The sequence below is a fragment of the Oncorhynchus mykiss genome, chromosome 4, assembly GCF_057628025.1.
Source record: "Oncorhynchus mykiss isolate SJ-2025 chromosome 4, ASM5762802v1, whole genome shotgun sequence".
NCBI lineage: Eukaryota > Metazoa > Chordata > Actinopteri > Salmoniformes > Salmonidae > Oncorhynchus > Oncorhynchus mykiss.
Window position 1 is genome coordinate 24,983,484 of NC_143025.1, and position 246,408 is coordinate 25,229,891.

The following is a 246,408-nucleotide window of genomic DNA, read 5'->3' on the forward strand; positions in this document are numbered from 1 at the left end:
TAAACCCAATACAACACAACACAGAGTGAAACCCTATGTATTTTAAAGAATTGTGGGGGTAGCAGCATCATGTTATGGGTATGCTTGTCATCGGCAGAGACTGGGAAGTTGTCAGTATCAAAATAAATATGAAAGGAGCAAAGCCCAGGTAAAAAGTTAAAAGAAAACCTGCTCCAGTCTTCTGAAAACCTAACCTTGTAAAAGAGTTTTATTTTTCTGTGAGACAATTACAAAAAAATGAATGCCAAAGACACGCTAGAATGGCTTTACAAAAGGTTTTGAGTGTTCCTGAGTGGTCTCGTCTCAGTCCCGACTTTTGCCTGAAAATCAGAGACAAGGTTTGAATATTTCTGTCCGTCAATGATTCCCAACCAAATTTAATGAGCTTGAGTAATTTTGACAAAAACAATGGACATATGTTGCCCTAAATGTTGTGCAAAGTGGGTAGAATATTTTTCTGAATTATTCACAGCTGTAATTACTGCCAAAGGTTTTTTTGTATTTATTTTATTTAAGCTTTATTTAACTTGGCAAGTCAGGTGCTTTCACCGAGTAGATCTTCGTTCTATTACTATCTTCGACTTTGAAAATGTGAAGTAAGTTGTGTAGATCTGTAGAAAAAAATATCAAATTACATTAAAAGGCAGCAAAATGTGAAGACTGTGCAAGGGGTGTGTAGACTTTCACTAGGCACTGTATATACCAGAAAGCTTTTTATTTTCAATACCAGAAATTCAATAGCAACATAAAACTCATCATGTTCCACAGAGCAGTGGGCCCGTACATGCCAGAAGAACATTGGACCAAATACCTCCTATTCACATTTTAGAAATATGTCCACAAAACAAGTTACAACACGGCATGTGATATAATAGAAGCTATCTTTTGGGGAACAATCACTGTTCAAAAGCTGGAATGTTGAAAAGTGGAAATGTTCAAATGCTGGGCTTAAAAACCACGCGTAAACGTAATTCTGTTGCGGTCTGATGAGAGAGAACGCCACTGAGTGAACATGGATCCGTCAACTGCACTGAGTCACCCTACTCACAGGCAGGCACATTTTATCACTATCACCATCATGATGATCACCATCATCACAACCATCATCATAACCATCATAATGTTGCTACAAGACAGAGCTGTACCTGGGTAAAGTCTAGTTTTATACAGCACTGTAAACCTGATAGCAAAAACGGACTCGGTCAGTGTTGAGTGACATGGCAGTTAACTTCAAAATAAATCATAGTTAGGAATCATCCATAAAAATATCCATGTTGAAATAATTTGCATCAAATGACAGATATGATTCATTACACAAAAGGAAACAACCTCAAGACACTTGATTCTATTTACAGGAAAAATGGCTTTGTAGACTTTGTAGTCTCTGTAGAAATCCGAGTTGTCTCACATAATTTTCAAATGCTCCAGCTTAAAAAGATTGTCCAGTACTTGTGTTTACTTTTTAGCCAGTAGTTCTGAAAATAGAGCTTACGAGCCAAAAGTGGTCTCAAATTACTAGAGGGATGGCTCTCGTGTGGGGGAAAACTGAGGAAAAATGGCGCAGCACAGCTTCCAAAAAAACAGTTGCTTCCAAACTAGGGATTTTGTGTACTAATTGCTCATAGATTATGCATGTATGAACTACACATTAACACATCCAGCCCAGAGTGGGAGGTTTAAAAAATACTTAGTCGTCGCCAATGTTTCCAGAGCATGTCTTTATCAGGGCCTGGTTTTCCAGACTATGGACACGACAGCAGTATCCAGCACATGAACATTACACTATGTCTGTAGTTTAGGAGAGGCCAGTCTTGCTGCTGTCCACTGAGGGTCTATAGTTTAGGGCTGGCCCTCTCCCAAGTACTCAAAGTGGTAATCATGCTTAATCCAATGAGGTGACAGTGACAGACACCAGCATGGCAGTGGGTCTTCTGTCCAGAGACACACTGAAGGTCACACAAGGACAAAGCCACCATGTTTAGGCTGAAAATGAGAACTAGAGATTTGACGTAGAATGACACTGGAACACCTCACTTTAGAGGGTTCAAAGCCCCAGAGCTCTGGAAACGTACAGTATCTATCAGGGAAAGGTCATGTCCTTGCTTAACGGGTCCTAAATAACATAACATTCTGAGAACCATATGTTTCTTAGAGCTTGGTGAGAGCGTGGTTGTCCTATGGTTAGTTTGCATACTGTACAACCTTCCCACAAGGGTCTGGGAAAGGTGCAGCTAGCACATACGTTCTGAGAGCCATATACATTGAGTGTACTCAATATTAGGAAGGTGTCCTTAATGTTTTGTACAATCACACAGCATGACGTTTACACATGGTTCTATTTAAAGTAATGTTCTCAAATTGTTCAGAGAACGTTAAGAAACAACATTCTTCTGTATGAATTTCTGTACTTCAGCATAACACTTTCTACAGGTTTCCTCATGGCTCTATTTAAAGTAATGTTCTCAGAAGGTTCAGAAACAACGTTTTCTTTGGGAATTTCACTACTTTCAGCCTAACATCTCCTGAAGGTTTCCTCATGGTTCTCTTTAAAGTATTGTTTTTATTTTTTAACCAGGTTAAGAACAAATTCTTATTTACAACGACAGCTTAGGAACAGCGGGTTAACTGCCTTGTCAGCTTGGAGATTTGATCTAGCAACCTTTCGGTTACTAGCCCAACGCTCACTAGGCTACCTGCCACCCCAAATGTTCTCAGAACATTAAGAAAACGTTCCATAAAAACCACAAGAAAACATTAGCAACGCTAAAAGTAGTAATGTTACGTTCCGAGGCATGCGTGGAAGCATTACTTTGAGGCAGTGTGCCAATGCTTGTTTCACTTGATCAGAAGTACGAGATCAGTGACATCCGAAACGTTGTTTTTTTTCGAGCAACCACCTGATTGGTTTGGTATTGGTTTTGGTAGAAGACAAAAACGCTACCCTGCACACGTGCTACGGCGTGTGCGAATTCATCTATAATAATTTGGCGGTTCTAAATGATTTTGACCAGCAGGTGCCACTAGTGTACAACGTGTTGATCTGAGCTTTGAGTAATTAACCTATTTTTGACACAATTGGCTGGAAATGCGCAATGCTTCAGGAAGCTTAGTTTCCTCATCACTAGTTCCAAGATCATTCTGAGAATGTTATTTAAAAACATATACAGTACCAGTCAAAAGTTTGGACACAACTACTCATTCAAGGGGTTTTCTTTATTTTGACTATTTTCTACATTGTAGAATAATAAAATATGAAATAACACACATGTAATCATGTAGTAACCAAAAAAGTGTTGAACAAATCAAAATATATTTTATATTCTTCAAAATAGCCACCCTTTGCCTTGATGACAGCTTTGCACACTCTTGGTATTCTCTCAACCAGCTTCATCTGTAATGCATTTCAATTAACAGGTGTGAGTTGTTCAAAGTTCATTTCTGAAATGTATTTCCTTAATGCATTTGAGGCAATCCGTTGTGTTGTGACAATGTAGGGGTGCTATACAGAAGATATCCCTATTTGGTAAAAGACCAATTCCATATTATGGTAAGAACAGCTGAAATAAGCAAAGAGAAATGATCGTCCACCATTACTTTAAGACATTCCTTGTGTAGTCTTAACATTCTGTATACTCCCTTTGTCCTAAGGGTAAAAAATGACCTGCCTTAATTAAACCCCTAAAATAAAGCAGCTTAATTGAATTTTAAACCCCAAATCTATTTTGCATGAAGAAACAACCTGTCACCTGTCACTCTTCACAATGCAGAAAGACTGCATTGACTGCATCAGTGGATACCACTCGTTTTTAACACACCTGTCATAATTGTTTTCTTTACTGAAGTAGAGGTTTATTATTATTACTACTACTGCTAAGGGTACTGCATAGGTGTAAACATATTTTTTTGCAAGAGATAGCACTTGTATAGCCTAAGAAAGTAACAGAAATGTGCAGAAAGTAGTTTTGAATGCATTTTATTGAAGGGAAACAACATAACTTTTTTTGGCAACATAGTGATATATTCTTATATACTGTACAATAAAGAATTAAACTGCAAAATACTAGTCTTCTCACATGTTTTGAACCATTGCCCCCACCCATAAGGTGTATAAACGACAACAATAAATAAGAATAAAATAAGATAATAGATACAAAACAAAAACGTGAAGAACATGAATCAATCAACTCTAATTAGCACATGTAAGACAGTATGCAAGTGTGTGTGCATGGACTTTGCAGATGTATTTCTCACATGTGCAGCACATAGTATTTGTTTTACAGTCCTTCTTTGGGGGGCAGAATTGGCATCTCCTTCTCCTGCCTGCCCCAGCTGCAACCTCAGGTGGATCAGGACAAGATTCAGCCCACGGAACAGCTTTCACAAGTGCTGCAGAGGCTGCTGTGCAGGGGAGGTGCTCCCTTCTTTGAAAGTGTGGGGTTACAAGTGCAATTTCCCAGCTACCTCAGGTACACCCTCCTCTTGTTCCGCTTATCAGGCATCCAGGTAGGGTTGATCTTATTCCATGTCACGAAGGCATTGTATGAGGACACATCAATGATGTTATGGAAGATGACCAGGGGCCAGCAGGCAGTCATCCTCCTGCAGCTGTAAGTTCCAATCACCATGTCCATGTTGTACATGCCTCCTTTGTTGTGGTTGTAGTCCAGGATGATGGCTGGTGTCATGTCCTCACGATCACTGATCTCAGCCATTTTGTGCAGTGTGCTCAGGAGGACCACATTCTTGTTCCTCTTTAGGAGGTAAGAAACTAGAGTGGGGGGTGAAGGTCAACTTTGATGAGAAGGTGCAGGGGGGAGCTCAGGTTTGTTCTTTCTAATTGTGCCAACCATGGTGATCTTCCTCTTCAGGAGCTGCTGGCTGAGTTCATAAGAGGTGAAGAAATTGTCACACGTGACATTGTGCCCCCTCAGTCCATCTGTCACATCAAGTACAACCCGCAATCCCTGGTTCTTCTCCGTGCCTCCGCTGGTCGGCTTCCCTGTGTAGACTTGCATCTTCCAGCTACGCTGGAAGACCACCCATATCTTGATGCCATACTTAGTTGGCTTGTTGGGAATATACTGCCGGAAAGGACAGCAACCTTTTGACAAAAGAGATTACGATCAGTAATTAGTATCAGTGTCACAGAAAACAATCACATAAATCAATGATATTACAGCAATACATAATAAAATTAACAGTGAAAGTCACTTACATTAGCGATATAAAAATAAAAATGTACCTCTGAATGGAACCAGTTGCTCATCCACTGTTACTTCAGGCCTAGGGTTGTAGAGGTACGCTCCACCCACTTCTTCCAGACCTCTCAGTTTGTCTCTCACACGTCTTGCAGTTCTCGCGGTTATCAAATCGTAGCATTCTTGAGAAAGCGTGAAAGACTTCCAGTGGCATCGTGGCACGGGAAATTGCCCTTCCACTCTCTGCATCCCAGAGACCACACATAGCCTCGCCTCGAGACCTATACACACCCGCTAAGATTAGCAGCCCTATGTAGGCACGCAGGTCAATCTCATCCATCCTCTTCCAGTTGTCTTCATATTTACGGAAACCCTCAAAATCATAATCTCCAGGATGATGAACATGTAGAATGTTGAGGCGATGTCCTTGGCATGGGCAACTGCATGTCTTGTGGGCCCTGGGGTCCACAATTTTGTGCTGCTATCCTGGCCTGGTTGTCATATGGTGACAAGGACCATGTTATTTTGCTGTTCTTTGACAAAAATGTCTCTCAATCAGCTTGGGGGATTTCTTCTCCATCTGAAGATGATGCATCGTGCTCTGGGTTGTATTCTTCCCCATCTTCTTCTTCAGATACCTCCTCCTCTTCTAAATCATTGGTCTCTTGTTCCTCAGATCTATGACCTGTTGGGCACTGAAATGTGCACTCATGGCTTCAGCAAAGAGAGAATTGGGGGGACTGTCATCTGCAGCACCTTTATAGCCTCTGACTGCATTTCCCATTAGTAAACAATGCTTTCAAGAAATGTTTATTTTGTCTGAAATTCTGTTTCTTTTGTCTGTGAACTTGAGTCATGTGTGGGGTCGTGGAGGGGAGATAATGCACATGCAGAAGAAAGTTATAGTTTTGTCTGAGTTCAATCAGTAGCACACAATCCCAATTTCTCATTTTGTGTGTGTGTGTGTGTGTCTTTGTGTTTTTTGTGGTGTGTAAATTATTTTATAACTGCCGGGTCAAAAATGACCCTAACACGGAATCCAAACCAGCTGACAATTAATCCACACATAAAACGGTCAACCGAATCATTTCTAGTCATCTTTCTTCCTTCCAGGCTTTTTCTTCTCTTGACTTTATATTGCGATTGGCAACTTTCATAAATTAGGTGCATTACCGCCACTGACCTCGTTCGTCTTCAGTCACCCACGTGGGTATAACCAGGGAGGAGATGGCACGTGGGTACCTGCTTCTACAAACCAATGGGAGCGGCAGGACTTGCAGCACGATCTGCGTCAGAAATAGAACCGATTTCTATTTTAGCCTTTGGCAACGCAGACACTCGTTGGTGCGCGTGAGCAGTGTGGGTGCAATCATTTAATAACATGGATTTCTACATTTATTTTGCGACGCTCGTGAACGCAACGCGAGCGGTGTGGTCAGCCTATTAGACCATCTTTGTACCCTGGTGGTGTACAGCTTTCTTTGAAATATGAACAAGGCGATGTTTCACTTTTTCTAATGTTGGTGTCACTCAATCAAATTTCAAGTTGACAAAATATAATTTAGGGGGTTTTCTCTGCTGTTAAACATAGTGACGGGTCATTTTTTACCCTTAAGACATCACAAGGGTTAAGACATGAAGGTCAGTCAAGCGCTATGATGAAGTTAATTAGAGTTACCTGCCTCAGATTGCAGCCCAAATAAATCACATAGTTCAAGTAACAGACACATCTCAACATCAACTGTTCAGAGGAGACTGTGGGAATCAGGCATTCATGGTCAAATTGCTGCAAAGAAACCACTACTAAAGGACACCCATAATAAGAAGAGACTTGCTTGGGCCAAGAAACACGAGCAAAGGACATTAGACCGGTGGAAATCTGTCCTTTGGTCTGAAGAGTCCAAATTTGAGATTTTTGGTTCCAACCACCGGGTCTTTGTGAGACGCAGAGTACTGTAGGTGAACGGATGATCTCCGCATGTGTGGTTCCCAACGTGAAGCATGGAGGGGGCTGTGTGACGGTGTGGGGGTGCTTTGCTGGTGACACTGTTGGTGATTTATTTAGATTTCAAGGCACACTTAACCAGCATGGCTACCACAACATTCTGCAGCGATATGCCATCCCATCTGGTTTGCGATTAGTGGGACTATAATTTGTTTTTCAACAGGACAATGACCCAGAACACACCTCCAGGCTGTGTAAGGGCTATTTGACCAAGAAGGATAGTAATGGAGTGCTGTATCAGATGACCTGGCCTCCACAATCACCTGACCTCAACCCAATTGAGAAGGTTTGGGATGAGTTGGACCGCAGAATCAAGGAAAAGGAGCCAACAAGTGCTCAGCATACGTGGGAACACCTTCAAGACTGTTGGAAAAGCATTCCTCATGAAGCTGGTTGAGTGTGCAAAGCTGTTATCAAGGCAAAGGATGGCTACTTTGAATAATTTAAAATCTATGATATATTTGGATTTGTTCAACTCTTTTTTGGTTACTACATGATTCCATATGTGTTATTTCATAGTTTTGATGTCTTCACTATTACTCTACAATGTAGAAAATAGCCAAAATAAAGAAATGAGTAGGTGTGTCCAAACTTTTTACTGCACATTCTGTTCACAGCATCAACAAAACTCTCTCTATACTCTTAAGTGTGTTCAGGTGTGTTGACCATGACCACTAATGAGCCACACCTGATCTTAATAAGTGCGTGTTTCCTTTGAAATAGGGTCTTTTGAATAGAGTAAAATTAACAGCTTTGTTTAAGTTAAAAAAAGCATGGCATGCTAACTACATCCTGGTGGCACAGTGGACTAATTCCATGAATAGAAAACAGAGGATTATAGGTTTGAATCTCACTGGCGCTGTGCCACAATAAAAAAAAAATGTGTTTGCATGATTAATGCCTCATGAATGTCCTATCTGTGCTTGGAGTTCAAAACAGTAAAACTACCTATAATTTACGTTCTCAGAACGTTAATAAAACTTTCAGGTAACCATAGTAAAATGTTCTCAGATCCTCTCTGCAACCTAAAAATGTACTTTCACAGAAGAGACAATATTTTCACTTCCATTCTCAGAATGTTTAAAAAACGTTGCATTTTACTGGTGAAGAAACTTATGGCTTCGTTGCCAGGACCAAGAACTTTCGTTGCCACAATTTCCAAGCAACCAAATGTGCTAGCTGGGTTGTTTTAAAGCAGTGTCTGATGTGACAGCCAATGTCTGCTTCGGATCCCTACACACCAATCACGGTTTCATGATCCACAAAGATCTAACAATTGAGAGCTTTCTTCTTATCTTACATGAGGAAAAGAGAACAATTTTAATACATTCCTGCTACTTCAGTCTCACATGCTATTTTCAGCTACATACTGTACTTGAAACATACTTATTATTTTTCATAGGTCTAAGCAGTGAGGACACATTCTCCCCAGTTATTCGACTTTGTTCAAACAACAATCAAAATGCAACTGGTGAACTTTTGCACTGTACGTCAGCAGTGCACTTCCCATATCTTCCCTGTCTTATTTATTTGGCAAACATATTGCACTCCTACACACACACACACAGACAGATGCACACTCAGTACACGCCCTGACAGTGTACTTCAGACTGAGGACCCCTGTCTCTCTGGTACCCAGTTTTGCTGTCCATCTTCCTCCTCTTCCTCTCCCAGTCCCGGCCCTAACAGCGGTCATCCTCGTCGGTGTCACACAGGAGCTCGCAGGCGGCCACAGAGCTGGCCTGACCCAGGCGTTTATGGAAGTGTCCGTTGGGGACCTGCCAGTTGTGTCTGAGCTGGGGGGCAGAGCTGATGGTGTTGGCCCGACCCAGACTGGTTGCAATGGCCACCTCAAAGGTCAGAGTCTCCTCCAGGCCTGAGGAGTCTGGGCTGTGGAACTCCTCGTGCAGGGGCAGGTATGGCTCCGAGATGTACCGGTGAGGGGAGGGATGTGGGTGACTGACCCCTAACCCTGGGTCACTCACCCCTACTACCACCCCCACCCCCGATCCTCCTCCTGCCACCTGGGCTGGCCTCTCCTCTTCCTCCCTCCACAAGGGCTCCTCCGTCTCTCCAGGGGCCTCCTGGGTCTGGGCTCTGCCCTCGCTGACAGCAGGGGGGGAGGGGTGGGCTCGGCATATCAGGGGGGAGTAGGAGATGTGAGGGCGTGGCCGCGATGGCGTCTGGGGGAGCTGCCGACGGCCACTGGGGGTGCTGGACTCAGAGTTAGGCGGGCCTGGGCTGCCTGAAGTGTTGCCCTGCAGAGATAAGAGATTTCACACATAAACCAGGCTTTAATGGTAGTAGGGGCGGTTATTGACAGTTAAAGCCAGTAATTAAATAATAACAGTGTCAGGGCCGTTAAAAGAACACCCACCTGTCTATGGTGGACATGTGCGTGTCCCTCGCTGGGGGAGCGGGACTGCTTGCGTTCCTGTGACGGGTCCTGGCCCCGCTCCTCAGAGTTGCAGCGGGACACGTCGGGAGACAGCAGGTGGCGCCGCTCTTTGGAGCGCCCCCGCTCTTGATCCACTGGTTCCCTGAGGTTGGACCTGATGCCTGAGAGGCAAGGAGAGAGAGGGGAGCTATGAAGAGGGTCACATACATTTTAGTAAACACACAGCTTTCATCAGGGGGCTTCTAAAACTGAGAACCACCAGTGTTCTTCAAATGGAACAGGACCAGTGAATAGACCCTAAGCAATGGCATAGTGAACACATTCCTGCAACTGTGTATAAGGTACCTCTGATGCTCCTCTGTCGTGGTCTATACAGACGGTCAGAACTGACCCTCTCCAGAGAGTACTCCTCCTGCCACAGCCCATTTACGCACTGATCACCAATAGTGGAGAAGGAGCGTTTCATCAATTTGCTGCTGTCCGTCCCAACCTACACACAGATAAACACACACACACACATACAGTACACACACACACACACACACACACACACACACACACACACACACACACATGCAATTGGTTGAGAGAATGTGGGAGGGTAGGAAGTGTGTGGAGTTCTAGTTCTGAGCAGAAGACTTTCTCCCATTCACCACACACATTCCATGTTTAATACATGGTATTTACATAGCGCTTTTCAAGGACCCAAAGTCACTTCCAAGCCATATTACCTTGAACTAAAAAGACACCGTTTTGGAAAACCTGGCATACTGACATTTTTGCCACGCAAGGATTAGAAACTAAAGTATGCCACCCACACTGTCAACAACCATTGAAGGTAACAGTTGAAATCATATGTATCTACTATAGCAACCTAGTAACATCCAATCCTCCACTTCATGGCAGATTGGTTGACTGACTGCTGTATCTATGTCCCTGCACTGCCCCAGTGTTCATCAATCCCTCTGAAGCCGCCACAAAGGCTGTCTGCCTGGGTCCTGTTCTTTCCCCATGGGTAGAGGAGGGGAGGTGAGGGGCTGTACAGTAACAGGTACCTGTGTGTCTACAGCCAGCTGAGGCATAGACGAGGCTCGGATAGAGACTGCCCACCCGGGCACCTTGAGTGGGGCATCCTGCCTGTTAGTAGGGCAAAGGATGCGGTTAAACTCTTTGCGCTCCGGAACCTATATAGTTAGAGAAAGAGGAAGGGGAGAGAAACACAGCAGAGTTCTAATGTGTGAAAACAGACAGAGTTTGCAGCAATGACGTCAGGGGACCAGCAGAGGACTACTGTACCAACACGCCACAAGCAGATGTAGTATGCTGACTGACATACTGTAGAGTGAAGCTATCAATATCAAATAGCCGTACACCCTCTTAACTCAGAGTAAAAGCACTGGCTGAGCACAGTGACCGCCAAAGCACTGTGTGTTGGCAGTGTAATGTATTCATTTTTCACTATTCATTGTGAACCTGTGTGAGTGGTGCCTGTCTGGATTCTTCAGAAGTACTGTGGGTTGGAGTACCACTGTCAATGAGGGGCTGACAACCAGGCGGGGCAGAGAGGAGGGGCTGAGGGGAGGAAGGGGGCGGTGTCGACATGCGCAAAAAGGGGTTAAAGCTGGCGCTTGAATAACTGAAAGTCATGAAGCGGAGGAAAGCACCAGTCACATGCATGCAGGCTTAGGAAACCAAAATGCCTCACTCATCACCAAAGAGTTGAGAGGAGCTGAGAAACCATAACCAAAAGATGTGAGTAGTATCCTCCAACAGAACTCTGTACAGCTGCTCAAAGAACAGAGAGGTGTGTGGGAGAGCCATATGTCATACAGCTCTGTATGATGACAACGGTGCCAAATACTGGCACAGTACAGTTAAACCGCAAAACCATGAGAGGAGTGCTGAGTCTGACACTTAACGACTAGAGACAAGCCGCCGTCTCCATCTCTGTTCCATTGACACACTTACAGAAAGGCACACACTTTCATGTAGTCAGAGTCACACTCCCCATAGTGCCAAAGCTCAGCGGAATCCCGACAATTTTGCAAAGTAAGCATAATATGCATGGTCCATCAAAGCCTATGGCGAAGAAATGATGATACCATTTCATAGAAATGGGTGCGCAGTCATAATGCCTAAAACAAGGAACAACACTGTGTGGAGTGGACAGCATGGTAAGACATTGCCATGGTGAAGTTGGGAATGACACAGAAGGGGGCAAGGCAGCTGTATCAGCTACTACAATCCAGTACTGCTGGATAGAACTGGCATTGATTGTGTAGAGGTCATTAGAGTGTGTATTGATAAAAATATAGGTGTGTGTTTGAATGGCTTTGAGTGTAACGTGAGAGTGTGTATGACGGGGCCTCCCGAGTTGGGCAGCGGTCTAAGTCACTGCATCGCAGTGCTTGAGGTGTCGCTACAGACCTGGGTTCGATCCCAGGCTGTGTCGCAGCCGGCCGCGACCGGGAGACCCATGAGGCGGCACAGGGGAGGGTTTGGCTGGCTGGGATGTCCTTGTCCAATCGCGCTCTAGCGACACCTTTTGAACGCTGACGTCAGTCGCGAGTTGTACAGTGTTTCCTCCGACACGTTGGTGCGGCCGGCTTCTGGGTTAAGCAAGCAGTGTGTCGAGAAGCAGTGCGGCTTGGCAGGGTCGTGTTTCAGAGGACGCATGGCTCTCGACCTTCGCCTCTCCCTTGTCTGTACTGGAGTTGCAGCGATAGGACAAGACTGTAACTACCATTTGGGGCAAAAAAGGACTAAAAGGGTGCCTGAATCACAGATGAGAAACGAATCTGTGCTGGGTCTAATAGTTATGATGACAGTCTGATCGTACTGTACACGCTTGGAAAAATTGTTATTCGACTGTCCCCATAGGAGAACCCTTTAAAGAACCCTTTTCGGTTCCAGGTCAAACCCTTTCCACTGTGGGTTCTACATGGAACCCAAAGGAGTTCTACCTGGAACCAAAAACGGTGACATCCAAAGAACCCTTTTGGAACCCTTTTTTTCTAAGAATAAGAGTGTAGGGATCAGCAACAGTGCTTTATACAATGTTGTTTCAGACACGAGTTTGATGATGAAGCAGAATACACTGGCACCATACATAAAACCTCTCGACACAAATCACACCCCACTAGCGTCCGAATACTGCATACTGACTGGGCTGGGACAGCGACAACTAATTGACTGGACAGTGACACAGTGATGGATGGGGGATTGGATGAGTCAGAGTGAGTCCAGCCAGACGCTGCCTCTCCTGGGACAAACAGTCTCAATTCCCCCCTCCCATTCTCTCTGGATCACAACCACATCCTACCAGACTATAACCCAACCCCATAATATCTCACTGGATCCATCAAAAGTCTAACTACTAATGCATTAAGTGTGTAATACTAAAAACAGAATCATTTCCCCATTAAGTGAGTAACATACTAATACATGCTTTTACACTGTGTACATGCAGAATGAACTTTAAAGGCATAGTTCACCCAAATGACAAAATAAAATATTGGTTTACTTACCATGCAAGCAATCTACACACATCATGTCCACATCATCTGAAAGTATCTCAAATTGATTCCGAAAAATGCAAAAATCAGTCCCATGACTTGAATGTGATTTGTGCACCAAATGCAAAAATGTTAGCATTTGGAAACAGTGCGAGCCAATGCCAGGGAAACTATACCAAACCATAGGTTGCTGTCATACCTTGTACACTGAACAAAAATATTACTGCAACATGTAACAATTTCAAAGATTTTACTGACTAACAGTTCATATAAGAAAATCAGTCAATTTAAATAAGTGAATTATGCCCTGATCTATGGATTTCACATGACTGGGAATATACATATGCATCTGTTGGTCACAGATACCTTAAAAAAAAGGTAGGGGCGTGGATCAGAAAACCAGTCAGTATCTGGTGTGACCCCCATTTGCTTCATGCAGCACAACACATCTCATTCGCATAGAGTTGATCAGGCTGTTGATTGTGGCCTGTGGAATGTTGTCCCACTCCTCTTCAATGGCTGTGCAAAGTTGCTTGATATTTTGGTGGGAACTGGAACACGCTGTTATACATGTCGATCCAGAGCATCCCAAACATGCTCAATGGGTGACACGTCTGGTGAGTATGCAGGCCATGGAAGAACTGGGATGTTTTCAGCTTTCAGGAATTGTGTACAGATCCTTGTGACATGGAGCTGTGCATTATCATACCGGAACAATGAGGTGATGGCGGCAGATGAACGGCATGACAATGGGCTTCAGGATCTTGTCACGGTATCTCTGTGCATTAAAATTGCTATAGATAAAATGCAATTGTGTTTGTTGTCCGTAGCTTATACCTGCCCATACCATAACCCCACCGCCACCATGGGGCAATCAAATCACATTGACATCAGCAGACCGCTCGCACACAACGCCATACAAGTGGTCTGCGGTTGTGAGGCTGGTTGGACGTACTGCCAAATTCTCTAAAATGACATTGGAGGTATAGAAATTAACATTAAATTCTATGGCAACAGCTCTGGTGGACATTCCTGCAGTTAGAATGCCAATTGCATGCTCCCTCAAAACTTTACACATCTGTGGCATTGTATTATGTGACAAAACTGCACATTTTAGAGTGGCCATTTATTGTCCCCAGCACAAGGTGCACGTGTGTAATGATCATGCTGTTTAATCTGCTCCTTGATATGCCACATCTATCAAGTGGATGGATTATCTTGGCAAAGGAGAAATGCTCACTAACAGGGGTGTAAAGAAATTTGTGCACAACAATTGAGAGAAATAAGCTTTTTGTGCGTATGGAAAATTCTTAATTTCAGCTCATGAAACATGAGACCAACACTTGACATGTTGCGTTTTATATTTTTGTTCAACATACATACATTGATTCACTTAGGAATGTGTAATTTAGAAATTTTGGTGAACTATCCCTTTGATTTGATTTGCTTTGATTAGGGCGTTGAGTGAATGTGTTTCTGGGGGTGTTACAGTACCTGAGACCTATTCCTTACCGGAGTGTGGAGCTGGTGGTGGTGGTGGTGATAGTGGTGGTAGTCCTCCTCTTTATCCTCAAGGTCCTGGGACATGGGCTGCATGAACATCTCCTGGGGGGAGATGGGACTCAAGGCCACAAACCCTCCTCTGGTCCTGATGGAACGGATAAGAAGACAGACATTCAGAGAGGGATAGGGGACACCTAGTCAGTTGCACAACTGAATGCATTCAACCTAAATGTGTCTTCCGCATTTAACCCAACCCCTCATAATCAGAGAGGTGCGTGGGCTGCCTTAATCGACGGCGTACATCATCGGCGCCCAGCATGCCTATCTAGGATGAACACACACATCTATTAACATACCCGTACCCACACGCACACACAGGCTCGGGGACTTTAGGAGTCAAAAAGCATATTTACAGGGCAGATCCAGCGCTGCGGGTCAGAAAGGGGAGGGCTTTGGCACTGCAGAGGATGTCCTGAGGCAGAGAGGATGCGTCCATACGCTGGAACATGGGAGCATGTTTCTATAGGGGATGAGGATGAAATAGGTCCAGTATGAGAGTATGCAAACTACTGTTCAGAGGCCATAGTTTCATACTGTACATAGAGGTATACCTGCTCCTCCAGCTGTTGCCTGAGCTTCTTGGCTTTGCTCTGCTTGTAGTAGTCCATGATCATCATAGCTGCGTAGATCTTCCCAATGGTCATATGATTGGCTGGAAGAATGGCATAATGTCACTCATTTGGAATTCTTTGAAAAGCAAAACTACTATAGCAAATAGTTCAACTACATTGACTAATGCCAGAGGTACTATACATTCTGACTGTCACCTTTGTGGATGGGGACGAGCAGGTCTAGCGTCTTCTGAGAAAGGTGTGGCCAGATGATACTGATCTCCTTCTGTAGGTCTGAATCCATCTGCCCCCTGTCCTCCCCTCCTGGAACCACCACAACAACAACAGGAGATAAAGCATGCAGCAGGTGCTCATGGGGGCAGTTGGTCAACAGTGTGTAGAGAAAGTTGAGAAGAACAACAAGTTCAGAGAGTTGTTCATGTATTTTCACATGCTAGCCTGACCTCTGGCTATCTTGACCTCAAGGGCAGTTCGGATCAGGGCCATGAGGGTGGAGGTGAAGTGAACAGACATCTCCTCATCCACGGGCATGTTCATCAGCACTAGCCTCTGAGGGTGTCCATGAAAGGGAAAGAGGGGGGAGCAAAGCAGGAAATATTACTCACTAACAAGGAGACAACATGTTGCCAACAAGAGAAGCTCAGTTAACCATCTATGCCTTACAGTAATATACAAGTCTCAACTACATTATGGTATTTTTTCACTGTTCAAGCTAAACTTACAATCAAAGGATTATAAATGCATGTTTTAATAACACAATTCTCTAATGAGTATGACATTGTAACAACAGCCAAGAGACTCACAACACAGTGTGCACAAAAAGGTTAGGTTCATTCCCATTGTACAGTCCATGCACACATATGACAAGACAATGATAATGAGAAAAAAAGGCAAAGAGGGCAAGGGCAGAAGGCACATGCGTAGAGATAGAGGAAGTAATCAAGCAGCAGTGATTGAGAAAGGTTGTTTGGCATTCTGACACTGTACAATGTGGCTCTATGAAATACATGTTAGCTTTTTGCACCCGTTTCAAAACCGAAGCATTCTTACTGACACTGAAAACCAGTTATTCCACAAACAGCTCTTAAACACACAAAACCTTACTCAGTTAGTTCTCTGCCAAGATGCAAATCAATACAAAAAAGAAAACGCCAAAGCACAATGCTCATTTATTTTTACTCAACGTATTGTCATCTGCCGATCAAAAAACACCATCGTGGATTCTCTTACAATTCGACAAGCGACACGTTACGGTACGATATAGACAACAGTCATTTTCCACACTTCATTTGGAATTGGCTATATAACACAGAGGGAAAGGTTTTATTTTGCCATCTCCATTGACCAAATGTAGAAACGTTGCCCAGTTGTCTTTGGTCTACCTTATAAGCCACTTTGGAGGGACATTTCTTTCCGAGGCCAAGAGGTGGCGACATATCAGTCAGCATCTCGTACATGTCAGTGTAATGAATACGCCCGCTGGGGAGGAGGCAGGGAGCAGGGCAGATGACGAGGAGGACGAGGAGGAGGAGGAAGGGTAGGGAAGGTATTACCAAGGAATGGAGGAAGAAAAGAATATGAAAAAAAGGAAGAGATCAGAAAGAGGGTTATTCAATGGCATTACACAGAGAGGATCAAATCAGGTTGTGGTATTTCTATGCAGACTTGGCATAGAAAAGAGAGAGAAGACGAAATCTCAAATCAAAGACCAAAGGAATGACAGCAGGGTCCTCTGTGGATCTGGCAGATACTTACCTGGCATCCTAAACCTGCAACGTTACTACTGAGAATTGTCAGGGAGGGACTTACACTAGGCCCCACTATAACCCTTCTCATGATTCTACTATAACCAGTCAACTAAATCAGAGGTACCAGATCCAACCAGCCACAGAGTGTCACGACTCAGCACACTGGTTTTGTGTAGTTGTTTGTTACACTATATGTTCCAATAGTTCATTGCTCTGCATCTACAGCATGAAGTGCATAATGATATTGTCTGTATGCTAGAGGAGGAGCCGTCTCTTTGTATCCTGAAGCCATAACCCAGTCATTCTTTGGCCTGGGGCAGAACCAGGGTGGTCCCCCTTCAGCAGTGCAAGCAGGCCTTAGAGGGGTAGTGAAAATTGTTGGAGAGGAATGGAAGGGGGCATAGGAAGGGTCCCAACAGGTAGGATGGGGTTAAGGGATCAAGGGATAGTGGGGAAGTGGTGGGGTAGTGGTGGGGGAGCCAAACCTTGCAGGCCACGGTGTAGGGGCAGTTCTTTCCAAAGCCCAGGGGAGGTGAAATAGTGCGTACTACTGTGTACATCTCCTTATAGTGAATCCTTCCACTGGAAAGAACATATATTTCTGTAGTTAACAATCAACACAGAGATTCAGCTTTGCTGGAGTTTGCTAGAGCTGGATTGCCACCATTGTCCTAACAAGAACCCGGAGAGCAGAGCATCAGGACATATCGGACAACAATTAGGCAAATATGCAATACAATTCATTTTGTGAAATGGTTAAGGCCATATGGTGGTATTTGTAAGTAGTTGGGTGAAACAGTAGAATAACATTAAAATAGTAAATAATTCCTACACATGCTGTATAACATATGTGCTGTGCTGCTACTTTGTATGTGTTAGTATGTGTTGTTGGGCCTCAGACTTACCAAGCAGCTCGGTCGTATTCACCCCAGATACGAACAAACTCATCCAGATGATGAGGCCCCAAGATGGAAGAATCCCGGGTGAGGTACTCAAAGTTGTCCATGATCACAGCCACAAACAGATTCAGCATCTGAACAGTGATTAGAGGAGGTCATAGACAAGGAACTACAATAGGTGTACATGAAAGGGAATATGTATGCATGTAAGTGTCTCCTTCAACTTCTTCCTCTCATTTCTGGTAAGAGACGGTCTCCTAGAGTAGGACTCATAGAGTAGGACAGTAGGACTCTTAGAGTAGGACTCTTACCAGAAATGAGCTGAAGAAGATGAAGGAAACAAAGTAGAAGTAGGCAAACTCAGTTCCACAGCGCTCCTCATGGTCTGACGTTAGAGCTAAGGGGTCTGGCTCACACTTCTGCCCCCCTAAACATGACAGCATGATCTCCTGCCACGACTCCCCCGTGGCACTCCTGCAGGCAGACAGCAGTGTGTTGTTCAGAGACTGAGCCTTAGTTAGCCACTGTGTGACACATGCAGGATATCCTACTGTACCTGAATAGCAACATCAGAGCACCAAAGAAGGTTTTGAAGTTGTTGTGTTGGTTGATGTGAGTCTCTTCATCCAGTCTGATGTTTCCAAAAACCTTGAGGAATATTCAAATCAAATCGTATGGGTCGTGTACACATACGCCATGCCTATGTTTATAGCTCCAACAGTGCAGTAATACCTAACAATACAAAATAATACACAAATTCCAAATATATATGAGAAATATCAGAACGAGCCATGTCAGAGGCGTTAACAAAAATATAAACGCAACATGTAAAGTGTTGGTCCCATGTTTCATGAGCTGAGATAAAAGATTCCAGACTTTTTACATATGCACAAATGTGTTTACATCCCTGTTAGTGAGCATTTCTCCTTTGCCAAGATAATCCATCCACTTGACAGGTGTGGCATATCAAGAATCTGATTAAACAGCATGATCATTACACAGGTGCACCTTGCTCTGGGGCCAATAAAAGGCCACTCTAAAATGTGCAGTTTTGTCACAAAACACAATGCCACAGATGTCTAATGTTTTGAGGGAATGTACAATTGGCATGCTGACTGCAGGAATGTCCACCAGAGCTTTTGCCAGAGAATTGAATGTTAATTTCTCTACCATAAGCCACCTTCAAAGTTGTTTTAGAGAATTTGTTAGTATGTCTAACCGGCCTCACAACCACAGACCACTTGTAACCACGCCAGCCCAGGAACTCCACATCCGGCTTCTTCACTTGCGGGATTGTCTGAGACCAGCCACCCGGACAGCTGATGAAACTGAGGATTTCTGTCTGTAAAAAGCCCTGATTGGCTGGGTTTAGCTCCCCAGTTGGTGGGCCTGGCTCTCAAGTGGGTGGGCCTATGCAAAATCCATAGATTAGGACCTAATGAATTTATTTCAATTGACCGATTTTGTTATATGAACTGCAACTTGTTGCATGTTGCGGTAATATTTTTGTTCAGTATATAATGGTGTGTATAGACAGTATGGACAGTATATGAATAGAGACGATTCATGAGATATATCTTGTGCTATATGCAGAACCGACACATTCACACCATGCAATGACGAACCAAGAAAGTGGCAGAATAGATCAAGCGTGTGAGCAACACCTTACCTGCATTCCGATGATTGCATATATGAAGAAGAGCATGGCAATGAGCAGACAGACGTAGGGGAGAGCCTGAAAGAGAAACCCTGTGTCATGATAAAATAACAGTACCAGACGTTACACACACACACACCTGGCTTCAGTCTTAAGTGTCTCTTTCCAGTGCTGTACTGTATTGTGAGTGGAGCTGACCTTAAAGGACTGGACAAAGGTCCAGAGCAGGATGCGGATGGTGTAACCCTGCCTCAACAGCTTGATCAGTCGAGCAGCTCGGAACAGCTTCAGGAAACCCATGTTGAAGGTCTCAATTGACTAAAGGGAGATGAGAGAGACACTCGCACTATATATATATGATGTTTATTTACAGTACACTGCATAGAAATTGCAACGTAATCAGCCACTGACTGATATTCAGTCCTGCTTTTTTACCTGCAGGTCCACCACTATTTCTGTGATGCTTCCCAAAACCGTGATGAAGTCAAATATATTCCAAGTGTCTCGAAAGTAGTTCTGGAAAAGAGAGGAAAACATCCATACTTCAGTCAGTAGATGTTAGTAGCATTGCACACAGCATCAGATCATGATGTTATGGGCAGTACAGATGTAGGATCTTCATTTGAGCCAGTTTGCTACAGGAGGAAAATAGGAACAGGAAATGTGAATTATTATGTGGATTATAATTAATGGGCATTTTTGTAGGGGTTGATACATTTTTCGTTAGGGAAAATCAAGTCTGAAATTAGAAACTTTAGAAGCCTTTTTAAAACTCAAATACACTACAAGTTTGCATTTCCTGCCACGCAGGAAAAGTCTCAGCAAGAAACTTCTCAAATTAAGATCCTACATCTGTAAGTTTAAACTGTTTCCTCACCAGAAAGCCAAATGCCATGATCTTGAGGACACACTCCACAGAGAAGAGCACAGTGAAGGCTGTGTTCAGGTGTTTCAGCACAGCCTCGTACACTGGTGGGGCTGAGTAATACTACCACCACATAGGAGAGCGAAAGAGAGAGACACCATTAAACACAATAGGAATTACTCCAAATTACTGGGATGCACAGATAACCCCAAATGACACAATGAACCCAAACACACACCATCTTGCTCAACCACCATACAACTATAGAACTATAGCCACAGGTTAATGGCAGATTCCCTCTGATAAGTAAATAGCGAAACATTGAGCAGAGCTGAGGCTAAAAGGAGTAATTCATCTGAGTTGTACAGGCAGAGTTAATGAGGGCATGTTAAATACTAGCAGGTGGATATAGATCAATATTTAATAAAGGCTGAGTCATCCTCTGCTCTGTCTGATGGCTCTCTCCCTCTGTCTGACCGAAGGCTTTTTCTCTGAATAAATGAAATGCTCACGGGATGGAAAAAACCCAGACCGTTAGCTAGAGCCCAGCACAGGGTAGAGGGACATGCATCTTACAACCCAATCAGCTACAGCAGAGGTGTCAAATACATTTTGCCACGATGGCCAAATTCGGTCTTCAACGAGGCCCGGAGGGGCGCACTGAAAATTGGTTATATTTCCTCGGCGTCAAAATCTGCAAAAGCTGGTCCTCTAGATAATTTGCTAAATGTAGTCCCCCCCCCCTTGCAGGCCAGATGTTTGACACCCCTGAGGTACAGCAACAGGCTCCATAATACCTTCTGCACCACAGGGACTGCTATTAGGCTTTATAAATGGGATTAGTTCAGCATATGGGTCAGGTTGTACATTAGAGATAATGAACAAGGTGTAAATGAATGTACTGTTTGTATACGATCATTATCCACACCTTCATCATCAGGACAATGGTGTTGAGTGCAATCATGGCCAGCACGGTGTACTCAAAGGAGGGGGAGACCACAAAGTGCCAGAGGCGGTACTGGAACGTTTGTCTGTTCTGAGGCATGTAGCGGGTCAGGGGTTTGGCACTTATGGCAAAGTCAATGCAAGCCCTCTGTAAGGGAAAACACACAAGAAAGAAAGTTGAACAACAGTTTGTTGTGCAGGAAATAGCCTGGGATTAAGTACAGTATGTAGCAGCTAGCTCTGGGAAAGTCCTTATAGTTGATCCTTGAAGTAGACACATTGCTATGTGGACTGCTGGGAACATTCTGGTCAGTGTCGGCTGAGGGATACCTGGTGGGAGAGACTTTGTGTCTGGAGGGGAACTCTCACTATTCCTGTATATTTACCTAGTGTTTTCCATGAATCAGTGTGCTCCTCTACATAATCACCTGTCAAGACCGAGCAAGTTAAGTCTAAATGCACAGACGGCGTCATTTTGATGCGTTTGCTACATTCTACCAGCAAACCAGATCACTAACACTTACACTGAGCTGGTGTATTGTATGGTACCACTGGAAATTCTACATTTCAAATTGAATGTCTGTTACATTTCATTTGGTTGAGGATTCTGTGTAAAGTGTGTGTGTGTGTGTGTGTGTGTGTGTGTGTGCGTGCGTGCGTGCGTGCGTGCGTGCGCGCATGCTTGTGTGTGTTGACTCAATCACCTCATTCTTCTCCAAGCTGCACTCCTCCATCATCTTGTCTCCCTGCTCCTGGAAGGTGATGATGATGAGAGCCACAAATATGTTGACGAAAAAGAAGGGGAAGACCACAAAGTAGATGACATAGAAGATGGACATCTCCATCCTGTTGCCCTGGCTGGGTCCTCTGTCCTCCTCTGTCACATCCACAGAGTGCTGCAGGACCCTGGACAGACACACAGATCACACTCTGCTCAGCACTGGACACCCACACTGACATTCTGAAGTATATTTCAGTCTAGCCTATGTACAGTTATGATATAGTGTGTAGTGTGTATGGAGAGTGAGACTTACTGTGGCCAGCCTTCCCCAGTGGAGACGGTGAACAGAGTGAGTAGGGCCCAGACTATATTGTCATAGTGAAAGTCATGTCTCCTCCACTCCCTCCTCTTCACCTCCTGCTTGTCTTTCTCATAGTTGATGTAGAAGCCCCTGATCGGACGAGACAGACACACAGTGTACAATGGACATTCAGTGGACAAAGAAACTAGAAAACATGACAATACTGTAGGTCTCCAATAGGTCTCCATCCACTTCAACTATGTTAGTGTTCTATAAGGCCCTATGCAGGCAGCTCAGCAGACACCTACTGGCAGTCCTTCTCTGTGTCTTTGGATCCGTCAGTGCAGTAGAAGAACTTCCCCTTGAACAGCTGCACAGCGATGACAGCGAAAATGAACATGAAGAGCTTGTAGACGATGAGGATGTTGAAGACGTTCTTCAGAGAGGTCACCACACAGTCAAACACTGCCTACACACAGACAGAGGATGAAGGATGAGGGAGGGCAATTAACAACAACAAAAAAGTCAGACATACGCTAAAACTGTAGGGGTTTATCTTTCGTACAGTTACCGATGTAGGATCTTAATTTGATCAACCTGTTGCAGGAGGATATTTAAAACATGTAGTTTATTTGAGATTTGAAAAGGCTTCTGAAGTTTGTAATTTACACTTTGAAATTTCAGACTTGATTTTCTCTAATGAAGAATTTAGCAACCACTACAAAAAATGTAATTCATTGTAATCCACATAATAATTAACATTTCCTGTTGCTGCAGGATTAGTTTCCTGCTGTAGCAAACTGGCTCAAATTAAGATCTTACATCTATAGTGTCTGATTTGTTGAGGGTGACTTCTAACTCAAGTGGTATAAATAGCATATAATTGTCCAAAATGATCCCAAACTGTTGTTGTGACATGACTGACTGGAAGAGGATTGTATTATTCTGTAGATCTTTATTTCACTTTACAGTCTCAGGATAATCAGGTCTATTGATTGCAGTTGTTCTGGTAGCACCTGACTGACGACCGTCCTGGTACACTCACAAAGTTATCAGTCTGACTCATTTCCTCCAGGTTTGACAGAGACACTCTTCCCCACAGCAGAAATTGGATGTGTGAGGTTTGGGAAATCAATTTGTGACTAAATGTTTTCATGATCAAACGCTCAGGTTTATCCCCTAATCTTCTCTCTGACTGATTCTCTGCTTCATGGAAACCCTCTTGTGGAAACAGGTGTGACTAAATGGATGTAAAGTCATCACCACCTGTTTAACAGTGGCTTCTGCCCTCACCTGATACCATCATACCACACATAAACATTACCTCACCTTTGAACACCTTGATATATCTCGTATGTAGTCTATCCCTCAGACTGGAGGAGGTGTAACAGTATAACTTTAGACCGTCCCCTCGCCCATACCCGGGCGCGAACCAGGGACCCTCTGCACACATCAACAACAGTCACCCACGAAGCATCGTTACCCATCACTACACAAAAGCCACGGCCCTTGCAGAGCAAGGGGAACTACTACTTCAAGGTCTCAGAGCAAGTGACGTCACCGATTGAAACGCTATTTAGCGCGCACCGCTAACTAAGCTAGCCGTTTCACATCCGTTACAGAGGCACGGTTAACATGGGAAGTAATCTCTGAGAAAAGGGTTACCTTGAGTTTCGGTAGTCTCTTGATGGTCTTCAGGGGCCTCAGGACGCGCAGCACCCGAAGAGACTTGATGGTTTTGATGTCCCGTCCTTTATTATTTCTACAAGTAGACACACGTAGAATGAAGAACCTGTTGAACTCACTTTAACACTGAGCTAACCATGTTACTTATTACAGGAGAGGTATTACTGTGCTTTGCATTTTTGATTAGAAAGATACATGTACGGTGCCTTCAGAAAGTATTCATTACCCCTTGACTTATTCCACATGTTGTTCTGTTACAGCCTGAATTCAAAATTGATTTTTCTCACCCATCTACACAAAATACCTCATAATGACCAAGTAAAAACATGTTTTAGAAATGTTGACTAATTTATTGAAAATTCAACACAGAAATATCTCATTTACATAAATCCTCTACAGGATCGGTGTCCCCCTCGCGGGACGGTTGAGCTAACATGAGCTAATGTGATTTAGTCGCTATTACAGTAAATTATTCCCACCCCTGAGTCAATACTTTGTAGAAGCATGTTTGGCAGCGATTATAGCATTGAGTCGTCTTGGGTATGCTGTATCAGCTTTGCACATCGGGAATCCTTGCAGATTTTCTCAAGCTCTGGTAAGTTAGATGGGATTCAAGTCTGGGCTTTGGCTGGGCAATTCAATGTCTCACATTCTTGTTCTGAAGCAATAACAGCATTGCATTGGCTGTATGCTTGGGGTCATTGTCCTGTTGGAATGTAAATCTTCACCACAGTTTAAGGTCATTTACACTCTGAAGCAGGTTCTCATCAAGGATTTGCCTGTATTTGGACCCATTCATTGTTCTCTTTATCCTGACTAGTCTCCCAGTTCCTGCTGCTCAAAAGCATGATGACACCCCCATGCCTCACGGTGGGGATGGTGTTAGAGGGTGATGAGCTGTGCCTGGTTTCCTCCAACTATGCGCTTTGCATTCAGGCCAAATAGTTACGTTTTTGCCAGGTTGCTCAATTTGGTCTGACGGCCAGCTCTTGGCAGAGTCTGGGTAGTTGCATATTTTTTTCATTTCCCAATGTTGGAGACCACTGTGCTCATGGAAACTTTCAACACTTTAGATTTTTTAAAACCCTTCCCCAGATATTTGCCTCATCACAATTCTATATCAGTTCATTGGACTTCATGGTATAGTCTCTTCTCTGACATACACTGTCAACTGTGGGACCTTACACTGAGTGTACAAAACATCGGGAACACCTCACTAATATTAATTTGCACACTCTTTTGCACACAGAACAGCCTAAATTCATCAGGGCATGGACAATCAAAAGCGTTCCACAGGGATGCTAGCCCATGTTGACTCCAATGCTTCCCACAGTTGGCTGGATGTTCTTTGGGTGGTGGACCATTCTTGATGCACACAGGAAACTGCTGAGTGTGAAAAACCAGCAGCATTGCAGTTCTTGACACCCTCAAACCAGTGTGCCTATCACCTACTACCATACCCCATTCAAAGGCACTTAAATATTTTGTCTTGCCCATTCACCCTCTGAATGGTACACATACACAATCCATGTCTCAATTGTCTCAAGGCTTAAAAATCATTCTTTAACATGTCTCATTCCCTTCATCTAAACTGATTGAAGTGGATTTAACAAGCATTGCTTTGGTTGTATGGATTTAGTGGATTGAACAAGTGATATCAATAGCTTTCACCTGGTCAGTCTATGTCATGGAAAGAGCAGGTGTATTTCTTTCTAAATCATATCCAAACAATTGATTTGGCCACAGGTGAATTCCACTAAAGTTGTAGTGGAATCTAAAGGATGATCTAAGGAAATTGGATGCATCTGAACTCAGTTTGTAGTGTCCTAGCAAAGGGGTGTGAATACCTATGTAAATTTTATATTTTTGTATTTATATCTTATGGGTTATTGTGGGTGAGAAAAATGTTGTCAATGGGTATTTAAAAATATATATATACAGTGCCTTGCGAAAGTATTCGGCCCCCTTGAACTTTGCGACCTTTTGCCACATTTCAGGCTTCAAACAAAGATATAAAACTGTATTGTTTTGTGAAGAATCAACAACAAGTGGGACACAATCATGAAGTGGAACGACATTTATTGGATATTTTAAACTTTTTTAACAAATCAAAAACTGAAAAATTGGGCGTGCAAAATGATTCAGCCCCCTTAAGTTAATACTTTGTAGCGCCACCTTTTGCTGCGATTACAGCTGTAAGTCGCTTGGGGTATGTCTCTATCAGTTTTGCACATCGAGAGACTGAAATTTTGTCCCATTCCTCCTTGCAAAACAGCTCGAGCTCAGTGAGTTTGGATGGAGAGCATTTGTGAACAGCAGTTTTCAGTTCTTTCCACAGATTCTCGATTGGATTCAGGTCTGGACTTTGACTTGGCCATTCTAACACCTGGATATGTTTATTTTTGAACCCTTCCATTGTAGATTTTGCTTTATGTTTTGGATCATTGTCTTGTTGGAAGACAAATCTCCGTCCCAGTCTCAGGTCTTTTGCAGACTCCATCAGGTTTTCTTCCAGAATGGTCCTGTATTTGGCTCCATCCATCTTCCCATCAATTTTAACCATCTTCCCTGTCCCTGCTGAAGAAAAGCAGGCCCAAACCATGATGCTGCCACCACCATGTTTGACAGTGGGGATGGTGTGTTCAGAGTGTTGCTTTTACGCCAAACATAACGTTTTGCATTGTTGCCAAAAAGTTCAATTTTGGTTTCATCTGACCAGAGCACCTTCTTCCACATGTTTGGTGTGTCTCCCAGGTGGCTTGTGGCAAACTTTAAACAACACTTTGTATGGATATCTTTAAGAAATGGCTTTCTTCTTGCCACTCTTCCATAAAGGCCAGATTTGTGCAATATACACCTGATTGTTGTCCTATGGACAGAGTCTCCCACCTCAGCTGTAGATCTCTGCAGTTCATCCAGAGTGATCATGGGCCTCTTGGCTGCATCTCTGATCAGTCTTCTCCTTGTATGAGCTGAAAGTTTAGAGGGACGGCCAGGTCTTGGTAGATTTGCAGTGGTCTGATACTCCTTCCATTTCAATATTATCGCTTGCACAGTGCTCCTTGGGATGTTTAAAGCTTGGGAAATCTTTTTGTATCCAAATCCGGCTTTAAACTTCTTCACAACAGTATCTCGGACCTGCCTGGTGTGTTCCTTGTTCTTCATGATGCTCTCTGCGCTTTTGACGGACCTCTGAGACTATCACAGTGCAGGTGCATTTATACGGAGACTTGATTACACACAGGTGGATTGTATTTATCATCATTAGTCATTTAGGTCAACATTGGATCATTCAGAGATCCTCACTGAACTTCTGGAGAGAGTTTGCTGCACTGAAAGTAAAGGGGCTGAATAATTTTGCACGCCCAATTTTTCAGTTTTTGAGTTGTTAACAAAGTTTGAAATATCCAATAAATGTCGTTCCACTTCATGATTGTGTCCCACTTGTTGTTGATTCTTCACAAAAAAATACAGTTTTATATCTTTATGTTTGAAGCCTGAAATGTGGCAAAAGGTCGCAAAGTTCAAGGGGGACGAATACTTTCGCAAGGCACTGTATATATATATTTAACCTTTATTTAACTAGGCAAGTCAGTTAAGAACAAATTCTTATTTACAATGACGGCCGAGGAACAGTGGGTTAACTGCCTTGTTCAGGGGCAGAATGACAGATTTTTACCTTGTCAGCTCGGGAATTCGATCTAGCAACCTTTCAGTTACTGGCCCAACGCTCTAACCACTAGGTAACCTGCTGCCCCATGAATACTTTGTGTTGGCACTCTATGTAATGAACTATAGAGGACACATAGAATCCTGTTGAAGAGAGCAGAAGGAAAGGAAGTGAAGAAAGTGTTTACCCCAGCACATTCCTGGCAGTCCCACAGCAAACACAATCCACAGGAGCAGAGGACGACAGAGAGAAAAACACAGATGCTGAACATGTATATCTCAGGATGGAAAAAACATGTATATCACAAAACGGAGTGAAACACAGTGCTATACTACAGTGGCAGTATACACTGGTAATGTACACTACACAGGAAGTTATAAACTATGCAAGGTCACATGACTCACGTGAGGGCGAAGGCAACCAGAGCTCCGACCACCACGATAAAGTCTAGAATGTTCCACAGGTCCCGGAAGTAGGAGCCGTCATGGAGAATCAAGCCCTGGTCTATCATCTGTCAAAAAATACATCTTGTTAAATGATTTGAAAACAGAACTGTGCTAAATATTTGCATTTGCCTCACTGTTAATTAGCTAAATACAATATATTCTGTCTATCTGACATTACATGTTCTTGGGACTAACAGTTTATGCCAAACATGTTCATGTACCTTCTGTCCAATTCAACTGACTCTGCTACCGTATGGTATGACCTATAGCATGTCAATATGACATCATTTGGTAATGTTTTAATACAGGATCCTTGCTGATTGAATTAAGAATACTGTATTTTTGTTCTATTAACTTGTTCTATAACTCACCTTTATTATCATTTCAAAGGTAAAGACACCTGTGAACACGTAGTCAAAGTAACGCAAAACCTGTGGGGTAAAAAGTAGACAACAAAATTAACACATCCATTACAAAACTGGACTCCAGGGGATGAGGAAGAACATTTCATTCCTTGCCATTAACATTAGAGGAGATCAGAGAGAGAGAGAGATCAGAGAGAGACAGATCAGAGAGAGACAGATCAGAGAGAGACAGATCAGAGAGAGACAGATCAGAGAGAAACTGATCAGAGAGAAACTGATCAGAGAGAAACTGATCAGAGAGAGACAGATCAGAGCAAGACAGATCAGAGAGAAACTGATCAGAGAGAAACTGATCAGAGAGAGACAGATCAGAGCGAAACAGATCAGAGAGAAACTGATCAGAGCGAGACAGATCAGAGAGAGACAGATCAGAGAGAGACAGATCGAGACAGATCAGAGAGAGACAGATCAGAGAGAAACTGATCAGAGCGAGACAGATCAGAGAGAGACAGATCGGAGAGAGACAGATCGAGACAGATCAGAGAGAGACAGATCAGATAGAAACTGATCCGAGAGAGACAGAGAGAGAGACAGATCAGAGAGAGAGACTGAGAGCTTCTGCTTAATGTGTTGCATCTGTTCTTCACCGCTGAACTGGGGACATATTGCCCTTTTAGGAAACCAACTTCTCTCTATAATGGTCACACTGATTAAGTTGAACCGGAGGGAATTCTATTTCTATTTCAGACTTTGGAAGATGATGCTTTCAAGTGGAGCCCTTCTCCGCTGATGGATTTCTGCTTTGATTAGCTTCTTAGCGTGTCACCAGGCCCATTGCATTCCCAACTCGATTTGCATCAATCAGCAACATCCAGAGAAGCCCCACCCCATCAAGTCACCATGGGAGACCTTCACAAAGCAATTAACGTAATGTTTTCTTTCAGTCTTCCAGCTGCTCAGCTAGGACAGGGCCTGATATGAGACCCCAGGCACACATTCCCAATGATTTGTTTTTTACCTCAAGGAACGTCTGCAACGAAGTACAAAACAATGGCATCGCCAATAGAAATGCTGCAGAATTCCAGATTGTACTAGATTGACACGGTTTGTGCTATCTGTCTGATTTGTAGTCGTATGAAGAGCCTAAACCAGAGGTGGGAGTAGGGAGTGTGATGTGATAATTCTATACCCCCCATCACCCTCCTCTATCTGGCTCTTCAGTGTGAGCAGAGAGTGACAACTCTAATATTGCTATCCCCCTGTGAGATCAGCGATACTCAGAGACAGCGTCAAGCACAGACGCAGACACAATCCCCGTCACGAGTGTGCGCTTGCACTCACGGTATGCTGTGGGAAGATAGTACAGCACAGGGAAACTAAGCCAAACAAAAGCAATCACACGTCAAAGACAATAGCCTAACCACCATTGTGGAGAAGGACTGTTAGAACAATGAGGCTCAAGGTCAGAGAGGAAAACAGCCATCTGTTGAGTCCATGTAAAGCCCAGTGACCAGACTGGCTCTTACTTTGTTCCAGTCGGAGGTGGCTGAAACGGGGTCCTCTGCAGCGAGGGCGATACTGCTGGCAGCGATCACCAGCAGGATGCACATCTCAAAGTAACGCAGGTTCACCACATAGTGACAGGCCCGGCGGATCCTAGAGATGGAACAGAGGACACAACCACTCTGACTGAGAAACAGAGACAGCTGACAGAGCAGGACTGAAATGGGTGTTGTGTCTACCTCTATCATGCCTGTGTTTGATGGTGAGGATGGGGGTTTTAAGATGATGGTGAGGATGAGGGTTTATGATGATGGTGAGGATGATGGTTTTAAGATGCTGGTAGGGATGATGGTGTTAGGATGATGGTGTTAGGATGATGGGAGGGATGGTGGTGTTAGGATGACGGTAGGGATGAGGGTGTTAGGATGACGGTAGGGATGAGGGTGTTAGGATGACGATAGGGATGAGGGTGTTAGGATGATGGTAGGGATGATGTGTCAGGATGATGGTAGGGATGAGGGTGTAAGGTTTAAAGTAGGGATGAGGGTGTTAGGATTACGGTAGGGATGATGGTGTTAGGATGACGGTAGGGATGATGGTGTTAGGATGACAGTAGGGATGAGGGTGTTAGGATGACGGTAAGGATGAGGGTGTTAGGATGATGGTGGGGATGATGGTGTTAGGATGATGGTGGGGATGAGGATGTTAGGATGATGGTAGATATGATGGTGTTAGGATGACGGTAGGGATGAGGGTGTTAGGATGACGGAGGGATGAGGGTGTTAGGATAAGGGTAGGGATGATGGTGTTAGGATGACGGTAGGGATGAGGGTGTTAGGATGATGGTAGGGATGAGGGTGTTAGAATGACGGTAGGGATGAGGGTGTTAGGATGAGGGTGTTAGGATGATGGTAGATATGATGGTGTTAGGATGACGGTAGGAATGAGGGTGTTAGGATGACGGAGGGATGAGGGTGTTAGGATAAGGGTAGGGATGATGGTGTTAGGATGCCGGTAAGTATGATGGTGTTAGGATGATGGTAGGGATGAGGGTGTTAGGATGACGATAGGGATGAGGGTGTTAGGATAAGGGCAGGGATGATGGTGTTAGGGTGACGGTAGGGATGATGGTATTAGGATGACGCTAGGGATGAGTGTGTTAGAATGATGGAAGGGAGGATGGCATTAGGATGATGTAATAGGAGGAGCAGAGAAGAGCAGAGGGAGACTTACGGATTGTCAGGTTTGAAGATGAACATACTGTCAGGTGTGACAGTATTGACTGGGTTGGCCACCTCTTCCTCGTTCTTCTCAGGCTTGGACGCCTCCACATCTTTACTGTTGCCTGGAAGAGGTGGATAATGTGGGTGGCTACTCTGATTGTGGTACCATGCTGTGATATTACACCTCTCAGCAGAACTATGGAATGTGATTAGAGTACACTGAATGTAAAATAAGGACACCCTTGATGGTGTTACCTGTGATGGGGGTGAGCTCTAGTGACAACTGGACATCGGTCACCTCGATGACGATACTGGAACTCAGAGGGGACTGGTTCAGAGTGGTGGCATTGCTATCGGTCTCACTGTCTCCTGTGGGGCCCTCTGGTAGCGCCAGAACTGCAGCCTGAGATGGCTGCAGGGTGGGTGGATCTGACTGTAGACCCTCCTCCCTGTTCTGCAGCTCAGGACCCCCAGTCTGATCATGGTCCCTCTGTCTGTGGAAGAGCAGAGGGACAAGGAACAACATCCAGACTCTGAGTCTGGATTCACTGGGGATTTGTTGTATTTAGGGCACCCTGAAGTCTGATACATTGACAATTGGAGAATACTGACTATTAACACTTTACAAACAAAGTCTACAGAATACTATACAAACAGTCTACTATGCATTGAATTAATAGAGCTAGCTGTACATCAGTGTGAGCTCTTCCTCACCTGTGTTCAGCCTCCCTGGTCTTGGAAGGTTGGCTGGTTTCTTCCTTGTTACCGTCTTTCCTCACCTCCTCCACTGGGTCCTCTGGGGTCTTCCTCTCCATGCTGACAGAGCGACTGCTGCCCTCCGCCTGAGGTGAGTCCAGGCCTCTGGCCCCAGCCTGAGCCTCACAATGCCCTGTGCCCTGTGGCCTCCTGAGCCTCATGCCTTCCATGTCAGTGGTCAGGGTGTCACCAGCAGGAGGGCGGAACTTACGCACCGCTCTCTGCCTTCTCTCCCCATTCAACCAGGGGCTCCTGCGGCCATTGAAGCCTTGGTGGCAGTGGTTGGGGATGCCACGCTTGCCCTCTGGGCATGGCTCAGATTCTGTAGGCTCCGGTATGAACACAGCTGTGGACGTGGGGGGGTCAGGCAGGGGCGTGTCAGTGGGATCGGGTGGCTCTGGTAAAGGGCTGGATAAGTGGGGCTCAGGGACACCCATGGACAGGGCTGGTTCCTCTAGGGGCATCTCCATGGGCTTTGGGGGCTTAGCTGTGAAGTCCTTAGGGTCAGCCGTGGGATCAGCCAGCTTCAGGCTGCCTGTGGGTGTGCCTGTTGCTTTGAGGTGGTGGGGACAGCCAGGGGGCGCTTCCTGCTCCTCACTGGGGTTGCTGAAGAGAATCTCTCGGCTGGACATCTGCCGGTGCCTGCGCAGTTGGCTGGTTCTCTGCTCCCACACAGACATGGTCATCCGTCTACTCCTCTCCCTCCTGGACATGAAAGAGTTAGAGGAATTCAGTGGCGGGCATGGGGGCCCTTCGGCGAGGCTCTCAGCCTCCTCCAGAGAGTAGGCAGGCCGGCTCCTGTGTATCGCTCTTTTCCTATACAGGTAGGGTCTCCTCCTCCTGCTGGGAGAGAGGACAACAACACTGTCAGGATGAGTAGTAAGGGAGATAGCAACACAGTACTTGTCTATAGCAGTGATATACACTGAATTCTGCAAGTGTTATTCTTCATTTGAAACCAATTCCAAAATGTGTAAGAATTGCTTTTGAATTCCTTATGCAAGCTTGTATAAAAATGTTTGTGAAACATACACTTATAAATAAAACATTAGTACAAAACCAGTGAGCAGTTGGAACACATTCGAGAAAAGGCAATCTAGTCTGATTTTCAGAGCTTGGTAAATAAGATCCAGAATTTTTATTAAGCATTTATAAGGGAAAACAATTTACTGGATCAATGAAGATGTTGTGTGGTAAATTAAGCAAAATGTAACTAGGAAGTTATAATAACTAAAGTATAATGAAAGTGGGAGATGTGGAACTGATATAAAATGCAGAGCCAAATACTGTAAGATTCTGGAAGTAAAACAAGGAATGCACTAAATGAGAATAGAAGATTTACCCAGTTAAGAAAATCAGGCAGTTTGTTTTGAAATTGAAATGAACAGACAGTGTTAATACTTACTATTACTTGTACTCTTGTGTGGTCCGTGTTATCAATAAGCGATTGGTTGAAAACAAGACATTAGTGCTTTTGTGAGCAGAGACAAAACAGAGCCTGAGACACAGTCCAAAACGCAAGACTCTACAGAGGCCATTGTCAATTTGAATAGACAGTATCAGTATGTACGTCTACTGTATTTCTGTATAGACACAATCATTATTCTCTGTTTTACCAGGTAGTAAAATCCTTATGAATTATTCAACCAAATGAATGATGCCTAAATGTTTTGGCGTGTGCCTCGAGGAAAGCAAAGCACAACATGACAAACAGGATGGTAGCAGTATTAGAACAATGAGAACAACATTAACATCAACAGGTGCAACATATAACAAATTCAGGAAGTACGACAAGTTAAAGACATTCAGAGATACAGTATGGTACAGGAATAAAACACAGAAATGGCCTTCATTGGCACAAACATAGCAAAGACAGATTGTTTAGGCAAAGCAAACATGTCAGTTTGCATTATGCGCGCAGCTCTCGTCCCCAAAGTTGTGCCAGGGTCACATTGTCATTGGTCATGCTGGTCAGAGAGAGACATGCACCCTCTGCTCCCCAAAGGGCAGAAGTCACAGACAAGCTACAACCCTTTTCACTTCGTCAACATCATCATCATCATGCTCTGAAAGTCAGTTGTGCAAGAGCCCCAGGAAGATAGACGGTCACAACATTTCACCCCAAACAACACAGACATGATGCAATACAACCAAAGTTCAAGACTCTTCTCCAAACACAGACGCCGGGATACTCTATGTTATTTAAATCTCATCAATGTGATTCGACAAGTGCCTGACCCTCAATATGTCAGAAGGTTTATATTAAGGGACCCTGCAAAAATCACAGATCCATCCCTACACCTCAAACTGGATGAATCTAGACAAATATTTACGTTGTTAATTCTGCACAAAGCAATGAATAGAACTGGTTATATTTGTAGCATCCACCAAAGTTCCGCTAACATCTACTCCTGCTGTACTAACGTAATGCCAAGGAGAACAAATGCTGCACAGCATGAGACCAACATTTTTAACCATCAAACGTTTAAAAATGCCTTTTTCCGCTCATGTGGTTTGAATGCCCATGCAATATGCTGTTCATTTTCAACATGCACACTATATCTCTATGGAGCTAGAAGCAGAGCTACCATGTCAGTCAGCGCCATCTTGCCAGCATAGTGTATCCCCATCTTGCCAGCATAGTGTGTCCCCATCTTGCCAGCATAGTGTGTCCCCATCTTGCCAGCATAGTGTGTCCCTATCTTGCCAGCATAGTGTGTCCCCACCTTGTAACATAGTGTGTCCCCATCTTGCAACATAGTGTGTCTCCATCTTGTAGTATAGTGTGTCCCCATCTTGTAGTATAGTGTGTCCCCTTCTTGTAGTATAGTGTGTCCCCATCCTGTAACATAATGGGTCCCCATCTTGTAACAAAGTGTGTCCCCATCTTGTAGTATAGTGTGTCCCCATCTTGTAACATAGTGTGTCCATTTTGTAACATAGTGTGTCCCTCCATCTTGTAACATAGTGTGTCCATCTTGTAACATAGTGTGTCCCCATCCTCTAACATAGTGTGTCCATCTTGTAACATAGTGTGTCCCCATCTTGTAACATAGTGTGTCCATCTTGTAACATAGTGTGTCCATCTTGTAACATAGTGTGTCCCCATCCTGTAACATAGTGTGTCCCCATCCTGTAACATAGTGTGTCCATCTTGTAACAGTGTGTCCCCATCTTGTAACATAGTGTGTCCATCTTGTAACATAGTGTGTCCCCATCTTCTAACATAGTGTGTCCCCATCTTGTAACATAGTGTGTCCCCATCCTGTAACATAGTGTGTCCCCATCCTGTAACATAGTGTGTCCCCATCGTGTAACATAGTGTGTGTCCATCTTGTAACATAGTGTGTCCATCTTGTAACATAGTGTGTCCCCATCCTGTAACATAGTGTGTCCCCATCTTGTAGTATAGTGTGTCCCCATCTTATAGTATAGTGTGTCCCCATCCTGTAACATAATGGGTCCCCATCTTGTAGCAAAGTGTGTGTCCATCTTGTAACATAGTGTGTCCATCTTGTAACATAGTGTGTCCATCTTGTAACATAGTGTGTCCATCTTGTAACATAGTGTGTCCCCATCCTGTAACATAGTGTGTCCCCATCCTGTAACATAGTGTGTCCTCATCCTGTAACATAGTGTGTCCCCATCTTGTAGTATAGTGTGTCCCCATCTTGTAGTATAGTGTGTCCCCATCTTGTAACATAGTGTGTCCATCTTGTAACATAGTGTGTCCCCATCCTGTAACATAGTGTGTCCCCATCTTGTAACATAGTGTGTCCCCATCTTGTAACATCGTGTGTCCCCATCCTGTAACATCGTGTGTCCCCATCCTGTAACATAGTGTGTCCCCATCCTGTAACATAGTGTGTCCCCATCTTGTAGTATAGTGTGTCCATCTTGTAACATAGTGTTTCCCACTTGTAACATAGTGTGTCCACATCCTGTAACATAGTGTGTCCCCATCTTGTAGTATAGTGTGTCCCCATCTTGTAGTATAGTGTGTCCTCATCTTGTAGTATAGCGTGTCCTCATCTTGTAACATAGTGTGTCCTCACGCTATGCTACACCATGTGCATGTACATGCATTTCCACCAGACAGACTGGGAGTCCTGTAAGTTCTGTGAGGCAGACCATCCATATAGGAAATCAATATTGTGAGCTTTGATTAAATAACATTACTTTATGACTCATCTCTTGTAACCCAATTGGCTTGTCCAGATGTATGTATGTAACCCATACCATTCCTAATACTTGGTAATTCTTCTAAAAACATAATGCTAAAAACATAATGTCTTGTGAAAATGAGGGAGCCTAAGTACTGCAGTAAATTTCTCTCATGGGAATGATATAATAATTTTGATGCCAGTAATGCTGTCTCTATGACGATGGTATAGGCTCATCCCTGCAGATACTAGGAAGCCTGCTGGTAGCCATGGTGATATGAACTCATTATGAAGGTCTCTACGACTGTCTGGGGCTCCATAATACAGCTCCACTTACAGTAGCCTGTACCTAGATCAAACTAACTAAATCAAGTAACCAGTAACACAAACTAGAATCAAATCTAGTTTAAACCTGGGGCTCTTATGCATTACAAGATAAATTCCCCTGTCCTTTTGCAAAACCCTAATTCCAAGGCATAGCACTACGTAAGAAAACTGCACACAGTGAAACTTTCTCAGCCTCAATCCCTCTCGTCCTTTAATGTTGGCTGTGTTGCAGAAGCAGCCCCTGGTGAGACTACACAGTGTTAGTACTGTTAGTTAGCAGTCTGTTCGAGTCCTGAGGGCGACAGAGAGGAAGGGGAACAGGCAGCAGGGGTACACACAACTTACTCTGATGACATCAGGGAAGACATGGCCCCTACTTCCTTTGCTTTCTGGAGAGCATGTTTCTGATTGAAAGCAGCCTCTTCGTCCTCTTCATCCTAAATATAAGATTGCATTGAATATTTTAGAAAATCACTGATGTTGTTGAGAGCAGCTATCATCTTCAATTGTGAGAAGACTAGTACATTCTTGAAAGGAGGTTTGACCTTGGTTAGTTCCTGGGCATTGGCCAGATTGTCCACAGCGATGGCCAAGAAAACATTCAACAGCGTGTCTGGTCACAGTCATGTCAAGGACCTAAAACGATCAAATAATCTACAGAATCCACACATCTTACATACGCAGTAGGCAAAGTGGTTTTCTGGCTGAGAAAGGATACAGTTACCAAAGAGTGTGAGTACAATGAAGTATATGGAGGACCACATTCCTGACTTCACTCCTCCCTGGGAGCGGATCCCATTGTACATCACCTCATTCCAGTCTTCTCCTGTCAGAATCTAGATAAGACGTACCACACACCCCAACATTCAGACAGGATACACATGTAGATCTGTAGGTTCCTGACAATGTAAGATTTCCACATGCAAAACTTTGATTCCGGTCAATCATACGGATCGCTTCCTAAATCAAAAACACAAAAATCAAAACAATTGAGTTGGGCCAGACCTGAAATACAGTCATGATGGCTGCAGGAAAAGTATCAAAGTTTGTAGGAGTGTAATCTTCAAAGATGAACCTGCATTGAAAGAGGAAGACCGAGAGGACATTGAGTTGAGCCAAGATTTTAAATGATTATTTCTTCCCAGACAGAGAAACCAATTGTTGAATTTTCCTTTTCTGGGTAATAGAAGGGAAAGTTTTTCCAAGGTCTGTTTAGTTTTCTGTATTCCAGTGGCCAGGCAATGTCTGTCTTTATGCACTGCATTCATTGAAGTGACAGTTTCCCCAGAAACGGTCCTTTACCCGTGGGAACATAGTGGCACAACAACTAAGACTAGATGTGTGACAGAATCTGCTAGGGCAAGACTGAGTCCTGTCAGGTTGTTTCTAAATGTGCAACAGGGGATGAAAATGTACACTGTAATATTACATTTATCACAAGAAGCATGACGGCATGATGACACAAACCAAACAATCAATTGTACTACATTCACTTTGATTACACTGACTGCCAGTGTCCATCATAGTTTGTGATTAGACTAGACCTGATAGACATGGAATGGTAGTTTGTCCTTGCCTCTACGGTACAGTACCTCAAATCAAATTTTATTAGTCACATACACATATTTAGCAGATATTATTGCGGGTGTAGCGAAATGATTGTACCTGCCACCAAAGAGCTGCATGCCCAGCAGAGCAAAGACCAGGATGAAGAGGAAGAGGAGGAAAATGAGGCTGATGATTGATTTCATAGAATTCATCAGGGATACCACCAGGTTCCTCAGCGACGCCCAGTACCTGTCAATCGCAACCAACCAGAGGCGGGATTAGTTCCATTTTAATTCAGCCAAAATAAGAGACAATCAATTAATTAAAAATGTATCAATTTTGTTATTGTGAGAGTTAATTGATTTGCCACCAGCCTTGCAATGGACATATCTGCATATCTTACCCCTATCAACGTCACACCTATTGTAACGCTCATCAAAATGGGTAGACCAAGGTGCAGCGTGATTTGGGTTCATCATAATTTATTTAAATGTGAACCAGCAACAAAACAATAAAGAGACACAAACAAACGTACAGCCTTGAAGGGCTCAAAAGCAACCGCACAAAAACAAGATCCCACAAACAACAGGTGGGAAAAGGCTGCCTAAATATGATCCCCAATCAGAGACAACGATAGACAGCTGCCTCTGATTGGGAACCATACCAGGCCAATATAGAAATACAAAAACTAGACTATACATAGAAATAATAAACTAGAACACCCCCCAGTCAGGCCCTGACCTACTCCACCATAGAAAATAAAGGCTTTCTATGGTCAGGACGTGACACCTATTTAACACCCAGCAACCTAAATCTAGGACATTGATACCTAGGTGCCAGTGCTTGCTAGCAGGTTGACGTTCATTGTCATGAATCTTGCCCTGGAGGCAGAACTGAGCGATTTCCGCTAGATGGGCCAGTTGCAATGTTGAAATTGGCTATTATCGTAAAGAATAATTAAAACAAAAATTACCCTTCATTTAATGTTAGGGTTAGGCATCCAGCAAGTTACCTTTTTGCAGAGCTGCCTCCAAGGCAAAATTCAAGACAATAAATGCCAACCTGCTGCTTGCTATGCGTTGCCTCATTGCATGCTGCAGGAATAATGTTATAAAGTAATAGGCAGGAGTAGTGAGGAGTCCTTGGACTAACTTGGTGATCTTGAATATCCTCAGCAGACGGAGCGCACGCAGCACACTGATGCCAAAGGACATGCCAGGCCTGAAGAATCCCCACATCACCTCAAAGATGCTTCCCACTATCACCTGTTAACAGACCCAGTAACAATATCCCTGACAGCTGAAACAGCAGCCTTCAACATACAGTAAAAAGAGAGACAAAGATAAAGGACGTCTGTTTGCGCGTGAGTGCAGAGGTGACAGTTTTATATACTTGGTATACAGTGTCAGAAGTTGCTTTTTTCATAGCATGTTAGGATAATTTACGCTGCAGATCAGGAGAATTAGGTTAAGGTTAGGAAAAGGGTTAGGGTTAGTTAAAATAAAAAAATTATCCAGATGGGAATCAAACAAGCAACTTTTGACGTCACTTTGAGATAAGCTGTCTCCCGTCTAGCCATGACCAGAGGTGACAGAAACAGAGACATTAACTGCACTTCATTAACTAAATTATGCCCATCAGTGTTAATTTAATTAAGAAGTCTTTAAGTCACTGTCCAATGTTTTAAGTAAATCATTTCCTCTCACTCCCTCATAATGGGTGCAATGTTACAATCTATGTCCCTGTCTTTCCCTCTGGCATGTTCTCTCCATGTTGGTTAGGGATGAAGGAGAAAAATAAAAACTCACCCCGCAGTCGAAGCGATTGAAGGCGGAGTGGAAGTAGAGTCTGGGTCCCAGGCTGTACATCTTTAAACACATTTCAGTGAGAAACAGACCCAGAAAGAGGAACTCTGCATAGTCTGAAATACGAACAACAACAACCCTCATGAACACAGTAAGAAACAAACATCTCAAAGATTAACTTCACCAGACATGATTTATTTTGGATGGAGATGATGGTACGTGTGTGTGTGTGTGTGTGTGTGTGTGTGTGTGTGTGTGTGTGTGTGTGTGTGTGTGTGACTTACAGAGGAACACAGACAGCCAGTGGGGTTGGTTGTGATGGACGATGGCAACACAGAGTGTGTTGAGGGCCACCAGGCCCAGTACGGTCCAGTAGAAGATGTGTGTCTTCACCATGCGGCGGAGAGAGATCCGCAGCAGACGCTCCTTACGCTTCAAATAAGCGGTGGGTCCTCTCTTAGCACTCCTGATGCTGGCTCTGGTCATCGGGATCCCTAGAGGGGAGAGTCCAGTCAGGATCATAACTAAAATCACCCTAGTAGTAGAATGACAAATTCACATTTTCTTCTAGATCTTTTCTCTTTGAAACTTTTCACCTGCACAACAGAAACACTTTGTCCAGGCCTTCTCATCTATTTAGCTTAGCCACTGACTGTAACACGTAATGACGCCTGGAAATGATGAGCTGCCATTTCCAGTTTATTCCCAATACGCCAATGGCAATCTCCTCCTCTGTAATGAGTCTAATATGGAGGGGGTGCCTGCTGGCAGATCGTTCAACCATTCAGGATGTCAGTTACGAACCATTGTTCTTTTCAGTGGCTATGTACATACAGTACCAGTCAAAAGTTTGGACACACCTACAGTACTCATTAAAGGGTTGTTCTGTATTTGTACTATTTTCTACATTGTAGAATAATAGTGAGTACATCAAAACTATGAAATAACACATATGGAATCATGTAGTAACCAAAAAAGTGTTAAACAAATCTAAATATATTTTATCTTTGAGATTAAAATAGCCACCCTATGCTTCATTGACAGATTTGCACACTCTTGGCATTCTCTCAACCAGCTTCAACTGGAATGCTTTTCCAAGTCTTGAAGGATTTCCCATATATCCTGAGCACTTGTTGGCTGCTTTTCCTTCACTCTGCAGTTCCAACTCATCCCAAACAATCTCAATTGGGTTAAGGTTGTGGTATTGTGGAGGTCAAGTAATCTGATGCAGCACTCCATCACTCTCCTTCTTGGTCAAATAGCCCTTACACAGCCTGAAGGTGTGTTGGGCGATTGTCCTGTTGAAAAACAAATTATAGTCCCAATAAGCACAAACCAGATGGGATGGCGTATCACTGCAGAATTCTGTGGTAGCTATGCTGGTTAAGTGTGCCTTGAATTCTAAATAAATCACAGACAGTGTCACCAGCAAAGCACACCCACACCATCACACCTCCTTCTCCATGCTTCACAGTGGGAACCACACATATGGAAAGCATCTGTTCACCTGCTCTGCGTCTCACAAAGACAAGGCGGTTGGAACAAAAAAATCTCACATTTGGACTCATCAGACTAAAGGACAGATTTCCGCCGGTCTAATGTCCATTGCTCGTGCTTCTCGGCCCAAGCAAGTCTCTTCTTCTTATTGGTGTCCTTTAGTAGTGGTTTCTTTTCAGCAATTGGACCATGAAGGCCTGATTCATGCAGTCTTCTCTGAACAGTTGATGTTGAGATGTGTCTGTTACTTGTACTCTGTGAAGCATTTATTTGGGCTGCAATTTCTGAGGCTGGTAGCTCTAATTAATTTATCCTCTGCAGCAGAGGTACCTCTGGGTCATCCTTTCCTCTGGCGGTCCTCATGAGAGCCAGTTTCATCAAATCAAATTTTATTTGTCACATTCACCAAATACAACAGCTGTAGAAGTTACAGTGAAATGCTTACTTACAGGCCCTTAACCAACAATGCTTTAAGAAGTTTTAAGAAGTGTTAAGTAAAAAAAATGGACAATAAATGTAACAAATAATTAAACGGCAGCATTAAAAAAACAATAGCGGGGCTATAAACAGGGGGTACCGGTACAGAGTCAATGTGCGGGGGCACCGGTTAGTGAGGTAATTGAGGTAATATGTACATGCAGGTAGAGTTAAAGTGACTATGCATATATAATAAACAGAGAGTAGCAGCAGTGTAAAAGAGGGGTCTGGGTAGCCCTTTGATTAGCTGTTCAGCAGTCTTATGGCTTGGGGGTAGAAGCTGTTAAGAAGCCTTTTGGACCTCGACTTGGCAATGTGGTACCGCTTGCCGTGCGGAAGCAGAGAGAAAAGTCTATAACTAGGGTGGCTGGAGTCTGACAATTTTCAGGGCCTTCCTCAGACACCGCCTGGTATAGAGGTCCTGGATGGCAGGAAGCTTGGCCCCTGTGATGTACTGGGCCATACACACTACCCTCTGTAGTGTCTTGCGGTCAGAGGCCGAACAGTTGCCATACCAGGCAGTGATGCAACCAGTCAGGATTCTCTCAACGGTGCAGCTGTAGAACCTTTTGAGGATCTGAGGACCCATGTCAAATCTTTTCAGTCTCCTGAGGGGGAATAGGTGTTGTCATGCCCTCTTCACGACTGTCTTAGTGTGTTTTGACCATGATAGTTTGTTGGTGATGTGGACACTAAGGAACTTGAAGCTCTAAACCTGCTCCACTGCAGCCCCATCGATGAGAATGGGGGCGTGCTCGTTCCTCCTTTCCCTGTAGCCAACAATCCTCTCCTTTGCCTTGATCATGTTGAGGGAGAGGTTGTTGTTCTGGCACCACACGGCCAGGTGTCTGACCTCCTCCCTATAGGCTGTCTCATCGTTGTCGGTGATCAGGCCTACCACTGTTGTGTCAGCGGCAACTTGATGATGGTGTTGGAGCCGTGCCTGGCCATGCAGTCATGAGTGAACAGAGACTACAGGAGGGGACTGAGCACGCACCCCTGAGGGGCCCCCGTGTTGAGGATCAGCGGGGCGGATGCGTTGTTACCTACCCCTACCACCTAGGGGCGGCCCGTCAGGAAGTCCAGGATCAAGTTGCAGAGGGAGAAGTTTAGTCCCAGGGTTCTTAGCTTAGTGATGCGCTTTAAGGGCACTATGGTGTTGAACGCTGAGCTGTGGTCAATGAACAACATTGTCCAGGTGGGAAAGGGCAGTGTTGAGTGCAATAGAGATAGCATCATCTGTGGATCTGTTGGGGTGGTATGCAAATTGGAGTGGGTCTAGGGTTTCTGGGATAATGGTGTTGATGTGAGTCATGACCAGCCTTTCAAAGCCCTTCATGGCTACAGACGTGAGTGCTACGGGTCGGTAGTCATTTAGTCAGGTTGCCTTAATATTCTTGGGCACAGGGACTATGGTGGTCTGCTTGAAACATGTTGGTATTACAGACTCAGTCAGGGACAGGTTGAAAATGTCAGTGAAGACACTTGCCAGTTGGTCAGTGCATGCTCGGAGTACACGTCCTGGTAATCCGTCTGGCTCTGCGGTCTTGTGAATGTTGACCTGTTTAAAGGTCTTACTCACATCAGCTACAGAGAGCGTGATCGCACAGTTGTCCGGAACAGCTGATGCTCTCATGCATGTTTCAGTGTTACTTGCCTCGAAGCGAGCATAGAAGTAATTTAGCTCGTCTGTCTGTCACTAGGCAGCTCACGGCTGTGCTTCCCTTTGTAGTTTTAATAGTTTGCAAGCCCTGCCACATCCGATGAGCGTCGGAGCCAGTGTAGCATGATTCAATCTTAGTCCTATATTGAACTTTTGCCTGTTTGACGGTTCGTCGGAGGGCATAGCGGGATTTCTAATAAGCTTCCGGGTTAGAGTCCCACTCCTTGAAAGCGGCAGCTCTATCCTTTAGCTCAGTGCGGATGTTGCTTGTAATCCATGGCTTCTGGTTGGTTCATCATAGCGCATGATGGTTTTTGCGACTGCACTTGAAGAAACTTTCAAAGTTCTTGACATGTACCTGATTGACTGACATTCATGTCTTGAAGTAATGATGGTTTGCATATTTTAGCTGTTTTTGCCATAATATGGACTTGGTCTTTTACCAAAGAGAGCGATCTTCTGTATACCACCCCTTCCTTGTTACAACACAACTGATTGGCTCAAACGCATTAAGAAGGAATGAAATTCCACAAAACAACTTTTAACAAGGGACACCTGTTAATTGAAATGCATTACAGGTGACTACCTCATGAAGCTGGTTGAGAGAATGCCAAGAGTGTGCAAAGCTGTCATCAAGGCAAAGGGTGGCTACTTTGAAGATTCTCAAATATAAAGTATATTTTGATTTGTTTAACACTTTTTTGGTTACTACATGATTCCATATGTGTTATTTCATAGTTTTGATGTCTTCACTATTATTGTACAATATAGAAAATAGTGCAAATAAAGAAAAACCCTTGAATGACTAGGTGTGTCATAACTTTTGCCTGTCACTGTGTACACACACACACTCACTCACTCACTCACTCACTCACTCACTCACCCACAGAAGATATGTCACCATACTGCTGGTCCAGTCCTCTCCTCTCCTCTCTCCTCTTGATTGTGGCCCTCTTCAGCACTGCAGCCAAAGGTGTCACATTGTCAGCCCACAGAAAGCACACCCAAAACACAACATTTATGACACTCCAGCACAGAGAACGTGTCAGGACACACACAAGTAGATATATAAGATCATGAGGGTATTACTAACGAGGTGAGAAGAAAATGGAGAAAATAATAAACACATTTACATGCCACTGTGTTTGGTGCTTTGGGTATTGTAAAACAAGAGCAAAACAGATGCCTTTAGTAAACATGGGTAAGAGCATACATCAACATGATGTTAATAAGATATGCAGAACGATGAACCCGACTAAACTACAACTAATTGTTGTTGTTGTTGGTTCTATTCTCTCGGCTATAGCTCACACTCACAGTAAGTTTATATGGAGATCACTGGTGCAATGTCTAGTTTTAGCCATATCATACTAAAGAGTGGTTTTGAAGCACACATATACAGTGCCTTGCGAAAGTATTCGGCCCCCTTGAACTTTGCGACCTTTTGCCACATTTCAGGCTTCAAACATAAAGATATAAAACTGTATTTTTTTGTGAAGAATCAACAACAAGTGGGACACAATCATGAAGTGGAACTACATTTATTGGATATTTCAAACTTTTTTAACAAATCAAAAACTGAAAAATTGGGCGTGCAAAATTATTCAGCCCCTTTACTTTCAGTGCAGCAAACTCTCTCCAGAAGTTCAGTGAGGATCTCTGAATGATCCAATGTTGACCTAAATGACTAATGATGATAAATACAATCCACCTGTGTGTAATCAAGTCTCCGTATAAATGCACCTGCACTGTGATAGTCTCAGAGGTCCGTTAAAAGCGCAGAGAGCATCATGAAGAACAAGGAACACACCAGGCAGGTCCGAGATACTGTTGTGAAGAAGTTTAAAGCCGGATTTGGATACAAAAAGATTTCCCAAGCTTTAAACATTCCAAGGAGCACTGTGCAAGCGATAATATTGAAATGGAAGGAGTATCAGACCACTGCAAATCTACCAAGACCTGGCCGTCCCTCTAAACTTTCAGCTCATACAAGGAGAAGACTGATCAGAGATGCAGCCAAGAGGCCCATGATCACTCTGGATGAACTGCAGAGATCTACAGCTGAGGTGGGAGACTCTGTCCATAGGACAACAAACAGTCGTATATTGCACAAATCTGGCCTTTATGGAAGAGTGGCAAGAAGAAAGCCATTTCTTAAAGATATCCATAAAAAGTGTTGTTTAAAGTTTGCCACAAGCCACCTGGGAGACACACCAAACATGTGGAAGAAGGTGCTCTGGTCAGATGAAACCAAAATTGAACTTTTTGGCAGCAATGCAAAACGTTATGTTTGGCGTAAAAGCAACACAGCTGAACACACCATCCCCACTGTCAAACATGGTGGTGGCAGCATCATGGTTTGGGCCTGCTTTTCTTCAGCAGGGACAGGGAAGATGGTTAAAATTGATGGGAAGATGGATGGAGCCAAATACAGGACCATTCTGGAAGAAAACCTGATGGAGTCTGCAAAAGACCTGAGACTGGGACGGAGATTTGTCTTCCAACAAGACAATGATCCAAAACATAAAGCAAAATCTACAATGGAATGGTTCAAAAATAAACATATCCAGGTGTTAGAATGGCCAAGTCAAAGTCCAGACCTGAATCCAATCGAGAATCTGTGGAAAGAACTGAAAACTGCTGCTCACAAATGCTCTCCATCCAACCTCACTGAGCTTGAGCTGTTTTGCAAGGAGGAATGGGAAAACATTTCAGTCTCTCGATGTGCAAAACTGATAGACATACCCCAAGCGACTTACAGCTGTAATCGCAGCAAAAGGTGGCACTACAAAGTATTAACTTAAGGGGGCTGAATCATTTTGCACGCCCAATTTTTCAGTTTTTGATTTGTTAAAAAAGTTTGAAATATCCAATAAATGTAGTTCCACTTCATGATTGTGTCCCACTTGTTGTTGATTCTTCACAAAAAAATACAGTTTTATATCTTTATGTTTGAAGCCTGAAATGTGGCAAAAGGTCGCAAAGTTCAAGGGGGCCGAATACTTTCGCAAGGCACTGTAATTCTATATGTCCCTATCAGGGTGAGATGAGCTGTTCCTCCATCCTCTCCTACACCCCCACCACCTTTTGGTATTGATCTAATTGATTTATTCATATTCACCTTGACTTTCCCCCTTTTAATAAGCCACTGAACCAATATTCATAGAAGTGTTTGCATGAGGCACACACTGGCTGCATCCGGTCATTGCATTTCAGTTGCTAAGGCAACATCGGCACACTCCTTAATCTAGAGTAGATAAATGCATCTTCTGCATTTACAGCTACTTTTTGTTTTCTGGTGCCAAGTTTTATTTTTGGAGGTCAGAATGTCTCGTGGTTCATTAGGAAGTGGGTTTGTGGAACAATAGCTAGGACTATTTTAGCATTCATGTCAGATTCAGTTGTTGCAAAGGAACAAAAGATGGCAAGGAATTGTAGAATAGAAGTTGTTCCTCACCATGGTTACCGCTTGTATTCCATTCAGACAGCCTCGTGGGAGCTGTCAATCAACATTTAATAAAAACTATTTGTTTGTTGGGGGGGGGGGGATCATGCTTCACTTGATATGGTCATAGCTTTGTGTACTGTAAGTGTCTGGTAGGTTTAAAAGTCCATATTGGTAGTGATGTACCAGAGGTGATTGCTTTTGGGGGTACAGCATGCACAGTCCTCAATAGTCCTAAGTAAAGTTGTTTTTGAAGTGCACCACACCAGAAGCAACAACAACGGTATTTTAGGAATAGCTGTTCTTATGAAGATTTGCATCTAAATATGTCTTTGGTATACATACAGTATATATCATGATTATACACAAGCCCAGAGACATATACATACAGGATAACACACACGTTTAGAGTCTTGGGAGACAAAACTTCTCAAAATAGTTACACTCTTATGAGAAAGTAAATGACTGTCACAGTCAACCAAACAGATAGTACTGTACGTTCCAACAGTCAATGACACACAATTGATACATTTAATACTTCAGGAGAGTCTGACAACGCCTATTCTTTCTCCCTAGCGCTTACCTACGTAATACAATGTTATTTATGCATCACACACAGTATGATATTAATAAATGAACAATTCTTACAAAATGAAATGTTTTCTACGAATTATGTATTTCAATGTAGGCCTATGTTATAGTTATGTTTACAACATGTGGTTGACAGTCTTAGAGGACAAGAAGATGATAATGAATCCATTCAGATATTCATGGCTTTAAAACAGAATCCCATAAATCCTGTACAGACAGATTAACTGTAAACTATGTAGTGATGTAAAGACAATATAACCAATCGGGCCATCTTTCCAGTCTTACCATCAAGAGCAGACGGTCCTGAATTCTTATTATCCTCTGCAAGCATCACCTCCTCTGCAAAGCAGACCCAACAAAGAAGTCTGATTCATACAGTAGAAACTTAAATATCAAGGAGATTGTGTTTCAGAGGTAACCTTTCAAAAGCAGGACGTGAATTAGATCTATAGTGTGGTACAGATAGTGGTTTCAGTACCTGCTTTGTCAATCCAGGCCCGGTAGCCATTGAGTTCCCTCTCAATCTGCTGTTGCCTCCGCAGCTTCATGAACGCCCTGCGGTTCTCAACCCGCTCCCTCTCTTTGGCAAACTCTCTGCAGGCCAAAATCAACAGGAGATAATGACTATTCTTAGACATGTTGTTCAGCGCTGACCTGACCTCCCTCATCATTCAGACACCAGGGGAGAGAAGGGGGGGTACTCAACCCTTGTCTCCTTTACATGCAGTTAATTAGAGTAGATTGTGAGTCAACCTTTTATATAAAACTAATTAACTTGTGCAGACGGTGACAGTGTGTATTAAAGCTGTCAGCCACCCCAGCACAATGTGATGCTGTAACGTCGACTCACCCTGAGAGCACTCCCAATACCAGGTTCAACACGAAGAAGGAGCCAATGATTATCAGAGGGATGAAGTACATGCAGTTCCAAGTGGGGCCTAAAGCATCATTGGTCTGTGGAGATACAAAACAAAGAGCTGACAATGAAGCGCACTGTATTATTATACTGTATATACAAAGTATTCACACCCCTTGACTTTTTCCACATTATGTTGTGTTACAGCCTGAATTTAAAATGGATTCAATTGAGATTTTTTTCACTGGCCTTCACGCAATACCTCATAATTTCAAAGTGGAATTATGTTTTTTTTTTGTTTTTTTTACAAATCAATTAAACATTATAATTTGATAGGTCTTGAGTCAATAATTATTCAACCCCTTTGTTATGGCAAGCCTAAATAAGTTAAGGAGTAAACATTTGCTTATCAAGTCGCATAATAAATTGTATGGATTAACTCTGTATCAATAATAGTGTTTAAAAATCATGTTTAAATGACTACCTCATCTCTGTACTCCACACAAACAATTACAGTGCATTTGGAAAGTATTCAGACCCCTTGACTTTTTCTACATTTTGTTACGTTACTCGTTACATTTTGAATGCTTAGCAGGACAGGAAAATTGTCTAATTTACACACTTATCAAGAGAAAATCCCTGGTCATCCCTACTGCCTCTGATCTGGCAGACTCACTAAACACAAATGCTTTGTTTGTGAAATTTGTCTGAGTATTGAACTATGCCCCTGGCTATCCGTAAATTTAAAAAACAAGAAAATCGTGTTATCTGGTTTTCTTCATAAAATAAATTGTAAATTATTTATACTTTTACTTTTGATACTTAAGTACATTTAAAACCAAATACTTTTAGACTTTTACTCAAGTAGTATTTTACTGGGTGACTTTCACTTTTACTTGAGTCATTTTCTTTTAAAGTATCTTTACTTGGCTGGGCCACTCAAGGACATTCAGAAACTTGTCCCGAAGCCACTCCTGCGTTGTCTTGGCTGTGTGCTTAGGGTCGTTGTCCTGTTGGATAGTGAACCTTTGCCCCCAGCCTGAGGTCATGAGCGCTCTGGAGCAGTTTTTCATCAAGGATCTCCCTGTACTTTGCTCCATTCATCTTTCCCCTTGATCCTGACTTGTCTCCTAGTCCCTGCCGCTAAAAAACATCCCCACAGCATGTTGCTGCCACAACCATGCTTCACCGTAGGGATCGTACCAGGTTTCCTCCAGACGTGATGCTTGGCATTCAGGCCAAAGAGTTCAATCTTGGTTTCATCAGACCAGAAAATCTTGTTTCTCATGGTCTGAAAGCCCTTAGGTGCCTTTTGGAAAACTCTAAGCGGGCTGTCATGTGCCTTTTACTGAGGAGTGGCTTCTGTCTGGCCAGAGCTGCGGAGATGGGTGTCTTTCTGAAAGGTTCTCCCAATCCACATAGGAACTCTGGAGCTCTGTCAGAGTGACCATTGGGTTCTTGGTCACCTCCCTGACCAAGGCTCTTCTCTCCCAATTGCTCAGTTTGGGCAGGCGGCCAGCTCTCGGAAGAGTCTTTGTGGTTCCAAAAGTCTTCCATTTAAGAATGATGGAGGCCACTGTGTTCTTGGGGACCTTCAATGCTGCAGACATTTTTTGCTACCCTTCCCCAGATCTGTAACTCGACACAATCCTGTCTCGGAGTTCTACGAACATGGCTTGGTTTTTGCTCTGTCATGCAGTGTCAACTGTGGGACCTTATATAGACAGGTGTGTGCCTTTCCAAACCATGTCCAATCAATTGAATTTACCACAGGTGGACTCCAATTAAGTTATAGAAATAGCTCAAGGATGATCAATGGAAACAGGATGCAGCTGAGCTCAATTTCGAGTCATTGCAAACGGTCTGAATACTTACGTAAATAAGGTATGCCTGTTTGTTTTTTTAACACATTAGCAAACATTTCCAAAAACCTGTTTTAACTTTGTCGTTATGGGGTACTGTGTGTAGATTGATGAGGAAATAAATATATTTAATCAATTTTAGAAAAAGGGTTTAACGTAACAAAATGTAGAAAAAGTCAAGGGGTCTGAATACTTTCCGAATGCACTGTATCTTTAAGGTCCCACAGTCGAGCAGTGAATGACAAACACAGATTCTACCACAAAGGCCAGGGAGGTATTCCAATGCCTCACAAAGAAGGGCACCTATTGGTAGATGGGTAAAAAAAAGACATTGAATATCCCTTTGAGCATGGTGAAGTTATTAATTACACTTTGGATAGTGCATCATACACACCCAGTCACTACAAAGACAGGCGTCCTTGTTAACTCAGTTGCTGGACAGGAAGGAAACCACTCAGGGATTTCACCAGGCCAATAGTGACTTCACAACAGTTACAGAGTTTAATAGCTGTGATAGGAGAAAACTGAGGATGGATCAACAACATTGTAGTTACTTCACAATAATAACCTAATTGACAGAGTGAAAAGAACGAAGCTTGTACAGAATCCATGTAATCCAAAAAATCCATTCTGTTTGTGATAAGGCACTAAAGTAAAACTGCAAAAAATGTGGCAAAGAAATGTACTTTATGTACTGAATACAAAGCGTTATGTTTGGTGGAAATCCAACACATCACTGAGTACCACACTTCATATTTTCAAGCATGGTGCTGGCTGCATCATGTTATAGGTATGTTTGTCATCGGCAAGGACTAGGGAGTTTTTTCTGATAAAAATAAATGGAATATGGCTAAGCACAGGCCAAATCCTAGAGGAAAACCTGATTCAGTCTGCTTTCCAACACAAGGCCAAATGTAATGGCCTTGAATTGGACAAATAATTTTTCTTTAATGAGTCGGATGAGAGGGATTTACTCCAGACACCCGAACAGGCCCTCATCCCCGTCGTTCGCTGGAGAAAGAGACAGAGATTTCGCGGAAGGATATCGGGGTGCCTTGTGAGGATCAGGCGACAAGTGGCCTTTGCCATCCATATTGTTAGCCAACATACAATCCCTGGAAAATAAATGGAATGAACTAAAAGCACATATATTCTACCAACGGAACATTAAAAACTGTAATCTTATGTTTCACTGAGTCGTGGCTGAACGACGACATTAATAACATACAGCTGGCGGGTTATACACTCAATCGGCAGGATTGAACAGCAGCATCTGGTAAGACAAGGGGTGGCGGTGTATGGATATTTGTAAACAACAACTGGTGCACGATATCTAAGGAAGTCTCAAGGTTTTTCTCACCTGAGGTAGAGCACTTCATGATAAGCTGTAGACCACACTATCTACCTAGAGAGTTTTCATCTGTATTTTTGTAACTGTCTACACGCCTCTGTTACCAATTTATGATATTCTTAATTATACAAACTCCAAAGCAAATCAGGGGGAGAAAAATAAGTTAATTTGAAGGACAAATCAAGATATGCAGAGAGGTACAGTTGAAATCAGAAGTTTACATACACTTAGGTTGGAGTCATTAAAACTAGTTTTTCAACCACAAATTTCTTGTTAGCAAACTATAGTTTTGGCAAGTCGGTTAGGACGGTTAGGCAAGACACAAGTCATTTTTTCAAAGAATTGTTTACAGACAGATTATTTCACTGTATCACAATTCCAGTGGGTCAGAAGTGTACATACACTAAGTTGACTGTGCCTTCAAACAGCTTGGAAAATTCCAGAAAATGATGTCATGGCATTAGAAGCTTCTGATAGGCTAATTGACATCATTTGAGTCAATTGGAGGTGTACCTGTGGATGTATTTCAAGGTCTACCTTCAAACTCAGTGCCTCTTTGCTTGACATCATGAGAAAATCAAAAGAAATCAGCCAAGACCTCAGAAAAATATTGTAGACCTCCACAAGTCTGGTTCATCCTTGGGAGCAATTTCCAAACGCCTGAAGATACCACGTTCATCTGTAGAAACAATAGTACGCAAGTATAAACACCACGGGACCACGTAGCCATCATACCGCTCAGGAAGGAGATGCGTCTCCCAAGAGATGAGCGTTCTTTGGTGCAAAAAGTGCAAATCAATCCCAGAACAATAGCAAAGGACCTTGTGAAGATGCTGGAGGAAACAGATACAAAAGTATCTATATCCACAGTGAAACGAGTCCTATATCGACATAACCTGAAAGGCTGCTCAGCAAGGAAGAAGACACTACTCCAAAACCACCATAAAAAGCCAGACAATCGTTTGCAGCTGCACATGGTGACAAAGATCTTACTTTTTGGAGAAATGTCCTCTGGTCTGATGAAACAAAAAATAACTGTTTGGCCATAATGACCATTGTTATGTTTGGAGGAAAAGGGGGGAGCTTGGTCGCAAATGGGTCTTCCAAATGGACAATGACCCCAAGCATACCTCCAAAGTTGTGGAAAATGGCTTAAGGACAACAAACTCAAGGTATTGGAGTGGCCATCACAAAATTGGGGCAGAAGGGAAAAAGCGTGTGCGAGCAAGGATGCCTACAAACCTGACTCAGTTACACTAGCTCTGTCAAGAGGAATGGGCCAAAATTCCCTTGTGGAGGGCTACCCGAAACGGTTGACCCAAGTTAAACAATTTAATGGCAATGCTACCAAATACCAATTGTGTGTACGTAAACTTCTGACCCACTGGGAATGTGATGAAAGAAATAAAAGCTGAAATAGATCATTCTCTGCTATTATTCTGACATTTCATACTCTTAAAATAAAGTGGTGATCCTAACTGACCTAAGACATGTAATTTTTACTAGGATTAAATGTTAGGAATTGTGAAAAACTGAGTTTAAATGTATTTGGCTAAGATGTATGTAAACTTCCAACTTCAACTGTAGATGTTCAGTCTCCCCTGTCCTCAGCTTTTCTCAACCGAACAAAGGAACAGGATGCCATTTATAACCCCCCACCCTAGCCTGGGGTTGATCAATCAGAAGTCCTTGCAGTCCAACTGGCCAATTAACAAGTATCCTGCTCCCGACTCAATGTACAGAACATAGCACAAATAGCACTGAGTTCAGGAGTGACATTCCACAGATTCTAAACAGATGTTGAACTGAAACCCAACTCCTATTTACATTTCCCTATTGACCATTAGTACTATATTTAGATATTACTACTCTCATCCTCTCGTCCTCTCAAACTCTGTGTTGTGTATTTATCCTCAAAATATTCTTATAACACCACAGACCGATGCTTGCACTAAGACAACACTCAATGAGCTGTATACCACCATAAGCAAACAGGAAAATGCTTAAATCAGTTTCACCTCATGTCTATCAGCATGATAAATGTGCAGCCTGAGGAAAAAAAACTACAGACCACCTTTACTCAACACACAGAGATGCGTACAAAGCTCTCCCTCGCCCTCCATTTGGCAAATCTGACCATAATTCTATCCTCCTGATTCCTGCTTACAAGCAAAAATTAAAGCAGGAAGCACCAGTGGTCAGATGAAGCAGATGCTAAACTACAGGACTGTTTTGCTAGCCCAGACTGGAATATGTTCCAGGATTCTTCCGATGGCACCACATCAGTCACTGGCTTCATCAATAAGTGCATCGATGACGTCATCCCCACAGTGACTGTACGTACATACCCCAACCAGAAGCCATAGATTACAGGCAACATCCGCACTGAGCTAAAGGGTAGAGCTGCCGCTTTCAAGGAGCAGGACTCTAACCCAGAAGTTTATAAGAAATCCCGCTATGCCCTCCGACGAACCATCAAAGCGTCAATACAGGACTGAGATCGAATCGTACTACACAAGTGTCTTCACTGACATTTTCAACCTCTCCCTGTCTGAGTCTGTAATACCAACATGTTTCAAGCAGAACACCATAGTTCTTGTGCCCAAGAACACTAAGGTAACCTGCCTAAATGACTACCAACCCGTAGCACTCACGTCTGTAGCCATGAAGTGCTTTGAAAGGCTGGTCATGGCTCACATCAACACCATTATCCCAGATACTCTAGACCCATTCCAATTTGCATACCGCCCCCAACATATCCACAGGATACAATCTCTATTGCACTCCACACTGCCCTTCGACACCTGGACAAAAGGAACATCTATATGAGAAATCTATTCATTGACAACAGCTCAGTGTTCAACACCATAGTGCCCTCAAAGCTCATCACTAAGCTAAGGACCCTGGGACTAAACACTTCCCCCTGCAACTGGATCCTGGACTTCCTGATGGGTCGCCCCCAGGTGGTAAGGGTAGGTAACAACATTTCCACCACGCTAATCCTCAACACGGGGACCCTCAGGGGTGCGTGCTCAGTCCCCTCCTGTACTCCTGATCACCGACAATGATGGGACAGCCTGTAGGGAGGAGGTCAGAGACTTGGCTGTGTTGTGCCAGAACAACAACCTCTCCCTCAACATGATCGAGACAAAGAAGATGATTGTTGACTACAGGAAAAGGAGGACCGAGCACGCCCCCATTCTCATCGACGGGGCTGTAGTGGAGCAGGTTGAGTCCACATCACCAACAAACTAACATGGTCCAAGCACACCAAGACAGTTATGAAGTGGGCACGACAAAACCTATTCCCTCTTAAGAGACTGAAAAGATTTGGCATGGGCCCTCAGATCCTCAAAGGGGTCTACAGCTGCACCATTGAGAGCATCGTTGCATCACTGCCTGGTATGGCCTGCTCGGGCTCCGACCGCAAGGCACTAAAGAGGGTAGTGCGTACGGCCCAGTACACCACTGGGGCAAAGCTTCCTGCCATCCAGGACCTCTATACCAGGCGGTGTCAGAGGAAGGCCCTAAAAGTTGTCAAAAACTCCAGCCACCGTAGTCATAGACTGTTCTCTCTGTTACCGCATGGCAAGCGGTACCGGAGTACCAAGTGTAGGTCCAAGAGGCTTCTAAACAGATTCTACCCCCAAGTCACAAGACTCCTGAACATCTAATCAAATGGCTACCCAGATTATTTGCATTGCCCCCCCCCCCTCCCACGCTGCTACTACTCTCTGTTATGATCTATGCATAGTCACTTTAACTCTACCTGTATGTACATATCACCTCAATTACCTCGACTAACCGGTGCCCCCGCACATTGACTCTGTATACCCCTGTATATAGACTCGCTATTGTTATTTTAATGCTGCTCATTAATTATTTGTTACTTTTATTATAAAAATGTTTTTGTAGGTATTTTCTTAAAACTGCCTTGTTGGTTAAGGGCTTGTAAGTAAACATTTCACTGTAAGGTAATACCTGTTGTATTCGGCACATAAATATACTGGAGTGGTTTATCAAGACGAAATTAAATGTTCCAGAGTGACCTAGTTACAGTGTTGACTTAAATCAGCTTTGCAATATATGGCAAGACTTGAAAATGGCTGTCTAGCAATGATCAACAACTAACTTGACAGAGCTTGAAGAATAAATAAATAAATAATGTGCAAAGCTCTTAGAGACTTACCCAGAAATACTTACCCAGTAATCACTGCCAAAGGTTATTCTAACATGTATTGACTCAGGGGGTTGAATACTTATCTAATCAATATATATTAGTGTTACATTTTTCAGAAATGTTTTTAAATAGTTTTTTCTTCCATTTTGACAGTACAGTATTTTGTGTAGATCATTGACATAAAATGAGAATTAAATCCATTTTAATCCCACTTTGTAACACAACAAAATGTGGAAAAAGTCAAGGGGTGTGAATACTTTCTGAAGGCTCTGTCCCAACCCAATAAATGGAGACCCATGTTGTTCAACACCTGAGATCCATGAGTGTAAATCAAGTTTTGGCATCATCAACATTGCAAAGGTACAAAGGTACCCTTTTGCAAAGGTACAAGTTACAGTCCTTTCTCAAGACAGGATTTAACCCTATATGGACATGCATGTCTTTGGCTCTGTTCCTTCCTACAGTCAGAGATGATTTATCCACTAATAAGAATGGGACGCCATGGGAGAGGAACCCGTGGCAGGTGTTGAGGCAGTGCAGAGCTACCTATGGAGATGTGAACAGTGTGGGCTACAGTACAGAGACCTTCCACACACCCTGAGTGCCAGAGGACAGAGGTGTTGCTGCAGGTGTCAACATTCCTCATCTCCAACAGCTCTCTCAATTATTGGTGCTACACATGTATGTGGTGAAAAACTAGAAACCTGCCCTTGTATTCATTATCATCTAAAGGTGGTGTTAACAACATCCCAAGCAATTGCTTACAAGTCAACATGGTTATGACTAGCTCTTGACTCAAGCCAGTGTAAAACGTACTGGCTTTTGTTCCATTGACCTGCGGACCACCTTGTTTACGTGCTGCTACACCTTGGGGAGCTCAGGGCTTTGTCAGATAATGGTAGTTTTTAACAAGCTATTAGGATGTACCACAGTCATGAGCTAGGCAGAGGCTAGCTGACTGACTACAGGAATGAAACAGAGTTCAAACACACATCCCCAGTCTCACAGTTACACACATCTCTCTATTACTTACTGAGGCCAGGGAGCCTATTCTGTTCTCTACCTCCATGTGACATGTTCCCTTGTCCACGATTCGTCAAAAATCGTAATGGAATTTGAATCTGAACTTCGGGAACATAATACAGGACTATAGTGTAGATACTGGGAAAATCTGAAACTGAAAACCAAGTTCATCTGTGTTAAATAAGAGACAGAGAGAAATAGTATTGATTAGCTCTGGGCCAACATGAGAGGGGAAAGTGGATCAGGTACGGCAGTAAGTGGATTCTGTATCAGAGAATGCAATGAAAACAATAGAAAAGAGAAGCATGTGTACTCAACTTTGTTTTAGCAGAATGCAATGAAGTGGGTGGCATGGTTTATTTGTGAGTGACTTACTGAATGAGTAAGAGTCTGTGTACACGTGTATGTTTGACTGAGTGTGTGTGTCTGTGTACAGTACGTGCATACGGTGTGTGTTCCTGTAGAAAGGAATATGAAACAGCAAACAGTATTAGAGAAAGTCTGCGGGCCCTTTTAACCAGAGCAGACTCACATTCTCTCCTTCCACTGTCTTTCTTCACTCCATAATAAATTCCAGTCACCATAATGTCTGTCAACATAATACAATCAAGGCAGCACTAAATCTGCTTCCATCAACTTAAATAAAGAACCATGAAAGCAGTGAGCAGAAAATATGGCCTGGCATCTATGCTCTGTGGGTAGGCCAACCATAAACTGTGCTACACTGGTAGCCAAGCAGTGGAAAGTACATCTTTAATTCAAATCAATCAAATGTATTTTCCACTACCTTACTGAAGATGTGTTAAGGTAATATTCCTGTGAATCTCAATCCCAAGGTATCTATGACTGTAACTGCATGATTCCCTGGTGAGATCAGTGGTTTCCAGAGGTTGTCTAGCTATATTGTTATTGACTATGTTTTGTTCATTCCATGTGTAACTCTGTGTTGTTGTATGTGTCGATCTGCTATGCTTTATCTTGGCCAGGTCGCAGTTGCAAATGAGAACTTGTTCTCAACTAGCTTACCTGGTTAAATAAAGGTGAAATACATTTTTTTTTATTTTTTTTAAATAGCCTATGGCAAGCATGCTCTCCAGTGTAGTAAACAACCAGGCACTTTCATGATCAAATTAGCATTTTGATCAAATTATGTCCTTGTGTCCGCAACGGAGTCCTTTCGCCAACACAAGGCCAGGGGACTTCAACAGTCGTGGATTGGTAGCTAATTGATTCTGGCTCTGAAAAGAAAATCATGAGGAACAAGCTGACAAAATGCTCTTGCTATCCTGTTTAAAATGTTACAGTTTTAGTTTATGCTATCAACATAGTTGTGTTTTTTTTATTTCTAAATGAAGGTATTCCCCATACGTTGGCACCTGCTGATGTCCAGTTACTAATAGCCCTAGGCGTGAATGGATTGGACGTTTTATTACATTGTTTTGCATCACCATCATTAACGAGCATCAGAGGTTTCAATAGACTGCCTTTCACATTCACAGTGACAACTACTCCACTGTAATATTACCATGAGGTGGGGAAAGAGGAAGAGGCATTAATGACGATAATTGATTCAGCTGGCCGAGGGAGGTAGAGGGTAACATGATTGAGTTTGTTTGAGTTGGGCAGGCACATGATCAGATCAGGGAATTACTACACTGTCTGTCTGAGCTCCTCCTGAAATAGACAATGCCTTCTGCAACATAACACCAGCCAGGTACAGTATTGGTAGTTTGGTACTGGGATGTGCTGAGGAAAATGCTTGGTGACATCATCTCAATCAAACAGAATGTGATGTATGTATGGAGAACAGGAGGAGTAAACTCTTAACCTGGTCCTTGATACACTAATACAACTGCTCCTCCCAGTCCAGCCACTGGCCCCTTTACATGTTGTATTTAATGAATCGAGGTACAGTATAATATTGAGGCAGTGTTATGCTTCGTATACTATAATATGAACAACTGGCAGCAGCAGGTAGGGAGAGTAACAGTATATATGATATACAGTATATAGGATAGTATTCTTACTATCCTATATAGATCAGATCAGGGAGAGTCCCAAGAGAATGTGTAATGAATTGGAAATCAAAAGTTGTGAAGCAACAATCCGACATGCAAGAATCATCCCAATACTCTGGAGTGTCAACAACATCATCTCAGTCATTTCATGTTGCTTGCATAATCTGAGAGAGAAAAGCAGAATGGAATCAAAGTCTCATACTAGCTTCCACAAAACTATCGGAAACCATCCGCTGCATGGAGCAGTAATTCCAGATGATTCAGTCAAAAGAATTTGCACTCAGTATAATGTACACTGAGTGTACAAAACATTAGGAACACCTTGCTACTATTGAGTTGCAACCCGTTTTGCCCTCAGAACAGCCTCAATTTGTCAGGGCATGGACGCTACAAGGTGATGAAATCGTTCCACAGGGATGCTGGCCCATGTTGAATCCAATACTTCCCACAGTTGTGTCAAGTTGGCTGGGTGTCCTTTGGGTGGTGGGCCCTTCTTGATACACACGGGAATCGGTTGAGCGTGAAAAACCCAGCAGCGTTAAAGTTCTTGACACAAACCAGTGCGCCTTGCACCTACTACCATACCCCATTCAAAGGCACTTAAATATTTTGTCTTGCCCATTCAACCTCTGAATGGCACACATACACAATCCATGTTTCAATTGTATCAAGGCTTACAAATAATTATTTAACCTGTCACCTCCGCTTCATGTATATTGATTGAAGAGGATTTAACAAATTACATCATTTCATAGCTTTTAACTGGTTTCACTGGGTCAGTCTATGTCATGGAAAGAGCAGGTGTTCCTAATGTTTTGTACACTCAGGGTACTGTATGCCCCAACACACTTAAAATTACTTTCTTAATGGTATCATCATTTCACTATTGTCCTGACGATAATTCACTGATTATTGTTCTCAGTCTGAATGCATCCAATCTGGCATAAAGAGTGCAACTGATAACTCGAAGAATAGTATCAGCTTAAAATGTCTGCCAGCAACATCCCAGCTCTGCCAAATCATGCCCATGTGTTTAGGATGCAATTGAGTGTGATTAAAGAAGGAGGGTCAGTGGGAAGAGGGTAGTAGTGAGGCAGTGGAGGCAGGTGACTGGGAGATTAAGAGTATAATTGACCTGATCTCACTTTGCAGCCCATTCACTGCACTTAATTACCCAACTCTCTTGGCACAGACACACTCCACTCTATATGCTGTGTGTGTATCATTGTGTAATGCTTCCTTCATTTGATTCCTCAAGTACAGTGTGTAATCAATTGGGTTCATAAACACAGAACAGGGAATCAGCTGTAAAAGGATGTTTGAGTGCGTCCCACAACACATATCAGACAGTTTTAGTAATGACTGGTAAAAATAGGTGTTTGGGGTAAGGAGAGGTACAACAATGTCTGTGTCCCCAATGACGCAAAGGGTTTATTCAATTCAACCAAGCAAAGGCAAAATCAAACCAATGTATCAAAGGATGACATAACCAGGTCAAATAATAGGCCTATTTTCCCCAATCAGAGGACAGGACATGGTTATAGAGAAACAGATGTGACTCACGTTGTAGAGCACGGTGGTCCAGCCCTCCATGGTGATGCACTGGAAGACAGTGAGCACAGCAAACAGGATGTTGTCAAACTGGGTGATGCCGTCGTTGGGGCCGATCCAGGTGTCATGGCAGGTGTACTTGTCAGGGCACTTCCTTACCCCACACGGGAACTCTGACTCAGACTTGTCCACCGTCTCATTCTCTGACAGGGGGACAAGAGAGAATGAACTTCCTCAACTGGTTCATAATGACCATATTGAGTCAGAGTCCATTAAATGCTCCGCAGGCTAGGCTGGAGATTTAACAAAAGGATGCAAACCAGAAATCCATCTCACTAATCGTGTTTTTCCAATGAGAGATGGGATGACTTTATAGAAATGTCTCACTTGTGAGAAATGACTCGCATCTACTGGAGATGCATGAATAAGTACCACAATATGATGATTATAGTGTAATGCATGACTCAATCAATGACGTGAGCAGCAGTAGCAACTCTCTGTGTAAAAGTCCTTTCTTGAAAGATGACGTTATTATTATGCTATTTGACTTGTGCAATGTGTCATTATAATAAATTGTCTCTCTAAAGCTAATAGTCAGGTAACTAAGGCCCCCTTGTACAGTGAGGTCCCCACATAACCTTTATGATGACATCATCTGAAACATTACACTACAGCTGCACTATTAGAGCTAGAAACACAAGCATTTCACTGCACCAGCGATAATATCTGCAAATCTTTTTACTCAACCAATAAACCTTTGATTTGATTCCAGAACACTCTCCCCTGGCTAGAGTCATGTGACCTAGTCAGCCAATCACAGGCTGTACCTGGTGGGGATCTCAAACCCCCAACATAGTATGTGCTTTAGTTGGACACAGAGGTGCAGAGAGACAGATCACAAGATCTCACCACCTTAACTACACTCATACTGGATATTTCCTGACCAATGACCCAAGCCCAGCACAGTTAATCCCTAACATTGTGTCACTGAGTCATCATAATGCTTTAGCAAATGTACATTATACTAGGGGCATTGGTAGACACAATGTAAGTAACCTAATTTATGTCGTTCTGAATGTTTCTGCTGATCCTACAGCTATTGTATGCAGCAATCATGTGTCTACTGTATACACCAGATTCATGCTGTTAGCACTGAGGCTGTGTGCCCTAGTAGGAAGTACACTGTGGGCAGCTTTCCCTACACTAACATAAATAACATGAGAACAGCTATTTCTGCTAAGCTTCCCAGTAAAGCAATGAAAACCAGCAGGTATCCCAGAAAAGTCCTCAAAATAGCCCACATTAACATATGTAGCTTAAGAAACAAGGTTTGTGAAATCAATAACTTGCTAGTAACAGATGACATTCATATTCTGACTATCTTTGAAACTCACTTAGACAATACATTTGATGATACAGCTGTAGCAATACAAGGTTATAACATTTACAGAAAATAAATGCCAGTAGTGGAGGTGTTGCTGTTCATATTCAGAACCTCATTCCTGTAAAGATTAGCGAGGATATCGTGTTAAATACTGTTGAAGTAATATGGTACAGGTTTATCTGTCTCACCTAAATCCCATTATTGTGGGAAGCTGTTATAGACCACCAAGTGCTAACAATCAGTATCTGGATAATCTGTGTGAAATACTTGATAATGTATGTGATATCAACAGAGAGGTATATTTTCTGGGTGATTTAAATATTGACTGGCTTTCATCAAGCTGCCCACTCAAGAAAAAACATCAAACTGTAACCAGTGCCTAAAACCTGGTTCAGGCTACCAGTCAACCAACCATGGTAGTTACAAACAGCACAGAAATGAAATCATCAACACGTATTGATCACATCTTTACTAATGCTGCAGAAATGTGCCTGTAAGCAGTATCCAGATCCATCGGATGTAGTGATCACAATATAGTACCCATATCTAGGGCCTAATATAGTGTATAAGAGATAATAGAATATGTTTTGTAGTGATTCCTATGTTGTTGATGTAAAGAATATTTGTTGGTCCGTGGTGTGTAATGAGGAGCAACCAGACGCTACATTGACACATTTATGAAATTGCTTATCCCAGTTACTAATAAGCATGCACCCATTAAGAAAATGACTGTAAAAACTGTTACATCCCTGTGGATTGATGAGGAATTGAAACATTTTATGATTGAGAGGGATGAGGCAAAAGGAATGGCAAATAAGTCTGGCTGCACAACCGATTGGAAAACGCACTACAAATTGAGAAATCATGTGAATAAACTGAATAAAAAGAAGAAGAAACTACACTATGAAACAAAGATAAATGACATCAAGTAAAATGACACATAGTAAAAAGCTTTTGAGCGCCTTCAATGAAATTTAGGGGAAAAAGGCCAAATCAGCTCCCTCATTCATTCAATCAGATGGCTCATTCATTACAAAACCGACTGATATGCAAAGTACTTTAAAGATTTTTTAATTGGCACGATTAGAAAACTTAGGCATGACAAGCCAGCAACAAATGCTGACACTACATATCCAAGTATATCTGACCAAATTATGAAAGACAAGAATTGTAATTTTGAATTCCGTAAAGTGAGTGTGGAAGAGGTGAAAAAAGTATTGTTGTCTATCAGCAATGACAAGCCACCGGGGTCTGGATGGACAATTACCGAGGATAATAGCGGAAAATATTGCCACACCTATTTTAAAAAAATATTTTTTATTTATTTAACCTTTATTTAACTTGTCAAGTCAGATAAGAACCAATTCTTATTTACAATGACGGCCCACCAAAAGGCAAAATGCCTCCTGCGGGGACGGGGGTTGGGGTTAAAAATGTAAAATAAAATATAGGACAAAACACACATCACGACAAGAGAGACACTACTACATAAAAAGAGACCTAAGACAACAACATAGCATGGCAGCAACACATGACAACACAGCATGGTAGCAACACAACATGACAACAACATGGTAGCAACACAAAACATGATGCAAACATTATTGGGCACAGACAACAGCACAAAGGGCAAGAAGGTAGAGACAACAATACATCACATGAAGCAGCCACAACTGTCAGTAAGAGTGTCCATGATTGAGTATCTGAATAAAGAGATGGCACTAAAATTGTCCAGTTTGAATGTTTGTTGCAGCTCGTTCCAGTCGCTAGCTACAGTGAACTGAAAAGACGAGCGATCCAGGGATGTGGGTGTTTTGGGGACCATTAACAGAATGTGACTGGCAGAACGGGTGTTGTATGTGGAGGATGAGGGCAGCAGTAGATATCTCAGATACGGGGGAGTGAGGCTTATGAGGGTTTTATAAATAAGCATCAACCAGTGGGTCTTGCAACAGGTATACAGAGATCATCCGTTTACAGAGGAGTATAGAGTGCAGTGATGCATCCTCTAAGGAGCATTGGTGGCAAATCTGATGGCCGAATGGTTAAGAACATCTAGCCACTCGAGAGCACTCTTACCTGCCGATCTATAAATTACATCTCCATAATCTAGCAAGGGTCGGATGGCCATCTGAATCAGGGTTAGTTTGGCAGCTGGAGTCAAAGAGGAGTGATTACGATAGAGGAAACCAAGTCTAGATTTAACCTTAGCCTGTAGCTTTGATATGTGCTCAGCAGAGGATTGCCATATCTTCAATTTAAGCCTACTAGAAAGTGTGTGCCCTCAGGCCTGGAGGGAAGATCATTCAACTACTGTCAGGATTCACCTAGGGGTCATGATTTGGGTCTGTACAAATGTTTGATGTATTAGAATAATTGATTATGCTTATGTTATATTAATAGAATGGAAGGGGTTATAAGACCCCAACCCTCCTTACATTTATAGGGTCCTAACCTACAGATTAACAATATATATATATATATATATTAATTATATAGTTTTAGAATTGTTCCACAGTTGTTTGCTCTTTCTCTCTCTTATAATGTGTGACTGAGACAGAACTCTGCAGGGGAGTGTGGGAGATAAGAGACTACTCAGACATTTCACAATAAATCAACTTTGGGGAGGGGACATTTATTGCCTAGCTTTTATAACAATGAAACTTTATGTTTGTATAGCTATGGGTGCAGGGTTATGGTCTCAGGAGTAAAAAGGTAATGACGTAGTCAGTGACATCACTAAGGCGGGACTTCGGTTTAATAAAACAACTTGAGACCTTGTGTTTGATGCAGAACTTACTCAGCAACATTCGTGCTATGTTCCTGTTTGTCAACTTCTGTCTGCAATTGCATTAATAAAGGTTTTTGAATTATTTAATTAAAGATATTGTCATAATGCTAATTTTACCAATGAGCCAATGATGATTGACAAGGAGGAAAAGAACAAACCTAACACTACCCAAGAATAGTAAAGCCCCCTTTACTGGCTCAAATAGCCGACCAATCAGCCTGTTACCAACCCTTAGTAAAGTTTTGGAAAAAATAGTGTTTAACCAGATACAATGCTATTTTACAACAGACTTTCAGCACGTTTATAGGGAAGGACATTCAACAAGCACAGCACTTACACAAATTACTGATGATTGGCTGGGAGAAATTGTCTGGCCCAGGAGTGTGAAGGTGAACGGAAAGGCAGTGGAGCAACGAACCGCCCTTGCTGTCTCTGCCCCTCTCTCCACCGGGATTCTCTGCCTCTAACCCTATTACAGGGGCTGAGTCACTGGCTTACTGGTGCTCTTCCATGCCGTCCCTAGGAGGGGTGCTTCACTTGAGTGGGTTGAGTCACTGACGTGATCTTCCTGTCTGGGTTGGCATCCCCCCTTGGGTTGTGCCATGGAGGAGATCTTTGTGGGCTATACTCGGCCTTGTCTCAGGATGGTAAGTTGGTGGTTGAAGATATCCCTCTAGTGGTGTGGGGGCTGTGCTTTGGCAAAGTGGGTGGGGTTATATCCTGCCTTTTTGGCCCTGTCCAGGGGTATCATCGGATGGGGCCACAGTGTCTCCTGACCCCTCCTGTCTCAGTCTCCAGTATTTATGCTGCAGTAGTTCATGTGTCGGGGGGCTAGTGTCAGTCTGTTATATCTGGAGTATTTCTCCTGTCTTATCCGGTGTCCCGTGTGAATTTAAGTATGCTCTCTCTAATTCTCTTTTTCTCTCTTTCTTTTTTTCTTTCTCTTGGAGGACCTGAGCCCTAGGACCACGCCTCAGGACTACCTGGCATGATGACTCCTTGCTTTCCCCAGTCCACCTGGCCGTGCTGCTGCTCCAGTTTCAACTGTTCTGCCTGCGGCTATGGAACCCTGACCTGTTCACCAGACATGCTACCTGTCCCAGATCTGCTGTTTTCAACTCTCTAGAGACAGCAGGAGCGGTAGAGATACTCTCAATGATCGGCTATGAAAAGCCAACTGACATTTACTCCTGAGGTGCTGACCTGTTGCACCCTCAACAACTACTATGATTATTATAATTTGACCATGCTGGTCATTTATGAACATTTGAACATCTTGGCCATGTTCTGTTATAATCTCCACCCGGCACAGCCAGAAGAGGAATGGCCACCCCTCATAGCCTGGTTCCTCTCTAGGTTTCTTCCTAGGTTTTGGCCTTTCTAGGGAGTTTTTCCTAGCCACTGTGCATCTACATTGCTTGCTGTCTGGGGTTTTAGGCTGGTTTTCTGTACAGCACTTTGAGCTATCAGTTGATGTAAGAAGGGCTTTATAAATACATTTGATTTGATGATAACATACGCACTATACACACACGCACACATGGATCTTGTGTTGTAGATACGTGGATGTGGAGTATGGGCCTGAGGGCTCACACTTAGTGTGTTGTGAATTCTGTAATCAATGTATTGTAACATTTTTAACATTGTATAACTGCCTTCATTTTGCTGGACCACAGGAAGAGTAGCTGCTGCCTTGGCAACAGTTAATGGGGATCCATAATAAATACAAATACAAATCCTCCACCCTGGACTTCCTAACCGTGTGTTAGTGTGTGGATGACAACACAAGCTCTTTCACCTATTCCATCAATTCACTTCATATTGCTGTCTGTCTGTCTGTCTGTCTGTCTGTCTGTCTGTCTGTCTGTCTGTCTGTCTGTCTGTCTGTCTGTCTGTCTGTCTGTCTGTCTGTCTGTCTGTCTGTCTGTCTGTCTGTCTGTCTGTCTGTCTGTCTGTCTGTCTGTTGTGTGGTAATAAATGTGTGTTTTGTACATCTGTCTCCTACTGCTCATTCACCTTTCTAACCCAAGGGCCATGGCCGATTGTACCTATATCTAAACTGGCACCGCTAGCGGAGTCTATCGCTAGTTGGTGGCACTCTTTGAGATACAGTTAGATACTGTATTAAATCTAATATCTTTGAAATGCAGTAAAGGAATACTAGAAGGCATTATATAACTCTTTAATGTATCAATCCACTGAAACAGTCTGTCAACATCAGAGGACATTTTGTGACCAAGTCAAGCCATGAGTGATATTGAACAAAAGATGAGTTTATGTATTTATCAGGTGAGGACAATCTGTTTGAAAATGTCATTTGAGAGGACAGCTAATTTCATTATCTTCTCTATCTGTGACAACTCAATGCCTATCATGTGAAAAACTGAAGGAAAATATCCCACAGTAAGGTTGTTATAAGACCACACTACCTGAATAACAAATTATGTTCAGGCATTAACCCTTTATGTAGATCTTTGTAAATAGAACTGTGTAACCCACTTAACTATAACATGATCCGTGCAGCGAGGCAATAACATCTATGACTTTATAATTCGTCTAGGTATTGAGCTGCTATATTGTGGGGTTTAATTACATAGGCAGTCATTGTGGCTGTGATTACACTTACAGGTGCAGCCAAGCATGGTATTGTGTGTTTCAGGTCTGTTGCGTAACACAGTTGGGTCGTTCCAAGAAAAGAGTGCCTTTTGCGTATTTTAAGTAGAAATTGTGCACCAATATTGAATTTTAAAAGTATGTTATATAAATTGACCTTAGTTATTTTGTTATGTCTTTGTTTTAGTATGGTCAGGGCGTGAGTTGGGTGGGTTGTCTATGTTCTTTTTTCTATGATTTGGGATTTCTGTGTTTGGCCTGGTATGGTTCTCAATTAGAGGCAGCTGTCAATCGTTGTCCGTGATTGAGAACCATACTTAGGTAGCCTGGTTTCACTTTTGAGTTGTGGGTGCTTGTTTTCCGTGTTAGTGTTTGTGCCGCACGGGACTGTTTTGTTTGTTTCAGTATTTCACGTTATTATTTTGTAGTTTAGTGTTCTTGTTAATAAAGTAACGTTATGGACACTTCCACGCTGCAAATCTCTCTTACTCCTCATCAGAAGAAGAGGACGAGCGTTACATGAACTGCCCTTTAATATAGATCACATGGAGAATTATTAAATCCATTTTTTATGAATAAAGGCTTGTTAAAGTGCAAAATTGTTCCTCTGTCAATCCTGTGCCACTTCTAGGAAGATTTTAACACACTTAAGTTCCACCATCATTGTAAAGCCTTAGTTATTTTGTTGCATAGAGAAAGTAATTTCTGTCAGATGATTATTTATTTCATATGATTAGTGATTCATTTACATATGTCCCTCATTTTAAAGTCAACCCTGTTATGTGAACTGAATTATCTTTTTAATGTCGTGACTCTATTCCTTAAAAATTTTTTTTAGAAAGAAACATTGAACATCTACTAGTCAAATCATAGAGTTAAAGCAGGTGAACTGGTTCTACTCTTTCTGGCCATTTTCTGGTGTTTTGTGGTGGAAAACGGAGTGGGTCGAGCATAACCTGTCAACCCTGTTACCCACAGACAGGCTAGAAATGTTTTAACAATTTCATATTTTGTTGTGAAGCTTGCATTCAATTGCCACTCCCTGTTGCGTACTACAAGCTTCCATTCCCCCTGTCATAAGGGGATTTCTGGCTGATTTAAGAAGAAATCGTCAACCCTGTTACAGTCAACACTGTTACAGTCAACACTGTTACTTTATTTGTCACTTAATAGGCAATTACTAAAGTCATTTTTATATTTACCCTCTTGAGATGGGGAAAAAAAGTGCTCTTCATGACAGAATGTTTATGACAGAAGTTACACTTCCCAAAACAAGGCACCGATTTGGTGGAACGACCCAGCTATTATCAGCCGGACCAGCATTCAGTCCACTGGGCGGGCGGGTGGGAGGAAACAACAGTGAACCATTACAGGACGTTTGTATAGCCTATCATTACAGCTGAGGGAAGCCTCGCAGAAAAGAATCATCTGCTCATTGTATAGACGCAGTATAAGCCTGCTGAGAAATTATCAGCTTGAAGAATGTTTATGATGATGTACCCGAAATGTTTACATATAACAGAGTTAATGATCACCTCAGCACGATATTAATGTAGGTGTTAAAAATATTCATTGAAGCTAGGTGTTTAATTATGCAAGCATAGGCTATATGCAAAGTAAAGGTATAAAATAACACAACAGATTCAGCCTCACATAAAGTGACACTGACTGCTACAGAAGCATCCCAAATTGATATGCAGAACATTGAGTGCCCTGGATTACTGTAGACGTAAGGGGATCTCGCTAAAGCCCACTCTCTATTTGAGTGTGTCCCAAATGGTCCCTATATATTCCCTGGTCAAAATGTGGTGCACTATAAAGGGAATAGGGTGGCCATTTGGGATGCATATTCTGTCTTACCTAGGATATTGGGCATGGGCAGACAGGTGCTGTGGAGCTTCCCGCTGTAGAACTCCAGGCCGATGATGGCAAACATGAGAATGGCGAAGAAGAGCAACAGGCCAATCTGGAGCAGCGGCACCATGGCTTTCATGATAGATTTCAGGACTATCTGCAGGCCTGGTCACACACAGAGAGATAGAGAGACAACCGTCATGTGTCGTCAGTGCCAACAATAAGTCACAGCTCCAAACAATTATGGATGGGAAGTGTGGGAACCACTTAGAGCAGATAGTGTCAGCACTCTCACTTAGACAGCACTCTCACTTTGGATAATACAACACTTCCACGAAGACATTGTTGCCCGTCCTCATTCTGGGAGTGGTTTTCAGTTTGACTCAGTTGTGGTCTGCCAACAAAATAACTAATTAGGAATTAAGTTTACAGACTCCAAAATGAGGTTGGACAGATGTACTGCAAACGCCAGAAGAACAAGTAAAAATACCTATATACTGTACAGAATTCCAAATATATACTGTATATATAGACAGAGCAGATCCATGGACATCCATCCAGTATATGTGATCTGGTGGCGGAGGCTACTCACTGGGGATTCCAGAGACCAGTTTGAGGGGTCTGAGCACACGGACGGCCCTCAGGGTCCGCAGGTCCACTGGGATGTTCATGTGAGCTCCCGCTGTGGCCAGAATCCTGCATATATATATATATATATATACATACATACATACACACACACACACAACAGAGATAATTATTAAATCAGTTATACAGCATTAATATCCCATTAATATTTCAAAGAGAATGTAATATGTGAAACATTATCTGAGTCTGAATCAGGTATTGCATGATACAAAGAAATGCATGATAGATTTCTTTGTGTAGATCCAGGACCCATCATGACTGAACCTATCCCATAGTGGGGGGAGGGGTACTTGTAGATAAAGTACTTGTAGTATTCATCACATCAGTTTCCCAAATAAACATGACACTTCATCATTACACAGTCTGATTGTCTCTAATTAAACTCAGGCAAAGCTGGGCCAATTGTGCACCGCCCTATGGGACTCCCGATCACAGCCAGATGTGATACAGCCTGGATTTGAACCATGGACTGTAGTCTATTTCATTGAGATGTAGTGTCTTAGGATATTAACTTACAAATGTATGAATGAGTAATACTTGAATCTTAAAAACAATGAAATAGCATTGGTCAAGATTCAAGAAACAGGATTGACAGATCAATATTTCAGTGAAATGGTCCATTGGTGTAATTCTGCTCCTACTCTGTTTAAAGCTAACACTCGGCAGCTATCCTAGCACTTAATCTCTGGATCTTATCATCTGAGTCATCTGTCACATGTGTGCAGCTAACCACATTAGTTATATTTTCTCATCAGACTGGAGTACAATGAGACCAGCCATTAAAGATGTGACCCACTCAAAAGGTTCAGGAGCAACAGGGAGGGGAAGGGGCTTCTAGGGTTCAAGCAACCTGGTTTCACTGGTACACCAGGCAGCGAATGCAGGAGAAAACAAGTCCTATTTTTGTCTGCACTGCGTAGGAGGAAGGCACTGACAAATTCTATTTAGGAAATGAAGACTGCAGCTAGTACGAGGAAGAGAGAGAGACAAGGTTCCTGTCTGTGTAAGTGGGCGTTCCCTCTCTCACATGAGCATACGTTCCCGCTCACATGGGAAAGCATCCCCCCCCGCATGCTCAGAAAAAAATAGCCTGTTAGATGTCTTTCTCTCCCCCCTGGATAAATGGTGCAGTCCACAGGCTCCAAGTAAATATCAGCTAGTACCTGGAACAGATGTGAAGCAGCTCATTATAAAATGCAAATGTTATCCTTTCTTTGATGTGCCTCCTAATAGGAGGCAACTTATTGGAGATGCAGTGCAGCAGGTACAATAGATATAAAGGAGGCTGGTGCGTCCTGGCCCCTCCTCTCCTCCTTCATCGCTCCTTCTCTCCTCTACGTTATAGTGGCACTATGCTGTGCACACTTGGGGGGGAACAGAGCCTCCGCCCACTATTTTCACCTCACCCCCTTTCTCTCTTACACACTTCCAGTGAGATCCACTCTACACCATAATAGGAGATCTAGACAACCCACGGTCACCCCTCCCAGTGCTTTTGACCTGGTTCCTTTCTGCCCTTCCCCTCTCTTTGTCCAGATCTGACAGCACGGCAGTGCTGCAGATGATGCAGCTGCAGTAGATATGATGTCATAAAACATAGAAGTGATCCCTTTTTTCAACCATTGTTAGTCCTAAATCTCCATTTTGTAATGTCCTGTTAACTGTGTTACACAGACATAATACAGATTATGTTGAATATGGCACAGATCATAGTCTGAAAAGAAGAGCTACAGCCATATTTTGGTGAGGATTAGCCACGTCTAGGATGTCAGGACACCGGGGTGTCAGCCATTTTAATTAAGACTAAGACTATTACTAAGACTATTAAAATAGCACATCCATACAGAGATGATATTATTCCACCTGGGATGAGCTGAGAACAGACAGAGCCTCCTCCCCTTCACCAAATCATTACCAAATCTGGGCTGCTCTTTAGTTGTTATGGAGACGGGCGAGGGGGGGGGGGGGGGGATCTAGGAGCTAAAAATGTCATCCCCATTTAGTCTGCTGATGGACTTCCTGCTCAGGCAGACACCCTTGTGATTTGTGAGAAGCCAGCCAGGTGAGCTGTATTCTAGTCTGGTCTATATTAGTGGACAGAGAGAGTGGCCACTGGGCAGGTGCACGTGTAGGCTAGGTACATGAGCTTGATGAGACAAAGTTACTGCCTTCCAGTCCCATTCAACAGAAGACATTATAAAATAAAGAGCAAATCTATGTGGGTGGTGCACATTTCTACAATTGAGTATTCCATTCAGCAAATACAGTTTACACAACAAAATTCAGAGGCAACAGCGTTAGTTTTTTAAAACGTTGTCAGCTTGGGAGCATAATGCGGCATGTTAAAACCCTGTGAGGAGTAAGGACACTGTGGGAGGCTTTAGAAGGAATGGAGGCTCTTTCTTTGTGCTAGAAAGCAGAGCAGTGTGGGAGTACCTCAGCAGCACAAAGCCTGGGTAAGGACAAATCCACTGTCAGTTTCACTGCATGCCAGGGAACATCTACTGTCACTGACTTTACTACATCATGCCAGAAAACAAAAGCTGTTCACTTTGGCACTCAGCTGCAGAATTCACACTCATTACTGATCCTATACTTCTCCATGTCTGATAATTATCTGCTGGTGTCAACAATGTGACACAACTGTAAATCCATAGACAAGTAACTGCCATAACACTTCACATGACAGTGACATAAAGTACAGATGTAAGATCTTAAAGGGATACTTTGGGATTTTGGCAATGAGGCCCTTTATCTACTTTCCCAGAGTCAGATTAACTTGTGGCTACCATTTGTATTTTTCCGTGTGCAGTTTGAAGGAAGTTGCTAACTAGCGCTAGCACAGTTGCTAACTAGCAATAAGGTATCTATAGGTATCTGCAGATACCTATAGACTTTCAGTCATTGCACTAACGCGAGTTAGCATTAGCTTGCGAAACTACCTCTAACTTCCTTCATACTGGACACAGAGACATAAAGATGGTATCCACAAATTAATCTGACTCTGGAGAAGTATTGTACATGCTGGACCTCATTGCCAAAATCCCGACGTATCCCTTTAATTTGAGCCAGTTTGCTACAGCAGGAAAATAATCCTGCAGCAACATGAAATATGAATTATTATGCAGATTATAATTAATTGTCACGTCGTGTATGTAGGTGGCAGGAAAGTCAAGCGCAGGAGAATTAAACTTGGTATAAATGGAGTATTTTAATAACTTAAAACAAACTCCAAAACCAAAGTCCATAGTAAAATAAATGTGGGTACAAAAACCCGTCGCACACCAATCCATAAAACATCAACATAACAATAAACAATCTCTGACAAGGACATGAGGGGAAACAGAGGGTTAAATACACAACAATTAATGAATGGGATTGGAACCAGGCGTGTAAGAAGACCAGACAAAACCAATGGAAAATGAAACATAGATCAATGATGGCTAGAAGACCGGTGACGTCGAACCGCCGAGCACCGCCCGAACAAGGAGAGGCATCGACTTCGGCAGAAGTCGTGACATTAATAGACATTTTTATAGGGGTTGATACATTTTTTGTAAGGGAAAATCAAGTCTATTTCAAAGTGAAAATTACAAACTTCGGAAGCCTTTTAAACCTGAAATACACTACAAATTATACAATAGCTGCATTTCAGAAAAGTTATCCAGCAACAGGGTGCTCAAATGACAATCCTTCATCTGTAATACATAAGTCATAATGCTATCAATATCATGACATGGTTGACACCTGTCACTAGCATTATGTCAAATGATAGACAGCTGTCATTTCTCGAGGCCAAATCTAGGTTAGGAAGTTATCTAACTGACAACTTTTATCTTGAGGACATGGAGAGTTCAGCTGTATCATTGACATCTTTGCTTTTGATAAATCGCTGTAACTAAGGTCTACCTTTATGCCGTCACTGTTTCTACAAGACACCCGTTATGTTTGCCCATGATGGTGTGCTGTGTGGAGCATGCTGCTGGGCCCCTTTATAGCCTGAGACAGAGGCAACAAACCCTGTCTGTCTCAGTCAGTCAGTCTGCCTGACCCTGGGCTGTTCTCATGATAACATCCTGCCCACACTAGTCACAAAAACAGCTCTACATCCAAAATGCAATACCCTATTTCTGACTCACATGGCAAGACTTTGTGTGATCGTGGTGACCAGATTTGGTGGTGGGGAATCCAAGACTCTCGAAGACATAGCCAATCACTAATAAGACATATGGACCAGTAACAAATATAGCTAAACTTTACTGTACTGTGTACAATGTATATGTTGGCCACATTCAATAGTGTGTTCAATAGTGTGTGTACTCTACTGTATAGTCTCTCATCAACCCTCATCAACCCTGTTCCTTTTACGCTGTGTCTTATCAATCATTCACCAGATCTATTATTCATCTTGGCTAAAGAGCAAACACTTAGCTAATTGTCACACATCCAATTCGGACAGCTGGTGACAGACACCTAAGGACAGTTAGACAACAGAGATGCAAAAGTGTAAAGGATTGCACCTCGATTTGACATTAGTAAACTGGAGCTTGCTGATTATTTCCAAACACTGTGCTAAGCCTTGGGCATAGATTCACTGGGGATTTCATAGGAGCTCATTACCAATATTTGTACCTTATAAAGGAGAAGTGCATCTAGACATCTTGTAATCCGCGTTCATATTCATCACTTCATTTTGTGGAAAATATTTGTCTATTCTCAGAATGTAGGTTGACTTTTATAACACAAAATAACATACCATTCAATGTGTTATGTGAATTATATCACTGTGTATTTATAGTCAGAAAACACTGACACGTGACAGTTTCTAAGCACCTTAAACAGTTCTGAATCTATCTGGATGAGCATTTTCTCTCTGGCAGCCATCTGTTGGGAAACACAGTTTGTTACACCAGGATGCCATGATGAAATCATGTTTTCTTAGAAACAAATTGTATTCTCAGGCATCTTACGCCAGAGGTTACCGTATCACTTAGGAGCCTACAACGCTACATTGCACTCCATACTTACCCAGCAGGGTGAGGTAATGCACACTCTTCCTCCACTGCGTAACCACCACATGCACACTTCAAAGGGCCTTTCATTTCATCATCTCTGATGGTAAGGACTTCTTCACATCTCTCTGTATCATAAGGAACCTACGACCCTGGCCTCACCCCTGGACCAGAGCTAATGCATAATACAACTGCAGGGATAACACCATGTCACTTTTTTTAATGAACCTTTATTAAACTAGCAAAGTCAGTTAAGGACAAATTCTTATTTACAATGATGGCCTACTGGGGAACAGTGGGTTAACTGCCTTGTTCAGGGGCAGAACAACAGATTTTTACCTTGTCAGCTCAGGGATTCAATCCAGGAACCTTCCAGTTACTGGCCCAACGCTCTAACCACTAGGCTACCTGCTGCTGCTAAATGAAAACCTTTTATTGCATGGGGTCTCAGGCTCTGACTGACCCAGCATGTGGGAACTTGATCTACACCCAGGGATGCCAGCCCTTTCTGAAAGTCCAGGAGTGGGCAGCTATCAAAGGACATGATGATGTGTGTGTAGCAGCAGTGAGCCTGTACCACCTCCATGTGCCTAGGTACATTTGATCTCAGTGTCCCCCAAACACAGCCCATCTATCTACAGTACTCCCCTTTACACACTGGATATCAATTTGTTCAATTTAGTTGCTTGTCACAGATACTACAGCCAATAATGAAAAATGTTTAGCTCCGTATAAACTTCAAAGGAGTTAGAGAAGGCATCCTGCAGAAGTGAAAAGGCAATTTCACCACAATGGGCCATTTGATGCTCCCTGCGGGTACATTTCAGTAAATACCTTTTGTCCCAGTGAAACACTGTGGCTCCAAAACAATGACAACAGCACACATTCATACAAGAAATGGGAGAACAGGGAGTTACCTTAAAATTGCTTTTCCACAAACAAACACCACAGGGAATCAAATGACAGAGAGATAATTTGGGATGCTATAGATGTTAATTATCCTTGGCAGATAGCATCTGTCTTTGTTTGTCTGATTAAGAGGTAAATTGAAGACAAACCGTAGTAAAGATTTACAGTACAGCAATCTGGTTTCCCTTTCAGCTGGATACAAATGAAATAACCCACATAGAAAAAACAGTCATCTCCTAAATTATTGGCACCCTTGATGAAGATGAGCAAAACAGACTGTAGAAAATGAATAATACAAATACTGCGCAATATTGTATGCTCCAAAAAAAATGAAATTATATTATTTTATATTAATGCAATTGTTCAGAGAAAAAATATTTGGTTTAACCCATAAGAGTCTAAGCCCTGTCTAAGCGGGGTGGAAGGGGGTTCTACTAATAACAGATTCACTACATGGAACAACAGAAAGCCCCCCCAATAAAATCTAAAGGAAGTTAGCATGCCAGCCTGCCGAAACTGCCCCTTTTGAGCAAACTGTATAAATGATGGGTTAAGAAAAAGCACATCAGACCAGAAACACGTGAAGCTGCAGCTGCACGTTTAAAGTGGTTTGAACTTTGAATCTCAAAATGAGGTAGAGATGTTAAACTCACCAACCGGACAATCACTGGTACGCTGATTAGCTGTCCGAAGTAAAGTATCTTCGAAAGCAAATTTAAGTAGGACCATTCTGTTACTCTGCTCAAACCATCGTATTATGCTACTCTCATCACCCCACAGCGTATCGATACGCTGGCTAGCCTATCTTCAAAGAAGCATCTTCAAGAGTAAATGGAAGGAAAGTCAACTCTGTCACCTGATACTCCTAATCTTACCTCATTTGCACAGACTGTATATAGATTTTTTCTATTGTGTTATTGACTGTATGTTTGTTTATTCCATGTGTAACTCTGGGTTGTTGTTTGTGTCGCACTGTATGCTTTATCTTGGCCAGGTCGCAGTTGTAAATGAGAACTTGTTCTCAACTGGCCTACCTGGTTAAATAAAATATTAAATAAAAAAATTATAAATAAAAATACCGGACAACTACAGAGAAGGACAAGAGACGAAGACTCATCATAACCATTTCGGACAATCAGAGCCTTACAATCGTGCTGCGAAAAGGCCCCCTTTCCAAACTCCCTTTCCAAGGCTGCCCTGTTCCCTGAGAGATATCGGCTAACCCAGGCATTTCACGTAAATACAATCATGATTTCTTACTCAAAGCGGGTGGCAATTCGTGTGCAAAGTGTGTGGTTACTGTAAGTGAGAGTAGTTTCTGAATGTACCAATGTTAACTGTCTCTGTCCCTCTCTCTGTCCCTCTCCATCTCTTAACAAGCAGCCATGTTGTTATCATTCCGCTAGGGACCTGTTTAAGCTTATTAAGTCTCCAGTCAATAACCAATGCATAGTGTGTATGTTATTCCTGTGTTCCCATTTAATTCGGGACATGGTAACTCTTTAAACAACCACTCTCGTGGTTCCCCAGATCCTAATGAGTTAATTGTTACATTAGTAATTTAATCAGGTAACAATTAAACATAGTTAGGTAAGTAGATAAATAACAGTCTTCAGATTAATGTTAAAGTCATGTCACAACAGGAGTCAAATTAATGTGTAGCCCAAACTGTTCAACGCTACAGACAGAAGTTGGCAGATCGGCTGTTCCCGACTACAGTCGAGTCCCAAGACGCTTCGGACGCTACAGACGATTTTGTGAGAAGACCGATTTTTGGGACGTCTCATGGTCTGATAAACACTGCTCTGCCAACTTTCACTGTAGATGCGGAAGTGCAACATCGGCGGATGTGGTGGATTGAGACGCATCCATTGCAAAAAAACATATCTCCAGTTTAAACTGGCAGATTTTTTCCCCAATTCAGGAAACTAGGCGTATGTCGCAAGTCACGACTTCACAGGAGAGCTGTTGTCACGTTCTGACGTGTGTTTTTGTGTTTTCATTGCTTTAGTGTTGGTCAGGACGTGAGCTGGGTGGGCATTCTATGTTGTGTATCTAGTTTGTCCGTTTCTATGTATGGCCTGATATGGTTCTTAATCAGAGGCAGGTCTAGGTCATTGTCTCTGATTGGGAACCATATTTAGGTAGCTTGTTTTGTGTTGGGGTTTGTGGGTGGTTGTTTCCGGTCTTTGTGTTCTCTGCACCAGATGGGACTGTTTTGGGTTTTGCCACGTTTGTTGTTTTGTAATTGTGTTCATGTTGAGTTTCTCATATTAAAAACCATGAACTCTAACCACGCTGCATTTTGGTCCTCCTCTCCTTCGACGGAAGAAAACCGTTACAGCTGTTTGAATGTAAACATTTTTTTTGCATAAAAATTTGAGTTACAACATGGCTGGATATTTAAGTAGTATACACTCAGTATAACAAACATTAAGAACACCTTCCTAATATGGAGTTGCACAACCTTTTTCCCTCAGAACAGCCTCAATTCATCAGGGCATGGACTCTACAAGGTGTCAAAAGTGTTCCACAGGGATGCTGGCCCATGTTGAATCCAATGCTTTCCACAGTTGTGTCAAGTTGACTGGATGTCCTTTGGGTGGTGGACCATTCTTGATTACACACGGGAAACTGTTGAGCGTGAAAAACCCAGCAGCGTTGCAGTTCTTGACACAAACCGGTGCGCCTGGCACCGACTACCATACCCCGTTGAAAGAAACGTAAATATTTTGTCTTGCCCATTCACTCTCTGAATGGCACGTCATGACGTTGCCCTCTTTGGGTACAGCGAGTACCATCCCCCTCTCTCTGCACCATCCCCCTCTCTCTCTCTCTCCTACACCCAGGCTGCTGTTAGGCAGGTCATAAATTCCTGGAGGAGATTCTTCCTCATGGCCAGACAGTATAGAGAGAGAGTGCGTTTTCATAGAGAGAATAAAGGAACTTCTTCCACCTCACAGAACTTGAGAACTGAACAATATTCATGTTCTGGAGAATATAAATGGTCAGTGAAGTAGCTAGCTACGAACTGGTCCGTTTGGTACAATTTTGTGAAACTCATGAGAGACAATACATCCACATTACCATAACCCTGTTTATAGAGTCTCAGTTATGAGGTCTGCATCTAATTATTGTATAAAATGAATGAGTTAAGATGATACTATTTGTGAAATGATGTGATGCTATGTAATGATGTTGATGTGAGAGAAGTGTATTTCTGTTTAAAGTTTCACTAAGTCATTGGCCTGCCCCCAGGGGCAGAGACAGGACCTGGCGTCATGGGACAGCCCTTTCTATGTTCCAAATAAAAAACCCACCTGGGTTTTCCCACTGCAGACCAAGCTTACCTCGATTACCGAGAGGGCTAAGGTTTGAGTATAGACCATGCTTCTCTCAATTTTGAGAGGGCTAATGTTTGAGTAGAGACCAGCTTACCTCGATAACCATGAGAGGGCTAAGGTTTCAGACGATTGCTTGGTTAAACTCGGAGACTATCGAACCGACAGAATAAGAACAAATCTTTGATACTAATTACTAGTCTGCAGCTAGGAATTCGGTATCATTGAACGCGAAGATCGACAATCGCCGAAACATCTATCCTATAACCACATTGCTGAATGTTACTCTGAACTTTCCATTCTAAACACGGCAGAGATAGAGAGGGCGGACAAACTCTCCAACAGAAACAAACTTTCCAACAGAGATCACGGCGACACACTAAGCGTAAATATATATATTGATTGCAATTATTCCCTAATGAGTGAGCGTTCATGTGCAAAGGATTAGCATTTCAGTTGTTAGAATTATCACTTTATCTTTGTCTTTTATCTCAGTCGACCCCCACTTCCCTTTTGTTCACCAAGCCGCGATACCGGTTTATCCCACTAGGGAAACTCCGCTATTATTTCCTTGGAACTATATCTACTGTTTGTTTGTGTGCATTTCTGTGATTATTTACTTAGTAAATAAATGATTTAAGACAATTGATGTATGGATGACTCATAGTGAAGACTGGGTTCGTGCAGATAACCAACAATTTACGACGTTTGGAATGAGACTAATGTGAGGTAAAGAATATTTCATTAATTGGGACACTAATTGATCAGATATTAAAATATCTGAAAGTTGTATTTAGGAAAATTATAACTTTGTAATCTGAATATTTTCCTTGGTGCCCCAACTTCCTAGTTAATTACAGTTACATGATTAATTTAATCACATAATAATAATTACAGAGAATTTTTGATAAAAATAAGTCTTCAATTTAATGATGCCAAAGACACGACACACACATACACAATCCATGTCGCAATTGTTTCAAGGCTTAAAAATCCTTCTTAAACCTGTCTCATCCCCCTTAATCTACACTGATTAAAGTGGATTTACCAAGTGACACCAATAAGGGATCATAGCTTTCACATGGATTCACCTGGTCAATCTACACTACATTGCCAAAAGTGTGTGGACGCTCAAAATCATGGGTATTAATATGGAGTTGGTCCCTCCTTTGCTTCTATAACAGCCTCCACTATTCTGGAAAGACTTTCCACTAGATGTTAGAACATTGCTGTGCGGACTTGCTTCCATTCAGCCACAAGAGCATTAGTGAGGTCGGGAGATTAGGCCTGGCTCGCAGTCTGTGTTCCAATTCATCCCAAAGGTGTTCAATGGGGTTAATGTCAGGGCTCTGTGCAGGCCAGTCAAGTTCTTCCACACCGATCTCAACAATCCATTTCTGTATGGACCTCACTTTGTGCACTGGGGCATTGTCATGATGAAACAAGAAAGGACATTCCTCAAACTGTTGCCACAAAGTTGGAAATACAGAATCGTCTAGAATGTCATTGTATGCTGTAGTGTTAAGATTTCCCTTCACTGGAACTAAGGGGCCTAGCCCGAACCATGAAAAACAGTCCAAAACACAACCCAACCAAGCCGCACTGCTTCGTAACACAGCACGCCTCCAACCTGGAGGCCTGCCGCACCAATGTGTCGTAGGAAACACTGTGCACCTGGCGACCCGGGCCTTCACAGGAGTCGCTATTGCGCGATGAGACAAGGATGTCCCTACCGGCCAAACCCTCCCTAACCGGGACAACGCTAGGCCAATTGTGCGTCGCCCCAGGGACCTCCCGATCGCGGTCGGCTGCTACAGAGCCTGGGCGCGAACCCAGAGTCTCTGGTGGCACAGCTGACCACTGCGCCACCCGGGAGGCCAGACAGACAATTTTTATGTGTTACGAGCTTCAGCATTCGGCGGTCCTGTTCTGTGAACTTGTTTTTTCCTACCACTTAGAGGCTGAGCCGTTGTTGCTCTTATATGTTTCCACTTCACAATAACAGCACAGTTGACCTCTAGCAGGGCAGAAAATTGACAAGCTGACTTGTTGGAAAGGTGGCATCCTGTGACGGTGCCATGTTGAAAGTCACTGAGCTCTTCAGTAAGGGCCATTCTACTGCCAATGTTTGTCTATAGAGATTAAATGGCTGTGTGCTCGATTTTATACACCTTTCAGCAATGGGTGTGGCTGAAATAGCTGAATCCACTAATTTGAAGGGGTGTCCACATACTTTTCATCAAGTAGTGTATGTCACAGAAAGAGCAGGTGTCCTTAAAGTTTTGTAGACTCAGTATATGTTGACCACTGAGACCAGATGGGTTACTTAAATTCAATATACTGGTCATATCTATTCTAGTTCAGGGCACTACAGCTTTTAGAGGAGACCACAGAGAGACTGAGCAAAGGCAAGAGGAGAATAATTCAATACTGTATGTGATTAATCTGCCTTCACCTTTATCTCTGAGGATATAAACTGATTTAGGTCATTACCACTTTGAAACAATGCAAGGTGACAAAGAGCAGAGGACAGAAAATGGGACCTTTTACTACATGGCTGGATATTTTTAAAGTATTATACACTGAAAATACCAAACATTAGTAACCACACACCATTTTGCCCTCAGAACAGTCTGAATTCGTTGGGCTATAGACTCTACAAGGCGTTATAAGCATTCCACAGGGATGCTGGCCCATGTTGATTCCAATGCTTCCCACAAGTTGGCTGGATGTCCTTTGGGTGGTGCACCATTGTTGAGACACACAGGAAACTGTTGAGTGTGAAAATATCAGCAGCGTTGCGGGTCTTGACACAAACCGGTGTGCCTGGCACCTATTACTATACCCTGTTCAAAGGCACTTAAATAATTTGTTTTGCCCATTCCCCCTCTGAATGGCACACATACACAATCCATGTCGCAATTGTCTCAAGACTTACAAATCCTTCTTTAACCTGTCTCCTCCCCTTCATCTACGCTGATTGAAGTGGATTTAACAAGTGACATCATTAAGGGATCATAGCTTTCACCTGGATTCACCTGGTCAGTCTATGTCTATTGAAGATGGCACCGAAGAACATGGCTGACGTTTTACATTCTCCCAACCAATTGTGCTATTTTGTTAGTTTTTTGCATTTTGTGTAACTTATTTTTTTAAACATATTTTGTACATAATGTAGCTGCTACCGTCTCCTATGACCGAAAATAACTTCTGGACATCAGAACAGCGATTACTCACCTGGACTGGAACAGTCGTTTCCTTTTAAGAGTCCTACGACAAGCATATACAGTTGAAGTCTGAAGTTTACATACACTTAGGTTGGAGTGATAGAAACTCATTTTTCAACCACTCCACAAATTTCTTGTTAAGAAACTATAGTTTTGGCAAGTCAGTTAGGACATCTACTGCATGCATGATGCAAATAATTTTTCCAACAATTGTTTACAGACAGATTATTTCACTTACAATTCACTGTATCACATATCTAGTGGGTCAGAAGTTTACATACACTAAGTTGACTGTGCTTTCAAACAGCTTGGAAAATTCCAGAAAATTATGTCATGGCTTTAGAAGCTTCTGATAGGCTAATTGACATCATTTGAGTAAATTGGAGGTGTACCTGTGGGTGTATTTCAAGGCCTACCTTCAAACCTCAGCTTGACATCATGGGAAAATCAAAAGAAATCAGCCAAGACATCAGAAAAAAGATTGTAGACCTCCACTAGTCTGGTTCATCCTTGGAAGCAATTTCCAAACGCCTGAAGGTACCACATTAATCTGTACAAACAATAGTACGCAAGTATAAGCAAAATGGGACCACGCAGCAGTCATACCGCTCAGGAAGGAGACACGTTCTGTCTCCAAGAGATGAATGTACTTCGGTGCAAAAAGTGCAAATCAATCCCAGAACAACAGCAAATGACCTTATGAAGATGCAGAAGGAAGTATCCATAGTAAAACAAGTCCTATATTGACATAACTTGAAAGGCTTTTCAGCAAGGAAGAAGACACTGCTCCAAAACTGCCATAAAAAAAAGCCAGACTACAGTTTGCAACTGCACATGGTGGACAAAGATCGTACTTTTTGGAGAAATGTCCTCTGGTCTGATGAAACAAAAATGGAACTGTTTGGCCATGAAGACCATCGTTATGTTTGGAGGAAAAAGGGGGAGTCTGGGCCAAAAAACAACATCCCAACCGTGAAGCATGGGGGCGGCAGCATCATGTTGTGGGGGTGCTTTGCTGCAGGAGGGACTGGTGCACTTCACAAAATAGATGGCAGCATGAGGTAGGAAAATTATATGGATATATTGAAGCAACATCTCAAGACATCAGTCAGGAAGTTAAAGCTTGGTCATAAATGGGTCTTCCCAGTCGGAACTAGAAGCACAAGCATTTCGCTACACTCGCATTAACATCTGCTAACCATGTGTATGTGACAAATAAAATTTGATTTGATTTGAAATGGGTCTTCCAAATGGACAATAACCCCAAGCATACTACCAAAGTTGTGTCAAAATGGCTTAAGGACAACAAAGTCAAGGTGTTGGAGTGGCCATCACAAAGCCCTGACCTCAATCCTATAGAAAATTTGTGGGCAGAACTGAAAAAGCATGTGCGAGCAAGGAGGCCTACAAATCTGACTCAGTTACACCAGCTCTGTCAGGCGGAATGGGCCAAAAATGTGGGAATCTTGTGGAAGGCTACCCTAAACATTTGACCCAAGTTAAACAATTTAAAGGCAATGCCACCAAATACTAATTGAGTGTATGTAAACTTCTGACCCACTGGGAATGTGATGAAAGAAATAAAAGCTGAAATAAATCATTCTCTCTACTATTATTCTGACATTTCACATTCTTAAAATAAAGTGGTGATCCTAACTGACCTAAGACACAGCATTTTACTCTGATTAAATGTCAGGAATTGTGAAAAACTGAGTTTAAATGTATTTGGCTAAGGTGTATTTAAACTTCCGACTTCAACTGTTCTGCTTTCACTAGTACAGGCCCAGATCCCCATAATTTGCTTGTGGAAAAAATGCAGGAAAAGGGGCCGCAGATCGGGCTGCCCTCTGAGAATCCGTAGGCGAGCGAGTAAACTCCCACTGCCATCTGTTCTTCTTACTAACGTGCAATCATTGGAAAATAAAGTGAATGACCTACGATTAAGATTATCCTACCAACGGGACATTAAAAACTGTAATATCTTATGTTTCACCGAGATGTGGCTGAACGACGATACGGATAATATAGACCTGGTGGGATTTTCCATTCACCGTCAGAACAGAGAAGCTACGTCTGATAAAACGAGGGGTGGGGGTGTGTCTATTTGTCAATAACAGCTGGTGCGCGATGTCTAATATTAAAGAAGTCTCAAGGTATTGCTCGCCTGAGGTACCTGAGTACCTTATGATAGGCTGTAGACCACACTATCTACCAAGAGAGTTCTCAACTGTATTATTCGTAGCTGTAAATTTACCACCACAGAATGAAGCTGGCACTAAGACCACTCTCAACCAACTCTATAAGGCCATAAGCAAAGAAGGAAATGCTCACCCAGAAGCAGCGCTCACAGTTGCCGGGGACTTTAATTTATCAGTTTTACCAAATTTTTATCAGCATGTCACATGTGCAACCAGAGGAAAACAAATCCTAGACCACCTTTACTCCACACACATAGATGCATACATTTGTCAAACCTGACCATACCTTTATCCTCCTGATTCCTGCTTCCAAGCAAAAACTAAAGCAGGAAGTACCAGTGACTCGCTCAATACGGAAGTGGTCAGATGACACGTATGCTACACCACAAAACTGTTTTGTTGGCACAGACTGGAATATGTTCCCGGGATTCATCCAAGGTACACCACCTCAGTCATCGGCTTCATCAATAAGTGCATTGACGATGTCGTCCACACTGTAACTTTACATACATATCCCAACCAGAAGCAATGGATTTACAGGCAACATCGGCATCGAGCTAAAGGCTAGAGCTGCCGCTTTCAAGGAACGGGAGACTAATCCAGACGCTAATAAGAAATCCCGCTATGCCCTCAGACAAACCATCTAACAAGCAAAGCGTCAATACAGGATTAGGATTGAATCCTACTACACCGGCTCTGATGCTCGCCGGATGTGGCAGGGCATGAAAACTATTACGGACTACAAAGGGAAATCCAGAAGCGAGCTGCCCAGTGACCGAGCCTATCAGACGAGCTAAATGCCTTTTATGCTCACCTCGAGGCAAGCAACACTGACGCATGCATGAGAGCACCAGCTGTTCTGGATGACCCTGTGATGACGCTCTCGGTAGCTGATGTGAACAAAACCTTTAAACAGATCAACATTCACAAAGCTGCTGGGACGGATTACCAGGACGTGTACTCAAAGCATGCGCGGACCAACTGGCAAGTGTCTTCACTGACATTTTCAACCTCTCCCTGTCTGAGTCTGTAATACCAACATGTTTCAAGCAGACCACCATAGTCCCTGTGCCAAAGAACATTAAGGTATCCTGCCTAAATGATTACTGACCCGTAGTACTCTAGTCTGTAGCCATGAAATGCTTTGAAAGGCTAGTCATGGCTCACATCAACATCATTATCCCAGAAACCCTAGACCCACTCCAATTTGCATAGCGCCCCAACAGATCCACAGATGATGCAATCTCTATTGCACTCCACACTTCCCTTTCCCACCTGGACAAAAATAACACCTACTGTATGTGAGAATGCTATTCATTGACTACAGCTTAGTGTTCAACACCATAGTGACCTCAATGCTCATCACTAATCTAAGGACCCTGGGACTAAACAGCTCCCTCTGCAACTGGATCCTGGACTTCCTGACTTCCTGACGGGTCGCCCCCAGGTGGTAAGGGTAGGTAATAACACATCCGCCACGCTGATCCTCAACACGGGGACCCTCAGGGGTGCGTGCTCAGTCCCCTCCTGTGCTCTCTGTTCACTCATAACTGCACGGCCAGGCACGACTCCCAACACCATCATCAAGTTTGCTGATGACACAACAGTGGTAGGCCTGATCACCGACAACGATGAGACTGTTTAGACCTGACCGTGGGGTGCAAGGACAACAACCTCTCCCTCAACGTGATCAAGACAAAGGAGATGATTGTGGACTACAGGAAAAGGAGGACCGAGCACGCCCCCATTCTTATCGACAGGGCTGGAGTGGAGCAGGTCGAGAGTTTCAAGTTCCTTGTTGTCCACATCACCAACAAACTAACATGGTCCAAGCACACCAAGACAGTCATGAAGAGGGCACGACAAAACCTATTCCCCGTCAGGAGACTGAAAAGATTTGACATAGGTCCTCAGATCCTCAAAAGGTTTTACTGCTGCACCATCGAGAGCACTGGTTGCATCACTGCCTGGTATGGCAACTGCTCAGCCTCCGACTGCAAGGCACTACGGAGGGTAGTGTGTACGGCCCAATACATCACAGGGCCTTTATACCAGGCGGTGTCAGAGGAAGGCCTTAAAAATGGTCAATGTCTCCAGCCACCCAAGTCATAGACTGTTATCGCTGCTTCCACACGGCAAACGGTACCGGAGTACCAAGTCTAGTTCCAAGAGGCTTCTAAACAGATTCTACCACCAAGCCTTTTAACAACTCTACCTACATGTACATAATTACCTCATTTGCCTCGACACCGGGGCCCCCCGCACATTGACACATTGACTCTGTACCGATACCCACTGTATTTTGCCCCGGTTTTGTAATTTACTACTGATCTTTAATTATTTGTTATTCTTATCGCTTACTTTTTTAGGGATTTTCTTAAAACTGCATTGTTGGTTAAGGGCTTGTAAGTAAGCATTTCACTGTAAGGTCTACCTACACCTGTTGTATTCGGCGCATGTGACAAATAACATTTAATTTGATTTTAAGTCTTTGTAAGAGGCATACCTCAGACCTTACCACAAATAGAACAAACTGTCACTTCAACGTCAATTCACTAAACCTTTACAAAGTAACAATGCCTCCTGTAAATATCACAACTGTTTTCACCTGATTTCAAAAGCCTTTCAGTCAGATCAGACAGATAAAATATCTCCCTGTGTCTCTCCCACTCAGCCTCTCTTTGAAGCAGAGCAGCATAGGCTCACTGTGGGTACTTGACCATGTGATTATCATTCACTAAATGAATCCTAAATTAGAGATAAAACACATCCCTCTACTGGCTACTCTAAAGCAATTCATAATGTTAATGAATGAAGTGAAAACAGTCCACACAAAAACTACATAAAGGAGACATTATTGTCATGACACTGATATGTTTCCTCTATGGCATCCAAGGCGCATTGCCCAGAATATACAGAATTGTGCATGACAAAAAAAGTGTCCAGTTAGATGGCCCAAAGCACGAAGTGAAACCTCAGAGTCTGTTGGCATCATCTCCCTGTATCACAGACCAACAGTGCCAGGGCTTGTCAGATCCTCCCTTATGTTCAGTAAAGCAGTGCCTCTGGGCAGCAGTACTGTGTGTTCCCATTCCAGAGCCACGTTGTCACAGAACACACTTCCTAACATCAGCCCTGAGATAATAATAGTGTGTGAACAGATCAGCACAGCACCACAATCACATGCCTGGTGAAGAGAACCAGCAGACTGAATATCTAAGGGCTCAGAGAGTACTTATCACCTCTGAAAGTAATTTTCGAACCGACTATGCACCAATTTTATATGTGAAAAATGTTTGTGTTTGTGGTCCCTAAAACACAGCACACTGAACAATCGTCAGATGAATGCTAGATCCACATTTGGTGTAATGTGTGTGAGCCTTAATTAACACAGTCACTCCTTCAGGGAGCTGTGACCATACCAGCAGCACAGTCACAGCACAGTCAGCCCTCACCTGTGAACTCCTCCTGCTCACTCCCTAAATGTGATGCTAACCACAGGCTCCAAAGCCTTACTTCTCTTCCCTCATTATGGCTCAGTCGGCCCTGTCAGCTCCAGTTTCTCTGCTGTGAGAAGGGAAAATAAGAAACTCTCCCATTAGGAGCCTGTCCCTCTTAGCCAAGGGAGTGTAAAAAAAAGCTGATGGGATATAAAGCCCAGGACGAACAATGGGCCTGCTAGCTGTGACAGCTGTTTGTCTGTCCTGTCTGTGTGGACACCCCCGCACCGCTCCGTCACATCCTCCAGTCCTATCCTCTCCTGTCCTGTCCTCTCCTCATCTTTCAGACACAGCTGTACATCTTGCCTGGAGCCAGGGATTGAATTTCTTCACTTGTGAAAGCTCTACCATATACATGTCTCAGTCCCCAGCGTTTGTCATAAGCCATTAGATACATAGCCGGATAGAGGGGAAGCAGGTCCAAATCATTCATGTCACAATCTCCCTGAAGACAGAGGAACAAAAGCTGCGACTAGAGTTTTAAACAAACATGGTATTGTCTATGTATTCTGGAACAGGTTATGCCTTAGACTGCTGCGCCAATCAGGAGCCCTCTTACATGAGTCCAACTTTTTTTTTAAAGCATGGTAAAGTTATTAATTACACTTTGGATGGTGTATCAATACACCCAGTCACTACAAAGATACAGGTGTCCTTGCTAACTCAGTTGCCGAAGAGGAAGGAAAACGCTCAGGGATTCCACCATGAGGCCAATGGTGACTTTAAAACAGTTAACTTTATGTCTGGAATACAAAGCGTTATGTTTGGGGCAAATCCAACAGAACACATTACTGAGTACTACTCTCCATATTTTCAAACATGGTGGTGACTGCATCATGTTATGGGTATGCTTGTCATCGGCAAGGACTAGGGAGTTGTTTGGGAGGATAAAAAGAAACGAAATAGAGCTAAGCACAGGCAAAATCCTAGTGGAAAATTCAGTCTGCTTTCCAACAGAAACTGGGAGAGAAATGTACCTTTCAGCAGAACAGTAACTTAAAACACAAGGCCAAATATACACTGGAGTTGCTTACCAAGACGACATTGACTGTTCCTGAGTGTCCTAGTTACAGTTTTGACTTAAATCGGCTTGAAAATCTATGTCAATGCTTGAAAATGGCTGTCTAGCAAGGATCAACAACCAACTTGACAGAGCTTGAATAATTTTTTAAAGAATAATGTGCAAATATTGTACAATGCAGGTGTGCAAAGCTCTTAGAGATTTCCCAGAAAGACACAGCTGTAATCACTGCCAAAAGTGATTCTACATGTATCAGTCAGGGGTGTGAATACTGTAAATTAGATATTTCTGTATTTAAATTTCAATACATGTCAAAAAACATGTTTTGACTTTGTCATTATGGGGTATCGTGTGTAGATGAAGGAAAAAAAGTAATTAAATAAAATTTTTCAAGGACAAAATGTACATATATTTCAGTATTTTTGTTGTTCTAGTGGAGACATTAACATTAGTAATCTCCCCAAAAAATGTTTTAAGGAAAATGGTTTTATATTTGTATTTTATTTTTTATTTGTATATTTTGCTCACATATATAATTTAAAAGTATGCGCTTAGGTGTCTTTAATAGAATACATATGGCAAAGATGAACGCAGGCCTCCCGAGTGGCGCAGTGGTCTAAGGCACTGCATTTCAGTGATAGCCACTAGAAATCCTTGTTCGAGTCCAGGCTCTGTTGCAGCCTGCCGCAACCGGGAGACCCATGCCGTGGCGCGCAATTGGCTCAGCGTCGTCCAGGTTAGAGGAGGGTTTGGCCGGCAAGGATGTTCCTGTCCCATTGTGCACTAGTGACTCCTGTGGTGGAACGGGCACAATGCACGCTGACACGGATGCCAGGTGTACGGTGTTTCCTCTGACACATTGGTGTTTCTGTGAAGCAGACATTGTGGTAAGAAGCAGAGCGGCTTGGCTGGGTTGTGTTTCGGAGGATGCACGGCTCACGACCTTTGCCACTCCTGGGTCTAAATGGGAGTTGCAGCAATGAAATAACACTGTAACTACCAATTGGGGAGAAAAAGGAATAAATAATAAAAGACAAATGCACAAACAAAATCCCTTCCTCTTTCACTTAATTACAGTATAGTTGAATACAATTACAGCAGAGAACAGCATTACTCCTAATAGCAGAGAAATATACTGTGGATCCCTTAAACCAGGGTTCCACAACTGAATTTTCATTGTTAGACAAAAACGACTGCCAAGACACCAGGAAATCAGCTCCTAGTGATTCAAATTTTGGAAATCTGTTCCCAATTATTCCCACGCATAATAGAGAGACATATGTGTACTTTCATTCATATATCTTCTCTTTATTGTTGGACATAAAGGACTGTAAAAACACCAGGAAATCTACTCCCAAGTTAATTTAATTTTAGAAATCTGTTCCCAATTATTCCCACGCATAATAGAGAGACATATGTGACCGTAAACAAATAATAATAATTCAAAATGATTGATTGGATTTCTATAGAACTTTTCTACCAACAGAGGTACTCAAAGTGCTTTACATAGTAGGGGGAAATGTGTAGCACCCACCTCAGTGATGCACAGTGACCATTTTTGTGCCAAAATGCTCACCACGCATCAGCTATCAGGTGGAGAGTTGATATATGCCAATTAGGAATGAGGGGGATGATTAGGTTGCCATGATGAAATGTGGCCAGGTTTGGAATTTAGCCATGACACAAAGGGTGAACACCCCTACTCTTACAATAAGCGCCATGGGATTTTGAACGACCACAGCGAGTCAGGACACCCGTTTTAACATCCCATCCGCAAGACGGCGCCCTACGCAGGACAAGGTTCCCAAATGTAATCAAGGTTTGAAAGGATTATGTTTTAGTCAAATATTATAAATGTTTAGGCTTCTTACGGTTCATTTGCAGTCTAAAAATATTTGTTCTATTATGTTCCGGCCCCCCAACCATCCATTCAAGAAGAAATTGGGTCCGTGGCAGAATCTAGTTGATGATCCCTGCCTTAAACAGTTCCTTTTCCCTCTGACCTCTATCTGCACATGTCTGTTCTTTAAAAGCTAATGGATACCGATGACTCAACCACTATTACCACCAAATCACACATTTCTTAATAAGGTTGCAAACCCCTGCCGGATTTGCAAGTTTGTGTGTCTGTGAGAAAGAGCAACCGCGAGTGGGAGATTCCTTGCATTATATTATGGTTGCCGTGGACAGAACAATAATAAAGAAAAAATCATCTAAACCTCACTTCATTATACTAATGTCATGACGTTGCCCTCTTTGAGTACAGCGAGCACCATCCCCTGCTCTCTGCTTCTATAACCAGACTGCTGTGGTCAGAGGTCGTAAATTCCTGAGAAGACCTCATGGACACACAGTTATAGAGAGTTGTTTTTCATGGAGACAAAGGAAATCCTTCCACCTCACAGAACTTGAGGTACGAACAAATTGCATGTTCCAGAGAAAGTGTAAAAGATCGGTGAAGAATCCAGCTACGAACTAGTCCATTTGTCACAACTTGGGAAGCTCAAGAGAGACGTTGTGGCCACATTACCATAACGCTGTTTATATAATAGCCTCAGATATGAGGTTTACATCTAATTGATGTATACGATGAATGAGTGAGTATGATACTGTTTGTATAATTGGGTAATATGATTGTGGACTGTTTAATGAAGAAAAATACATTTCCCTTTTGATTTGAACTAAATCAGAGGACCGCCCCTGAGCCCAGTTAGGGTCAGACATCCTGGGACAGCCCTCTTCTGTCATTCCAAATAAAACCCAACTTTGAGAAATTATCAGCAGACCAAGCTTACCTCAATTACGAGATGGCTAAAGCTTGTAGAATCTTTTAACCATACCATGTGGTTAAACTCTTAGACTATCGATACCGACAGAATAAGAACAAGTCTTTGATACTAATTACCAGTCTGCTGCTAGGAATTCGGTATCATTGAACGCGAAGAACGACAACCCCCGAAACATCCATTCTATAACGAATGTCACTTTGAACTATCCCCTCTAACCAGACAGAGCGAGAGAGGGAGAGAGACGGACAATTCTACATAATAAAGACTTTTCACCAGCGATCAAGACGACACACTGAGCGTAAATATATAAATTGATTGCAATTGTTCCCGAATGAGTGAGAGTTCATGTGTAAAGGATTAGCATTTTAATTGTTATAATTAACTCTGTAGTGACTTCTTGTTAAAAAAAAAAAAACACTCCCCTTTTGTCAAACAAGCCGCCATGCCGGTTCAGCCCACTAGGGCACATTCTATCATTTCATGTAACCATATTTACTGTTTGTTTATGCATTTCTGTGAATTACTTAGTTAGTAATAAATAAATGATTTAAGACAATTGATGTATGGATGACTCATAGTGAAGACTGGGTTCGCACAGATAACCAACAATTTACGACGTTTGGAATGAGACTAACGTGAGATTAAATAAATAAATCATTAATCAGAAGACTATTGATCAGATATGAAAATATCTGAAAGGTTATATTGGGAAATTATAACTTTGTAATCTGAATACTTTCCTTGGTGCCCCAACTCCCTCGTTAATTACAGTTACATGATTATTCAGTTTAATCGAGTAACTAATTACAGAGAATCTTTGATAAAAAACGAAGTCTTCAGTTTAATGATAGTAAAGACATGACACTAAAAATGAATGAAATTAAACCTACAAGCGATTTATCTCCAAACTCTATCATAGTGGTGGCTTGTACATAAACTGAGATTGGGGCATACTGTCGTCATGCTATAGACTGTTTCATGTGAAATATACTGGTCATGCTGTATTCATGATAACAGACTGCCAGACCTGATGTCACACATGCTTGACTGGGAGCTGATATGTGCTCTGATTTACTATCAGTCAGAAAGCAGATGTCTTCTACCATCCAGGTCCATGAATCATTCAACTCTCTCTGTACGTTCAAAGTGGAGAAAACACAATACAGTTGTCAACCTGTCTTGCTGTCAGTGCTGGAAAGTGGAAAGTGTTCACTAAGAGTAATACAATTATATGAAATGCTAGATTGATACATCTGGAAGCTGACATCATTTGGCAAGGGCCAGTAACTGACAGGTGAGGTAAGAAACTACTGCCAGATACAGTCATCTAAACTGGAATAGAAAACCCCTCTGAACATTATATTAAAAACCCAGTGTAGTCAAGATGCTGTGTTTTATATCATACTGTATAATAGCTGATGAAACTAACACTGTAAAAGTGTGAAAACAATTGTAGCAGTTACATTTCCTGATAGTTGCTGGTTGAAAATACAATCTACATAGGACTTCGTAATCAGCAGGTTTGCATGGGCAGGAGTTTCAGCTTTCCATGGTGACATCACCCTGAGGTAAATTGGTTAACAAACTAATAACAAAGGGAGTTCCGAAACTCTCTGCCAATAACAGCTAGTTTTCAGTTTCTCTCCCCACTCAGACCACTTACAGACAGTCTTGGCAATTTGAGGAAATTAGCAAAATGATCTCATAAGCAGACAGTTTTTTCCTCACACTTTATGATTAATTTTATATTCAATTTACATTGCTATTGTGACATTAAGCTCTACAAGTCCAAGCCTTTGGGATAGGGGGATATCCTAATATAACATATGAAATTGTTTAAAGATGGCCATACCATGGATCATTTTAGCTATTTGATTTAGAATTTTAGGACCCTTGTTGGTATAAAAAAATTATATTGAAAAATGATTTGATAAAATGTTGAATTTAGACTGCTTAGTTTGTAGACCTAACCGTTTGTATGCTACAGACGTTTTCATGATGTCTCCTGGTCTGATAAACAGCGCTGTAACTATGCCACTTTCCACCGCAGATGCAGAAGGCCAACATAGGCAGATGCAGTGGATTGAGAAGCAGCCCATACAGACCTTAAAAAGACAGATTTTGATGTACATTAGTTTCAATCAACTTCAGTGGGTTAAGGGCTCAATTTTAAAAACCCTTACACAATGGTACATTTTAGCCCTTTGCGGTGGACCTATAGGTCGGGGCTGTGTCAGAAATATTTTTGCTATTTTCACAGAGGGAATTATGAAAACAGTAGCTGCCGGTGGCGTGAAAGGACTGGGTTTTGATTCATAAATAAGTTGTAGGTGTCAAGGCTTGTCCCCTCAATGGCCAATCAGAACGTGCTCCATGCTTCAAATTGTGTATGTACAGTCTATTAGGTATTGCATTGTCATCAACTCCAATTTGAACGTTAGTCCGTTATAGGCTAGTTTGTTAATTAGTCTATCATAAACAAAATAACAACATGTATGTAGGCCTGTCCATCATTGCTCAATATGTTGAACATGTTTGGAGCCCACATTGTAAGTAATTGCCTTGCTTCGATATGGTAATACAGTATATTGTTAAACATAGCATTCACACTGATACAAGGGCTAGGCCTACTGTAAATTACATTTTGTTTTCCATGTCTGAGCCATGGACATGCCAAACATTGTCAATAAGCAAGATTCATTTCACTAGCCTATTGATAAGGTTTAAAAAGACATTTGAATCAAATTCTAATAAAAACAAAACAACTGGTTTGTTTTAATAGGCTAAATACCATTAAAGGCACCATAATATTATATGCCCAAAGGGGAGAAATTAAGGCAACATAGACTATGGAAGGTTTTAAACAGATCCAAACTTTTCACAGGAGCTGGAGTAAGATCCAATATAAAGGGGGAATGTCGACATAACATTATACTGTTCCCAAATATAATGTTTTATAAACATAATGGAAGGACCTTACAGATCGCATTCACACTTCTCCATAAATAGTAGAAGGCTCCTAAATTGCATTGCATGCGAGTGATGGATTTTCTCACCATAAACAAAGGACAGTGAATAATTTGAATAAGTTTTGGTTTTTAATCAAATGAAACAAGAAATTGTTAGAGGGAAATAACTTAACTGTTTCTAACTACGAGGGTCACCACCGGGCATCAACTCATCTCTCGTTTCATGATGGGCATGTGTACACAGGTAGCGTACATGGAGGGGGTTTTACGCACGTCCAAAATAATAACGAGAGCTGGCTAAAGAAATGATAGAAATGGGATGTCCGTTCACTATTGCGGCTCCTAAACATATTCTTTTAATTAAGCTTCAGTAATTAGTTTCTTATGTTTCTTATGTTTCTAAATACAAGGGTTATATGAGCATATAGGCACTGTGCTGGATAGGTTGCGCTTCCTTTCTCAAATCCATGTCATTACCATCTGCGTTACCGCTAAGACCTGCTTTTCGTTGGTCTTAAATGTCACAATTTGTGATCCATGAAATTGTCACTTTGCACTAGTTTTTAAAGACACACCTTAAATATTACCACCCCTCCCACCTCAGTGCAGGAGAGCTGATGTTAGACAGGTAAATTGCCAAACCTGGTGCAAGGGGTGGAAAATGGCAGAACACCAGTTTCTACATGGCGAAATTGCCAACTAACGTGCGTTTGACACTTGCTCTTTTCTTTTCAACAGGGGTGGCAAGTAGCCTAGCAGTTAAGAGCATTGGGCCAGTAACTGAAAGGTCACTGGTTCAAATCCCCGAGTTGACGAGGTGAAAATTCCACAAGGCACTTAACCCTAATTGACCTGGATAAGAAATGTAACAGGCAGCACTGTTAAGAAAATAAACTGTCTTCATCTTAAAGCCTCTCAAGAGAATTCCTCACCCCTTTTAGATCTGCAAATAACCTGTAATAACCTTTCCATTTTCCACTGCAATCATTTGCTCCAGGAGTCAAGACAGTGGAAAATGTATTCCTTTCCATTGTGTGTAAAAGCCTAAAGGTGACCTGAATTATTGTGTGTTATTTTAGTGAAAGACACAACGAGTTCTAAAGCTGTGCATCCGCAAGATTGGATTATTTCACAGACAGTGTTTTGTTCTTGGCATCTGAACTGAGAAGATGTGCCATGATATTTGCCTCAGAAATTAAATTAACTCCTTCCAGGAAATGAACAACAGATAACCATCCATCTGATAAAGTCTGATACATGTGAAATAGTCCATTAAACATGCCAATAACATTGACAAACATTCAATAATGTTGGCACCTAAAACCCTCACAAACTTTTACAGATGCACAATTGAGTGCATCCTGTCGGGCTGTATCACCGCATGGTACGGAAACTGCACAGCCCGCAACCGCAGGGCTCTCCAGAGGGTGGTGAGGTCTGCCCAACGCATCACCGGGGGCAAACTACCTGCCATAGAGGACACCTACAGCAAGGACAACAACCACCTGAGCCAATGCCTGTTCACCCTGCTATCATCCAGAAGGCAAGGTCAGTACAGGTGCATCAAAGCTGGGACCGAGAGACTGAAAAACAGCTTATATCTCAAGGCTATCAGACAGTTAAATAGCCACCACTAGGACATTAGAGGCTGCTGCCTATATACATAGACTTGAAATCACTGGCCACTAGTCACTTTAATAATGTTTATATATTTTCCATTACTCGTCTCATATGTATATACTGTATTCTATTTTATTCTACTGTATCTTAGTCTATGCTGCTCTGATATTGCTCATTCATATATTTATACATTCTTAATTCTTAGATTTGTGTGTATTGGGCTGTGAAATTGTTAGATATTACCTGTTAGATATATACTGCACTTTCGGTGCAAGAAACACAAGCATTTCGCTACACCCGCAATAAAATCTGCTAAACACATGTATGTGACCAATACAATTTGATTTGATTTTAATAAAACCTTTTAAAAATCAATCAAATGAACTAGGCTAGTGCAATACACCAGTCTTATTTTAGCAAGCAGCCATGAACAGGGTGTTAAAACAGGAGGGTGTTATTCAGCACTAGTAGTTAAAAGTCCTGCAGTGTTTCAGCTGACTGAGACAGCCTACCGTACTCACCCACTCAGAACCACAATGAAATCCATGACGTTCCAGCCATTTCTCAGGTAGGAGCCTTTATGGAATACAAATCCCAATGCCACCACTTTAATCCCAGCTTCAAAGCAGAACATCCCAATGAAGTAAGGCTCTGTCTTTTCCTGTGGATAGAAAATGGACATATCAGACAACTACAGTACAAAGTGGTCATGTTAACATGAAAGGTTAAAGAATAAAGCATATGCAGTGCCAGCATTTGTGTGGGCATTTATCACGCTTTAGGTTCATGGAAAAACACTTAAATCTGTTGAAAATTCATTACAAAAATAATGAGACATTCCCCTAAAGAAGACATATACTACAGGTCATAACAAGCAATTATTTTCCAATCCTTTCTGTTTTGCCCATTTCAAAGGCTTCTCTCAGACTCTTAAATGTGCTCAGGAAAGGGTTAATTACATTTTTCTCTCAGCAGACAGGTAAGCACTCCCATGTGCTCACAGAGGAACAATTAGCATGATCATATACATAAAAAAAATATTTATATACAGTTGAAGTCGGAAGTTTACATACGCTTAGGTTGGAGTCAATAAAACTTGTTTTTCAACCACTCCAGAAATATCTTGTTAACAAACTATAATTTTGTCAAGTCGGTTAGGACACCTACTTTGTGCATGACACAAGTAATTTTTCCAACAATTGTTTACAAACAGATTATTTCACTTATAATTGACTGAATCGTAACTCCGGTGGGTCAGAAGTTTACATACACTGAGTTGACTGTGCCTTCAAACAGCTTGGAAGATTCCAGAAAATAATGACCATCGTTATGTTTGGAGGAAAAAGGGAGAGGCTTGCAAGCCGAAGAACAACATGTCAACCGTACAGGGGTGGCAGCATCATGTTGTGGGGGTGCTTTGCTGCAGGAGGGACTGGCACTTCACAAAATAGGTGGGAGGTGGGAAAATGATGTGGACATATTGAAGCAACATCTCAAGACATCAGTCAGGAAGTTAAAGTTGGGTCTTCCAAATGGACAATGACCCCAAGCATACTTCCAAAGTTGTAGTAAAATGGCTTAAGGACAACAAAGTCAAGGTGTTGGAGTGGCCATCTCAAAGCCCTTACCTCAATCCTATAGAACATTTGTGGGCAGAACTGAGAAAGCGTGTGCGAGCAAGGAAGCCTACAAACCTGACTCAGTTACACAAGCTTTGTCAGGAGGAATGGGCCAAAATTCACCCAACTTATGTGGGAAGCTTGTGGAAGGCTAACGTTTGACCCAAGTTAAACAATTTAAAGGCAATGCTACCAAATACTAATTGATGAATGTGATGAAAGAAATAAAAGCTTAAATAAATCATTCTCTCTAATATTATTCTGACATTTCACATTCTTAAAATGAAGTGGTGATCCTAACTGACCTAAAAACATATCCTTTTTACTAGGATTAAATGTCAGGAATTGTGAAAACGGAGTTTAAATGTATTTGGCTAAGGTGTATGTAAACTTCTGACTTAAACTGTATATATACAGTCGTATGAAAAAGTTTGGGCACCCCTCTGAGGCTGCATAATAATTTACTCTGTTGTCACAGAAAAGGATCACAGTGGCATGCCATTCATTTTCTAATAAAAGCTGAGTACTGGGGTATTGTCCAGACAAAGATTTTTTAGTGTAGCAATATTAAGTTGTATGAAATTAAATCAGATGTGAAAAATAGGCTATGCAAAAATGCGGGCACCCTTGCCATTCTGTTGATTTGAATACCTGTAACAACTTACCTCTGATTAATTGGAACACACAATTGGTTTGGTGAGCTCATTAAGCCTTGAATTTCATAGACAAGTGCATCCAATCATGAGAAAAGGTATTTAAGGTGGCCAATTGCAAGTTGTTGTTCTCTTTGGGGGCCTCAAAACAACTCTCAAATGACCTGAAAACAAAGATTGTTCAACATTTTGGTTTAGAGGAAGGCTCCAAAAAGCTATCGCTGAGATTTAAGCGGTCAGTGTCCACTGTGAGGAACATAGTGAGGAAATGGAAGACCACAGGCACAGTTCTTGTTAATTCCAGAAGTGGCAGGCCAAGTAAAATATCAGAGAGGCAAAGGATGGTGAGAATGGTCAAAAACAGCCCACAGACCACCTCCAAAGACCTACAACATCATCTTGCTGCAGATGGTGTCACTGTGCATCATTCAACAATTCAGCGCACTTTGCACAAGGAGAAGCTGTATGGGAGAGTGATGCGGGAGAAGCCTTTTCTGCACACACGCCACAAACAGAGTCGCTTGAGGTATGCAAACGCACATTTGGACAAGCCAGCTTCATTTTGGAATAAGGTGCTGTGGACTGATGAAACAAAGATTGAGTTATTTGGTCATAACAAGGGACATTATGCATGGCGGCAAAAGAACACAGCGTTCCAAGAAAAACACTTGCTACCCACAGTAAAATTTGGTGGGGGTTCCATCATGCTGTGGGTTCCATCATGCTGTGGGGCTGTGTGGCCAGTGCCGGTATTGGAATCTTGTTAAAGTTGAGGGTCGCATGGATTCCACTCAATATCAGCAGATTCAGCAATAATGTTGAAGAATCAGTCACAAAGTTGAAGTTACGCCGGGGCTGGATATTTCAAAGACAACGACCCAAAACACTGCTCAAAATCTACCAGGGCATTTATGCAGAGGAACAAGTACAATGTTCTGGAATGGTCATCCCAGTCCCCAGACCTGAATATCATTGAGGATCTGTGGGATGACTTGAAGCGGGCTGTCCATGCTCGGCAACCATCAAACCTAACTGAACTGGAGATGTTTTGTAAGGGGGAATGGTCCAAAATACCTACATCCAGAATCCAGACACTCATTAGAGGCTATGGGAAGCGTCTAGAGGCTGTTATTTTAGCAAAAGGAGGCTCTTTTAAATATTAATGTGATTTTTCTATTGGGGTGCCCAAATTTATGCACCTGTCTAATTTTGTTTTGATGCATATTGCACATTTTCTGTTAATCCAATAAACCTCATTTCACTACTGAAATATTACTGTGTCCATCAGTTATTTGATAGATCAAATTAAAATTGCTGATCCAAACACCCAATTATTTATAAATGGAAATCATTGAAATTGTCAGGGGTGCCCAAACATTTTCATACGACTGTATATATAATAGCTGTAATAGCTATTTATCGAATGAGAACCAATTAATCCAGCTAGTTTCTCACTCTATTAAACACAACTGTAAAACTAACGAGCTGCTAACGAGTTAGAGGGGATAACTGGGACATGCCAAAACACCCATTTGATAAAATGCTATAGTATATACACTTATTTGTACTCTATTTGTTTAAAGTGTAATATTTGATGTCTGTTAAATGTGTTTTAAAGATAATCAATGATTTGGCATTATGAGGCAGCGGGGAACTCAGAGGTCCCAATTTGGAACTTGATGGTCTATGCCACGGCTCAATAGGTATACTGCATTCAGAATGGATTAATACATAATGCAGGAAATGAACACAGGAACTTTTTTATACGCCTTTCACAAAAAAAATATTTTGTGAACAATTGTTTTCATTGGATCACGATGGCAATAAAATCAATAAAAAACAATACAATTTCCCCCCTTTCTGAACAACCCCACCCTCTCACCCTTCATCCCAAACATTCCCCTGGCGCCCTACCCCATCCCAAACATACCTCTGGAGCACTACCCCATCCAAAACATACCCCTGGAGCCCTACCTCATCCACAACATACCCCTGGAGCCCTACCCCATCCACAACATACCCCTGGAGCCCTACCCCATCCACAACATACCCCTGGAGCCATACCCCATCCACAACATACCCCTGGAGCCATACCCCATCCATAACATACCCCTGGAGCCCTACCCCATCCATAACATACCCCTGGAGTCATACCCCATCCATAACATACCCCTGGAGCCCTACCCCATTCATAACATACCCCTGGAGCCATACCCCATCCATAACATACCCCTGGAGCCCTACCCCATCCATAACATACCCCTGGAGCCCTACCCCATACATAACATACCCCTGGTGCACCACCCCATCTCAAACATACCCCTGGAGCCCTACCCCATCCATAACATACCCCTGGAGCCCTACCCCATACATAACATACCCCTGGAGCCCTACCCCATACATAACATACCCCTGGAGCCCTACCCCATCCCAAACATACCCCTGGAGCCCTACCCCATCCAAAACATACCCCTGGAGCCCTACCCCATCCATAACATACCCCTGGAGCCCTACCCCATCCATAACATACCCCTGGAGCCCTACCCCATCCATAACATACCCCTGGAGCCCTACCCCATCCATAACATACCCCTGGAGCCCTACCCCATCCATAACATACCCCTGGAGCCCTACCCCATCCATAACATACCCCTGGAGCCCTACCCCATCCATAACATACCCCTGGAGCCATACCCCATCCATAACATACCCCTGGAGCCCTACCCCATCCATAACATACCCCTGGAGCCCTACCCCATCCATAACATACCCCTGGAGCCCTACCCCATCCATAACATACCCCTGGAGCCCTACCCCATCCATAACATACCCCTGGAGCCCTACCCCATCCATAACATACCCCTGGAGCCCTACCCCATCCATAACATACCCCTGGAGCCCTACCCCATCCATAACATACCCCTGGAGCCCTACCCCATCCATAACATACCCCTGGAGCCCTACCCCATCCATAACATACCCCTGGAGCCCTACCCCATCCATAACATACCCCTGGAGCCCTACCCCATCCATAACATACCCCTGGAGTCATACCCCATCCATAACATACCCCTGGAGCCCTACCCCATCCATAACATACCCCTGGAGTCATACCCCATCCATAACATACCCCTGGAGCCCTACCCCATCCATAACATACCCCTGGAGCCCTACCCCATCCATAACATACCCCTGGAGCCCTACCCCATCCATAACATACCCCTGGAGCCCTACCCCATCCATAACATACCCCTGGAGTCATACCCCATCCATAACATACCCCTGGAGCCCTACCCCATCCATAACATACCCCTGGAGTCATACCCCATCCATAACATACCCCTGGAGCCCTACCCCATCCATAACATACCCCTGGAGCCCTACCCCATCCATAACATACCCCTGGAGCCCTACCCCATCCATAACATACCCCTGGAGCCCTACCCCATCCATAACATACCCCTGGAGCCCTACCCCATCCATAACATACCCCTGGAGCCCTACCCCATCCATAACATACCCCTGGAGCCCTACCCCATCCATAACATACCCCTGGAGCCCTACCCCATCCATAACATACCCCTGGAGCCCTACCCCATCCATAACATACCCCTGGAGCCCTACCCCATCCATAACATACCCCCATCCCCAATCTTAGTCAACACATAATATAAAATAACAAAAACAAATCAAATAATAACAACAAACACTACAATAAAAAACAAAATACAACTAATACAACTAATGTCCAAGCTAACAATGACACTCAAAAGTCATAAAACAAGATTAAGTGTTCTCGTTTTGCTGCAACTATCCAATTCTCTCCAACCTTTGGAGAAAATGTCAGATAACAATTAAATACCAAATTTCATGAATAAGGAATTGGGAGGGAAATTGTGTTTTTGAAATAAGCTTCTGCATGGATGGAGAACCCCACTGATGATGACTGACTTAAGACACAGTGTATTAGTAGATGGTTTACTCACCAGTCTCTTAGACATGGGGGTCTTGTCCTCTCCAGGCAGGTGCTGCTCCAGGGCCAGGACGATACAGTTGGCGATGATGGTGGCGAGGATCATGTACTCAAACGGAGTGAAGCAAGAAGTTAAGGAAGAATACTTTGTTACAATATACTTAACATAAACTCTATTCTTCTAATTTTTGTAACCTGTGAGATTACAAAACAAAGACATAATGTAGAATTTCCATCCCAAAATGAGAGAGATATCATAGTGTGCTGAGGTCGAATAATCCCCAATCAGAATGACAAGGATGACAGTATCATCACACCTATCTAAAACACCCCCTTCCTACTGCCTCACATTCCTAAGACATTTGATGAAAATCCCTCTCATTGATTAAATGTCAGGATGCATCTATTCTTCTTACTTCTCTGTTGGCAGGCAGACCAGTGTTAATCCAGCCTGCTGCTGAGCACCTGGCAGTGCTGTTGCTGCCTCCTCCTCTCCTCCATACAGCTGGCTGACTCACAGAGAACCTGACTGTCAGCTCCTCACAATGCCCTGATGCTGTCCTTCTAGCCAGCCATGGAGAGGAGAAGGGCAGGAGACTGTTGTCCACAGTAGCTGAGGACAGTAGCAGGAGACAGGCCATAACCCTGAAAGCTGGAGGGAAAGCTGGAGGAGAGGCAAGTCTGGGTGTGCTGGGGATGTGTGGGAAGAGCAGGAGGCTGATCCTACAAAAAAGGGCACTTTACTACAAGCTTGCCAAGGAACCCCTGGTGATTGTAGGTTTAAATGTGCCACAGGGATGAGCGAACGTTGCACATTTCTCTAATTTTGTGCGTGGGCACTGGATTTATTTTGGCTGTGTGGAAAAATGAGGTAGAGAATGAGGGAGCCTAAATCTCCTCAGTGGAGAGGGGGGAGGAGGGGGGGCGAGATCAATGCAAACAGAGCTGGCAGCTGGAGTTGCTGCCTGGAGGGTCACACAGGGACACCCCTTATCTTCTGAGCATTAAATAACTAAATAAACAAAAGCTACAATACAGTAACACTTGTGACTTTCTGCTGTGATTAAATACTTCCTGGCCTGCTCTAATGGGAGCACTGAGCAAACTATATTCAACCAGGATTTATAGAAAACTCCTGTCCTCTTACATGTGCTAGAGGACAACCTACCATGATTCTCTCTGTCAGGGCCCTCCTCCACAACCACACCCTACTGTACCTCCATCCCCTCAGACACAAAGAGCAGCTGCAAGAAGACCATTGACACTGCACTCAGAGAGAAAGAGAGATAGGGGGGGAATAGAGAGAGGTATCCACGGCAACAGGCTCCTCTCAGCCAAAAGTCAGCGCTCACATTTAATTGGCGGCAGTCAGAGCTATCGCGACTCCCCACATGTTGCAACAGCCCTCCTGACAATCAATACCAAGTCCTGCCTTATTCATTTAATTTGTGTGTAAAATCTCTTCTTCACTGTCAACAGTAATTTACACAAAACCATGTGTGTTTATATCATCCAATGTGAGAAGTGTGATTTCTCCAGGAATAGGTGTATCTACAGTATCGTCTTATAATTGGCCTATATTGAAGAGGTATGGGGCTGCGGAGAAACTTCTAGGTTTTTTATCCCAATATATGTATAATTCTGTTTTATCATTCATGAAATGCCTTCTGAGAAAACTGTCATTTATCCACGAAGGGGCTTTGTAATGAGGGCTCGTGGGGACGTGTGAGTCACATTGACAAGTTTGCGCTGACTCCCGCTCTAAAACAGGTTAAAAATAGCAGTGGAGATGGAATGTGATACAGGGTGCATCTGTGCATCTGTGCACATGTTCTTAGATTGGCTTCAAATCTTATTACACACATGGGGTAAAATAATGAATCGCTGTGGCTGAGTCAGGGTTCTCTTTCAATTACTCCTTTCAATATCTCACATGTGGGATTCACCTGAATCTCAGAAGCTCGAAAAACTAATCGCACACATCTGTCAGAGACAGACAGGTCGAGTTGCAAATTAGGTGAGCCTCTCCCCTCATGATAAGGAGCCACACACCTGCACTCTGCAAGGGGAGACACCTCTCTCGTCAATGGTTATCACATTGGATTATGGAAGCTATTATATTGGCCTATAATAGCAAGGGGTTGCAGACTCTGGAGGGTCTGAGGGCTCCATCCACCAGAGTTACCTCTTGTACACTGATCAAGGGCATCTCCTTATAGGAGATTTGCGATGTCGTAAGTACCAGGATTTTTTTGCCCAAAACCTGGTTGCCTCTGCCAGGAGGCTGACATTTGGTCTCAAGTAGATCTTCCAGCAAGCCAATAATCCCAAGCACTAATCAAAATCCTCAAAGAAATTGTTAATTGACCCAAAAAAACTACATTTTGCAATGACCATCTCATTCTCTGGACTTGAACCCCATTGAAAGCCTGTGGTTTGAATTGAAAAAGGCAGTCCATAAGCGCAGACAAAGGATATCAAGGAGGTCTCCAATCTCATAGAACATTTTAGAAAAAGGTTCAGTATTGGTATCCTCGCTAGGGGAGCGTGCTAGAGTATTGAAAACAGGGGTCTCAATAATTACCCCATTTTTTTTGCATACAATAATAGCTCAGTATTTGTATTATTTATTGAATACAGTTTTTTTTGCATATATTTATCAAGGATGCCAATAATTGTGGACCTCACTGTGTATATTACATACAGGATGATTTTAAACAAGCATGAGGAAAAGCCAAATAGTGCTTGTAGATGGATTATAATAGTAAACAAAGACATTCAAACACAACAGGTGGCCATTTTTAAAACTGTTTAAGTACATTTCTGGTTGAACAAATATTGACATTCTCTTATGAATGAATGTCAGGGTTACATTCATTCATAAGAGAATGGATTGATGGAAGGCAACTTGTTGAGATAATTAGATCTAGAATAGCAAGGCTGTCTTTAGAAATGAGCTAACATCATTTCGAATGATCGTAATAAAATTACACACAGATCAACCAAGAATACTGGAACCAGGAGTAAATGTTGGGATATGCCAATGCCAGATCCGTTGTGCCATCTGAAATTGAATGAAGCTGATTTGCCACTCCTGCTGTTGGGGGGAGGGTGGGGGCTCTAGAGGGTGGCGTCAGTCAGCACCCCTTCCTTCAGACCTGCTCTGCCATGGAAAGGATCCATTATTAAAGAAGTACCTATACCCCGGGGCACTTCCTGTAGCAGCCTCCCAGTGTTCATCAGACAGGGAGAGCAGGAGCTCTTCCTCCCCAGGCTCCCTGCACCAGAGTGGGCAACGTGTTTCCTTAGGCCTGCCTGGCTCCTCCACCCAGCCCCTGCCTGTCTCCACATCGACCCCTGACACACCTGCTGCTCCTGCATCATGCCAGTCACGGATGCCTTGAAATAAACCCCTCATTGATCACTGCTTTTAATTGAGCAGTAGAAAAAAAGAGCTGCTTATACCAGGAAGCATGTTGTTCTGCACACAACTATGACCTTTTAATAAGGGAAACGGGAAACCTAGAAAGTTGCACAACTGAATGCATTCAACTGAAACGTGTCTTCAGCATTTAACCAAAACCCTCTGAATGAGAGAGGTGCAGTGGGCTGTCATGCATAGAGAGCGTATTGTGTGTTGTGCGTGTGTGTGTGTGTGTGTGTGTGTGTGTGTGTGTGTGTGTGTGTGTGTCTTACGAAGTTCACAGTGGTTAATTTACCAGAGCTCTCTAAATGCTAAAGCTCAAACTTATGAACAGCAGCCTGTGCTGTGTCACATCATGACAGGAAATGACTCTGAATGAGACCATCAGTTCCAGTTCTAATCACTTTATACTACATGATACAGCAGACTGATCAGACGTCATTAGACATAATGATTGTTCATTAATTTCACAAAGTTAATTAGATGAAATGAGACACTCCCTACACAATGCCACATTAACCTTGGGGTTAGTTCATGCACTTTCCACCCAACAAAACAGAAAGATAGCCACAAACTGCCGAGAATCAGACAACGATATGTTTGCAAGGAACCGAACAATAGATGGATTGAGGTTTGGAACTCTCTTTCTTATTGGTCTATTAACTCATTTAACATCTGGTGATGTCACCAGGCAGGCTAAAACTCCATCACACCTAAACAGGCTCAAATTTCAGGTATTTTCAAACAGCTCTTACACTGTAAGGGCATTATCATAACTTTCACAATTTCACAGATTTATTCCAACCTCATAGTGCGGAAATATAAAGTAACAGTCAAGCGTTTGGACACACCTACTCATTCAAGGGTTTTTCTTTATTATTTTTTTTACAATTTTCTACATTGTAGAATGATAGTGAAGACATGAAAACTATGAAATAACACATATGGAATCATGTAGTAACCAAAGAAGTGCTAAACAAATCAAAATATTTTTTTACATTTGAGATTCTTCAAAGTAGCCTTGATGACAGTTTTGCAGACTCTTGGCATTCTCTCAACCAGCTTCACCTGGAATGCTCTTCTAACAGTCTTGAAGGAGTTCTCACATATGCTGAACATTTGTTGGCTGCTTTTCCTTTACTCTGCGGTCCAACTCATCCCAAACCATCTCAACTGCTTTGAAGTTGGGTGATTGTGGAGGCCAGGTCATCTGATGCAGCACTCCATCACTCTCCTTCTTGGTCAAATAGACCTTGCGCAGCCTGGAGGTGTGTTTTGGGTCATTGTCCTGTTGAAAAACAAATTATAGTCCCACTAAGTGCAAACCAGATGGATGGCATATCGCTGCAGAATGCTGTGGTAGCCATGCTGGTTAAATGTGCCTTGAATTCTAAATAAATCAGACAGTATCACCAGAAAAGCACCCCCACACCATCACACCTCTTCCTCCATGCTTCACAGTGGGAACTACATATATATTTTTTAACCTTTATTAAACTAGGCAAGTGAGTTAAGAACAAATTCTTATTTTCAATGACAGCCTAGGAACAGTGGGTTAATTAACTGCCTTGTTCAGGGGCAGAACAACAGATTTTACCTTGTCAGCTCGGAGATTCGATCTTACAACCTTTCGGTTACTAGTCCAACACTCTAACAACTAGGCTATGCGGACATCATCCGTTCACCTACTCTGCATCTCACAAAGACACAGCGGTTGGAACCAAAAATGGTTCTACTCATCAGACCAAATGACAGATTTCAACCGGTCTAAAATCCATCCCTTGTGTTTCTTGGCCCCATCAAGTCTCTTCTTCTTATTGGTGTCCTTTAGTAGTGTTTCTTTGCAGCAATTCGACCATGAAGGCCTGATTCACAGTCTCCTCTGAACAGTTGATGTTGAGATGTGTCTGTTACTTGAACTCTGTAAAGCATTTAGTTGGGCTGCAATCTGAGGCTGGTAACTCTAATGAATGTATCCTCTGCAGCGGAGGTAACTCTGTGTCTTCTTTTCCTGTGGAGGTCCTCATGAGAGCAAGTTTCATCATAGTGCGAGATGGTTTGTGCGACTGCACTTGAAGAAACTTTCTTCAAAGTTCTTCATGTCTTAAAGTAATGATGGACTGTTGTTTCTCTTTGGTTATTTGAGCTGTTCTTGCCATAATATGGACTTCGTCTTTTACCAAATAGGGCTATCCTCTGTATTCCACCCCTACCTTGACACAACACAACTGATTAGCTCAAACGCATTAAGAAGGAAAGAAAATCCACAAATTAACTTTTAACAAGGCACACCTGTTAATTGAAATGCATTCCAGGTGACTAACTCATCAAGCTGGTTGAGAGAATGCCAAGAGTGTGCAAAGCTGTCATCAAGGCAAAGGGTGGCTACTTTGAAGAATCTCAAATCTCAAATATTTTTTAGATTTGTTGAACACTTTATTGGTTACTACATGATTCCATATGTGTTATTTCATAGTGTTGATGTCTTCACTATTATTCTACAATGTAGAAAATAGTAAAAATAAAGAAAAACCATTGAATGACTTTGACTGGTACTGTATATAAAACACAGAAAAATCACACTTTTGACTGCACTGGGCCTTTAAAATTATAGTGTAAGGACTATTATGTTATAATAGTATATCAGAAAGCCATTCAGCTGGGCAGGACAGTAATAACACACGTGGGACACCTGGTGTAGGCCTACTGTAGATAAACAATAGCTAACCAACATAAGGGCATTGTGTTGCTTACTTTAAGAGAAAGGCAATCCATTTGCTTTGGTGTAGTGCCAAGTCATTTCAGGGCTATTAGTGACCCTCTCAGCTTTCTACGTGTCTAATTCAGTTTCCACTGACTGACATGTGAGTCACACTCTCCCACTGAGTCAAAGGCAAAGACAATCTTGCATGTGAATTAAGCAATAAGGCCCGAAGGGGTGTGATATGACCAATATACCACGGCTAAGGGCTGTTCTAATGCACAATGCAATGCGGAGTACTAGGACACAACTCTTTGCTGTGGTATTTTATCACAAATCCCAGAGGTGCCTTATTGCTATTATAAACTGGTTACCAACGTAATTAGAGCAGTAAAACCATTTTTTTTTTCAGCATTCAGGGCTCGAACCACCCAGTTTCTAACAATATATAATATACAGTACTGGACTTTTCTAAAGATAACACACATTCTTTTGTTTTTTTTGACCATCATACAAATAACATCCATTGCTTGTCTGATGCAGATTCCCCTATGATATCCTGAATAATACTTAGACCATATTACATTTTCATAGTCAAATCAACCAATGAAAAAGGTGGCATTAAATTATATTCAAGAGTCCCTTCAGATACTGATCCAATTTAGGAAAATCAATTCAACAATGTGAATGAACAATACATTGATGGAAACACCAGCGAGAGGGGTGTGTAAAGGCCAAAAGCTATACTGTTAACATAACATGTAGAAAAACACGGAATCTGAAATTCGCTGATAAAATAGATCTATACCTACAGCATTGCAATGCTACAAGAAAACCATTACCATCGAGTAAAACACTGTCCAACTAACCAGGTTTCGGTCTCAAACACTTGATCATGGCAGTTGGTAATTTCTGGCAGTCAAGAACAGCTCCATCATCCTGATTCAAAAACATCAGTAGAGACTTGAATCTCAACAGGTTAACAATGTGAATCTAGCACCACAAAGAGATGCCACTGTACTGTTAGTGTTATACTAGCCATATCGCTTGACTCAATGTCTGTAGGACTTTTAATCAATGACACACAGATGAAGCCCTACAGTTTTAACCATTTGGAAATCGTTGCATTGACAGCACTTTCACTCAGTGGGAAACGTGATCAATGGTGTAAAACATGTCTGCTTTTACTTCGAGTGGATTGTCAGTGGTCAGTGAAGTGAACCTCAGTGTGTGTGTGTGTGTGTGTGTGTGTGTGTGTGTGTGTGTGTGTGTGTGTGTGTGTGTGTGTGTGTGTGTGTGTGTGTGTGTGCGTGCGTGCGTGTGTGGGTTAATACATTTTGGAAATCAATTTGTTAAAAGATGGAACTAGGCAGATAAATCAAATCATTGGCTTTGTGGAATAAAATCCCTACCCTCCTATAAATACCAGTTATACAACTGCTGCTGGTGCTGTCCCTGGTGCTGAATTATACTGTTCTTCATGATGATAAGAAAAACATTCATATGATAGACAATTCTATATAGATAAGAACTTTCGTTGAAAGTGTGTGTGTGTGTGTGTGTGTGTTTACACTTAACCAAAAGGATATGGCCACTCTATGACCTTCTTTGCGTACTTCCGAACAATGTTGTCCTCCCCGAAAATGAAGAGTGATCTATTGACGGTGAAACAGTTCTGTCTGACAGGGATGGGGTTGTACAGGGCCATGGTGCGAGCTCTCTGCGCTTTGGTCTGTTTAAAGGCTGGGGAAACTCCACCACCTGTAGATACAGGCGCTCCCTCCCGGGTCCTGTTGCGCTTGGAGCCCCCATCCCCGGAGCCCAACATGGCGGGAACGTTGTCTCCGAACCGGGACATTCTGCGAAGAGCAAGAAAAACAGGAGAGAGGGGAGAGGGTTAGCCCCTGGGAAGCAGGGTGGGGTAGAGCAAGTAATTTGATCGGGAATAAAATACTCGTTTTAGTCCATCATAATGTCCTTAGCCAAGGCAACAAGTGATGATAAATATTCATATCCGCATGTGGAGTTGTTCACAAATAAATATTCCTCAGTTTTGAAGTTCACAGTTTGAATTCAAGCCTTTACTTCTTTGACCGTGGGCTTTCTACTTCTTGTGAATAAATCAAAGTCGACGCATGTCTTCAACGAGTGGGTAGGTTACAAAGAAACACATCAATTGTCCAAGAGACCGCATTCAAACCCATTAAGCAAAAAATATATATATATAATTCGAGACTCAAAATGTCAAATCAAGGCTAAACATATTCCCTTAAACAAATCTCCATAAGATCCGTTGTGGAGGGGCGGTGCATCCAGACACCACCGAAACTGTTCTCAGCACAAAAGCCACCATAAGTCACGTCTCCCGAAGGTTTGTCCACATGACAGAAAAGAACAAGAGCATTTTGTACGGTTCATCGATAAACCGAAATCCGAGCTTCTAATTACACCACCTGTCCTCACTCTCTCATCTTCTCTTGCACATCTGCCATAAACATATTCCCACCGTAACAAAACAAATAAAGCACTGCGCAAACTTTTTTCCTTTTCAAAAATCTTGCTTGCTTTTCGCTACCACACGGACCACACCACTTCTCAAGCCTTCGATGCGCAACAAGCTACACGGGTAGTCACAAAGGTACAAGCACTATGTTTGTGCTGTCTTTTCAGCAGACTTATCCGCAATGAGGTGGCACCTGTTATGCGAAGCGAGGCTCCACATTACGCACAGAAAACGCGTCTCCATGTTTTGCCCTATGTTTGCCTTTATCTTTAGTCCTTACATTTCAGATAGGCTATGTGCCTCAAATTCAATACTATGAGAAGAAAATATCTATTTCATATATCCATAGTGATAATTCAAAAGTTTAGTCATCATTTTTATACTAGCTGCCCTAAAAGTAAGCCTCCAACCTAGTAATGAAAGTACTTGAATGCAAGTAAAAAGACAAAATCCATATAGATAAATAGGTCAATATTATCAAGATAACATATTTCATGAATAATGTGGAATCTGTTCAGCACCAAAATGTAGAGTAAACACATGTTAGAAATTCATTACAGAGGAGGCATGAGACGTTTTAAGAGTAGGTTCTCTTTTTAGCAGTTCTCCACTATGAGACAGTCTGTATGGAGATAAAAGGTAATTGCTGGGTAAAAGTCACTGTTTTAGGGCATGATCTCCTAGTGAGTGGGCGTATTGCTGCTGTGTGTTCTGAACAGGAAATGGATATGTGGAGTGAGCACAAGACAGAGGAAACTGCTAGCCTACTTCACCGAAACACTGGCAGATTCCCCAGTTCCAAAACGACTCAAGTATCTCACATTAAATGTGGATACGACATCTGTAAAACATTTTATAAATGTGGAGTAAACTTGCAGTTTTATACCAAAACTAAACATAGAAACTCAAATTGAGAGCCAAGAAAAAACCTTCAAAGATTTCACACTGAGGAGGGAAAGATATTAATACTTGCTAGACTAACCACAGCCCACAGAAAACGGTGTGCTCGGAGTGTGAAATCATTAGCCATAGTCATATAATTTCTGAAACTGAGAGATTAAAATGATTATGATGTGGGTAGAAAGGATAGGTGCTAATAAGGATCTATTGCTTAGTTAAACTAGCAGTGAAACCAATAGGCCCTGGTAGTATGAATGATTATAGAGCGGGCAGTGATCCAGTATCATCTCGAGGTCATTAGATAGACAGCTGCACTGCATGGAAGGCCAAAATAGAACAAGGGGGAAATCATGCTTTACTTTGTCCAAGGTGAAGAGACATTACAAAGCTTGATTTAAAGTTCTGTAAGCCCAAAAAACACAAGACAAACGTATATTATATAGAGACAATAAAGGTTATCCATGTAGATGTGTACAGTGTCCATTAAATGAGTAGTGCAAAGGCAAAACAAGAGAGAGAAGGTGTGTTTAATGTTTCAGATTAAAGATACATTAGAAATGATACAAACAATTCAATTGATAGAATCTATGATCTATCTGAAATATTAAAGCTGATTTAACCCCCCCCCCCCCCCCCCGGTTCTATGTGATTTGTTTTCAATATTGGTCCTAACATCTTCATTAGTACAAGAGGAAAGGATCACAGACCTACAGAACAAATTAACTGACATGAGACTCTTCAGAGAATAGCTGCTATTTCAGGAAGCACCTATCGGCATTGAGGTTTTAAAGGAGCTGCTCGGCTCTTGTCTGAAACCTGATTATGAGACTGATGTTTGTCTAGATTAGTCTTGAACTAAACAAGTCTCTGTTGGGGACACCTAAAGATTGTGTTGAATGATGCAGACAGGCTCCATGAATAGAACAGAATAGACCTGCTGTGTAAATAAGGTATTCTCTGCAGAGAGCCCCTCTAACCACAGAGCCATCCTAACACAAAGGCCCCAGCCTCCCCAAGCTGCCAGAGCTTTCTCTCAAAAGCCAATAATTATTAATTTTTTTAAACTCCAAAGGACGTCTCTGTAGAAACAAAAGTGCACCAGGGTGGGGAACAAGTAAACACAAGGACTCACTGTGTGTGCATGCGTGTGTGTGTGTGTGTGTGTGTGCCGCAAGCGTGCCTATGAGCATGTGTGCTTGTGTATGACATGTCAACACATTTTCATAATGTATTGAATGCATGTGATGAAGAGCATGGGAGCTGCTTCAATAACACAAAATCGATAAAAGGTTCTGACACCGGCTTGGACATATTGTCATGACATGGTGTATTAAAGTAACAAACACACTTTTCCTACTGATCTACAGTGCATTCGGAAAGTATTCAGACCCCTTCACTATTTCCACGTTGTGTTACGTTACAGCCTTATTCTAAAATGGATTACATTTTTAAAAATGTCCTCATTAATCTGCACACAATACACCATAATGACAAAGTGAAAACAGGTTTTTAGAAGAAGAAAAAAATAATACTTTATTAAACATAAGTATTCAGACCCTTTGCTATGAGACTCGAAATTGAGCTCAGGTGCATCCTGTTTCCATTGATCATCCTTGATGTTTCTACAACTTCATTGTAGTCCACCTGTGGTAAATTCAATTGATTGGATATGATTTGGAAAGACACACACACCTATCTATATAAGGTCCCACAGTTGACAGTGCATGTCAGAGCAAAAACCAAACAATGAGGTCGAAGGCATTGTTCGTAGAGCTCAGAGACAGGATTGTGTCGAGGCACAGATCTGGGGAAAGGTACCAAAACATTTCTGCAGCATTGAAGGTCCCCAAGAACACATTGGTCTCAATCATTCAATGGAACCACTACGACTCTTCCTAGTTCTGGCCGCCAGGCCAAAATGAGCCATCATGAAAGGGCCTTGGTCAGGGAGGTGACAAGGAACCCGAGATAGGAGAACCTTCCAGAAGGACAACCATCTCTGCAGCACTCCACCAATCAGGCCTTTATGGTAGAGTGGCCAGACGGAAGCCACTCCTCAGTAAAAGGCATGACAGCCCGCTTGGAGTTTGCCCAAGGACCTAAAGGACTCTCAGACTGTGAGAAACAAGATTCTCTGGTCTGATGAAACCATGATTGAACCCCTCGCCTGAATGCCAAGTGTCACATCTGGAGGAAACCTGTCATCATTGCTACGGTGAAGCATGGTGGTGGCAGCATCATGCTGTGGGGATGTTTTTCAGCGACAGCAACTGGGAGACTAGTTGGGATCAAGGGAAAGATGAATGGAGCAAAGTAGAGAGAGATCCTTGATGAAAACCTGCTCCAGAGCATTCAGGACCTCAGACTGGGGTGAAGGTTCACCTTCCAACTTGACAATAACTCTAAGCACACAGCCAAGATAACACAGGAGTGGCTTCGGGACAAGTTTCTGAATATCCTTGAGTGGCCCATCCAGAGTGGACTTGAACCTGACTGAACATATCTGGAGAGACCTGAAAAAAAGCTGTGTAGTGATGCTCCCCATCCAACCTGATAGAGCTTGAGAGGATCAGCAGAGAAGAATGGGAAAATCTCCCCAAATTCAGGTGTGCCAAGCTTGTAGCGTCTTACCCAAGAAGACTCAAGGCTGTAGTCGCTGCTAAAGGTGCTTCAACAAAGTACTGTTTAAAGGGTCTGAATACTTATGTAAATGTAATATTCGATTATTCCATTTTCTATGAATTTGCAAGAAAATCAAAAATTATTGTATTTCTGTGGTATTGTGTGTGGGTGGATTGATGAGGGGGAAAAAGTCATCCATTTTAGAATAAGGCTGTAACGTAACAAAATGTTGACAAAAATCAAGGGGTCTGAATACTTTCTAAATGCACGGTATACACTCTCAAAAGCCAAGCAGCTCTGTTTTCTATTTGTATGTATTAAGGATTCCCATTAGCTGTTGCCAAGGCAGCAGCTACTCTTCCTGGGGTCCAACAACATTAAGACAGTTATATGCCGTTTAAAATATTACATGACATTACATTTCATAACACTTTACCCAATACATTAAGTGTTTTCACTCAGGCCTCTGCTCCACTATCACATATTTACAATAAATCATCCATGTGTACGTGTGTGTAGAGTGCAGGTTTTATCATGTGTATGTGCATGTGTGTCTGTGTGTGTCTATTCACAGTCCCCGCTGTTCCACCAGTTCTTTCAAACCGATTCTACTGCTTGCATCAGTTACCTTATGTGGAATAGAGTTCCATGGCTCGATGTAGTACTGTGTGCCTCCCATAGTCTGTTCTTGACTTAGGAATTGTGAAGAGACCTCTGGTGACATGTCTTGTGGGGAATGAATGGGTGTCCAAGCTGTGTTCTAGTAGTTTAAACAGACACCTCGGTGCATTCAGCATGTCAACACTTCTTACAAAAGACAAGTAATGATGAAGTCAATCTCTCCTCCACTTCGAGCCATGAGAGATGTACAGGCATATTATTAATGTTAGCTCTCCTTGTACATTTAAGAGCCAGCCGTGCTGCCCTGTTCTGAGCCATTTTAAATTTCCGAGGTCCCTCTTTGTGGCACCTGTTCAGACCACACGACTGAACAGTAGTCCAGGTGCGACAAAACTAGAGCCTGTAAGACCTGCCTTGTTGATAGTGTTGTTAAAAAGGCAAGCCAGTGCTTTATTATGGACAAACTTCTCCCCATCTTAGCTACTGTTGAATAAACATGTTTTGATCATAACAGTTAACAATCCAGGGTTACTCTAAGCAGTATAGTCACCTAAACTTGCTCAATTTCCTCATGATGTATTACAATACATAGTTGAGGTTTATGGTTTAGTGAATGATTTGTCCCAAATACAATGCTTTCAGTTTTTGAAATATTTAGGACCAACTTATTCCTTGCTACCCATTCTGAAACTAACTGCAGCTCTTTGTTTAGTGTTGCAGTGATTTCACTCACTGTAGTAGCTGACGTGTATAGTGTTAGACATGCAGAGAGAGAGTGTGCCCCAGACGAGCAGGCCAGTGTCAGGACACCTGATGTTAATCAAACCCGGGTGAATCAAAGTAGAGCGCATCTGTCTCTGCTTCCCTTCGTACGCCCTGTTAATTAAAGCAGCTCGCCAAGGAGTATCAGCTTGAAATCATTACGTAGCTACTGCATAAAGCTGCATCCTTGTCATCTTAACAGTAGTTGCCATAGCGACAGTACACCCTTGTATGTCTGATTTGTCCTCCTACTTGCCAACACTGTGCTTTGTGCACAAAAGACACCTTCTCCTTTTCCCCCAACCTCCACCACAGAGCCTGTTTCTCCCCAAGAGCCACACAATTATATTGTCAAGCACACGTCACAATGCTTCATCCCCCGAAGGATATTATTATCTACTGTTTCTTCAGGTATGGTTTAAACTTTAGAGTGTAGTATGACATGTATTTACAGTAGTAGCCTGTGTAAACATAGCTCAATAAACAAAGGAAAGATAGATATTTGTCTGTCTTATTTTCACCCATTGTCTCTGCCATTTCAGTCACGAATAGCTAGGGAATAACATTGTCACTTTCAGGTAAGGTAGAAAACATGATCATGTGGCCAAAAGGATCCACAGCTTGTATGAGCAGCCCTTGGCACCGAACTTCTATGCTAACTGTTCAAGTGCATGCACTGAAACAATAACTTAGACAGTCACATCATGGAAACTTTAAAGGGGAAATCTGCAGTAAACAGCTGAGGGATGGGGATGGAGAAATGTAATCCCTCTCAAATTCATAAAAACAGCTATGGACGCAAGGACTGACCACCGATGTGATCAAAATTATAGTTTTGAGGATTGACAATGACATTGTTTCCAAACATTGGAGTGAAGCTTGTATTTTGGGTTGTGATGGGATACACCAGTTGAACTAAGCTCATGAGCCATTTATAAGTTACAATATATTCTTCAAGAATCAATGGGTGTATATCAATAATTTCGAAGTCCAGTCAATGTGTAACTGTACACATTTTAATTCAAGCCAGTTCTTGACACATGACACCTGTGCCTTACTACTCTATTTTCATGCACATTATAGTGATACTGTCTGTCATTATAGTGATACTGTCTGTCATTATAGTGATACTGTCTATCATTATTGTGATACTGTCTGTCATTATAGTGATACTGTCTGTCATTATAGTGATACTGTCTGTCATTATAGTGATACTGTCTGTCATTGTAGTGATACTGTCTGTCATTATAGTGCTGTTAGCACCAAAAGTACAGTGGAGGAAAATTAGAAAGACTCAAAACATCATGATTGTGCAATGAAACCATAAGAAGTAGTGCATCTAACCTGAGTTCTGGTGTTTGGAGGAAGTTTGATTGTAAACCCAATGTAAGTGTCATGATACACTGAAAGTGTTTTAAAACAGAATAGAAGTACTCTGAAACACCCAAAGTGGTTCTTCAATCTGAATAGTTGGTGTTTTTAAGACTGTTGTTTTAAAAACACAATGTTTTGGTGGTTTCAGTGCATGTAAAAGGCAGCATCAAAACACACAAAATATTTTTGGAGCAGACTGTGTCTCTCATACAATGAAATGGTTAAGACACGCAAATGGTTTATAGCTTAAATATTGATTGATGATAAGGCCCTATGGAGAATATTTTTTTGTGGGATTCCACAGTAATTTCAAATCATCAAATCACATGTTATTTGTCACATGCGCAAGATACAACAGGTGTAGACCTTACTGTGAAATGCTTACTTACAAGCCCTTAACAAACAATGAAGATTTAAGAAAAATAAGAGTTAAGAAAATATTTAGTAAATAAACTAAAGTTAAAAAAGTAACACTCAATGATAACAATAACGAGGCTATATATACAGGGGTAACCGTGCTGAGTCAATGTGTGGGGGTACAGGTTAGTCGAGGTAATTGAGATAATATGTACATGTAAGTAGTGGTAAAGGGACTATGCATAGATAATAAACAGGGAGTAGCAGCAGCAAATAGTCCGGGTAGCCATTTGATTATCTGTTCAGGAGTCTTATGGCTTGGGGGTAGAAGCTGTTTAGGAGCTTTTTGGACCTAGACTTGGCGCTCCGGTACCGCTTGCCGCGTGGTAGCAGAGAGGACAGTCAACGACTAGGGTGGCTGGAGTCTTTGACAATTTCTAGGGCCTTCCTTTGACACTGCCTGGTAGAAAGGTCCTAGATGGCAGGAAGTTTGGCCCCAGTGATGTACTGGGCCGTACGCACTACACTCTGTAATGCTTGCAGTCGGATGCTGAGCAGTTGCCATACCAGCCAGTGATGCAATCAGTCAGGATGCTGGTTGCATCAGGTGTTTGGACCATGATAATTTGTTGGTGACGTGGACACCAAGGAACTTGAAAAAGACAACAAAAAAACAAATGCAAGTCGTTTAAATTATTTGTTAACAAGGCTCAGTTTTTAGAGGACTGCAGGTAGCCTAGTGGTTAGAGCGTTGAGCCAGTAATTGAAAGGTTGCTAGATCAAATCCCCGAGCTGACAAGGTAAAAATCTGTCATTCTACCCCTGAACAAGGCAGTTAACCAATTGTTCCCCGGTAGGCTGTCATTGAAAATAAGAATTTGTTCTTAATGGACTTGCCTAGTTAAAATATATATATTTTTTTAGACTTTATGATTATTTTACACAATGTTTGCATGTTTGAAGATAGAAAAGTATACTTCTATATTAGTCTTAAGAAGCTTGTTGTGCCATGAGGTGTAATGGATCATGATGAATGGACATGAAAACCTTCAGCCAAAATGACGTTCAGGGATGAGACAACCCATTCCCACATTTCTATCTTTTAATGGTAGAGCTAAATACAGTATCCTGCAATGCTTGCTGTGAAACCGTCAGTTACTTCTGGTGGATTGAGCACTTTGCTCAACAATGCCTGACAAAGTGGTTAAACTGGCAAATGATCAGATACATAAATCCATGAAAATACTCGAGAACAGGGGTCTCCAACAGGAGCTACCAGTAGCTCACATCCCACCCCATAACTGCCAATTAATTTCCAGCAATTTTGCCCCTGTCTGTCAGCGTTGTATTGCGTATTTGTCCATCACTCTGTGTGTAGCCAGTTAATGTGACAGCCTTCTTGTGGATTGACAGATATACTTTACTGAAAACCTCCTCAATTAAATGTTAACTGCAAAGTAGGTTTACCTGTATATCGTTTGTATCTATTATTTGTCATTTGCAAACTTTGCTATGAAATTAGCAGAAGCAGCATCTCTAGATCAGCACATTAAAGGCGCTACACGGCTATTGCTACATGGTCAATCTGCCGTCTGCATTGGTCGTGCAGCATTTAATGCAGAAGTAAGTGCATTCATACTTTGTGCGCTTTGCCAAGTAGCACAGCGCTGTTGTGAATTAAGTTTATTTTTTAAATTTTACCCCTTTTTTCTCCCCAATTTCATGGTATCCAATTGTTGTAGTAGCTACTATCTTGTCTCATTGCTACAACTCCCGTACGGGCTCGGGAGAGACGAAGGCTGAATGTCATGCGTCCTCCGATACACAACCCAACCAGCTGTCCTGCTTCTTAACACAGCGCGCATCCAACCCGGAAGCCAGCCAATGTGTCAGAGCTACACCGTGCACCTGGCAACCTTGGCTAGCACGCACTGCGCCCGGCCCACCACAGGAGTCGCTGGTGCGCGATGAGACAAGGAGATCCCTACCGACCAATCCCTCCCTAACCCGGACGACGCTAGGCCAATTGTGCGTCGCCCCACGGACCTCCCGGTCACGGACGGTTACGACAGAGCCTGGGCGCGAACCCAGGGACTCTGATGGCACAGCTGGCGCTGCAGTACAGCGCCCTTAACCACTGCGCCACCCGGGAGGCCCTGTTGTGAATTAAGTTGTCAAGAAAATGAGTTTGTGTTTATACAGGGCCTCCCGCCATCACCTACCGGCAACCAATCATGTCAATGCAGAGCTATACAGAGTCCTCCACATTGTACTCGTCACCAAGATGGCATAGCAGTCAGACGTCTTTTGTCCTCGTCTTGTCCCGTACATACCTTTATATATATATTTTTTATTTTCCATAAACTCATCTTCAAAACACTCTCCTGCAACCCGCCTCACCAATTTATATTAAAAAACAGAAAGTATTATTTACCTCAATTCTGTAATCCTCCATAGAAGCTAACCAGAAGTTAGCCAGAAGCTAACCAGAAGCTAGCCAGAAGCTAGACAGAAGCTAGCCAGAAGCTAATCCAGAAGCTAGCCAGAATCTAGCCTGAAGCTAGCCAGAAGCTAGCCTGAAGCTAACCAGAAGCTAATCAGAAGCTAGCCAGAAGCTAGTTAGCTTCTTTACTGGCTAATCGTTAGTATTCAGCTAACCACGGTTTGTGGTCATCAGCTATCCTTTAGCTCGAAAATCTATCGCCAGTTTTGTACTGCCTGGCTCGGACCGGAACATACCGGACCTATTTTTCTCTCCATGTCCCCGGATTTCTACCGCAAGCTCTGGACATTTCTACCGCAAGCTCTGCTATTCCTGTGACTATCGGCTTACGTCAATTCCGGAGCAAACATCAATTATTCTGGAGCTAGCCAGCTGAAGAGTCCCATCAGTCACTCCTGGGCTACAATCACCTATCCGGACCCGTTTTACTGCCAACGCGGAGCCCCACCAGGCCTTCACAACTGGACTTCCGACGTTATCTGCCAGAGGGAGTTATCCAGCTGGCTCCTCCGTCGTGACGTTACCTGAACTCCCATCTGCGGTCCGCTAATCGTTAGCTGTCTTATCGGCTGCTATCTGAATAGACCTATCGGACAATTTTTTTTCTTTTTTTCTTGGGCCTCTATAACTATATCTAATTTTATTTTTATTTTTATTTATTTTTTGCGAATTGGATTGGTCCCCTCTACCACATGGAACCCCACTAATCCTACCGACGGAAACGCACGAGGTGGCTAAAAACAGACCTCCATCCTATGCTAGCTTGCTACCGATGGCCCGGCTAGCTGTCTGAATCGCCGTGACCCCAACCAACCTCACTACTCACTGGACCCTTTTGATCACTCGACTAAGCATGCCTCTCCTTAATGTCAATATGCCTTGTCCATTGCTGTTCTGGTTAGTGTTTATTGGCTTATTTCACTGTAGAGCCTCTAGTCCTGCTCACTATACCTTATCCAACCTATTAGTTCCACCACCCACACATGCGATGACATCTCTTGGTTTCAATGATGTTTCTAGAGACAATATCTTTCTCATCTTCACTCAATCCCTAGGTTTACCTCCTCTGTATTCACATCCTACCATAACTTTGTCAGTACATTATACCTTGAAGCTATTTTATCGCCCCCAGAAACCTCCTTTTACTCTCTGTTCCAGACGTTCTAGACGACCAATTCTCATTGCTTTTAGCTGTATCCTTATCCTACTCCTCCTCTTTTCCTCTGGTGATGTAGAGGTGAATCCAGGCCCTGCAGTGCCTTGCTCCACTCCTATTCCCCAGGCGCTCTCTTTTGATGACTTCTGTAATCGTAATAGCCTTGGTTTCATTCATGTTAGCATTAGAAGCCTCCTCCCTAAGTTTGTTTTATTCACTGCTTTAGCACACTCTGCCAACCTGGATGTTCTAGCTGTGTCTGAATCCTGGCTTAGGAAGACCACCATAAATTCTGAAAATTTCATCCCAAACTACAACATTTTCAGACAAGATAGAACTGCCAAAGGGGGCGGTGTTGCAATCTACTGCAAAGATAGCCTGCAGAGTTCTGTCCTACTATCCAGGTCTGTACCCAAACAATTTGAACTTCTACTTTTAAAAATCCACCCCTCTAAAAACAAGTCTCTCACCGTTGCCGCCTGCTATAGACCACCCTCTGCCCCCAGCTGTGCTCTGGACACCATATGTGAACTGATTGCCCCCCATCTATCTTCAGAGCTCGTGCTGCTAGGCGACCTAAACTGGAACATGCTTAACACCCCAGCCATCCTACAATCCAAGCTTGATGCCCTCAATCTCACACAAATTATCAATGAACCTACCAGGTACCTCCCCAAAGCCGTAAACACGGGCACCCTCATAGATATCAGCCTAACCAACTTGCCCTCTAAATACACCTCTGCTTTCTTCAACCAAGATCTCAGCAATCACTGCCTCATTGCCTGTATCCGTAATGGGTCAGCGGTCAAACGACCTCCACTCATCACTGTCAAACGCTCCCTAAAACACTTCAGCGAGCAGGCCTTTCTAATCGACCTGGCCGGGGTATCCTGGAAGGATATTGATCTCATCCCGTCAGTAGAGGATGCCTGTTTTTTTTTGTTTTAAATGCCTTCCTAACCATCTTAAATAATCATGCCCCATTCAAGAAATTTAGAACCAGGAACAGATATAGCCCTTGGTTCTCCCCAGACCTGACTGCCCTTAACCAACACAAAAACATCCTATGGCATTCTGCATTAGCATCGAACAGCCCCCGTGATATGCAGCTTTTCAGGGAAGCTAGAAACCATTATACACAGGCAGTTAGAAAAGCCAAGGCTAGCTTTTTCAATGAAAAAAAAAAAAAAAAAAATTTGCTTCCTGCAACACTAACTCAAAAAAGTTCTGGGACACTGTAAAGTCCATGGAGAATAAGAACACCTCCTCCCAGCTGCCCACTGCACTGAAGATAGGAAACACTGTCACCACTGATAAATCCACTATAATTGAGAATTTCAAGAAGCATTTTTCTATGGCTGGCCATGCTTTCCACCTGACTACCCCTACCCCGGTCAACAGCACTGCACCCCCCACAGCAACTCGCCCAAGCCTTCCCCATTTCTCCTTCTCCCAAATCCAGCCAGCTGATGTTCTGAAAGAGCTGCGAAATCTGGACCCCTACAAATCAGCCGGGCTAGACAATCTGGACACTTTCTATCTAAAATTATCTGCCGAAATTGTTGCCACCCCTATTACTAGCCTGTTCAACCTCTCTTTCGTGTCATCTGAGATTCCCAAAGATTGGAAAGCAGCTGTGGTCATCCCCCTCTTCAAAGGGGGTGACACTCTTGACCCAAACAGCTACAGACCCAAATCTATCCTACCCTGCCTTTCTAAGGTCTTCGAAAGCCAAGTCAACAAACAGATTACCGACCATTTCGAATCTCACCATACCTTCTCTGCTATGCAATCTGGTTTCAGAGCTAGTCATGGGTGCACCTCAGCCACGCTCAAGGTCCTAAACGATATCTTAACCGCCATCGATAAGAAACATTACTGTGCAGCCATATTCATTGATCTGGCCAAGGCTTTCGACTCTGTCAATCACCACATCCTCATCGGTAGACTCGACAGCCTTGGTTTCTCAAATGATTGCCTCGCCTGGTTCACCAACTACTTCTCTGATAGAGTTCAGTGTGTCAAATCAGAGGGTCTGCTGTCCGGACCTCTGGCAGTCTCTATGGGGGTGCCACAGGGTTAAATTCTTGGACCGCCTCTCAGCTCTGTATGCATCAATGATGTTGCTCTTGCTGCTGGTGAGTCTCTGATCCACCTCTATGCAGACGACACCATTCTGTATACTTCTGGCCCTTCTTTGAACACTGTGTTAACAACCCTCCAGGCAAGCTTCAATGCCATACAACTCTCCTTCCGTGGCCTTCAATTGCTCTTAAATACAAGTAAAACTAAATGCATGCTCTTCAAACGATCGCTGCCTGCACCTGCCCGCCTGTCCAACATCACTACTCTGGACGGCTCTGACTTAGAATACATGGACAACTACAAATACCTAGGTGTCTGGTTAGACTGTAAACTCTCCTTCCAGACCCACATCAAACATCTCCAATCCAATCCTACTCAGCATTCTTTGTCCTCCAAACACGACGAGTTGAGTTTTGACCAAAAAGTTATATTTTGGTTTCATCTGACCATATGACATTCTCCCAATCTTCTTCTGGATCATCCAAATGCTCTCTAGCAAACTTCAGATGGGCCTGGACATGTACTGGCTTAAGCAGGGGGACACGTCTGGCACTGCAGGATTTGAGTCCCTGGCGGCGTAGTGTGTTACTGATGGTAGGCTTTGTTACTTCTGTCCCAGCTCTCTGCAGGTCATTCACTAGGTCCCCCCGTGTGGTACTGGGATTTTTGCTCACCGTTCTTGTGATCATTTTGACTCCACAGGGTGAGATCTTGCGTGGAGCCCCAGATCGAGGGAGATTATCAGTGGTCTTGGATGTCTTCCATTTCCTAATAATTGCTCCCACAGTTGATTTGTTCAATCCAAGCTGCTTACCTATTGCAGATTCAGTCTTCCCAGCCTGGCGCAGGTCTACAATTTTGTTTCTTGTGTCCTTTGACAGCTCTTTGGTCTTGGCCATAGTGGAGTTTGGAGTGTGACTGTTTGAGGTTGTGAACAGGTGTCTTTTATACTGATAACAAGTTCAAACAGGTGCCATTAATACAGGTAATGAGTGGAAGACAGAGGAGCCTCTTAAAGAAGAAGTTACAAGTCTGTGAGAGCCAGAAATCTTGCTTGTTTGTAGGTGACCAAATACCATATTTCACCATAATTTGCAAATAAATTCATTAAATATCCTACAATGTAATTTTCTGGATTTTTTAAAATATTTTTTTCTGTCATAGTTGAAGTGTACCTCTTGGCTGATTTATTTTGAATTTTCCCATGATGTCAAGCAAAGAGACACTGAGTTTGAAGGTAGGCCTTGAAATACATCCAAAGGTACACCTCAATTTGACTCAAATTATGTCAATTAGCCTATCAGAAGCTTCTAAAGCCATGACATAATTTTCTGGAATTTTCCAAGCTGTTTAAAGGCACAGTCAACTTAGTGTATGTAAACTACTGACTTGCTGGAATTGTGATACGGTGAATTATTATTAAGTGAAATATTTTGTCTGTAAACAATTGTTGGAAAAATTACTTGTGTCATGCACAAAGTAGATGCCCTAATCGACTTGCCAAAACTATAGTTTGTTAACAAGAAATTTGTGGAGTTGTTGAAAAACGAGTTTTTATGACTCCAACCTAAGTGTATGTAAACTTCCGACTTCAACTGTATATACTGTATTATATACTATCTATCATATCTTAGCCTATGCCACTCTGTCAGTGATCATTCATATATTTATATTTACATATTCCATTCCTTTACTTAGATTTGTGTGTATTATGTTTTAGTTGTGTAATCGTTAGATATTACTGTTGGATTGCGCTGCACTGTCGGAGCTAGAAGCACAAGCATTTCGCTACACTCACAATAACATCTGCTAACCATGTGTATGTGACCAATACAATTTGATTTGAAATGGTACGCAGCATCATCTGTATATGTGTGCAACAAAAGTTCAACATTCACCTTCTGCTACCATTTCTGTTAGCCGTCTACACGAAAGTGGTGCGTACACCAAAGTACGCACCACACAGAACGCACTGTAACCGCCTTTGTAACGCAACGCTGCAAGACAAACGCTGAATTCAATTAAAAATGGGTGACCTTCTGGTGTAGGTGGGGTCAGATGTGCAATTAAATGGGAAATACATTTTAAAAAATCTAAATCTGTTCGTTTTCTTCCAGAACCCCCCCAAAAATGGTCTTCTGATGTGATTTAATCATTGACATGGACTCAGAACATGCAATTTCATTGTTTCTCTATGAACAATTGCAGAGTGAAAAAACTAAAAATAATCTGCGAAAATATAAAACATAATTTGGAGAAACAACTGATTTTATATTGCCTCTGAGTTGTTTTTTAACCATTATTTTACAAGGTATTAACAGAAAAAACAGTGCACTACTTTCTCTTTTACACTAAGGAACTGGGGAAGAGTTGCAGAGAAGAGTAGAAGAGAAGAATTTGCCTAACTGAAATCTAGAAAAAAATGTGTAGCTCACAGCATGTTTCATTTTTTTTTAAGTAGCTCTCATGCTAGAAACGGTTGGAGACCCCTGCTCTAGAAGACGTGATCTAATTCTGCACTAGACAGGATATACCATAATACTATTCAGAAGCTTTAGAGAGAGGAAACAACACCAAAAAGAGAAGGTATGTAATTCTGGTTTCCAACATTTAAAAAATAACTTGTTTTCAAACTTTTCAAATAGTGCTCCCAGTCCCTGTCAAGGTGTTGCACAACCCTTGATTAAGTGGTGTAACAACACAGTGTCATGTCTCAAAACAGGATGATGTGTTTCAATACTCCATCAAAGGTAAGGTTGTCTCCTTTGCGTTGGTGGCAGCTCAGCTCCCACTCGTTTTGGTGTTACAAAGCACTTCATTTTAACAGTTTAGATTGCATGACGCAACATCTGGCAACCAAGCCATTGATACACTGCTCAAAAAAATAAAGGGAACACTTAAACAACACAATGTAACTCCAAGTCAATCACACCTCTGTGAAATCAAACTGTCCACTTAGGAAGCAACACTGATTGACAATACATTTCACATGCTGTTGTGCAAATGGAATAGACAACAGGTGGAAATTATAGGAAATTAGCAAGACACCCCCAATAAAGGAGTGGTTCTGCAGGTGGTGACCACAGATCACTTCTCAGTTCCTATGCTTCCTGGCTGATGTTTTGGTCACTTTTGAATTATGGCGGTGCTTTCACTCTAGTGGTAGCATGAGACGGAGTCTACAACCCACACAAGTGGCTCAGGTAGTGCAGCTCATCCAGAATGGCACATCAATGCGAGCTGCGGCAAGAAGGTTTGCTGTGTCTGTCAACGTAGTGTCCAGAGCATGGAGGAGCTACCAGGAGACAGGCCAGTACATCAGGAGACGTGAAGGAGGCCGTAGGAAGGCAACAACCCAGCAGCAGGACCGCTACCTCTGCCTTTGTGCAAGGAGGAGCAGGAGGAGCACTGCCAGAGCCCTGCAAAATGACCTCCAGCAGGCCACAAATGTGCATGTGTCTGCTCAAACAGTCAGAAACAGACTCCATGAGGGTGGTATGAGGGCCCGACGTCCACAGGTGGGGGTTGTGCTTACAGCCCAACACCGTGCAGGACGTTTGACATTTGCCAGAGAATACCAAGATTGGCAAATTTGCCACTGGCGCCCTGTGCTCTTCACAGATGAAAGCAGGTTCACACTGAGCACATGTGACAGATGTGACAGTCTGGAAACGCTGTGGAGAACGTTCTGCTGCCTGCAACATCCTCCAGCATGACCGGTTTGGCAGTGGGTCAGTCATGGTGTGGGGTGGCATTTCTTTGAGGGGCCGCACAGCCCTCCATGTGCTCGCCAGAGGTAGCCTGACTGCCATTAGGTACTGAGATGAGACCGTCCGCCACCTCATCAGGAGAATGCCCAGGCGTTGTAGAGAGGTCATACAGGCACGTGGTGGCCACACACACTACTGAGCCTCATTTTGACTTGTTTTAAGGACATTACATCAAAGTTGGATCAGCCTGTAGTGTGGTTTTCCACTTTAATTTTGAGTGTGACTCCAAATCCAGACCTCCATGGGTTGATAAATTTGAATTCCATTGATCATTTTTGTGTGATTTTGTTATCAGCACATTCAACTATTTAAAGAAAAAAGTATTTAAGAAGAATATTTCATTCACTCAGATCTAGGATGTGTTATTTTAGTGTTCCCTTTATTTTTTTGAGCAGTGTATTAGCAAGTTTATTTTTTAGCACCATTGAGTTTAGCACCGTTGTTAATGATTGGATCATCAGAAGACCTTCATTCATTTTGAGTGTTTTCTACAGAACAATGTTAACAGTCCTTGTGAAAATCATGCCTGAAACTTAACAGCTGATACTCATTCATCATTGCTCTTCATCAGAACTCAAGTTCGTATGGCATTGCTCCAGGATTTCAACCCCAGCCTTAATTTGAGCGGTTAAGTGTTTTTTTTTTCACTGTTATCTAGCACCCAACGTGTTCTATTCTCAGCCTTTATTAGAAAGGCAGTAACCATAACCCTTCATAGCGTATACATATCATATCAATCATAATCTTTCTTCAACAATATGGGTGTTGTGTGAAACAACAAACATGTTTTTTGTTACATTGTGATTTGATCCATATAGAGCTGAATTAAGTAATAACTCAACAAGTGGTAAAATGGTTAGTTGATCCAAACAGACAGATGTAGTCCCTGCTGGAAAATCCAGCTACCAGCTCAACCATGTCCAGTTTGTCCAAACTGGTCTACGAGCTTATTACCAGTTTGACCAGCAACTGACCAGCTCATACACCAAGTTGGTCTAAGATGGATTTTCCAGCAGGGTTGTAAATATTGACTATTGCCATTACAGAAGAGGAGTACCAAAAGTAATTGAATAATACATTTTAAAAAACATTGTAGGTACATGCTTTGTTAGAATTTAACAAACAATTGACTGTACATTTTAAATGTATTATCACTCATTGTTCCTTGACAGAAAAATGATATCATCAATAACACTATAAATCACTTTAATTTGAACAAATAAGTTGAATATTTCATAACCCGCTCTCACAGGTATCGCAAGGTCGTTGGGAAAACATAAGCTTGTGCTCGGTAGCTTGTCAGGCATCCTCAACAACTCAAACCATCCTATATGATAGCATACTACTTGCAAGAAAGGCTTGCAGAATAGATACGCAATGTGTGGCCTGGATTGTCAAATTTGTATAAACCATTGATGATCTAATCAAGCACTTATCTATAGAACAGCCCTGGCCTTACTATGAATCTTCTGTTTCAAGTGAATTACTTATTTACTCATCTCTTTTAAAGTATGTGAGTGCACAATATATCAGATTGGCCTTCTCACATGAGATTATAGGCACTTGTTTGGTAATATCAGCGTCTGTGCTGTGGCTGTCATGGGACGTGGGTGTGGAAGTCTTGTGAGAAGGTGTCCTCTGAGCTTTTACCTCCCTCTGGTGGAGTATTGTAGGTACTGTCTCTAAAATGGTCAACACAAACGTCGATTCATACCAGAGATGACAATTTTCAAAAATATGCATTTAACTATGAGTTCTGTCTTCTTTGACAAAATGTATAAACCCAATAATCAAGCCAGTTATACACAGCTGTGAGATTATACACAGATTATATCCACAGCGAATCGACCTCTCTATTTCAATGTCACTTGGAGAAGGAATGAATCAAAGGGAAATGTTTGCGGCAAAATAAGGGTGCGTCTCTCTGCTCAACAGTAGGGAGGTAACCAATTTTTTTTTATCAATGTAGAAAACTGATTGGATTGCAAAATGTCATCAACGTAAGGGAATTTAATATTTTTTTCTATAGAAACGTTTAACTTAAATTCAATGGCATGGTGGCATTTTTTGTTGATTTCACATTAAATTAACATTAGTTGGAAACTCAACCAAATGTTAATCAAAACTAGACGTTGAACTGATGTCTGTGCCCAGTGGGACGTTCTTACAATCCATCTATTCATGTATCTCTAACTGACGGAATACTAAAATTAATGAAAGGAATGCTATATTAATATTCATGCTGGCAGCACAACAGATCAATATTGTCCAGAGTGGGCTGTAAATTTCCTTCCATGTACAGTAGTCTGCTAATCAGAAGCTGTTACCCTGAGCCCTCCCTGCCAGGTTTACGAGTGGCACAGAGCCACGGCACCAGGAACAGGGCGGGAGGGTGTTGGTGCCCGCTTTGCACCCGCCTGGCACCCTCCCTACATACGCCAGCAAAGGACAACTCCACAGCTGAGACAGGGGATAGGCAGCAGATGGCCTGATAGACAGAGCTACTACCCACTGTTACTGAGGAGGAGAAGAGTAGGCAAGGAAGGAGGTAGCCTAGCGGTTAGAGCTTTGGGCCAGTAACTGAAAGGTCGCTAGTTCAAGCTGAAAAATATGTCAGTAAGGACCTTAACCCTAATTGCTCCAGGGTCACTGTTGATAATGGGTGCGTTTGAGTGGTAAGGAATGAAACAGACTGTAGACAAAAGTTGGGGGAGGTGCATTTACATTTAAGGAGACTCTCTTATCCAGAATGACTTAGAGTAGTGAGTGGAAGCACTTTTAAATTTTTCATAACAGTCCTCCGTGGGAATCAAACCCACAACCCTGGTGTTTTAAGTGCCATGCTCTACCAACTGAGCCACAAGTCACAGCATGCATGATAGTTGAAAGTCAGACACTAATGAGTTTTCCAGCAGATAATTTCTACAAGTTTTTCATTACAATGTAGAAATAAATATGGCTCCAACCCCCATATCACACTGAAATCATATGTGTACATTGTACAATCAATCAGTGAGAGAGAGCATCAAATATCACAGTAATTTGTATACAGTACCAGTCAAAAGCTTGGACACACCTACTCATTCAAGGGTATTTCTTTATTTTTAATATTTTCTACATTGTAGAATAATAGTGAAGACATCAAAACTATGAAATAACACATATGGAATCATGTAGTAACCAAAAAAGTGTTAAACAAATCAAACAATATTTTAGATTTGTCACGTCCTGAACTTAGAAAGCCTGTTTTATCTATGGTAGAGTGGGTCAGGGCGTGACTAGGGATTTTAGTCTAGTTTTACTTTTCTTTGTGGCGTTCTAGGTTTGTTTTTCTATGCTGGTGTTTGTGTATGATTCCCAATTAGAGGCAGCTAGCTGGTAATCGTTGTCTCTAATTGGGGATCATACTTAAGTTGCATATTTTACACCTGTTGGTTATGGGATATTGTTTATGTTTAGTTGCCTGTTAGCACTGCATTGTTAGTCACGTTTCGTTTATTCTTTATTTGTTTTATCTTTGCTAAAGTTTCACTTTATTCTTTAATAACTCTACATAATATGCTGCGCCTTGGTCCGACCATTACTCTAGCAAACGTGACAAGATTTTAGATTCTTCAAAGTAGCCACCCATTGCCTTGACAGCTTTGCACACTCTTGGCTTCACCTGGAATGCTTTTCCAACAGTCTTGAAGGAGTTTTCACATATGGTGAGCACTTGTTGGCTGCTTTTCCTTCACTCTGTGGTCCAACTCATCCCAAATCTCATTTGGGTTGAGGTCGGGTGAATGTGGAGGCCAGGTCATCTAATGCAGCACTCCATCACTCGCCTTCTTGGTCAAATTACCCTTACACAGCCTGGAGGTGTGTTGGGTCATTGTCCTGTTGAAAAACAAATTATAGTCCCACTAAATGCAAACCAGATGGGATGGCGTATTGCTGCAGAATGCTGTGGTAGCCATGCTGGTTAAGTGTGCCTTCAATTCTAAATAAATCACAGACAGTTTCACCAGCAAAGCACCCCCACACATCACACCTCCTCCATGCTTCACGGTGGGAACCACACATGCAGAGATTATCCGTTCACCTGCTCTGCGTCTCACAAAGACATGGCGGTTGGAACAAAAAAATCTCACATTTGGACTCAGAGCTATCTTCTGTATACCCCCCCCCCCCCCCCCCCCACCTTGTCACAACACAACTGATTGATTCAAACACATTGAGAAGGAAAGAAATTCCACAAATGTAATTTTAACAAGGCACACCTGTTAACTGAAATGTAATTCCAGGTGACTACCTCATGAAGCTGGTTGAGAGAATGCCAAGAGTGAGCAAAGCTGTCATCAAGGCAAAGGGTGGCTACTTCGAAGAATCTTAAATATAAAATATATTTTGATTTGTTTAACACTTTTTTGGCTACTACATGATTCCATTTGTTATTTCATAGTTTTGATGTCTTCACTATTATACTACAATGTAGAAAATAGTAAAAATAAAGAAAAACCCTTGAATGTGTAGGTATGTCCAAACTTTTGACTGGTACTATACATCCACTGTATACATGAATTGAGGCAAAGTTGATTCCTGTTTAAGTCGTGTCTTTGGTCACCTTTGCATTGGTCAAACAAAAACATCCTAATGATTGGTTGGCAATCGAGCCTCCCACAATGAAGGCGATGGCTGCAGGATGAAGTTGGTAAAGAGCAACTGCAGAAACTTGCAGTAGACTACAGTTGACTGCAAGTTGCGCCTTCGACATGTACAGTAGGCGCAAGTCAGAACATTTTAAACCCCATAATGCAACACACTTTGAAAGGTGGTGACCAACAAGTGTCACCGACTTGACAAAAATGATCCGATCAAATGTGCCCAATGGCAGACCCTGACCCTGACCTCACTCTCCAAGGGTGTCTTAGGAGGAGTTGGGAAATGCAAAAAACACATTTCCAATTCACACATGCATATAATACACACTTGTACATGTGTGAAATAGGACAAATAAGTAGCACCCACCAAATTATTATTATTGTTCAGACTGGACTGGCAGAGAGAAAAGGAAACTTCTGTGGATGGTACTAACTACTTCTCACCCAGTACTCTGTCTGTCCTGGCCAGGGTTCAGGGTCTCTCCCACTCCACCCACCTCACAAATGTACTAGCACCCATAAATAAACCCACAGAAATCTATCCATCTCCATCTCCCAGCGTGATTGAAATCCTTGAGCAGGGGAGAGTGTATGAACACCCGGTAATGAAAGTGATGTGGGTTTGTGCTAGGCTTGTTCTGTCCACGTAAGTACTATCTTCAACAGAGCGGTGGACCGCACTCCAACATAATGATATCAAATTGCAATCCCTTCCTTAGCTGAAGCAATTCAAGTCATCAGAATGTTTTGGGGTTGATAAAACAGAACAAACTCTGCATATTCTCTAACATAGGAAGGGGATTGTATATGTGTCAGCAGTCCCGGGGAAATAGCAAATACCTCCAATGGATTTTCAAGTAGCTGCCATTCCCTTCTGATGAAATAATGGGATGAATGTGGCTTATTGTGAATGCTGTCAGAATCTAGTCAAATGTGCGAGCGTGTGTTTGTACAACACATTATCAATTGATTGGGGTAAGTATATTACCTAAAATGCTCCTGCAACAGGAGAACACACTTCTGTGAGCCTCTTATACCTTGCAATTCCCCAAAGGTCCACAAGAGGGAGTAGAGATATAGAGCGATGCCAGTCGGCTGATAAAGACATGCTGGGAATGAAGCTTCTGTGCGTCAGCTATTTGTCAAACAGCTCCCAAGAACAACATTAGTCACCAGACTCAGAACATTTGGGTTTGTTTGTTAGTGATTTGGGGAATCTAAATGATGGATTACCCACATGCAGAGAGAGAAAGAGAGGGAGGGAGAGAGAAAGAGGGAGAGGGGAAGGGAGAGTACAAAGACAATACATTTGAGTTTACAAGACCTTCAGTCCCAAATGGGGCATTAGCATCAAGCTTGTTCACCACATTGCCTACTGTACAGGAGATCCTGGATGTTGAGAATATAAGGAAGACAAGGAAGGCTAGGAAATCATACCATAAAACCCAACCAACAGAGATGGCCCCACAGAGCGAATCATTTCATGCAGAGCTCCTGCCCAAATTAAATAATTCTCTCTCAACAAAAGCAAGAGGCATTTCCCTGCATGCCAACAGCAATGAACACAGCTTCACCTTTGATATTTACTGTAAATCTGCTATATAAATATGCAGGGGAGTGATTCCACAGCAAAGGACAGAGCATGTATTCATCCATCCTGCATTTTCATCACAGACACATGACAGACCCTCTAGCGTAGAGTTCTCAAGACTGTTGGGGTCGGGGACCCCTTTTGTGACAGCAAATTCATCAGTGGCGGTTGGATGGTTTAATATCACACGTGTGAGTTCATTAGTGGAGTACAGGTCTCCTAACTACTCGTTGCTGCCTGCTGATATCTGGAGTGCAGTCACTGCATCTCTATCCTCTGAGAAAGGGAGCATATAGCAGATCAAGGAGGTATGTAATGGCTAGTGGGGTGGCAGGTAACCTAGTGGTTAGAGTGTTGGACTTGTAACCGAAAGGTTGCAAGATTGAATCCCCGAGCTGACAAGGTAAAGATCTGTCATTCTGCCCCTGAACAAAACAGTGAACCTGCTGTTCCTAAGCTGTCAATTGAAAATAATAATTTGTTCTTAACTGACTTGCCTAGTTAAATAAAGGTTTTAAAAAAAATGAAATAGTGGGTTTGATTCCCAGGACCACCTGTATGTGGGAAAATATATGCACTCCTAACTTAATGATCTTTGTGAGGGTTGGGGACTAATGGACTGACTGGAATAAATCAGAAAAGTGTTTACAGTAAGCTATGAACTCCTCTGAGAAGATTCTTAATGATAAAATGTGTCTGACAGCAGTCTTAACAGTTCAACACATGGATGTTGACAAACTGATGTAAATACAACTGAATCAAATCTCACCATCAAACAGTGTGGTTTGACATGTTATTTCAAGATATTGCCTGCATTCATTGAGATATCAATAAATTGGTACCCTTTCATAATTAAAACACACATATTAAATGAGAGAACCAGGGCCATATTTCACAGATTGGTCTCCGGAGACGCTGTGCTTTGCTGTTGGGGCAGAGGCCTGAGGGGCATGGTGGTAATATTCTGCTCTGTAAGAGGGGTTGGGTAGGTAGAAACACGCAGAGAAAATGATCATGATATAGTATACTGTAGGCCATAAAGAGTTGTCTTCATTTTCTATACCTCTACACTTTCTATACCTCTGTCACATTTGTTTTTAATTAATCTAATGGCTGAGGTGGTTGCTATATGATAATTCAATGTATATGTCTGAATGGAATAATTAGTCATTTTTTTCCAACCTCTCTTTGTTACTACAGCAAAAAATAACAAATTAACCACTCATCTAAAAAATGGGTCTATAATCAGATCCTCTTCCCATTGCCATTACGACTGACGTTGACAAGTTATAGAGATAGCGTGTGCTATGCCTTCACTCACTACTATTGTTAAAGGCCTTTTAAATGCCTTGCAGTGCTAGTTAATGACTGTGTCTATCAAAAGCCTTTCTTTGTCTGGGCCCCTCAGGTTTCTCCAATTTGATAATGCATCACCTCTGAACAGAGAAAGCTCAGTCATGATGTGAAGCACATTCAAGAAATCTACCACTTCTTGTATTCAAGGCTGAATGTGGACTGAACTCAGATACAGCTATTATAAACATCTAAAGCTATACATACTAGTCTTTTATGTCACACACACTATATCACATGTGATTTTATATACTGTTATTTTCATAAACCCTCCCTCATATTGCACAGTTTGCAAGGTAATAATCCAATGGCAACCTAGTGCACCAGACAGAAACAGCACTGTTATACACTGACACTACAAAACCCTAGCTGTCTGAATGTCATTACCACGTCTCAGGGGACTCCCCCCGATCTGAATCACCACTATCTACCCCTCCTACGGGCATGTTTTGATGAGTAAAGGAATCTGTCCGTTCAGGCCAAGAAACCCTGCCACTCCTCCCAAGTTCCTGACAGCCCATAAAGAGACTGGGACCTGTCTTCTGACAGCTCTCCATACACTACACCACGACTACACACTCTCTCCTAGCTAGTGTGATATTCATTTAACATGGCAGTATGCAACTTGCTCCAACACAACACTACTGCATTACCACCACGACAGAGATGAATGCAGTTTATGAGAGTAGTCCATCACACTGAAAGTCTTCTTCGCCCTCCTCACCCCAACAACAAGTCTGTTGTTGTTGTAATTGAAGACTTGAAACACAAGAGAAAACATTACTGTGCTACATACAGTGGAACTGCGTTCCTGCACTTTTCTATGACATAGAAGTGCTGGCTGACAGACACATTAGATAGGGCTAGGGCTGATGAATAGGCCTTCTCAAGAAGTCAACATACATAATGAAGCTGTGACAAACCACTCTGACATTTACACTGTGCATCTTGTCTGAGGCAGCTTGATATATTCATAGGCTGATGAGAACAATTGAGCTAGAAATTAGTTTAGCTGTGTATCGGATGCAGCTGTATAAAGGCCTCACCTATTGTGTGAAAGCTTTTATATGACCTTCCATGACCTCCCAGTCTTACATCCTGTTCACAGGTTTATAGAGGACCTCTGCGCCTAACTTTCAGGGTCGGCTGTTGACTGGTGTAATCAAGCATGTACGACCGGCTCAAAATAAACCGATTAGAGGATAACCTAAACTGAGAGTTGCATTTACAGATACAAAGTGCAGCCATTTCAATAAGCGCGTCGATGGGCAGAGACACACTGAGAAAATGTGACAGAAAACATCCCGGGGGGGTTTCAGTTTCCCTGTGTCAGGATCCAGTCAACCCAAATCCCCCGCACACAGGAACACCTCCACCTTCCATCCCACTGCACACTGCTCTCATCCCTACCCTAATCCTCTCCATACCACCACCACAGCCAACCAGAACCCGGTGTTTGAGTTCAACTCCTATGTGCCATTCTCAATCACAATCTCATGGTCACATGGTAGCAGTCTCACAAACTTGTTATTTCTCTATCTCTCAGTAGACTGTTATGAGGAAGGCATTAGAATAGTGGAGTTGCTGTGGTCACTAGAACAGACCCCTTACCTTTATACCTGTGCCAGGTAACCATAGCTACAGGTTCTGACACAAGTTACTATGTTTTAATGAGTAGAACTGTTGTTGTTTTTTTAAACTGTTTAGAAAACGTGGTTGTTTCTATGGAGATATAGTTATGGACACGGCCAAGGTCATTTGCAGTCCGGTATTGAACAGAATTGAAAATTGTGTAATGTGTAAACACACATGCTGAGGTCGTGCACTGATGCTGATCTAATGTTTCATCTACGGCAGCTGAGCCTTCCTGCCTTCCTGCTCCTCTCTAGAATGTTGATTCAAGTTCCCTTAAAATGTCTTCTGTGCAACCGCCATCATACGTCTGTCTAGCACTGTAATCGGAAGACAATGACAACAGACAGCATGTTTTGTTGTAGTAGAACATTAGATCAATCATCTTTATGACACATATGAGGGACGGTGTTGAGGTGATAAAAACGCCAGACTCATCACTCTTTGAGTAACTCCCACATACTGTCGCGCCGTCACCACACCCAACAGGGGCAATTCAAATACGGTTTTTGGAGCCAATGAATGTGAATCATCTGATTGAGTGAGGAAGTATAAGTATAAGATTCCTCACCAGATTTGATGTGATAATTGCCACCTCTTACTTCTCTAATTTCTTTGCTCTGGTCTTTCTACATGTTGTACATGAAGAGCTGCAAGTTAGCAAATCAATGATGTTCCCTTATACAACATTTGTTAGGCATAGGCATAGGCCCAGCAAAGTGAAAAATAACCCACATATATCTTTTAAGAAGACTGAATAACCTCTAGGGCAGGAGTGTCAAAGTGCATTTGGTCTTCACCAAGGTCCAATGAGCCATACTTGAAAATGATTATATTTCCATGCCGTCAAATAGTCCTCTATCCATCGCTTTTGGAATTTGCTATGCTCCCTGGCTGTCTAGCTTTCGTTTCGATTACTGTTAACAAGCTGGAAAGAGTGAAGAGACTATAAAATATAGGTTCATTATCGTTTCTACACAGTTTCGATTTGGTTTGAGTTATTTCAATGTCGTCTTTCCGATCGTTTTCCCCTGAAAAAAAATATAATAATCAATTCCGGATGTTTGACACCCTTGCTCGAGTGTTGTTTGAGTCTATAACAATGTTTACCTGTGTTTGTGTCGAGGAGAAAGGGAACTAGAAAGGTGAATCACTGCCACTCTTGAGCAACAATCACTCATACCTTCTGAGTATAGAAATAACTTGAGAGGTGCAGAGTGAACGTAATAATAGAGACCGTACGCTTGGGTTCCTGTCTGAAAGGACACCTTGTATGTTTTCAGATAGAAGGCAGAAAGATTGTAGAGCTACTACACTTTAATTCCTATCTTCTCTATTTGGTTTGGGTTTGATGATGAAAGTTCATTTCCCTCCCAGTGAGCAGCCCCTCACTGAGTCCCACCATAAAATTCATTACAGATACAGCACCTTCGGAAAGTATTCAGACCCCTTTACTTTTTCCACACACAGCCTTGTTCTAAAATTTATTAATTAAATAAAAGGTGAATACCCCCATAATGACAAAGCGAAAACAGATTTTTAGAAATTTTGGCAAGTGTATAATTAAAAATATATATAAATACCTTTTTAAATAAGTATTCAGGCACTTTGCTATGAGACTCGAAATTGAGCTCAGGTGCATCCTGTTTCCATTGATCATCCATGAGATGTTTCTACAACTTGATTGGAGTCCACCTGTGGTACATTTAATTGATTGGACATGATTTGGAAAGGCACACACCTGTCTATATAAGGTCCCACAGTTGACGGTGCATGTCCATCTTAGATAAGCATGCCCCGTTCAAAAAATGCAGAACTAAGAACAGATATAGCCCTTGGTTCATTCCAGACCTGACTACCCTTGACCAGCAGAAAAACATCCTGTGGCGGACTGCAATAGCATCAAATATTCCCCACGATATGCAACTGTTCAGGGAAGTCAGGAACCAATACACGCAGTCAGTCAGGAAAGCAAAGGCTAGCTTTTTCAAGCAGAAATTCGCATCCTGTAGCTCTAACTCCAAAAGGTTTTGGGACACTGTAAAGTCCATAGAGAACAAGAGCAACTCCTCCCAGCTGCCCACTGCATTGAGGCTAGGTAACACGGTCACCACTGATAAATCCATGATAATCTAAAATTTCAATAAGCATTTCTCAAAGGCTGGCCATGCCTTCCTCCTGGCTACTCCAACCCCGGCCAACAGCTCCACCTCCCCAGCTTCTCCTTCACCCAAATCCAGACAGCAGATGTTCTGAAAGAGCTGCAAAACCTGGACCCGTTCAAATCAGCTGGGCTAGACAATCTGGACCCTCTCTTTCTAAAACTATCCACCAACATTGTTGCAACCCGAGATCCCTAAAGATTGGAAAGCTGCCGCGGTCATCCCCCTCTTCAAAGGGGGTGACACCCTAGACCCAAACTGTTACAGACCTATATCCATCTTGCCCTGCCTATCTAAAGTCTTCGAAAGCCAAGTTAATAAACAGATCACTGACCATTTTGAATCCCACCGTACCTTCCCCGCTGTGCAATCCAGCTTCCGAGCCGGTCACGGGTGCACCTCAGCCATGCTCAAGGTACTAAACGATATCATAACCGCCATCGATAAAAGACAGTACTGTGCAGCCGTCTTCATCGACCTGGCCAAGAGTTCAGTGTGTCAAATCAGAGGGCATGTTGTCCGGACCTCTGGCAGTCTCTATGGGGGCACCACAGGTTTCAATTCGCAGACGACACCATTCTGTATACTTCTGGCCCTTTCTTGGACACTGTGCTAACTAACCTCCAAACGAGCTTCAGTGCCATACAACACTCCTTCCGTGGCCTCTAACTGCCCTTAAACGCTAGTAAAACCAAATGCATGCTTTTCAACAGTTCGCTGCCTGCACCCGACCCGCCCGACTAGCATCACCACCCTGGACGGTTCCAACCTAGAATATGTGGACAACTATAAATACCTAGGTGTCTGGTCAGACTGTAAACTCTCCTTTCAATCTCATATTAAACATCTCGAATCAAAAATCAAATCTAGAATCGGCGTTCGATTTCGCAACAAAGCCTCCTTCACTCACGCCGCCAAACTTACCTTGTAAAACTGACTATCCTACCGATCCTCGACTTCGGCAATGTCATCTACAAAATAGCTTCCAACACTCTACTCAGCAAACTGGATGCAGTCTATCACAGTGCCATCCGTTTGGTTACCAGATCACCTTATACCACCCACCACTGCGACCTGTATGCTCTAGTCAGCTGGCCCTCGCTACATATTCGTCGCCAGACCCACTGGCTCCAGGCCATCTATAAGTCTATGCTAGGTAAAGCTCCGCCTTATCTCAGTTCACTGGTCACGATAACAACACCCACCCGTAGCACACGTTCCAGCAGGTATATCTCACTGATCATCCCCAAAGCCAACCAAACACCTCATTTGGCCGCCTTTCCTTCCAGTTCTCTGCTGCCAGTGACTGGAACGAATTGCAAAAATCGCTGAAGTTGGAGACTTTTATCTCCCTCACCAACTTTAAACATCAACTATCTGAGCAGCTAACCGATCGCTGCAGCTGTACATAGTACGTCTGTAAATAGCCCACCCAATCTACCTACCTCATCCCCATACTGTTTTTATTTATTTACTTTTCTGCTCTTTTGCACACCAGTATCTCTACTTGCTCATCATCATCTGCTCATTTATCACTCCAGTGTTAATCTGCTGAATTGTAACTATTCGCTCCTATGGCCTATTTATTGCCTACCTCCTCATGCCTTTTGCACACACTGTATATAGACTTTCTTTTTTCTACTGTGTCATTGATTTGTTTATTATGTTACTGGCTTGTTCATTGTTTACTCCATGTGTAACTCTGTGTTGTTGTCTGTGTCATGCTGCTTTGCTTTATCTTGGCCAGGTCGCAGTTGCAAATGAGAACTTGTTCTCAACTGGCCTCCCTGGTTAAATAAAGGTTAAATAAAAAATTAAACGGTGCATGTCAGAGCAAAAACCAAGCAATGTGGTCGAAGGAATTGTCCGTAGAGCTCCGAGACAGGATTGTGTTGAGGCACAGATCTGGGGAAGGGTACCAAAACATTTCTGCAGCATTGAAGGTCCTCAAGAACACAGTAGCCTCCATAATTCTTAAATGGAAGATGTTTGGAACCACCAAGACTCTTCCTAGAGCTGGCCACCCGGCCAAACTGAGCAATCGGGCGAGAAGGGCCTTGGTCAGGGAATTTACCAAGAACCCAATGGTCACTCTGGCAGAGCTCTAGAGTTATTCTGTGGAGATGGGAGAAACTTCCAGAAGGACAACCATCTCTGTAGCACTCCACCAATCAGGCCTTTATGGTAGAGTGGACAGATGGAAGCCACTCCTCAGTAAAAGGCACAGGACAGCCCACTTGGAGTTTGCCAAAAGACTAAAGACTTTCAGATCATGAGAAACAAGATTCTCTGGTCTGAGGAAACCAATATTGAACTCTCTGACCTGAATGCCAAGCGTCAGTCTGGAGGAAACTATGCACCATCCCTATGGTGAATCATGGTGGTGGCAGAATCATGCTGTGGGAATGTTTTTCAGCAGCAGAGACTGGGAGACTAGTCAGGATCGAGGCAAAGATGAATGGAGCATTGTACAGAGAGATCCTTGATGAAAACCTGCTCCACAGCTCTCAGGACCTCAGATTGGGCAGAAGATTCACTTTCCAAAAGGACAACGACCCTAAGCACACAGTCAAGACAATGCAGGAGTGGTTTTGGGACAAGTCTCTGAATGTCCTTGAGTGCCCCGGCCAGAGCCCAGACTTAAACCTAATCGAACATCTCTGGAGAGACCTGGAAATAGCTGTGCAGAAATGCTCCCCATCCAACCTGACAGAGCTTGAAAGGATCAGGTGTGCCAAGCTTGTAGCGTCATACACAATAAGACTTGAGGCTGTAATCGCTGGCCAAAGGTGCTTCAACAAAGTACTGATTAAAGGGTCTCAATATTTATGTAAATGTTATATTTCAGTTTTTTATTTTGAATAAATTAGCAGAAATCTTTTTTAAACTGTTTTTGCTTTGTCATTATGATGTATTTTGTGTAGAAAAAAGGGGGGGGGACAATTTAATCCATTTTAGAATAAGGCTGTGTAACGTTTCTCCTCTTTGTCTGAGGAAGAGTAGGAAGGATCGGACCAATATGCAGCGTGGCAAGTGTCCATGTTAATTTATTAGAACTGAACACACAAAACAAAATAACAAAGTGAACGAAAGAAACGAAACAGTCCTGTCAGGTGAAACACACTAAACAGAAAATAACTACCCACAAATCATAGTGGAAAAACAGGCTACCTAAGTATGGTTCTCAATCAGAGACAACGATCGACAGCTGCCTCTGATTGGAAACCATACCAGACCAAACACAGAAATACAAAACCTAGAACAAAAACATAGAATGCCCACCCCAACTCACGCCCTGACCAAACTAAAACAGAGACATAAAAAAGGAACTAAGGTCAGGATGTGACTGGCTGTAACTTAACAAAATGTGGTAAAAGTCAAGGGGTCTGAATAGTATCCGAAGGCACAGTAAGTGATGATGTGGTGAGATTATTATGCCTCTCGGCTTGGCTGACTGATAGCAAGCAACAGATCCATAACTTGATGTTGCATTATAAATATTATTATGGGAGACTCTGGGTGTCACGATCATCTAATGAAATAACGGACCAAGGTGCAGCGTACATAGAGTTCCACATGTTTAATCAAATGAAACTCACAAAAACAATAAACAGCAAACGAAACATGAAGCTCAAGCAGTGCTCACAGGCAACTACACAGAAACAAGATCCCACTAAACACAGTGGGGAAATGGCTGCCTAAATATGATCCCCAATCAGAGACTATGCTAAACAGCTGCCTCTGATTGGGAACCATACCAGGCCAACATAGAAATAAATGCACTAGATCATCCACCCTAGTGGACGTAACCGACCCCTAACCGACCTAACCAAAATTGAGAATAAAAAGGCCCTCTCGTGGACCGTGGACCGTCGCCTGAAGCTCTGGACCTGGGACCGTCGCCTAAAGCGCTGGACCGGGGACCGTCGCCTGAAGCTCTGGACCGTCGCCTGAAGCTCTGGACCGTCGCCTGAAGCGCTGGACCGTCGCCTGAAGCGCTGGACCTGGGACCGTCGCATGAAGCGCTGGACCTGGGACCGTCGCCTAAAGCGCTGGACCGGGGACCGTCGCCTGAAGCTCTGGACCTGGGACCGTCGCATGAAGCGCTGGACCGGGGACCGTCGCATGAAGCGCTGGACCGGGGACCGTCGCCTGAAGCGCTGGACCGGGGACCGTCGCCTGAAGCTCTGGACCGGGGACCGTCGCCTGAAGCTCTGGACCGGGGACCGTCGCCTGAAGCTCTGGACCGGGGACCGTCGCCTGAAACTCTGGACTGGGGAGGCGCACTGGAGGCCTGATGCGTGGAGCCGGCACAGGTGACACGCACTTCAGGGCGAGTGCGGGGAGCAGGCAGAGGACGTACCTGACTGGGAAGGCGCACTTGAGGGAGAGTGCGAGGAGCAGGTACAGGACGTACCGGACTGGGGACACGCACTTCAGGGAGAGTGTGAGGAGCAGGCACAGGACGTACTGGGCTGTGGAGGCGACCTGGAGACCTGGTGCGTAGAGCTGGCACAGATGGTGCCGGAACGGTGACACACTCCACACGGTGAGTGCGGGGAGCTAGCACAGGACGTACTGGGCTGTGGAGGCGCACTTGAGACCTGGTGCGTGAAACTGGTGCAGATGACACCGGACTGGTGTCACGCTCCTCAGCACGCCCGCTCTGCAGCACTCTCATCGCCACCACCTCTCTACGGAATCTTTCGTTGAGTTCCTCCTTCGACTCCCTGACGGTCTCTGGCTCATTCCTCGGCTCCGCCGACCACCCCGTGTGCCCCAGCTCCAAGGCAGGAGCTCTTCTCTGCGCCGATACCCAGGGCTTACTCTGTGGCCGCGAACCCCGGCGTTGTCGCTGTCCTCCCTTCTCTCCCTGCGTCTGCTTCCACGGAAGGCTTTCGTCTCCAGCCATAATTTCCTGCCAATCCAGGATGTCTTCTCCTCCTTTATCTCTTCCCAAGCCCAGGATACCTTCTCTTCCCGGGCACGCTGCTTGGTCCTGTTGTGGTGGGATCTTCTGTCACGATCGTCTAATAAAATAACGGACGAAGGAGCAGCGTACGTAGAGTTTCACATGTTTAATCAAATGACACTCACAAAAACAGCAAACGAAACGTGAAGCTCAAGCAGTGCTCACAGGCAACTACACAGAAACAAGATCCCACAAAACACAGCGGGGAAATGGCTGCTTATATATTATCCCCAATCAGAGACAACGATAAACAGCTGCCTCTGATTGGGAACCATACCAGGCCAACATAGAAATAAATGCACTAGATCACCCACCCTAGTCACGCCCCGACCTAACCAAAATAGAGAATAAAATGGCTCTCTATGGTCAGGGCATAACACTGGGAGCCTCTCAGCCTATCAAACTATTCCGCATCCACATGCCCAATGAATTAGAAAATACATCTACAATCTAAGATCCTTACCATGCCTGAATACTAAACTCAATCTTCCATGGTTGAGTCATTATGAGGTAAATACTTAAATGATTATATAACTGTTATGCAACACCATTTAAGTATCATCAAGTAACTGTGAGGGTGAAAATGTAATAAGCAGCATGCATTTTCCTCCTCCATTAAAAACCATAGATATTGGATCTGATAGAATTGTGATTTACCGTGTCCTGCCAATAGCCTTCCTGCATGCCCTCTAACCAAACTCTAAGCTCAAAAGTATGAATTATCCACAAGGCTGAGATTGATGGTCACATCCCTCTGCAGCTGCCTCTGGCTCTGCTAACACAGGTTCCTTCCAAACAACGGCAGGGACAAACAGTCAGCATTTCAATGCTTTCTTCCTCCCTCACTACCACCCTCTTCCATGTCTTCACCTGCTGCAACCTTGTGCACAGAACTGTTGTTTGTGGGAGCCAACCCTTCAAAGAAGATCTACGTTTCCATGCAGCTGCACATTCAAAATTGGCCCCCTCATCCCTGCTGATAATGCATTCAAATTGGAGCGTCATTAAAAAACCTATTACTTGCTTGTGTATACCTCTCTATTTTCCTACTAGCAGCTGACAGAATCATCCTAAATGACAGTGAGAGGTAAAGGCCATGGTAATAACACAACCTGACTGGGACGATTATTGTCCCAAATAGAGTAACATCAATTATCTAGGCCATAGTGGGACAACCCAAACTGTGAAAATCATTCGAACAGGCCAGCTGACACAGAAATGAACCAACTATCCCTTTGTCACACACGCTCTGTTTTCCAATTTCACAACACATAAGAAACTCTATCAACTGCTTAAAGCATGTCAGGACACCCTTCTGTACCCCTCCTCCTCCCCTGACAATGCTTTGTTAATGAAAACCAAGAGGCAGGGTCAGGGCAGAGAATTAAAGTAGCAATTAAGCCCCCCCTATTCCTAAAATCAATATCAACAGACAAATCAGGTTGGAGGCAGTATGCTACAGACTGCACTCTCTCACCACCATGCCAATACCCAAGCCAGCTATAGAGGAGGGGAGACATGATTTTTACCTCCCTGTGGTGATTTCTGACAGTGAGCAGCCCTTCAGTGTCCCTGCAACCCTGCTCAGCACCCCAGGCACAGGAAGACTTGCCTGGCTGGAGGGGAGGGGAGGGGAAGATAGGGGTATTTGATGGAGGGGGGGGGGGGGGGGGTGTTATGTTAAACCTAATACTATTGCTCAGTGTGATATGTACAGAATATAAAATACTAAAGTCATTTAGAATAAAATATATTTGAAAGCATCTTATCTGAAAATCTAATTTTACAAAAGAGATTATTTTAGACAAAATAACCATAGGGTGATTTTTGTTATTTTGATCAATTTATGTTTTTTCTTCCCATAGCTGTGCGCACCATAGAGCAAATCAACTGACATGTTCGTGTACAACACTATAGACAGAAGTTGGCAGAAGAGGCTGTACCGGCTTACAGTACCAGTCAAAAGTTTGGACACACCTACTAATTCCAGGGTTTTTCTTTATTTTTACTATTTTTTACATTGTAGAATAATAGTTGAGACATCAAAACTATGAAATAACACATATGGAGTCATGTAGTAACCAAAAAAAGTGTAAAACAAATCAAAATATATTTGAGATTTGAGATTCTTCAAAGTAGCCAGCCTTTGTCTTGATGAAAGCTTTGCACACTCTTCACATACTCTCAAATATAAGTCTATGGGTATCTACTAGCATGCTAGCAGATACCCATAGACTTCCAGTCATTGTGCTAATGCTAGTTAGCAATTGCACTAGCGCTAGCTAGCAACTTCCTTCAAACAGTATCCACGAGTTCACCTGCGGAAGTACATAAAAGGCCCAATTTTCAAAATCCCAAAGTATCCTTTTAACGATGAAAAAAACTAGCATTCCTCCTGACTTCACAGTAGTACAGTTGTGGAAAAAGTACCTAACTGTCATACCTGAGTAAAAGTAAAGATACCTTAATAGAAAATGACTCAAGTAAAAGTAAAAGTCACCCAGTAAAATTCTACTTGAGTAAAAGTCTAAAAGTATTTGGTTTAAAATATACTTAAGTATCAAAAGTAAAAGTATAAATCATTTCAAATTAGGCAAACCAGATGACAGAATTGTATTGTTTTTTCAATTTACAGAAAGCCAGGGGCACACACCAACACATACATAATTTACAAACAAAGCATTTGTGTTTAGTGAGTCCGACCAGATCAGAGGCTGTAGGGATGACCAGGGATGTTCGGTTGATAAGTGCATGAATGGACCATTTTCCTGTCCTGCTAAGCATTCAAAATGTAACACGTACTTTTGGGTGTCAAGGTAAATGTATGGAGTAAAAAGTACAATATTTTCTTACAGAATGTAGTGAAGTAAAAGTATAAGTAATCAAAACTCTAAATAGTAAAGTAAAGTACAGATACCCCCAAAAACTATTTAAGTAGTACTTTAAAGTATTTTTACTTAAGTACTTTACACCACTGCAGTAGTATCATTAAACAGAGTCCTTGGTAATCATATCACAAGTAAAAAGGAATAACCGCAAATACACACAAATCCAGTCCATTGTTGGTGCAAAGCCATGGCAAGAGATGTTTATAATGATCTATTATCAATCTGTAGGCGAAAGAAATGCACACCTGGTTAGGCGAGGTGCTGGCTAGCAGAGTAGAACACCTGGTTAGGCGAGGTGCTGGCTAGCAGAGTAGAACACCTGGTTAGGCGAGGTGCTGGCTAGCAGAGTAGAACACCTGGTTAGGCGAGGTGCTGGCTAGCAGAGTAGAACACCTGGTTAGGCGAGGTGCTGGCTAGCAGAGTAGAACACCTGTTTAGGCGAGGTGCTGGCTAGCAGAGTAGAACACCTGGTTAGGCGAGGTGCTGGCTAGCAGAGTAGAACACCTGGTTAGGCGAGGTGCTGGCTAGCAGAGTAGAACACCTGTTTAGGCGAGGTGCTGGCTAGCAGAGTAGAACACCTGGTTAGGCGAGGTGCTGGCTAGCAGAGTAGAACACCTGGTTAGGCGAGGTGATGGCTAGCAGAGTAGAACACCTGGTTAGGCGAGGTGCTGGCTAGCAGAGTAGAACACCTGGTTAGGCGAGGTGCTGGCTAGCAGAGTAGAACACCTGGTTAGGCGAGGTGCTGGCTAGCAGAGTAGAACACCTGGTTAGGCGAGGTGCTGGCTAGCAGAGTAGAACACCTGGTTAGGCGAGGTGCTGGCTAGCAGAGTAGAACACCTGGTTAGGCGAGGTGCTGGCTAGCAGAGTAGAACACCTGGTTAGGCGAGGTGCTGGCTAGCAGAGTAGAACACCTGGTTAGGCGAGGTGCTGGCTAGCAGAGTAGAACACTTGAAAAAGAAAAGGAGAGTCGCACACTCTAGGAGCTCAGAATCAAAAATGTAATACCATCGTTTCAACAGCCAAGATGTCTTCATCACCCTTATGAAGGCAGCTTAGCTGTCGAAACGTTGCTTTTAAATTATTGCATCTGAGCTTCTAGAGTGTGCGGCTCTCCTTTTCTTTTATAATAATCTATTAAACACTTCATTCATTCATTTGTTTAATTCATGTTGACAAATGTTTTCACTGCGCACTGTAATTGCTTATGAGAAAGAACTTATAAAAATGTTCCCTCTATGATTTCATTAAAGATGAAAGTCACTGTGCAACCATGTTCCATGGTGAAGCTAGCCTTAAATCAGTGAATAGAAGTTAGAATAAATAATAGAAAGATGTTTCACAGTCTGTCTATTTCACAGACTCATTCCTGTACAGTATATACTGTCCAGTTAGAATTAAACCCATACATCTCCTGCCACAGGTAATGGTCCTAACACGTGTTAGCTTTCTAGCTTAGAGAGGAGACATGTTGTACTTACTCCCATTCCTTGCGCAGGGCTTGTGGGGTGCTCTGGATCTTGTGAGCCTGGTGGGCCTTAACGATGTCCCGCTGCTCGATGAGGCCCCCCCGGCGGCGCTTAATGACGATGGGACTGACGGGCCGGTCGGGGTCCATCCCCAGCACTCCCTCGACCCCGTTGTAGGAGCTGTCCACATCCAGGGAGAGGCCACGGGGGGCATGGGCATTGTGGGGGAGGTAGAGAGTGTCGATGATGGCTGTGTGGGAGAGCAGGCTGTCTGACAGGCTCTGGGGTTCCATTAGGGAGCAGGAGTGGGAGCCGGTGGCCAGGCCAAGACGGTCCTTGTGCCAGTTCTCTGACTCGGGGTGGAGAATGTAGCGGTGTGGGGTGCTGCTCCCTGACACCCCCACCCTGGCCAGCTGGGGCACCCCAAGAGCATTGTGGTCCGCCAGGGTCTGAGCGCTGACTGAACAGGAGCCCAATTCCAACATTGTGGGGCCAGGCTCTCAGCATAATGCTGTGGAGAGAGGGTGAGAAAGACAGTTAACACATCACACTGGGGAAGATGGTGGGGTTTATACAGGAACTCCCAATGGAAAAGCAGAGGTCTATTCTCACATACACACACTAATTGCTTGAGATCAACAGACCCCCATTCCAATTTTGTACAATTTAAAATAGTTTACGGTACACACAGTAAGTGTTGTCATTTTCAATAATAGAACTGTGTACACTGAGATATCTTGCTTCTGCTATGCATAATTGATTTACATTGAGGAATGGAGCATTCAGTAGTGGAATTTGGTGGATGAATGAATCAACAGGGCCTGTGAATGAATGCAGATTTAGAAGTGTTAATTTGTTCAGCAATGCCGCATATGCAATTTGCCAATAAAATACTCTCAACATTTTAAAATGACAAAGGCGGTAACAGGCTCCCCAGCTTCTTAGCGTATGAACCAATTAAACAGGCTGTAAACAAATGTGGCCATTTAATATCTCCAGTGATATGCTTCATCATAATCATAGCCTCCTAGGAGCAACAGCAGCAAGACTCATTAAACCTGCTCATCCACAAGGTCCTTTAATTCTCTCATCATCTTTGGCCTGAATTACCATCCTCTTAAGATTTTTCTGTAATACTTAAAAACTTCAGCCAAATTCTGAACAAGGAGGGAAACAGTGCCATCAGATATTATTCATACCCTTTGACTTTTTCCACATTTTGTTGTGTTACAAAGTGGAATTAAAATTGATTTGTCATTTTTTGTCAACAAAGGGCACAAAATACTCTGTCATGTCAAACTGGAAGAAAAATAAAACACTAATATATATTGATTAAATAAGTATTCAACCCCTGAGTCGGTACACGTTAGAATCACATTTGGCAGTGATTACAGAGTCTTTTTGGGTAAGTCTCTAAATTTTCCACACCTGGATTGTGCAATATTTGCCCATTATTCTTTTAAAAGTGTATCAAGCTCTGTCAAGTTGATTGTTGATCATTGCTAGACAGCCATTTTCAAGTCTTGCCATAGATTTTCAAGCCAATTTAAGTCAAAACTGTAACTAGGCCACTCAGGAACATTCAGTGTCGTCTTGGTAAGCATAGATTTGGCCGTGTGTTTTAGGTTATTGTCTTGCTGAAAGGTGAATTTGTCTCCCAGTGTCTATTGGAAAGGAGACTGAACCAGGTTTTCTTCTAGGATTGTGCCTATATTCCGTATATTTTTATCCTAAAAAACGTTCTAGTCCTTTCCGTCCTTGCCAATAACATAATGCAGCCACCACCGTGCTTGAAAATATGAAGAGTGAGGCCTCCTGAGTGGTCTAAGCCACTGCAGGGCAGTGCAAGCTGTGCCACTAGTTTCGAGTCCAGGCTCTTTCCCAGCCGGCTGTGACCGGGAGACCCATGGGGGCGGTGCACAATTTGTAGTTACAGACTTGTCCCATCACTGCCATTCCCAATTGGACTCAGAAGAGGCTAAGTTTGAGAGCCATGCATCCACATGGCCAAATCTATTTCTTGCCAACATGACACAACAGTAGTAGGCTTGATCACCAACAATGATTAGACAGCCTACAGGGAGGAGGTGTGGGCACTCAGAGTGTGGTGTCAGCAAAACAAAGGAGATTATTGTGGACTTCAGGAAATATCAGAGGGAGCACCTCCACATCGACGGGACAGCAGTGGAAAAGGTGGAAAGTTTTAAGTTCCTCCGCATATGTCACGACTTCCGCCGAAGTTGGCTCCCCTGCCTGTTCGGGCGGTGCTCGGCGGTCGTCGTCACCGTCCTACTAGCCGCTACCGATCCCTTTTTCGTTTGTCTGTTGGTTTTGTCTTATTAGTTTCACCTGTGTGTATTTTAGTTTAATTACCATCCTTATATATAGTAGGTTGTCCCGCCCTTGTTTTGTGCGGGATTGTTTTTTGTTACTCTGTTGTATGGTGGTTTTCTCCTGACTATTTTGGTCCTGTGTATGGGCTGGTCAATTGTATGCGCCCTGTGTGTTGGCGTGTCCGTTTTTGTGCGCCGGAGAATAAATTGACAATCTACTGAACCCTGCTCTCTGCGCCTGATTCCACCCACCACTCCTAGTATCTCGTGACAGCATACACATCACGGACAAACTGAAATGGTCCACCCACACAGACCTCAGGAGGCTGAAGAAATGTGGCCTGTCACCTAAAACCCTCACAAACTTTTAAAGATGTACAATTGAGAGCATCCTGTCTGGCTGTATCATCGCCTGGTATGGTAACTGCACTGCCCACAACGGCAAGGCTCTCCAGAGGGTGGTGCGGTCTGCACAATGCATGCCCTCCAGGACACCTACAGCACCCGATATCACAGGAAGGCCAAAAAGATCATTAAGGACAACAACCACCGGAACTACTGCCTGTTCACCCAGCTACTATCCAGAAGGTGAGGTCAGTACAGGTCCATCAAAGCTGGGACCGAGAGACTGAAAAACATCTTCTATCTCAAGGCCATCAGACTGTTAAACAGCCATCACTAACACAGAGAGGATGCTGCCTACATACAGACTTGAAATCATTGGCCACTTTAATAAATAGATCACTAGTCACTTTAATAATGCCCCTTTAATGTTTACATAATCTTGCATTACTCATCTCATATGTACAGTGGGGCAAAAAAGTATTTAGTCAGCCACCAATTGTGCAAGTTCTCCCACTTAAAAATATGAGAGAGGCCTGTAATTTTCATCATAGGTACACTTCAACTATGACAGACAAAATGAGAAGGAAAAAAAAATCTGGAAAATCACTTTGTAGGATTTTTAATTAATTTATTTGCACCTCTAATACTGCGATGCACCACTCGGGAGGCTTGGAATATTTTTTTACATTTTTATTCTGTACAGGCTTCGTTCTTTTCTGTCATTCATGTTCGTATTGTGGATTTATGTTAGTATTGTTGATCCATCCTCAGTTATCGCCTATCACAGCTATTAAACTCTGTCTTTGTTTTAAAATCATCATTGGCCTCATGGTGAAATCCCTGAGTGGTTTCCTTCCTCTCCAGCAACTGATTTAGGAAGGGCGTCTGTATCTCTCTAGTGACTGGGTATATTGATACACCATCCAAAGCGTAAAATGAATAACTAAACCATGCTCAAAGGGATGTACATTTTTTTTTACCCACCTACCAAATGGTGCTCTTCTTTGTGAACCATAGGAAAACCTCCCTGGTCTTTGTGGTTTAATTTTTGCTTGAAATTCAGTGAGGGACATTACATATAATTGCATGTGTGGGGTACAAGATGAGGTAGTCATTTAAAAATCATGTTAAACACTATTATTGCACACAGAGTCCATGCAACTTAGTATTTGACTTGTCAAGCTAATTTTTACTTGTCAAGCTAACTTTAATTAGGCTTGCCATAACAAAAGGGTTGAATAGTTATTAACTCAAGACATTTCAGCTTTGATTTGTTTACTAACTTGTAAACATAATTCCAAATTACATTATGGGGTATTGTGTGTAGATCAGTGGCACATCTCAATGTAATCCATTTTGAATTCAGGCTGTAACATAACGTTTTGAAAAGGTCAAGGGGTTTGAATACTTTCAGCTGGCCTTCAGACATCCACAAGAGTGGAAATAATCATTACCATCTGTGCTACCTTAATGAGAATAACATAGAAACTACCATCAACCAGGCTGGGAAAAAGCACCAGTCAATTGCTCTGGCCCACTTGAACTAAGGATGGTGTCACGCCCTGATCTGTTTCACCTGTTCCTGTGATTGTCTCCACCCCATCCAGGTGTCACTTATTTTCCCCAGTGTATTTATCCCTGTGTTTCCTGTCTCTCTGTGCCAGTTCGTCTTGTATGTTTAAGTCAAGTCAACCAGCGTGTTTTTACCGTACTCCTTTTGCTATTCTCCTTTTCTAGTTCTCCCGGTTTTGACCCTTGCCTGTTTTCTGGACTTTGTACCCTCCTGCCTGACCAGTCTGCCTGCCTTGACCACGAGCATGTCTGCCACTTTGTACCCCCTAGACTCTGATCTGGTTTTGACCTTTTGGCCTGTCCACGACCATTCTCTTGCCTACCCCTTTGGATTAATACACATTTTAAGACTCAAACCATGGATAACTGTGACATTTTGGACAAGTTGATTTATTTTATTCCATGAGGAGGGTTAATTTAAGTAAATGTTGTCCAGTATAATTTTTTTGAAAACTGTTAACAGAATGAAGCACACACTGACACTACATAAATTATGAAGATTAAGCAAATCCATCACACTGATTCACAATGCAGCTAGCATTGCAGCTCATTAAAACAACTGAAAGTGGGACAGTGGGTGACAGTGCTAGTATGGTGTTTTGCTTTACGTTCCTATAATTACCATGGCCTAGATCTCCTAGATTCTTTATAGTACAAAAAGAGAACAGGTTGATAGGCAAAATGCCTGAGCCCCTGTGGCAAAAAAAGTATTCTGAACAGCCAACAATTCCATCCACCTAAAAATGAAAACCAAATACTGTATGACATGGTATCCTATTTGGAAACCTGTCAAATGGAGAGATACACAATGTTTACCCTGTCAGTCACACATCAGCAACCATTACAAAGGATGTATGGTAGAAATTACCCACAAAATGTTGACATTTTCACAACAGTCATTCCCATCTAAATTACTCCTACTTGATAGCTGTATAAAGGGACTCCGAGCAGTGAAAGGAGTTGTTCTATTCTATCTGGTCATACTCTATCTGGTCCTACTCTATCTGGTCCTACTCTATCTGGTCCTATTCTATCTGGTCCTACTCTATCTGGTCCTACTCTATCTGGTCCTATTCTATCTGGTCCTACTCTATCTGGTCCTACTCTATCTGGTCCTACTCTATCTGGTCCTAATCTATCTGGTCCTACTCTATCTGGTCCTACTCTATCTGGTCCTACTCTATCTGGTCCTACTCTATCTGGTCCTACTCTACCTGGTCCTACTCTATCTGGTCCTACTCTATCTGGTCCTACTCTATCTGGTCATACTCTATCTGGTCATATTCTATCTGGTCCTACTCTATCTGGTCCTACTCTATCTGGTCCTACTCTATCTGGTCCTACTCTATCTGGTCCTACTCTATCTGGTCCTACTCTATCTGGTCCTACTCTATCTGGTCCTAATCTATCTGGTCCTATTCTATCTGGTCCTACTCTATCTGGTCCTATTCTATCTGGACCTACTCTATCTGGTCCTACTCTATCTGGTCCTACTCTATCTGGTCCTACTCTATCTGGTCCTACTCTATCTGGTCCTACTCTATCTGGTCCTATTCTATCTGGTCCTATTCTATCTGGTCCTATTCTATCTGGTCCTACTGTATTTTGCTCCCACCCACTGGAAGATATTGACAGGCCGATTGGTGACGCTAGCGCCAGATTTCAAGGGATGCGAAATCAGCCAGGTTATTTGCAGTGACAAAGTAATGAATGGGCTTCCAACAGAGTCCGAAAACTGCACACCTGCCGCTGCCAAGTCTCCTCCCAGGGGTCTAATTAGACTCAATAGCTGCACTGGTGTTTGGCTCGAACAGAATGAAGAAAACCCTAGTAAAATAAATATGAATTTGTTCAAACAATGGAGCTATTCAGGTTTTTGGCACAGGGGCTCTGTCTAAAAGGGCAGAGTCGTACATTGATCTCAGTCGTAATGAATACATTTGCAAATTATGTTTCAAAGTGGCCTTGAGAAAGCTCACTCAACTGGCAGAAAGAAATAGCTGTGCAAATTCAATCTCTTGACTTGATAGATCCGAGCCAATACAGTTCACTGATGATATGAACATTTCCCCCCCTGAGAAACAACACAGAAAGAATTATGATAAATTGTCAGCAGAAGAAGGGAAACCGTGTGGAGATCAATACGCTGTAACAGGTCACTGCAATAACATAGTCATTACCAACAAATAACTGTATTTGAAAATAGAAATCTGACTGCTGTCCACAGGTAGGTAATGCATATTATAAAGACAAGCAGGTTGAGAACACAAATCAGTTGTTCCATGTGACATACAGCACTGAACAAAGCCACCGTTAGTCCATAAAACTAAAAGCACCAGACCAGACTCAATCCATTCAAGCCTTATCTGTGAACACTGTTTGTATTTCCTTCACTCAGGGCTCTAGATCACTGGTTAACAACCACCAGATATGTTTACTGAAGTATCTCACTTTATTTTGAAGGCAGTGTATATAATCCAGTCCAATTTATTTGAGTCGCTGTGTGAAACATATTCTTCATGGATCATATAATCATAGGTTTGTAAAGCTGGATGTGAATGGGTGAACGGACCATCAGACAGACAGAGAGGAAGAGGTGTTGTGTGTGTGTGTGTGTATCATAGCTTAGAAAGCTGTGTAACAACAACCTCTCATTAACCTCTGCTCATGACCATGGTCATTACTATGAAACCCCACAGCCCTTAGCCCTAGTCTCACACCAGTCACTTTGCTTTCCAAACCAACAACCCACTGACAACATCCAACTGGGTGAGATCTGAAACATTCAAAAGGAAATATTAACTCTCAGAGATAAAATCATGTTTTATGCTCATCAGAAGATTTTAAATTAAATCCTAGAGTGACTGATTATTAGGAGTGAAAAGAAAAGATCTGAGGAGAGTAACCTCTTGAAACACCTGCTGCCTACGACAGAGCCTGATTAGCCATGGTGTCTGTCTCATCTCTTCCTCTCCACTGTTGATTCACCTTCCTCCGATGTGGCCAAAGGCTGTCCGGAAATGTTAGCCAAGTCAACACACTGAGAGGAAACGCTCGACGTGATCAAATACGTAAACTTATTTTGGCATTTCAACATTAGGGAAGCAACGGAAGGAAAATAAATGCAATGAGCAAGCCTTTGTGAATTGCACGTATAAAATTGCAAATTCTTACTTATTTTGCAATATCGTCGTGCTTTGGATATAAATGTTCTCTTCTGGGTCCCTCCATTGCCACACTGACAGAATTCCTCAACATATTACAGTTGTTTACAATCGGTGACGGGGAGCTTGACCTGAGGCCAACATCTATAGTTTAAATGTACAACTTTCTGTTGTTTTCTCTGCATCTCCGTGGGCATCAGTGTTGTGTTAGAGACCACCTAAAGCGAGACCGATTTGAGACCAAGGCCCGGAGCAAATCGAGACCAAGTCAAGACCAAGACCGGAGGGGGGAAAGGACCGAGTCAAGACAGAGACCGAGAGGGGGACAAGGGGTCCAAGATCGAGTCAAGACCGAGACCAGAAAAATTCAAGACCAATTCAAAACCATGATTGTAAATCACAACCATAATAAGAGTTCGAAATGTCCAGTATTTCAGAACAACATATGGATTCTTTAGACTTCCAGAATAGTGAACTTCTGCCTTTTTGAAGGTCAACAGGTCACTGCGCAAATCGAGCAGTAGTTTTCCCACGGTCTAGCTAGCTAGCTTTTGTTGTTGGCTAGTTTGCAGCAGCTGCAGCAGGTTTTATCAAAGTGGATGTTGCAAATTTGTTAGCTTCTCCCTTTTCAGGAATAAGGGAGAAGGTGAGTGGAACTGTGATTTTTATTGCAGCGCACTTTGCCATCTCTTTGGGGGGCAGGTAGCCAACTGGGTAGAGCATTGGGCCAGTAACCGAAAGGCTGCGAGATCAAATCCCCGAGCTGACAAGGTAAAACCTGTTCATATACACCCCCAGGAAAAATATGACACTTAAAAAAACTAAATCTCACAAGTGACCCCTTAAATATGGTAATTTTCATAAATTCTTAGAATGTTTGGGAAAATTCTATAGCAATATAGAGCAGGAAAGCGCAGGAAAGGATTTTCTGTTTGTTTCATATATGCAAAGTAGTTAAAACACTGTCAGTTCCACTTTAAACTTTACCCTGTGTGCTAAATGTGAAATGTTTTTTTGCAATGGGAAGTAATGGGTGTTCATTTCGATTGGGAAATGCTTAACGGTTGTGTTTTTGTATTCTTATAATTGGGACCTACAGGCTTATTATGTCTGAGTTTATGGGACTGCTTATCCTTTAACATCTTGCTGTGTGTGACAGCTGCTTTTTATATAGATTTGTCAGATTTTCACTCTCAAAATCCCACTTTTTGTATAGAAGAAATATAAAAATGTGATGGTGTAAGTCCACAACAATGCTTAAACCACATCAATCTAACTGGGTGGGCTGTCAGGGCCTGGCTCCCCAGTGGGTGGGCCTCTGACCACCCAGGCCCATCCATGTTTACGCCACTGATGCAAACAGCACATGATGACAATTGTGCATCACAAATTGAGTACTAACCAACACTTCAGACTAAACCTTTACAAGATCTGGTTTGCATACCCATTGTTACCTTAGTTAGCATTTACTGGTATATATCATAAATTGAAAAGTTTTCCCTACCCTACCGCTGCCGAAGTCATTCTTCTGTGAGCTGCGCCATGCCAAAACCAGTTGAGAGCTGCACACTTTTGCTGCCTGCAGGTGATATTCCGCTGAAACTAGGCTGTGTTCAGAGCGCATGTGAATATATTTCATGTGCTTTGCGATTGTGTAGGCTACTTTTCATGATTTCTCTATTGTATTACATACAGTAATTGTTAAAGTCCTATACCTCCACTACACCACTGGCCCTTTGTGTTTTACAAAAAGTGCACTCTCCTACATGAGTGCGCTGGTAATACTGTTCTTTCAGAATCACGAACCTATCACACACTGAAGGCCTATAGGTTCGCCACTGCGTAAACATGTCTATAATGTATAATGTAATGTCTGTTAATGTTTCAAGAAAGGAGTGTATATATTTGGCCTGGCCTGGCGAAGCAGTTGTATGGAAGCTGATAATTATGATATTTTTACTCCGTTGGTCTCGAAATTACGAGTCCTCACTGTCTGAGACCGAGACGAGTACAAATGTAGCCAACACGGAGACAAGACCGATACACTCAATATGTGGTCTCGAGACAGGTCTTGAGTACTGCAACACTGATGGGCATACATAAACAGCCAATATACAAATTCTGTATATAGTTCATGATAAGTGGTTATTGTTTATAAGTGGTCATTGTTTATGAGTGGTTATTGTTTATGAGTGGTTATTCCCGTTATTTACCACAAAAACAAAAAAACACTGATGTTGAGATTTAATTTCCAGAAAAGGCATCAGAGGGGAAATATTTGAGTGCTATTGACATCCCCTTTTGAAGATTAAAAGCAGGTGCTGTATACAAAACATTAAGAACACCTACTCTTTCAATGACATAGACTGACCAGGTGAATCCAGGGTAAAGCTATGATCCCTTATTGATGACACTTGTTAAATCCACGTCAGTCAGTGTAGATGAAGTGTAGATGAAGGGGTGGAGGCAGGTTAAATAAGTATTTTTAAGCCTTGAAATAATTAAGACATGGATTGTGTATGTGTGACAAAAATGAAAATGCCTTTAAACAGGGTATGGGAGTAGGGGCCAGGCAGTTTCTGTCAAGAACTGCAACACCGCTGGGTTTTTCATGCTCAACAGTCTCCAGCCAACTTGACACAACTCTGGGAAGCATTGTCGTCAACATGCGCCAGCATCTCTGTGGAATACTTTCGACACCTTCTAGAGTCCATGCCCCCAGGTGTTCCTAATATTATTTGATTTTTTATTTCACCTTTATTTAACCAGGTAGGCTAGTTGAGAACAAGTTCTCATTTGCAACTGCGACCTGGCCAAGATAAAGCAAAGCAGTTCGACACATACAACAACACAGAGTTACACATGGAATAAACAAACATACAATCAATAACACAGTAGAAAAAGTATATATACAGCATGTGCAAAGGAGGTAGGAAAAGGGAGGTAAGGCAACAAATAGTAAATAATAAATCATGTTTGGTATACTAAGTGTACTCAGAGATTCATTGAGATGACAATTATTATTGGACTGCTGTGTGGGTGGTCCAATTGAACTACATTTTGTGGATGCTCTTCTTGCAAAGCACAATTTTGCACTTGGCACCCAGTCCCTGTCCTTGTGCCACAACAAATCCTCAGCATTACGTTGCAATGAACAAACCGCATGTGCAATTTGATTCAGAGTAGAATATACCTACTGAGGGACTTGCCACAGACATGACTCACATCGTGTTTCAGGATGAAAACACATTAAGTAAATAGATCACATTTTAAAAAGTTGGTTGCATACACATATTTAGCAGATGTTATTGTGGGTGTGGCAAAATGCTTGTGTTCCAAGCTCTGACAGTGCAGTAATATCTAACAATTCACAACAATACACACATTTCAAAGTAAAATAATGGAATTAAGAAATATATCAATATTAGGACAAGCAATGCCGGAGTTCGGAGTACAAATATATATATAATATATGTGAGGGGATGTATAGACATTATGGACAGTATGTGGATAGAATATTTAGTATATCTGGAGAATAAGTAGGGTAGAATAGTAGCTAAATACAGCAATAGTTTAATAGGATGGCATTTACTAGAATACAGTATTTAGATATGAAATTAGTAAAACTGTATGTAAATATTAAAGTGACCCGTGTTCCATTATAAAACTGACCAGTGATGTCTAAGTACATAGGGCAGCAGCCTCTAAGGTGTAGGGTAGCCGGTTAGAGACAGTGACTTAAGTTCAGGGCAGGGTCCTGGGTGGAGGCCAGCTAGTGATGGCTATTTAACAGTCTGATGGACATAAAAGCAGTTTTTAAGTCTCTCGGTCCCAGCTTTGATGCACCTGTACTGACTTCAACTTCTGGATGATAGCGGGGTGAACAGGCCATGGCTCGGGTGGTTGATGTCCATGATGATTTTTTTGGCCTTCCTATGACATCCGGTGCTGTAGGTGTCCTGGAGGGCAGGCAGTGTGCCACTGGTGAAGTGTTGAGCAGACCTCACCACAATCTGGAGAGCACAGCGGTTGCGGGCAGTGCAGTTGCCGTACCAGGCAGTGATACAGCCCAACACAATACTCTCAATGGTGCATCTGTAAAAGTGTGTGAGGGTCTTTGGGGACAAGCCACATTTCTTCAGCCTCCTGAGGTTGAAGAGGCACTGTTGCGCCTTCTTCACCACACTGTCTGTGTGGGTGGACCATTTCAGATTGTCAGTGATGTGTACGCAGAGGAACTTGAAGCTTTCCACCTTCTCCATTGCAGCCCCGTCGATGTGGATGGGGGCATGCTCCCTCTGCTGTCTCCTGAAGTCCACGATCAGCTCCTTTGTTTTGTTGACGTTGAGGGAGAGGTTATTTTCCTGGCACCACTCCGCCATGGCCTTAACCTCCTCCCTGTAGGCTGTCTCGTCATCGTTGGTAATCAGGCCTACTACTGTTGTGTCGTCTGCAAACTTGATGATTGAGTTGGAGGCGTGCGTGGCCACACAGTTATGAGTGAACAGGGAGTACAGGAGGGGGCTGAGCATGCACCCTTGCGGGGCCCCTGTGTTGAGGATCAGCATAGTGGAGGGGATGTTTCCTATGTTTCCTTCACCACCGTCAGGAAGTCCAGGACCCAGTTGCACAGGGCGGGGTTCAGACCCAGGGCCCTGAACTTAATGATGAGCTTGGAAGGTACTATGATGTTGAAGGCTGAGCTGTAGTCAATGAACAGCATTCTTACATAGATATTCCTCTTGTCCAGATGGGATAGGGCAGTGGGCAGTGCGATGGCGATTGCATCGTCTGTGGATCTATTGGGGCAGTATGCAAATTTAAGTGGGACTAGGGGGTCCGGTAAGTTGGAGGTGATATGATCCTTATCTAGCTTCTCACTTCATGATGACAGAAGTGAGTGCTACGGGGCGATTTAGTTCAGTTACCTTTGCTTTCTTGGGTACAGGTACAATGGTGGAGATCTTGTGTGGGTACAGCAGACTGGGATACAGAGAGATTGAATATGCCCGTAAACACTCCAGCCAGCTGGACTGCGCATGCTCTGAGGATGCGGCTAGGGATGCTGTCTGGGCCGGCAGCCTTGCGAGGGTTAACACTCTTAAATGTCTTACTCACGTCAGCCACGGAGAACGAGAGCCCACAATCCTTGGGAGCGGCCTCCGTCGGTGGTACCGTGTTATCCTCAAAGCGGGCGAAGAAGGTGTTTAGCTTGTCCAGTAGCAAGATGTCAGTGTCCGCGACGTGGCAAGTTTTCCCTTTGTAGTCACTGATTGTCTGGATCCCTGCCACATATGTCTTGTGTCTGAGCCGTTGAATTGCGACTCCACTTCTGTACTGACGTTTTGCCTGTTTGATTGCCTTATGGGGGGGGGGGGGGGGGGGCATAACTGCACTGTTTGTATTCAACCATACTCCCAGTCACCTTGCCATGGTTAAATGCGATGGTTCACGCTTTTAGCTTTTAGCTTTGCGCAAATAATGCAATCTACCCATATTTTTGGTTTGGGTAGGTTTTAATAGTCACAGTGGGAACAATATCCCCTATACACTCCCTGATGAACTCAGTCAGATTATTGCAATGCCCCTGATATACACAGTGAATTGACTGCAAATGTATCTTTCAGCTCCCTAGATGTATTGTGCTCAAAGGTGAACATGTTTGGTGAAGGTGTTTGTTTGACAGCATGGCACATAACACGATGACCAGTAGACATTAAAACCAACAGAAAAACAATAATGATTAGGTCCAAATAATTATAGAAATGTGAAGAGCATCAGGTTAGTGAATGTACATGTTATAGCAACATTATCTACACATCATATACTGTGGATTCACAAAAAGTATCATACCACCATAATTCTCATCATAGAACACACTGGAAAATAAGGTTGTATGTGGTATTGTGAGATGCGGATACTGAACTTTTCATTGACTACCTTCAATTTTAGCTGACTTTAAAACTATCACATCCAGACACTAAGTGGACATACAGTGCATTCAGAAAGTATTCAGGCCCTTTGACTTTTTCCACATTATGTTACCTTACGCCGTATTCCAAAATGTATTAAGTTGTTTTTTTCATCATCAATCAACACACAATACCCCATAATGTCAAAGCAAAAACAATTTTTTTTAGGAGATTTATAAAATAAAAAATATCACATTTACATAAGTATTCAGAACCCTTACTCAGTACTTTGTTGAAGCATCTTTGGTAGTGATTACAGTTTTGATTCTGCTTGGGTTTGTGGCTGCAAGCTTGGCACACCTGTATCTGGGGAGTTTCTCCCATTCTTCTCTGCAGATCCTCTCAAGGTCTGTCAGGTTGGATGGGGAGCATCACTGCACAGCTATTTTCAGGTCTCTCCAGAGATGTTAGATTGGGTTCAAATCCGGGCTCTGGCTGGGCCACTCAAGGATATTCAGAGACTTGTCCCTAAGCCACGCCTGCATTGTCTTGGCTGTGTGCTTAGGGTCGTTGTCCTGTTGAAGGGTAACCGTCGCCCCAGTCTGAGGTCCTGAGCGCTCTGGAACAGGTTTTCATCAAGGATCTTTCTGTACTTTGCTCTGGTCATCTTTCACTCGATCCTGAATTGTCTCCCAGTCCCTGCCGCGTAAAAACATCCCCACAGCATGATGCTGCCACCACCATACTTAACCGTAGGGATCGTACCAGGTTTCCTCCAGACGTGATGCTTGGCATTCAGGCCAAAGTGTTCAATCTTGGTTTCATCAGACCAGAGAGTCTTGTTTCTCATGGTCTGAGTCCTTTAGGTACCTTTTGACAAACTGCAAGCAGGCGTTCATGTGCCTTTTCCTGAGAATTGGCTTCCGTCTGGCCACTCTACCATAAGGGCCGTATTGGTGGAGTGCTGCAGAGATGGTTGTCCTTCTGGAAGGTTCTCCCATCTTCACAGAGGAACTCTGGAGCTCTGTCAGATGGACAATCTGGTTCTTTGTCACCTCCCTGACCAAGGCCCTTCTTCCATGATTGCTGGGCAGCCAGCTCTAGGAAGAGTCTTGGTGGTTCTAAACTTCTTTCATTTAAGTGTGATGGGGACCTTTAATGGTGCGCTGCAGAAATGTTTTGGGAGCCTTCCCCAGATCTGTGCCTTGACACAATCTTGTCTCTGAGCTCTACGGACAATTCCTTCAACCTCATTGCTTGGTTTTTGCTCTGACATCCACTGTCAACTGTGGGACCTTATATAGACAGGTGTGTGCCTTTCCAAATCATGTCCATTAAATTGAATTTACTACATGTGGACTCCAATCAAGTTGTAGAAACATCTCAAGAATGATCAATGGAAACAGGATGCACCTGAACTAAATTTTGAGTCTCATAGCAAAGGGCCTGAATACTTATGTAAATAAGGTATTTCTGTTTTGAAATTTGGAAGCATTTCTAAAAACCTGTTTTCACTTTGTCATTATGGGATATTGTATGTATGCAAAAAATATAATTGAATACATTTTGGAATAAGCCCGTAACATAACAAAATGTGGAAGAAGGCAATGGGTCTGAATAATTTCCGAATGCACCGTATACACACCTAGTTTCTTATAACACCATGACAAATCACATTACAGGACCAATAGGTCCTGATGCAATCAAACCTTCAATAAAACACAAGCTCTTTCTGTCTAGGAGTTCTCACACTAAGGTCAGATGTCTTGCTTTACTGCTCTAAAGCAAAAAATACTCAAATTAATAAGTACTCAATTGGATTTCTGACTTCTGTTTTACACCCCTAATCCCACACCTGTCAGGGTTCACACATATGGATGGCGACACAGTGAAAATGTCAGTTAGCTTAGCCATGGGGAGTGGTGAAGGGAGGAGGCATGGAGAGGCTCTTATCATATAAAAATGGCAACTGTGAACTGGCTACGCTACAGAATCAGGCAAACACGAGCCAAAAGCAGCATGCTGTGCTTGTAAAATAAGTCATTTTTCAGTATTGCTTCAGGGATAGAAGAGAGAAGAAATGTATCAATGAAATACCGTCTGTAAACAGATCTGTTTGTCAAATGTCTTCCACTAAGAAATGCATAGGTCACATTTTTGAGAAATGGCCTATTAAAGAACACTCTTGAATAAAAACAGCCTAATCTAATTAAGTGGAATGCTATAACTTGAATGAAAGAGGGCAACTGTTTATACATTTTGAGTCAGGACTCTGTTTTACTGGAGACTGTGCTTAGGTTTGTCCTTGGATTGAAGGGACCATGGAAATGGCCTCTGAGAAATCCATCTGTTTTATCTCACAAACTTTGTTTAGCAACATAACTGGTAGAGTGAAAACACATTGCTCAACTTCCGGATGTCTTCTCTCATCAGAAGCGACTTTAATTTGCACATTTAGAGATTCTGATTGTCACCAGGACAAACATAATAATCAAATCCAATAATCACAAAGTGCGATATTCTCATTGTTGTCAATGTGAAGACATTGGTATTCTGTTCTCCTTCCTAAATGCATTAGAATTTAGTTGTGTTTACACTTGACTCTTACATGCGACTTCTGCAATCACGATACGAAGATCGCATTGAAAAGTTGCTTTCTGGTCTGATTGTGTTCAGATCTGGCTGACCAATTCAGGAGGTGGTCAGGGATGCATTGTGTGTGTTAGTATTTCTCCTCAGTCTGGACTCAATCAGGCTACCGAAAGTACAATGTCATCAGTACTCTAGAAAACGTGTGTTTTGGGACCGACATGCAACTTTTCATTAAAACGTTGGAGGAAATACGTTCCTACCGTGGAAGGAATGTGTTTGCTGGCCTCATAAATGCTAGCCAGCTAGCTAATATTTTGAAAAACTATTTTTTGTTTGGCTAGAGTTATGCTAACCAGTTTGCGATCCCTTTAGCATTGCTTGCTAGCTTGATGGCTAGCTACAGAGGTTAGCTGGCTAGTTAGCTACTGCGCTCAGTTGTTGTGTTATGATATTTTGCCTATTCCACCGTTTGTAGAATGCATACTGGCATTTGAATATAGCGAGGAAAAGGGAATCCGGACACACTGTGGATACGGTAGACTCATGGCGCGTTCGTCATTCCCATGATCAGAGCTTGAATACTAAAGCTGCATGAACTGTCAAATCTAGACACCGCCTTAAACACCTAAGAGCAGTCTATTTTATTTAAACTTGCAACAATCAAGAGAATTGGAAGGTTTGACCCCAGGTTCAGGGCTGTGCAGTGATGTTATTGGGTTATTACTCAATAAGCACACTGAGCCTAAAGGACTGTCATCTTTCATCCAAACACAAATTATTCTAGCTGCTGCTTCGCTGTCAACCTCAGCAGACTTCAAAGTAAACATGCTATAGCTAAAATTCTGAATGTAATTACCACATCACTACACACATATCATGAGTTGGTAAACAACTGATACTATCATGATGCTACAAATGTACTTATGCAAATTTTGAAACGGATAATGCAAAGTCTGAATAATGTCTACGACAGTGACTTTAAAAAATAATAATGTGGCCTGCACTATATTGGATTTTCAGTGCTTTAGATGGGACTCTATAAAGTTATTAGATTGAGTTATTAGAAGTCCTAGCTCATTTCATTGTATTGTCTTTAAAGGATGTATCCTCCTCTGTCTAGCCGTGGTAATCATTGCTTTTACCCACCTCTCTTATTGTGTTGGAATGGTTCTCTTCCCACACTCTGGCGCTTAAGATGATCTAGTCTGTGCCACCTTCGTTATGAAGACTATTGAATTCATGTCGGTAAAGCCTGGGTTAATGCACTCATCATGAAACACTCTACTCACTGAAACATGAAGTCCTTTGAAAAGCACGACCAAAACAAAGTACCTTTAAAAACACAGACAGTTACGTAAGCACTTGGCCATGTTTGGAACCTTACTAAAGTAGGCTGTACTTTCGAGAGCACCCAAGCTGGACTGGACAGTGGAGCTAGTACAAGGCCATTTCTACATAATGACTTCAGAACTTGAAGCACTAGGTGCAAAGTGAAGTGAATGGAAGCAGGTGACTCACTGCTCATTGGATTTGGACAGGATTCTTAGACTACTCCACTGTCCAATCTTATCTCAACTACCCTCCATTCTCTCCCTTGCCTAAAATACAAGCAAACCGATCTGTAATGATGCGTAACTTCAAACTTTAAAAATAGGGATATAGAGTGGTTATGTTGATTTTTGTCTCCTCCTATAACTGTGGTCATTCCATGTTTCATGAGCTAAAATAAAAAGATCCCAGAAATGTTACATATACGCACAAAAAACGTTATTTAAGGTTATTTCTGTCAAATTTTCTGCCTGATCAATACACAGGTGCAACTTGTGCTGGGGACAATAAAAGACCACTCTAAAATGTTCAGTTTTGTCACACAACACAATTCCACAGATGTCTCATGTTTTGAGGGAGCGTGCAATTGGCATGCTGCTGGCAGGAATGTCCACCAGAGCTGTTGCCAGAGAGTTGAAGGTTAATTTCCCAAACATAAGCCACCTCCAACATAATTTTAGAGAATTTGGCAGGATGTCCAACTGGTCTCACAACCACAGACCGCGTGTATAGTGTCAAGGGGGAACGGTTTGCTGATGTCAACGTTGTGAACAGAGGGCCCTATTGTGGCGGTGGGTTATGGTATGGGCAGGAATAAGCTACGAACAATGAACACAATTGCATTTTATCGATGGCGATTTGAATGCACATATATAACATGACGAGATCCTGAGGCCCATTGTCGTCCATTCATCTGTCGTCATCACCTCATGTTTCAGCATGATAATGCATGGCCCCGTGTCGCAAGGATCTGTACACAATTCCTGGAGGCTGAAAATGTCCCAGTTCTTCCATGGCCTACATACTCACTAGACATGTCACCCACTGAGCATGTTTGGGATGCTCTGGATCAACGTGTACGACAGCGCGTTCCAGTTCCCAACAATATCCAGCAACTTCACACAGATATTGAAGAGGAGTGTGACAACATTCCACAGGACACAATCAACAGCCTCCTCAACTCTATGTCAAGGAGATGTGTTGTGTTAGAGGCAAATGGTGGTCACACTGACACAGACTGGTTTTCTGATACACTAGACACTGACTGGTTTTCTGATCCACACCCCAATTTTTTTTTTAAGGTATCTGTGACCAACAGATGCACATCTCTATTCCCAGTCATGTGAAATCCATAGATTAGGGCCTACTGTGTTTATTTCAATAGACTCATTTTCTTGTATGAACTGTAACTCAGTAAAATATTTGAAATTGTTGGGTTAATATTTTGGTTCAGTTCATGATCAGGTCATGTGCAGCTGCACTCCAAATTGATGATTACTTGTGTGCAGCCAGCTGTGGGCACACATCCTTAATTTATGTTGTGTTGCAATCACAACCACAAGTCTCACAAAATATCCTATTTACAATTTGTAGTAAATTTTGACAGTAGAATAAATCTTTCTGACTGATATCGATGCTGTTTTCTAAATGAGAAGATGGTTTTTAGGGGCAATTTCTGTTTAACATACCGTTTACACTTGTTCATGTGAGGTATTAGTTGAGTTTAGTGTGGGCGGACTGTACCTCCGACTACACTTAATTGATACTTGTTAAAATGTCTATTCTTTAATGATTTCCTTGTACCTATGTTTGTCCTGTGTAACTGCGAGATTTTATTTAGGTGCGGTACATTCTTCTGGGCTCATCGCGCTAGAACACCGTATGGAACATATGACACATATTACAGGGATCTAAACTAAAGCTAGTGAGATGACGTCCATGAAGAGAATGGGAGTCAACAACGCCAAATAGGAGGGTAGGGTAGCCAACAATTTGTCAGATCCATTGAGGTGTAGCCCAGATGTTTATATTGCGCTTGCCGCCAATACGTCATCAGGCGCAGTTATTTACTGGATGCATCTCATGACATGTAGTTTGTCCAATCCATTAGAGGCCAAAAATGCCCCAACATACCCCGGCATAGATGTACAATTGCAAACCTCATACAATGTTATTAGAATGTTTAGTGGCTGCCAACCAAAAGCATTACACGAATCCCTCTGGCAACACATCAAGTCCTGAAACATCACCGAAGTGATACAGCCAGGGCTATTCAATTTTGATTGTAAACTAAGAAATTAAATATGAATCCATGAAAAACGTGCCTGGACTCATCCTTGTAGCCGACTGTCTACGCAATGCAAAAGTTGTCTGTTTAGACTCTCCATTACAAAAACGTATATTTCCTATGCTTTCAAATGGGGAAAAATGCACAAAGCTAAAAATATGTTATGACTTCCGAAAACAGCTGTGAAATTGGCAGTCGATAGAGCTACAAATACAACATTCGAACAGGTTATTTGCCTTCCCATTCATTCTAACTGAAAATACAGTTTTGAAAGAAACAATTATAATACAATTTTACCTAAAGATAATGGCTGTCTCTCCATTTTTTCTTCGATTCCTTAAAAAACAAAGTGTTCTTTGGTAACGTTCATGTTCATCGAATAATTTCCTTGTTGTGATTGAGAGGAGGTGGAAAGACAGAGCCGGGCGGATATACTGTATGAGAGATTGACTGTCTGCTGAGTTTCACGGAGTCATTCAGGTTTGTTCACCACAAGGGGACCGCGAGAGTCAGTGTATTTAAGAATATGAATAATTTACTGCCAACACATTGTTCATATAACCAAATGTAATAGGCATACAATAGTGGCCATTGACAAGTTATTAATTATTGTATTTAAACATGATTTGTAATTCAATATAATTCACTTTTTGTAATTGTCCTGTGTGCATTAGACCTTCCCTATGAACAAGCAACGGAATGTATGTAGCCTATAGAAAATGCAGGTAAAAACATAAGCTTCCCACTGGGCACAGACGTCAGTTCAACGTCTAGTTTTGATTTACATTTGGTTGCGTTAATAATTAACGTGAATTCAAAGTGAAATCATAAAATGTCACCATGTCATTGTATTTAGGTAAAATATAAATAAAAATGTAAATGCCCTTATGGTAACGACTTTTTTCAAATCCAATCAGTTTTCCATGTTGATTCAACGTCATCATATAGATGTTTTTTTTGTTGTTGGTTGAAATGACGTGAACAACTGTGATTCAACCTGTTTTTGCCCAGTTGTTTCTGGTTTTAAAAGGAGCTCATAATCCTTAGTCATTAGCTTATATGTTCAATTCATGACTCCCCTGTGAGCAGTCCCTCTCACGTTTAAACAATTTCTTATATTTTCTCAGTCTGCACTCCAATGCCATAGGGACCAAAGAGTGAAATTAACACATGCCACATAATACCAGACATTTAGCAGTAGGCTATACTGGTAAGGAAAGACGTTTTAACATATATTCATTGAATTTTGTAAATAAATAATTATATTTTGTATATCAATAATAGAAACATGTATATCAATCATTTGAATTGCTGATATACATTTTTATTATCGATATCAATATTTAGAATTTTGATATGATCATTTAATTTTTGAAATAAAAAAAATGAATGATAATGACCTTCATGGGGACGAGATTGCATTTGCATGTTCCTTCATACAGTTACTAGCGAAAGTTCAAACACCCTTTTAATTACAGTCTTCGCATTTTGCTATCTTAAAATTATTTAAAAAAGGAATAAAATAAGATTTTTTCCTATAGATCTACACAACTTCCTCCTCTTTTTTAAAAAGAAAGACAAATTATAGAAATGTGTTTAAATTAATAAGAAATGTAAATGTATTCATTGCGTATGTCTTCACACCCCAGAGTTAATACTTGGTGGACGCACCTTTGGCAGCCATTACAGCTGTAAATCATTTTGAATAAGAATATACTAACCTTGCACAACTCTTAGGGCAACATATCCATTGTTTTGTCAAAATTACTCAAGCTCAATAAGTTTTGTTTGGGAGTCATTGATGGACTACAGTATTCAATGCTTGTCACTGATTTTCAAGCAGATTTAGGTCAGGACTGAGACTATTAGACCATTCAGGAACACTCAAAAGCTCTTGGAAAGCCATTCTGGAGTTTGAAACTTTGGCTTTACAATTTGTGTAATTGTTCCGCTGAAAAATAAACTATCTCAGAGCTAGGTTTTCAGAATACTTTTAACCTGACTTTTGCTCCTTTCATATTTATTTTGATCCTATAACATTTTCCCCAGTCCCTGCTGGTAACAGTCATATCCACAACATGAGGCTGCCACCACAATACTCATCTTATTCAAAATTATTCACACCTGTAATGGCTGCCAATGCTGCTTCCACCTAGTTCCCCTATCCTCCTCATGTTGTATACAAATGACTGCATCGGCAGGCACCCCAACAACTACGTGATTAAGTTCTCGGACAACATCGCTGTCCTCTGGCTGTTAAACATAGGCTCTGACACTAACGGTTACAAGGCAGAGATTGAAGGATTTGTCAGATGGTGTGATGAACTGTATAAACTGTATAAACATTAACATTTACCCCTGTCAATAAAACTGCTTAACATCAGGGCAGACATAGCGACGGCAATAATGGACTGGAGCCTGGCCTGTGGGGGTTCATCATGTGGAACTGCCACCTAGTCACAGCCTTGCCTGAAATGTTTACATTTTAGGAGACACTTTTATCTAGAGAGACTTACAGGAGCAATTAGGGTTAAGTGCCTTGCTCAAGGGCACATTCACAGATGTTTTTACCTGTTGTCTCTGGGATTTGAACCATCAACCTTTCAGTTATTTGCCCAACGCTCTTAACAGCTAGGTTACCTGCCACCTGACTATGAACTTATTAACTTTTTGTGTGGATAGGGAGGGGGTGCATGATGGGGTATTATTCTCAATTGATTCTATGTATTTACAGTGCCTTGCGAAAGTATTCGGCCCCCTTGAACTTTGCGACCTTTTGCCACATTTCAGGCTTCAAACATAAAGATATAAAACTGTATTTTTTTGTGAAGAATCAACAACAAGTGGGACACAATCATGAAGTGGAACGACATTTATTGGATATTTCAAACTTTTTTAACAAATCAAAAACTGAAAAATTGGGCATGCAAAATTATTCAGCCCCCTTAAGTTAATACTTTGTAGCGCCACCTTTTGCTGCGATTACAGCTGTAAGTCGCTTGGGGTATGTCTCTATCAGTTTTGCATATCGAGAGACTGAATTTTTTTCCCATTCCTCCTTGCAAAACAGCTCGAGCTCAGTGAGGTTGGATGGAGAGCATTTGTGAACAGCAGTTTTCAGTTCTTTCCACAGATTCTCGATTGGATTTAGGTCTGGACTTTGACTTGGCCATTCTAACACCTGGATATGTTTATTTTTGAACCATTCCATTGTAGATTTTGCTTTATGTTTTGGATCATTGTCTTGTTGGAAGACAAATCTCCGTCCCAGTCTCAGGTCTTTTGCAGACTCCATCAGGTTTTCTTCCAGAATGGTCCTGTATTTGGCTCCATCCATCTTCCCATCAATTTGAACCATCTTCCCTATCCCTGCTGAAGAAAAGCAGGCCCAAACCATTATGCTGCCACCACCATGTTTGACAGTGGGGATGGTGTGTTCAGGGTGTTGCTTTTACGCCAAACATAACGTTTTGCATTGTTGCCAAAAAGTTCAATTTTGGTTTCATCTGACCAGAGCACCTTCTTCCACATGTTTGGTCTGTCTCCCAGGTGGCTTGTGGCAAACTTTAAATGACACTTTTATGGATATTATATATATATATATATATTTCTTCTTGCCACTCTTCCATAAAGGCCAGATTTGTGCAATATACGACTGATCGTTGTCCTATGGACAGAGTCTCCCACCTCAGCTGTAGATCTCTGCAGTTCATCCAGAGTGATCATGGGCCTCTTGGCTGCATCTCTGATCAGTCTTCTCCTTGTATGAGCTGAAAGTTTAGAGGGACGGCCAGGTCTTGGTAGATTTGCAGTGGTCTGATACTCCTTCCATTTCAATATTATCACTTGCACAGTTCTCCTTGGGATGTTTAAAGCTTGGGAAATATTTTTGTATCCAAATCCGGCTTTAAACTTCTTCACAACAGTATCTCGGACCTGCCTGGTGTGTTCCTTGTTCTTCATGATGCTCTCTGCGTTTTTAACGGACCTCTGAGACTATCACAGTGCAGGTGCATTTATACGGAGACTTGATTACACACAGGTGGATTGTATTTATCATCATTAGTCATTTAGGTCAACATTGGATCATTCAGAGATCCTCACTGAACTTCTGGAGAGATTTTGCTGCACTGAAAGTAAAGGGGCTGAATAATTTTGCACGCCCAATTTTTCAGTTTTTGATTTGTTAAAAAAGTTTGAAATATCCAATAAATGTTGTTCCACTTCATGATTGTGTCCCACTTGTTGTTGATTCTTCACAAAAAAATAAAGTTTTATATCTTTATGTTTGAAGCCTGAAATGTGTCAAAAGTTCGCAAAGTTCAAGGGGGCCGAATACTTTCGCAAGGCACTGTATGTATTTGTGCGGAAGCAACAGAACTCTCTATTGTCCATTTCAAATGTATCTTCCGGGACAATAGAGTACAGTGCATTCGGAAAGTGTTCAGACCCCTTGACTTTTTCCCCACTTTGTTACGTTACAGCCTTATTCAAAAATGGATTCAATAGTTTTTTTTACCCTCATCATTTCACACACAATACCGCATAATGACAAAGCAAAATCAGGTTTTTAGAATCTCATTTACATCAGTATTCAGACCATTTACTCAGTACTTTATTGAAGCAACTTTGACAGCGATTACAGCCTCAATTCTTCTTGGGTATGACGCTACAAGCTTGGCACACCTGTATTTGGGGAGTTTCTCCCATTCTTCTCTGCAGATCCTCTCAAGTTCTGTCAGGTTGGATCGAGAGCTATTTTCAGGTCACTCCAGAGATGTTAGATCAGATTCAAGTCTGGACTCTGGCTGGGCCACTCAATGACATTCAGAGACTTATCCCAAAGTCACTCCTGCGTTGTTTTGGCTGAGTGCTTGGGATCAGTGTCCTGTTGGAAGGTGATCCTTCGACTCAGTCTGAGGTCCTGAGTGCTCTGGAGCAGGTTTTCATCAAAGATCTCTCTGTACTTTGCTCCTTTCATCTTTCCCTTGATCCTGACTAGTCTCCCAGTCTCTGGTGCTGATGCTGCCATCACCATGCTTCACAGTAGGGATGGTGCCAGGTTTCCTCCAGACGTGACGCTTGGCATTCAGGCCAAAGAGTTCAAACTTGTTTTCATCAGACCAGAGAATCTTTTTTCTCATGGTCTGAGAGTCCTTTAATTGCCTTTTGCCAAACTCCAAGCGGACTATCATGTGCCTTTTACTGAGGGGGGGGGCTTCCGTCTGACCACTCTACCATAAAGACCTAATTGGTGAAGTGCTGCAGAGATGGTTCTCCTTCTGGAAGGTTCTCCCATCTCCACAGAGAAACTCTGGAGCTCTGTCAGAGTGACCATCGGGTTCTTGGTCACCTCCCTGACCATGGCCCTTCCCCGATTGCTCAGTTTGGCCAGGTGGCCAGCTCTAGGAGGAGTCTTGCAGGTTCCAAACTTCTTCCATTTAAGAATGATGGAGGCCACTGTGTTCTTGGGGTCCTTCAATGCTGCAGAAATGTTTTGGGAGCCTTCCCCAGATCTGTGCCTCGACACAATCCTGTCTCGGAGCTCTCTGTACAATTCATTCAACCTCATTGCTTGGTTTTTGCTCTGACATGCACTGTCAACTATGGGACCTTATATAGACAGGTGTGTGCTTTTCATGTCCAATCGATTGAATTTACCACAGGTGGACTTCCAATGAAGTTGTAGAAACTTTAAGGATGATCAATGTAAAAAGGATGCACCTGAGCTCAATGTCAAGTCTCATAGCTAAATACTTATGTAAATAAGGTATCTGTCAACTGTGGGACCTTATATAGACAGGTGTGTTCCTTTCCAAATAATGTCCAATCAATTGTAACTTGGCCACTCAGGAAAATGTTTGGTAAGCAACTCCAGTGTAGATTTGGCCTTGTTTAAGTTCATTGTCCTGCTGAAAGGTGAATTAATCTCCCAGAGTATGGTGGAAAGCAGACTGAACCAGGTTTTCATCTAGGATTTTGCCTGTGCTTAGCTCCATTCCATTTCCTTTTTATCCTGAAAAACTCCCCAGTCCTTAACAATTACAAGCATACCCATAACATGATGCAGCCGCCACTATGCTTGAAGATATGGAGAGTGTTACTCAGTAATGTGTTGCATTGGATTTGCCCCAAACATAACATTTTGTATTCAGGACATTTACTGAATTGCTTTGTCACATTTTTTGCAGTATTACTTTAGTGCCTTGTTGCAAACAGGATGCATGTTTTGGAATATTTGTATTCTGTACAGGCTTCCTTCTTTTCCCTCTGTCAATTACGTTAGTATTATGGAGTAACTACAATGTTTTTATCCATCCTCAGTTTTCTCCTATCGCAGCCATTAAACTCTGTAAAAGTTTTAACGTCACCATTGGCCTCATGGTGAAATCCCTGAGCGGTTTCCTTCCTCTCTGGCAAAAGAGTTGGTAACAATGCCTGTATCTTTGTTGTGACTGGGTGTATTTATAGACTCACCCAGCAATATGTTAACATTCAATCAGGAGATTAAGAGTTGAATCGCTTGGTGGGTTGTGCTCAGCCCTCTCTCTTTCTTTTCCCTGTATCAACACACAGTTTAGTTTTTCAAGACCAATTCATCTGGGTCACGGCACCAAGTGTTAGCAGTTTATGTTACTCTTAAATAACACAGACCCCAAGGCAAATAAGAGGGAGGTAAATAGGTGTATTCAAAGAGGACAAATCATAGATGTAATGTTGAAAGGTAGATGGTCCATCTCCCCTGTCCTCAGTGATTCTCTCCACAGAACAAAGAACAGGGTGTAGTTTTATAACCCAACCCTAGCCTGTGGTTGACCAATTAGAATTCCTAGAATTGAACTTCCGACTTCAACTGTAGCTATGAGTCCTGGACTGAACACCTGCAATGGACTGAACACCTGCACTGACTCTCCGGACCTTAGCGCACATGCACTCACTCACGCACACACCCACACAGACATTCACTCATCCACACACACACACACACACATCACAACTGCTGCTACCAGACTCTTATTATTATTGCTAAATACTGCACAATTTTTTGCTGATCTGGCATAAGGTTTTACCTATACAACATGAATAATTTCCTTGTTGGAAGAAAGGAAAGGTGGGTGGGATGATGGATGTTCGAGGAAACCATCCAGCAGAGGGTACTAAAACTCTTTCTTTAAAATTGGCGAGCTACTATAGTAGGACATTTTTCAAATGAAATCTTAGTATATACAAAGATGATCTATATATAGATAATATTTTGCATTTTCCTCTCTGATATATGTCAGTACCTAACCACTGTATCTAACCATTCTGCTGTTTGTGTGTCTGTTCTAAATGTGTGCCGTTTCCCTTATTTTCTCAGAGTGACCGGAGATTGGAGATTGCAGAGGCACAGCCTTGTAGATATGTCTCCGGGCCAGAGCCCTCGTCTATGTACTTAGTTTGAGGAGTTAGCAAGGTAACTTTAGTCGGCTCTGAGTTGGTGGCATTGGAGGAAATCTTTTGATGGCAGGGCCAGCTAAAATGTAGGTGGGCCAAAATTCTTCTATCTGTGATACTACTCTAGAAATGAGAAAATTCATAACACTCTGCGCTTGGGATTCTTGACCAATCATGTTCACATTGTCATGCTGCATCACACAGTTGGTATGGTGGCTGTTTGCAATATCACACACACATCAAACCACACCCCCAAAACAACTCTCAGTCATGGCTTCTTTGCATTTCTTAATGAGCAAGCTAAAAAGCCAGTCCAAATCAGTGAGTTCTTTAAAGTAGTCAACTGGGTGGGGATTTCTATAAGTTGGGGGCGATCAGCCAATGATCAGAGCATTGTCTTCTTCTTCAAGCATTTCACTGAACTTGAGCATGTGACAAATAAAACTTGAAATAGGGTGCTATGGTTTGTAAATGGCTATAAGCTATATCACCACTGTCTTGTGGCTACAATACATTAATGACACACAATATTTGGTTCAGGATTCCAGCACTGCAGGTGGTATAGAGGTCCTGGATGGTATGAAGCTCAGCCCAGTACATACGCACTATATTCTGTAGCGCCTTGCAGTTGGATGCCAAGCAGTTCCATACCAAGCGGGGATGCAGCCAGTCAAGATGCTTTTGATGGTGCAGCTGAATAACGTTTATAGGATCTGATGGCCCATGCCAAATCTTTTCAGCCTCCAAGGTTGTTTTAGAGAATTTGGCAGGGCGTCCAACCGGCCTCACAAGTGCAGACCACGTGTAACGTGCCAGCCCAGGGCTTCCACATCCGGGACAGCTGAGGAAATTAAGGAGTATTTCTGTCTGTAATAAAGCCCATTTATGGGGAAAAACTCGTTCTGATTTGCTAGGCCTGCTCCCTAGTGGGTGGGAATGGCTCCCAAATGGGTGGGTCTATGCCGTTCCAAGTTCACAGGCCCACCTATGGCTGCGCCCCTTCCCAGTCATGTGAAATCCATAGATTAGGGCCTTCATTGACTGATTTCCTTATATGAATTGTAACTCAGTAAAATGTTAGAAATTGTTGTGTTTACATTTTTGCTAAGTATAAATGAAACCACTGATGGAAGTGATCACCTCCTGCACTGTAATTGTTCTCCACCACCTAGCTCATGCAGCAGCACTGCTCAATGAACAAAGGAATGTTTGTTGAGGGAAAGAGGGGCCAAGCACTGAGAGTTATGCTAATTATCACCATCTACATGGGAGCTGTGAATTGCAGGTTATTATCATGTGTTCAGGTAGAAGCCATTAGCCTAGCCATTAACTCAAACAAAGTAAACCATGTTGCAAAGTTGATGCCGCATTTATGTCATGTAGGAGTGATTGGAGGAATTGCTTGTCTACTTCGGAGGAAAGACTTGGAGTGTTCACATGCTCGGGGCTCGGAAGAAATGCAAGAATCATTCTCACCATTAACAGCCGAAATCGCGGCATTGTTTTTTGCCCTTTTCAGTGGTGCGTGACGTCAGAGTTCCGCATGTGGGAAAGATCGGGGTCCAGAGATCATACCCGAGTTTCCTAGTTGTAATTACGAGTTGGAGGGGCATTCACATGCATTTTTCCCAATAGGAAGGTCATACTTGATGTGAACATGGTCTGAACTTGGAACGATGCATGTGCATTTTGTATACTTATGTGGATGAGTCAACTTATTTGAATTACATTTTCATATGATTTAATACATGTTTTTAACAAAGTGCGCTCCATTTGAGGTAGAAATCGAAAGTAAACGTTATTACAAGGAAAAAAACTTTCAGGCCTAATCATTTTGAGACTACAGGAAATAGGTTGACTGCTATGTTAATTAAACAACTGCAGTCATGGCTGCTTGGATTGTCAACAGCCTTGTGGCTATTGTAGTCTTTTGACTGTGGGCCGGTAAAGGAGTTTTGGTGTCTCTGATGGGTCTTTGGCCTGGTTTGCTAACTACCTCTCTCAAAGAGTGCAGTGTATAAAGTCAGAACATCTGCTGTCTAAGCCACTGCCTGTCACCAAGGATGTACCCCAAGGCTCGAGCCTAGGCCCCACGCTCTTCTCAATTTACATAAACAACATAGCCCAGGCAATTCGAAGCTCTCTCTTCCATTTATATGCAGATGATACAGTCCTATACTCAGCTGGCCCCTTCCTGGATTTTGTGTTAAACGCTCTACAACAAAGCTTTCTTAGTGTCCAACAAGCTTTCTCTACCCTTAACCTTGTTCTGAACACCTCCAAAACAAAGGTCATGTGGTTTGGTAAGAAGAATGCCCCTCTCCACACAGTTGTGATTACTACCTCTGAGGGTTTAGAGCTTGAGCTAGTCAAGTACTTGGGTGTATGGCTAGACGGTACACTGTCCTTCTCACAGCACATATCAAAGCTACAGGCTAAAGTTAAATATAGACTTGTTTTCCTCTATCGTAATCGTTCCTCTTTCACACCAGCTGCCAAACTATACCCTGATTCAGATGACCATCCTACCCATGCTAGATTATGGAGACATCATTTATAGATCGGCAGGTAAGAGTGCTCTCGAGTGGCTAGATGTTCTTTACCATTCAGCCATCAGATTTGACACCAATGCTCCTTATAGGACACATCACTGCACTCTATACTCCTCTGTAAACTGGTCATCTCTGTATACCCGTCTCAAGACCCACTAATTGATGCTTATTCATAAAACCCTCTTAGGCCTCACTCCCCCCTATCTGAGATATCTACTGCAGCCCTCATCCTCCACACACAACACCTGTTCTTCCCAAAGCACACACATCCCTGGGTCACTCGTCTTTTCAGTTCGCTGCAGCTAGAGACCGGAATGAGCTGCAACAAACACTCAAACTGGACAGTTTTATCTCAATCTATTAATTCAAATATTTGATCATGGACACTCTTACTGACAGTTGTGGCTGCTTTGCGTGATGTATTGTTGTCTCTACCTTCTTTCCCTTTGTGCTGTTGTCTGTGACCAACAATGTTTGTACCATGTTTTTTCTGCTACCATGTTGTGTTGCTGCCATGTTATTGTCATGTTGTGTTGCTGCCATGCTATGTTGTCCTCTCGGGTCTCTCTTTACAGTGCCTTGCGAAAGTATTCGGCCCCCTTGAACTTTGCGACCTTTTGCCACATTTCAGGCTTCAAACATAAAGATATAAAACTGTATTTTTTTGTGAAGAATCAACAACAAGTGGGACACAATCATGAAGTGGAACGACATTTATTGGATATTTCAAACTTTTTTAACAAATCAAAAACTGAAAAATTGGGCGTGCAAAATTATTCAGCCCCCTTAAGTTAATACTTTGTAGCGCCACCTTTTGCTGCGATTACAGCTGTAAGTCGCTTGGGGTATGTCTCTATCAGTTTTGCACATCGAGAGACTGAATTTTTTTTCCCATTCCTCCTTGCAAAACAGCTCGAGCTCAGTGAGGTTGGATGGAGAGCATTTGTGAACAGCAGTTTTCAGTTCTTTCCACAGATTCTCGATTGGATTCAGGTCTGGACTTTGACTTGGCCATTCTAACACCTGGATATGTTTATTTTTGAACCATTCCATTGCAAATTTTGCTTTATGTTTTGGATCATTGTCTTGTTAGAAGAAAAATCTCTGTCCCAGTCTCAGGTCTTTTGCAGACTCCATCAGGTTCTCTTCCAGAATGGTCCTGTATTTGGCTCCATCCATCTTCCCATCAATTTTAACCATCTACTGAAGAAAAGGAGGCCCAAACCATGATGCTGCCACCACCATGTTTGACAGTGGGGATGGTGTGTTCAGCTGTGTTGCTTTTACGCCAAACATAACGTTTTGCATTGTTGCCAAAAAGTTCAATTTTGGTTTCATCTGACCAGAGCACCTTCTTCCACATGTTTGGTGTGTCTCCCAGGTGGCTTGTGGCAAACTTTAAACGACACTTTTTATGGATATCTTTAAGAAATGGCTTTCTTCTTGCCACTCTTCCATAAAGGCCAGATTTGTGCAATATACAACTGATTGTTGTCCTATGGACAGAGTCTCCCACCTCAGCTGTAGATCTCTGCAGTTCATCCAGAGTGATCATGGGCCTCTTGGCTGCATCTCTGATCAGTATTCTCCTTGTATGAGCTGAAAGTTTAGAGGGACAGCCAGGTCTTGGTAGATTTGCAGTGGTCTGATACTCCTTCCATTTCAATATTATCGCTTGCACAGTGCTCCTTGGGATGTTTAAAGCTTGGGAAATCTTTTTGTATCCAAATCTGGCTTTAAACTTCTTCACAACAGTATCTCGGACCTGCCTGGTGTGTTCCTTGTTCTTCATGATGCTCTCTGCGCTTTTAACGGACCTCTGAGACTATCACAGTGCAGGTGCATTTATACGGAGACTTGATTACACACAGGTGGATTGTATTTATCATCATTAGTCATTTAGGTCAACATTGGATCATTCAGAGATCCTCACTGAACTTCTGGAGAGAGTTTGCTGCACTGAAAGTAAAGGGGCTGAATAATTTTGCACGCCCAAGTTTTCAGTTTTTGATTTGTTAAAAAAGTTTGAAATATCCAATAAATGTCGTTCCACTTCATGATTGTGTCCCACTTGTTGTTGATTCTTCACAAAAAAAAAACAGTTTTATATCTTTATGTTTGAAGCCTGAAATGTGGCAAAAGGTCGCAAAGTTCAAGGGGGCCGAATACTTTCGCAAGGCACTGTATGTAGTGTTGTGCTGTCTCTCTTGTCATAATGTGTGTTTTGTCCTATATTTTTATTTAATTTATTTAAAAAAATAAAAAAGCCCCTATCCTCGCAGGAGTTATTTTGCCTTTTGGTGGGCAGTCATTGTAAATAATAATTTGTTCTTAACTGACTTGCCTAGTTAAATAAAGGTTGAATAAAAAAATAAATAAATAAAACAATAAAAACGGGGACCATTTCTGAAGTTTCCAGACTGGGAATGCAAAGGAACTCGGATATTAATCGTCACTAGTTATCACAGCCACACGTTCATAAATGGCTAAACTCTGTAAAACCTAAAGATTTTGCAATTGTTTTAGATGCCATTCCCTCAGGTGTTGCTATGTTGTTCAGGAACATGTCAAGACCTGACCCTCAGAGCCTACCTTCTATTGACCATGTTGACTCATCAGTAGGAAAGATTTGTTTCTCTTTTGGTCCATTCAACAACAGAGCGATACGATCCTTGTTTCAGCAGGATGTTGTATGGAGGTCAGGATGACATGCCTTATTGGAATGGATTTATTGATAATATCTGTTGGAAAAAAGTTTGGATGTTGCCACACACATACCTACTTGTTAATAAAATTAAGGAAGTTTCCTTTAAAATTATTCATAAATATTATCCTGCCAACCACTATATGAAGAAGTGTAAGGAAAACATCAACTCAAATTGCTCCTTTTGTAATGACCACCCAGAAACAGTTTTGCATCTTTTTTGGCATTGTATGCATGTAAGAAAACTGTGGCAAGTAGGTTTATAATTGAACACATTTATGAAGATTTTACACTATTGTGGAGAGATGTACTGTTTGGATTCTTTACATACAATAGAAATAAGCGGAAACATTTTTATGTAATTAATTTCATTATTCTTTTGGCCAAATTTCATATACACAAATGTAAATTTACAAACAGAAAAACACATTTTCGTACCCTACAAAAAGAAATTGAACTGTATTTTAAGACGGTTAAATGCTCTACTAACAAAAAAGCTGTTAGAATTGTAAGTATATGCATGTCCCTTAAGGTCCTTGTGTATTTGTAATGTGATATTGTACCCCCTAGCTCGATTGTCTATTGTTTGTAATCTATGTATGCTTGTGTTCCCTCATGTGCTTTATGTATTGATTTGTAAAAAAAATAAAAAAATAAAAAAATGTCTAAACTCCGCCTGTTTCTACAATTTCAGATTTTAAACCTACCCCTAACCTTAATCACACTGCTAACCTTATGCCTAACCTTAATTTAAAGCTAAATAAATTATATATTGCCAATTTCTATTTTGTGTCTGCAGTAACTAGTGACGCAACCCCTCTGGACTCCACCCACTGAAGACGGCTCCAGCAAGGATTTGAATAACTTAACCTGTGGCTCCAGTCTTGTTTTGTGAAGTCACGTTTCCACCTCCCGCGAGTTTACACGTCACCAGTTTCCTGTTGTTATTTTGTCAATGGTGGACAGTCTAACTAACTCATAAATGTCGGGGAATATCAACACTGTAACCAGGAAAAGACGGGAAGGCGGTTAGCTGTTTATTGATAGAAGCTAAAACCAAACTCTCCAAGCCTGTGGCATTGACAAGAGGCGGCAGCTAATTAGCTTAATAGCTGGCAAAAATCTGACAGTAGGCTAGCTACTGTAGCAGTAGCAGCGGCCTTGTTCGGTTTTGGAAAAGTTGCCTTATTTTATGTCCATCATCAAGAAATTACCATCATCACGAGCTATGGACATCTAGTTTGGAGCGTCACCCGGACCGGTATGTAGCCACGATTGGCATATTTTAGAAGTTGTGCAAAATTACATCTAAACGAAGCCCCAAACTATCGTTATAGCGTTCTAACTACAACGTTAACTAATATTACGCCACTTGTTAGCGAACATTGCGTTAGTAAAGTTTGATAGCTAGCTAGCTAACTGTGTTAGCCTGCTGTCACTTTCAGCTAGAAACAGGGGATGTTTGCTTGCTAATGTTATCAAGCCCATAGCCCACAGCACAAGCATCCCCATAGTTACCGAAGAGTTATGATTAAATATAACATGTTCTATACTATATGTCATGTAAGTCCCCGATTGGCAAATAATTAGTTAGGTAACGTTAACTTACGTTAACTAGCTACAATTAGTAAACTAGCTAGGCTAACTAACTATTCACTTAGATTACTAATAATGTGATGTAGTTGTTCAGCGGCTTCACTGCAAGTATATTGTATGTTTTTAATATTCAATAAAAAACTGGATAGTAAGTTTTTCTAGATTAGTTACAAATGATCACCTCTCCTTTGCAGTGACAATGATAACTACTTGCAGCCGACCGATGTTGTGCTTCAAACTGTAATACGCGACAGTTAATGTGAATAATTATTCACCAAATGTATCGTGGAGTTGGGTTTAATCGCCTACTAGCTAACTAACCAAGTTGATTTAACTTTGTTGGGAGCCACACCTCAGTTGTTCTGCTTTTGTTGAAAATGATTTGGCAGATTTATAGTAGTAACTGTTTATGACAATGTATTTTAAAATGTAACGTTAATAACACTGAAACTGTAGCTTGTAGCTGTCATTTTACACTTAGTTTGTGGCTGTCACTGGGTTTTCAGCCAGACTGTCAAAAGTGGTTGCTGCGAGTAGATGGGCTGTAGGCTGGATCTTGAATATTAAAACACCATTTGAAATAGTCATCCATGCCAGCCTGAGCTGTTGTTTATTACATAGAGAACCTATTAAACCTAATTATGTCGTTTATTATGAGTAAACTGCAGTGACATGAGAGGAATGCATGGAGTGTGAAATATGAGATTCCAGAAGGCCATGGACATTATCAGAATTCCCGATATGCCCTCAGATGAACCATCACAGGCAAAGCGTCAATACAGGACTAAGATAGAATCCTAGAACACCGGCTCTGACGCTCGTCGGATGTGACAGAGCTTGCAAATTATTACGGACTACAAAGGGAAAACCTGCCTCAAACTGCCCAGTGACGCGAGACTACCAGACGAGCTAAATGCCTTTTATGCTTGCTTGGTGGCAAGCAACACTGCAGCATGCATGAGAGCACCAGCTGTTCCGGACTACTGTGTGATCATGCTCTCCGTAGCCGATGTGAGTAAGACCTTTAAACAGATTCAACATTCACAAAGCTGCAGGGCCAGACAGATTACCAGGTCATGTACTCAAATCAAGTGTTTTCACTGACATTTTCAACCTCTCCCAAATCGAGTCTGTAATACCTACATGTTTCAAGCAGACCACCATAGTCCCTGTGCCCAAGAAAGCGAAGGTAACCTGCCTCGATAACTACCGCCCTGTAGCATTCACATCGGTAACCGTGAAGTGCTTTGAGGCTGGTTGTGGCTCACATCAACACCATCCCGGAAACTCTGGACCCATTCCAATTCGCATACCATCCCAACAGATCCACAGTTGACATAATCTCAATCTCATTCCACACTGCTCTTTTCCACCTGGACAAAAATAACCCCTATGTGAGAATGCTGTTCATTGACTACAGCTCAGCATTCAACACCATTGTGCCCACAAAGCTTATCACTAATCTAAGGGCCCTGGGACTAAACACCTCCCTCTGCAACTGGATCCTGGACTTCCTGACGGGCCGCCCCCAGGTGGTTACGGTACGCAACATCTGCCATGCTGATCCTCAACACTGGGGCCCCTCAGTTGTGCGTGCTTAGTCCCCTCCTGTACTCCTTGTTCACCCACGACTGCATGGCCAAGCACGACTCCAACATCATCATTAAGTTTGCTGACGACACAAGTGTTAGGCTTAATCACTGACAACGATGAGACAGCCTACAGGGAGGAGGTCAGATATGGACAATGACCTCTCCCTCAACGTGAGCAAGTCAAAGGAGAGGGGGTTGAACAGGCCCCCATTAACATTGACGTGGCTGTAGTGGAGCGGGTCGAGAGCTTCAAGTTCCTTGGTGTCCATATCACCAACAAACTAACATGGTCCAAGCACACCAAGACAGTTGTGAAGAGGGCACGACAACACCTTTTCCCCTTCAGGAGACTGAAAAGTTTTAGCATGGGTCCCCTGATCCTCAAAAAGTTCTACAGCTGCACCATCGAGAGCATCCTGACCGGTTACATCACCGCCTGGTATGGCAACTGTTCGGGTTTCGACTGTAGGGTGCTATGGAGGGTAGTGCGTACGACCCAGTACTTCACTGGGGCCAAGCTTCCTGCCATCCAGGACCTATATACTATACGGTGTCAGAAGAAGGCTCAAAAAAAGACTCTAGTCACCCAAGTTATAGACTGTTCTCTCTGCTACCACATGGCAAGCAGTACCGGAGTGCCAAGTCTAGGTCCAAAAAGCTCCTTAACAGCTTCTACCCCCAAGCCATAAAACTGCTGAACAATTAATCAAATTGCCGGCCACCTGTATATTTACATTGACACCCCCTCCTTTGTTTTAACTCTGCTGCTACTCGCTGTTTATCTGTGCGTAGTCACTTTATCCCTACCTAGATGTACTAATGACCTCAACTAACCTGTACCACCGCACATTGACTCGTTACTGGTCCTCCCTGTATATAGCCTCGTTATTGTTATTTGTTACTTTTTATTTTATTTTTTACTTTATTTCTTGAACTGCGTTGTTGGTTAAGGGCTTGTAAGTAAGCATTTCATAGTAAGGGCCTGTTGTATTCGGCGTATGTGACATACAATTGTGATTTTGATTAATTTAAGCAATTTCAACATTGGAGGGAAATGCATTGCTTCTACTGTCACCCTACGTGAAGACTTTGTGTGATAAATAATACACCCAAAGTCATGTATTTTTCTTTCCTATGTTCCTGTCCCGTCATAAGGAAACCTTGTTAGGTATTTGCTGTAGAACCGGTTGGAATGGACATAGAACAGCTCTTTAAATGGAAGTGCAACAGCTCTTGAGTCAGCAGTCTGTCATTAATGATACATTGGTTATTTATTTCCTTCATACATCCATACGTATGTATAATCAATCCTGTTTTGAACCTCTGCAGATGCTGGGTAAGAGGTGCTTGTCCCAGTCACTTAGATTCTTTGCCTGCCTGCAAGTAGCAATAATGCAGTGTTTGGCTTCAATGTGTGTCTGCTCAGGTGGTTTGAACTCTGTTTTCCTGGATAGATGGCAGCATAAACGTACTGCTGCTGACATTAGGTTCCTATTTCTCACATACAGTGCCTTCAGAAAGTATTCAGACCTCTTGACTTTTTACACATTTTGTTAGGTTACAGCCTTATTCTAAAATTGATTAAATTGTTTTTCCCCCCTCATCAATTTATACCCAAAGCAAAAAAACATTAAACATTTTTATGTGAAATTATTACATTTACATAAGTATTCAGACCCTTTACTCAGTACTTTTTTGAAGTACCGTTGGCAGCGATTACAGCCTTGAGTCTTGGATATGACCCTACAAGCTTGGCACACCTGTACTTCGGGAGTTTCTCCCATTGTTCTCTGCAGATCCTCTCAAGCTCTGTCAGGTTGGATGGGGAGTGTTGCTGCATGGCTATTTTCAGGTCTCTCCAGAGATATACGATTGGGTTCAAGTTTGGGATCTGGCTGGGCCACTCGAGGACATTGAGACTTGTCCCAAAGCCACTTCTGCTTTGTCTTGGCTGTGTGCTTAGGGTCGTTGTCCTGTTGGAAGGTGAACCTTCTCCCCAGTCTGTGGTCCTGAGCACTCTGGAGCATGTTTTCATCAAGGATCTTTCAGTAATTTGCTCCATTTGTCTTTCCCCTCAATCCTGACTAGTCTCCCATTCCCTGCCACTGAAAAACATCCCCCACAGCATGATCCTGCAACCACCATGCTTCACCGTAGGTATGGTGCCAAGTTTCCTCCAGATGTGACGCTTGGCGCTCAGACCAGAGTTCAATATTGGTTTCATCAGACCAGAGACTCTTTTTTTTTTCTCATGGTCTGAGAGTCTTTAGGTGCCTTTTGGCAAACTCCAAACAGGCTGTTGCGCTTTTTACTGAGGAGTGGCTTCAGTCTGGCCACTCTACCATAAAGGCCTGATTGGTGGAGTGCTGTAGAGATTGGTTGTCCTTCTGGAAGATTCTCCCATCTCCACAGAGGAGCTCTGTCAGAGTGACCATCGGGTTCTTGGTTACCCCTGAGCAAAACCCTTCTCCCGCGATTGCTCAGTTTGGCCGGGCGGCCAGCTCTAGGAAGAGTCTTGGTGGTTCCAAACATCTTCCATTTAAGAATGATGGTGGCCACTGTGTTCTTGGGGACCTTCAATGCTGCAGACATTTTTTTGGTCCCCTTCTCCAGATCTGTGCCTCGACACAATCCTGTCTCGGAGCTCTACGGACATTTCCTTCGACCTCATGGCTGGATTTTTGCTCTGACATGCACTGTCAACTCTACAACGTTTATATAGTCAGGTGTGTGCCTTTCCAAGTAATGTCCAATCAATTGAATTGACCATAGGTGGACTCCAAGTTTTAGTTGCATCTCAAGGATGATCAATGGGAACAGGATGCACCTGAGCTCAATTTCGAGTCTCATAGCAAAGGGCCTGAATACTTATGTAAATTGCTGATTTTTATTTAATTTAGTCAATTTTAGGATAAGGCTGTAATGTGGTCTGAATACTTTCCCAAAGGCACTGTACAGCCACACTGAACTTTAGCAATTTTAATAAAATAAACTTTTCTAATTGAAGGTGAACAGGAGTGATGTGGAGCTCCAAGCGGAATGAGCCACCCCTGACTGTCCCGGCGCAGACTACTGGGCAGGACAGCTTCTTAATGTCTGATGCAATTTTTTTGATTGAGCCTTTATTTAACTAGGCAAGTAAAGTTAAGAACAAAATCTTATTTACAATAATTGACCTACACCGGCCAAACCCGGATGACGCTGAGCCAATTGTGCGCTGCCCTATGGGACTCCCAATCACGGCCGGTTGTAATACAGCCTGGATTTGAACCAGGGTGTCTGTAGTGACGCCTCAAGCACTGAGGTGCAGTGCCTTACCCGACTGCGCCACTCGGGAGCCCATTCTTCTATTACCATTCTTCTATCAGTGCAACATTCTGTCTGTCACACTGAAGGAATAAGGATGTGGGATACCTCTTCAAGTTACCTTGAATGTCTCTATGGGGCTGCAAAGGCTTTGTTTGCCTTTTTGTGTTAATTTTTTTAAATTATTTTTTTAATGCCTTTCTCTCCTCAGAGCTGTCAGCTGCATGGAAAAGTCTGAATCAGACCAAAGCTGCTGTAAGTAAACCCATATTAACAATGTTGTTTCACAGTTTTTCTATTTTTGTAGACTCCCCACTTAATGCAATGACACATGCATGGGCTGTGGTATTTGAGTTTTTGTTCTGCATTCTTTGTCTGAGTCAGGCGCTTTTGTTTTCCTTGCAGTTGCAGCACATTGAGAACCACCTGGAGGCTTCTCCTGGCTCTGGAGTTCTGCTGGATTCCGTCATGGATACAAAGAAAAGCTCTGGGGGCGCCACCAGGAAAGTGAGCCACAGAGGTGAGGTACACAATGATATAGCTCATCATTGTGAGCCATGGTTACTATTTACAGAACAAGGTTCTCAAACTGGACTTAGCAGCAGGCATCGTCATTACTTTGTGTTGTTTTGCATTGCAAGGTTACTTTGCAGGAATTCTAACCCTATCTCTCCTGACTCAGATGGGCGGCGCACAGAGGACTGCTCCCAGGCAGGCGGAACCTCCAAGTCCAGAAGGAGGAGTCATCGGAGCCCAGACAAGAGCTCCCGCAGCCCCCTGAGGAACACCACACAGGACAGCAACGTCCACAGGAACAACTGTGTTGAGTTTAAAGAGCCTCTGACCTCTTATAGGTATGCACTGTTAATGAGATGTAAAAACATTTTAAGTGTATTTCTACCATGTTTACTAATGTATGCTGAGGTTGTGCGACGATACAGTGCAAAAGGTTGTGTTTTTAGTCCCTGACCTACCCTATAAGTCCTGCAGTCAGAGATGGTCGTTAAGTCGCTACTTTTACAGCCACATGTACATGTGTAGGTCTTTGCACATAAGGCTGCCATTCAAAGCCATGTGATCTTGACACATCCCATTCAAATAGCCTGAATGCTTAAGTGACCCCCCCCCCCCCCCCCCAGGGAAGCAACCCCAACACCCCCCCTGACCTCCTCCCAGCTGGAGGCCCAGAGTCTGCAGTCGGAGTATGCCACCCCCCCTCCCCCGGACTCCTGTCTCAGCCAGCTGGTCTACCAGAGCGACACGCGAGACCAGCAGACTCACGGAGACCTGGACAGCACACACTCGTCTGCTCTGGACAGCACTGTGGTGCGCTACCTCAACCACTGTCCCACGCTGGAAGCCCTGCGGACCCCAGGCCACACTGCTGCAGCCAGAGACGCTAACAAGGAGGGGGGCCCGGAGCACAGGCCCAAAGCACACACCCTGGAGGGCCCGGCCCCACCCCCAGCAGAGACTGTTTCCTCAAGCCCTGGTTCGGCCTCCCAGAGGCTGGAGAACCTGAGGCGGAGGAAGCCTGACGACAAGCTGGAGAAGCTGAAGGAGACGATCCGCAGACAGAGAGAGCACCTGGAGGCTGCTGACAGAGACAGGCTGCTGGAGCAGCCTGTGGGCATCAGTGGAGCTGTGGAGACCACCACCGTACCCACGGCTAAGATACGCAAAGTGGCAGCCGCACCTCCGGCACCTATATACAAAGGTAAAGCCCACTGGATAGAGAAAGTTGGTCTCCAATTGCACTGGATGTAAAAATCTGATTACATCATTCCTTCAAACCAAACAGTAATTTGTTCTTATCAGGTTTCAACAGGAGTGAGACCAAGATCTGCACTCCTGATGGTAAAGTGTGGCGAGAGATCTACAGAGACCTGTCTCGCCAGCTTTCAGGTGAGCACTGAGTGGTAGATGACCAATCAAAGGACACACCCTATGCTATTAGCTATGCTTACATAATGACCCCTGCAGTTAACAGGTGTTATTAACAGATGTGGGGAGTGACTGAAAGGACTGTGGAGATGAACTGCCAGCTCATCACCGCTCAATAGAATCAATGGGCTGTTGACGTCATAGTGGATTTACAATGGAAAAGGGCATCAGATGGACAGCATAGTCCAGAGGTGCTCAAGTACTATTTGAGAAGATCTGATCACACAAATTTCATGGTGGCACAGGTCTGAAGGGATATTGTTGTTTATTGGCATAATAACAAACCCCCACCTCGCAACCCATGCGATCCCTTGTTCACACCTTTTGTTGGCGGAGAATTTTTAGCAGTTTTAATGCTCATTTCCTGCAATTGTACACATTTGTGTTACGTGTTTCTATGATACAGGGGTCAAAGCTTCCCCCAAAATAACTTGCTCGCTGTGGTAGAACATTTATTTTGATTGGCGATTTTGTGCATTTATCAAAATCCCATCAGACCCATCAGCCTGATTTTCGAATGTGTCATGTAAACAAGATTATTAGGGAAATCGTAAACATTTAAATCAAACTATTATATTAATCTGCTATTCACAATAACAGTATTATTGTGTGCTGGTAATGTTCCCCTTGGTCAGTCACCGGGATCGTCTCGTAAACACCAGCCACACTACATGATAATGGCAACAAAAATTATGATGCTGCCAGAACTTTGTCAGAGCCTACTACTTAATGTAGTGGTACTTAATCGTCAGACCTAGACCCTATCACACTGAATGACCCAAGATGTCCGACAATCGTTTACAACCTAAGGATTTGACCACGTGAACATGAACATTTTGTCTGATACGGCAAAATCGTGGCAAAAGACAGCTAAAATCGTAGTCTGCAAAGTCTTTAAGTATTTTTCTTTTCAAGCCACATAAGTCTAATCTTTGGGATGGAAGAATGCTTTGTTTTACTTGAACTACTAAAACCGGATATAAAGTATGTAGAAAAGATGATGGACCTATATAATCTTTGAGAACTAACAATTCTGAGAACTGAATTCGAGACCATTTATTTTATGTTTGAGCATAACAACACAGCATTAGCCATGGCAAAATGCATAGAATTGCAGGAAATTAACTTTAAAACTGCAAAATCTTCTCGGCTCCATGCAGAATAAGTGGAAACACATGAAATTTGCTTTAAAATTGCAACATTTTCTCTCCGCTCCATGGAGAAATCTGTAGAATTGCAAGAAATTGGCAAAAAAAAAGTAAAACAAATTTCTCTACAACGCCAAGATGGAGGCCTCTAAAATATTATTGTCCAGGGCCATTCAGATTAGATGACCAGACCTATTGCCACTCCCAATACCTAAACTCCCAGTTTGATCTGGGAAAAAAACTAATACTAGGCTATAAATATATTTGATGTTCAGATTTCAAGCTCCTGTGCTTAAATACTGCTCTGCCGTTCAAACTGCCCTGGAAATGAGATGGCATAAAATACGCTCCAGTATTTTCAGAAAGACTAAGAGCTATTTTACCTATCCCAGTCAACTGTTTCCTTCAATAAATAAAGCAACTGGCCTATTTCGGACAAGAATGATTTTGAGAGAAAACATTTCCACCAAAGAAATGTGTCCTCTAAATTTAGGATAACTTGATGAATGTGGTGAGTTTTTTTGCTGCAGCAGAATTTCCAGGCATTTTGCCACAACCGCAGCACTGCTTGCTTCCCTACCATTTTGTATGACTGTTTGAAGAAACATTTTTGTATTTTCTTTGTCCTCTCTGCTGATTCCTGGGCTTCCTCACAGGTTTTCATGCCAAAGTTATCTGCTGCGTCCTCTTATACTGATACATTCCACCCGCTTCATATTCAATTGCTTTGTTTTGCATTCAGATGTCTTTCAGGAAGGTAGCAACTTTTTAGAAATGTGATAGTTCTGTTATTTTTCCCTCTTTTGTGTTCAAACTGTCATGTCATATCCTTTCTCTCCGTCTTAGAGAGCACCAAGCCCAAGCAGCGACCCACAGAGAAGGCTAAGGAAAGGAAGCCGTCCAAGTCTGTGAGGAAAATCCATAAATCAGCTTCTGTTCCCCACCCGGAAACCAAGCTAGGTTGGATCACTTTTAATTTTTCCCCGTCTCTCTCTCTCTCTCGCTTTTTATTTGTCTCTCGTGCTTACTCATCCTGGGTCTATGCGTTCAATAGAAGATGTGGAAGCTCCTCCAATATTGTGCGTGTAGGTGATAATTCATCACAAAGCCCAGGGGTCTTTCACAAACAGGGGGAATCTCCTCATTTGTTTTGGTTCATTAGTTACTGTGCAGCACGCACACTGAATCTGAGCAGGCGTATCACAGTGAATACATCTGGAAGGCGTGTACCACAAGGCCTTAACTGTGTGCTATTAAACAGGCCTCTGTTTGTCAGTGGCACCATTTAAGTCACTTATCACCCTGAAATCTAGGATCAAGTTCAGCTCCTTTACCAAACAGGAACAGCTGCTGGCCTAACATCAGCCCCTGCTTTGTAGAGCAAATCGGTAGGCTATATTATTCAAAGTAATGGAAGAATTGAGAAATGGTAATGTTCCATTTGTTGAAAATGAATCCAGCAGCACTGTGCTTTGTGTTAGAGCCCTTGAGTTCACTGCAGTGCTGACACCTTTTATGAAGGAAGTTTAAAAAATATATATTTTCAAAGTTGGTTATGCAGATGGTGCATAATTGACCCATACTCATTACATTTGCATAATGCAGCTCTAAAATAATTTATCTCCAAAGACTTCATAGTAGAGCGAGACGACATCATTATGTCTCTTGTGTGCACGTGAGTATCACTTCAGTAAAACAGCATTAGGTTTTATTTGACACATTTTCAAGGGGCAATAAGCTGTTGAAACATCCATTTCTGGACATAGAAATGAATTATATGTACCAATTAAATCTTGAAGGATATAACTTATAAATGCCTCATGAGTTCAACTGTTGTACCCCATCATAACCCAAATAAAAGCTAGTTTTACTCCAATGTTTGTAACTATGTAAATGTAAACAAACACTGTTTAGCCTCAAAACACAGTTAACTGTCATTTTGATATCTTAGATGGCCAGTCCTTGCATCCATAGCCCTGTCTATTACTGAGTGGCAAAAATTGTAGGTATATCCCTCAGCTTTTTACCAAAACAGAGCAGGGTTGACCACTTTGTTTCAATGAAGGATTCTAAGTTGAAAGTCTTTGCTTTCTGATAAACAGTCCTGCCATAAGTCATTACTGCTGAACTCTACAGCGACCATGACCTTTCTGTGTGTTTTCGTGGTGTGCTCCCTGTTGCTGCAGTGATCAGCACCACGTCATGGCGGGAGGGCCAGAAGCTGGTGAAGATGGTACTGGGCCCTGCTCCACGTCTACCTCAAGAGCAAAGGCCAGAGCCCACAGACAGACTGGCCAGGACAGGTGGGTTGGGAGACATACAGTGCCTTTGGAAAGTATTCAGACCCCTTGACTTTTTCTACATTTTGTTACATTACAGCTTTATTCAGAATAAATAAAAAAGAATCCTCAGCAATCTACACATTATCCCATAATGACAAAGCAAAAACAGGTTTTTAGAAATGATTGCATAGTGATTAAACATAAACAGATAGCTTATTTACGTAAGTTTTCAGACCCTTTGCTATGAGATTCCAAATTAAGCTCAGGTGCACCCTGTTTCCATTGATCATCCTTGAGATGTTTCTACAAAGTACTGAGTAATGGGTCTGAATACTTAGGTATATGTGATATTTCAGTTTATTTTTAAATGTGCAACATTTTCTAAACCTGTTTTTGCTTTGTCATTATGGGGTATTGTGTGTAGATTGATGGGAAAACCCCTTAATTTAATCAATTTTAGAATAAGGCTGTAACGTAACAAAGTGGAAAAGGTCAAGGGGTCTGAATACTTTCTTTAGGCATTATCCACTACCCTCACCCATCTCTGCTCTACTTGGCCTTCTCTCCTCTATCCCTCTCACCCCCTCCACTCCCCCTCCACTTAATCACACAATAATGTGTACGGCTACATGCACACAATAATGAGATTGTTGTGGATAGTCGGATTCATATAATAGTTTGATTAAAATGTTTACATGCTATGCAAGAAGAACGATTCCCCTAATAATCATGTTTACATGGACATCTAATGGCACTCTCATAAATGCAGAAAATTGCATTTGTGTTACTGTATATGTGGTGTTCATGTTTTTTTTTTGTTTATTGCATGTTAAAAGGCGTACAGTGCACGGCTAAAGGAATATCAATAAATAAAGAGTTGGTCGTCTCTTCTAGCACAGGCAGTCTCCCTACATTAGCCAACTTTGGCTGTCAGTGACCGGAATGAATTAAGATTGACTAGCCGTTTCTGACTGACTGCACAATTCAGCATGGTCTGGTTTCCATGGGTTGTGCTGGTGGTAGACTCATATCTGGGGGGTGGGGGTGAAGCATGAGGCTGCTTAAAGAGTTGTACTGCCAGTCTCTTTTTTTTTTTTTTTTACTGATATATTCATTTCTGCATTGTTGGGGTTAGACTTTGCAAGAAAGGCATTTCACTGTACTTCTGCAAGTGACATTGAAACTTGAACTCCACACAGAACATTTACTTAAACAATTGTAGATGTGTTATCTGGATATAGCTACTAGTGCTGTCAAACCATTACAAACATTTATCAAGTTAATCGCATGGTTTTCTGTAGTTGACTGCGATTAATCTCAAATTTATTGAAGATGTTTCAATTAAAACACATCACATTGGGTTGTAGGAATAATTTAATTTGACTATAGGGGAAGAAAACACAATCGACTATTTAAGACAATTGAATACTAACAGATCAGTCAAGTCTTGAGTTCATGTAAAATATCATACAGCTATTAGATCTAGCCTAGACTACTTCTTATCCATGTTCTTCAACATGAACTAGTTACAAGCTGTTACTACAAGAATTGGGATAATTTTATCATATCTTTTGACCTGAGGACTATTAACAAAAACAGCTGAATTGAATGGCTGTTCTGTTTTTAAAATCGGAGTTTAATCTAGAGGCATTCTGCCATTACATTCTAAACATTCTCATTTGGTTAGCTAGCTAACGTTAGCATAACAAGCTAGCTACTTCTGTGCAAATTAAGTGTCTGCCGTTATTTATAGAAACGCCTGAGAAAGTGTATGGTTGAACTTTCTGTAAGTTTTCTTTCAGAATTTTTGCTCAAAGCTGCGTGTATAGTTGTTTTAGCACTACAAGAGAGGCAGACCGCTCTGTTGCTGCTGTTGGTAGCAGCTGTTAGTAGACCAACAGCACAGTGTTCCGCTTAAAGGGTCTGTGAGGAAACAGACTTTGCTGACAAAAATGAAATGCGTAGCAAAGATTGCCGTTTAATTGTAACGCTTTAACTCTGACAGCCCTAATAGCTACCACAATTTCCCCCCTAATCATGCACACAAAACACATGTTCCTTTCAATTCACAATAACATTTAGTCACAAATCAATACATTACCCCTTGCAATTTTTTTCCAGCATCCCATCCTCGGTCAAATTCGGATCCCTGTCCGGAGCTGAATCGTCGGTCCAGACCCAGCAGCTCAGAGAGACCCTGCAGCCGGGACAGGACCACCCAGCCCACCCCAGACCCTTTCTCTGCAGGCCCAGACGAGGACAGGGCCCTCAACACAGATCTCCTGTCTGTAGACATCCGGGGCATCCTGGACGACCTGCAGCTGGAGCACAGAGCAGAGGAGCGAGCTCCAGTGGAGCCCAGGATGGGTTCAGTGTCCGGGGCCAGAACCACAGCATGGACGGCTGGTTGCTCATCCTTACGGGGCTCCCGCAGTGCCAGCCCCACCAAGCGCAACAAGCCAGAGCCATCAGAACCAGGGCCCAAGAAGAGGCACTACGACGCCGACTCAGTGCGCCAGTACATCACCCGGCAACAAGAGGAGCGTAAAAGACGTCTAGTGGAGGAGCGAAGGGCCCAGAGGGAGGAGGCGGAGAGCAGGAGCCAACGTCTTCAGGAGCTATATAGGAAGCAGAGAGCGGGGGTAGCCAATAAGGGCCCTGCGGTACTGGAGAGTTCAGTACAGAAACGCCTGCAGGAGACCTACACCAAACTACTACTGGAACAGGCTGAGTTAGAAGAGGAGCCTCTGCCTTACCAGACTCAGCCAGCCTCTACCACAGTCATCCACCAGGTAAAGGCATAGTTGAAGCCCTCACTGTCCCCTTACTCACATGGCAAGCTTTAGCGAAAATGTGGGTATAGAGCATGGTATGTATGGCGTGTCAAATGCATTTTTATAGCTGTCATTAAGAGCCAATGTGTGAAATGGTGACATGTCGAATTACCCTCAGTATAACTTTGGACATAAAATGCTATTGCTCGTATTTCATGTAGTCAAGTGGCTTGTAGGAAATGACTCATCCTGTGGTGAGTTAAACTAGCTGTGAGTTATTTGTGGTGTGTGTTCTCCTTTAGCAGAGGCCCCTGTACCAGCCATCCGGGGAGTCGGACAAGGAGAACAAGAGGCAGGAGAGACCCCAGAGTGCCTCCTCTAGCAGTGACCTGTCTCTATCTGAGATACAACCTCCTCCACTCTCCAGGTCAGCACACACCTCACTAAAACACTAATTACAGCTTATACAGTGCCTTTCGGAAAGTATTCAGACCCCTTGACTTTTTCCACATTTTGTTAGTTTACAGCCTTATTCTAAAATGTATTTAAATTGTTTTTCCCTCATCAATCTACACACAATACCTCATGACAAAGCAAAAACAGGTTTAGCAAATGTATTATAAGTATAAAACTGAAATCACATTTCTATAAGTATTCAGACCCTTTACTCAGTACTTTGTTGAAGCACCTTTGGCAGCGACTACAGCCTTGAGTCTTCTTGGGTGTGATGCTACAAGCTTGGCACACCTGTATTTGGGGAGTTTCTCCCATTGTTCTCTGCAGATCCTCTCAAGCTCTGTCAGGTTGGATCGGGTTCAAGTCCGTGCTCTGGCTGGGCCACTCCTGCGTTGTCTTGGCTGTGTGCTTAGGGTAATTGTCCTGGAAGGTGAACCTTCATCCCAGTCTGAGGTCCTGAGCTCTATGGAGCAGATTTTCATCAAGGATCTCTCTGTACTTTGCTCTGTTAATCTTTTCCTTGATCCTGACAAGTCTCTCAGTCCCTGCCGCTGAAAAACATCCCCACAGCATGATGCTGACACCACCATGCTTCACCGTCGGGATGGTGCCAGGTTTCCTCCAGACGTGTTTTTAATCTTGTTTCTCATGGTCTAACAGTCTTTAGGTACCTTTTGGCAAACTCCAAGTGGGCTGTCATGTGCCTTTTACTGAGGAGGAGCATCCGTTTAGCCACTCGACCATAAAGGCCTGATTGGTGGAGTGCTGCAGAGATGGCTGTCCTTCTGAAAGGTTCTCCCATCTCCACAGAGGAACTCTGGAGCTCTGTCAGAGTGACCATCGGGTTCTTGGTCACCTCCCTGACCAATGCCCTTCTCCCCGATTGCTCAGTTTGCCCGGGCGAGCAGCTCTAGGAAGAGTGTTGGTGGTTCCAAACTTCTTCCATAAGTTCCTCAATCAGCTTTCTGAATTACCCTAGAGGCACCAGAACATCAAATTTTAAGAACATTTTGAAGATTGTTCCACAAATAAGGTGCAACAGAACTAATTTACCTAGTATGCTCGGTTAACCATAAAATAGGGTACTTCTAGTGATAGTTTAGATGCAACAGTAACTTCAGATACTGTAAATATCTGTCTGGTCCTCACATAGGGTAAACAATATGGTATGTAACTGTCATCTGCATATGTTCATAAACTCATGAGTTGCTATGTAGTTCTTGGAATCTTGAGTTGATCCTTGACCCTGAACAATTTTTGCTTATATAATAAACACAAGGGTGGTTCTCAGAAAGTCCTATTTAGACTGTACAAGTCACATATTTTAATGGCTTCATGCATATTTAGATGTCTTAAACCTTTGGCATAGTATCCTATGGACAATGTTGCTCTGTACTAAAACTATTTAATGGGTCCATATACTAAAGGACTTTGTAAATCCCCAAAACAATATTTTGAGTGTTTCTGAGCCCTTTGTTTAAAAAATTGTGTATTTGAATACTAATCCTCCACTCTTTCTCCTTTAGGAATGAGATGGGACTGGGAATTCCATCGTGGCTGCAGCCTGACCATCTTAGTTCTGCAGTCAGACCCTCTAGTGCTCTGGCTCCCCCCACAGACAAGCTTTTCTCCTTGGGCCTGGAAACGGGAGGGGGCTCTGGGGTGAGGGGAACCAGCCCTCCAGCCAGGCCTCAGCACTCTACTCTCACAGGAGCAGCCAACAAGACCAAGATGAACCGCATTGAGGCCCTGAAAGCTACAGCCGCATCCCTGTCTACCCGCATAGAGAGTGAAGCATGGAAACTGGCCGGCACAGGGATCAACTATGGCTGTGCGAGGGACATGGATCTTACCGGTCTGACCCATCTTCAGCCTCAAGACGACGGCTGCCGGGCCAAGCCTGTGAGCCCATCGGTCAGAGAGCGCACTGATGCTGCTGACGAGCTGTCTCTGAGGATCCAGAGGCTCCTGAGTGCTGGCCAGAGCACATACAACAAAGCTCTCCCAGGGGTGGGCGACCTGCACAGCTTCAGAGAACAGAGAGGCGGGGCCTCTGCTTCAGGCAGCAGGCCACAGACATCCCCAGGCCTCGGCTCACATAAGAGGCCGGAGGAGCACCCTGAGGTACCAGGGAAGACCAAGCTCCATGACTCCAGCGGTGACTCCATCAGTGAGGGCCCACTGCTGAGCGAGGGCAGCCTGTCGGAGGGCAACGAGAGCCCCCGCATGCACATAAAGAGGGACCCCAAACCAGCAGAGCGTCTCAGGTCACTGGACTTCTGTGCAGGCCAGAGGGAGGGCGTCCAACCCATCTCTCACTTCCAGAGAGCGGCAGAGAAGTACCCAGCCCTCAGCACCCTCCCCTTCTCTCAGCCACGGGACCGCAGCCGAGGCCCATGGGAGGAACTGACCAAGGGGAGTCCTCATAGCGTCATCAACATCTTCACGAAGAACCACCTGCACAACCACACCAAGGGTTAGCCAACACAGTTACACACCCACCCTATCCATAGAAGTGTTTTGAATGAAGAACGAATGTTTAACCCATCGTCTGTTCCTCTGGCTTCTCCCTGCAGTTGAAGGAGAGGAGCAAGCAGACCGGAGCTCCCCTGCTGTGCATTTTGGCCTGTCTGCAGCCAGCTCGGTGGATGTGGCACCAGCGTATGAGGATGACTTTGTGTCGTCCCGTAGCAGCGGCGGTGGGAGCAGCCAGTCTAAGAAAGGATACAACGGATGCAGGTAAAGTGGTTTATACTACTGTCACATGACTGGGTGTTGCTATCTGAATACCTCTCATGCAATTAAAACATTATGGGAACCCGACCACAAGGTGGCACTAATGTCACATGGCTGGCTAGGAGTTCAACTCAACAGATGTGAGTTGCTGTTTTTGAAGTTGTTTTAGTAGTCTGTGGTGGTTTGATGCACATGATGTGGGTCTTGAAATATGGCTTATCTCGACGTCTCATTGCAGCATCACCAGCGGGAACAGTCACTATGGCGAGTTGATGAGTCGCAGGTCCCCTTATGACACCCGGACTATAGACCTGCCATCCCATCACTCCTCAGGCTCCACTCCAGTATCTTCACCTCACTCAAAGGGCTCAGTGAAAAGGGGTGAGACTTTCCCCACAAAATAAAATAACCACTTCCCTGAAATCATATAGCCAAGTGACAATTTCTTACTAGTGTACGTGTCTCCCATCTCTTTAGGCACTGCTTCAGACAAGAGTGATGCCACTCTGGTGGAGGAGCAGAGGAGCCCCTGCTCTCCGGGGTGGGAGAGCCTGTCTAGAGACTCAAGACGAGGAGGCTCAGCCTCTGAGAGAAGCTCCATCCACAGCCTGGTGAAGAGTGTGTACACTGACAGTACACTAGGGGGCGCCTCAGGCCACTTACACTGCAGGTAAGGCGTTCCAGCCCAGACCACTTCTGAGGGGCTCAGGGGAATTCCCAGGAGCTTGAATATCCTCCTTGACCTTCAGTGATTACTGGTATTTCCTTCCTTCCTGAGCTTCTTGGTTGTCTTATAATCTCTGAGCACATTTGTGTGGGGATATTATTGCTGGCATATGGGCACAATGCCTCTTTCAATTACATGAGTTTCTGGTCTATTTGTTTGACTGTGCAGTTTCACTTCAGGTATGCGACACAATTTCCTTGTTAGCCAGCAGCCTACCACCCTGCATCCACTGCTGGCTTGCCTCTAAAGCTAAGCAGGGGTGGTCCTGGTCGGTCCCTGGGTGGGAGACCAGATGCTGCTGGAGCGGTGTTCGAGGGCCAGTAGGAGGGCCTCTGGACAAAAAACAAATATCCCAATGCCCCAGAGCAGTGATTGGGGACATTGCCCTGTGTAGGGTGCTGTCTCTCGGTTGGGACGTTAAACGGGTGTCCTGATTCTCTCAGGTCACTAAAGATCCCATGGCACTTATCGTAAGAGTTGTGGTGTTAACCCCGGTGTCCTGGCTAAATTCCAAATCTGACCCCACCATCATAGCCACCTAATTATCCCCAGCCTCCAATTGGTTCCTTCATCCCCCCTCTCCCCTGTAAATATTCCCCAGGTCGTTGCTGTTCTCAGTCAACTTGCCTGGTAAAATAAGGGTGAAATAAATAAATTAAGTGGTCCTTGGCTTCCAAAGACCACCACTTATAATATTTACACATTTCAAGTGACTGGAGAGAATATTGGAGTAAACCTGGACACCACATCAGCTACAGTCTTCTTTCTACAGGGTCTCTTTGCCAACATAAAGATGCATCTCACTCTGTCAGGCTTGAGCAGCGAATGAATGTGGTCTTTTCAGTTCAGTTCCCAATATAATGGGGTGGCCCATTATATACACTGAGTGTACAAAATATTATGAACACTTTCCATGACAGACTGACCAGGTGAAGGCAGTGATCCCTTATTGATGTCACTTGTTAAATCCATTTTAATCAGTGTAGATAAAGAGGAGGAGACAGGTTAAAGAGGTTTTTTTTTGTTGCCTTGAGACATGGATGTTATGTCTGTCACTCAGTGTTAATGGCCAAGACAAAAAAATCCAACTGCCTTTGAACGGGTTATGGTAGTAGGTGCCAGAGTCACTGGTTTGTCAAGAACTGCAACGCTTCTGGGTTTTTCTTGCTCGACAGTTCCCCGCGCGTATATCAAGAATGGCCCACCACCCAAAGGACATCAAGCCAACTTGACACAACTGTGGAAAGTATTGGAGTCAACATGGGCCAGCATCCCTGTGGAACACTTTCAACACCTTGTAGAGTCTGTCTCCACAAGTCGAGTCTGTTTTGAGAGCAAAAGTGGGTGCAACTCAATATTAGGAAGGTGTTCCTAATGTTTTGTACACAATTATGTTTATTTTTGTGAATGGATTTAGTCATAGCAAATGCATTTTTATCAAAATTCACTACATCACCAAAAGTATATGGACACACCCCTTCAAATTAGTGGATTCTGCTATTTCAGCCACACCCATTGCTGACAAGGGTGTGAAATCAAGCACACAGTCATGCAATCGCCGTAGACAAACGTTGGCAGTAGAATGTCCTTACTGAAGAGCTCAGTGACTTTCAACGTGGCACCGTCATAGGATGCCACCTTTCCAACAAGTCCTTTCGGTGAATTACTGCCCTGCTAGAGCTACCCCGGTCAGGTTTTTGGCTTCATGCTTCTTCTTCGCCATCAAATACATTAAAAAATATATATATTCACTCGGAAACACGTATATAATATGTTTATGTATATATGTATATGTAATATGTATAATAGGTTTTCATGACTGATAATGCAAATTTGAGGCTCATTCTTAGCCTACATAACAAGGAATACTGAAGTAAAATTGACGTGCCACTTGCACATCGTATGGCTTTAGCTAACTCAACGCTCTAGAATGCTTATTTTGCTGTGGCTATAGATCTGGGCATTGAGGCTAAGAACTAATGATTCAAATGTGTTTAGGAAGTCTAGTGCAGAGTGCCAGGGAAAAATAGTATTTTGGCTGTTGCTCTGGTTGCGGCTGAAGGGTCTACAGCAGCCTGCCTCATGGCAGCCTGCCTCATGGCAGCCTAACACTGACTCTTTTGTTTGGGCAGCGAGGTTGTTAAATCTCCTCACTGCAAAATGGGCATGTTGCCAGGGAGTTTTTTTCTTCTCCTGGGACATTTGAGCCTCCCCAATGGTGTTTATTGTTTTTTTTTTGCCCAGGTGGTAGATTCCCTCCATACCTTTGTCTGCTTGATGTGATAGTGATTACATTCAGGATCAAGTCCTTAATGCTGCAGTTGTTCTCTGGTAAGGTAAAGCACTGTGTACAATGGCAGTTGGAGCAGGAGAGATGCACCGCTGTCTACCATTCTGTTTCTAGCTAGGAAGCAGAAGCACATTATACTGTATCATCATGATTAGATGTCTTTGGGCATTTTTGTTTGGCTCAAAGCAGCACAATATGTTAATTGAAAGTTATTTTCTTCACTTACTGTATGTCTTAGGATGGCTTTCCTGGGGCCCCCTTTTCTTAATTCTGTGAGTTCCTGGTTCTCCATTTCACCTTATTTATTTAGTGTTCTGGCAGTATAGCACACATACCTGAACTGAATCAAAGTTGTTAATGTTCCATCTGTTATGTTTTACGTATACTGTACGGGCCGAGCCCATTCAATCTGGCCCGTAGTGGGTTTGAGTGTAGAAAAAAATACAATAAAATAAATTATATCACTGCTCAAAAAAATAAAGGGAACACTTAAACAACACAATGTAACTCCAAGTCAATCACACTTCTGTGAAATCAAACTGTCCACTTAGGAAGCAACACCAATTGACAATACATTTCACATGCTGTTGTGCAAATGGAATAGACAACAGGTGGAAATTATAGGCAATTAGCAAGACACCCCCAATAAAGGAGTGGTTCTGCAGGTGGTGACCACAGACCACTTCTCAGTTCCTATGCTTCCTGGCTGATGTTTTGGTCACTTTTGAATGTTGGCGGTGCTTTCACTCTAGTGGTAGCATGAGACGGAGTCTACAACCCACACAAGTGGCTCAGGTAGTGCAACTCATCCAGGATGGCACATCAATGCGAGCTGTGGCAAGAAGGTTTGCTGTGTCTGTCAGCGTAGTGTCCAGAGCATGGGGGCGCTACCAGGAGACAGGCCAGTACACCAGGAGACGTGGATGGAGGCCGTAGGAGGGCATCAACCCAGCAGCAGTACCGCTACCTCCGCCTTTGTGCAAGAAGGAGCAGGAGGAGCACTGCCAGAGCCCTGCAAAATGACCTCCAGCAGGCCACAAATGTGCATGTGTCTGCTCAAACGGTCAGAAACAGACTCCATGAGGGTGGTATGAGGGCCCGACGTCCACAGGTCGTTCTTACAGCCCAGCACCGTGCAGGACGTTTGGCATTTGCCAGAGAACACCAAGATTGGCAAATTCGCCACTGGCGCCCTGTGCTCTTCACAGATGAAAGCAGGTTCGCACTGAGCACACGTGACAGAGTCTGGAGACGCTGTGGAGAACGTTCTGCTGCCTGCAACATCCTCCAGCATGACTGGTTTGGCGGTGGGTCAGTCATGGTGTGGGGTGGCATTTATTTGGGGGGCCGCACAGCCTTCCATGTGCTCGCCAGAGGTAGCCTGACTGCCATTAGGTACCGAGATGAGATCCTCAGACCCCTTGTGAGACCATATGCTGGTGCGGTTGGCCCTAGATTCCTCCTAATGCAAGACAATGCTAGACCTCATGTGGCTGGAGTGTGTCAGCAGTTCCTGCAAGAGGAAGGCATTGATGCTATGGACTGGCCTACCCGTTCCCCAGACCTGAATCCAATTGAGCACATCTGGGACATCATGTCTCGCTCCATCCACCAAATGTCCAGGAGTTGGCGGCTGCTTTAGTCCAGGTCTGGGAGTAGATCCCTCAGGAGACCATCCGCCACCTCATCAGGAGCATGCCCAGGCATTGTAGGGAGGTCATACAGGCACGTGGAGGCCACACACACTACTGAGCCTCATTTTGACTTGTTTTAAGGACATTACATCAAAGTTGGATCAGCCTGTAGTGTGATTTTCCACTTTAATTTTGAGTGTGACTCCAAATCCAGACCTCCATGGGTTGATACATTTGATTTCCTTTGATAATTTTTGTGTGATTTGTTGTCAGCACATTCAACTATGTAAAGAAAAGTATTTAATAAGAATATTTCATTCATTCAGATCTAGGATGTGTTATTTTAGTGTTCCCTTTATTTGTTTGAGCAGTGTATAAAACACTTTCAATGACAGACAAACCAGGTGAATCCAGGTGAAAGCTATGATCCCTTATTGATGTCAATTGACATTGAAATGACCAAAACCTAATCAAAACTGTGTAGGAATGATAATGAACTTATATTTTATAGTCTCGTCACTCTGTCCAGCTTGTTAAGTCTTCGAATGCTAGACAGTCAGGGAGCATCAGAAATTCTAAAAGCGATGGATGTGGGACTATATTTTGCAAATTTGACAGCGCCTAAATAATATAAGAAATTGGTTAAGACTGAATGTAACCCGCGGGGAAAAATATGTTTGACACCCTTGGTTTAAAGCATAATCCCCAGCCCCCACCCCACCACTTTTTCAAACGATAATCCAGCCTCCTTTAAATTGACAGTTACAAATGGGAGTTTGTACGTTTTCAGAAAGCATGCATATGAATCAATTGTTTATTTTTCCTTCTCTTGGTTCCAGTGTGGGCTTGGACAGTAAGAAGTCCCCCAGAAGCCCTAGCCCATCTCCAGCTGGCTCTCCGACAGACTCTAGTTCCCGTCGTGTGTCTCCAGGCAGCGCCTCCCTAGCCGGGGCAGACATCCTTGGTCTTGGGTCCTCAGCCCGCCCCAGCTCGTCCTCATCCCGGTCCACTACACTGGGGGGCAGAGCAGAGCCCACGGCTGCAGGTATACCACCTAGAAACACCCGCTCAGCCGTTTTGATAAATAGGCAATTGCCTATCTACAACTTCCTTTGTTTCTATCCATCTCTCTGTTGTCCAGGTGAGCTCCACTACACCCCAGGGGTGTTGCAGCAGCGTATGTCTGCAGAGCTCCACTACCTGGAGTCTATAGAGGAGTCTGTGCGTCAGCTGGGCGACATGGAGCGGTTAAGGGGTGTGTCTCTGGCGCAGCAGGAAAGTGTCTCGCTTGCCCAGATACTCAAGGTGAGGGAGGCCCAACCAATCAGAGCACCTGAAGAGTGCTCACTTATATATATGACTGCTTAGTATAGGCACTACTCCACTCTTGAAATGTTAGCTATTGGCATGTAGTCATGTTCTGGTGGTTTTCATTCACCTTTTTCCATAGGTCTTGACCTTTGACCTCTAACCTTTTCAGGCGCAGCAGCAGCGGCACGAGCGTGACCTTCATGAGTTGAAGGTGAAAGCAGAGCAGGAGGCGCTGGAGACCCAATGGCAGCTGGAGGAGACACGGCAGAAAGCAGCCAGGGTACTGCACACAGCACTGGCATTTAGAACGGGCAACTCTGCAGAATCCACGTACTTCTCACCTAGAGTTAGATCCATGTACCAACTTGGTAGATTGTTGATCCTCTCGAGGGTGGCTTCATATTTGCCAACACCTTGAGTATTTAAAGAACTCAATCTACCTTCACTGCATGTGGTGTGAGAAAGGAGCTATTTTACTAGACGTGTGTAGGCTGTAGTGTGGTTCAGTAACAGAACTGTGTGTGTGTCATTGCAGGCTCACGTGGAGCTGCAGGAGAACATGGCTCAGACCCAGCAGCAGTCTCTGGGAGGCATGCAGGAGGCCAACGCTAAGATGATTATCCAACAGGCCGAGTCTGTTCGCTATACGGCCGTAGCTGCCCACCAGATCAAAGAGGTCCGAACACTCTCGCTCTCCCCCTCCACTCTTGTCCCTATAGCCCGTCACTGGGCTTGGTTTGTTTCCTCACTGTTGCATGTATTTGCAAATGTCTGACTCTTGCTTCTCGACACAGTTTCTTTCAGTTGATATATTGCTGACTTAGTTGCTCTCTCCTCAGATGACGGAGCTGGCCTGTTCTCAGATCGGTGACCCTGCTGCTGCTCCCATCAGCACCCTGTTTGACCAGCAGAGGCAGCATCACCAGAGCTTCATGGGTGAGATGTCTTCTGCCAAGAACAAGACCGAGGAGCCCTTCTCCCTGGACAGCCACTCTGACTCCACCCCCTCCAGGAGACCCAACATCAGGTACTGGAATTCACACTCTGGTGTTCCTCACAGACAGACACCGGGAGATGTTTCTCCTTGTCAGCATACTTGGCTTGGTCAGGTTAAACTTTATAGGCATGGCTAGATAAGCAATTGGTTTTCTCCCTCACATGTCCTCTCTGCGTTGTACCCCCCCCAGTGGTGGAGAAAGCAGCCACCGGAGTCCCTCCCTGGCCTCCTATGAGAAGAGACAGAGGAGGAAGGTGGAGACAGGTAACAGCTCACTGGTGGAGGCTGTGACCCATACAGCAGCTGACGACTCCATCCCCAGTGACCGTGTTCAGTCCCTACTGGATGAGAAAGGTGAGGCCAGGGGTTCATAGCACTCATTGTGGGGATTGGAAGGGAGCCATTATCACAAACAGGCAATGCATAATAATCGTTTATGATGCATAAATAGCCTGAAGTCTCTTAGAAAGAGAAAACAATGTTCCTCTCCCCAACAACATGTCCCCATAAAGACAGCGCCTCAGTGGCTACAGAGTACTCTCTGAAGTTTGACGAGTCCATGACGGAGGATGAAATTGAGGAGCGTTCGTTCCGCTCTCTGCTGCCCTCCGAGTCTCACCGGCGTGGAGTGTTGGAGAAGAATAGAGTTCCTCACGAGGAGTCAGATGATGTTCCCAGTCAGGAGAACCCCACAGCACAGGACAGCTCCAAGGTTAGTTTGCCACCTCATTTCAATAACTGTAATGCTGGCAAGGTAGCAAGACTACTCAAATACATAATGATTGGCTGAAATCTTAGCACTTATCCAAAAGCTTAAATGTACTAGTTTACCTTGGGAGGTTTCTCCTTAAAGTCACCAGCGTATAATGCTTATCCACATTTAGCCCGATTTGACTGCAGTAATGGTGAAATTATAGCTTCTGTCTAATATGTTGGCAGCAGCATCTGTCTTAGCTCTTAATGTCAAGCCACAGTGGTAGCTCCCTGCCTCTCTGAAGGGTTCAGTGTGCGGGATTGTGCCTAGCCATACTGACGCCTGGAAAGAGCTGCCTGCCTTGTAGGGCTCCACTGGCCATGGCATCAGAAAGACTGCTCAACTCATTACTCCCTGGGCACAATCAACATTCTGTGTGCCCCGGCCCCGCTTAACTGGGTTCTGGGAGATTCCCTGACTGGCTGTATCGTTCCCTCCCTGACCCATACCTGGTCCCCTCAAACACAGCAGGTGGAGGAGAGGTTGTGGTGCGGCTAGGAGAGGTTGTGGTGCGGCTAGGAGAGGTTGTGGTGCGGCTAGGAGAGGTTGTGGTGCGGCTAGGAGAGGTTGTGGTGCGGCTAGGAGAGGTTGTAGTCACACCTGGCTGCCACATGTAGGGATGATCTTGTACATACCTTGGCCTTCATTGGCCCCAGGTGTTTTGACAGCGCTCTGGATACACTTTGGCGTTTACAACACTGATTCTATATCGCAACCACCAAGGCCAGCAGCCTCTCCCTCGCCTCAATTTGTTTGCCAGCTGGAGGGAGCATGTAACCAGTGGCCAGAATGATCTTCCATCTACCACTGTTTGCTCTCTGTGTATGCCTGGTTTCCTGACTGATAAGGCTTTGTGATGTGTTAGTGACTCATTGTTCCCGCTCCCGGCAGCAGGACGGCAGCATGCCCTTCTCCAGCGGACAGGACAGCTTCTCCAGGTTCACCATGGACATGGTGCGTCAGTACATGAAGGAGGAGGAGGTGCGTGCCCACCACCAGAGCTCCCTGCTGCGCCTGCGACAGAAGGCCCTTAAGGAGAAGACCAAGGCCGAGCTCGCCTGGCTGGAGCATCAGAAAAGGCATTGGTTTACTTTTATTAGGATCCATGTTTTCGAATGAATATTGTCTCATTCTCCGCTAACGCCAAAGTTTTTTTGTTTTCCATCATACGAAAATGTGCGACTGAAATTCAGTAGAACACATTGACCGAAACTATTAGTCTAGTTTTGGTCGATGTGTTCTGTTGAATTTCTTTCGCATGAGGCACTTCTGTCTTCATTTTGCATTCATGTTCTCACTGTTTCTCCTTTCTGACCTCATAGGCGCCTCAGAGACAAGGGTGAGGATGACAAGATGCCACCCATCAGAAAGAAGCAGAGAGGCCTACTGATGAAACTTCAACAGGAACAGGTAACTAACCAACAAAATCTCTGCCCATCTCACCTGCTCCCATCACTGCCCATCTGTAATGCCGAGTGACCATGACCTTTGACCCTGTCTGTGTGTGTTTCCAGGCGGAGATCAAGCGTCTGCAGGAGGCCAACAGGGCAGCCAGGAAGGAGAGGCAGCTGCTTCTCAAACAGCAGGAGGAGATAGCGAGAATGAGATACACCACCCTCAAGCTGAAGGAGCGCCTCAAGTGTGTCGGCACCGAGGACACCCCACCGGTCAGTACTACCACCTTCTTACATCATATTCATATCTGGGAATGTGTTATTTATGGAGATATTGAGCTAATCCTCAGAAAGAGATGCTTTGTGTTATGCATTTGTCTAAAATAATACTGCATGGTCCCATTTAAGATTTGAAAGGGTCTTGCGCTCTTCTTCATTTCTGGTGTGTGAGTGTGTAACCATCTATGTCCTACATAGACTCCAGTGTCGGAGCACGTCGAAGGGGCAACCTCCCCCAGTGCTGCGAGGACTGACGGGGACGTGCGCAGCGCCTCTCCTCTCTCAGTGTCTGGCAGTGAGACCAGCAGCATCATGCAGAAGCTCAAGAAGATGCGCTCTCACATGGATAAGAAGTAATTTAAACGTCTATTAACCTATTGACCTAAATGTCTTATTGGAAGTCTTTGTCATGGGCTCTTTTTTTTCTACTTCAGGGCTTATAATAAGATGGACACAATTTATACCAACTTTTAAACAGCTGAAATTACCATATTTGATAGCTTTATCTTTATGGGTGTGATTGTTAACTTGTCTTAGACTGACGATCTAACAAAACCATATTGGGCATATCAATCATTAAAGACGGTTTCCTTTGTTAATCACAAGGAATTATGTACCAGCTTCAGAGCTTCTGTTATTGAAAATAATTTGATGGAAGTTGCTGTTGCCTTGTGAAAGTGAGGGATTGGCTTGACTAGAAACCTTAATTCTTCTGTGGTGTGGATATGAATATAAGCATGCTCCATGTCCTCTAGATCAGGGATCATCAACTAGATTCAGCCGCGTGCAGATTGTTTTTGTTTGCGCAGAAAACCTTGGGGGGCCATTTAAAACCACCTCGCGAACAGCCAGTTGGGGAACCCTGCTATACATACATGTTAGTTATTCAGACTGCATCTTCTCCAAGCTCTGTACTTATTCCAAAATGTACCATATGTAGTGTAAAATGTCTGTCTGGTGTCTCATACAAGCAGCGAGGGCAGGTTTTAGTCTTTTAACAATGTGGTCATGTGACTGGAGGGGACTCTCACGATGGTTAAACAGCCAGACCTGCACTCCGACTGACCTAATTTTTATGCTTTTGCATTCTGCAGTACAGGTCCTAACAAACGTTCAGTTGTTGTGGTGTTTAAGGATTTGTAACTTTCATCAATAGCAACGTGATCGGTACAAATTGTAGGCCGAGAGCGAATGATTCCTTGAATTGAATAATCTACCAATAAACATGAAACTGAATGTACCCAATATCACAGCTAAAAGTGGGAGATCACTGTCAATTTGAGCCTAGACTTTATTTTCTATAGGGAACTAACAAGTTGCTTGTAGCCACGCCTCTGTCTGCTTGCATTGGTCGTCTAACAACCTGCCATTTCAATATGTTAACACTGTCTCTTTTAATAATGCTCTAGTGTTGTTGTGGATCATAGTGAAGGTTAATGTGTGATTTAGCCAGTGTTTTAGTCTAATAAAGCCTAAATCAGGTTTTAGTTACCAGTACTTAAAAACAATTATCACCCACCACTACATTTGCAACTTTTTGCTAAAATAATCTAATCTCGCAAATTCCTCCACCCAGTGCATTTAATTAAGGAGAAGTACTATGTCCTCTGAGGTGCAACATGAGACAAAGGCCTCTCTTAACCTTTTTTAGGATTATAATTTATCAGTCTCTGGCACTGCCGCACGCTTTCACACATGGCTGCACATTCCTACACACCTGCTCTTTATTGGAGTCCAGCTCCAAAGACACACATGCACATCTTACCATGTCCTGGCCAACTCCTGATGAAAAGGACTGAGTTTTAATACCCCTCTAAGCTCTGCCACCAACACAAAACCCTGGCAGATTAACTACATTACTTCTCTTTGAATGAAACCATGAAACATTCAGTACAATTAAGCACATGCTTAATCACTATATTCTCTCTCTAATTGGCTGTTTTCTCATTCTCCAACTCCTATTTTGTGGGTTTTTTCCTGTGTCACGTGTCCTTGCTTTGTTTGGTTGTAGACACTGCTCTCCTGTTCACTACTACTTCTCTCCGTTTACGGCCCACCACTGGGCATCTCGCAGTGTCTGTTTCCCCTACCTCCAGCTGTTTATCTACATCCAGTTGGTCAGGTACAGTGCTGCTCTCGCCTCTCACTGCTGCCTCTCCTTCTCTGCCCCCTGTCCCAAGGACCATGCTTGTGTTCAGCTCCCGCCTCCCAATTTCCTTTTTTTCCAGGAAGTGTAAAGTGAAAGCTTGAATAACACCCAATGGCATCCTGTTGGCAACACAAACCAGGCATTGCATGTACGTTCACAACCATATGCATGAAGGGGCACAGAAATTAAACAAGAAGTGAAAAAACTAAAGGCATTTTTGCCAGTAATGAAATGACCTCACTTTGGTCTGCTAAGGTCAAAGGTCATATTCCTTTTAATACAGTTGGCCTGATTTGAACGAGACTCCCATTTGAACAGCGAGAGCTCTCCAATCTCTGTGGTGTTGCTTTGAGGGACTCATTTAACTCATTCAGAGTGAATGAATCAGGATCTGCATGACTTTCTCATATTCATGTCATTCACTACTTTTGTTGAAGAAATGTCCAATGTCCAGAGTAAATTATAAGATATTAGGCTACACACCATCCATGAAAAAGAGGCAGTGCCTTTGGCCGGTGATTTAGCATTGATAGAGGGGTTTAATCTGTTCAATGAGCCCAGTAAATCTTCACCGACATTCCTGATTAGGTAACTGTTGCTTGTGATGGGCTAATTGGTATGTATTGCAAGTGGGCTTAATAGAATTGGGAGCACAGTCTAACCCAAAGCTGTACTAGTGCGCGAAAGAGAGACAAGCAAACACAGTACTGTCTGGCACTTCTACTAATTATAGTCAACATGCAAAATAGCTGATTAACTTGCAGTGCATAATGAACCAGTTATTTTCAATGTACATTATAAATCAAAGCAATGGAGAAACAATTTTGAAAGTATTTTCTTTCCGCAGTATACATGGGAAATGCATTTTGACTCTTGTGTTGTGTAGAATTCATGTCGACGTTACACCCATAGACATTTTGACTCTTGTGTTGTGTAGAATTCATGTCGACGTTACACCCATAGACATTTTGACTCTTGTGTTGTGTAGAATTCATGTCGACGTTACACCCATAGACATTTTGACTCTTGTGTTGTGTAGAATTCATGTCGACGTTACACCCATAGACATTTTGACTCTTGTGTTGTGTAGAATTCATGTCGACGTTACACCCATAGACATTTTGACTCTTGTGTTGTGTAGAATTCATGTCGACGTTACACCCATAGACATTTTGACTCTTGTGTTGTGTAGAATTCATGTCGACGTTACACCCATAGACATTTTGACTTATAATCTGCAATGTGTTTTTTTTAACCATTGGTGGTCTTTGACTGATGTGTTGTGGGGTGTCCTACAGTGATGTTAAGCCCTGGCGTCAAACCAACTGATTGAACCTGACTACTACTCTTTGTGCCTGTTTTATCCATTTTGATCAAATGTTTGTACTCTGTTTTTGGGGGAAGAGTTTGGATGACTTGTGCACTATGGTGTCAAAATTAAACCATGTCTGAGGTGTGTGGACCGTCCCGGAGGTTTTCAGTTTGCAGTGAAGATGGGCAGGGGGTGGTTGGGTTGACTGGTTGGACTGCTGATGACTCCACTAGCTTCTGCGATGTTGCAATCATTTCACTGCTTCTCACACCAATTGCACCTAACATTCTTTGTGCTTTCTCTCCCTTCCTCCTGTCCTCCTCACCACCAGGTTCCTGACCAAGCGGGAGCAGGGTCTGATGCATCGGCGGAGGCACGCGGAGGAGCTGCTGGAGTGGAAGCAGAGGCTGGATGCTGAGGAGGCTGAGGTGAGACGGATGGAGAAGCAGGCCCTGGCTGCCTGGGACAGAGAGCGTCCTGGAGACGGAGACCAGAGGTCAGATCACAGAGACTGCTCCAAAGCCAGCCCCAATGCCAGCTCTGGCCAGCACGATCCTGAGGGAAAGACTGACAGAGGTGAGAGACCGCTGTTGACAGACATTGAGCTATAGGCCTATTGTATGAGATGACATTAGCACATGCTGTAGTATGCAGTAGTTTCTGTTTATTGCCTGTTATCAGGTATGAGTTTGCTTGTCTTGTGTCGTATACTTTTATGAAGGCGAGAACATCATACAGCAAGCTGCATATCCATGTTTGAGGCTGCAGGTGTATTCATCTGCTCTTGACCTTTGTGTGTCTCTCCTCAGACTCTGTGAGTGAGGGTGACTACTCCCCAGTAGTGACTGGCTCCAGCGTGCACACAGAGCTCTCTGGGTCCCAGCAGCCAGACATCCCCTCCACTGATCAGCCTGGTTCTGTCTCTGAGCTGCCCTCCATCCAGCACAGCCCCCCTATCTACACCCAGGACTTAGACTCCCCCCCTGCGAGCAAGAGAGTAAGGCCCTGTGCATGTTGTGGTGTCATGTTATCTATTAATACAGTAGAAATACATTGATTACATTTGTTTATGAACCCTTCCATAAGATTAGATCGTTTTATTGTCCCCCCCACACAAAAAAGCAACATGCACAGGGCCTTACTCTCTTGCTCACTGAGGGGGAGTTTAAGTCCTGGGTGTAGATGGAGGGGCTGTGCAAGGAATTGTATGAGTTACCAGAATCTGTCAACGCTCATGCTCCATGTATTATCCCTCCTGAGAGCAAAGTGAGACTTTGTTAGCGCTCTTCCCATCAAATTTCATTTGTGACGTGCGCCGAATACAACAAGTGTACACTTTACCGTGAAATGCTTACTTACGAGCCCTTTCCCAACAATGCAGTAAGAAAATTAACAAATAGATACAAATAAAATATTAACACAATGAAATATACGTCGTATCGGTAACAAATCAGTGTGCTGGAGTACGAGGTAATTGGAGTGATAGATTGAGGGGGAATTGTAGGTTTGGTTAGGTGATTGAAATACTATGTACATCTGGGTAGGGGGAGAAAAGGAAAAAAATCCCTGTAGCCATTTAATGAACTGTTGAGCAGTCTTATGGCTTGGGGGTAGAAGCTGTTCAGGAGCCTTTTGGTCCCAGACTTGGCTCTCCGGTAACGCTTGCCGTGCGGTAGCAGAGAGAACCGACTATGACTTGGTTGGCTGGAGTCTTTGATTATTTTTAGGGCTTTCACCTGACCGCCTGGTTAAAAGGTCCTGAATGACAGAGAGCTCGGCTTCAGTGATGTACTGGGCCGCACCTACTACCCTCTGTAGCGCAATACGGTCGGATGCTGAGCACTTGCCACACCAAGCGGTGATGCAGCCAGTCAAGATGCTCTCAATAGTGCAGCTGTAGAACTTTTTGAGGGTCTGGGGGCCCGTGCCAAATCTTTTCAGCCTCCTGAGGGGGAAGAGGCTTTAGGCAGCTCAGTGAATGTAGGCCTTTGTCCAGGGTCCAGACTCAGTTGCTTCTTTCAGGGAATTGTCACTTTCCTTGTGCACAGTTAATGTGTTACTTGATTGTTATTTGAGTGTGACATTAATAATACTCAATTAACTGCCCTATTGGGTAAAGAGGAAAACACTTTAAAAAATCACTTCTTTCATTCACTCCTGTGAGCTCATCTTATGGAGCTAGATGTCACTATAGTTATTTGGGGTTATTTAAATCGTCTCAGGAATTTAGAAGCCACATGCAAATGAGATGTAACCAGAAACACTCAAGTCTAAATGTCACAGAAAGGCATCTGTGCATGTACCGTTAGAGACCGTGCCTTTTGAGTGTGTTTGTTTTTGTGTATGTGTGTGAGTTTTGGTGTGTCTTGGTTAGTTAGTTTGGGGCATGCTGTTGTGGTGAATGTGAGACTGTCCTGAATTGCCCTTGGGCCCTATCCTTTTCCTCTGTTGTACAGTCTCCTTCACCAAAAGCCAGCCTCAGCACTAACACACACCCAGAGGGCGGCAGCAGCAGCAGCAAGATGCAGCTCCGCTCCTCCTCCAGGACCTCCAGCCACGACCCCAAGGCCGCTGACACTCCCTCTGGCACAGGTGAGTTGGTCCCCTCTCTGGAGCAGTAGGGCCTCCAAAACGGGACATCATTTTTATTTTCTGTTAGAGCTGTTGAAAAGCAGAGTCGAAAGAGGACTGACTGCAGGCATAATGTGATGCCGTAAGAAAAGGATTATGAGTGCAGTTCCCTGACACTCAACCTGCTTAGTTGTGTTATGGGAGTATGGAAGCTTCCCAGCCGTCACTGAGCTACAGTCATAGTCCTTTAACCTGTCTTTGCTGGTTCTGTTGTGCTATTATAGTGGACATTTCAATCATCAGATTTTTATCACTAACGTAACATGTGCAGGCATTTTTGGAGTAGCCTATGAATGTCCGGATGGACAAACTGCAAATAAATAAATATTTACTCCCCCTTCTGAGAATTTGAGTTCAGTAGTTCTAAGTTGGATTACTTTATACTAATCAGTCTGGCATGGATTTAGCATTCTAACCGTACTTATTGTGTCACACAGAGCCTATGTCAGATCAGAGCGACATTGAGAGCCGTATCCGTGCCCTCAAAGAGGAGCTGCGCAAACGCAAGTCTGTGGTGTACCAGCTGAAGAAGGAGCAGAAGAAGAGGCACAAAGAGCGTCTGAAAGCCCAGGAGGCCAGCCTACTGAAGCAGCTAGAGGTCAGTGTATATCAGAGAATCCTAGCCTGCCCTGCTCCATTCAATGAGCAATAACAAGAACAGTGACTTACTTTGGGCTTTGTTTGTTTCCTTATGTCTAGTCCTACAATTATTTCATTGAGAAGACAGAGACTGAGTTGAGTAAGGAACCGGACTCGACACCTGCTGCCAAGCCTCAGATCCTGGCCCCCACCTCAGCCACAGAGAAGCCCAAGATTAAACCACCACCTCCTTACAGGTACACCAACGTGCTAACTATGTGTATGTTGCACAAACTGATGAATTGGTCCATCTTCATCTAAACATGTTTTTTTCCTCTCCAGACCTGAAACCGACTGGAAGGTTGTCTCTGACTCAGAGAAAGCTGAGAAGACACTTCCACATTCTCCAGTTGAACAAGGTGGGTTGTGCATTGTCAAGAAGTGTATTTCTCCATGTTGACATTTGTGCCCATACTGTGATAAAACAAGTTGTTCCATGTTTTGTTGTCAGATGACATCACAACATCCGGGCTCAGTAAATATTCAGCATGGCATGAGGAGTCCTCAGACGAGGACCCCCCTACTGTCACCCCAACTCCAGTGTATGGGAGTCCAGAGCACACCAACAGTCTGAGGGGCCTGCTGTCCCCAGAGCATCTCCCCAGGCAGCCCTCTGAGGGGGCACTCCCCCTGAGGGAGCCAGCCAGGCCACAGGCTACCGACTCTGGGGATGAGCGTGTCGTCTCTAGCCACCAGTCAGAGGTCATGGAGGAGCTGGACTCTGTGAAGTCTGAAGGAACTGAGCACACTCAGTCACGCTCTGAAGACCATCACTTTGACCATCTACTCAAACTTGACCTAGAGCACAGCCCAAGTTCCCAGCAGCACCATTCTCTGTCAGAACATGTTTCCTCAGAGAAAGGAGAACAAGGGATTTCCCTGATAAGCAGTCTTGATTTTGATGAGATATCTGCTAAGTCACCATCCCCCATCAAAGAGCGAGCCTACACCCCTGAGTCTGATGTCTTGTCATCAAAGGGTGACTTTTCAACCAAGGGTAAGGATGCCTCTCCTCCTTCAGCTGATGGTTATCATGAAGACTTTGAAATCTCAGTGGAGTCGTCACTCAGGGAGGAAAACCAAGGCTCCAAACCTACCTCACCATTCCGCCAAGACACCAGAGAGGCTTCCCACAGCAGGTCCCCCCTCTACAGTAGTGAGGAGGAGATTGGTGAGGAGCCAAGTGTAAGACCTGGAGCTCCTGGTGGCAGTCCTCACTCTGAAAGACTTCTTGACCTGCAGAGCCAAACCAAGGATTCCCAGGTCATTAGTTCAAACTGCTCCCCAACTATCTCCCCTTCCCAGACCCCACCTTCACCAGCACTGGATGAAATGCCTAACTTCGCCATTGGAGACAGAGTTTTAGTGAGCAACGTCCAGCCTGGTACGATTAGATTCAAGGGCCACACCAGCTTTGCCAATGGCTTCTGGGCTGGAGTGGAGCTGGACAAGTCTGAAGGAAGCAACAATGGCACCTACGATGGGGTGGTGTACTTTGAGTGTGAGGAGGATCATGGCATCTTCGCTCCTCCGGACAAGATCTTCTGTATGCCAGAGAAGTTTGAGATCTATGTGGACACCACAGAGGGCGAGGACTCGTTCCTTGACCACCAATCTGAAAACGAGCCAAAGAAATGCAACTTTGAGGAGAAAATGCATGAAAGCAATCTGCAAAATAAAAGAGGGGGTGTATCTCAGCGTAATCGTTCTGGAGACAACGGACCTACTGATGTGAATGATGATTCAACTGAACACCAGAAAAACTTGATCAACTTACATGAGTTCAAAGAGGGAGAATATTCAATGTCCAATAAAAGAACCAAGACCATCATTCTGGACCTTGAAGATGTACCTACCAGTCTCTTCATCACTGACATAGACCGTAAGATAACTCTTGACGAGACCTCTACCGTCATTGAGAGGAATGGCCTTGATGCCCATCAGAAATCTACTCCAGAGCAGACCGTGGGTAAAGACACCCTCGGTGCTTTTGCAGATAAGCTTCTCAACAACTTCATGAAAGACGCTGTGAAGCAATTCGCACAGATCAGAAAGGCCAAAGAAGAGAAGATATCAGCTGTTAATCAAATGAAAGATTACCTTTTTAATGAAGAGGGTAGGGAAACGGTCTCCCAAGCTCACGTTGTGGCACAGAGAGATGGTCTGCCCTTCTTCCTAGATGGAGACCAAGAGGAGCAAGTGTCGTCTCCAGAACTCTGTATCCGGCCGGTGAGTTTTGATCCCATTTTAAGACGGTTATAGAGTAAATGTTCGAAGTGTTAAAATATACAGAATTTTCTTCAGATAATGTGATAACCTGCAATCACATCATGTGTAATGCATTTCATTTCTAAAATATGATATTTTCAGCTGAAGTACTTCAAAGAGCTGATTTGTCTTAGTAAATGATTAAACAGAACTGATTACATTGCTGTAGGGGAATGGAGCAATAATTGAGCTTTGCAGCACTGTTGATAACCATCCAGAGTTGATTTGACCTCAAAATACCCTTTTTTGTGGATTTGTTTGAGTCCAAAGGTCAAACAACAACTTTGACCAACATGCTTATCTACACTGAGTGTATAAAACATTATGAAAACCTGCACTTTCCATGACAGACTGACCAGGTGAATCCCAGTGAAGGCTATAATCCCTTATTGATGTCACTTGTTAAATGTAGATGAAGGGGAGGATATGGGTTAAAGAAGTATTTTTAAGCCTTTAGACAATTGAGACATGGATTGTGTATGTGTGCCTTTCACAGGGTGTATGGGCAAGACAAAATATTGAAGTGCCTTTTGAAGGGTTGTGGTAGTAGGTGCCAGGCGCACTGGTTTGTATCAAGAACTGCAACGCTACTGGATTTTCCGCGCTCAATAGTTTCCTGTGTGTATCAAGAATGGTCCACCACCCAAAGGACATCCAGCCAACTTGACACAACTGTGGGAAGCATTGGAGACGACATGGGTCAAAATCCCTGTGGAACACTTTCGACACATTGTAGAGTCCATGCCCTGACGAATTGAGGCTGTTCTGAGGGCAAAAGGTCGAGCAACTCAATATTAGGAAGGTGTTCTTAATGTTTTGTACACTCTGTGTATATCCATTTGAATTTGGTGCTCTGTTTTCTTTTATGTAAATATTTATGCCAGTAGAAGTAAAAAATACATTTTAGATTTTCTTAGGGTTTTCACTTAGTGAGTCTTGTCCTTACTCTGTATCCATAGGAGAGTCCAGTGTTGGGGGCTAGTGGTCAGGAAGAGTTGACCAAGCGTCTGGCAGAGCTGGAGTTGAACCGGGAGCTGCTGGATGAACTGGGGGACGAGCAGGACTGGTTCGATGAGGATTATGGCCTCAGCTCTCGTAGAGAGCAGCAAAAACGGAAACAACAGCAGGAGAAGGGGGGGCTGTCAGTAAACCTGGCTGACCAGGTGAAGACCCCACCCAGACCAGAGCTGCCCCGGCAGCCCAAGCTCCCTGAGCAGCCTGCCATGGTGGTGCCCCACTCCGCCCCGAAGGTGGAGAAGCTGGTTGACGCTGCCACCCAGGAGATCTGGAACCAATCTAAACTGGGCCAGGGCACACAGACTCTCACTGGGCTCCCAGTCCCTAAGCCTTCAGAGGAGTTCCTGGGATGCGATGGCAAGGATCATGAAAGTCAATGTGTTCGTAGCTACAGACAGGTAAGGACACATTGAAAAGAGATGACCCATGTCATGTATTGAAATGTATCCACTGACATTTGCATTATCTGTAGGCTGTATATGACTTAACATGGGAGATCATCCAGGAGATCTTTGCAGAGGATCCTAACGCCCATCAGCCTCAGTGGGTCAAGCCTCGACGCATGAACTCCTCCTACTTCCATAGAGTAAAGAGCCCTGGCGACATCACCAGAGTTCAGGTGTGTATGTGAAACCGACGTCGGTGTGCTACTAACAGTATAGCTTCCTCCACTGTCCCTGTTCCATACCAGGCTCAAACTAGTGGTGTTCTGCTCGCAAACACATGTGACTGTCCTCCTTGACAACGTACCAAGCAATTGAGCTATAGAAAAAGCTCTGTATCGATGGCTCCATTGGCAACATTTCAAGCTAGCTGTGGAGTGAGCTTACGCCACTTTCTTAACTCTTGTTACATATGCCATGCTTATGGTGCCATCTAAAGTAAAATCTCGTCTTCCAGGCGTTCATCACCACAGAGGTGTTGAAACTGTATAGCCTGAAGAAAGACCTCAACCAGAAAACAGATTGGCAGAAGATGCTGAAATTCGGAAGGAAAAAACGGGATCGAGTAGATCATATTCTGGTAAGAGCATTAAACAGTGAAGCTTTAGGGGTGACTCGTTCTGAATTCAAGAAGTCCTATGAATTTATGAATTACCCAACTAATGTAAAGGTTATTTTCTGGTAGTGAGATGTCTTGTGTGCATTTTCAGGTCCAGGAGCTTCATGAGGAAGAGTCTCTATGGGTGAACTATGATGAGGATGAGCTCTATGTCAAGATGCAGTTGGCTGACGGTATCTTTGATTCGTTGATAAAAGACACAGCAGAAGTAATCACACAAATTCAGGAGAAGAGGTTGAAAAGAGCCCTTTCCTGAGCTTTTAAGCCCCCATTGTAAACCCATCTTCCACCAGACAGTCCCTCCCACAGCCAACGTGCCAATGATCTCCAGATGCCTTCAGTTCAGTCAAACTGGTACCCCTCTGCAACACAGCTTTGGACTAGCTAATTGTGGATCTACCACATGTCTTACACCAAACATATTTGATCCAGCCTTCAACCAACATGTAAAGCCTCCCATGCTGGCTGCCCTGTTCATGTCCAGTCAAAGATGGAGTGGATCTTGTTTCCCATTAAATTCAGCAATGCTGCTAAATTGACTGTTCCATGGCTAATGAACTCAAGACAGTATTGAGGAGCAGTCTGGGTCATCTAATAATAGGTGATGATGAAAAGATTTCTATGTCAAGTGTGGAAGTCATTGGGGTTATCAGGTTGTATAAAAATGAAATATTTTGCCTTTTGTATTGTGCTATTTATTGTATGGAAATTATTTGATTATGGTTGTTGTTGTTGAAAGCAAACTTGCTGTTAACAGGTTTCGAAACAAATTACTTCAGCATTTTGTAAAAGAATGATGAAATAACAAAGCACAAAAAGAAATGTGAATGTAGAAATGGCAATATATTGTATAGGGAGTGAGTGAAAAATGAATGAAAATCTACCTTTTTGTATTTAATATTTAAGAATCCAAATATTAGTAATTGATGGGTTTAAACACTGTCCTTTTTCTAACATGTTGTTGCCTCGTAACTAGTGTATTGGCAAGGAGAACAGATGCCTAGAGGTTCTACCTGGTTAGATTGGAAACCAGCCTGTCACGCTGGATTCAAGCCTTAAAATTGGCCTTTTACCTGATTCAGTTAGTGTCTCTTTTTTTGTTCTGTATGATTATGAATTGCCACACTCAAAAGCAACAACACAATTTACAGGCCTTAGTTGATGTCTCTACTCTTATGTACTTCCTTTATTTGAATGATATTTACATATACAGTACATACCTTTTTCATAAATACCTAAAGGAAAAGTATTTTTCCAACTGGGTTAAACTTCAGCCTCTGCCTTGTTCAGTGTTTACCTAAGCATAGTTCTAACCAGAGAACACCTTTTGAAATCCCCCATTTGCCTTTTGCTCACAGACTCTGTATTGCATTTCTAATGGTTCTAAGGTAGCATGACTCAAATGCCATTTATGGTAGGTAAATGTATTATGCCTTTGGGTGTCACTAATGATGCACTTCTGACTTACTGCAATGGAACCTAATGTTCTCTCCATTCGTCACGTACACAATGGCTTTAGCAGCATGGTAGCAAGTGTGAGTCATTGATTAATGTGTGTGGGTCCTAGCATTCAACAACAATGTTCAAGGGCTTATTCTGTCCTCTCATCAGTAGATACTTTAGTCCAAGAATGCTGTGATGTACAAATTAATTTACCATGCACGGTGATGCTTGTCAATTGTAATTTTGGTTAGACAAGTGACCTTAATGGTGGGAATGAAAGTAGTTTCCATGCCAATTTGCATTTTTACAACCACTGTTATTTTACCAGAAGGAGTAGATTAACTGTCTATTGTGAATTTGCATTTTGCCACTGCTGTTATTTTACCAGAAGGTTCAGATAAACTGTTAACTGTCTATTGTGAGACGTTGAACTGTACATCTCCCTTTAATAACCATTTCTCCATGATATGCCCCATGTTGTGTGGTATGAGAAAATAGTGATAATACCTAGTAAATTAATTTCCACAAGGCTGAATTGTAACCCCCCCCCCCCCCCCCCCCTGTAGAATGGTGAGAATAATCTGAATTGATTGTAGCTGTGGATAAATATGAATTGATTGTAGCTGGTGGATGTAATGTCCCATTTATAACTATGCAGTATTTGTTGGTTGGGTACATTGTTTTATGTTTGGATCATACAAGCCAGCTTTGTAGTCTTATGGAAAAACATTGAATTGCAATGTAACCAATACGCCTCCAGACAGTTTTCAAACTGCTGTAGTAGGTTTGTGTTGGCCCTTGCTGTGAAGATGGGTATTCTAACTCCAAAGCAAACATGTATATTAGGCAAAAATGGTTTGATAATGAAATTGAGTAGACTAGAGATCTTTTTGCATCTTTTAAAGTGTATGAATATTTAGAATGTACTACTGTCAGAGACGCAGCTACACTAGACTTGTGAATTGTTTTATGGGGTGTAAATATACTAGAACAGTTCCCTATTGGATCTGACTCACTATTGAACCTGGAAGATTTTTGTAAAATAAACATTGTTCACATTGCAGATATGTATATAGTATACATATATTTTAACTAAATTGAACGTTGAAGTTGTAAATAAAGCTTTATTTCCAAATATTAAATGTCTGCTATAACCTGCAAAAATCATCCCTAGCACAGTGCCTCAAGTACGTTTGGCCAAATGTGGTTTTCCTTTTCATTTTTTTTTGCCTTATTATTTTTCCCAATTTGAGTGATTTTCATAAGTGTATTATTATAAACAAAACTGCAGGACTTCCTCACTGTGTCCTGTTACACCCTGAGTTATACCCCACACGTTATCACAATGCTGACTCATCACCTCAGCCTTTGATTCTCATTAGCTTGTGGAAGTAGAATATGACAAGCATTAAAGTACAGTAAAGCTCATACATTGAAAATGTAACCCATACAATTTACTTTTATAACTGTACAGAACAAAAATATAACTCAATATTACTGAGTTAGTGTATATAAGGAGATCAGTCAATTGAAATAAATTCATGTTAAATCTAATCTATAGATTTAACATGATTGGGCAGGGTGTGGGCCTGGGAGGGCTTAGACCCATCCACGGGGGAGCCAGGCTCAGCCAATTAGAATGAGTTTTTACCCACATGGGCTTTGTTACAGACAGAAATACTCCTCAGCACCCCCTCCCTCCAGATGATCCCGCAGGTGAAGAAGCCGGATGTGGAAGTCCTGGGTTGGTGTGGTTACACGTGGTCTGCCGTTGTTCGGCCGGTTGGACGTACTACAAAATTATCTAAAATGTCGTTGGGGGTGGCTTATGGTAGAGAAATGAACATTACATTCTCTGGCAACTGTTATGGTGAACATTACTGCAGTCAGCATGCCAATTGCACGCTCCCTCAACTTGAGACATCTGTGGCATTGTGTTGTGTGACAAGGTGCAGCTGTGTAATGATCATGCTGTTTAATCAGCTTCTTGATATGCCAAACCTGTCCGGTGGAAATTGGCAAAGGAGAAATGCTCACTAACAGGGATGTAAACAAATTTGTGCACAACATTTGAGAGAAATAAGCTTTTTGTGGGAATTGAACATTTCTGTGATCTGGGGTTACAAATTGGATGTTCAAATCCTGGATTGGAAAAAACACTTTCTGATACATCAAGTCAAGTGATAAAGACAGATGCAGCTGGTAATGGTTGATTGGCCAGACAGTATGGAATAGCCACAAAGTAAATATTTAACAAGAGGGTGATTCTTGATAGAAAACAGAACTAGCAAGTCAGGCTGTATCAGCTGAACATGATGTGGGAGGTTACAAATGAATACATTGTATCAAATATAGGCCAATGGATAGACTTTGGACACCACAATTCTTGGGGATGTTACAATGTATATCTACTGTCTGTTGGCAAAAGTTGCTTGTTTGCATCCTCCAAAATCAGGATGCTGATTAAACTAAATTGCGTTCCATAATCGAGGTTCAAGTACAACTATAGTCAATGGAATTACTCTGTCTTACTTTATGAATTTAGCCAAATGACTATGATTTAGCCCTGCTTCGGCTGGCGGTGAGAGGTTGGGGGAGGGAGTTGGACGAGTGACAAAAGTGAAAAAGTTTATCACTTTCTTTTACAGTGGTTGCCTTTCTGAGTTGCTGGCTGTCAGAAAGAAAACACTCGAAGATGGCGCGGCGCTGCTGCCGTGCCACGTCTCGGTTTACAGGGGAAATACATACAAATTTCAGAGAGTCATTCATATCTACGATTGTCCTATTTGTATGTTTAACTTTTCCTTTTACCACCGAAGCTGGCTTGTACACCGCTTCTGATCAGATAGTAATCTTAACCCCGGATAATGTGGACAGCGTTTTGGTCAATTCCACCGCCGCACTGGTGGTTGAGTTTTACGCCTCTTGGTGCGGACATTGTATTGCATTTTCTCCCGAATGGAAACGTCTCGCAAGAGATATTAAAGGTTGGTATGCATTTTAACGTAATAAACATTTTCAATGTAAATTGAACGGGTTGTTAGTAAACCAATCACAATTAACTGGTCGTGGTATGCATAAGTGCATGGGTTAAAACAATACATATGTTCTTGCCATGGGGATCCCTAAATTTGTCTTCATTTTGCAGAGTAGGCCTATGCATGTTTTCTTGTATGCCCATCGAACTTCAGTGCAAATTAAGGCATTGTGTAGTAACCAGTTCAAAAATAAAATAATTTGATTATGTCGACTTAAAATTAATTATAATTATTAATAATTGTTTTAATTTATTCCTGTTTTCCACTTTAACATATAAAAAAAGCTGTGTGATTCTGACTGGGGAATTGAGAACACACCTTGTTGTTTCCCACAGTACAGCAGAGACAGTTTCTCAGCCCTCCCTTCCCCCTTCCAGAAAGCAACCTCTACATGTGATTATTGGAGCATATGATGTGATTTAGGAGTTCACATTCTGTCCATGTCTCATTGCTACTCTTGTTCAAACACCATCCTTTGGAATCTCAAATGAGAATACTATCTGACATTTCAGGCCTCAGTCTATAAGCAGGATCCAGTTAACTATAACAGGAAAAGAATTCCATACAATTAGTTTGAAATTGACATCGTTTCCTATTGGCAGCAGGCCTGAACACAGAAAGGTTTTAAGGCCTCAGATCTAGAGAGCGCATGACCCACCAGCCTCTGGCCTGCTTTCAAGCTGACCATACAGAATACTTGTAAATGCTTAGGAGAGGTAATAATAGGAGGAATATTTTTTTTACACAGATCAAAAGCTGTTTTGACTTCTGAATTCCTGCATATAACCCTTACTGTGTAGAGTAATGCACTTTTGGTGCATTGACTTTGACACTAATTATCTCTCTTCCCCAGAGTGGAAACCTGCTGTGGATTTAGCTGCCATAGACTGTGCTAATGGAGATAATGGGCCGATTTGTTCCCGTTTTGGTGTCAAGGGGTACCCCACACTGAAGGTACTTCAACTGTTATATTCCACAAGCCTTGTGGATTTTCAGTCGTACCTCACCGGAACATGTATCCAATGTTTAAAAATGAACCATATCTCACAATGATCGTGAGTCATTATCAGCTATTTTTACTCTAAACTCATAACCTCTAACAGTGTTACATTTCAGTCAGCAATGCACTCACTTTAGATTAGTCAGCAATAAATCTGTTATTTTTCTCCCTTTCTGTCATCCGGTGGAAGTCAAATGAAAGAGATCATTTGTCTGAATGAATGAGGGAGCTGAGACATCTGCAGTTGATTTCAAGTATGAAGGGGTTGTGGGGGAAGGGGTGTCCCCAGTTCCTCCCAGTGATCAACATGCCACCTGTCATCTGATCCTCTCTTTCTCTCCCTCTGACAGTTCTTCCACGCTTACTCCAAACCTGACTCCAAGGGACAAGGTTTCAGAGGTAATGCAAATGTTCCGATAATTCATAGGGCAGATGGTAATAATATGAATGGTTAGTAGGAGAAGTTAAAACAAACAAAACGTGATCCATATCCTCTTATTAATCCTGTGTACCTGAATCCTCCCAGAGGGTCCTCGTGATGTGAGGGGCTTACGCCATAAGATCATCGAGAAGATGGAGACCCATGAGGAGCCTTGGCCCCCTGCCTGCCCCCCTCTGGAGACCGCTAGGTGAGGCAGCCTCTTCTGATCATTTCAAACACCCCGGAGCTCACACATACAGACAGTACCGGTCTCCAGCAGCTCAATCGCAAGATCCAAGTAGCTAGCAGACCCCCTATGAGTAGCTCGCCAAACAATTCTAAAAGTAGATGCACATGTTCCACTGCACACAGTCATAAATATATCTTTCAAGTATCATACACAGTAAACTCCCAGCTACTACCTAATCCACGCAACACTGGCATTATATGCCACCCCTGGTTAGACACTATTGGCTTGAAAAGCCAAATCTAACACAATAACTGGCAATGCATTTCCAGCAATATTGCCCCCTTTGTGCTGTGTGATGTGGGCGTTTGTCTATCATTTTGTGTGTAGCCAGTAGTCATTGCTTGACTTAGGTGCCGATTGAAATAGGTGTCGGTACTCATTTTGGGTGCCGGTACTGTTTATACAATGCCTTGCGAAAGTATTCGGCCCCCTTGAACTTTGCGACCTTTTGCCACATTTCAGGCTTCAAGCATAAAGATACAAAACTGTATTTTTTGTGAAGAATCAACAACAAGTGGGACACAATCATGAAGTGGAATGACATTTATTGGATATTTCAAACTTTTTTAACAAATCAAAAACTGAAAAATTGGGCGTGCAAAATTATTCAGCCCCTTTACTTTCAGTGCAGCAAACTCTCTCCAGAAGTTCAGTGAGGATCTCTGAATGATCCAATGTTGACCTAAAAGACTAATGATGATAAATACAATCTGCCTGTGTGTAATCAAGTCTCCGTATAAATGCACCTGCACTGTGATAGTCTCAGAGGTCCGTTAAAAGCACAGAGAGCATCATGAAGAACAAGGAACACACCAGGCAGGTCCGAGATACTGCTGTGAAGAAGTTTAAAGCCGGATTTGGATACAAAAAGATTTCCCAAGCTTTAAACATCCCAAGGAGCACTGTGCAAGCGATAATATTGAAATGGAAGGAGTATCAGACCACCGCAAATCTACCAAGACCTGGCCGTCCCTCTAAACTTTCAGCTCATACAAGGAGAAGACTGATCAGAGATGCAGCCAAGAGGCCCATGATCACTCTGGATGAACTGCAGAGATCTACAGCTGAGGTGGGAGACTCTGTCCATAGGACAACAATCAGTCGTATATTGCACAAATCTGGCCTTTATGGAAGAGTGGCAAGAAGAAAGCCATTTCTTAAAGATATCCATAAAAAGTGTTGTTTAAAGTTTGCCACAAGCCACCTGGGAGACACACCAAACACGTGGAAGAAGGTGCTCTGGTCAGATGAAACCAAAATTGAACTTTTTGGCAACAATGCAAAACGTTATGTTTGGCGTAAAAGCAACACAGCCCATCACCCTGAACACACCATCCCCACTGTCAAACATGGTGGTGGCAGCATCATGGTTTGGGCCTGCTTTTCTTCAGCAGGGACAGGGAAGATGGTTAAAATTGATGGGAAGATGGATGGAGCCAAATACAGGACCATTCTGGAAGAAAACCTGATGGAGTCTGCAAAAGACCTGAGACTGGGACGGAGATTTTTCTTCCAACAAGACAATGAATCAAAACATAAAGCAAAATCTACAATGGAATGGTTCAAAAATAAACATATCCAGGTGTTAGAAAGGCCAAGTCAAAGTCCAGACCTGAATCCAATCGAGAATCTGTGGAAAGAACTGAAAACTGCTGTTCACAAATGCTCTCCATCCAACCTCACTGAGCTCGAGCTGTTTTGCAAGGAGGAATGGGAAAAAATGTCAGTCTCTCGATGTGCAAAACTGATAGAGACATACCCCAAGCGACTTACAGCTGTAATCGCAGCAAAAGATGGCGCTACAAAGTATTAACTTAAGGGGGCTGAATAATTTTGCACGCCCAATTTTTCAGTTTTTGATTTGTTAAAAAAGTTTGAAATATCCAATAAATGTCGTTCCACTTCATGATTGTGTCCCACTTGTTGTTGATTCTTCACAAAACAATACAGTTTTATATCTTTATGTTTGAAGCCTGAAATGTGGCAAAAGGTCGCAAAGTTCAAGGGGGCCGAATACTTTCGCAAGGCACTGTATGCAGGTGCTGGAGCTCCACAATACTTCTTAGCTAATATTCTATAAGAGGAACAGGAGCTCAAGCAGTAGAACATTTGAGGTGCTGGTACTCTGCTCCCAGGAGCTCCTGCCCAAGTCGAGCACTTATCGTGAAATGTGAGTTCAGGTGATGGTTTGGAGCAGATCTGTGCCATAAATCCTAAAAGGTTAGCGTTTGAAACAATGGCCAGGTAAACAAAATCAAAGCATAGATACCTTGTCCATAGACTGCGTACAGGGTAAGGAAACCAACATGTCATTTTGTAATTTGGGAGAACTATCCCTTTAAGTCCCTACCCCATGTGTCCTTTGTGTTGTGTCAATGCCCAGATTGTGCTGCTGTTCACTTTATAGTCTTAATAGAAATGGATTTGGTGTTTCAAACGTCAGCTTTTATGGAAATGTTGTAGTCACTCTGTAGAATGTATTATTCTCTTCTCTCCACAGCAAAGCAGAGATTGACAACTTCTTTGAGACTAACGGTGTGGAACATCTGGCCTTGATCTTTGAGACCTCTAACTCCTATGTGGGCAGAGAGGTCAGACTTTATTATCATCAGTCAAGCTACATGCTCCTCAGAGGGAAATGGAGGAGAAAAAATCCTGGGTGTGATCAAATAGAAAGTGTTTTTAATGGACATGTTTACTGTGTATAAAGCTACACAGTGGAGGAGTCATAATACCCATAAAGCCTAGCGGTCAAACAGGGAAAAGTTTCAATCATTTTTCCACAAATATTTTTTTTTTTTAGAAACACTTAAAATAAGGGCTGTGTTTGGTAACACTTTACTTGACAGCCAGTGTCATGGTCATAATCATGTCATAATAGCTGACATAACCTGTTATAATATGATCATAACACTGTCATGACATATATTGAGACCTGTTGTGACATATGTTACCTTATTTTATGACTGGTTATGACACCTACACAATGGTCAGATCCCACAAAACCTACCACACAAGGCAAAACATTCCATTACCCCATAGCCTACGTGTCAACAGTATGTTTGTTATGTTATTTTTTTATTGACCATGTTATCATTTTGTAACATGAAATAGTTAATCCAGAGATTTTTACCTTTGCGATTCGGCAGTCCCGTCCAGATCATCATGGCATTTCTTGTTCCTTATAATAGCCACATTAGCAGCTAATTAGCATTTCATTTTTGTTGGGTAAATACAGGCAAATATATTGATAAAAGTCACCTTGTCCTAGAGAGATTTACATGGTTATCAAAACCTCACTCCAGGGTAAGCCTACACGAAGCACATCCTTTATTTTAAGTGCTTCTAAAATCCCCAATGGGATAAATGAATAGTGGAAAAACAATTGGAACCATTTCCCTGTTTGACCGCTAGGTTTTATGTGTGTTATGACTCATACTGTGGTGCTCTATAGTACCATGCAGAAAATATGTTGACTGTGGGACTATCAACAAGAGTGTGTCACAATGTCAACAGTGTACTTGCATGTTTAGTACAACCCGTTGTAAACAACATACAGACAGTGGATCATTACTGTGTTGGTTTGTTCTTCCTCAACAGGTGACTCTGGACCTACTGCAGTATGAGAACATAGCCGTGCGGAGGGTCCTGAAGACTGAGGAAGCCCTGGTGGCTAAACTGGGTGTGACTGACTTCCCATCCTGTTACCTGTACTATCCTAGTGGGAACTTCACCAGGCTCCATGTGTGAGTGGCTGTTTGAATACCATCACAATATATGACAGAACTGCGGATCACTTTAGCCATCTTCAGTCTGGATCCTAATGTACCAACTCGTCAAGTGTTTTTCTTCTTCTTCAGTTTTCACGGTTCAATGCGCAACAATCTTGTTGTGAAAGGCTTTATTTCAGTTGTGTTATCCACAGCTATGATAGGATGCCTTTTAACATCTGGCCTCTTAATGGGATCATGGAATTAAAATAAGTCATTATTCAATATCATAGTACTTTGTATGATGATTGCTCACCCCGTGAATTAATCTGCGTTTTATTTCGCTTTGTTTTGCTTATTTCAAAAACTTGGCACGCAAGAGGAGACTTTTTAGTTGACAAATGCAAAAAGGAAATTATTTATTACTAATTTATTTATTCCCCCCCCCCTCTTCCCGAGCATACAGAGGGGTTTTTAATTTCTTGCATGAAAACAATGGCGTTCCTTTCCTGCGGTTCACCTGCCAAGCCACCCCAGCCTCGCCTCGCGCTGCGACAGATGGTCGCCCATCACAGCTGAATGCGCGATTGATCCAGGAGGGGTGGGGAAATGCAGTCGCACATCCGTCATGCGTGTGCCTCTCCCAGGTGAACGCTGCCCCTCCTCTCTTCGATGCGTGCCTCTGTGCTCTGGGGAACCCACTCTGTGCTCTGGGGTGGGCTGGACGAGCTCAGGCCTGGAGCAGCATCCTCCTCCTGCTCTCATGTGCTCGGGAGGGGGGGGGTTGGCTGGCTGATGGGGACAGTGGGAGGGGTAGCAGTGTTTTTGTTCCATTGCCAGGGTTAGTGGAGAGGGAAATGATCAGCTATGGTATCTCAGTACCATCTGTTCAGCAGAGGAGAGAGGAGGCCATAAGGGCTTAGTGAGGGGACCAGGGGCCCACCCGTGGCTCCAGTTCCACACACTACTGTGGTCTGATGAGGGCAGGCCCTGGCAGAGGCAACCACTCGTATCCTATTCCTAGACAGATAAGCTAAAAATGCTTATTCTTCCACTGTAGCTAGAATATAATGTGAGGTTTGTGTTCTAGTGGGAAGGATTTTTCACCTGTTTCCATGGTTAAAATCATCCTGTTGCTGGATGCCAGTTCAATGGAAATGCATCAGTCCTACCTGTGAAACTGTCTGGGAAATGCATCAGTCCTACCTGTGAAACTGTCTGGGAAATGCATCAGTCCTACCTGTGAAACTGTCTGGGAAATGCATCAGTCCTACCTGTGAAACTGTCTGGGAAATGCATCAGTTCTACCTGTGAAACTGTCTGGGAAATGCATCAGTCCTACCTGTGAAACTGTCTGCTTGGCTGTCTTCCAGACAAAATGAGGCCCGGACCTTCTACACCTACGCCCTGCAGAGGCTTCCTGGGGTACTGCGGGCCGGAAATACACCACCAGTGACCTCTGACCTCTTGAAAAACACAACAGAGGACCAATGGAGACCGTTCAACGGGTAAACCACTTTTTAAAAAATGTGTTTTACCTTTATTTAACTAGGCAAGTCAGTTAAGAACAAATTCTTATTTTCAATGACGACCTAGGAACAGTGGGTTAACTGAGTTAGCGTTGGACTAGTAACCGGAAGGTTGCAAGTTCAAAACCTTGTCAGCTCTGGGGTTTGAACTTGCAACCTTCCGGTTACTAGTCCAACGCTCTAACCACTAGGCTACCCTGCCGCCCCTTTAACACGACAAGGCAGTAAAAAAGTTCCTATTTTTTGGGGGGGGGGGGGTGTATAAGCCTTACAAATGTAACCCCAGTGATTCCATGACAAAAATGTTAAATTCTGTGTGTCAGGTCTCGTGTGTATATGGCAGACCTGGAGTCTACTCTGCATTACTCTCTGCGCTTGGAGCTGGCAGCTCACCCTGTCATCAAAGGAGAGGCTCTGATCACTCTACAGCGTTACATCTCAGTACTGGCCAAGGTGATTGGGCAGGTCTACTCACCCCCTGAGACAAACCCTACCCATACTGAACACTAACCTCACATACATTCATCCTCTGGTCATATCGAACACCCTGAGGAAAGGGCTGTGTAGTTAGGGTGACACACCACTAGGGGGAGAGTGAGACAGTGCTTTGGAGTTGTTGGATATCAGTTGGGAAACGCACATTTTTCTGCATGATTTAGCTGTACAGTTTGTTCTAAAATGTAACTTTGCTTTTAAAAATATAGCTGAAAATATGGTCCCTATAATGCATCATAATAATTTACAATTGCTCTCTTAGTAGGTACATGTATACAATATTCATAATGGTACAACTATGTAGTAACTACAATGTTACATATTTATTACAGAAGAAGACATTCACAATTATTTGGGCACAGTATCACAGTAGGAATGACACCCTCAATGTCAATCCCAAAATTGGAGGCCATAAACCTGACAGGACACAAAAGGCTGTCTTGGGTATCATTTAAATACTTAATTTGCTTCCCTGGTGAATAGAGCGTGCCAATACCCCCTACTCATTTTTTTGTACGCAGACATACCATGATTAAGATTTCTTTGGACTGGGTCCCATCTTCTCTCCTCTCCTCCCTTCCCAGCGCTTAGCGTACCCAGACGTGTGCCAGGGATCCTTTTGATTAAGACCAGGACGATGGTATGTCACAACAAACTAAGATCCTTAACTTCCAGAGTGACTGTAATTGGATCATCCTGAGAATGAGTTACTGTGTACAGAACCTACAGCTGGTGTCACACCGATGACACACCTTGACACACTCCGTTGTCAATATAATCTGTGGTGTGCTGTGCAGTGCTGCACCCACATCACAGTGCATCTCCGTCCCAGACAGGATGTAAACAAGTTATATTTTCCTGCGCCGTAATATTACTAGATTTACTGTTTTATCAACCAGAATCCGGATTTATTAATCCTTATATGTATATGAGGATTTAAACAAGTGGATCTGGGACGCATGAGAGCATTACAAAGAGGTTCTAGGATTACCGTTTCTATCCTGCTTTCTTGAAAGAAGCCTCCAGCAGCGATGGAGGGAGGGCCAGGGAATTAGGGGGACCTTGAGCCCAAATCTTGCTGTCCTTCATCCCAAATCCAGCTGTCCTCCATCGCTCTCCCGTGGCGCGTGCCTCAGTGTGCCCATGCTAAGGTTAGCAGTTAGCGGAGGTGCATGGTGGTGGAATGTGGCAGCTTCTTGACATCAGTGATACTGTATAGGTAGCCCACCAACTCCACAGTAGAACAAAGGTCTTTGTTTGTCAGGCTTTGGCTGGGCTGTGGGTATGACAGATACAGTGGGGCAAAAAAGTATTTAGTCAGCCACCAATTGTGCAAGTTCTCCCACTTAAAAAGATGAGAGAGGCCTGTAATTGTCATCATATGTACACTTCAACTATGACAGACAAAATGAGAAAATAAATCCAGAAAATCACGTTGTATAATTTAATGAATTTATTTGCAAACTTGTTATTAGTATAAAAGACACCTGTCCACAACCTCAAACAGTCATACTCCAAACTCCACTATGGCCAAGACCAAAGAGCTGTCAAAGGACACCAGAAACAACATTGTAGACCTGCACCAGACTGGGAAGACTGAATCTGCAATAGGTAAGCAGCTTGGTTTGAAGAAATCAACTGTGGGAGCAATTATTAGGAAAGGGAAGACATACAAGACCACTGATAATCTCCCTCGATCTGGGGCTCCACGCAAGATCTCACCCCGTGGGGTCAATATGATCACAAGAACGGTGAGCAAAAATCCCAGAATCACACGGGGGGACCTAGTGAATGTCCTGCAGAGAGCTGGGACCAAAGTAACAAAGCCTACCATCAGTAACACACTACGCCGCCAGGGACTCAAATCCTGCAGTGACAAACGTGTCTCCCTGCTTAAGCCAGTACATGTCCAGGCCCGTCTGAAGTTTGCTAGAGAGCATTTGGATGATCCAGAAGAAGATTGGGAGAATGTCATATGGTCATATGAAACCAAAATATAACTTTTTGGTAAAAACCCAACTCGTCGTGTTTGGAGGACAAAGAATGCTGAGTTGCATCCAAAGAACACCACACCTACTGTGAAGCATGGGGGTGGAAATATCATGCTTTGCTTTGGGGCTGTTTTTCTGCAAAGGGACCAGGACGACTGATCCGTGTAAAGGAAATAATTAATGGGGTCATGTATCGTGAGATTTTGAGTGAAAACCTCCTTCCATCAACAAGGGCATTGAAGATGAAACGTGGCTGGGTCTTTCAGCATGACAATGATCCCAAACACACCGCCCGGGCAACGAAGGAGTGGCTTCATAAGAAGCATTTCAAGGTCCTGGAGTGGCCTAGCCAGTCTCCAGATCTCAACCCCATAGAAAATCTTTGGAGGGAGTTGAAAGTCCGTGTTGCCCAGCAACAGCCCCAAAACATCACTGCTCTAGAGGAGATCTGCATGGAGGAATGGGCCAAAATACCAGCAACAGTGTGTGAAAATCTTGTGAAGACTTACAGAAAAGGTTTGACCTCTGTCATTGCCAACAAAGGGTATATAACAAAGTATTGAGATAAACTTTTGTTATTGACCAAATACTTATTTTCCACCATAATTTGCAAATACATTCATTAAAAATCCTACAATGTGATTTTCTTAATTTTTTTTCTCATTTTGTCATAGTTGAAGTGTACCTATGATGAAAATTACAGGCCTCTCTCATCTTTTTAAGTGGGAGAACTTGCACAATTGGTGGCTGACTAAATATTTTTTTGCCCCACTGTAGGTCCACTTGTCTGATGCCACAGTGGGAGCAGGGGAGCAGTTAGGCAGATTTTACTCAGTGGCATGTATATTGGTCCCGGAGGTCGAATGGGGCAGGATTAAAAGGGCTTCCCCGGGCCAGGCCGACAGATGCATTCTCTTTTAAACGTCTCTCAGAGGAGACTGCGGTTTCTCAAGTGCTGATACTAATCGGATTTAAGATGACATATTGCCGTGGCGAAGTGAATTGTCATGGTCCTCCGAGAGATGGGGGAAGGGGGAGTGTAAGGTGGGGGCTCTGATAGTGGTTGGAGGTACACTACCAGAGAAGAGGTCACTTAGAGAGATCCTTCATAATGGTGATACTGTATACTGTAGCGTTGGTTCATCTCACTTGATATTTTCATGAAACTTCTGCCCATCAGTGACCTCTGCCAATACTTCAGACAATGTACTACTGATTTCCAAGCCAAATATGTTGGCCTTTGCTTATGATTCGGGAAATAGACACACAGGTGGAAAGCAGAACATGCTAAACGTTTGGCTCTGGTGAGCAAAGCGCATTAGTATCTCCATCCCCAATTGCATCCCTCTTAGATTCAAATGTGTGTTAATGAGCTTTTCACCCTGGTTAATGCCCAGTTGTCCCCAGACCTGGGCGTCTGGGCCGGATGGTCGCTAAACCAATTGTCCTCCTCCTCAGTAGCAGCAGCAGCCAGGGGACCTCCTTTTGAATCTTGTTAAAACCCCACCTGTAGTACGTGATTGGGTATCTGTGTCTGTGAATACCCAAACACCATATTTTTGGCTGAATGTCTAAGATTAAGGGGAGCAAATCAAAGCCTGTGTGGGGCGCAGGGGTTAAGTACATCTCCAGGAGCCTTTTTAAGTGGGCCTGGTGTAATGGAGATCCAGTTAGAGTGATGAATAGAATCCTGCGCCAGGCACCCAAACGCTGCTGAACAGATGGCCGGGGCAAATTGAAAAGACTCTGCAGCACAAATCAAAAAAGGTGCACTTCTGGGATGCTGACGCCCCGGCCGGGCTGAGCCAGGCCCCTGCCTCTGTGTCTCACTGATGGGTTTGTGCCCCTGTGCCGCCCAAGGAATCAAAAGGTCAGCACTGGCCCACTTTCAGGTCCACCATATTCACACTGCTGGATGTTACTACACTGACTGTTTATTTCCTCGTGTGCTCTATGCAACTGTGGGCATGTGTGTGCATGTGATTTCATTCTTATATATTGTCTCCTCATAAGTAGTCACTTTTTCATGACTCAATGCCAGAAAATGCTAATGAACTTAAATGGTCCTTCGTGACTGAGACATCTTACCTCTGTTTTGAATGGGATGAGGTTGCCATGACCACCTGCTGTTTATTTGGTCGTCTCTCAGCCGTTAGGGTGAAATCCAGGCCGACCTGTAGGATCTAGTCTTCATAGTATAATAGTGTGTCCTCCAGGGTGGCTGTTTTTAGGAGTTCTTTAAGGATAGGAAGTGACTTTACACCTCCATTCAGCTGACACTCTTCTGTCACCACCGTCTGAAACACAAGGCACTGGGATTTCCTCCCTGCCTTCCATAGTGGCCCACTGTTGGTTGCAGTGTCATTTCTACACACGCCATGTTGTCAAGACAACTACAGAGGTTGGAGAATGGAAACAAACAGTACGAGAGACAATCCTGAAAAAATCCAACTGTGACTTTATTACACGTTAAGAACTGCAAAAGCAGTTTTAGGTTAAACTTCAACCCTCCGACAGATGACAAAACAGATGGATTTGGAACTCCTAGTGATTATAACCTATTACCACACGGTCAAAAATATGCTGTTGAAGAGTCTATTGTATTAAATGTGAGGAGAGTTAATGATCATACTTAACTGTAATGTTGTCTTGGGCAGTACTTCCCTGGTCGACCTGTGGTGAGGAACCTGCTGAAGTCAGTGGACACGTGGCTGAAGGGTCAGAACGACACAGAGCTCTCTTACGACTCTCTGAGGGACGCCCTGGATAACACAGCAGAGGTGAGGGGTCAACCCAAAGCCACCAGCCAATCAGACAAGCCTGAGGCAGAACCACCCACCATATTGTCTGAGCCAGAGTTTTTATAATAATGGCTGAAATATTACAGGCATACTGCACACAGGGAAGTAGGTTTATGTAATGCTGTGTATTCAGATATATCTCGATATGAATCTTTGCTCACAGTCTTGTGCAGGCATGTGTATAACTGGAAAATGTATGTGAAGTTGTCTTTGGATGGAAGCTTGCATGCCTATAGGTTCAGAAATTGGACCAGTCACTTAGTGGCATCATTAGCTTTTAGCAGCCAAATCAATGAATCAATGAGGAGGTATGAACCAGCTCCCCTAAGGAAATGGACTGATGTCTAACAGTATATACACACGGAATCTTTACTATTGACTTCAGAGTAATTCTGTCAATCATAGACTCAGCAATCCTGGCCAGTGGCAGGGAGGGAACGACTATATGTCAGGAGAAATATGCTGTTGGATCAAACCACGTTTAACCAGTGTTTCCTCCTTCTGACCTGAATACACTCTCTCCATTGAGGCGATCCATTACCTGGAATTGACATGATATGGAATGAGAATAGTATGGCCCAGAATGCTCTACCACTTAACATGAAATGTTGCAGTAAAGTAGATTGCAGATGAATTCTCCTCCATGTACATGCTTATCTTGTTGTTTACATGAATGTAACCAACCTCTTAAGAATCCTCAGATAAATCTGTTTTCCATGTAACCTGCTCTGTGAGAAGAGTGATCAATGTGGCCATATCTTGGGCAGTGTTTAAGTGTCAATACATGTATGTGTTTGTGTGTGATCAGGTACCTAATGCTGCGCTGCCTGAGGGGGTGAGGTGGGTGGGCTGCCAGGGCTCCAAGCCCCACTTCAGAAGGTACCCCTGTGGCATGTGGACCCTTTTCCATGTCCTCACTGTACAGGCCGAGGAAGCTGCTGGCAAAGGTAAAAAAAAAAAAAAAAAATTTTTTTTTTAAAAATCACTAAGCAGCGGCTGTTTATGTCTTTATCATAACACTATCACTAAACTGTTAATTCAGTATGAATGTTCCTGGGACAATGGTAATACTTGAGAAAGTGTCGCTAGATTCTAAAACAAACCCTCCTGCCTTGTTAGCCTGTTGCTGTGGCCTGTAGAGCCCATCGTCTGGTAGGAAATTGGCCAGAAGTCAGCAGCCATCCAGTCTTGGAGGAGTGAGTGTGCCCAGGCGATGAACCATGACACAAGTGTTTCCAGTCTGTTAGAACTCCTATGGCTCTCTGGGGACAAATCCTCGTAGTGCATTGAGCCAGTCAGAAGTGTGTGCAGCATTAACACAGGGGCTGCTGCTTTCAATGCAGGGATATGGGGCAGCTAGGGGATGGCAGCAGGGGGGGGGGGGGGGGCAACTGAGGACAAGTGCTTTGTAAACAAATTTGCCTGGAATGTTTAGTGGAATGTTTTGCATTCACCTGATGTGACCGCACACACTTGCACAAGCACAACATTTAGACTCACACACACACACACACACAAGTACGTTCAGTGTTATATTCCATTAGTAGCCTATACAAAGCACTGTTCTTTTTTTGGTTTGTTATTAGTTTTGTTTTCTTGACACACCACCAGCTGAAACAGTCCCTTATTGTGGGTGGGTAAAAAGGGATTTCTTTAGATTAGTGGTTAGAAAAAGAGGCAGCTGACCAGCACTCCTCTCCTGGAGGGGTTAATCCCAGGGCTTATGGGTTGGGGAGGAGGGTTCACATAACCTGCAGATGGGCCACCAGGGGACCAGGGGTGTTCATCTGGCCCCCCGCGGATGGACCTCTGGATTAGAGCTCCACCCCTCCACCACGACTCATCTTTGAGCAAAATAAGGTTTAACTTTAGCAGGGCATGAAACACAACACAACCTGCATCAACAATATCTGCACTGGTACGATGCTGTTACTGACAGTGACATCTGCAGGCTTGGTTGTTCTCACAGCGCGTTGACTAAATACTGTTATTCATGGTACATACACATCACAGCACCATAAGAATGCAAAGGAGACTCTGTTTGTATGGCCTTATTTCCCTGTTATTAACCACCCATGGTTTAATACTGGAAAAGCCCTCACCCAAACTATATACAGACATTGCTTGCTGCGATTTTATAATGTACAATATTAGACTACTTTTCAATAGTAGACATCACTCTGAAGTGCATAACAAGTATGGTTAATCTTGTTGTTGACTTCCTCCTCCTGTGCGTTCTTTTCCCCAGACCCCCAGGAGGTGCTACAGGCAATGAGGTCATACGTCCACAGTTTTTTTGGCTGTCGGGCGTGTGCCACCCACTTTGAGAACATGGCCAAGGATAGCATGTCCCATGTGGGGACGCTGTCCACTGCCATGCTGTGGCTCTGGTCCCGCCATAACCACGTCAACAACAGACTGGCAGGTAAGGACACATGACAAATGTTACTGTTACTTCCATAGAGGATGATTGATCAGCTGTCTATAAGACTGAACCTCCAACACATACGTCATAATATGCTAATTATATCAGTATAGAATATGCATATAATACCATTTTAATATATGAAATATTTAGAAGAAAAATAGAAACGTCTCCCTTAGTGGTCACCATTGTCCATACAGGAGATAAATGTGGCCCTCACAGGCCACTACTTCTCCCTCTCCCACTTTCCCCCCTAGAGGATCTCTTTCAGCCTCTCACTCCTTTACACAGGTCTCATAAGGACCACACCTTACTTTTTTGGTGGATTCCTCCCCCAAGTGTCCCAACCCTGCTCCTCGCCCCTAAATCCCTATAATACACCCGGAGATCCTCTGAGCAGACACCAGCTGTCCCCCCTCGCTTCTCTCCCCTGTCTCTTCCTCCACTGAGATTAGCCCTCCTTCCAGGAGACTGAGATTCCCTGCCCCAGCCTGTCTGCAGCTCATTACAGGTCAGCAGTAAATACTCTGTGCGTTTAACAGTAGTGCTAAAGACAACAAAACAGCAAAGACTACAGTCTTGTTTATTCAATTTTGGCAATTATTTGTTTCTATCCTTTGTCAATGTTTTAATGTCAAATATTTTATCCATTCATATTTTGTGAAGATGGTCAAGCCCATCTGTGGTACTTAACGTTTTGACGTGTGTGTCATTTTAATGAGAGCTATATGGCTGCTGCGTTGGCCTCCCTCTGTTAGGGCCATTATTTGAGTTTATTAGGCACAAGCCTGTCATTACCACCTCACTTTGTTTAGTCGCTTTGTTGTCTTTTCTCTATGGTGGTGGTGGTGGGAGTGGCTCCCCCATCTTCAATCTCTTGGACAGCCTGTGTCCTGAATAACAGGGTGCGTCCCCTTCTGGGCCTGTCCCTGGTCCTCAGACACTCCTCCCTATTAGGACTGACTGTCTGTCCCTCCCCAGAGAGTCATATCCTCCGCTTGACAACTGATATGGCAACAATCTCCCAGAACGGGGACCACCAGCCCAGGAGGAGCCCAGAGGCCCCGCCTCAATTCCCAAGATGCTTGTGACAGCTGGTGGCACACGCCATGTCACCGGCATCACGCCTGCCTCTATTTTGTAATCCCTCACCAGGGTGGTTCAAGTTGTGGGATTTTGGGGGCAAGTACCTCAGGGGGTGGGGTGGGCTGAGCGGAGGGGAGGGTGCAGGAGTGTTGGTAGCAATGCGTAGCAGCTACCTCCTCTGTCGGCCCACCCCCCTCACTGACCCCTTACGCCTCTGCTTCGCATCCCAGTCTTCCCCAGGGGGGAACATCCTCTCCTCCCCCTCCTCCCTAAAGTGGGGCTCTTTAGCAGCTCCCCCCACCGTCCTTTCAGAGGCAGCCATGCATGAAGTAGGCCCAATTTGTAAAGCAGCAACACAATTCATTTAGCTGGCACAAAAGGTCCCCGAGCCAAGCCCGGCGCAACAGCAGACCTGTCCCGTTGTCAACAGGGTGAGATAGAGACTCGTGTCTAAAGACTGCAGAGCCACGGGCCTGCCAGGGCTTGGATATGCTGTATGGAGGATCTCACAGCAGTGCTGCTGGAGACTGGAGCAGCTCATACTGTTCTATAGGGCGGCAGGTAGCCTAGCGGTTAAGAACGTTGGGCCGCTAACCAAACGATTGCTGGTCGAATCCCTGAGCCGACTAGGTGAAAAATCAAAGTCCTCTTAGTCACTCTGGATAAGAGCGTGTGCTAAATGACTCACTACTGTAAATTACTCTGGATAAGAGCGTGTGCTAAATGACTCACTACTGTAAATTACTCTGGATAAGAGCGTGTGCTAAATGACTCACTACTGTAAATTACTCTGGATAAGAGCGTGTGCTAAATGACTCACTACTGTAAATTACTCTGGATAAGAGCGTGTGCTAAATGACTCACTACAGTTTGAGTTTATTTTATTTTTACAGGGACAGTAATCATTAATCAACGTTTCAGTAAAAGTGCCGGTTTTTGCCAGCCGGCTAATTTTCGACCGCAGTCCCTGGGCAGGTTATTAAAAACAATTACAATATAGACAATCATTGAGCAGTGAGCACACGCAGAGCAACATAGGACAAGCAAGACGTAGCATACAGACATTGCAACATAGAACAAAAAGCAGCAAGACAAAATGCATAAAAGCAACAAAGTGTTTCCACACCTCACAAGCTACAGACAACATGGAAAGCGCCAATACACAGCTAGGGAATATGTTCACAAATCTGATTGACCTTTAGCCATGTCTTCATGCATTTTGTGAAAGTGTGATATGTGGTGCAGTTATGTGTGTCTGATGGCAGTGTATTCCAGACATGGGAAGCTCTCAGAGAAAGCATATTTACTAAAATAATTTACTATACAGTCACCTCTCATGGCAGACCTTGTGGCTCTGTAAGTTACTCTGGATAAGAGTGTGCGCTGAATGCTTGAAATGTACTGTGTGCTTCAGAGCATCACTATGCTGATCTACCAGTCCATCTACACTGCCACTGCTCCTTCATGTCCTGTAGTGTAGATCTCCACATTCACAATTAGTGGCGAAGAAGCTAGTTTAAACGGTATTTATTTATACTCTAAGAATTTATGCAGCGCTATGAATGACATTTCCTGACAAGCCTTTGTTTCAGTATCGGTACTATTGCTAAAGTCACCTCTGAAAATGAAAGGCAAGGTGATGAGAGTAGACACATCAGAGGCATGTCATCATAAGGGGTTGGGAAATGAAAGCTGTCACGCTGGTAGAATGTATACAAAAGGTCCCAATCCCAGCAGGACAGGATAAAATTGATGTATCTTTTATGTAAAGTGTTGTATGCAGATTACATGCACACATGCATATGACTGAGATGAATCTGGGGGAGAGACGGTGGATGTAAATTGACACCGCTGTAAAGTGACAGAACTGCTGCAGCTTTGACTTTCCTCCCGCATGGGCGTCGCCAAGCAATTTATTAGCAGATGCCTCCATTTGGGGGGCTAAAGGAAACATGTAAAGCAAAACAATTGTAATTCGTTAAAAGGAGAGCTCCCCTCTGGAGGTGCCTGCTTTCATATTCAATTTAGCGATTGGGCCATCTTCAAAGGGGTGTGGAGGGTAAGGGATTGGGGGTCTGGGAGAGGTTCAGGGGGAGGGGGAGCTGTCTGCATGGACCACATCTATTATCTGGCCTCTGGGACATCCCAGAAGCCCATTGATCATTGTTAGACCCTGTCACACTGTCACATACTCACACACCTAGACATCACACACACACACACACACTGCACTTACTGCTTATTATGAGCCATGTGGGGGGAATGGATCTAATGTATTCAAGCAGCAACACAGATTCTGCATACAGAAATATGTATTGGTATCAGTTTGGTTTCATTGTGGGCGATCCAGTATGTCATCATTATGTCCTTATATGGAACCAATCTGTTTTACCTAATACATTTCAATTTTCACCAAAACAGTTTGTCTTCTCAACATGACTGGGTTATCTGTAATATTATCTCAGATGAGTAATCACACACACCCATCCTAACTGTCATATTCCTTCTGACCAGGTGCTCTGAGTGAGGATCCCCACTTCCCTAAGATCCAGTGGCCATCCCCAGAGCTGTGTCCCAGCTGCCATGGGGTTAAGAAGAGTGGAGAACACACCTGGAACCAGGAAGAGCTGCTCACCTTTCTCCGATCCCACTTCTCCTCTGAACACCTCCTCTCTGACTACCTGGAGAAGGAGGCCCAGCTCCTCAGCAGGCAGAAGGAGAGCCTGGTCGCCAGGCAGCAGGAGAAGGAGCAGGAGACCAAGAGAGGAGCAGAGAGGAGGGCCAGGGAGGCCTTGGCCGAACCACCTCCAGGCCAGGAAGAGGAGGAGGAGGAGGAAGATGAGGAAGAGGCTCAAGAAGAGCCAGCAGCAGAAGAGGAAGTGGATCAGAGGGCAAGAAGAGAGCATCCGGGGGGTAAGACCTTTGAACCCCCCACCTGGGTAAAGCTCGAGGCAGACGTGTCCCGCCAGTCCCAGCGCAGGCCCAGCATTGTGGGGCTAAAGCTCAGGCCACCCCAGGAGGAGATTGTGGACCTGGACTCCTTCGTCAACCAGCACTACAAAGCCAAGGCCCTCCGCGCTGCAGCCGCAGGGTCCTCCCGCGTCAAACGCAGGACCCTGCAGAGGCAGGAGGAGCCGCAGCCTGGAGCCGGTCTGGAAAAGGAGCCGGGGCTGGGGCTGGGGGTGCAGCCCGTGGAGCCGGAGGACTTGTTGGGGCAGCGCAACACTCTGCAGAAAAGGATCCTGACGGGCCAGTACACTGGGTCAGAGGAGGAGGGGGCTCTGGAGATGTACCCCCACCCTAACAAGAGGCGCTGGATGTCCTTCCTGAGTGTAGGCTTCTCCAGACTGGACATCAGCCTGTGTGTGCTCCTCTACTTCCTGTCCTCCATGTGTCTGCTGGCCATGTACCTCTTCTTCAAGAACCGCCTGCGGCTGCGCCGGGCCAAGGTGGCTCTGCCCTGAGTCAACTCTGCCTTGCTGTGCTACTGTAGATTTACCCATACATGTGACAGTGATGCTGTGGTCAGTTCTTAAACCATCCAAGTGAAGGATCCGTTATGTTTTGCGTTAATGGATTGCTTTGTGGTGCATGCTTCCGGGATAATAATTTATGACGATTTATGCATTTTATTTGTGCCTTTTTTGACCACTTGTGAAGGATTAATTAAAACTCGAGGAAATTAATGTGATTTTGGTGATTTTTTTTTTTTGTGAATACAACAAAAGGGTTGTTGTTGTTATTTATTGTAATTTTTAGGCTATGTATAAAGCCATATTATAAATGAATTCATGTGAAAAGGAATCACTACATAGTTTTATGGATAGTAATTCAATATAAAAGACAAAGCTCTTTCTCTTACTGTTACTTCCACGTCTTCCAAAGAGTTCAATAAGCTATGTACTCTCACAACTGTAGAGAACCATATCATATTCTTAGAATGAAATCAATCTTCAATTCAAAAATGTGATTTTTACAATGAGAAATGTGCCTCGAATGAAATGTTGGATTAACAGTGCCTGAAAGATGATTATCCATATTAATTTTAGCATTAAGCAAGTGAATGTTTCCAAATAAACAAAGATGCCATATGACAACAGATAGTCTGTGGTCAGAATTGTAGTGCTCAGTGTTCCCACTATAGAATTAGCTCTAATTCTATGGTTCACACACATTCCGTTCCACAGTGGTCTGTGTTGACTGACCATGCTATGCTATTGGCTAGGACATCTTACATGTCCCAATTAGCTTTGCACAATAGAGTTTAGATATGAAATGTTTTGGAGCAGCACTAGTTAACAGGATACAAAATAAGGAGGATTGGGGTTTTGGCTTGTGCCCATTACATAAAACTTACTGGTCTTAATCAACTTGAGACACTGTTTTGCTTTGCTTATCTCAATCAATAAAATAATTTTTGCTAAAATTGTGCATTGTTGTCACGATTGGTCACTTGTTGACTTTGACAGTTCTCTTTAGGGCAAGGGACACTGTTACAGTGTATATTCTAACTGCTGTTCTGGGGTTCTACATCTATAGATGAATGGAAACATTTACATTTATCATCAATATCCAAAGTACCTGAGATGTCAGATAATGCTTTCTCTGTCCCTCTACATTTTACCACTTGATGTTTTGCATCAGTTCAGATGAATAACATTCGGATGTTTTGTTTTTCGTAAGGTGGCGGGGTAAGGAGTGGTGGTTGTGGGGGTGGCTGTAGGTTAAAGGAAAAAGCCTGTTGCCATCTGGTCTGTTGCTCTAGCTAAATCCTAACAATTTCATTGGGATTATAGCAAGTGAGTAATCCAGCTTTCCTTTGGACTGTAGGAGATTACCGTGAGGATTAGCTCCCACCCGATAATAAACTTTATTAAAACGCAATCGGCTTTCAGGGTCTCTTCCTTCACACTTGGAAGTGAGCTCTGTTGGGGGTGTTTTTTCAACCGTGTGGTGGGGGGTGGGGGGGTGTAGGCCGGATGGGTACCTTGGGGGATAGGACAGTTTTGATGTGGTCCAGGTTACAAGCTCATTTGAAGGACACTAACTCTTGAGCTTTGTGTTTTCCGGGAACATTGAACTCAATCGATCCCATGTCGCTGCCCCCTCTACACCAAGCCCTCCCTGTCTCCTGGCTTTCACATTGGCTGAGCAGAGCAGGGCATGGCGGCAGCAGTAACAGTAGCCAGCAGTGTGGTGGTGGAGCTCTCAATTCTCCACAAAAACACAACATGATTAATGGCCCTACATTAAAGGAGTGAAGCACCAAGCCTGAGCAGCTGTGATCTCGGACTAAATCAAACCTTTCAGAATTGTGAATTAAGCCAAATGACAGTTTATGATCTGTAGAATGGACTGAGAAAAGCATAGTTTGTCATGGTGAAATTACTGCAAGGCTTAGACATTTTACTGATTGCCTCCGATGTATCATCTATAAAACTAATTTCGGAGAGGTGTATCTCTCTGATCGATGGCTCTTTCTTTGGCTCGTCAAACTGTAATAACAATGATGACATACAGTGCTTATTTACTTGCTTCATCACTTGCTTTGATCCAACTTACCTACTTATCCTTCTCAATTGACTAGTTTATTTGTTTACATGCATTGCTATTGGATTGTGAGCAGTAAAGGTGCTTTTTGACCCCTTCCCTGCTGCTCATGGCAACCCTCCGGTGCTCTGAGCCCTGAAGCCCAGGGTATTATGTGGGTTGAGACTAATGCAAGTTAATGAGGAAGTTGGCTGCAGTGCAATATACGTCTTTGGCTTTGCCAATATGGGAGGTGAAAAGTGCGCACTGAGGACAAGGGTTTCTAATCCAATCGTAGACTCTCAGCCATTCACTTGATATCCCTGCTCATGAATTGAGATCACACAGGGACACTCTTCTACTACTTTAACATCTTTTATAAACTGAGAAATCCTTGCTCCTTGCACTGATCCTAAAATGTGGAGAGACTCAGGCAGGGAGGTCTGGGTCTGTTGTTGCCTGGCTACCCAAATTTGGTCCGGCCAAATGCTACGCCACTCCCACGGACGTTAGATTTCTTCTCTGCAATTTAGCCTCTGCCGAGTCCCCAACTACCGGATGTTCCAGTTTTCAGGGGAAATTGAAAAATAATGACTTCTGCTGAACTCCATCTTAAAGCCTCCTCCACATTTACTGGATTGGTTGAACAGTGCAGATGAGAACCTCCCCCTGATTTTTTAAAAATTCTCATGAAGACCAGTATATAGGGTATCTAGTTTCAAGAGTTTATTTTACGCCCTCTGCGATAGGTAACCACAATAAGTCTGAATCTGAGTGCCTCACCGACAATTTCTAGAACTCAAACACATTCTAACCGTTCTGATTGGCCCCAGAGACAGATGGGTTGGGCCAGAGCCAGTACACACTTGGTGGGTAAAGCGGCTTTACATTTTTGGGGGGCATTGGCTTTGATACTCTGATTGGTTAGAGATTATCCAATCGCCGATGACTTTGCTTTGTACAACAAACATCACCACAAACGACTTCAATGATGGCAGTTTCAGACTGAAGTATGTAGTGAACGATAGAGCAGTGGAAGAATTCCGTTTGAGTCGTCAGGCAATGACTATAGCGCTATACCAGAATGTAACATGTAATGTTATGGAAGCTCGAAACTCAAGGGCAGAAAAATCACCTTGCTGCTCTGTATGGTGTTGTCTTCCATAAATTAGACAATGCACAGTTTTATTGTCAGCCTCTCCTTTATCCTTTATTCACAGCCTGCATGTTTACTACCAATGTGTTGATGTGTTAAAATGAAGGACAGGTCTGATACATTTTCTGTCATCTCTATCTGACCTTAACAATACTATGAAGCTTTCCCCCTATAGAGCTCCAGCAGGTGGAAACAGTGAATAATTTAAAATGGAGAGAAAAAAAGGAGGTTCGGACAGTTGAAGTCAGAAGTATACATACACTTAGGTTGGAGTCATTAAAACTCATTTTTCAATTTGTGTATGACAAGTCATTTTTCCAATAATTGTTTACAGACAGATTATTTCACTGTATCAAAATTCCAGTGGGTCAGAAGTTTACATACACTAAGTTGACTGTGCCTTTAAACAGCTTGGAAATTTCCAGAAAATGATGTCATGGCTTTAGAAGCTTTTGATATGCTAATTGACATCATTTGAGTCAATTGGAGGTGTACCTGTGGATGTATTTCAAGACCTACCTTCAAACTCAGTGTCTCTTTGCATGACATCATGGGAAAATCAGCCAAGACCTCCACAAGTCTGGTTCATCCTTTGGAGCAATTTCCAAACGCCTGAAGGTACCACGTTCATCTGTACAAACAATAGTACACAAGTATAGACACCATGGGACCACGCAGCCGTCATACCGCTCAGGAAGGAGAAGCGTTCTGTCTCCTAGAGATGAACATACTTTGGTGCGAAAAGTGCAAATCAATCCCAGAACAACAGCAAAGGACCTTGTGAAGATGCTGGAGGAAACAGGCACAAAAGTATCTATATCCACAGTAAAACGAGTTCTATATCAACATAACCTGAAATGCCGCTCAGCAAGAAAGAAGCCACTGCTCAAAAAACGCCAAAAAAAGCCAGACTAAGGTTTACAACTGCACATGGGGACAAAGATCGTACTTTTTGGAGAAATGTCCTCTGGTCTGATGAAACAAAAATAGAACATTTTGGCCATAATGAC

General features: G+C 43.1%; 3 protein-coding genes across 7 annotated transcripts; 2 read left to right on the forward strand and 1 right to left on the reverse strand.

Annotated features, from left to right (window-relative positions):
• Positions 1–698: 698 nt before the first annotated feature.
• On the reverse strand, positions 699–111,319 carry LOC110522764 (voltage-dependent R-type calcium channel subunit alpha-1E). Its single transcript, XM_090231594.1, has 47 exons — positions 110,229–111,319; positions 102,528–102,633; positions 96,791–96,930; positions 69,628–69,731; positions 69,042–69,200; positions 60,406–60,596; positions 48,403–48,506; positions 48,031–48,146; positions 47,838–47,891; positions 44,400–44,477; positions 40,164–40,373; positions 39,883–39,995; positions 39,227–39,339; positions 38,192–38,323; positions 37,532–37,601; positions 37,245–37,362; positions 37,072–37,139; positions 36,872–36,963; positions 31,995–32,879; positions 31,536–31,774; positions 31,291–31,402; positions 30,081–30,210; positions 28,561–28,620; positions 28,148–28,254; positions 27,931–27,942; positions 24,053–24,149; positions 22,696–22,856; positions 22,400–22,537; positions 22,070–22,271; positions 21,349–21,513; positions 20,433–20,543; positions 19,991–20,071; positions 19,754–19,873; positions 19,568–19,633; positions 18,455–18,546; positions 18,210–18,372; positions 17,905–18,032; positions 17,485–17,581; positions 15,695–15,800; positions 15,447–15,554; positions 15,231–15,331; positions 15,033–15,139; positions 14,629–14,764; positions 10,657–10,785; positions 9,947–10,091; positions 9,581–9,762; positions 699–9,461 (listed from the first exon to the last, which is right to left on the reverse strand). The coding sequence occupies exons 1-47, from the start codon at positions 110,495–110,497 to the stop codon at positions 8,886–8,888; spliced, it is 6,993 nt and encodes a 2,330-aa protein (XP_090087720.1). The 5' UTR covers positions 110,498–111,319; the 3' UTR covers positions 699–8,885.
• A 69,735-nt stretch (positions 111,320–181,054) lies between these two features.
• LOC110521574 (centrosome-associated protein 350) lies at positions 181,055–221,102 on the forward strand. 5 transcript variants are annotated; one of them, XM_090231598.1, is made up of 37 exons: positions 186,435–186,499; positions 186,924–186,975; positions 187,126–187,240; positions 187,403–187,574; positions 187,860–188,437; positions 188,539–188,625; positions 190,659–190,772; positions 191,999–192,115; positions 194,216–194,886; positions 195,171–195,295; positions 196,851–197,800; positions 197,901–198,063; positions 198,299–198,441; positions 198,538–198,730; positions 203,551–203,756; positions 203,853–204,016; positions 204,192–204,302; positions 204,558–204,698; positions 204,862–205,049; positions 205,210–205,373; positions 205,532–205,731; positions 206,665–206,852; positions 207,096–207,183; positions 207,288–207,440; positions 207,645–207,799; positions 209,458–209,568; positions 211,239–211,483; positions 211,717–211,904; positions 213,364–213,499; positions 213,976–214,136; positions 214,238–214,374; positions 214,460–214,536; positions 214,629–216,406; positions 217,405–217,860; positions 217,935–218,081; positions 218,363–218,485; positions 218,616–221,102. In XM_090231598.1, exons 1-37 carry the CDS (start codon positions 186,435–186,437, stop codon positions 218,778–218,780), a joined length of 9,027 nt encoding a protein of 3,008 aa, XP_090087724.1. In that variant the 3' UTR covers positions 218,781–221,102. The 5 variants fall into 5 exon arrangements, with proteins under 5 accessions (XP_021454885.3, XP_090087721.1, XP_090087722.1 ...); XM_021599210.3 differs by lacking the exons at positions 186,435–186,499; positions 209,458–209,568 and adding an exon at positions 181,055–181,487 and having other exon boundaries at positions 186,932–186,975; XM_090231595.1 differs by lacking the exons at positions 186,435–186,499; positions 209,458–209,568 and adding an exon at positions 181,055–181,487 and having other exon boundaries at positions 186,932–186,975; positions 206,668–206,852.
• Positions 221,103–222,224: 1,122 nt separating this feature from the next.
• On the forward strand, positions 222,225–243,144 carry qsox1 (quiescin Q6 sulfhydryl oxidase 1). The gene is made up of 12 exons (XM_021599214.3): positions 222,225–222,954; positions 223,859–223,959; positions 224,356–224,404; positions 224,532–224,634; positions 227,177–227,267; positions 228,277–228,422; positions 229,760–229,894; positions 230,239–230,368; positions 235,059–235,181; positions 236,011–236,149; positions 237,451–237,627; positions 241,228–243,144. Exons 1-12 carry the CDS (start codon positions 222,663–222,665, stop codon positions 242,175–242,177), a joined length of 2,436 nt encoding a protein of 811 aa, XP_021454889.2. The 5' UTR covers positions 222,225–222,662; the 3' UTR covers positions 242,178–243,144.
• Positions 243,145–246,408: the final 3,264 nt, after the last annotated feature.

Bases quoted from the DNA above. Each gene is read 5' to 3' on its own strand.
- LOC110522764 (XM_090231594.1), bottom strand. From the start codon at position 110,497: ATGTCCCGGTTCGGAGACAACGTTCCCGCCATGTTGGGCTCCGGGGAT. The intron at 69,732-96,790 runs GTGAGTACGGTA...ATATATATGCAG, and splicing joins TTCATTGTGGTTCTGAGTGG to GATTCTGGCCACAGCGGGAG. The intron at 18,547-19,567 runs GTAAGGTGTTGC...ATATTCCTCAAG, and splicing joins ATGCAATCATCGGAATGCAG to GTTTTTGGAAACATCAGACT.
- LOC110521574 (XM_090231598.1), top strand. From the start codon at position 186,435: ATGTGGAGCTCCAAGCGGAATGAGCCACCCCTGACTGTCCCGGCGCAG. The intron at 186,976-187,125 runs GTAAGTAAACCC...TTTTCCTTGCAG, and splicing joins TGAATCAGACCAAAGCTGCT to TTGCAGCACATTGAGAACCA. The intron at 205,732-206,664 runs GTTAGTTTGCCA...CGCTCCCGGCAG, and splicing joins CAGCACAGGACAGCTCCAAG to CAGGACGGCAGCATGCCCTT.
- qsox1 (XM_021599214.3), top strand. From the start codon at position 222,663: ATGGCGCGGCGCTGCTGCCGTGCCACGTCTCGGTTTACAGGGGAAATA. The intron at 224,405-224,531 runs GTAATGCAAATG...GAATCCTCCCAG, and splicing joins CAAGGGACAAGGTTTCAGAG to AGGGTCCTCGTGATGTGAGG. The intron at 227,268-228,276 runs GTCAGACTTTAT...CTTCCTCAACAG, and splicing joins ACTCCTATGTGGGCAGAGAG to GTGACTCTGGACCTACTGCA.